This window comes from Pempheris klunzingeri, chromosome 2 (genome assembly GCF_042242105.1).
Source record: "Pempheris klunzingeri isolate RE-2024b chromosome 2, fPemKlu1.hap1, whole genome shotgun sequence".
Taxonomy (NCBI): domain Eukaryota; kingdom Metazoa; phylum Chordata; class Actinopteri; order Acropomatiformes; family Pempheridae; genus Pempheris; species Pempheris klunzingeri.
The window spans coordinates 29,889,978-30,142,967 of record NC_092013.1 but is presented as its reverse complement, the minus strand read 5'-3'; the positions used below and the strand labels follow the sequence as shown (position 1 = coordinate 30,142,967).

General features: G+C 43.4%; 2 protein-coding genes across 2 annotated transcripts; one reads left to right on the top strand and one right to left on the bottom strand.

The window, feature by feature from the left end:
- The first annotated feature begins 45,544 nt into the window (after nt 1-45,544).
- On the top strand, nt 45,545-176,942 carry cntn4 (contactin 4). Its single transcript, XM_070839447.1, has 22 exons — nt 45,545-45,644; nt 91,194-91,326; nt 97,515-97,690; nt 109,335-109,430; nt 125,134-125,337; nt 128,314-128,416; nt 129,711-129,895; nt 134,158-134,297; nt 138,823-138,952; nt 139,720-139,870; nt 156,658-156,785; nt 167,233-167,408; nt 170,223-170,343; nt 170,740-170,898; nt 171,702-171,851; nt 172,403-172,473; nt 174,252-174,486; nt 174,777-174,892; nt 175,824-176,010; nt 176,101-176,213; nt 176,310-176,478; nt 176,851-176,942. The coding sequence occupies exons 1-22, from the start codon at nt 45,545-45,547 to the stop codon at nt 176,940-176,942; spliced, it is 3,135 nt and encodes a 1,044-aa protein (XP_070695548.1).
- A 6,146-nt stretch (nt 176,943-183,088) lies between these two features.
- On the bottom strand, nt 183,089-242,089 carry LOC139218608 (band 4.1-like protein 1). Its single transcript, XM_070850248.1, has 19 exons — nt 241,977-242,089; nt 209,765-209,897; nt 207,932-208,099; nt 204,073-204,177; nt 201,357-201,399; nt 201,167-201,242; nt 200,572-200,790; nt 200,078-200,165; nt 199,826-199,978; nt 198,746-198,843; nt 198,391-198,566; nt 197,419-197,657; nt 194,731-194,880; nt 187,257-187,385; nt 185,506-185,565; nt 184,589-184,684; nt 184,183-184,263; nt 183,957-184,073; nt 183,089-183,372 (listed from the first exon to the last, which is right to left on the bottom strand). Exons 2-19 carry the CDS (start codon nt 209,801-209,803, stop codon nt 183,367-183,369), a joined length of 2,043 nt encoding a protein of 680 aa, XP_070706349.1. The 5' UTR covers nt 209,804-209,897; nt 241,977-242,089; the 3' UTR covers nt 183,089-183,366.
- Nucleotides 242,090-252,990: the final 10,901 nt, after the last annotated feature.

Genomic DNA, 252,990 nt, shown 5'->3' with positions numbered 1-252,990 from the left:
TTTGCAAAACTGTGTTTCATGTGTCTTGTGCGGGGAAAAGGGAATTAATTGTAGATTGGCCAGCTGATCACTAACATTAGCATCCAGCATAATAAATAGGTAGAGAGTAAGGAGAAGTGACAGTGCATCTCACCACAGCTGATTTCTCTTTAAAAAATTGTGTCCAACATGAAGAGGACATTTCTGAATAACATAGATAGTCATATTTCTATTAAACGCAGATTAATGATACTTAAGTACACGGCAGGAATTCACATTGTAGCACTGAATATTCTACAGGAAGCGCACTGCCTGAAAACATAATCTGCATTAATACATCTGATCCAAGGTGTTTCCCTCTTAGAACATACTACATAGGAAACAAGGCTGGTCGATTAAAGGTATAAAAATTCACAGACGTCACCACGGTGCTGCCGTGATGACATATCAAGACGTTCTCTTGTAATATCTTAGATGTCAGATTTGTGTGCTGTGCACAGATTTGATTTCAGATCGTTTCAGATGCTTCTTCATTATGCTGTCGTTTAACACACCGTGTGACCTTCATAGTTAACGTACAGGATGTTGATCATGACAAAACGTTCATTATTATGTGAATATTTTGCTGAAACAAGGTTGAAATAACAGATTTAAGAGTGTACAATAGTTTTTCCTCCATGTTCCTTCATATTTGCATTATTCTTTATTTTGATGCTAAAAAAAATACATTGTTCTTTGATTTTTTTACTGTTTTACTGTTAACTTTCAGAAAAAATGTGATTTATTTTGTGCTGTTCCATTACAACTTTAAATCCCTTCACGTTTTCCTATGAAATACTTTTAGTGATTCATTTTTGCATTTATCTATTTTGACTGGAATTTTGTGTATGTATGATTTTTCCCCCTTTTATTCCCAATAATCTGTTTCTTTGACTGAATCTGTGATTTGTTACTTCAGTAATGTAATACCATTGTATTAATGTAACATCTCTGTGAGATGGAGGCTCAATAAACCTTTCACATTGAAACCCTTTAATCAGTGGGTATGTTTTAACTTGTGGGATTCAAACGCATCAGTTACACATTATAAAAGCACGATATACTGTAGTACTGTAGTAGTAATCTGTCCTGTAGTACATAAAGTATCTACAATGTGCTCACACTGGTGAAATACAACATTCAAATAGATTTGTTAGTGTTAAAAAACAGGATAATGTAATATTGTATAATAACCAAACACCATGAAAGGAGCCAGTCTGCACACTGACTACTTTTACTTTTGATACCTTAAGTACATTTTGCCAATAATACTTGTGAATTTAAATACAAGACTTTTACCTGTAATGGAGTATTTCCAGACTGTGGTACCGTGGTGTGTGTGGGAGTACTTCTTCCACCACTGGGAGGTAGCAGATCTTGGAGCTTTTTGCCGCACTACACAGTGTGCCGTGAAGAATCTCAGCAAATATGGTGAGTAAGTACACAGAGGGATCCTTATCCTGTGGGACTGTAACAGGCGGCACTAGTGACAGGAGGGTGGCGAGAGTTTTCCCTCAGGGCCGAGGAAAAAATGACAACATTTTAGTCATTCTTACATTACTTCCAGTCTTTATAGATTGAGCACTAAATCAGATGATTGTGATTGTTGGGCTCAAAGCTGATTGGATAATAAGCTTGTTCCACAATCATAATCCCATGTCATGAAAAACTGGACAATATAAGTAACTGTTATGACATTATATCAGCAGCACAACAGAGGCATCAAAAACACTTTTTTCACATCTTTATCACTGTATGATCATGCTGCTGCTCCCAGGTCAGCAGGATCGGAGAGATTCTTTTTATTTGGAAGTCATTAAATCACCATCATTTGAAATCCAGCACCTTCAGGCTGGTATCACGCTGTCGTCAGGAGGCCCACTGAGGCTCTGAGCAGAACCTCTCGACCTGTCTGATGTCCCACAGCAGCGGACACTCACACAGACTTTCAGCCATTCTAGTCAGTTGTGCTGGATGGATGTGTGGGTATTTGTACTGTATGTTGATGTGTAAGTGTCAGTGTGACAGAGACGATGTAATGGTGCTGCATGTTAATGGATGTTTTTACTGTCTGGTGACTGTTCTGTTTGGAAATCTGGTGTAAATCATCTCTTCCCATTCAGCGACAAGCTGATGTCTTCTATCCATCTTATCAGAGAAGAGAGAGGAGGAGAGTCACTTATTTTCCTCCAGCCAAGTTTTATTCAAACGAGATGGCTGCTGACAAAAAGGAACGGCAGAACTACTTTCTGCTGGTGGGACGTGGACCTGCTCAAACACTGAGACAAATGTCGGAGGAGCACAATGTTGGACATCCAAAAGAGATCCATCCAGCAGTCCAATGGGCACATCACAGCAAAAAAACAGTAGCCATTTCCAATACAGGAACCATTTCAGGGTAAAATCAAAGTGAATGAGCTCAGAGTCTGCAGACAGGAGCTCGAAGCAGGTAGCTAAGATACAGCTGGAGCACTCTGATAGCAGCAGCCACTCGTCTGTCTTGTGTCAGCTGCCAGACGTCTGCAGAAAACAGGAGAAAACATCATCTCACTAAACAAAGCACCTGCAATTTAAAGGACTGTCTGACTTTCAGTTTCATAATATCACCTGGTATTAAGAGAGGCAGAATATTTAATCAAAGTCATGTACACACACTCATAAAGTTGATATCAGTAGCAAAGATCCTGGTCGAGGCAATTAAATGTGTGATGGATTAGGCCGTTTATCCCTGGCATTAGTCTTGGAAGATAAAATCAGCAGCGATATGACTTTCCTCGGAGCTCACCGGAAACTCTCTGATCTCAGCTCATAATCTCTGTGTCATAAGAAATTGATTTACTGTAAATATGTCCAACATGGAGGGATGTGTTTGGCTTTTTTAAGCCTGAAAAACTTTCTCAGTTACAGATTTACAAGGAGGAAGTCTAAAATAAAATCAGCAATGTGCAAAGCAAGTATCTTACATTAGCACTGTGATATGTGTATTTAGCCTACCTTGCCTGGCACATCATTTACAGTGGAGACCTGATAACGCATGTATGTCGAGGAATTTACATCAATATACTCGTCCAAGACTTACAAAACTGCTGCACAATCTCCTTTGACTTTAAGCCGCCTGTTCTGCTGGTGCAAAATTCGCCTTAAATATGTAAAGCAAGTGGAAGAACCAGAGCTTGACTCACAGCTTGTGGCTAATCCTTTATTCATGGAAATCTCCTGAGAATGGCAGCGTTCGAGGAGTGGCTTCTTTACCTTTGCTGCGCTGTGCATGTTGTGCTGCTCTGAATCCACCTCCGCTCCTTATTATCAACATGTGGGACGATCCCGGGAAACTGCTTGGGTCACCTGATAAGCACAAAGTGATCTGTGGTAAACTAAAACCTGAGCTCTTATTTTATGCTACGCATGCTTCCATTTTCATTACACACACACACACACACACACACACACACACACAGAAAAGTCATATTTGGAGTGGATTGCTGTGGGGAGGTAGGCAGAAGGCTCTGTTCCTACATCCAGTTTGAAAATATGATTTGTTGTGCGTATTGAAAGTAAGGTGGGGGTGGGGAGAAGCTGACAATATTTTCTGGTATTGTCGAGGTGTAGGCTGTGAGACATGTCAGAAAGTGACAGCGTGTGGACCTGAGCTGAGCTCTAAAGTAGGGATAAAGTGGGGTGATGGACAGAAGATTGGCTGAGAATTAAAAAGACCATGAGCCCTCTCCAAGAGCCACGTGTCAGCTGACAGGCAGCCTGTGGAGCTCTGCTCACAGGTTCCTCTGTGAGGAAGACCACTGCTGAAGGCCCGGACACACAAACACTGCTGTCATCGCTTTCCCTCTGTACAGAGACGCTGGACATTGTGTTGTGGCTGCAGATATAAGATGATCATGAATCCTAATCTAAATGAAACCATGGAGGAAGAAGCTAGAAAGGAGCTTTTCTATCGCTGTTACAAAGTCAGTATTTTAATAAATAAGGTGTTTTAAGGACCTTCAGCCTAAACATCATTTTGGTTTATTACGTTTCATGTCCTATTTTCATAATTTTGGTCATTATTCAGTTCTGATAACATCATTCGCAGCAAAGTAGAGAGAACATGTCCAGACCGCCACATTGTCTAAATGAAGCACTTCTATATTTGGAGGTGGAACTGAAGGTGGGTGCCCCTAAAATGTCAGTAGTAATTGTTCATTGCACAGAAGAACTGAAGTTGGTCTGTAAACTGTTTTTTCCCATTCACCTTCAATTTCTCTACCCGCTAAGTTAAGCGAACCCTGAGTTTTATTCACAACCTGTTTGATGAGCTGCTGGCTGAAATGGTAAAATGAAGGCCCAATCTTTGTTAAAGCAGAGTGATCTTCTAAAGCTGCATTAATTGTCTTCTAGCTTTTGGAGGCAGTAGAACTAACAGTGGCAGACTGTCTATACTCTATTGTCACTGAATGAAGTTGTCGTGACAAACATGTTACTTTCCCAGAGAAATGTTAGCATTCACCTCGAGGATGTCTCTTAAGATAGATGGAATCATCTCCTTTTAGCTTCATTTTGGTCTCGACCAACTCCTGAAGGAAATATCTGGCTCTCTGGCTGCCATTTGGTGCCAGGCAAGTGGCTTCATCAACCGCAAACTGCAAAGTAGGATGATAACTGCCTTTGGATTTGTCACGCCGAGCACTTCAATTGTCAGTCAGACATCAAGACAGACTGCAGCCACCACGACGATGCTTTGAGCTAACTGCAACACTTACATGCTTATTATTTGTAGGTGTCCAGATCTCCAACATCTGAGTTTGGTGTGTTATCAAGCTAACAATAGTTGGCAAACATTTGCTAATCAGCACCAAAGGCCAAGCTGAGGCTGATGGGAATGTCATTAGTTCTGTAGATATTTGGGCATAAACCAAAGACTTGGACCCGACCTGCCAAGAACATCTGACCTGATGGAAACACAGAGTGACTGTGTGCAGCACGTCCTCATGGTGAAGCACCCAAAAGCTGGACCTGCTCGTGACACCAATGAAATGTCAGGGGATCATGAAAGGCAGTGTTTATCCTCTGAGGACCATGAATGCCACTCAATTCTATTTCCAAAGCATCCAGTCAATCACTGGACCATGCAGACTGGTAGTATGGCTAAATGCATTAGTTAGAGCAGCTTTCTTTGTGCTCTCCATGGAAGGTGTCCCAGTCCTACAGTATTGTCTTACATTATACATCATGTGCGAGTGCCGTTTTAACTTTGGCCCTGCCGGGGTTTTCTCTGTGCTGAAGGACCAACAGTGGGAAGGAAGTGGAATTCATGGCTTGACTGAAATTTGGGGAGAAGCCTCAATTCAAGTCAAAAATAGAGGGCAGACATCAAAACCAGAATGTGTTCAAACAAGCTGCAGAAATGTGACATCTTTTGTTACTGTCACTGTTCACACAAGTTTTTTCAACATAGCTGTCAGTTCATATCTGTGTCAGATGTTGGTTACATCCTGGAATAGATATGAGGAAAACATCCAAAAGAGCTGGATTTGAGCAGCGTTTGGGAGCCGAGCATGAAGGTCTGCCTCGTGAACTTGGCCTATTTTACACATCTGTGACCGTTTGAACGCTGGTAGTAACGACACTGGCATCAGTCTTCAGTTTGGAGTGTATTCTGCGTCTAATCGGCTGTCATATGGTACAGCATGTCTTCTCTGCATTGTGTGTAGATTCCTGGTAAGTCTATTCACTACCTTGTGTGTCAGTTTTCCATTATTGATCACCTGCCGTGCCGCTCTAACACTGACAGCAAACAATCATCTCGTGAATCCACCATCAAATATTACTTCAAGCTATTTTTACATGTTTTTCTCGTGTGAGTGATTGACCTTTGCTTTGACCCCTGTCCTCTCAGCGCACCTCAGGCACACTGCTCGCTCTGTCATCCAGTACGGAACAATGATGTCCTCTTATCTGTTATATCCTGCCATGCGACCTCTAGCATTTCAGCCCCTTAATGCATGTATGCCATTAACCTCAGGAATCCCCTGGGTTCTGGACGTTGCCGTGTCGATCACTCCTTTGTGAATTATTGATCAGGGAAACATAAGGTTGCCATCATTGTTGCCTATATGTCATCTTATTTGTACTGGAGCTTACGTATACGGACGGGCAGTTTGGCCCAGTCTGGAATAGCACAGCTTCTTCTGGTTCACACTGATTCGTCTGGCTTTTAACTGCTGAACCAGGGATTTTACTTATCAGTCCTCACCAGCACAATAGATGCTTTTGTATTCTACATTTTTGTGCGAATAGAATCTAGGCTTTTATCTTTTAAATGTGTAAATAGTGTGATTCTATCTTTTATGGACTCTTTTGGCGGATAAACATAAACATACAGCACATTTAATCCAGTCTGTAAATAAGATGATACACTCGTATGGATGACGCACTTTGATAGAAGACAGCGCTGCAACGTGCCGTGTGTATGAAAACTGCTCATCTATCATTGTGTGGTTTTTCAAATTGATAACAGGGACTGATTAACAGACCTCGGTGACCCTGAAGAAGTGCATGATACTAAGCGTTAGGAGCAGAGTTTGACAGAGGACGCAGCATTGCATGAGGAAGTGACAGGAAAAGGCCAAACAGTAAAGGTAGTGATGGTAGTAAAGTAGTGCTTAGAACAGAGTTAGATTATGTCTCCTACACTGTCCAACACATTACACGCTCCACAACCTGCTGCTGACACAGTGCTAAGCAAATTAATGAAGGCCAGGAGGGGGCGGTGGGACACACAGACACACAGAGACAGAGAGACTGCAGTGGCCTACTCTCACCTCCACGGACACTCTGGTTTACTGGCTTATCTCCCATAAATGTGGCTGTTATGACTCAGTGAAACAGAATGAAACCAGGACTCACACAAACAATGAGCAGGAGGGAAAGCCAAACACGAGGGTTTTTACAGGACTCTTTCTGTGACACCTGTCTGGACCTTGATAAGAACACAGGTGAACCTCAGTAATGCAGCCAGCAGTTCAAAGTGCCCCAACAGGCTGGTTTATTACAATCAGGCTCACTAATATCAGATCTATGAAAGAAGTTAAAAGCTGAAGTTTCCTGCTGCAGTCTGACTGACAGCAAGTATCCACAGTCAGTGGATAACCAAAACTAATCATGGGATCAACCTCTTTTTCTCCCGACAGAGAGACACACAAACTACTCGCAGTGCCACAGCAAACCTTAGGAGAGAACTGAAGTACTGAAGAAACTACATATTAATGTAGTTATACGCGCCTCGTCGGAGTGTGTAAACATTTACTGAACACTGGAAATTCAAGTGGAAATTACAGCTTGACAGTACAATGAATTTCCATTCATGCCAACATTCCTCTGCCCTCTTTAAAAGACTGGAACCACACAGGTATGATGCCGTTACGTCTTCTGTGATGAAACCATTGAAATGTTTATTTGCAACAGATAAAATGTGTAACTGTGTAACTGTAGCACAAAAAGAGAAGGTTAACAAGGTTACTGGTGGTACCAGACCATGTAAGTCTGTAGCAGCTCTTTGTCCAGCTCAAAGAACTGCCTTTAAAAGTAAGAAGGAACAACTTGGGCTGGAGGCAGTTATGGATCATATCCCTGATTTAATTCTGTTTTGTGTCTCGTAGCAACAGATGCTGGAGCACAGTTGTAATGTTTTGTTTACAGACCAGAGATGGGAAACAGCCATTCCTATTGTTATTGATAATGTTCTAATGTTAAAGGAAACGCAGCTTTCTCCTTTGTTTGCCATGTTTTTCTCGGTTCCTCAACAAATTGCTTGTTTTTTTCTTTCCTCATTCACTTTCTCAGCGAGACTTCTGCACTGCTTACTTTTTCCTGAAAGGTTTTTGCATCCATTTATGATTTCTTTTATGCTTTTCTCCTCAACCTGGTGTTTTTCAGGGGGGGCATTTAGATTTTAATTTCCACCTCCTTCTGTTTTCCTTTTCTGTTTCAGGAGCTCAGATTGGAGTCAGACACGTAGAATGGGTCTATGAATGACACTGCACTGTTATCAATAAAACTTTCATCCCATCAGCTGTCAGCTGAGAGTCTATACTGCCTTAATCATCCCGTTCCAGCTTCGCCTGCACACTTTTAATTACCAATCCGTGGATTTGTGCTCTCTATGAAGCAGTTGGTTTCAAAGATGCAATTACTCAGACAACCAATTGCTTCAACATCATTAAGATGCATAGATGTTCCAGAAACGACTTGCTACAGTATATCACCAGACTCCATTTTGTTAACGATGAAGAAAGACAGTGGAAATGAATGCAAGCTTTTCAACTGGGAATAAACAAAGCTGACCAAAGATTTAAATAAATGAATGAAGAAAATGAATAAAGCAGCATTTTGCAGTTGACCCCGTCTCACTTAACTCACAGTAACTGAGAAACCTAAATGTATCCTTTTTTTTTTCATTAAGTATAATTTGGACTTTGCCTTTGCTTCACAGACACTGTATGTTGTTAATGAACTTCCCCTTTAAGTTTTTGTATGACAACCATCATCTGCTTTCCTTTATATGATGTTGTGGCACTTCAAGGTTATTTACATGCTGACAAAAAAGTACAATTAATTATTTAAAAAGAGTAAAGAACCGTGACGGTGCCCTCAAAGTGACCTAAAAAAAAGCACTTAAAAAAATAGGTTGTGCACATCATCAACACATACGCAAACACGAAACAGGACTTGTGTGTAAGGAGCTCTTTTGAAGGTAACCCTATTCCCAGGTCCCCACTGAAAAGTTGCACGAACCATATGGTGAACATAAACACACGAAAAATCTCCTTAGATCACCAGGGAGCATGTAGCTCTTATGAGCTGTGTTCATTAGCCTCCAATAAACTCTGAAGGTGAGAGGGAACAGTGAGGAAGACACCACAGCTGTACACAGGGTGTGATTTGTGTGTTATGGTGTTGTAACCATAATTATCAAGGAATTGAATAATTGTTTATCTAATAATAGTTGCTGTGAAACTCCAGGTAAGGCCACAGACCGCCCCTCGCTCCTGAGAGAAAATGGAGCAATTGAGTGGAGCACAAAACAGATTAATGACATAGTGTCTGAAACTTGGCAACTAGTACTTATTATTATTGGCAAAGAAGGATCACTACAAAGTATGTCTAAACAACAAAACGGTTGAAGAAATCACCCTTTTTTTCCCCCACCTTACTGCCAAGTGTCTGAAGGAAAAAAGGCTCATTTGTTCCTCCGCTGAACACATCATCCTCCAAAGAGAACTCCATTGGATGGAGAGGATGGTGTGACCCCAATTAATGGTGCCATCTTCTGTGTCTGAATGGTGCCCGACCCCTGGCTGCCTGCAAACAGCCCACAACCTGTTGTCTGTCCTGTCCTTCCTTCCCTCAGGGGACTGTGCTGATTTTCCCTGCTACAGTCTCTCCATCAGCACCTCATCAGCAGCACTTTGATGCATTGATATTTCAAGGACTCTGTCAGTCCGTCCAGGCGAGCAGCAGCACTGGCATTTTTAGATATTTTCAGCTAACTAGACAGCTTCAATCAGAGGTCTTTGTAGTATGATGTCAGGTGTCATTGATTAGTCCTCAAAGCCACTCATAAGTGACTCCCATGTGACAGAATGAACGGCTGTTCTCGCGCCTCCAAAGGCTTCACAAAGTCCTGTTTTGCACTCATCTTTTAACTATTTCTCCATCTTACAAATCTTCTGAATGCACATTAATAAATTTACTCCGCCCACCACAGCAAGCACACACATCCACACACACACACACACAACCGGCCGCCAACACTAACTAGAATTAATGCTTACACTCTTGGCTTTACGACACTCTCCTCCAAGAGGCTCATTTCCCTGTCTTGGCTCGAAGCCGTACTTTTAAGAAAGCTGGAAGAGGAATCACATCTGACACAGGCATGTAACAATCTTTACATGGGTAACTGGAATGTCAAAGAGAGACTCTGAGTCTGAGCACAGAAATGCACGTATGTTGCATGTGCTGTAAATAACAGTACCCTTGCATGCGTGCCCCGTACCAGAAACAGCTCTGTTGCTGGATTCAGGCACGTAAGATTCATGTGATTCGTTGTGGTTGATTGAAGATGGAAATGCAGCAAAGACTCCACGAGTCTTTGATTGACAGATGTTCCTTGGAGGCATCCATCTCCCGGGAGCAACTGCTCAGTGGTCAGGAGAGCCCGATAGCTCGACGTGATGATGATAGATGATGCCAATGGGACAATCCTACCTCATGGATCAAATGTAAAGAAATGTGACACTGAAAAATAGCTTGAGAGAAGAGTTTCATTTGATCGAATGGTCCTGGATTAGTCTAATCATCTCTCACAGGGGAAAAGCAGCAGAGTTGCCACATGACTGAGCTTCCTGACTTCACCAGAAATGGAGAAGCGGAGACGTGGGATGCAAAGTGCTGAAAATAACCGATCATGTCTTATTAACCTGAGGAGAGCATCCACAGGCTGCTATGCAGCAACTTACATGCATTCACTTTTTCACTTAAAATTTCAAGTGCTCAGAGTCCTCCCTTGTTCATATTTGCCAGTGTTCTGGAGATAAATATACTCCTCTCCCAGAGATATTTGTAATACTAACACAACTGAAGCCAGCTCACTGGGTTACAGTTAAAGCAGCTCCGACTTGTCTATGTTCCTCCAGGCTATAGGAGAGCAGCCATCTGCGAGGGCAGTAAATGCTATTGAAGCGTCACTGAGCAAATACATCCAAGTCAGAGCTATTTTATTCAAGGAAATACAATCCATGCTTCACCAACAATCCAACAATATACATGGTGGATCTGTGAAAAGCATGAAGAAATAACAATGAAGTGTGTTCTGTCCGTGCTGTTCTGGCTGTTTGCACAGAAATTCATGCCAATAGTAGCCCTGTGGCCCCCTGATCTGAGACATCTCTGCTTCTCTCTAGGAGTTATTCCTTTCTTTTTTCTAAACGTATTAAATCGTTCAAAGAATCACGATTCTTCTACTTTCTTTAATCTTTATTTATGTAGTGCCAATTCACAACAAATGTCTCTAGACTCTTTTTCCATAAAGAGCAGCTCAGACCAAACTCTTTAATTAGAAAGGATTCAAGAATCCCCACATGAGCAGCATCAGATATTATATTAGGACACAGTGGAGGAAGAACTCCCCTTTAACGGGGAGAAACCTCAAACAGAACCAGGAGAGAGAGAGGGAGAGGGAGAGGGAGAGAGAGAAGGGGGTTGGGAGGGGAGATGCGCAGCAAACAATCATAATAACAGTAATTTTATTACTGATAAAAGGCACAATAGAATAGAATAGAATTTATTGCCATTTATCTTACACCAGTAAGACAGGTACAGAGGAATTCTTGTGCGCGTCTCTGGGTCAACAAAAGGTGCAGAATAAAAGTAAAAGCAGTAATGAAAGTCTACAGGGAAACTATACACAAATATACATTATAAGAATAAATTAAAATAATATAATATAATAACAATGAGCAATATGGTAACATGATTAACATGACAATAAGGAATATATGAATAATAACAATTATATTAATAAAAAGTGTTGATTCATGAAGCCAGAGAACCACAGCAGGAGAACCAGGACCAGGATCCACAGGAACCAGAGAACCACAGCAGGAGAACCAGGACCAGGATCCACAGGAACCAGAGAACCACAGCAGGAGAACCAGGACCAGGATCCACAGGAACCAGAGAACCACAGCAGGAGAAGGAGGTTCCACAGGAGAGGAGCCTGATAGCTGAAAGCTCTGGCTCCATCACTACTTTAGAGGACTTTAGGAACCACCAGTAGACCTGCAGTCTGGGAGCACAGTGCTCTAGTGGGGTAGTACGGTACTATGAACTCTTTAAGAGATGATGGAGCCTGAACATTAAGAGCTTTGGAGGTGAGGAGAAGGATTTTAAACTCTATTCCAAACACTGACAGCACCACACGGTCTTCAGAATCAAGCTCAGACATTTTACCACCAATGTGAGGAAATGTAGCTTCCTTCAGTCTCAGGTTTACCCAGTCACGTCACAATGGGAACTAATTCTGGTACATTGCGCACTGACAGGAAAGTGTTACATGGGGTGTCTCTTCACATCCAGCACCTGCAACCTATAAGATGATGATGATGAAGTTTACCTCTGAGGAGAATGAAGTTTACTGATGATTTTTGGAACAGTAGAAAGCAAACTGAGGCACCAAACCCCATTTAATACTCTTAATACTGTTTTAATATCGATGTAAGGGAAACTTTTTTCCTAGCTTTTAGCCATTGTAGTTGTTAATTGTGCAGCCACTTCACTGAAGAGAGGTTTATGTTCTGAAGTCTGCTGGTAGTGCTGTACTTTAATGCACACTCAAAGGCTACAATTAGGTCTGGCAGTTGAGCCCAAAAGCGATTAATACGTGGCCCTTCAGTACAAGAACACTCAAGCTGCAGTGGGATCTGCTTATATCATATCCTGATTGTCTGTTTTCTCAAACTTGCTATAAAGCAGTATTGTCAGGCCAAACCACTCAGTGCTCCAATGCTGCTTTCATGTGATATACAATGTTCTGTGAATGCAAAGGACACACTGAGAATACTTACCTACATCAACCCTCCTCTAGTCCACACAATTACAAGACCTCACATACCACAGTGCAGGAGTGTGATGGTGCCAGACTTTTGTTCATTGTGACCATCACCTCCTCATAAATGGTCTTCATATCTCAAATCACACACTTGTAGAAGTTTGAGCAAGGAGTTGTGAGGAAAGGTATGCAATGGGCTCTACTTTGTCTTTATTCAGATTTATTCAGAAGTTGGGGAGAGTGAGGCTCATGCCGTCTTCTTCCATTTGCACAAACACAACTATTTTAGCTGAACTGGCAAAGGTGGTCGGTCAGTCAGTCAATGCATCACTTTGGTATATGAAAATAAAGCAAACATGAATTCACAGCCCAGAACTTTGACACCTTGTGGCTTATTATTTACTTTTTGACGTTGGGGATGTCTTTGACAACTTTTTTTCTCAATAGAGAGCATGGCCAATGCATTGAGACGATTCTGTGATTTTGTGTTCTGGAGCAAGCTGATTCCCTTCAGTGTTGAGGAGCACCTCTCAGATTGAGCTGTGCTCATAGGAGTTGTGATGAGGATCTTCAGCAGAGGGATGGCCTCTGAGAAGGTGTCCTGACGACTACTCCGTATGAAGAGCTGGAACAGAGCCACAGCACCACTGCAGTTCTTGAACTCATCATTGCTGTAGATGAGTGACAGTTCAGTTTTCAGCATGCTCTTGTTCAGAGGTGGGTACGTCTCCATGCTGGTGTTCAGTGCTCCTTCAGGGAGCAGGCTGTTTTACTGTTGTACTGAATTTGTCTCCCTGCAGCAGTGTAGCACTGATCAGCTGCTTGGTACATACTTGGTATTGTACCAAGTATACAATATAAACTTTCATTGCAAGAGCCAATGCCATAATAATATACATTATTAATGTTGGTATATGAAAACTAACACACTAACTAACATCACACACTTTGCTTGTATCTTACCTGTGTAGCTGTCCTCTGAAGTTCACCTGGGCTTCCAGTGTGCTGCGTTTCCTGGCTGCTGCTGAGATACACAGCTGCTATGCTTTCCACAGAGAGAGGGAATCTCTGAACAGAGCCACAAGAGAAAAGCCAAGACTGAGGTGCCAGGTAAAGCAACCAGAAATGTTACATTGGTCAGTTGTTTAAACATCATAGCCATTAACATAATATCAAAACAGCACAAAATACATAGTGATTTTCTTGATATTCTATGATTCCCTGGACAAAGACTGAGGCAATGGTCTGCTTCTGGAGCTGGCTGTAGAGAATGACCACATGACGCATGATGAGGTGGAACAGTTCCAGGAGGAAACTGAAATAATCATCTTCCAGTAGCTTCACAAATCCTGCAAGTAGGATCAAACTAGCCTGAGTCCCTGATCACTTTAAAACACTGGAGAAGTGAGCATAACAGTGAGCATAGTGGGCATATGCATCTTGCACCTTCTTCTGCACACCACCTGTGGAAATGAGCATGTTCTTCTGGTCACCAGGAAGAATGGAGCTCAACCTACCCAGAGGGGCAGTGGTGAATGGAGACAAAGTCGGCACTCCTGATTCCTTCAGTGATTCAAGCTTGTCTGAATCCATGCTGTGTCTGATCGTGTCGTCTGAAGAAGGCAGTGCCAAGCCTTCTTCGTGAACCAGCTCCTTGAAAACAAGTGTTCCTGTGTCTTTAGACTGTTGTTTGATTATGATGTCCAGCTGATCAGGTCTAAGCTCTTTGATTTGGAGCTTCTCTTCCAATGTTCTTCCCTCAAAATTAGTTGTTTTTTGTGATTTTACTGACTCTCTCTCCATCCAAGCTAGCTAACATTATTGTATGCTCACTTTCTTCCTTTCTGCATTCAAATAAATGCATTCAGATAAATGCTGCTTGGTACTGTGCATCCCAGGCCGGAAATATGTGTTTTTAAGTCAACACAGAGCATTTTTAGTCTACATGTCAACATGCAAATTATAGATTTTACGTACTACCTATATAAATCTACTTTAAGTCAAAATTAGCCGCCACTGATTGAAGACCCATTTATCAAACTCAAACAGCAGCTTAAATCTTAAAGCTTGTGCAGAAAATATGGAGATCCTTCACCCCGCCGGTGTTGCCCTGGATGTGCAATAACATGTTGTAGACGTGAGTCTTGTGGAACAGAGGGAGTGAGGGCAAAACAACTGTGGTTTCACAGGTAAAAACAAGGTGCAACTGGGAATAGTGGAGTGGAAAACTTTAAAAATAAGACATTGCAAATGAGTCCAAGAAGATCCTCTGTGATGGCCAACTCCGTGCAGTCTATCAGTCTCCCACAGTCACAGGGTTACTGAGAGGGCTTCTTGCATAAAGTGAAACTGCACTTTAATAGGAAATGCATGCAACTGGCCTCATTATGTCATTAAAATCTCAGCGTTTGAGTGTTCCTCTGGCACTCTCCAGGGCATCTATCTGTTTTATTGGAGCTGCTCTCTTTGCATTCCCACACAGGGAACCATCACTTTGGTATCACAGCCTATTGTCAGACTTACAAGGGGGGAGTCATCACACCCTCACAGCCTCTCTGTCTGCTGCACGAGAGGCGAATACTGGGCAGAGGAAGCAGGGGGTGATTTCTGGGATGTGGCTCTCAGAACACTTCTAAAACCATGGGATGTAGAGAGGCATTTTTATTCACCTTACCACCTCGCAGAGTTTTGTAGCTTGATGTTGCTGAGGCATGTGTTTCTTTGCCCAGTGATTGCATTAAGTGCTGTTGTGAGCCATGTTTACCCTTTGCCTTTGAGGATGCTTTGTAGGTGGTGTCTGCACCTCTCATGGCAATATACAAGAGGTGGATGGGGGGGTGGTAGAGCACCTGTCTGAATGAAAGAACAGGCCGGGGAGGTTTATAAATAAAATTGACAGCAGGCACCTCACTGAACCATGACTTGAATGTTTAAGGGGCGGCAGCGTTTTTGTGAGAGGCGAGGGAAATCTCTCGCTGAAAGCGCAGCGAAGTACACCATCTCCTCACTAGGTATAAATATGAAATAGGCTGTTCCCTTTGGAGAGGCACTCTGCGGAATTACGTGATGTTGTTATAGTTTGTGTCAAAGGTGTGGCCGATGTTGAGGCGACATGTGCCTTCGCAGGCACAATTGTTGAAGATATGCTGATTTTTAGGATTAATTTCGTTAGCTTGAACCAGAAGTTGACTTCAGCAGAGACGCTCCTCAGAGGACGGTGACAAGAAGGAAAACTGTGTGACTGCTGAGACTGAACGGGGGAGGAAATTGCATAGGAATCAAAGTGTAATGAAGCTCCAGACATGCTCTTGGTTTCTCTCAGCTCTTTTCAGCTTTCATGTTTGAGTGTCTCATGATGGATAGCCTTATCTCAAACAAATAACGGCGATGTCAAAGACCTCTGATGTACAGTAGGAGGGTCTCATATTGCTTGCGTAAATCAATACTTATCAAATCCTGTTTTCACCTTGAGACCCCGTGTGAAATGTTTGTATGTGTGTTTCATTAAATTGAGTGAATCTGCTGCTGGGGCACATTTCAACACAGGAATTATATTTAGAAGACAGATCAGGCTGCTTCTTTTCATCAGCAGCAGCGCCTGGGGTCACCAGGTTAGTGTAAGCAGGGACCGTGTTAACAGGAAATACAGCTGCAGGTTTTTAACAATTACAGCAGGAGTTGACTCTGTGTTTTTAATGTAAGTATGTCGTTTCCATTTTTTTAAATTTTGTGACGTCTGCAAAGCCATAAAATCCTTTCCCTCAGGGATGTACCTCTCTTGAGCATTTACACATTTGTGAATGTGAAATTTGCAAAGTATGTATATTATATAATAGATACTATCATTAGGCTTGTTTCTCTTATGAACCACAATCACAGTGGTAGAAGAACTATTGAGATCTTTTATTTAACCCTTTAATAGCTGTGTTGGTGTTTGGCCATGAGGGGGGAGCAGTATTATTAGCAAAACGTACATTAAGTATAAGATATAGAAGGAGTGGTTATGCAGAGAGTGGTGTAAATATAATTTATAGTATTAACATAATTCTAATTTGATATATTGATGGATTATTATCATTAATGATGACAAATCCAAATTCAGATGAAAAGTCAGAGGATCCATCCAACCACTGTGGAGTTTCTGTTCTCAACACCTCATACGTCAAACTCATGGTGGCGCCAGAGAAAGGTCAGACCATCACCAAAGTCATGAGGATTCATCCTCGATGTCATGTCTGCACCAAATGACACACTTCCAGTAGTTGTAGAGATATTGTGGACTTGACCTGCAGCAGGATGTATTTCTGTCTGTCTGTCTGTCTGTTATGAACTGACCCAGACGAATGACAGCACTCAGATCCTGTGTGAAACACACGTGCAGTGCTCGTATTCACATGCTCCTTAACTGAATGTTTTAACACAGTTCCTTCATGTTTTTGCTCCAGCATGCAGAGCAGGAATGAGGTTTAGGAGTCCGGTCAGTACAGAAATGTTCACATACTAGCGAAGCCCTCAGGAGATAAAAGTGCTGCCTGTTCTCTGTCTGCCGAAGACACGGCAGCATTACTCAGAAAGAGACCTACATGCCGCCTCTTTCCCTCGGACACCAAAGGTCAAAACAGTCTTCCTCTAAAATTGTCCTGTCCTTTCTTTCCTTTGTTACTGTCAAATGATTAGTACGTAGTGTCTCAGCCCACTTATTACACTGCCAGCCGGAGGGATACGCTCCAATAACTCCTCGGTAGGAATTGGGTGAATCTTGTGTATTCCAGCCACCCCTGCTTTTCCTCTTAGTGTGCCTGTCTGCATTCGAAAAAAGGACACGTTAATTTGGAAATACGAGTTGAGCACATCTGCTTTGGGATGTTGCTTCAAGGCAATTGAAAGCCTAAAAATGGATCGGCAACCTTCGGTCTTTTATTCGATTGACACATTACAGCGACACACATAGTGTACTGTTTCAACAAAAATGAAATTTCATCCATGTTTTCAAGTTTGAGGATATAGTTTTAGGGGACATAAGTGGCGGAAGAAAGCACTTCTGTTAAACAGAGTCAATAACTTGCACAACTGCTACGGCACCTTAGGGTAATGTCACACCAGCCGAAAAAACATAAGTGGATGCTTATTGAATAGCTGTCACTGGGTCCTATTTCTGTTGAAGCTTTAATGGAAAGAGCATAAAAAAAACCATCAAAATGGCCCGAAGATGCATATCTGCCCAAAGCTGACAGCCTGTTTGTAATCAGTGCTTTTACAGAACATTACAGTCGTAACTTGTTTTTTTCTTTTACAGATTTGACCTCAATGACCTAAAATGATAAAAATCTGAATGTCGCAGCAGCAGCAGCATCTCCACAGAAACCTGACCTCTCCAGGGAGCTGATTAGCTGAGTGAGAGAGAAGAAGAGTTGCTCACCTGGTTCCCAGTTGGGGGAACACTTACACTGGTCATTATGAATAGAGCTGGACAGGATGTTTGAATGTCATCTCTACCTCCTGAGACACTTCCAATTTGGCACTGTGTAATAATAATCTGAGAGAGGAGCCACGAACTCGGGGTGTGTTATCACAAGGAGGGCAGCGCAGGGTTTTTTCTACATCTCTGGGGCAAAAAGAAAGGAATGAGTGAGAAGACTAAAGACTGTATTACTGCCAAGAAAGTCACGGAAATACTGTAATTTCAGAAAACAGTCAATACTCTTTGTCTTCGACTCGATCTGCTGGGTAGAGCTTTAAATGAGCATGTGGACACTGATTGAAGGATCCTCAGATTTACATTATTTTCCTGGAGGAAGGCAGATTGGGCTCCTCCATGGCATCTCATTTGGCTGTGCCCTTCTGTCAGGCAGGGGCTCATTGGCAGTCAGGCAGTCTATTGTCAAAGATATCATTATGAATCCTCTTTTGAGCCCTGACAAGTCCTCCATTATAGATTTCAGCCCCCTGCTGCTGGGAAGAATGTGGCCCTGTCACCCGAGGCCAATCTTCCAGCCAGTGGACTTTTAAGCCTGTGTCACAGTGCAGCATTGACCTGTTAATGGCTTTTCTACTCGTCTACAGAATGTGGGAAGGCCCGTTAACAATATGACAACTTGACGGCTTGAACCTTTTTTTCCAGGCAGGTACAATAACACAATTACATGTGGCTGCTTCCTGTTGCTGAGCCTCAGGATCATATTGAGTTTAAAAATAAAGGGAGCTGTGAGGACGTGCTGTTGGGGAATAAATGTATTAAATGCACTAAAGCATGGCAGCACTTGGACTCTGGGTGTGATGTGGATGAATCTGTAGGTGGATGAAGTTATTTCATCTTTTCACAAGCTAAAAAAAGTCCAGCGTGCGACTGCCTGGGTCTCTCACTGCACGTTTCTCGCCCATGCTGGATGGCAGGTCGAGGCAGGATGATCTATAGCAAGGCTGTCTCGAGGAAAGCCAGAACCTCACCAGTGCTGTTGCACCAGGATCCTGTAAACAAGAGAAGTGAAAAACGTGTGTTCTGTTTGCTTTGATTAATGGTTTGCATTTGGCACGTCTGTCTGGTAATTATTATAAAGTGATGAAATAACATTGTGCATAATACAGACTTCAGTCTTAATGCTTGTTTCAATCATTTCACAAATTGTTGGTTCGTGTTTATATTCTATACAATTCATTTCTAGGATTATTTATTTAAATTATTTCTTAGTTGTTCAATATTTAACCCTTTGGTTGCCAGGATGTCGCAATAAAGCCCAGAGGCTGATTTCCATTGTGGCACTCGTCAAACCCTCTTATTGTAATGATATTATCTAATTGAATTCCCTGTTTTCCTGTTTTCCTCAGCATGTACTGCACTTTGGAATACAGCTTTTTAAGGGGTCACAATGTCATGGTAGTGTTTTTCCTGCTTCTGTGTTCTGTCTTTGTGCTGCAGTGCTGCAGTGTGGCAGGGCGGAGTCGACCTCCTCAGTAGCAGCAGGACACACCTGATCCTAATCATCCCCATTAAGACTCCCCTTTTTAAGCTGGCCCCCCTGTGACTCCTGTGTCAGACTATTCCCACATGTTTCTTGTGAATGCTACCGATCGGTCTCCGGCTTCCTGCCACGCTTCACCTGCCCTAGCTGTTTTTCCCCTTGTGGTGATTTTTGGTTTATTCTTCCTTTTTTTAATAAACCTTCTTTGTAACCATGCATTTGGGTCCACGCCTACCTCGTGTCCCTAACACAGAATTCAGACAGTATCTTCACATTTCCCTCTACCTTTACAACAGAAAGTAATGTGATCGATGAAGGTTTGGTTTGGTTCAGGCACAAAAGATACTCTGTGGCCTTTATCAGCATTTTGATATTAATTCATATTAAATGAAACTCCAAATAAATTGTACTGTTGCTCTGTGTTTGCTGGATGTGCTAATGTCTTCACCCATTCTCATATATCAGTGCTGGATTTACAATTTGTTATTGCAGGTCTAAATTAAAGGTACCCTACGGGGTGTTTTCATGTTTACACTCGCTGTTACTCACCAAGAGGCGCTGTGTGAATTCCTCATAAAACCTTGGAAACACTGAGCATTTTAAATCCTGTATTTATTATACACACAGTGGCCACTTTATTAGGTCCACCTCGCTAAGCTAATGCAGTCTCATGCAACAATAAATCCTCCTTCACGAAGGTCGTAACGCTCAGTTTGTTGCAGCAGCTGTTTCAGAGAGGTGCAGATTGACCTGTTAGGCTGTCGACTGCCCTGTGTTATACAGAGATGTGTTTCTGTTATTTAGCCAACTCTCACTGGTATAAAAGGGTGGACAAAATAATAGAAACACTTTCCAGGATAACATGGTGCAGTTCAACGGCAGCTCCATCCTGCAGAGTGGCCCGACAGTTTCAGTGTGTCCATGTTTACTTGCATCAGTGGGACAGTCGGAAGCCGCTGGCAGGACTGTGTATTGCCAGAGTGCAGCAGTCCTGACCACATGCCAAACCGGTACGTCCCTGATATGACACAGTCAGAGCAGCTGGAAGATGCGGGGTGCAGCCCTGGCTGTGGGCCACCTGATCACATGATCCATGGTAAATTCAAATATAATCTTTGTTCGGATGGTCACTGGAGAAAACACAGATGAGGTTTTACAGGATTCTGAGGCGTCGACTCAGCCTGAACCAAACCGTAAACAGACACAGTGTGTCTATTACAGTAGCATGTTCACTGTGGTTCATTCATCTCTCACATGCACAGTACATGCAAGCTGATGCACTAGCAGTCACACTTGTCTGTTGACCGTGAACCTACAGCTCAACAGCAGCCCGACCAATCCCCCACGATGTGCTCAAATCAAACCAAACTTGAAAATACTGACATTAAAGTGTTAAGACCCCAGCGGGGGCAGCTGTGAGGAACTCTTTGTGTGATTGGTTTAGACATGGAGTATAATTATGGTATGTTGGAGTCAAAATACTTTTAAAATCCATGGTACTGTGCAAATTAACATTTACCAGTTTATGATGCCTTTCAGTGGAGTCACAAATGTGTCAGACACAAATGCACTTCCCCTTATTTCACAGAGAGCGTTCGATAAGATTTCAAATACGCTGCTGATTAACAGGAAGCTGTGCTCTTATCAAATGTCAATTTACTGATATATGAAAAGAAAGAACTAACACTAACAAGACCAGCTGTTTTGTTTAATTTTGTTCTAATTCTTACTTCAAATGTAGCTTCTCATGATAATTTGATATATTTGTCATATATCCTCCAATTTCACGTTTGCCGCTACGCTGATTTCACTTTCCTTCTGTCATTTGAGAAATTCAAGCAAAAGATAGAAGGAATATTTGTTATGACGAGTCGCATTAATTGGTTTTGACACTAATATATTATCACCTCACACACTCTCTGTGGAGAATATGATGGCAAACAATGGCCTGTTTACACACCTGGCTGCTGTGTGGGACCTCTGTAATAATTAGGTGTGATACTAGTGGAATACTATTGGTGAAGAAATAGCTACTGGAAATGTTACATGATTGTGAAAGAAGCTCTGATGCCCTAAAGCTGCTGGTAAATATAGTTAAATTAGTGGGAGGCTACATGTGCTGTCATCACTCCCCAATGCTGTCAGCAGGCAGAGCAACATTGGCATTCATATTATTCACTCTCGTTTTCCTAAGAAAACAGATTTGGCTTTTTAGCTGCCAAATGCTCCACTGTGTTCACCAGCTAGTTGCTAACTTTGTCAGGCGTTTGCTGAAAAAAAGATGCCAGCTGCTGGAAGCAAGGTTGACGAGAGCTTCACAGAGAGTCGTGGACCAGCAAACCCAAAATGAATGAGCTGAAAAAAAGGCTCAAATGTTCTACAGAGCTGGGGGAAACTGCAGAGTTGGGCATTATTTCTCTTAGTTTGTTGGCGTTACCCCATTTCTGTACATTACACGTCGTAATTTGATCCACTGTCAGTATTAAATAGATTGATGAGTGCACTTTTAACATCTGCACCAGTGCAGTTTTGTGTTTAACATTCACCAACGATGTGTCTTTAAATTCCACACAGAGGCCACTTTCATGTTCAGCATGAATGAGGCAAAGCCGTGACTGATGTTCAGCAGTGGGGGAAACAATAGTGCTTACATGGTAAAACAAGAACTGAGCACAAGGTGAACTGGAGCAGCTATAGCAAATACTGCACGGGGAACCGCCGATGATGCAGAGCCACTGCTTTCAAGATATGCCATCCCATCGGATCCACCTCACAGACCAGGCTGCTCCCTGTCAACTTATTCAATATAAGATAAGAGCCTATCTGCACGCAGCAGATACTCAGGTAATTTGGCCTACAAGGAAGGAAGTAAAAGAGGTTTCTTGTCTACTGGATCACTGAGGTGGAAAAATGTGGATTTGGTGTTTGTTTCTCTTTTGAATGTGGGCATATTTTGCATATTATGTCTTAAAATATCTCAGCAGAGTTACATTCAAAGCACCCATTAGCAGGGCTTGCTCAGCATGGCCCCAACATGACCTCAAGATCTGCATTCACTCAGCGCTGACTCATTACTTTTAGCATTGCAATACTGAGAAAGCATGTTTTTACTGGCTCCATGGTTTGAATGAACCATGGAGCCAGTAAAAACATGTGGAGTTCAATGGGACCCAACGACGGCTGTGTGGGTTTCACACCGACACTGAACCGTGTGCTTATACCGAGTCGTCTTGTACTGCAGCCTCGAGTTGGTTCACAGCTGTGAAAGGTCTGCACAGGACTGTAATGGAGTGCATTTTGGCAAATACCAAGCACTGAGCACTGATGTTCAAATGTAAAGAGTGTTCTGACGCGTGGTTAGGGTTGGATTATTATGTGCCATTTGTGTAGTTTTGGCCATATTTTTGTGGGTTTTGTGATATTGTCCTCACCAATCAACCTTGTTGATATCTGGGTGACATTCCATATCAAGGATGGTGTTGTGCTCACAGTTTGTCTGCACTGCCCTCTAGTGGCCTGGAGGGAAAAGCAGTAATTGCAGGTCTTTCTTCCAAAATCTAATATGTTTGTAATATGTTGATACTCCAATTAACTCTCTGTCGTTTCCAGCTCTGGGAAAAGAAAACAGCTTTAGTGAAGCCACTGTTAACACTGAGCATCTCGTGTGTGGAAGCTGAGATTGATCAGATAATGACGTTGTTCCTGGTTGTACACAGGAAGTAGTAGCATAGTGTAGCGACTTCAATCAAAAAGAGTCGCTGAGGGACTGAGGTTGGGCCGGTATGTCAGATGCGCGTACAAGAACAATTGAGTGCGATGACCATTCATAAATTTGCCTTTTATTTAAGAAAAGAAGAAGATCCACTCAGGATAAAATAATGTAAACTCATAATCAAAATTGGCACAGCCAACAAAGGAAAATAGCGAAAAATAGCGGTCAACGGCCACCCAGCTCACCCCCTCTCTCTCCATCCAATACTCCCCCCGCACAGGTGAGTCAATTAGCTAAATAACCTCGCCCATACCCATGTGACCCGCTATCCAATAATCTCAAACAATAATATAACCAAAACCTAATGAATTAATATGCCCCTTAACTCAACAACACAATTCACTCATGGCTCCTACACATAGCTTTTCTTTATAGTCTTCTTTATTTGCTGTGAACTGTAGAAACCTGGATCGAAGGTCAAAACTGTGCAGAATGTAGTGTCTTAAGTGACTTCCATAATCAGTGCCAAACCGCTGACACCTGTGTAGCTCCAAAGGTTTATTACAGGTTTAACAAAGGCAGACCTGGATCTTATGGATTTTTCTCCACAAAGCTGTGAGGTATTCTACTTATTGTTTTTCTTCTTTTTCCCTGAATCCCTGAATTATGCATGTTTAACCATCATGTTCAAATTGGTTCTTTAACAAAGAGTAGATTTCCAAGGAGACTATCTTGTGTCAGGATCCTGTTGGTTTCTGTCTCCCCTGCTCTTCCTCCCTCCTGTGCCGTCTCCCTCTACCTGCCACCTGAGCAGAGGTTACTCCAGGTCACTCCACCCACGCACCTGCAATTCACACACACCTGACACCAATCTCCAATCAAGCCTCCCCCTCCTTCCCTGCCTACATAAGCCCAGCCCAGATCACCACTCTCTGCCAGATTGTCTGTTGCACTTGGTCCACTTCAGGCTCCTTCCTCCAAGACTTCTTGTTATTTCGCTCGTGTTTGCTCTCTGTCCTGGTTCTGGTTTTTGTCTCCCTCCCCCGTCTGTTCTCCCCGGTCTCCGTCCCGCTCCTGCTCCTGCTCCACCTGGTTGTCCTCCCTGGTCCCCACCCCGGTCCTGCTTCCCGCTAGCCCCCTTTTTCCCCAACCTTGCTCCTCTCCATTGGTGTTAATAAACCCATCTGTCTCCCAACCACCCAGTTGTTCTGTGTCTGCATTGTGGGTTCAGCCGGTCTAGTTCCGCACAACATCTTGAACCTGGAAGCCTTAAAGTATAATAGGCCCTGCCTGCCTTTATGCACATAAAGTGAGAACAGCACATGAATTACTGACCAACTGCTAAATGAGCAGCAGTGGTGCCAGTTAGCTTGATTATTTTAAAGCAAGTATCTAACTTTGGAAAAAAAGAAAATTGTTCCTCATAGAAATGAAGATCAGCACACACACAGTTTTACTTTAAATTAAGCTGTAGTCTCCAAGATAGTCCTCTAGCATCAAAACTACTTCACAGGGAGTCCCGTGTATGTAAAACTATAATGATATAGTGTAGTGTGCAGTGGCTCACAGACTGTCACATGTCCAACAGCGTGTGGCTGACAAACACATTAGGAGGAGGGTCTATCTGCCGCCACAGCACAGCAGAACAACGTAAGAGGCTGTTTGTCGTACGCTGCTGCCTCAGACTGGATACCACAACTACAGTATTCATTCACTGTGTCACTTATCTGATCCCAGCTGTTTGCAGAGGACCACTTATTAAAAGAAAACCAACAATTCTGTCTCCAAATGGACCACATGACACTGCAGGGAACAAGAAGCCAACTGGAAAACTAGAAGTGTAGCTGCTGCTGTTAAAGGTGAGCGGGAGCCCAAAGGTGGATGACTGTTGTTGGAGAAATGTTGTCAGACGGCTCCTCCATCTTGGACATCAGCGGGTGTTCAGGTCGGTCTCCTTCAGGGCTGGTAATTAATTTGGCACAGTGTCACCACTATGACTGTGGCAAACTATGGAGGGCTCTGTGGGGGTGCCTCTGAGCCTGCACAGGCTCAGAACCAGGCTCTGAAAGTCCTTAACCATCTGCAAATCTATTGTCAGTATAGACTCACAGTCAGTGCATGTTTCATGCACACAGCCTGGCCTTGCTTCACCACTAAAGATCATCTGGCCTGCATTACATGATCCCATGTTTTGTTAGGGTCTGTTATCATGATGAAAAACTTCACATCAGTTAATATCAATATAAAACAATAATTTATCAATATCAAAGTTTTGATCCTGAGTGAAAGTTCTTTTATGTTCAGAACATGACAAAGCTTAAACAAAGCAAAGCCACTAAGTTAGAGGTGAGGAAGACCAGTCTGAGATCACAGCATCTCCTCCTGTGCTAACAATCCTCTGGGGGGGGGCACACTAGCTGGCTCACTCTTGGAAAGTTTCTTTCACGCATCTCTGTTTCACTGGGTGCATCTGGAGCTGTGTGGTAGTTCTCCAGCTCGCCCTCCACTGACCTGGCATGGCTTCTCAAACAGCTGCCCGGTGGTTTCTTCTGCCTGGCAGGTAGAGCTGCTCCCCCCTCTGCCCGTCTGCTCTCTGTGAAAACTGTGAAGTGGATGCAGTGCTGCCAGATGAGAAACGTCAAACTGTCGTACCAGAGGTTTAAAATCATCGTACGACTTTTTCACGTTAACAATTCGACCCACAGCTGGAGACAAGCTGACGTAGCTATGCTGCATGGAAGGGTGGTGTGACCATTAGTCTGACAATGTTTGTAACAGCCCACTATTATAAAACTAAACTACATGACTCAAAGCCTGAAGAAACAAATAATTGGGCTTTCTGGTGCATTCAAGACAACTTAAAACAGAGCAGCCAAATGAATTAGATGTACCTTGCAACAGGTTGTTGAAATCTTGAAAAACAAAGCAGCGTTCGAGCAGACATCGCGTTCTGAGCGTGAACGAGACGTCTGCCGTCATGGCCGACACCGAGCATGATTGGCTGAAGGAAGAGGTCACATGACTATGTAGACAGGGGAGTTCTTCCTGTTTCCTAATATAATATCTGATGCTGCTCATGTGGGGGTTCTTGAATTCCTGAATCTTTGGGTCTCTGGGAATTTGGGAATTAAAGAGTTTGGTCTAGACCTGCTCTTTATGTAAAGCATCTTGAGATAACACTGTTATGAATTGGCGCTATATGAATACAGATTGATTGATTGATATGTAGGATCCATATTTCGCTATCCTGATCAGCGATGTTGCTTGGTGTGTATCCTGCGTCTACGATTCGTTAAAATCTGAAAGTACACAGTCTGACAACACGACACTGAACAATAAATCCATGTTGAAATCATAGAAAAAGACAAAAGAAACCATGCTGTCAAAGATCAATCATCTGATCACCTAAGCTAACTAACTAATGTTAGCTTTACACAGTCCAGACCAACTCTGCTGTGAAGAGTAAAGAAGACGCCTTTTTATTTCTCTCCTGTGACATAAACACAGCACACAGCCTCACAGTAACAATTATACTGTGTGGACTTTTCATTATATCTGATGTTTCTGGATTAATACCACTGCTGCATTAATGTGGATGTTGTAATGTGGATGTATGCATGTAGTTACCATTTTAGCATCCGTTTGTCAAACTGGCTTTAAAGCCTGGCACACTTTCTGTGGGCTTGGTTTTCAAGCCTCAGTTCAGCATTTCAGCCTTCTTGGTTTTGAGATGATGTCAATTCTGCAAAGACTCTGCCTCTAATTGGTTAGTCACAAGGTAGTCCCACCCTACAGCTTTACGGTCCATCTAACTAATATTTGGCAGAAATACATGGGTTTTTTTTTTTTATCTTTGTTTAAGACTTGAGGCTGAAATCAGGACATACAGGTGTATGAACATATACATATTTAAATCAGTATTGCATGTGTTTCAGTATCAAATATAGATGCATCACGCTTGTAATCACTAACTTTTAAGCAAAGGGTAATTGATTAGTTTTGTTTTAAATTAATTCCTACAACTTACTGGCAGCCTGTTTTGTCCTGTTTCAGCTGGTCACAGGCTCTGCGTAGTGCTGCTTACCTGTATGTTCCCTACTATGCTCCAGCTACAAGCCTGTCCTTACCTCTATTCCTACAACATGACTGGCTGTTTGTCTTTTTCTTCCTCTTCTTCTGTTTAATGGAGGGGGGCAACTAGTGTTTATGGTGCATTATAGTCTGCACCTGCCTGAGGTTTAAATATTACCAACGTTTATCAATTATTTGTCATTTTTATATTTCCTGCTCTGTAATGGGGAAAAACTTTGGATTGTTCATTGACTGACGGAGCTCTGCACTGCATCTTAATGGGTAAACTTAAATACCAAAGGTCTCAAGACTACAAGTTATTTTTTCAAGACCTGCATTTCTGTGGACATTTTGTGTGTGTTTTTCTTTTTTTTTGTTTCTACCCTGGAAATGCTACAGTTGTACTAGAAACTGATTGTCCAAAGAGACGGTCGCTTTGCCAGCTTCCCCAGCATCACTGATTTTAGAAAGATCTCTATTTCCACACAAACATGTAAGTGAAGCTCAGAGTATTACCACAGTAATACTGAGAAAATGTAGTCTGGGTTTTGAAACAGCATGCATTCAACCATCTGTGCTGTCCTAGCCCTGTTTGAACAGAGCCATAATGTCCATTTACATAATGGAGACTGTTGTTTGAATGCCCAAAAGCCATTACTTTAACAGATAAACGAAGCCAGAAATGTTCCAGATCCTGAAGGAGGTTTACATGTCAAGTAACACTGATGGAGTGCAGAGTGATCCACTGCTTGTTCATTTGTCAACAGTCTAAAATGAGCACTTGTGTCTAATAAAAGCTGCTCACTGGTGTTGTCTGTTTTTAGACATGAAATGGGCTGTTGCGTTATCAATGCTTTCCTGGCCCTTGAACATGTTGTTGTTCTACTTGGGATTTGTGCAAACTTGGAGAACAAAGATCAGATTTCTATTCTCTGTTCATCGAAGTTTCTCTGATATTGCATTTGCATGAAATCGCTCTTATTGTAATGAACTCTGAATAACAAGCCTTGTTGTTCATCACATTTTTTCATTAGTATTTCTATTTTTGTATGACTAAATTTAAAATGCAATTTATGAGAAATTAAAGTTCTTTTGGATTCCCCCATCTTGTATAAATTCCAGGTGAATGATTGCTCTGTTATTGGTGCTGAATGATCTTATTGCACTTGAACCCCGCCTCTCGCCCAATGTCAAACTGGCTCTAGGTCTCTCCATCCTCTAAAAGGATGTATGGACAGACAGACGGATGGATGGATTTTATTATAGACAAACTCTACTGAGATCTCACCATGCTCTGACCTGTGGTTGTTCATGTTGAGATGTTTTGTTTTTTCATCCTGGTCAGTGTTGTCCATTCTTTGTTTTTAGTTGCACAGTTAATGAAGAATAATACAATGTAGAAAGTTTACATTTCTTTAAGTCATTGTGATGTCTAACAACCCACAAAATGGCAAACAAGAACCTAAGAGCAGCACTGGTACAGTAAAAGTTCAGTTTTACTGAATAAACATACAAGGGTCAAACCAGGTAGTCAATCAGAGGTGGCAAACAAATCCAACAAGGGGCAGGCAAAGGAAGGTCCAAAGCTTAAAAGAGGCAGACCAAAAGAACAAGAACAAACACTGGAAAAGCAAAGGCAAAACACACTGGTCAGTCTGACACAGAGCAAATTAATAGTAACCAGAGGGGCAGTAGGTGAGTATGTGGGCGGGTCAGGTGAGTGGAATCGCTGGGAAAAGGAAATGCAGAGCAGGAAGGAGTGGCTGGGTCTGAGCTGGCAGGAGAGTTTGGTCAGTGCGTTAACTGAAAATACTAAGGGCTGACCGAAGTTTTGACAGCACTGAGGGAAGACTGATTGTGTTGTATGTAACACAATAAAGACACCCACGGGTGCCACTGAAGACACATCATCCAACTGCAATGCTTGAATCAGGTCTGGAGCCTTTGTGTCTTGTCACCGCCCCTCTCTCCACCATACTGTCACTTCTCACTGTGAATTGTCTAATAAAGAATCTGTATAAAAATAACCTTTCAGAAGGCTCGTTTCCCTGCATGCTAGGGGCGTTCCTGGGGCATGAAACTCCTCTGGGAGGACATTTTTGAAAAATCTGCTTTGCTTTTTTACTAAACAGTGACATGCAGAGCCTCTTCCAGGACATAAAAATAACTACTTTTATTCTACCTGAAATGAGAAATGCTGTCTATATTGTTTTGCAAGATATCTATAACAAAATAATAAGACTTGGTTTATCTAAAAACACTGATACAGTTACTGAAATTGCACCTTTTTTGGAAAATTGTGTTCTGCTATCTTTTTGCCCTTATTTGAAACAGGGATCTGTGTTTGGGGGCAGATGGCTGGTATGTTTTTATACTCAGGTTGGGTTGTAGCTACCCTGAAACTTTCCTTTTACATGGACGGGCAGAAGAAATGACTGACTGACTGACTGACCTCACCATAAGTCAAAGCTGACTTCTTTAAACAATTGTTCTTTCCCCAACCATAACCACAACATTTTAATTACCTAAACTTGATCATAAAATTGATGAAATACACCCATGGCATATTTTTGTAATGGTCATTTGAGCTCGGACAAACTGTCTGTGCTACAACACTTAGCTTAGTTAGCTTCAGATCAGGACCCGTTTTATTGGAAACACAACCGTACGCCTTCCATCAGGAAGTCGGTGGTGGGAAAACCTGTAAAGTGGTTACAGTGACACAAGCCACTGCTTATTTGGCAAAAAATGCTTTCTGAGCCAAATGATGCATAACGGGTACTGGTTATTGTTGTTGCCACCTTTGCTGTTCTAGGAGCAATGACATTATAGTCTTCAGCACCGACGTTCATTTCTTTTAATGACTGAGTTGCAAACTAAACGTGACTAATATGTTCTCAATTGTTTCTCATTAGTCAGCACAGAGAGAAACACACACAGTAGGTGTGTTAAGCTGTCTTCTGACTTAGGACACCTTCAGGGACACAGTTCAGACTAGTTAACTGGGGACGGTGTATCCTGCTGGGGACAAAAGCCATGTCCCCAAGTGGAAAAAAATCAGACTTTTGGCTTGGTGGTCAGGTTAAGGTTAGGGTTAAAGTTTGGCACTCCGTTGTTATGGTAATGGTTAGGGTAAGTCTCCTGGAAATGAATGTAAGTGTATGTAATGTCCCCAAAAGTCATCGAAGCAACGTGAGCTCAGTGTGTGGCACCATTTGGGTGTCTATGTGACACTCTGCTTTTCACATAACTAATTTTTTGTATGTGCACCCTCACACATACAAAACTGTCTTTCCCAGCAAGGCCAAATAGTTTCTTCTCAATGCAATTTGGCATCCCTCACAAATATTATTCATTATATGTGCTCATAAAGGCTCGCTGCTGATCAGTGAGAGCTCTTGTAGGGAGCCAAGACCTCTGCTGGGGTTTAATAGTGTAGATATAGAGGAAATGTGGAGCTGTTAATGCCTGTTAGACTGTTTATAGATCCCAAATGTCTACTAATCTAATCACTGTTGGCAGTAAAATCCAGTCTGACCATGTAAAGGTTAACTGGGACAAATAGGGCAGAGGCGCAAACTTGCAAAATCTTAACACCAAAATAAAAGTTTCAGCTTGTGCCGGACTTCGACACAACACTCTCCTCTACACATCGAGTCTCAGACAGACAGCAGTGTCCTGTGGTGTAGCTCTTGGCCAGAGAGACATACATTTTTGATTTGGAAGTTATTGAGTCATTATTGAGCTTTTTGGGGCAGACTAACCTTTTTTCTTCTGTTGGATGAAGATTTTTGTCCTCGGATTGTTTCCCCAGATACACACAGTGCATGTTCTTATTGAGTCTTTGCTGATGTTTTTGGAGCTCCTTCTCTCTTCCATTAATGATTGGAGATATTGTCTTGAACTTTCACTGTGAATAGCAACAAATTAACACAGACAGCAAGGCGTAATAAAGCAAAAGTGGGTCTTGTTTCTTGGCTGCCTAGTCTGCCTCCTCTTCTATAGTGCAGTACTAGACAGTGTTGCTGTTAGCAGTACACACTTTTAAATATGGCAGCTTTGCACTGGTTTAGTGAATGAAGACCTCTGCAAACAGTGCTGCCTAATGAGGCAGCACTGTTTGTCTGGCCTTGCCAATGTCTGTTTTATTGTCTCCTTTTTCTCTTTCCTCCTCCTGTACACGCATTTCCATATTAAGCACTTCAATAGGGAAAAGATTGATCAGGATGTGGCAAGGGCACAAGTCAATTCCATTTGCTCTCCAACAGCAGTAATGCCTACAATAGTCTATGGTTGACTATGGCTCTTTGTGTATGGACAATTTGTACTCTAAATTGTCTCTGTGGAACATTCACCGGTGTGTGCTTAATGGACCATGATGATACTCACTTATCATCCTCAACAGACACTTGTGATATGTTTAAAATAGGAATCCAGTGATCGAGAGAGTGTGTGTGTGTCTCCTCTGAGTCTGCATTTTGAAGAGATAACACTGCTGCTATACACTGTACAGTTATGGCACATCCAAGTCATGGCACTGTAATACATAGTGACAAATAGTGTCCACATTCAAGGCTGAGGTGGTTACCTGCTGCCATCCTGCAAAGGATCACACTGATAAACCAGCATACAGAAAGCTCTTGTTCACAAACAGTAACGACTTTACTGTATGAAGGCACAGCAGCCGCTTACACACACACAACACGGACAAATAATTAAGCCCTAAACACACAGAATCACTGTGGTTTAGAAATGAATCCCCCACATTTGTGGTTAATGCGGTGCATTAACACAGGATAAGCAAACTCTGTATTTTGCTCAAATTTACGGCCATTTCTTTCCAATATGACGTCAATTATCTCACTACACATGCTGCACATACTGCACATGATGCAGATGTTATGCAGAGGAGTCTCCTCCCGAATTTACCAAAATGGTGTCAAAATTTTCATTTATAATTGCCAATGTCATTTTCAACGGATAAAGAGGCAGAAAAAGTGAAAATGAAAACCTTTTTGTAAAAAACAACCAAAAAAATAAAAATACCTAAATATGCTGATTCACACAAATGCTGACTAATATTATTACATGACCTCTGTGCTTGGCGAAATATGGCAGGTAATAAGCAGTGGATTTTTTTCTTTAACAGTTATGGACATGGCAGAGTTTCACAGGATTAAGATCACAGACGAATGCGCAATTACAAATGACCAAAAGTCCCAGGTAAAGATGTTTGCAGTGGGAAATGTATGAATCCTTGCGATGCGTTTTGTGTTAAAAAGGTGACTGTGTGTGTGTAATGTATACATCCGACCATGTGTACACGTTTTCTAGGGCTGAAACTCGCAATGTGGAAATTACCAAGACTGAGAGTCCACAGCTCTATGAGGCTGTATTAGGCACTGTGGTGCTTTGAGCTAAACACTGATATTAGCAAGCTAACATTCTGATGCTAAACAGGGATTATATGTTTACCATCTTAGCTTAGCATGTAGGCACGCTCATATATGTGAATTAGCTCTACACTGATGGGAATGTCATATGGTCATAAACTTAAGTATTGCACGAATTGAAATTTTGACTTGACTTGGTCCAAAACGAAGAGCAAAATGCTCGACAAACCTGTGGTGTGTATATAAAATGTGTTAACTTCCTTCTCGTGGATTACCCAGCCAATCCTCATACTGAAAACAACAAATGTGGTTGTTTTTTCAAGGAAGTTAAGCTCTAGTGACCATAGTAATCATGATGGAAGCAAAGGAGGAAGTCAGATGACATGGGAGAAACAGTCCACATATAGGGAGGAGGTCGGGATGGTTGTATGTCAAACACAAGACTTTCCGTTCATGCCGTGTGAAACCAAAAGTAAAAACTTTATGTATTCTGGTGTACTTATTGCCAAAACCTAATCAAACTGCAACCATTTCACGGTGACTTCAGTCATGTACATACTGCAACTTCAGATATTTGCATTCTTGTAGAGGGCCCTTATTTACCAAAGTCAAGATGTTTGGTTGTTGCATTGTGAATCCCTTTTGTACAACTGTATTCTCAAATGCAGTACTACTCCCCAAGTCCTGTAAACACAGATGTATGTGTACATTGGTGGAGCTTCCCTTTAAAAACCAAAATTTCCGTCTTGCATGCTTCATGCTAGAACCTATATGCTGTATTTGAGTGTTGCCAACGTCTGAACAAAGCAAATCAATGATTATGTGTAAAAAAGTCAGAAAAATAGCTTAACAAAACTGCAAAATATGGCTCTTAGTTAAGATGGTGATATATTATGTTATACCAATTAGCAAAAAAGGTCCTTTATCGGTCTGTTTTCCAGAGTCTCTCCTCCAATACTTAACAAAGCCAGCAAAGGGTTCCTCTCTTCCTCCGTAATGTATCTCTGCATCACTCATCTTCTCTCTTTACAGACTTGCACAAACTCCTCATGAAGTTGAAAGGATAAAGTTCTTAATGTAAAACTTTTGAAAATTCCAACTCAGACCCAGAGGTATAAGGCATGAAATTTCTCATTAAAAATTTTGTCCTGGAGGGGTTTCTATGCCCTGGGCTGCAGGGGTGTGTCTACAGCAGTTTAAATGAAGGGGCAGGAGGAGCCAGTGATCACATAATCAATGTATTTATTGATATAAAAGAGCATATATACTTGTAGAGGAGCCATCCATTCAATCCATGTTTCATTGAGCTGGCTAGTAGGCTTGGAGCCGGAGCTAACAGGATCAGATTATTATTGTCTTTTAAAATATGGAGGCACAGCAGAAACAACTGCGCAGGCTTATTTCCCTTTGCACTTATGTGTATCAGATTTTGATCTGTCGATATTCTGCAGTTGTTGGCGACAGACAATGCAGGAACAGCAGGTTGGTGAAGGAGCGCACTGCTGTCAGGACAGAAAGATGGAGAAATCCTCTGACTCGAGGGAGACCAACTTCTTTTAATGCAAGTGTTTTTTCCAAACTACATGTTATTTGTACATTGTGTCATCACCGGATCATTCACAGTTTAAGTGACTTCATGGCCACGTTGTATTTCTCACAGTATTTACAGTAGCTTTGCAGTAGCATTTCTGCATAAAAACTGGATGCAACCTTAAAAATCAACTTACTTAAAGGAAATGGTCAATAGTCAACAGACTAATAATGGAAGCATGTTTTAAGATGGTTCAGATGACTCAGTTTCAAAGATATCTTTATGTACACACTGGCAGCTGGCGTTTCAGTCTCTCTTGAAATGTAAATTTAAAACCATCTGCCCTGTATATCATCTGCTCAGTATGATTTCACTATAATGTTCCAGTATACTGCCGATATACTGCTGTATGTAGATACAGCCATGAAGTACTGCTCCTCGATGACTTTGTGTCACCAAAAACTTAAACTGTTTCCCCAAAAAGCAGCTTGGATTCTCCCTCCTGCTGGTTTACAGGCTAGTTAGCGTGTTGCGTTCATTACGAGTACCCAAGCCAAAAAAGTTCTCCAGCTTCTGGGTTTACTTCCACTGCCTACGCTGGGATGACATCACACTCTTTAAAATAGATTTCCTGGCCTCTCAATAGAATAATAATAATATGCAATGAGTGAATTATTGAATACAAAGAGTAATAGCTGACCTTGTTTGCAGTTGGAGCCGTCCTGCCAATAGTTTTACAGATGTCTGTTTTATAATGGTGGTCTGTGGGGAAAATGCTTTTTGAGGTGCAGAGGAGTTTCTGGTTGCAGGGCGAGCAGCCTCTGGGCCAAATTAGCAGCAAGACTGAGGAGAGTGGCAGTAACGTTTCCAGCTCTATTAATACACCGGTGTCACCTGCTTCTGTGCTTAAGACATCAGCACAGATGTGTGTACTGCTGCGAGAATAAAGGAGCAGTTCAATTTTCAAATTAATCTAATTGTCCCTTTCAAAATCAAAGACCAAAAGAAAAGTTTATGATACAAATGAAAATCACTTTGAACTGACTTTTGACTGTGAACAAGGTTGACTTGAAGATCACAACATGACTTCTGAGACCCATCAAATAAATCACATAATCAGAAAACTCCTGTGAGATGAGAGAATAAATGTGCGTTTACTTCAGTGCATGTGTATGGTATGTGCTACAGATGTTACCAAAATGAACTCTAAATGAACTGAGGTGTTCAGAAAGAAGTGATTTTATTAGACAGCCACAACTCGCACTAGACATTTAATTAACCTTTGCAACTTTTTCTGTTTTTGATGTGTCAGAAAAAAATGATTCAAGTGATTGAAAGTGCTTATGACTTTTTTTTTTATTTATTTTTTTTTTTACAGTTTGTGCTTCCACTTTCCATTTGACACTCTTCAGTCCAACATACAAAGAGAACAAAAATCAATACACTTGAGGAGTGGTTGGAGGGCCTTTATCTTTTGCGGTGGATGATTTGCCTGTTTGAATTATTCATCAGCAGAAAGCTATGGCCTGTGCTGGTGAGCACAGAGGATAGGAATAACAGCTTCTCCTTATCACTCTTAATCTTAGAAGCTGCAGTAATGCAATTCCTAACATTTAGCACTTAATGGTGTGTCAGAGAGGGAACATGATCTAAGACCATTAAGGCTGTTTTGTGCTGAGGTTCAAAACAGGCTTTTCGCCTCTTATCTCTGCCACTGAGCTGACGCAGGAAGCAGAAAACCATGAAAGGTGTGAGGAAAGTCAAGTTTTGGGATACACTCAGCCTATCAAATGGAGTAAGTTCCACTGCCCTTTACCCTTCACTCTGATTTGTAGTCTTTGCAGGCTACGCAGCACCGTCTTGTAAATACTATTGACCTTTATATTGTGAAAAACAATGCACATGTGAAACCCTGATGTGTGGATTCACTGAACACGTAAAGTGATGTGTCGTCTTGGAGAAGGAAGTCCTGGTGCTTTACTCTAGATTTTCATCAAACTGGGCTGTTTCTGCGGTACAAAGGCACACATATTTTTGAACTTTGTGCTACATGACCAGAGAAAACGGAGAAAAATGGCCTGTTTACTCAAAAGGTAGAAAACCTACAGCACCCAGAATGCACTGCGTCGCTATCCTCCGACTCTAGACTATGCCAGTCAAAATTAAACTAAAATTGTGTTCTTACGATGTGCAGCTAGAAAATGTGGAAGTCCAGTCTGTAGTTGGGACAACAGCCCAGGAGCAAATGAACAGGGACTCTGGGTGCAGGAAACATGTAGGAAAGTTAATCATTGGCCATTTTCATGTACCACCCACATGGCAGCGGGGAAGCCTCTGGGCCTCCAAGGTATTCAGTGAAGGCCTAAGAAGATATATTGAAGTAATGTTTGTACTTTACTGTACTTAACTTTATTCACTTGTTTATCCATGCTCACTGAAATAATAGTAATAACTTCTAGATTGTCCTCATGAACTTGGGCTCTCTTCATGGCAGACAGTGGTTTATTATAACGGAGCGAGGAAATGGACCAACCACAATCTTTCTCTCGACTCTATCTGGGTAAATCAGTGCCTCTTCTGGGCCTTTGCTGTACGGTGGGCATGAATTTAGCGGTGTTAGCCAATCATATTCTGAGTTGTGGGCAGGATGGACATAGAACTACATAGATCAGATGGACAGTAAGTCATCCAGAATTGATCACATTAACATGCCCCTTTTGGGGGGGAAAACAATCCCTTGTATGACGTAGACAGCAACAACGTATGAATTAATAACACAGTGTCAAAGACATGCTGTATAGTTGGTTGAACCAGTACTAAAACCAAAAATGTTGATCTCCAATTAGTAAAAAGATCCTGATAGAGGGACTTTATGGCTCCAAGCTACATGGTAACGCTACATGCTCATGTGTTAGCTGCTGGGCCGCGTGCAAGTGAGTCATCTGTGTTAATCTTAGCTTATTTTAGGGACGCAAAGCCAAACCAATTTTACTTTCATGAATTTCATCTTAACTGCTTTAGACTAACGTTAGCGGCACATGCAGGGCAGGTCAGTGGCATTGAGCCTTAAACAATATGTTGTAATTGGAAGTATATTAACCTTAATTTGAATTGAATAATTTGAATGAAGGGGCGGTAGAGTGGGTCATTCCTCAATCAGAAGGTCGGTGGTTCGATCCCCCAGCTGTGAGTCAGCATGTCGAAGTGTCCTTTGGCAAGACACTGAACCCCAACCTGCTCCTGAAGCAGCTTCAGTGTGTGAAAGAACAGGCTCCTCCACCTTAGATTCCTCCTGAATGAATGATGAGTGAGTGGGTGGATGAGGATGTGATGCGAAAGCTCTTTGAATAGTTGAAATGACTAGAAAGGAGACGTACAAATACAGAGCATTTACCATTTCATTTATAGGCTGTAACCTAACATTAACTAGGCCAGCTGGCAGAGCACAGCACTGTTGCTAGCTAGCATAAAATCAGTGGAGAAGAACTGAAAAGTAAAATATCCAAGCCGTGTTTTTGACTGGCAGCAGACCCTCTGGACTGATGAAATAAAGAGAGCAGGATAAAAGGATAAAATGTAGTGGGTATAGTTAAAAAACAAATAGAAAGTGAGAAACAGCAGCACAGCTTCTGTGCCCCCACCTCCTACAGAAGACAGGAAAAGATCATCCCATCCCAACATAAAAACATGACAGTGTCCTTGGCAGCTCAACAGTACAGCGGAGTATCGTTAAGGCCATCAGTTTGAATGATCTGTTCAGTAGAAGTGGCGTCATTATCCAGGAGCCTGATCCATCGCTTTGCATTACGTTACAAGACTTTTATTATTACTACAATACTATTATATTATTTACATACAAAACCCATTCGTAGATCATCTAGATGCAGTGTTATTACTAATTCAGCTGCACTGGATATTTCATGTATTCAACAGCTATAACTTTTACAACCCTACTTTTAGGGCAGTCTTTACAGTGTACAAAGAAGTGCAGCTGAATTAGTAATAACACTTCATCTGGGTGAAAAATAGATATGTAGGTTAACACATTACGTGTCACCACCATGGGATATGGTGTTAAGAACATGTGGATCTATCACATATTCCTGTGAGATCAGGCTGGGTTAAGCGTAACTCCTCCACTGGTTGATAAGAGGCTCCGGACAGACAGAGTTTTCAGCGCTCTTCATTTGGTGAGTAACTTTAATACCCTGTAACTGTAAGTGAGCGTGAGAGCTGGCAGCTCCGTGCCTGCTGAGCTGTGGTCTCTGTCTGATGAATAAGCTGCATGTTGCATTATATCACGTTCTCTTTTCTATTTTCTATTTGTTTACAAGAACGTGATACTGCCGTAGCTGTAACCTATGGGTTGATGAGGGAACTTCTGACTATAAGGTCGACCAAGGAATGTTTTTACAAACCTATACATACAGTATTGATTTGTGTGTGTGTGTGTGTGTGTGTCTGAATCAGAAACAGGACTTTATCATGGAGCTCACAGTCCTCCTCAGAAGTCACTTTGCTTCATTGATTGAGCAACTCGATGAGAAATGTGTGTGCAGTGGTTGTGTTTCTGATCAGAACACCGCGGTATATTTGGTTGATGGTGTTTCTGAAAAAAGACGCCAGCTCCAAGCTTTACATCTTCACTCCGCCTACCATGAGGAATCAAAATGGGCCACGCTGCTGGTTTTTCACAGTGCTGCTCTCATTGTGAGCTTTGTCAGTCTGTGGGAATGTGTATATTTAGATCAGACTTAGACTCTGGTTTAGACTTTTGTTCAAGTTTCTGTTGTGCATATCAGTGTTTAAGAGACAATATGAAATGTTAGTGAGAAATGAACACTTTTTTTTAAACCATTTTTGTCATGCAAGGCGTAAGAAACATACTGTAAATCTACAAGCTGCATCTTGCCGTATCAAGCCGTATGAAATACGTGATAGATGGTGATGAATGGCTTCATGAAGGAGAGTGAAAATGGTGGAGCAGGTAGCTTTCCCACATGTTGGCTGGCCAGTATGAGACATCTGTCTACATGTCAGTACAAAGACTCTGCATTGAAAGTATGTCTAGGATGCATCTTGAAATAAATTCATACTCTTGATGTTTTACCTTCATTCCAGCATAACACAAATGTGAAATAAATTGGAATGGTTTTTGTTTTCACAAAAGAATCCAGTTGTTGTACATGTCAAAATTAAAAACGTTGTGTTCCTGGATTTGTGTGTTTTATGACAAACAACCGTTAATATGATGAACTTTCATGTGACACAAGGCTCTGGCTGTTATTTTTCACGTATTGCCATGTGTGGTCCCATGGTCCTGTTGAAAGCCCAGGGGCCAGGGCCACGGTTCCCCACTGCTCTGATGAAATAAGGCTGGTTGACATCATTTCTTCCATAACAAAAATGAATCTGTGTTATGACAGATGAATGGACAAATGATGCAATCGTCTTCAATAACATGCATGTGAGGCGTACTGCATAATGCTCCTGCCTGGTTTAACTGTGTCCTCCTTCTTCTTGGCCTGCTGTGGCTGTCAGCTGCATCTTTTCACTATAAGCCACGTTTTCCACTTTTGTCATTGCTGTCAGTGCTGGTCGGCAGGGGTTGGGTGACTTTTCCGATTTAGAAAAAGTGTTAAAATAAAGACCAACTGAACATTACAGCCCAGTCTAAAACAGTCTTTGTGAGACTGGCTGCAGCTTTAAACAGGTTAACAGACACTCTCAGCTGAAACCTGTGATCGAGGAGCAGAACATCTGTAACCATGGTAACTGTACACATTAAAGATGGCCATGGCCCTCACAAATCTTCGAAGGGAAACATGCATGAATAAAAGTGAGATTGAGCTAAAAGGTGGGTTTTTTCTTTGTGGTTTCTTTTTTTCAAAATTCACTCTTCATACAAACAAATCTCTATCTGCTGCCATTTCAACGTGTGCTCAAGTGTATTGGAGGTTGTTGGTGGTGTGCCAGAGAACTTTTAAAGCTGCCATTACTATAGAGGAATGAGTAACAGCATGCAAACTGGGCATTGTGTGGGTACCAAAGAAGTTCTTGGTGCTGTCATGCCTGTGGCTGCTTCACCCTGAAATGTTAAAACACCAAATAATCTATAGTTTCTCGTGCTGAATGCATCCCAGGACTTGCAACCCTGTCTACTAAAACTTTTGCCTGTTACAAAATGTTTTTGCCTTAATGCGCTTTTGAGAAAATGTAGTAGTTCCCTCTATTCCAGAGTCCATTGACAAAAACAGAAATTTTACTTCACATAACACTTTGTGTGACTAACCCTTTAAAATTCCAAAGGGGTAGTGGTAGATCAGAGTAAGCAAGGAGAGCTGAAACAACATCCAGTGTAGCTAAAAAGCTATGTGAGGAGGAGATGAACACACAAAATGGATGTGATAAATAATATGAATTTGACAGAAACGATGCAGTAATGTAGTGCACCTCTGTACAGACACGTGATCACTGCTAAGCCTGCGCTCCCAACTTTGATCACCCAAAACATTGCTTCCCCACTTTTCTCCACCCTATGTACCAATATAGTCCATGTTTGCCACATCTTATTATACAAAATAAGAGGGTGGGGGGTGGCGTTACCTATCAGCAGCTTGTAGTACCATGCTGACATCCCTTCCCAGAAAGTTTCGTAATAATTCACACCCTAATTCATGAGTTTCACATAACAGCCGTGTGACCTCAACAACCTTCCTGCGACACAAATGTGTGAGAAACACACACTGACACAGTCGAGTCGTTTCAGCTGCTGCTGCAAAGAAACAAGCTGCAGATGAGGAAACATGGTGTAGTAACTTGTTCATTCCGAGCAGCTGTATTAACATTTTGGTTAATTGTTCATACATTTGCCACTTGAGCGTTGTAAACAAAGCCAGGCTCAGGCAGTGACCAACAAATTCTCATCATTATTCCACCATGATGGAGTAAAATGAATCTGGTACACAGATCCAAGATTAGCATGTTCTCTCGTCATTAGGGAGGCTGCTGTAGTTTAATTATGCATATGTTAATTAGAGAAATTAGAGAAAAATAAAGTTGCAGTGTTAACAGACATGCCCGTACTTGGTTCCATCCGTAGAGTTTAAAGTTGGAGCTCGAACAGGAACAGTTATTTAGTATGTAGCGTGCTGTGACCAGCACGGCTGCAGTTCAGTTTTAACATGTGAATCATAGCTGCTGTAAACTTCTCATCTTGACGACTGAACAAATTTCGACGTGTCAAATTGCAAGTTTATTGTCATTTGCTTAAAACAATGCAAACATCATCACCAGTGTTGAAATTCTTAGTCTCAGGTTGACATAGTCGGGACTGTAACGGCAAACCAAGTGATTGCAGTATAAATAGTACAGAAAATAAAGTATTTAGAAAGAAGAATGTTACTGATGTGGACGTCATAAAGAGTCATAGGTCACAACAATGCAGTGTCATACTGAGTGCTAAGACAGACATGTTGACTGCAATGTAATCCTAACTGAGGATCCACATTAGACGCGTCTAAGCGTTCTGTCATCCGATGAGCACTGACTGTGGCGACCGTAAGCAGCTGCCTGCTTTTGGACGTCTGAGTGAGTGAACAGCCGACAGACAGCCGAAATGTACTTAATCTGCCTGTAAAGTTAGTGAAACATACAAACTCACGGGCCGACGGGAAGCTTTGATCAGTCAATGTAGATACGGTTAATACGTTTAAAAGCCAAATACAGTGGGATGTGTGTTAAACGCCACAAATATAGACTTGAGACGTAGAAAATGTGAGGGGATTGATTCATTTAAATGGAAGCATCACTCTTCAGTGACAGACGTCAAAACGCTTGTCAAAACAGGGATGCGATGCAATACTGACATAAAAAAGTTCTGGTCCTGCTGGTCGACAGGAGCGTGACAGTGGAAAGAGTGTGTCTGGGATGTTTCGGGTCAGAGAGGATCCGCTGTGCCTTCCTCCTGCAGCGCTGGCCACAGAGGTCCTGGATGGCTGGCAGCTCAGCGCTGGTGATGTGTTGTGCTGATCTGACCGTCCTCTGCAAAGCTCTGAGGTCGAGCTGTTCAGCTGCCACTATCAGCTGTGTCGTGGACATTACAAAAATAGCCATTCTCAGTAAAATGACACTTGTCGTATCCCTGTAATCCTCTCAAAATCACACGCACAGAGTGGGTGAACACTTTTTAATTTGATCTAAAGTCTAACTATGTCCCACATTATCACATGTCCCCGCTGAGAGCACAGAGTACCCTCCAGGCATCCTTGTTAGCATGTCCTCTAGCAGCTCAGCGGGCCCAGCTGACACCAGGGAACTGCTCAAAAGACAGCGCCTGGAAAGGTGTGATGAGATGAGATGTGCAACGGTGAGCAGGGAAATGAAGATCAGTGCATCACTCGTGGGTGATGAGGTGGCACGCCTTAAAACACTACACCTCTCCCTTTGCCTCCTTACACTCTACCTGTGTTTATGATCTTCTTCCAGTCTGAGAAAAAAGAAAAACATTCCTGGATTCACTGGAGCGCCATATAGGTGCTGCTGTCTTTCTCTGCTGCTCACAGGCTTTAATCTTAAAGTCATCTTCTTGTTTTGGCCTGAAAATAGCTTGGGAGAAAATTATACACATCAACACATCCTTTGCCAGTGTGCTTTCTCTTGCAACTTCCATTTTCATTTGCACATGACAGAGGTAATTAATCTGCTGCACTTTGACCTGTGCAGCCTCTGTTTGAGCGCCTGTCTAATTGTTTGTCTGTAATGTGCCTGCTCATTCCGCCACTGTTCATTAACAGTCGATGAACACTGATCTGGGCTAGCACGAGAGTTTAACAACTAGTCATATCCACTCAAATGTCTTTATGGTAGAAGGAAGCTTATTTGTCATTTATAAAGACAAAATGCTCTTTCATTTGTAAAAATATGTAATGACAAGGCCAGCCAGGCGCTGTTCCACCTGCGCCTTCTCCTGATGTAAGATCAGATGTTCCTGTTGTGCAGAAGCCGGCCAGTCTGAGAGACGGGAAATATCACGTCAGCGAGTTTCTTACGCACGGTGCATCTTCAGCTTGTGCATTGAGCATCACAGCTGCTGTTTATGCTTGTTTTCAGGCAGTGCTCTGCTGTCTCCTTTACCGAGAGGCTTAAGAACTCTGAAGGTGTCATGTCTTCATTCACTTCATATTTTCTTCCTTTGACAAAACAGCTCCCTGTCTGTATCTTACAGAGATACCATGACATGCTGAGTTTTTCTCCTTACCAGGCACACATCAGTTTGGGAAAAAGTCCCCTCTGTTCCACAGCAGGTTAACAAACTGATTTTATTGGCGTCATGTAGAAGTGAATATTTAGTGGAACAGTCTGACGTTAGAAAAGAAGAATTATACCACTCTCATATCTCTACACTGATGTGAAGCCACGGCCGGGATGTGGTTAACTAAAGCTGCAGTCTGCAAACGAGAACAAATCAGCACCTCTAAAACTCTAATCAACTTATTTCATTTGCACAAAAGCAGAAATGTATAAATGACACGTTGTGGGTAGTTACATGTGATAACTTGGCTATTGCCTGGCTGGACGCAGTCACTTCCTGGAGGGTAACTCTTTGTAAAACCACAACTTGATATCTCTACACTTAGAGGACGGGAACAGGATACAACATGTCAGTATGTGAGCCTTAGAGCTGCTGACCGGCACAAAATGTGCAGCTAGCTCCGGTGTCTTCCTCTGCTTCCAGTCTTAATGCTAAGCTAAGCTAATCGGCTTTATATTCATGTTTAGGGTACAGATATGAGAGTGCTACTGATGTTCTTATCTAACTCAGGACAAGACCATTTAAACTGCTCTTTAAACCTACTACTATAAAAAAATACTTTAAGACAATATCACATTATATTTACAAGAGTTAAAGTCTTAAACTTTTATTGATTATTCCACCTTTTAACATGAAGCCGTCAGTCAGCATACAAAATGATGTTATACAAACATGTTATACATCACATATCCTGAAAAAAGGGAAGAATACAATGGCTCACGCAATATTTTGATTTGCATACATGCAGGTGCTTTTAGATTATTGTATTGTGTATATGTATGCATGCATGGACTTAGTTTGAATTAGTAATGGTCTCCTACTTTGTGCCAATACCAGCGTGTTTGTGTTGAACCAAATATTAACAGTAAATACTTTGACAGACCAGCACCAGACTAATTTACTGTTTGCAAGTGTCTCCTGACAGCCTTCTTCTGTATTTAAGTATGTGACAAGGAAAAACTTCTACTGAGGAAAATGCAGAGTATTGGTCACAGGAGGGCATGTCACCCTATAAAACAAGCAAGTTGCTAATGACTTTTTCAGGAACTAATTTTCTGCTTTGTGGCACAGCCCATAAAACAAGGTTATTGTCCTCCATCAAGGGATGAATAGAGATTTAACTGTCTTTTCTGTTTATTGTCTCGCAGTAATATTTACACGTTGCTTATGCCACAAATTGAAGCGAGTCTCTGTTGACTTTGTCACTTGCATCCCGTGTTTTCTTTTTTTAAACCCATTAGCAGGGTAAAAGCACTGATCCATTCTGCATGTTGACAACAGTCTCATCTGTGTGCACCGTAGACATTTAACAAGAACCCACGTGTCCTACCATTTCACCTCCCTGAGCTTGCATATTCTGCATGTTGTCTTGATTTTAAATAGTCAAAACACAGGATTGCTGCAGAAGAAATCAATGTGACAGTAATGCTGAAATTAGCTTTAAAATGCTGAGCTCTGACTATCACAGAGGCCACACACGTGCACTCCGCTGTAATTCTCCTACCTGCTAGTACTCCCATAGCTCTGATCCAAACCCCAGGAGCTGGATACATGATGACTCGGGTGTCCTAGATGGAAACATGATTTTAATATATGTGGAAGGATGGGCTGTTACACCAGGGTTTCACTAATCATACAGCTGTGTGTGTGTGTGTGTGTGTGTGTGTGTGTGTGGACCACTCAATTAACACAACGTCCCCTGAAAAGGCATCTTAAAAAAGAGAAAGAGGCTCCAGTGATCTTGAAATTCAGCAAAGCACTTTTCAGGAAAGCTGGCCATCAGGGTGTTTACAGCTTTCAGTCAAACGATAACCTTACTGATGAATGACTGCAGCGCTATTACTTCATTATGAGTGCACAGGAAGTAGTGTCCATCCCTAGTAATGACCCTGATGGCCATCGATAAAAAGGCCTGATAAAGGCAGCAGACTTCCTGAGCATGGATGGATAAATACAGCCTGAGTAATGAGACCCGGGCTGCCGAGGATGACAGCTCTGCTCTATATCATATGCTGCTGTGTGGTGCTGGGGCGGCGGTAGAAGGTAGGTGGGGGGGGGGGGCTTTGAAACCTTGGTGTGAGCTCTCTCATTCGCAGCTGGCTTTCACACAATGGTTGTGTTCTCTGAGAGAAAATAACTTGATATCAGAGAGACAGTAATGAGAAATTCCATTTTCAGTCATCTGCTTCTCACCACTGCACTCTCAAGTGAAAAGCTGTAGAAAGAAACTGCATCAATCTTCCACATACAGTCTTCTGGGATGAACCATTTAAGCACAGCTCACAATGGTCCCGAGGATACATCAAAACAACATCACCAATGTTTCAAATGAAGTTCATCCCTCACCCACTGTGCTAATTAACACAGCAATTGATTAATCCATTACTTGATTTTTGTCCTTAGTCCAGCTGAAGCTAATAGACGCTCAATAAACTGGACGTTTACACTGTGAGAGAAACATTTCATTCATTGTTGAGGAAAAACCTGGCTCAATTTCATGGTTCAGAGGTTTTACTGTCCAGTGGAGAGAAAAGACAGATCTCATGGAGGTTAGCAGCGGTCATTAGCAGGCTGGGAGGCAGACACTAAACAGCCACAGCGCCTCCTTTTCCCCAGCACAGAAACATCATGAACGATCTCCTTAATGGCTCCTCTGCTTCACGCAGGAACAACAGCATAGGAAGCGATGTGGAGCAAATATCTAGAGTCAGATTAAAACCCGTGATGCCCTCAGCACACCGTCGGAGGTGTGCTTTTAGCTCACTGAGCAGCCGGGGGGGCGGCGTCGGTGGGCTTCATTTAGCCAAGACTGACCCCAGCCTGAGGTGAGATTTCCTCAGTTAATACTGCTGTTTTTTTCCACCCACCAGCTCATCTCTCTCTTTTCCCGCTCCTTTGCAGGTCAACTAGGAATATCCTCCATACATTCTTACTAATTACCACTGGTCTAGCACATAAATTGATTTTTTAAAGGAGTAAATCTTCTGGAATCCCTCTCACTATAATTAAGGCTTATATCAGGATAATGGAAAATGGTGGATCAAAGGTTGAATTAATTGCAGAGTTGAGCATGTAATTCAGGTAGTGAGAGTGAAGACATGCTGTTCGTGTAAAGACAGACACCAGCTGAATGACAGGAGTAGATACTAAATACTAAATACATGTTTGGAGACAGTATACTTTCCAACCCTTAAGATTTCATAAACATGGTTTCTCTCCCAGGGGTTGTCACCACCAACTGCAGTCATGTCTCTCCCAGGATTTCACTAAACACATTAAAAAAAAAAAGCCTGATGCACATTTTACAAACACACATTGTGAAACTCATCCTGGGATCTTTAATGTTAACCACCTAAAAGTGTTTATTTCTGGCTTAATAGATACCAGTGCAGCAGACGCATGAAAACACCAGACCCCTGAATAACGTCGGGCTCTTGTTGTAGCAGGAACAGCACGAGTGTTAACAATGACATTAACGATGGCTCTTCAACGTTATCAGTTGGACCTGTGCTTTTCTCAAAACGCCTGCTGAGAAAATGTTTATAATATCTGTTAGCAAGACGCCTGCTTCTTGAAAAGTAACAGTTTTCATTTGATCAGATCACTGTCAGATATATGAAGCATACTAAGTAAAACACACCACCACTACAGTACTACCATGACCGTAAAGATAAGTCCAGTAAAATATGCAAAACATAGGAAACCTCAGCATCAATAATTTTAACGACTAAACCCTGCTCAGATGTAGCAGCACCTCTATAGCTCACCAACGGTGGTGCGTCATGTCATAATGAACTGACCTTCTGAAGGTAGTTGTTTTTGTAGAATACTTTTCACTCTCAATCGAGTACATTTAGGATGAAATACCTGTACACCATTACATTGGGTATCACCATTACGTAGCTACATTGGGCTGTGGAGCAGAGGGTCCGTTTAGCAGTAAATGTACAGTTTGTGAAGAATAAAGGCTGCAGCTTCCCAACAAATGTACACACACACACACACACCCACGACGAATGAATTCTTTTTGGAGCTCATGGTTAGCATCGCAGTACGAGACTCTCCGAGACATTCGGAGCTGTTTTCCACTGTTCATGATGGTCAGCTGTGGCTGCAGTGGCCTGTCATCCCCTGGCTGGGTTAAACAACTACTAAACCTCTGATGTAAATCTCCCCAGTCTTTGAAAGCCTGGACACTAAATGTGCTGTGGTGCTATGTGGCATCTAATATCCAGGGAGGCATAAATATATATATATATATATTACGGGCCGACTAAACGAGGGAGGAGAAATCATTATAAATACACATTCCTGTGGGAATAAATTATGGCACACGGAGACACACAAAGTCACACCTCTGAAATAAGCATGGTGCTACCAAATGGGGTTTGGGTGTTGTTATTGCTTTTTGCTCTGTGTGTGTGTGTGTGTGTGTGTGTGTGTGTGTGTGTGTGTGTGTGTGTGTGTGTGTGTGTGTGTGTGTGTGTGTGTGTGTGTGTGTGTGTGTGTGTGTGTGTGTGTGTGTGTGTGTGTGTGTGTGTGTGTGTGCGCACAATGTCACATTTTGGGACCAGTTTTGGACTTGAAAGCAGCTGAAAGTTGGACAGTGCAGTTAATTAGGGACATAAGAGGTGCCTCCACTTTTTTAAAACCACAGCTGCATTTAGCTCAGCTAAAAAGTTTTGAGGTTACGATTAAGGTCTGGGAAGCCTGCAGGGAATTAATATGCAAATCAATGAAGCATTTCCAAAACTGCTACAAACAAACAAGCACTGTTATATGTGTGTAAATACTTTTGTGCACATCCAGAGTGTCTAAGCTGCAGTTTGGAACACACTGGTATCCTGTGGAAGTCATGATTCAGCAGTGAATGGATACACCAAATGTCTCAGTAGCAGAAAAAACTGCTGAATGATGGTCAGAGCGTCGGTATGAACTCCTGTTGAGGCAGTAATGGTGTAGACCTGTCAAAGCCGCTGCCTGGCTATCATCCCTTAAAGCCTTTGACACATTTTAAGTCCAACTTGAGACTCCTCTTCTTCGACAGTTAGATATCCTGCTGATACACTGCGCTTCTTTAGCTCTGACAGACTGTGTGATTATGTAAATGTCTGTGGTTCACACACACACACACTGAATGTTTCACTATCTTTGTGGGGACTTTCCATAAACACAACGTATACTGTAAAAAAAAAAAACAGTAACCTATTCCTGACCCCGACCCTAACCTTAACCAACACCAAGCAAATACTGTATCGTATACCATCCACATGGCCCCACAAAATACTGTGGGCCCCAAACTGTGGGTATCCTCCCAGTTCTCTGGCCCTGTTAAGTGTTATGTACTGTGGGCTTGAACTAGTGAATACTGACAGATGCATGTGTGTTACTAGAATGACTTTACTAATGAAGGTGGAGATGCAGAGAGGTTCTGGACCTGTTTGACCTCCTGGCCCTGCACCCCATGTCAAGAGGCAAATATTGATCCTCTGAGGCGCTCAGGTCTAGGTGAGGAGTCCTTCTGTAATGGTCAGAGAAAGAGATGAATGATGGTGAGGTGATTTCATTCACACATGGTGGAAACTACATTTACATGTTCTTCACTGACTTCATTGACACTGGGTGGTTGGAGGCCATGTGGAATCACCAGAGGGACGTTTTGTACCCGTGGCACCAAGGAGTTAGGTCGTGGCGACTTCACTGCACTTCATCTGTGCAATATCTGACTGCTGATCCAATAAACACCTTCTGTTGCTTTTTTCATGCTCTCCAAAGCCCCTAATTACTGTGACACCTTATCAAGGTGTATTCTGCTTTTATATTTGATGTCATTCTATATTTTGACATGTATATGCTGTAGCTCTATATAGCTTCATTGCATGTAAACCTTTTACCTAATTACATTTATACTCTGCTTTTATATTTTTATGCCTTATACCTTTATATATCTTTTATTTTCCTATTTTTCCCCACATCTTATATTTATTTTTTTCCCGTAACAGCTCTCAGCCAAAGAATTTCACACAGTGTACTTGCGATAATAAGCATCTTGGATCTTGAATCAATGTGTCACTATAACACCAATATAGTTAAAAATGCTCCTTGTGAAACCAATTACAGCATCATCCTATTTCCGTAGTAACCAGGTGATATATTCTGTAATATTAGTCCTGTTATTGTTATTCATATATTAACTATTGTCATGATTTCCACTGTCACCATAGTGCTCAATATTAGTCACACTCCTATTGTCAGTGCTATTGTTGCTGTTATTTTGGTTGCTGTTTGTTTTCTCTCTCTCTCTCTCTCTCTGTCTCTCTCTCTCTCTCTCTCTCCAACCTCCACCCAACACCGACCCTGGGTCTGTTTGAGGTTTCTTCCCGTTAAAGGGGAGTTCTTCCTCCACTGTGTCCTAATCTAATACCTGATGCTGCTCACGTGGGGATTCTTGAATCCTTAATGTTGAATTCCTGAATCGTTGGGTCTCTCTCTAATTAAAGGAAAGAGTCTTGAGATGATGCTGTTATGAATTGCCGCTATATAAATAAAGATGGATCTAAATAAATTCATGTACTATTATGAGACATGCAGTCGTTCTGTCTTCAGGAGTCGTGGCCCATGCGAGGTGCTCTGTGGCCCCCCCAGGGTGGTCTCCGGGTTCTCTCACTAAGGAAGGAACCCACGGTTGTTTTTTGTCTCAAGGACCCTTCAACGGGCACGTGTCAGACTACAGGCTCGCTTCATTTGAAGAGGCTTTGTCCCACATACCTCGTATCTGTGGGGTGTTTGATGTTCGACGTGACCCAGAAAAAGGAGTGAATAACTGCTCATTCTAGAGCTACAGTGGAACATCAACTTTTCAAGGATTTAAAAACAAAAATGAGATAATTTCGGAATTCTTGGATTCTGCTGCAAATACACACGTTTGGAGACCTGGTCCAAAAACTTCAAGACACTCACAATCAATACTAAAGGTTTGTGCGAAGCTAAATGAATTATTGACAGTGATTTTACTGAGAGGGAAAAACTCACAAGTGAATAACTTAGTATACAAGGCCCCCTCAGAGTGCTCCCCCCTCACAGTGCTCCTTCACTGGTGGTTATCTACTAATAATAACAGTTCTACCAACAATAGTAGCATTTCATTTTCTTCTGACCATGCTGAAATGGACCTTTTGCTATGTGACAAACTGAGCTTTAGTTTGCCAACAAGTCACTCAGACAGTCTGTTACCTCACAAAGTGATGTTCTCAGACGGACACAAATACGTCAGAAAGTATCTTGTTACAATGAACAAATATTTGCTCAGCAAATGTATGGAAATAAAACACAATGCTCATATGCAACAATGCATTTCATTAGAATACGAGTCTTAGGTAGGCGGTGCACTGCTGTTACTATAAGATGGATGGCCACAGACGATGAATCCTCAGACACAAGCGCACATCCAAAGAAAAAGAAACAAAGTCCATGTCCAGATGAAGAACCACAGTGAAAACCCCTCGGCGAGGAAGCTGTTTGGATCTCTGCTAGAGTGATGGGCGAAAACACCACAAATCACAGCAGGTGCTGCCAATGAAAACTAAATTCCTACTTCAACTTACTTCGTGCAGCCACAGTGTGTCGGGTTGCAGCATAATAGTCACTGAAAGGCAGCGTGTTGCGTTCACTGCCTCAGAAGAGGAATAAACAGTCCATGGTCGTGCGCCCTTACAATGGTGTCTTGCCAAAGACTGATTAGGCTGATCCTTGTACAGTTTTTTCTACAGTTTAAACCTGGGGATAAAGATAGAATTAAATTACATGTTGTATTTTAAGTATTGCAAACACACAAATAAAAGTTCTTAATGGATTTTATTACAAATTGCATCTCATTTTTTTTTTGTCCAGCAAAACACAAATCCCAAAATCTGTATTTTGTGATTAAATATGTATTTTAAATACGTTAAGTGAAATACTGCCCATCCCTGGTAATGTTAGTTGATGTTAGTTGGGGGGGGCAGGCCTGTTACTACACTGTAACAAGGCAGCCGAAGGTAGATGGTCCATCAACATGTCAGACTGGCCGGACATCCCAGCAGCAGGAGGAGGATGAGGAGGAGGAGGAAGGAGTAGTAGTTGAAGAAGGAGGGAGTCTGTTCTGCTTGGATGGTCGGAGGCTTGGGGGGGGGGGGGGGTAAGTCAGCACACTCTCTCTTTCTTTTCCTCCCTCTGTCTCCGCCGGCCGCGTGTCCGTGCGTCCCGCTCCGCTCCAGCACGGTTCGAGGGGGGTGGGGGGGTGAAGGAGTGAGGGGGTGAAGGAGTGAGGGAGGGGGGCTGAGACACTTGACGCATCGGAGTGAGTGAGCGAGCACTCCGAGGCTTCACTTCCCAATATGCAACCTGCGAGACGCCGAGCCGCCAGCAGCCACTGACACTGAGGGGGGGGGGGAGAGTGTGTGAGAGAGAGGGGGGAGAGAGAGAGAGAGAGAGGGAGAGAGAGAGAGAGGGAGAGAGAGAAGGGGATGGAGGCGCAGTAGTGGAGCCGCGCAGAACGGCACAGATCGGCACGGCTCGTGAATGTAGCGCTGCAGGAGAGAAAGCAGCGTCTTTGCGGATATTTGTGCGCCGGAGCGTCGACAGGGATGTGTGAGAGCACAGCTTCCTCTAGTGACAAGATACGGATTAATGTGAGGCTGTGAGACCCTCGGAGACATTTCACAGGTAAGAGTCTTCATCATCACCATCATCACCATCATCATCATCATCACTATTATCACTATTATCACTCTCAGTGTTTTTCTGTTGGGGTCCATGGAGTAACTTCAGCTGTCAGTCACACTCACATTAAGGCCAGTCCGTCCGAACTTTTCACAGATTACATCCAAGCTGCATATGGGGGGGGGGGGGGATTGCTTTCTCTGAATCCCCCCCCCCACCGCTGATCTCATTTGCCTCGTGCCTACTTTGTTGTGGGACTGTCATGGTGGACGCAAAGTAATGCGCGCGTGTGTGAGCGTGTCTCCGCTCGGTGCAGATGTTCGGTAATCCTCCGCCGGTGACCCTCCCGTCAATAATCCCTGCGGATATTTTGCTGATTATGCCGCCGCCGCCTCTGATGACCTCCCACCGTCTAGTCCGGGATGGATACCGGGATTAAGCCCGAAAGACCGGGAGAAAACTTGAGCTCCGGTGCAGCCTGTCTAACATTCCCTCCTGGGCAGTGGGGGGGGGAGTGAAAGTAGCCACAGACTGATTTAAAATGTAAGTTTTCTTTGTGTTGGTGGTTCGTAGACCCGGATGAGCAGCCTCTGGGCCCCTGTATCACCGCCCTCATGGTGTCCATCAGAGCATCTGTCCCTCACTGTACAAGCCGGCCGCCTGTGTCGGGCCTGGAGGCTGGTGGCCACAAAATGCCATATAAGCCAGCTTTAATATGTTTAATAGATACGAGCATCTGTGCAGCTTCAGCACATCGTTTGCCAAACCCGCCCACTCACATGAGAACTGAAAGTCAATCCTGTACAATGTTTTTCTGGCCCGGGAACTTAAAATGAAGCTCAATGAAGCTCGGTGCAGCCGGCACAGGCAGGACAATGTGTGTTTGTGATGATAACACCTGTCAGAGCTCCACTCTGACAAATGAGCATCTATCTGATGACTTATGCACATTGTTGATCCAGTCTTCAGTCGGTGGCTGACTGAGGAGCGGCTCCAGCAGCTCTGTGTGCGATCTGTTCTGCAGACTTCTCATCTGACAAGAGCTGAACTTATTCTAAAGGTTATCAGAGGAGGGAAAAAAAGAGAAAACTTCACCTTTAAAGGGTTCAGGAAGATTATTCTACAGCTTCAGTCTTGATTTGGGAACACGAGGGTGCGATAGCTTCCCGAAAGCCTGAGACAAGAGAGCAGAGGCTCTCTGGAGATGTAAGCATAAATATTTAAGACTTTAAAAATGGCTGAATTAAAACCTGGGGAGGGGAGAGTAGACTGTGCAGCTCATTTAACTACCAAATGATCAAAAACTTTCCATGAGGAGGTGTATAATCCCGAAGCTGCAGACACAAACTGGAGCTGGATGAAGTGCGTGGTGACCAGGGTCTAATGGTGTCCTGTGGCTGCATGACACAGCCCGCACTACAGGAAAACTGGCCTTTAATGGCCGCCAACATGCTGCCTGTCGTCAGTGATGAAGCACCAAAGTGACATTAAAAATATCCTGGGATATGTGCATTCGGAGGCACGGCATAAAACTTTCATCACACGGTTTCCTGCAGGAAGTATCGAAGTGATGTGTCATCAAGGTCATTTTTATTTCATGTCTCTCCAGGAAAGCTAGCTCAAAGAATGGAGCAAAGTGTTTGGATGTGTGTGAGATAACATGATGGAGAACTTTCCCTCTGGTCTCTCACACACACACACACACACACACACACACACACACACACACACACACACACACACACACACACACACACACACACACACACACACACACACACACACACACACACACGACTCTTGACATTGACTTGTTTTGTTACAGGATATCCTGTAAGCGCTGACGTTTTCAGCCACACGGACGCTCCCACATCACCCTGAGAGTGTCACCATCGGGCCGTCAGCGTGGAGTTTGGGGGGGGGTGGGGGCTGGTTATGAGACTTGTTGCTTCTCGTTGACATGACTCTGTTGTGTGCAGGTGTAGTTACAGCTTCATCCAAAGCAGTTCTACCTCGACTTTCTTTCTCCAGATCATTTCAGAAAGAGGTGGTTTCAGGTCCACCAAACAGTCAACAGGAAGAAAATCAATACGCAGCTATTCTGATAATCCATCAATTTTTCAAGTAAAAAAACCAGGTTTCAAATTCTGAAATGTGAGGATTTGCTGTCTCTGTTTGTCTGATATGACTCCAAACTGGATATTTGGAGGTTTTAAATTGTTGGTCAGACAGAAAGAACAATTTGAGTCTGACACAGAGAAACTGTGATGTGCATTTCTCCCTATTTTCTGACATTTCATCGACAAAAGAAATGTCAGAAAACAGATATGAACGATAAGATAATTGATTAAATGATTCATCACAGCGGACAACACCACTGACGTCTCCACGTGTCTCGTCGTGTCGGACCTGCAGGCCGAAGCTCACTGAAACCTGGTAAAATGCTGGAAAAGCAGCAAACTGCCACATGTGAGGAGCAGGAACTGAAAAATATTCAGTAAGACGGACGTAAACGTTGAATCAATCTCCCTTCTGATTAAATTCTTGTCGATCAACTCAAATGACCAATTGTTTGAGCTCTAATGAACATTTTAGAGACAAAACGATTCATTGATTAGGAGAGAAAATAATCACCTGATTAGTCTAATGAGAATAAAGGTTGTATGCTGTGTAACATGCATATAAGATATAATATATGTTTCTATTAAAAGAAAAAAGCAAAAATTCAAAAAGAGGTCAAGAAGAAAAAGATTATTTAGGCTGGTGGAATCGATTATTTCTCACCCTAATCATGTGAGCAGCCCTGCCGTCGAGCATCCATCATCCTGCGTGCACTCTAATAGACAATAAGACGTGTGGCGTAAAGTGTAAGTGTGGGTTATTTTGTGAGCACCTTGCTGATCAGGTTAAAATTGCTCTTCACAGGTCTAAGCGGTAACAAGCAGCAAATAAAAACAAATGCCCGGTGTCAGTTGTTTAGCACCGCTGCTTTTCTGCTTCTCTCTGCTGGATTTTCAGAGTAAACAGCGCTGAGAGATTTTCCACAGCACCATAATGGAGGAGGAAGCTGCAGGCCGCTGATGCTGCTGTACCGGATTGACTGTGGTTTTATGTATGCCGTGCATTACTGGTTTGTATCTGCTATGATAGAGCTGTTGGACAAGCTGATCTGCAAGTGGTTAAGAAGTATTGCCTGTCAAGCAGGATGCAGGAAAATGACGTGTTTATCCCTTCACCAAACTCCAGGAAAAAGGTCCGATAGGATGTAGTCAGGAGTGTCGGCACACCGTCGAGCAGATACAGAAAAGATGACTTTTGTTTTCACTGTCTCAGAGTGACTGTGGCGTATTGAGTCAGCTGGGGAGGAGAGTGAAAGGCAAGAAAGAACTCAGTGTGAGGCCTTTTTTTTTCTTTAGCTAAAAAATACAAAACTCCTCAAAAGGCAATTTCTCTAAATGAGTTGCGCTCAGTTTGACGTGTTCCTGCACGGCACACACTGGATTTCATTGAAACAAATCTTTTATCTGCGTGAGTCTGCATATAAAACCTTCCGCCCACCGTACTCCACTTCACAGGATGAAGAGTGCTCGCCTAATTCAGTCAAAGGAAGGTCAGGAAGAAGTGTTAATTTACACAAAAATATGTCCCGTCCTCACCATCAAAAGCGATTGTGTGCACACTGCTGTGAATTGGGAGCCTACCACTGTCAGGGATAAGCACACTTGACGATAATATAGCAGAGCTCCTCGGTGTTGTCTACCTACTCCCATCTCTCTGTTCATTTTTAATATTTAGATTGAAAGGAAAAAAGATCCAAGACGGCTCATTGAGACAGCTCCTTTTCCTGCTCTATTTATCTAGTCTCATTGGTTCAGTAAATGCCCTATTTGTAATCCAATCATATTAGAATAATTTATCTGCTTTAGCGATGCTGTATGATGCTCTGTCACTCCGAGGCCTTTGGTTTGAAGGCACCGCGGTCCTTTGGGGCAAGTCTTCATAGACTGTCTGAGCCTGCAACGTTTCCTAATTCAAACAGTGTTGCACACACACTGCCTCTCCTTGGGAATGGCTTTAATTGAGTGCTTAATAAGAGCAACGCCACACAGCAACCAACTTCGGGGGGGGATCTGAGCGCTGGAGCGGAGTGCTGCATTATTAAATGTACTTACATAAGGCCTGCAAACATCTTCTTTCCAGGCAATCTGAGCATGAGGTCAGGCTCATGATTCCTGTTAATAACAGGCCTCACGTGAAGGTGGGTTTGTCTTGCAGGAGATCCACAGCAGAACGTGTTCCGAGGTGTATTGTACTCCACCGGGTGTGGCTGTTGTGCGAGAGCCATCTTCCCTCCCTCATTTAGTACAATGTAGGCACTCGATAAAACCGCGTTCCCCACAGGGCATTGTTATTTTCTTTGTCTGAATCAAGATTAAAGGACTGAATAGGGCGGCTGAGATGGCACAAAGGAATGTTACAAATATCCCCTGAACACGGTGCTGCTTTCTGCTGATAACTGTCGATAAAATAGGAGCAGCCGCACGCTTTGTACCTGATGCTGTCACAAGCTTTTTAGGGCTGGTCCACTTTGTCTTTTGGCCAGAAATTTCCAGGCTGACAGAAACTGGATGGGCTGTCTTGGAGCATATGAGTGGCATACGGCAATTTGTCAGCTTCGTGTCATTAAACTAGGTTTTCTTACGTTTCTCTTTAGTTCGTTCCAGCAAAACAATGTGCTCATTATGATGTTTTTTAGCTCTGTGCTCACTATACAGTCTTCTGTGTCAAGCTGTGTGCTAGCGGTACGCCGTCGTGTACATGACATAGGGGCTTCAAAAACACTCAAAGTGTCCTATAGAAAAGAAAAAGGCTGTTTGTCCTTGTATTTCTTCTGAAACTTGTATTTCTTCTTCGATGTATCCTCCTTGTCTGGAGCTCTGTGAGGCAAACAAAGAAGGGGTTATGACACAAAACTGGGGCAGCACACTAAACAGTGTGTCTTGTCGGAAGAAGAGGAGGATCATTTTGAATCAAAAGAGTAAAATAGGAGAAGAGATTTAAATTAAAGTAAGGAAGCAAATCATATTATGCAGGGCAATCATACACGTTTTCTCTTATTTCGGTCATTCTGTCAGTTCCTCATTAATCTAAAGTGGTTTTTTATTTTTACAATTTTAAAATAGCAAGAAATGATGAAAATCAACACTCCATTGCTCAAATGGCATTTTGGTCCGCTAGTTCAGTTTCACTGGATCATAAGGAGACGCAGTGAGGTGGTGAAAACAGGTGTGTCATGTAACGTTTCTAATGATGTCGTCATCATCATCATCACCATCATCATCATCATTTTGGATTTGAAATAAATTGGGCGTTAGGGTTCAGGTTGTCAGTTGTCATTGAGTCAAAAAGAACAATACTACTAATAATAATACTAATAACAGAGTTGTCCAAAGTTATTTTAAATATAATAAAAAATATATAATATAATATAATAATATAATATAATATAATATAAGATAATATAATAATACAATATAATATAGATATATTTTGTCAGGAATAACAAGTCAGGATAGTACACAGGGGTTGAAATGATGATTTTTTTGTATCAGTTCCTCTACGTACTGATAACTTTCCCACCTGCACACTGCTTTCATATTTCAGCACGTCTGCTGCCGTCGTGGCGTCTTTTAGGCAGAATCAATGACAACGATCACATTTGGCTTCTTATTGCTATGCAGGCTTATTGGGATTGGTTAAGTTAGAAGCGATATACTGGGACGTGCTTTCTTTCTGTAAGATGATGGAGTGAGTGTCTTGTTAGCAGCGTTCTCACACACCACCAGCTGTTGTTCATGTGTAAAACTTTACCTTTGGTACATGAATGTAATAATGCTTTTATCCAGAAACACTTTGGATGATAAAGTGAATTCCTGAACGTGCTGGCTGCTCTGGTATTATGTTTCACACACTACAGTGTGAAGTGTCGTCCTCAAGGGCACCTTCACGGAGCCCGGATGATTTAAAGGTGTGTTTAGGTGCCACTAAACACTGCTCCTATGTACATTACAGATATTTATGTCTTTTGAATCGAACTAATCAGTCAGATTAGAACGATGAGGCTCTTTTATCCACATCCATTAAAATGCTGATCAGTTAATGGACTGTGCTGCTCAGTGTATGTTCTCTAACTGTTAAATGAGGAAATGGTGACGTGGTGTCTCTGGTCAGTCTCATTACTGGTATTTTGCTGCTGTCGCTTAAAAACTTGGTTTTGTTTACAAGTAAAACTCCCTAATGAGCGGAGGAATGTCGTGTCATGTGAAGCAGTGAAATAAGTTTGAAGAGAACTGCAGAGGATGCAAAGTGCAGGTATTCAAAATCTCTTCTGTTTCTCAAATGAAATAATTAGGCATTCCAGAAAGCTCTGTTTGTTTATCAGACCATTTCAGATAGATGAGATTCTGTAGTCGTTGTATCAAAGTGCAATTAGCTGCTTCATCCATTTAAACCAAGGACAATGAGAACAAAAGAACAAACGATTGTCTATTTGTCTTCGCTGTGGAATAGAACATTATTCATTTTATAAGAGAAGAGATGCAGATCAGTTCAGCCTAGAAACTTTGAATGTTCATTTGTGTGAGACGGTCGTAGTGTACAGTGGGAACTACAGGAGGTCCTTACGTGGGGAATGTCACTGGAGCCTGCTCTCTGCATCTGTGTCACTCATGGGGGAAACGTCAGATATCCGAATGTACCTGTACGGATGGCTGAGCCTCACTTCTCCTTTTGCCTCCATTTGGTGTTGCTGAAGAACTGATGCATGTCACTCCTGAGTGAGCGCCGTCAGCTGACCGCAGAGCCGGCCGGCGGTCACATGATGCTGAATTAATGAGCACAACTGAAGTTATCGTGTGGCGCCAGAGTTTTCTGTCATAACGAGACAATGAGGAAATGATGTAGTGTGAGTGGTTTTATGTGTTTCCCTGAAGTGATCTGAGTGAACAGGAGGCTTCCTCCTCAAGAAGAACTTTCACAAAATCTTAGAAAAGCTACAGTGGTCAAAACTCCTTAACTGGAACCAAATCAAAGTTTTCCTCCTAGAATAAGTTTCTTATCTCCAGCTTAAGTTCAGTTTCCCCTCAGATGACTTCTCCACACCGGGCTGCCACTCGAGATGTGGCAGGGTGATACCGTTCGGAGGAGACCCTCTCTAATTCTGCACTGTCCGAATGTGCCATCCACATCAGCGGGACTGTGGATCCGCAGCAGAGAGCTGCCACAGAGCAGAGGGAGGGCTCCCCCCTCCCTCCCCAGGACAGACAGACAGGAAGTAGATGTCGCATGTACAGAACAAACCACCAAAATCCCAGCAGAAAGATAAAACGTCTGCGTGTACATTATAGAATATAGTCAATATATTGACTGATTAATCACATGGTGTGCTGAAATGAATCGTCAGTCATGTTTTTTTTCTTCAGACTGAAACTTGTGTTAATGGATATTTAAATCTAAATGAATGTAGAATTTACATATGAATACAAACACTATTGTTTAACAGCATCTTCTTAACGCTGAACACAGATTCTCTCCTGTGAACTACAGATTTCACTTTAAACCATCAAGGCTTCAACACTGACTGTGGGCCTGAAAGGCAGATCTCTGATCAGCACTGACAGACAATAATAACCAATCCAGACCTGCATGTCAGAGTGCCAGGTTAGCTTCTAAACCATTAAGGCCATTAACATTAGAGGGCGAGAGACTCACCCTACAGAAGCAAACACAGCACGGTGGTTATCAGAAGGTTAACAGACAAACCTGGAGCAACAATACTCGGGTTGAGACACTGATTGAGAGTGAAAGGATGAACAATGCTAACTGTGGGGGTAGCTGTGGAGCTGATCAAAGAATGAAGAGGTCAGCCGTCTAATGTCAGGGACGAGCCCTGCTCTGCAGCCAGCTGACCTCAGTCAGGCTCTGGGACAGACAGGACCCTGCACTCTGAGAGCACGGTGGCCAAGACCGACTGTGAGGTATGAGTGGATCACCAGAAGCACCTTAAAGTCTGACCTGACACGAGCAGGCAGCCAATGAGGGGAAGCTAAAACTGGAGTAATATGATCACGTTTTGTGTTTGGCGCTCCGATTCTGCACTGATGGACAGAAAAGACGGTTTGCTAACATCACGGCTACGAACACGTCTGTGAACGACCATGAGCCACTGTGTTCTCTGTTTACTGCTCCACTCTCCTCTGCAGGTCCAAGCAGACCAAACCCCTGCAACTTTTGCATTGACTTTTTGATTGATTCATCTTTCAGCTTGCACATTATGAATCTTTGTTTACCCTGAACATTTGTACTGTGGGTCCTACATTTTTCTTTTTTTGGACATTTGTTGTTGCTGGAGATTTTCGCTTTGAGACCAAATGCACATGGGTCCTCGAGCTTTCCTAATGTCATGTCAGAGATACTGCAGTCTCTGTCAGTGAGGATTCCAGGGTCGGTATCTCAGCCTTCGCTGCATGTAGCCCAGTGTCTGCCAGGACTTACTGCAGTATCTCTAATTAAATGTGCTCAGTTTTGGGGCTCAAAGCTGAGATAGGAGCGAATGACTTGGCCTTTGTAAAGGAAAAAGGAACATTTACAGTATGCAGTGCTGAAATGATTAAAAGATTAGTTGATTGCAGAAAAATAGTGCTAAGTGAAAATATCACAAATCCACAATGGCTCTATCAAAACATTTGACAGTTTGCTTGCCTCCTTTAGTTTTACTACTGTAAACTGTTGTGTTTAACTCACTCTGATCAGTTCAGCAGATTTCTGATCTTGCTGGTTTGAGTTAATACACCTTTAAAATGCCGTTTCTCATTCTTATTATGTGCCTGTGGTGTGACCGCCGTCCAGCATAAAGCAGTCATTGCATTCCACGACGCATCAGAGTCATGAGGGCGGCTGCATCTTTACAGATGGTGGAAACACCTCTATTAAAGCTCATCAGTCCCTTCCATCACCACTGCTTCTGTTCGGCTTCCCACCCGGATATCATTGAACACTGGACGATGGATGTGCGAGGACCCGAGCAGTACATTAACCAAACGTGTTATCTCCTCCCAAGCTAATTTCATTCAGCGTGTGATCTGCTCCTCCTGCACACAGCCATCCGTTTCCTCTTGGAACAGGCTTTTGTAACAGATCGATTCTGGACTCTTTCTCTTCATCACTACATTTTTGGCTGGCAAACAGTGCGCTGACTTTTAGGGGAACAAAGCAGGTGATCTCTATGTGAGACAGTAAAAAATGTCTTTTAAAACAATATGTAATTATGTCGCTCTGAACTTGATGTGAACGCTGTTTCCTGTGGACACGTGAATGGACATTTTCTCCAAATACCCTCAACTACTGGTTAATGCCTATAAGGTCCACGAAGGTACACTTGTGATTATTGTTACATTAAATTAAGCTGTTAACTGTGTGATTGGGAAAAAACCCATCAATATTTCAATTTTCTGGTAATTTCTAGCTGACTCAAGGCATTGATTATCTCCTCCCCTCATACCCTGAAGCATCATCAGTCATTTCCTTTTACCAAATACAGTCGCACTGTATTACATGTGTGATATCTGATGCTCGAGTAGTACTGAACCCAATTTCTTAGGGAATTATGGCAGGGAATACAGAATATGGAGTACAGTGAGATCCCACAGTTAATATGAAGAATAGCAGCAGTGTTTGTACTTTGACCTGCAGCAGTGATGGCAGTAGTAGTAGTGCAGCAGTAGTTACAATGCTAGCAGGGGTAATGTAGGTAATGTAGGCAGCAGCTGTAGCAGCAGCATCAGTGGTAGTGCTGTTTTCATGTTAGAGGGAAAAGTGGGAATGATTGCATTAAAGATGACCGTTCATCCTTGAGTCCTTTTAATTTGAATTACATTTTTGTGGGGAGTGTCAACCTTGGTTTAACTTTCCTTGTGATGAATATAGGAGAAGATTGTGTCGTACTGTGTCGTGGTTGTAATATTTCGAGTGTTTTACCTTAAAGTGTAGCTGTTTGTTTTGTTAACAAGGCACAGCTGGATATGCTCTGTGTAGCCAGAAGATATATCAACTTCTATTTGCCTGGCATCAAAAACTAAATAGATTACCGCTGCAATAGGCAAGAGCAAGTTTGTGTGGCTCTCAGCAGTGTGTTATCTTTAGCTGCCGGGGTGCTTTATCAGGTCGAGTTGGAAGGCAGCGCAGGGAGCCAGAGCACGGCTGTGCTACTGTAAAAACAGACCTAAACAAACTACTGGAAGGGGAGGCAGTTACCAAGAGGAACTCCGGCCCTATGAGTGTGTGCTGTGGCCTCTAACAGGATTTTCCACCCCGACAAGGCTCCACCATTGCACACGCATACAGACCAACACAGCAGACAAAACAGGCATTAGCCTAATAGGCACAGGGCCTGGTGCTTTCATAAGACACAGAAGCCTTCTTAGGGCTTTAATATGCATGAAAGTACTCTCTAGGAGTAAAGCACAGACTTGCATCATTGATGTACACAGACAGACTCAGACAACCCTCTATATATGATGTATGGAGATAAAAGGCCCCTTTTCTGTAGGTGGAGACAGGAGACAGAGCTGGAAGGCAGAGAAGCTCAGATTAATGAGAATGTGAGGTGACTTTCTCTGTGTGTTTCTCTGGTTTTGTTCCACGAGTTCTTGCTGTGTTTTCAAACTTTGTGCTGTGTATGCTCAGTCACAGCAGGGCTCCTCTGTGCTGCTCTGTAATGGCAAAATTACACAAATAGTTGTACATTTTGAGAGGTTTGCGTCGAATTCTAAAAATATTTCTACCCAGGAGAGGTTCGATTAATGCTGCTTGTTTCCTAGAGGAGCTCTGCAGAAGGTAGATTTCATTTCTTAGTTGGATGTCTTGTTTTAATTCTTCATCGCCTGTACAGTTTTTCCAGAGGCAGCTTCTGACATTTCCTCCAACTAATTCTGTATTCTTGCCTCAGAGTCGCTGGGAAACTGGATAAATCTGCCCCCCCCCCCCCTCACTGTGCCCTATTTACATCCTGCTTTTACTCAACAACCCCTTTTAGCCAAACACCTATCAAATTGGTTCCACGGTTGGAGAGAATTTTAATGTTACGGTGCTGCTGTCGAGCAGTGTTTTGAAGAGTGAGGCCCATCTCTGGGAGGACAGACTATGAGCACACAGGTGCAGGATGCACTCTGCTGGTGTCTGCAGAGGGCAGTAATGCATGTTGGCAGTTGATAATAAAAGAAGTTTAGGAAGTAGAAGCCTGCAAACCCATGTGAACAAAGGCTTTGAACGTTTTATGAGGTAGAAATTGCTTTCAAGAGCAGAGCCCAAGCGGCTTGTTATGCACCAAAATGGCTGCCTTCCTCTGTGTTCTTATTGTCAAAAATGGATGGAAAAACACAAATTATTCCGAAGGCAGCTGTCAGTCTCTTTAAACACAACGTTATCTACTTCAATACAAATTTACATCCAAAAACCAATTGTGATTATCTATGTCAGTTTCGTCAAAAGCTACATGGCAGTGGGGCAGGAACCAGACCTGGGGGGGTTAAGGCAGGACGTCTGATGTTTCTTCTCAACCACCGCATTTCTCAAAAAACAGCAGACATCTTCAGTGTCGGGTTATACTGTATGCAGTCAGTAGACGCTTTCTAAATAGAGGCTTACCTAAAACAAAGTTTTAGAACATTTTCACTGCTTTACATTGCTGTCACACTAACGTGTTCGTCCACTCACTGAGGCAGTAGTAGTACAGTGTAAAACGATTCTGGGGGATTTGAAGCAAACGAAGAGAAAGACAGAACTGTCAGTAATAGAAAGCGATGAAAATATTAAATATTGCATACTCATATTGATTTTTTTATTTTTCGGTGGGCCTTTTTCAGGCGGTTAAGACCCATTTTCCTGCTGCCATCGTTCACAGCAGTACGTTGCTTAGCGTTTGTGCTCACTGTAATCTCCTGTAGATAATACCATGGAGAAGTATCTCATATAAACCCACTTCATATAATCCAAACTATCTCTTTAAGACATTCGGTTACTGTGCCAAAAGCCTTTTAGGAACAATAAAGGGTTCAAAAGGTTCAAATTATACACACAGTTTGTTCAGTTTCAAATAAAATAGACAAAGTGTTTGGTTCTTCTTTGCTGTAAACTGTCTCTGGTCCTCAGCACCCACAAATGTCCCGTCATGTATCAGACTAGAGACTAGTTAGTCCACAACAAAACTATTTCACAACATTTGGGTTTCCTTTTGGACAAAAACTTAACTCATGAAGCATTTTCACGAGCGCTGACAGTCTTTTCTCCAGCTCGGCCCGATTCTTCCCTTTGGTTCGTCTGTCACTTTGGTTTGAGACGCCTTCCTACCTTCCTGCCACTCAACAAACTTCCCAGTTTTTCTCCCTCCTGGGAGATATTGTTGAAGGAAAAGCACAAAATAGTTGTAAAATTCTTCTAGATGTTTCAGTATTTTATTATCTTTTGGCTTTGCTCTTTGACGAGCTTAAAAGCTGAGCGGCTTCAAGCTAGAACAATGCTATGAGAACTTAGAGCAGTGGCTTTGCTTTCATATTGACTTAAAAGTTGCTGTTCCTAGAGCTGCTGAGATATGGAAATGAATGTATATGAGATATTTTGTGTTCTTGTGCCCGCCATCCACCCAACACTGAAACCTTTTCTTCTTTCCTGTGGAGCAGCCTTCAGGAAAGTGGCGACGGGTGTGAGATGCACCGTGGACAGGATGATTAAAAGGGAGATTAAAAGGCTTTATAGTGAAGACTTTAAATGGTGGTTGATTAGATGTGTTGTAAAGCCTCACACTTCACCAGCTACGACTTTATGACTGAGCCTCACTGTACATTCCTGCTGTCTTTTTGTGTCCCTCCCCTTGTGAAATGAGCAGGAAATGACAAAGAGTGGTATTCAAAGGTGCTGCTAATGAGAACCTTACCCCCCCACACTCATCTCACCTGTTTCCTTTTGTACAGACTGGGAAACCAGAAAAGTGCAAATCGGATTCCATACATTTGTGACTGGATGTGAGACTACTTCGACCCGACAAAACTGAAGATGATGTTGCTATGGAAACTGCTGGTGCTGCAGTCACTTATGGGGTGCCTTGCAGGTAAAGTATCTTATTAAGAACTTTTGATGCATGCCAAAGCTGCCTTTGTGAAGTCTGAGTCCTTATTCATATGTATTTGGGGCAGGTGACAGTATGAAAGCCGTAGTTTAGAGAGGAGCATCCTCGACTAGATTAGCCATATGCAGACATATTCTTCCCATTGATGTAAAATAATAAGAATGTAGAATCCATTCAACACGGAAGTTATTGTTAAAGTAAGCCATTGTCTGCTCAAGTCTTCCAAACGCTGCAACATTGCATTCGGCTTTGCCTTAGTGTGGTCTGCGGCACTCAGAAAAGGTTAGCGATATCACCCTGAATGTGAATGAGGGGCATCACAGCGGGGATGAAAATATTTAGCTCCGTGAGCCCACAGGAAAGTTTTAGTGGACTCCTGCCGTAGACCGAACCAACATCCAATGAGAGATATCAGCTTACAAAGGAATTTAAAGTCCTCTCATGTCATGTATTTCACAGTTACCTGGATCATTTTAGAGTATCACTGACCCACATTTAGGTCTGTTCTGTTAAAATGGGTCCAGTCAGTGAATCAATAGATTATATAAGGAATACTGTGAATATTATCGCTGCCAGCAGTAAAGGTTCCGTTTAGGTTAATTTCTCATATTGATACATAAAAGAGGCAGTGAGTTAACAGAAAATCCTTCCTGGATTCCTTCAAATGTCCATCATTCATTTTCCACGCAGTAAAGTTGAATTATAGCTTCATTATCCCAGGGTGCCCATTTCAGCCAGAGGCTCTCTGGCATTGATCACATTTTGATGGAGGACTTTAATTTGTCTCCTTTACAAATAGGAGGGGTCACCAGAGAACATCAGTTGAATCACTCAGTGTTTAATCAACAGGCATTAAACGAATCAAGATGAAGAAAAGACTCTATTGATGAGCTCCCCGTTCTGGTGTGCCCCCCCCCCTCCCATTACTCTGCACACATCAGGCCTGTTGTGAACCCTGTGCCCTCCTCTGCACATTAGATTATCAGATTTATTTGCTGTATCACACTGGCCTGACTCGCTGGGTCTGACTAGAGAGCTGGAGCCTTACTGACGTCATCTCTGATTCAAAGGTGACAAACCAATCCACAGCCCAGTGGATCACATGGATCACAGACCGCCTGGGATTACATTCACAGTTAAACTGTGCAGTTTGGAAGAGAATCTAATTTTTGTCTAAAGTAGCATTGCTGTTTGACCGGTCCCGGTAAGTGCTCATGGTGTCAGGACTGACGTGATGGTTCTATGGAGCAGAAACATTAAGCCATGTATCCATATATCCACACAGACTCGTCACCAGGCTCACAGACGCTGCTCGCTGGTTGAATTTCTGTCCTTTGAACAAACATGTGGCTCATTTTTTCCTACTAAGACACGTCTACCAGCAGGATCAAAAGACCCGGCCACCCTTTGAGTCTCACCCAAGTGTGTCAGAAACACTCAAGTCCTACAAAATGGTGCTCTGCTGCCAATTTTAGCTTCAGAGTCTCACCAATAGGCTTCGCTGCTGCTGGAGAGAACACTGATATTGGATGATTGCAGAGCCCGAATGATGCTCATTGATGAGGTTTTGTAACATCCGATGCTAATTTGATTCAGATAATTCTTTTTCTAGAACATTTGTAGGTGGCAGCTACAGAGAGAAGGATGCAATGTAATCATCTCTTCCATGAGACTTTTAAAAAAAAAAATGTTTTTCACCTGTACAGAAGCTGCTGTTAGACACTGAATCCCTCCTGAGTTTAATTTAAACAATTATTGTTATTTATCCTCATTATTTTAACAAAAGCATGAAATAATAAAGTCCTTAAACACAAACATAACATACACACACACACACACTATCTATCTATATAGAACTATATGTGTCATAGAAAAACGAATCACTTCTGCACCAGTTCAAACCAAATAAGAAAAAGAAACTCTCTATCTCAGGGTTCTGATATTGTCATTATCTCCCATCAAAGTTAATTCCCAAATTAAAAATATAGACAAATTCACAATTTCACCATTGCTGTGTGAACAGAACATGTACCAGTGCAGTCTTTCACCACAGCTATCTTCTATTCTCTTCTTCTTTTTGTCGTCGCTCCGGCTGTTTTACAGACAGTCTGAGCTTGACTCTCCCAGGGAGTCAGTGTGAACATATGGAGCGAACCACATGACCAACTGTGAGGCTGCGTGGATTTTAAATGTAGTTTTCTTACTGCTGTAATAGAACCCACATGTTGTAGTTTCACTCCAGCTCTCTGTGGTATGGTTAAGGGGGGGGGTAACCATGGTTAACATATAGTTGGACTCCAGTCTCCCACCAGACCGTCTGCACATCACATCAAACCACACACCCATTGCTTTCTGCTGTAGCTGCACGCTGCTGGTGTGCTGACATGCGTGGATTGGTCAGGAAACTCCACTGTCCTGTTTCCCAGAGCTGATGTGTGAAAACTCCTCAGAAACTTCTCTGCAATTTTATCACATTTCCCCCCAAATCACTGTGGCCACTCTACCTTTCCCTCCTCTCTGCGTTGGGCTCGTCCTGTGTGTCCCCTCACTTTTCACTTCAGAACATAAAGGGCTCTTCTGAGGCTCAACACTGACGTGGGATGTCAGTTTAAATGTTGGATGAACCTGCAACATACGACTAATTCCTACTTAAATGTAATGTTTAGTGATTTTACAACAGTTCAGTTTCTATCTTGAGCAAGAACTAAAGCCCGTTTGGGGGCTAAAGAAGCAGGGCACATTGGATCATTTCTACATACAGGATATAACCGGATCTCTGCATTTGCCTTCTCTTTCATTCAGACAGGCTGATGTCAGAGTTAGAGCAGTTTGTACAGATTTACATCATGTGAAAATGGGGGTTAATGAGGACACAGTTCGTTCATCTTTAAACTACAGAGCGGCGGCAGCGTGTGCTCTCACAGACCCCCTGAGAGCGTCCACAGGCGTGAAAGGGTCGGTCTTATTCTAAAATTGGCTTTTTCTCCAAGTAAAACTGACTAGACATTAACATATGCTTTAAACAATCTTTCAGGGATGCATATATTCAGACCCTCATAATGCTGATGTGCTTTTAGCTGAGCTGGAAATGAACATCTTGGAACATTTTTACATCTTCAAGCCTGAGCACAGGATTACTGTACCAGCCCTCCTGTTTATCATTTGAAACAAAACTCACTTTACAAAGGATAAGATGGCCTCGATGTGGACATGGGAGCTGTCTGAAAATAGACTCCTGGAAACTGGAGGGATGCACAATATGCAGACCTGAAGAGCTTGGCTTTGATATGCTGCAGAGTGCAAGAATGCATTTACAAGTGAAGTGAAGCTCATATCGGCCTGGGGAGGGGGAATATACAGATGTTTATTGCAGCTCTAGTTACACTCCTCGGCCTGGGGAGTAATAAGTTGGTTTGTTTTTCATGCACAAACGAGTAAAAAGGCTTGATAGTAACATATGTGCCAATTGAATCTAAAAATCCAATTAAATTAAATTTAAAGCAAGGTGATGAGAGGGGCGTCTTTTCATTTTACTGACAACAACTCAAACAAGTGCCATGTGATTTTCTCTAAGACGTTTCAGTGGAGTTCTGGTATTTGTGAATGTGTCTCCATGTCACCTCCATTTAACTCACCGCCTCCGCTGTGGAGGTTTTGGAAACAAAGACTCTGGCAAGAAGGACACTGATATGGTTGAGCCTTGCCAGGTTTCCAAAACTGCCAGTAAACACAGAAAGCAGCCCCCCTAGGAAATAGCAGCTGAACCAAAGTACACAGTAAGTTCATGTGCAGCCCTACTACACGTGGAGTTAGACTTCCACATGTGTAGGGGACCATCCTCTGCTTACTTGTAGTGCAGGACTCAAAGCGACGAAGACAAGGAGATTCATGTTGAATTTATTTTCATTTATTGGTTTTGTTGAAACTCTATCAGGCATTTAGAGATGGTGAGTAAAAGTCATCATCAGCAGTAGCAGTAGTTAGAATATACAGTATATATAGATATCTATATCTATAATGATTTCAATCCTAAACAAGTTACAGTGAGTGTTATCCACAGGGGTAGTGTAATAGGTGTGTGTGCACAGTCTAGCGGAGCTCACTAGTCCTGGCATGTTGACATCTTTGGTCGACATGAGCAACACCTTTCATATCATAGGGGTCCCTCAACACCCCCCCTTCTCATTTACAGTAATGCTGTGTATTTCTACATTTTACAGCAAGCAAACGAACGGCCCTGTGAGCTGTCATGTAGTCACCTCTGTGACATGCTCAGAACACAAAGCTCTGCTCAAGGTACAAACAGCTGTTTATTTTAGTCTAATGAAAATCAGAGATGTAACCAGTACACATGTCCACAATACACATATAGTTTATTAATTCAGTTCCCTGCAACCTTTACATAATAGATCATACGCAATGCAAAGTACACAGTACACAGTTACAAGCACCGCACACGTCGCCGTAGGAGGAGCTTTTGTTGTATTTAAGAGCAACAGCAGGCTGAAGTTTTGCATCAGTCACTTAACAGACAATTTACCCAAGGTGTGTGTTACTTAACAAGTGAGTAACAAATTGAGCAATTAAACAGATCATATCTAAATTAGTTATAATAAATGATTCAAAGTGTCAGCCCTTTTAATAATTCAGCTGTAAAGAGAACTGCCTCCAGCTTACTGCTGATATGAATAAATATGCTAATATAACAAAACTTCCTCGGTGCATTAAATATTGATAGTTATATTTAATTTATTTATTTGAATATTCATTCGGGAGGATCATATGGAGATCTGAACACACTTGCTTTTTTCCAGTGTTACATGATTTATGCTCTCAGTCTCTCCTGGGAGCTGCCCAGTATGATCGCATTTGTTCGTGCTGTTCACCATTGAGCTGCTTTACCACTTTGCTCGAGAGCATTTTCTGAGGAGAGTGTGTGTGTGTGTGTGTGTGTGTGTGCGCGCAGATTGAATCAGTTCATAAGCATCTTCCGCTAAAGTACGAGTATCCACTGATACACATCTCCCACCTGTGATATTCGCAGGCATTGTCTTATGGAGGCAGAGGGGAGGATTATTGCAAAGGTAACAACTAAATAAACAATAAACAGCATTTTGCAGGTCCAGTCATCTGTAAGAATAAAAAAATGTCCAACAACAACCTTGGATGAGATAAGATAAATAAGAGTCCACTTACCCCTGGGGGAAAATCACCGATTACAGCAGCTCAAGAGACAGGCCACCAAAAAAAACCAGAACAGATGAAGACCTGTTAAATGAAATAGATACAATAAGAAGTAAGACTATGCAAGAGGACTCTACATGAGATAATATTTATGCCAAAGAAATCCAATAAATATGATAATGAATACAACATACATGCACAAGTATATAATATCATCAGCAGGTTTTAAAAGATGAGTTCACCCTAACATTTGATAACGTTTTATGGGGTGAGCTTTCCAGATATCCACCTCTGAAACCCCCCAGGGATCCAACACGTTATGCTCGATTCAACTCAGAGTAAGACGACACAGGACTGTGTCTTCTGCATAAAAAAGTCTGCTATAAGTTAATAATAAAAGTGTTGGTGCTATAGCTAACAGCAAGAACCAATATTCAGCTGGTTTAATACCTGATGAAAATGTGTTAATGCTACTTAACTCATGAGCAGAGACACCGGTAGAATAATTGGGCAAAAGAAAAGAGACAGCTAGCAACAGAGCTGATGCGCCTCGTGCCAGAGGCCCAGACTCTCCTCCTATTGGCTGGCAGAAGTGGGGTCCCCAGACATGAGGGCCACAGTGGGACCCCTCTCATTACTTCAGCTGTCACACAGTGGAGTGAAGGGAAGTTTATTTGTGATGCTGAAAACACTGAAATAAACAACAGAGAGCAGTGAAACAAATTGTGGTTTCTGGTTTCTGGGCCTCAACATGTGAAGCACCTCAGAGCTCCAGCGGGAGTAAAATATTCCCTTATGTGTGTAAACACTCTACACACAGGTAATATTAACGACTAAACTGAATTCCACTGATGTTCTGAATTGATTGCTAGAGACATTTTTGATGACTGAATAAAAAGTTGTATAAAACTAATCAGAGGCTTTTTACAGGAGCTGATTATCACGCTGAACCAAAGTAGGTCAGCGAGACTGACAAATAAAAACTGAAGTTGAGAGAAATCATGTGTTGTAAGTATTAATAATCATAATAGAATCAACTATTTACATTACAAGAATTAGGTTGGTTGCCCCTGACAACTGTTCATTAATCATTATGAAAGTTATGTCCAAATTTAAATGAGCTTGATTTGGGTCTAATAATGTTCTTTCCAAATTAAAAGCGTGACAAATAACTGCAGTTAATCTAAATCCCATCGTTATCCAGTTAGGTTTGGATTATATTCTCTGTGTTTTTTGTTTTGTATGTCGGTGTCCTGACGACAGAAGAAGACTCTTCCCAGCGCAGTGAACTGCTTCTGTGCTGTGACACAACTATCTATTCACTTACAAGAAAGATTTGTGCAGATGTTCTCCATTCTCGTCATTTTGAACCCATTTATGATGTCTTTTACGTCGTCGCAGACTAAGGAAGACGAAGGAAATACATTTTCAAGGTCCATGTGTCACCGCTGTATCCGCTCCGCTCGCAGAGCCGTGTGTATTATCTCGAACAATCACACAGGACACTATCTCTAATGAACTCCACATAGAGGCTCAACAGGAAAAAAATAAAAAAGTCTGCACAAGGTATTTGATCCGCCTCCTCAGAACATCTATCTTTTGTGCTATCTTTTGCTCTGCTTCTGAGGGCACGATGCTGCAGGAGAGTTAGAGAGTGTGAGGCTGCTTATGAAAACCTTCTTTCTCAAAATGGACTCACTTCATTTTCTCCTCAACCTAAATTCTTTATGTACGCTGAGCCATGCTCTATAAATGTATACCGTGTCGCTTGCAAGTGGACCAGAGGTTTTCTTTTTGTTTTCTTCTTTAAGCTGTCAGTTGTCAGCACGCAAACTGTTTCCTGACAGACCAAAGCAGCTCCACTGTGAACACGAGCTGGAGAGTGGGAGCAGAGAGATGAAGAGGACGCTGATACTGTCTGATTTGTAACCCTTGCCTGTCAGTTTGGGCACATTTTGGATTACTGCACACGTTTATTTTTAGATGATTTTCTGACAAAGACCACGCCGTAAAATAGATCACAGTAACACACACACACACACACACACACACACTGATCGACCTGATTTAACATCATACACTGAGAGGTAAATGGTAATAATAGGCTATTAAAACACCAAGCTGGGGTTCTACAAAGTGGTTAGCAGTGGTCGGCAAAATGACAACAGGTTTTATCTTAATTCATTATAAATCTGCTCAGTGGGTGAACGTTATGTCTGAGAGCGATAATGGGATTATAGTTCCACAGCAGTTCTCTCAGCATACAAAGTAAATAGGTCTAACACGAGCTGTATCTCAATAACAAATAACTGTGCAACACAAAGAGAGTATATTTAATGAGAATCATCATAATAACGCAGGGCAGTTACATGCAGGGGGTGCCGAGGTCAAATTAAATGTATTACTTAATACATCAAGGAGACAATGAGCCAAACATCATGGACTGTTGCTCCGAACATGCTTGACCACAGAGATCATCATCCGTCGGCACAGCGATATTATAAAGAGTTAACCAGCTGGACAGTGACCAGTTTGGCTTCGGCTCCGCTGCTTTTAGAAACAGTCACTGTAACAAAGCCTCAAAATGTGCCACTGGAAAAAAACAACAACAACAATAAAGAGTAATCAGCATCGCTGCTACCATCATTATGATCATCATCATCATCATGATCAGGACTGATGCCATTATTGTTATTGTTAGCAGATCACCACTTTCAAACAAAGTTTACATGATCACCACAAACATGATTAAGGCTAAAAAGTTGTCAGAGCACCAAACAACCAGCCAGGTCTGATGGAACATTCGATATTTAAACACATCTTTATTCACTGTCCATTTGCTTCAAGGTAACATGTTCAGGGTTTAACCACCACCCAACTCTTGTTTTAAGTATCTTTTAAGTATAACCGACCCACACTGGATTCTTGAGGCAGATGCTGATGTCAATAATCAGGATTTAAGCAAATCCAATAACTGTAACCTTCTTTCTGTTTTACCTCAGACCTAGTTTGCTGCATTTTCTTGACATTTACCAGCCAATATATACACAGATGTGATTTATCTGCAGGAAGCTAATATCAGCCAAAATATCTGTGCTCATCCATCCAGATGTAGCTTTAAGCCACCGTCAGTCAAAGTCACTTCACTGTGCTAAATGTGACCATTAGCCACATGTTTGACATGAAGATCATCTTAAAACTGCGTGTTCAGTTATCACCTGAGTCTTCACGTTATTCCTGTCCCTAACAGCTATGTTCCAGCTTTTCACAACATTTCCTGAGACTCTGTCAGAAGTGCAGCCAATGCAACTATTCATGTAAAATGCTCAGTGAGCAGGTTAGCAGCTCTAGTCAGTGGCTGGCAGAGCACTAATGCTGAGACAGACACATAGCTGGGGGAGCTGTGCAGCCATTTAGCCATGTGTCACCCCAAGACTGGATTCACTGAGTGAGTCATCGCCCGCTCTGAGCAGGACACAGTATGCACTTGACCACTGCGAGCCCACTGTTATCGCAAATAGGAAAGTGGGACAAACTGCTGATGTCATGGCAAAGGGCTGACATTCAGAAACAAGGTTAAAACATGAGTACGTATGAAATGGTTCTATTATAAGTCTCATATTGTCATATTCATGTAGCTGTACTCTACTCTTATTGTGAAAATTATTGTGTTTGGGGAAGCACATTTGTTCAGATTTATGAATTTAATTCTATTCAAATAAAACATATTAGCCCCTAAGGGGCAGTTTAGAAGCTTTGTATAATGCAGGAGCTACAACACAATGCAATAGAGCCACCCAGATAACGAGTGTACTATTGTACAGTCCTACATAATGCACTGCACCATGCCTTTCCAGGTAAACAGCTCTTACAATACAAACTGTTAAGCGAGTGCCATACTTACGTGCACAGTTTAGGACAATAAAGGCCAGGCAGGTTTACTTCTATGGCACCTTTCAATGACAAGTGTTTAAATGGAAAGTGTAGCTGCATATTAAATGTGTGAAATTCACATTGCTGGGTGGAAACTTGCAGTACAACCATGTCCTGTCGCCACAGACACTCACACGTTCATACTTCTTGAAAGCATAGCTCCTCAGCCTTGCTGGGTGCAGCCTCATATTAATAACAGGGCTATAGTAAGGCCACACCACAACAGGAGGAACATTATATTGCTATCACCTACATGGATATTTGTCTATAATAGTCACAGGAGTTATGTAGGAGTAATATGTGATGCTGCTCATGTGGGGATTCTTGATTCTCCTTAATGTTGAATTCCTCAATCGTTGGGTCTCTTAATGAAAGAGTTTGGTCTGAGCTGCTCTCCATGGACAGAAAAATGATTCCAAGCCCCGAACTAAGCTCTCAGTCAGCTAAAACACCCCAGCCTGAACAGCCACACAGCTGTATGTGCAGTTGTAGAAACAGAACATGAATAACAGAAAGAAAACAAGGTGTGAGGCTCAGAGATGTCATAAGTAACAGAGTGATTGGGAGAGTGAATAATGACTTTCTCCTCTGGAAGGAGGGGGAAACCCACCATCTTAAATGTCCCAGTCCCTTGGTGCCTCTCTCAGGGTTTATTCCAACGAGGCTCCTGAAATAATGATAGTGTTCTTCAGACGTAATGTAAAATTCAAGTTTCGTAGCCAACTTAGATTAACAACACAATAAAGACAGCGAACATATAGATGTGCAATAGCACGTCACTGAAAAGAAAAACCCAGGGTTTTACTGAAAGTATCTCAAATTATCCAAGCACAGCTTTCATCCATCCGCAGCCTCTGCTCTATGGCCTTTACTGCTCCATCAACATGTCCCCGAGCAGGCTGCTGCACACGCAGTTAATAAAAGTTTGAGAAAAACAACCACACTTATTTGCTAGTAAGTAACAGCAAAACTCCTTAAAGTTTGACTGCACTGCTGAATTACCACCAAAAAACCCTCATGTAAGTTCAGCTGCTCACGTGACCTCCACAGACCATAAAAGGTTACCAACACTTCTTATGCTCTGTGAATTCACTGGCAGTACGTGTGTCCACACATCAACTTAGAGTAACTTTAGAAATTAAAATGAGCTCCTTGAGTCGTCTATGAACCCCTTCAAAAAGGATGTGCACATATTCAGTGGGCTAGTGCAAACAAACTCACAGACTTTGAAGAGCAGTTCCAGCAAAAAAACCCCACTGAACGATACTGTGACTTAAGATACTTTAGACAGCTTACTACCAGTAAAGTGCTCTATTTTAGGAATACATTATAGTTCTTTTAAAAAAACAGCCAATGGAGCGTAATTTAACATGTTTTCTTTAGTAATTACATTAAAGTGCTTTACTTCAAAATAGCAGGTTAATACTGTTGAAATGCTGCTATAAATGTTTACAGCGCAGCGTTTCTTTTGATGCTAATAGACTTATATAGTGAGTTAGTGGGACAGACAGGCAGATGACTTGTAGGCCTAATTATGACATTTCATTAAAGAGATCTCTGCGGAGGTGTTTTTGCTCAAGCATGCAGTGAGAACGCTGCTCTGTTTGGCTCGAAGTCAATTATGAAGCGGCTGCACATTCGATAAGATAAACTCCAGGGCAGAATCGCTGTGCGGCGCCGTGATTCCCGCTCCTGTTGTGCTCCCACAAAGACGGTAGCTATCTCGTGTGGCATCAAACGTGTGAAAGAACAGGTTCAGCAACAGGCAGCAGCTTCCTGTTTGTGGTGGAGGGTTATGAGCACGAGGGGGATCATTACCTGTGTTTCAAAACATACTTTGAAGGTAATGAAGTCAGATGGCACTATCTTCTCAGTACATTAAGTTATTGCTGGCAACAGATGGCTCTCTTTAGCATATCAAAGAGCCCCTCCTATGCCAGTTTGCTCAGGTATTATTTGTGTTTGTCTTGGCCATGCATGTTTTATTTCACAGCACTGTAATCTAAGATGAATTTACACTTCTTCTCCAACCAATGGCAGGCTCGCAGTGAGGTAAAGAAAGGAAAAAGTCAGGGGGAGAGCATGTCTCATTAAAAGATGTCGTATCTCAGCTGCAGAAACTGGAGTTTTCTTTTTAAACAACTCAAATCTGCCCCCTAAGACACAGCGAGTGGAACGGGTTATTGTAGGAAATGCCACTTGACATTGAATGCAATGCCTTGAAATTGAATGGGATTATTTTCCTTAATAGGGAGCCGTCTTTTTGAGACACACATGCAGATGTACGAGACTTGACTGGGGGATGAATAGTGAATCAGCTTCGCTCAGACAATTAGCCACGTGGCGCTGTGTCTCGTTTCCTGCTGTGTCCACACTGAGGGATAAATACATCAGTTTGGTGTGCTGCCCCAGAAAGTGTTGTTTAAAGAGCTATTGCAGAGGTAATATATAAGAAATGCAGTGGTGAAAGAAGTACTTCGATCCTTCAATAAAAGTACTAATAACACGCTGTAAAATACTCGACTACAAGTACAAGACCTGCATTCAGAACATTACTTAGGTAAAAGTAAGTTAATATTATCAGCATATAATTACGTCTGGATTAATCTTCATTTTACTGCAGATGTTTATGGCTGGGCTCCTTTCTGTCCTCTTGGGTAGTTTAATCTGCAGCGATGCATCATGGTCTATAAGAACAGCATATGTTTGTCGTGTCGCTTTACTGTGAAAACCACAGATCTCTAAAAACAAGTTTAAAGTTGTCATTAGCAAACCTGCCTGTTTTCAGCTCTGGGATGGTGACATTTCCCATCTGATCCAAAAGGGGAAAGTAACTAAAGCTGTAGCTGACAGATGTAGGGCAGTAAAAGTCCAAGACTTCCCTCTGAGATGAAGGAGAAGTATAGAGTTGATGAAAATGGAACGTGTACTTCAGTACAGTACTGTGATGCAGCCCACGGCTTAGCATCGCCAAAACACACCTGAGCAAACCATCTCATGTTCATTTGTTCTTTTAATTTACTTCATCCAAGATATGGTCAGAATATTAGAAAACTAGCGAATGCTTAGCAGCTGATAGAGCACAGTTCATTTTACAATTACATCGTAGATTAAACGGACATGATGCAGATCGGCCGGTTCATTGTTAACAGGCAAAGTGAAGCTGACTGACTGTTAATCCATGTGTCAGCCATGCTGTGGCCTCGGGAAGGACAAAGTCATAGAGAGGACATTCCCTTCAAACCCCATATGCTGTCCTGCCAAATAAGAACACTACTGTGTGTTGCATCTCTGAGACCGTCTCTTCATATATTTCTAATGGTGCCACTAGTTTCCTTTCATTTATGGGAATGTTAAAACTCTCAACCTCGATCCAACACAGTGAATATGATTCCAGCTTTTCTCTATAAGAGCTTCTTGTTGTGTGCTACTTTCCAAGTCATTGTGCATTTACATCTGCATCACCATACAATCATTTTGTAACCATGGCAACAACCGAGAATGACAAGCTGTTAACTGTGATGGATTGTGTACCTCACATTTTGAAGAAGTGAATGAGAACAATTACAGTGTCGAGGATAATTCAGTAATCACATGTAAATGTGTCCCTCGCGATCTAACAGTCCAACAAATAAGCATTACAAAGTTCAAATAAGGCCAAGTGGCACTAACCTTTACACAAACATACACCACTCCAGCTTCAGCTGCAGTCTGACTGAGGCTGCTCACTGATTCATCTACTCTCTTCAATCAGCGCTGTGGTTTAATATTGTTGACTAACGTGCAGGACGTGCAGCATCTGTCACAGCTGCAGCAGCACTCCTGGATGCTGCACTAACTGCCATCCAGAATGATGCACTCCTAATGCGTCTCCATAATCGAGCCCATTGCCCATGAAGGGCATTTCTTAGGCTGACATGCATGTCGGATAGCCTTATATGTCAAGGTCTCTTCTAGTAGTGCTGCCTTGATCTCCCCAGGCCATTTTACAGTGACAGGATGAACAGTGACCTCTGTCTTTCCACTGGGTGAGCAGCCTGCGGTGAGCCTGACGGTGCCAGGCCAGCTGAACTATGCTGCCGGGCAGCCTCGGTGGCCCTCTGCCCCTGGGTCTGTGTCTGTGCACACCTCCAAAGCAGCCCAGCTGTCCCCACTTCATTATGTGCTGATTAGGAGTAGATTACTCTGTGAGGTGGCTTTGATCATCTAATCCGCAGCACTGCTTAAAGAGGCAAAAGCATCTAAATGAAAATCGGTCACATTTTAGCAAATTTGTATGTTTGTGACGGGACCTCTGAGCTCCAGCACTTCAGCTATTTGACTCACCAAAATAGTCAATAGTTTTCAGCACTGTTCTCTGGTCTGTTAAAGCTTTCATTAGGGTTGAGATCTGCTTGATGACAGTATTAGTGAGAGCTCAGCCGTAGCCCATGAAAGTGAAGAGCATGTCAGGCTAACCTGGAGCAGGCGTCTCTAGGTGCGCACACCTGCTCTTCCTCAGGAGGAGCAATTATGTCAAGATGAAGGAGGGGGCCTCCCCAGACGGCTCCGGAGCCAAGCCCCGGCTAATTGGCGGTGTTAGGGATTCAGAGCATGTTCAAGAGAAAGCACTCTCCCCTCCTCTTCCCACTGCCCCAACATCTTTGTTTGGCTTTGTTTTGCTTTGTCAACTCTTGCCTTTTGATATGCATATCAATACATGTTTTATTCATGGCCTTTTGGGGTAAGATTGGTCGAAACCACCTTGCTGTTGTCTGTCGGCACAAGAAGTGTTCACCTTGTGTTCGTGTGGATGGATTTGCCATTTCAAAGCTAGTTTTGTGTTGCTGCCTCAACTCAAACAAATGCGTGATTTATGTGGGTGTCACGCTGAGGGTGCCGAACAGCCGAAGCTGTATATCACACACCGTTCTTTCAGTTTTTCCGACAGCTTGTTCAGTTTTTTTTTGTTTTTTTTAATGTGACAGCGATAATTGAGTGGCTGGAAAAGGACGGTGGTGAGACGTTCCAGACACAATCAGGATAGGACCGGGGAGGAGAGGTGGAGCTGCAGGGGTTTGCTACCCGCATCCCAAAGGGCTCACTGGAGCAGAGGCTTCATGTTAATCATAATGCTAAAGATGTGAATTTTAATTAAAATTCTATCATCACAATCATGTCAGTGCTTATTAAATCTCAGGACCCCGCCGCTGTGGAGACCATATCTAGGAAATCACTGCATGTGTGTGACTAATACAATACATTATGCAAGGCAATTCAAAGTTTGCCTGATTATCTGATTATCACATAGACCACAAGCTGCTCTCACATTGTACATAATACCTGTGTTTGGTGCAGGCTTTGACCTCCAATTCACCCGATTACACTGTTATCAAGTTATTGAACAGGCATGGTCATCACACACACCTGTCCCAGATATGTAGGCTAGTAGGAGCCGCCTACACCCAAAGCAGGTCGCAACGCCTCGTGTCCGCAGTACTTATTACGGGAACGAGTTTCACGTCCTTGGTCCATGTGATGTCAAAGGTGTGGATGTATACTGTAACCTAGTCATTCATGTGCTCTTAATGGCTTTTCCTGTTTAAATAAAGGTTAAGTGAATAAAGGAAGAAGTCAGGTGATGCAGAATAACAAGAGCCCACAGTGATGTGTGACAGCGTCGGAAGGCAGAGACAGGATGTGGTTCTGCTGACGGGGGGGGGAGGGTCAGATGAAGGACAGTGACAAGAGACATATTTACTTGTTTAATTTGAGGGGATTTGTGGTGGAGGTGAGAGCTCTTCTTTGTTTGATTCCAAGTATCGCTGCCTGGATGCTATGAAGGCATTACATCATACATGCTAAGGCTTGTACACCCACCCCTGTGAGGTCTGTGGTTACATGTCCGTCTGGGGGGGAAAAAACATCAGCCTGATTATATCATTCAGATGCATCATAATTAGAGGGCTATGGAGTAAGAAAACATGCTTATATCTGTCGGGGAGAGCTTCCTCGTGTACAGTACGCTGGTGCAGATTGTTTACCTATAAAGCTGATTGGCTCGTTGTTTGCACTGCACGCTGGGAAGTAGGGCTGTAAAATGGTCACATTAGAGGGGCGTGCTGTTCACTCATGCACAGTAAATGTACACTGGTTGGTGGATCAAGCAAACAGAAAGTCTGTTTATTTTGTGAAGTATTACATGTCAAAGCACAAATAGCACCGACAGGGATTATACAAGCAACCATGAGTCAGGAGTTTCTGATTGGATTCATCTACCTGCAGCAATAATGCTCCGTATTCCTCTTTTGCTGTCGTGGTAAATACATATTTCTGAAGATAAAAAGGTGCTAATGACATTTTTTTTAATGAAATCATTATGGTGGTGCTTCTAAGACAAAGTGCTCACCTAACAAAATCCATCCAGCCTGAGACTTCACATTTCACCCACAATGAACTGAAATGTCCTGAAATGTGCGTCAGAGGAGTTTGCACCTCGTCTCTGTGGGTGTTGTGGGGCTCCAATGGTGACAAAACCTTTCCAAACAGGTCAGGCTGAAAGCACGAAGACAGTTCAGGACGGCCAAATCAGAACCCTTTTTCAGGCTGGTAATCTTCTCTTGTATGGCCAGCTTAAGCGAGAGAGAGCACAGTCTGTCCAAAAATATCTCCCTTCCAGCTCTTAGAAGATCGATGCTGATACCATCTGAATAGCTGTTTGATTGTAGCATTGTTGGATGACATTAAAACCTGCCAGCCCTCAGTGGATTAGTTTCAAAGACCCAGTATACACAAGGCTGCACAAGACAAAGCGAGCGATGAGTAGTGCTCCATGAGCACGGGTGGGGGGGGTTTACAGGGCAACGTTTGCGCCCGAGATTCTTTTGCACAGGATCATAGCTCGAATGATGCATTTTAAACCAGAAAGCTTGGTGTGCTACAGTATTTAGTGGTACATTCTGTGATACTCCTTTGAAAATAACAATACATGCACCTTGCTGTCAGGGGTGGAGGTTACAGATTATTACGTAGTTTATCAGAGACATGACGATGCCAGTGTAAACTCATCCTGATGGTAGACAACTAATTGAAAACTGGAACCAGACCCCCCCAGCCAAATGGCCACATTAATGATTGTACCATGAAACAAAATAACTACTAAACATAAGAAAGGAATGGGCTGAGTAGATGTGCAATGAAAAAAGGTTAAGAGAAAAGCTGCAGATTAGATAATAACCTCAGTCTCAAATCCAAACCGAATCCCCTCTTTAACCTTGAAGAAGAAGAAACCCTTCATCTGTTCATGAAAACAAGGACGGCATAATCAGTTTACAGTTAAAGAGATATGAAACAGACTAATATTATACAAGGTACCAAGTCAAACTTTACAACAGAAAACATTCAAGTGAAAAGGGTGATGTTAGGCAGCATATGGCCATATTTTATGTGCTAATGAAGACAAACTGAACTAACAGTGGAAGCAACTGTTTCAGGAATCGACAAGTAAATAGCTTAACAAAACAATGTGTGAAGCCAAGAAATGATCAAAGTACCAAAATATCAAAATGTTTCATTTTAAATCAAGATATCGAACAAGCAGACGTGATAAACACAAGTAGAACAAACAACCCTCAGCATGCATACAGCACCCGTTTAGAAGAGGAAAAAAAGAGAATTGAAAAACATCCCAACAAGATGTCATAGCATCCCATTAAATAAATGAAGTCAGTCAGGCAACGTGTTTGTGGCATGTACATCCAACACGTTTCCCTTATCAGGGAGCTTCAGGGAGATCAGCCTTCTCAATGCCACTGAACACTGAAATCTTAATATGCCGTTTGTCTCAGGTGCAATATTCACATTTGTTGGCTTCGGCAGAAAGACGCATTGTTTTACGTTCGCTTTTCTAATCACGTGTGCTCCCACTTTCTTCAGTTGTCATTTCCCTGCAGTTAATAATGTGTTCACAGCCGATAAACGTCGACGCACCACATCAAACCCTAATTATACAGTTTTAGGGGTTGTGCCTTTCCTTTCTGTTCACTAGTGGCAATCAGTTCGGCTTCATGTGAGTTGAGCTAAGTCTGACCTGAGCGCTTAATTAAACTGTTCTAACTGATTGTTGATGTCGTCCATTCATGATCACAGAAACTCGCTGGACAACCCAACAGCATCACTTTACCCAATAATGGAACCCAGATGCAGGCAGAAAAATAAAGATTTCACATGAAGTTTTTTAACTTTTTCCTCAAACTTAATCCAAAGTGTGGCACGTATCCCGCACTGTGCTGGTGAACAGACTGTTAGGCAACATCTCTTTTAGCTCAGGTAAAGATTTAATTATGCCTGAGATGGCAGTGAAATGTTTGAGAATATGTCAGTAAAAGGGTACAGATGATAAAGAAGTTCAGTCTATAAAAGGGCTATGATCTTAAGAAGAATAGCAGCTGCTAAATGTTTAAAGTACCAAAATAAATACAGAAGTCTCCTGTTAAATGTTCAGAAGAGAGAAAGAATCGTCAGACTGTCACAGAAAGAACTGAGGAGGGTAAACATCAGAGGCTTCTCCTACATCTGCACTGATTTTTTCATCCAATTTAAGATTTAGAAACCTTTGAATGTCACCATAATGTAGGCAGCAGCCACTTTCCAGAGTGCTGGGGGTATTCCCTGTGGCAGAAACCTGGGGCTTTAGGCTGACACGTTCTTCCCACAGAGCCGCATGTAGATGAATTGGCTTGTAAGAGAAACAGCCCATCGCAGGTGTGCGAGGCCTGCTGGGAGGCCTGGTAAAGGTACCTGAGTGTTAGAGAAGCACAGGGTTAGGATTTTAATGGTGACCTACTTCTGTTCTGCTCAGCAAGACTCCGCTACATGAGGACATGCTAACCAGCCTCCTGAACTGGATAAGAGGAAAGTTTCCTCTCTGCCCCTGTTCACAAAGAACTGAAACTAATCTGGACTTTATTGTACAAACTGCAGACACACTCCGAGTAGCAAACTCAGACTGTGTGCTCTGAACACACACGAACAGCGTCGCACTTTTTGGTTTTTGTTCGTTTTGTTCTGTTCCGCCACAGTTTGACACAAACGTCAAACCACTTCCTCTCAGGGCAAATATCGTTAGCTTAGCTAATGGGACAATAAATTCACACTGTTTATCCAAAAGATGTGTGCCAGAACTTTGCTGCTTTAAGTCCTGCTTCGTCTGTAAGTGTTTGGAAATCTGTTTATTACACGACTTTGTTGAATACTTGATTCTGATTGGTCAATTAGGGCATTCTATGGTCTGTTATGTCTGTATAGCAGGCCGCTGCTGTGGACACAGTTCTGACAATGAAAGCAATAAAATCATTTTAAAAAAATTAACAAAATCATTTAAAATCAATTCTCTAAATCAATGCTGTGTCATAAGCGTGATAATGTGCAGTGAGCGGTGCCATTACTGTAAAACAAACCCCTTCCTGTCGGGGATTTGCAATAATAAGCGGCTCGCCGCGCATGATCCTGTATTTAGAAATCATTAAGGGAACCCTGGTAGCTCACCGTGTGGAGCATGTTCCACAGCACAGCAGCCTGGCTCCCAGTCCAGCCCACTCAGCCCTCAGCTGCATGTCATTCCCTGACTGTCTCTATTGTCTCCATTAAAACTGAAAATGCCAAAAATATTAAGCGTTGGAAAAAAAAAAAAATCATGTTATAACTTAAGTTCTTCAGCTCGTTAAATCCAAGTGACTTTCTGTACAGCGCTAACAGGAGGTGCTGCTACCAGAGCAGCGCGGCCCACCATGACACAGATTTACTAATGTGTAGACTAATATGTTGCAGGCTGAAATCATCAGACATGTGGATCTGTGTGTAGTGAGGTTAATCCTCCATAACTGCTTCAGTTTTCAACAGATTAGTCGTGCAGGGCAGGATAAAGCTTGACTGATGTTGCTATGGTGTTATTTATGCCTCATGATCTGATATTGAGGATGACAAGCTGCAGTTAGGTACCGTCTGAAAAGTGCACGCAAAATGACCAACAGAGCTCCTCATGTATTTGTCTGTTTGTCAGTTTACTGCACCTGGACAATATCCATGCTGTTCGAGCCATTTTTTATTTATTTATTTTTCATCGTGGACACTTCAGATCACCTCACAGTCATCTGGCCATTGTCAGATGACTGTATATTTTTTGGAAAATATAAATTACACTGCTCAAAAGAATTACGGGAACACTTAATCATCACAGTCAAGTCAGTTAAACCTCAGGGATATCAATCTGTCCAGTCACCAGCATACGTGATTATGAATCAATTTCACCTGTTTTGGTGCAAATGAAAGTGACAACAGGTGCACTGGAGAGGCAACAGCAAGACAACCGCCATTAAGTGAATGGTTTTGCAGGTGGTGGCCACAGACAGTCACTCTCTCCTCATCCTTCCTGACTGATTCTTCTCTAGTTTTGTGTTTTGCTACTGTCCTTGTCACTACTGGCAGCATTAGGCCGTATCTGCAGCCCAATTCAGGTTGCACAGGTAGTCCAGCTGCTCCAGGATGGCACATCCATACATGCTGTCGCAGGAAGGTTTATCTCCCGGCACACACTCAAGAGCACGGAGGAGACACCAGGAGAGCTGGACAGGCTGTAGAAAGGCATCAACCCAGCAGCAGGACCGGTATCTGCTCCTTTGTGTGAGGAGGAACAGGAGCCCTCTGCCAGAGCCCTACAGAATGACCTCCAGAGGGCTACTGGTGTGTGTGTTTCTGACCAAGCTGTCAGAAGCAGACACCATTAGGGTGGCATGAGGGCACGACGTCCTCTAGTGGGACCTGTGCTCACAGCCCGGCACCGTGCAGCTCTATTGGCATTCGCCAGGGAACACCAGAATTGGCAGGTCCGCCATTGCCGCCCCCTTCTCTTCACAGATGAGAGCGGGGTCACATTGAGCACATGTGACAGAGTCTAGAGATGCCGTGGTCATCCAGCATGGGGAAGCATATCCTTGGAGGGTCGCACAGACCCCCCCCCCTGTGCTAGCTAACGGTTCCCTGACTGTTGTTAGGTACCAGGATGAAATCCTCAGAGCCATTGTTAGCCCTACGCTGGTGCAGTGGGCCCTGGGTTCCTCCTGGTGCAGGACAATGCCCGGCCTCATGTGGCCAGAGTGTGAAGGCAGTTCCTGGATGACGACGGAATTGATGCATTGACTGTCTCTCATGTTCCCAGACCTGAATCCAATTGAGAACCTCAGGGACGTTATGCATCATCAGGCAGCTCACTGATGCCCTGATCCAGGTCTGGGAGGAGATCCCCCAGGACAGTATGTCTGTGAAGATTCTCAGTCATCCAGGTCCTAGTTATTCCTTAAAAGTTGAGCAAAAGTCAACTGGACTTGTTGAAGGTACTTGAAGACGTTTCGCCTCCCAGGACACCATCCACCGTCTCATCAGGAGCATGCCCAGACGGTGTCGAGAGTGCATACAGATTCGTGATGAAGTTCTTGCTGCAAGTTGGATCAGCCCGTGATTTTTGGTGGGATTCTGAATCCAGCCCTCAGTCGGTTGGTGATTTTGGTTTCCATTGACTGTTGTTACGTCATTTTGTTCTCAACAAATTACACAATGTACAGTCAAGATTTTGATCTTGAATATTTAGTTTTCGAGGTCCAATGTGTGATTTAAGTGTTCCCTTCATTTTTTTGAGCAGTGTAGTTTTTGAGCAGTGTAAACATGTGAGGTTGTGTATGAGAAAACAACTGAAGACAGAAAATAAGGCAGTTTAGAGGATTTCTGTCGACAGTCACACCCAATTAAAAATGAATGAGGATTTTTGTGAAATTAGCAGGTACACAGTCAGTCTGTTCCACCTCTGCTGTTGTTCTGCCTTGAAGACTCGCTATTCAACAACAACAAGAGTAAAAGTGAGCATGGTGCATGGTGTGATGACTGGATTAAGATAAGCATGGCTCACAACCGAAAACCTGCATGTCGAAACTAATGTGCTGCATTTGCTAATGTTTATTTGGCACACATTGTATTTGATTGGCATGTGACCCCAATAAACAGGCTGGCCGTATTTGTGGAGTTGATCTCACAGATATTTTCCCAGCAGTCCCACAGAATGGAGCTGTGATGACTTATGAGCAATAAAGATGTTAATCTTCAGTGAATATGAAATTGAATGATATCCCTTTATCAGCTGACACAGAGCTTTGTTTTTTACCCTGACAGGTTAATGGAGCCTTTGTGGCCTGTTGGGGACATTTGCTTCTTTTTCACTGTTGATGTTTTGCTCTTTTTCTTTTGCACCTCAGTGCCCAATTTTACGTCTTTTGTGTTTTAGTGAGGAACTTTAGATAACACAGAGAAAGATTTGAAACATGCCACACTCGCTGTCATTTCCTACCTTTTGTGTGAGGTTGAAATTATTCTCGCTGGTAGCAGATACACAACAAGGTTTGTTAAGTGCACTGCCGTTGGAAAGCCCTTGACTGGTGCTACAATTGCAGTCAAAAAATAGCAGTTGAATGAGACGGCGCCAGCTATTGTGGAACAGTCAGTATTATCTTGTGCTACAAATGGTGCACTATTGAATGCTGGCAATAAATACACAGTCAATTCATTTGCCCAAGAGTGTAGGAGGTTACAGCAAGCATAGTGGGCTGCTTGTAGACCAAATATCGGAAAGTTGTGTGCCAGATAAGATTTGTTGTGTCCTTAAACAACCTGAATAATTACTAAGGGATGATCAGGAAACAACCAACACATGCCAGAAATAATTAGAAGGGAAAAGATGAGCAAGCATGTTCCTGAATTATTTTAAATCCTCTTTTGGAAGGATGCTGGTTTATGGCCCAAAGGCATTCCAGAGCAAAACGAAGCAGCCCTCTGCTCTCTACACACAGCAGTTGTATAATAGTTCGAATTATAATGTAAAATATAGAAAACAAAATATTGTGTGAACAATTCGTTTTCAGCCAGCCAAGCTTTGAGTAATGACTACAGCTCTGACAGTGTCAGTGGCTGAATCTACATATGCTTCCAGATTTCCTTCTGTCTTCTGTCTCCTCATACTGTCGTTCTTAGCCTTTATGCAGAATGAATGTTTGTCAGAGGCGATGCCTTTGAACACCGTGACCAGTTTTGCAGAATATCACAATAGCTTACCTTGCACTAAAGCTAGCACAGGGTTTGAATGCTTCTCGGGGAATGGAAACATGCTCCGATGCTGTAAAAATGGAAGGTGTGCAGGGAGACCTTTTTCTTGAATTAGATTGCCCATAGAGCAGCACTTTGAATCATGCATGTCGTCCTATGCAACACAGATCAGCCACTTCCTCCACAACACAATGCTTAAACGTTTCTGTAGTTTAAGGACAAAACAAATGGCCATAGATGGAGGCAGTACAGAGATTACAGTGTAAGCTGAGTGGTTTACACTGGCTTGTTTGCAGGGTCTGTCCAGGTTGTGGTCTGATGGAGGTGATGAAGAAAATGTCAGAAGATCAAAATATAAATAGGGAACTTAAATATCAACAGCAAATTTATCGGGAAGCCTATCATTAGATGTGGAGAGAGCTTATCAAGAACCAAAGGGTTTGTCGACAGGACATTTTGACCTGACGGCGGCGCCGTGATTAGTCATTAGGACTCATCATCTGGATGCTACAAACATCGAGACTGAATTCAAAGATGTGTGGGGGGTTGTGCAGTAGTTGTAGAGTCATCGTGCTTGAGTTCAAAGTATAGTGAGTATGTACTGGCACACAACTGAGCAGCCAACCAACCAGGATCACCACCAAGTCAGACAAATGAAAGAAAAGAAAAATGTGCACATGAATAAAAGTATTAAAACGTGCAAAAAGTATTCAGTGTTCAGTATTAAAGGAGGAGCAGTGGGCATAATGCATGTTTTTTTTAAAGTGTTCGTGTGTACTAAACAGCATAGTTAAAGTGTGATGTAGGTGAACATCACTCGTTGAAACTGGACAGTAGAAGGAGCAGATGCAAAGGAAATTAGGTCACCACATATTAGGAAAAAAAAATGAATACCATGTACGGCTCTGCACCAGTGAAATATAGTAAAATGTGTAGAGTGATTCTTTGTTTGAAAGTCAGCAACGTGCTCAGCTGGATTTACGGGAACCTTTTCTTGCAGAGTTGTGACATTTTAGAGAGGGGAATCATCTTGAATTCTGATTGATACTTTGGAACTCCACGTGTTGAGGTGTAATTTATTTTCCTGAGGAACACACACAATAAAGCTGCAGCAGCCTGGCCTGTCCGGGCCTGCAGTGATTTATTTGACAGGGTGTACAAGTAGGATACAGTACTAGCTAGTTATTGTTCTGCACAGACCTTACTTAGTTCAACTGTGACAATAACAGGTGTGCTACACCAGCTGAAGTCCTCCTCCACCTCCTGCAGCTCAGTCTCATTTATCAGGTAACTTCCTGGTCCAGAAAGGCTCCATGAAGCCACATTGTGCACCACTTGGACCAGCATGGAGACTTAATAAGGCCAAAAAAAAACCTTGCTGATGATATATGAATGTCATCACCCCGCCTTAACTCCCACACTTACACACCATGATTCAGCTGTACTCTGTGAATGTTATAGAGCCCATTACCCACCGTAGAGTCCATCAGTCACCTCTCATCCTCTACTGTAACCTCAGACCTAATCTGTAATCCACGTCACTAAATAATGCCTGATTCTCTCATTTTACTCTAAGTGTGGTTAGATTTTTGAGAAGGTGCATGTCAGCTGCAGCAGAGCCCGTATGGCTCCCTTATTGAGAAGAATGTGCCGTATATACTTCCTGTCACATGTCAGTTGATTAATGATAAACGCAAAGAACTTCACCATATTCCACTGATTCCCATATTACCAGCAAAAGGTATCAATGCTGACGATAGCTAGTTGACACATTTAGAAGAGCTAAATAGCTCCGTCATAGATCCTATTTGCCAAATAGTGTCAAACAATTCCCTAAGCACGTCAATATCAATATAAAATTAAAATGAAGAGTGATGTCTTCCTCAAACTAACTCATCACACTGACTGATTCAAGCATTTGTATGTGCGCAGTTTTGCACATGTGCATTCTCTTACCATAGAAAAAGGCTTGGCCCACACAGTGCTTTGGCAAGCGGAAAAACTTTAGATATTCTATTTGTCAAAAAAAATGTTTTTCATGTTGCTGTAGTGATTAACACTAAAATGTAGTTTTACACACCATAAAAATGCTGCTGTTCTTCCTCAAAGAGTTCTGGGCTCTTCTCTCTGTTTTGTATGGCCAGTTAGTTCAACATTTCTGTAATCTGGGTTTCTGGCAGAGTGGTCACAGGGTATAAAGCAGAATTTTAATGTTAATCACTAGAGCGCTGTAAAAAGCGGTGTTTTGTGACGTAAAAAGCTACATTTAACATTACACACTATAAAAAAGTGGCATGCTGATAGTTTGAACGCTGCTTTTTACAGCAACAGACAGTATGAAAAGTTTGGCACTGTCATACTTCCACTTCAGGAAACCAGTGAGCGTGGAGGAAGGGTAGAGGGCAGCGCACCAATCCCTACACCTGACATTTTGTTTCAGTCAATATATCTGTTTGATGGGGCCGGCTGTGCACAAACACTGATTTATCTACTTAATTAAAAAGAAAAGACAAATACCCCAGATAAAGGGTTCTTTCTCACCAAACTTTCTCTCCAGGTGCTCAAGCCCCCTTTGAGGTCTATCTATGCATGTGCCAGCTTCCAATAAAAAAAACTGGAATCTTCTTTTTCAAAAGGTTTTGAAATCCTCTATGAAGCTCCTTCAAGTAGCGCACCATCAACACAGCAGGCATGGGCCCAGACTTCTAAAGGGAGCCATGCTTTTTCAAACTCTCTCTTGGCTTACACTATATTTCTTCTTCATCTTGGTCTCCTTCTTCTTCTTCTTCTTCTCTTCTTTTTTTAGATTTCAGATTAGTAAAGTGAAGTCCAAGAAGCATTTTTGACATGACACTGTCACTTTAAAAATGTCAATATAGAAAACCTGACTGAACGTGGATCCTCAACTTTAAAGAATGATGGAGCTCTGACAAAGAAACAAGAGCAATTAATGCTTTTCCTTTTCCTCAGAGCATCACTAATATCACTTTGTACAGCCATGCACGAGGAGCACACTGAGCTAATGGCGCCTACATGGAGTAACTGAGACTTGTGTTGTGTCATTTAGAACACAGAGCTCTAACCGCATGAAACCAGCTGATTACACCTCAGCACGGACACATAATCCTAACATCACTGGGCAAAGAAATAAATGAGCAAATAAAAGCAGTTTGGCAGAAGTAAATTAAGGCATTTTTCCAGACGATTGTCCAACATAAATCAGGCTCTATATCCTATTACCACCTAAATAGCTATTGAAGACACGTCTCACTTCAAATCATTCTTCTCTGTGCGGTGGTGTCGTGACAGGCGGTTCAAATTGATATGTTTTGTCTGCTTGTGGTTTTTCCCCTCGAAACACTTAAAGCAGCATCAACCTGTTTCTGCCTCTGACCAACTGGCAGTTTTACAAACAGGCCGTTGTGTTCACTCCCTGTTCAGCCGTGTTGTCTCTCCTTGCCGTCCCACAGAGAGCAGCGTCCTGCAGAGTCCTGTCTTCACCAAGCAGCCTGGCAGCATCGTGTATCCGGTGGAGACTCTGGAGAGGAACAGGGAGGTGGTGTTCAGCTGTGAAGCCCAGGGAAGCCCACCCCCCATCTACCAGTGAGTGTGTGACCACACAATTTCCTCTGCACGTTGTCCCTCCCCATTGATGCTGCTTGCTTTTATACCGCTGATAAGGTCCACATGCTTCAATTTTAAGACAACCTGTGTCTGGCCAGTGTCTCCATCTTGTCTGAAGCAATCGCTCTTCGTGTGTTGGCAGCTCTGCCAGTGGGAGCAAACCCATAAATCCTGTCAGATAATGTAACACGGTCATGTTATGTCCAACTGGACCAATAAGTGATGCTTTATACTGAAAGACTTCATGTGGGCACAGACTCATCCACGCCATGATCCCAGGGCTCTGTGGAAGAAGCGTTCAGACTGTTTACTGAAGCACACTAAGAGATGGTGTGGTGTGAAAATAGTAAAGTACTAAAGTATTAGCAGAGAAGTAACAAGAGTAAAAGTTCCTTATTATTGAAAGCACATTCTATACTCTTCTATATATGCTGCATCCCATTTTGTTCAGTGATCATATGGACACCGACAGTCCACCCACACAGATGTTCTTACTCAGGACACAAACATCTCCCCCCACTCCTCGGCTGGCTGGGACAACCTATCTGTACACAAAACATAATTGCCACCATACCAGCGCCCAGCCTACGCCGACACACGTGGACTCTTTTGAGGACAAACGTCCTGTTCTCTGAGGAATCATTAAAATGCTTCAGATCTTCAGGACCAGTGGTAATCCAGCAACTGTTGTCTGTGGTGGTTACAGTGCAAACAAGAGCTGCCTGCAGCAGATGGTGGTGCAGGCCGACCGTTCATGAAGCACACTCGCCTCAATGTGAACAAATACTTCCTGTTTACTCGCTCAGAGTAAAATGTGACCACTGGTGCCTGATCTCAAAATATATCCATCACAAATGGAAATAAGACCTACAGGAGTGACAAACTACTGTCAGGGGGCTTTGTTACGTTTCCTCTGGAATACAGACACAATCTTTATCTTTCACTCAGAGATGTTTGTGGTTTGCAACAGTTTACATTTTTTCATTAAAAATGGAGAAGATAATGTGGCATTTAGGAAAAACAGACGGCTCTCAGTGTCTGAGGTCCCTCTCACCACTTTGGCCCCATGTCGGCTCCTGAAACTGGTATTTCATTTATTTATTTATCTATTTTCTGAGCAGTTTTATCTGCTTCACATAAAAATAGAAATTACAACTAGAACGGTTAAAAGGGTTGTCACAAAGGTTCACATTCTGTCGGCGTGTTTAATCGGCGTAATTCTTGGTAGTGGAGTAAGAATACAAAGTCATTACAGCTTTCTCATGTGCTTCAAAGTCAGACACCAACTAAAACGATGAGCGAACAACAGAGAGTACATATTGTTCTTTTGATCTCAGACAGTTTAATCCACACACACTACATGACACCTCTGTTCTAACACTAGAAGCCAGAGGGTTTCTAATCTGTCAGAGCCTGAAGCTGCCCCACTGACAGTGAATTAGACTTCTCATGGGCTCGGAGTGTTGTATGTTCAGATGCTGTACTTCACTGTGCTCTGAACAGTAATGACGGAGAGAAAGCGTCTCTGTCCTGTAATGTGGTGACGGTCAGATTCAGGCTTCCCTTCATCCTGAAGGAAACAGCTCCAAGATTTGGCTCTTGATGCAGCACCAAGAGAGTCTTGGCTCTCTTGTTTCTAGCTTTAGAGAAGACTTGCTCATCCTCGCAAATCAAGCCTGAGCTGATCAGGATCATAGGAATGTATTACATGAATTCTATTTTGCGCTGGATTTTCCCCTCGACCCCCTGCTGGAACTGTGTCTCTTCCGTCTGTAAGCCTTGCATGCAGCCAGCTCAAACATCATTTTTTCTGCTGCAGAGTTCAAAGAGCAGCTGTTTCTTCCCTCTTTATTTCCTCCTCGTACGGACCATTAGTCTATTGAAAGGGGTGTTGTGTTGTGCTGTAGCATCTCTGTCGAGTAAAAGTTCAAATCAATCATGTTTGCTCACTGAAATTGCTGGGGTGAGATTTAGAAGGATTGGTACATTTAATGCTTGGGATTGAGCCAGCTTAGAGGATGACCTAATCAGCTGTTTCCTGTCAAGGTCGCTGTGCGGTCCTGTCACAGCGGCTGCCGCCTTCTAAAGATGCGCTGCAGTGAGCAGACAACAGTTAAATCATGTTCAAAGTTCATTAATTGCACGTCACACAGCAGTAAACTGTGACCACCTGAGCTGCAGTGTTTACATCGAAAGCCACAAGCAAAGATGCAAAGATACCTGCTCAGCCACTGGGCATTTTGTTATTTTAAAAGGGAAAAGAAGTTGGTAGCGATCCAATTCCATCTCTGGAGTGAATGGGGAAAAAAAAACCCTTTAATAGATACAGACTGATCCATTATAAAATAAACCATACATATCGGCTTACTTGGCTTCTTCAGGGTGTTGTGACACAGTGCACTAATAGCTGGTCTCAACCCATTTTAAAGGAATAAGACCTTTGGTCTTGTCTGGTGAGAATTAGAAGAGAAGATTGATTTCAGACTAATATCTTTCTGTTGAAAATGTGAAAACAGCTGGCTGACCCCTCTTTATTTCACCAAGGCCTGTATTCAGTATACTCTGACTTCAAAATAAAAGTACACAATATGAAACATGTCTCAACATTTAAAACCTGGTGTTTAAAACCACAAAACCTTTATAAAATCACTGTAAAAACTGCTCTCACTACTATTTTTAGCTGTTTATATTTCTTTGTTTTGCACTTTTATTTTGAAGTTTGTGTGTTCAGTGGCTGGCCATCTATGTTGCCAAGCTCTCGTTGGATGACTGATAAAGATTTAGCCTTCTGGTAGCATTCATTACATTATATTTTGTCAGCCTTGGACAGAGCAGACTAGCTCTTTCCCCATGTCCAGTCTTTGTGCTAACTAAGCCAACCAGTTGGCTGCAGCCTTACATTTACTAGACTGACATGAAAGTGGTGTCACTCTTCTCATCTTACTCTCCACCAGATAAACATGTCTCCCAAAATGTCCAACTTTACATTCGTAAACTGTGCATACATGTAGGCACACAGTAGACCACGAGAGATATTTATAATACAGGATAACTGGGGACTCTTGACTAAGAGAGAAGAGATGGTAAAGACACAGTAAAATAAATCATCCAAAGAGCCACACTGTCCACCTGATGTCTGCTGGGTCATCTGTCTAAGAAAAGAGAACAAAAGATGGTTTGAGTTGCAAAAGTTATTGAGGTGCTTTATATACAAAAACAGTGAGGAACACTGATTCCTCGTGAGCTTTGGTGGCCAGAGGCTTATAAATGTTAAGCCCCTCCCCCTGGACCAACCAACCGCCGATCAATCAATTATCTTCCCTTTAAACAATCAGCTTCACTGCCAGTTCTTACATGAATCAAAAATATCACACAAATATCACTACGTATAGGCTTCACCACCTCCCAGTCCAAGGCCTTAAATAAACCCCAAAGCTTTGACACAGCTTCATCAGTTAGGTAACATCACCTATAACCCAGTTAGAGATGGTACCTTCCACCATCAGCACACCTGCGCGGGACCTCTGGAGCCTCTATATAAGCCAGCACTATGTAGCAGCTCTGTTTCACACCCTGACACATGTGCCGTCCACAATCAGTGACAGAGTCTTCGTCACAAAGTCACATGTACGTCCTTTGTCCATGGCTTTGTTGTCTTTTAGTCCTCCTGGAAATAGTGATAAGGTGACTTGATTGTTTTATAATGCACTATTAATACAGTAAATGTTCTGTATTTGGGTTTAGAATAAACTAAAATGAACTTTAACTGTAATTATGTGAGTCCTAGCACAAAGTAATATTTCTTTAAACACATTGAAGCGCCATGCTTAAGAAAAGGAACAGGCCGCCTAACATTCACAGCCTCATAAGCCAGATGGCGTGGTATTATGCCACTGTGTGCACGGCCTGTTGTTACATGATTACATAAAGCATGTGCCTAACAAATGGAACCGCTGTTGTGGCCTCCTTGCCAGCATAAATCATCGTAAATAGAATTATTAAATAATAGTTTATATGTGTTTGATGTAATCTGTTGCTTCATACTTCCTACGGAGGAAGATTTGTCGCAACACAATTGCTGCTTTCCCGCTCATGCTGTTCCTAAACTGATGTCAGTCTGTCCGTGGCTACATTGTGCTCGAGTTACACAGAAATTAGAGGATCCGTCACTTAGCGGCTCTGAAGTTGTTATCTCATTGGCTTAAAGTGGCGCGAGCTGTCAGAGGGCTTTCAAAAGAGCACCGGCAGCTCTCCCTAACCACCACTATGTTAAATTACCGCACACATACACAATGCGCTGCTTTAAGGGATTCACGATATTGTCCTCCGACTGGGTGAATTCTTCATCCTTGTCAACATGGAGCATGATTACTCACTCAGATACATCAAAACATGTTCCAGGCCCAATTAGCTATCCGGTCTAATGTTTCCGACAGACGCAGATAAAGCATCGAGCTGACAACTGTCTTTTGCAACATTTGGTGTTCAAGCTGTCATCCCATTAAGCCGTTTCAATATTTTAGTAAAACCGCTCACAGTCAGTCACATTTTATTGATTAAAAAGTGACTGGAAAGAAGCTGCTTTCACATTTGATGGGATGAAGAGGAAGCCGCCGTCTGAGGCTGATATGGAGGCCTGGAGCGTCACTCTGCTCCCTCCACCAGTCAGGTGTTACGTGGCTGTAAAATATTTGTGTTGGTTTTTGTTTGTTCCACTTCAGCTGCAAATGAATTGCCGCTGTAGTCCGGCGAGACCGCGGCCACCACCCTCCCGCAGGCGCTTCTCCATTGTGTGTAGTAATAAGGCTCTTGAGAGCGTGCACTTACTTATGACTGAAGTGGAGAAGGGCCGTGAAAGACCATTGTACTACACATTTTGTCTATTAAAAGAAAAAAAAGTCTGTAGAGCCTCTTTGTGAGTGCTGCAGTGCCCAGCCCACAAATATTCTGCTGTTTGTGAGACACTTCAGTGTGGGTAGGCGGGTAAGCACCACAGTCTGACATTGTTTTTCATGTAAGCAGCTCCTACTTGTCTATTATATGATGATCCTGTATGGACTCCAGTGGCCACAGCGGCGAACGTGTATTTTCTGCGACAAAATAAGCAAATGAGTCTATTCTGTAGGGTGTATTATACTGCAAAAGATGTAATAATATAGCGAGAAAATACCAGGATGATAACACAACACCACTGTCAGTGTTTTCTCAAAGAGGTCCTTATTCCTCAAAGACACCAAATTGGCACAACAAGCAGAGTTAAGATAGCTGCGCACAAAGCAGCTTTGCAAAACTTCTGTCTGCCGTACAAAAGGGCTTTAGCAAAGCCTCTTTTTCACATCAAAGCTGCTTTCTTGTCCAAATGAAACAATACGCTGTTTTTCCACCTGAACCCGAAATCATTCAGAGAAAATGAAAAATCAAAGCAGGCTGAAATATAGAACTTCTCCTCAAAGAAATACTCAGCCGCTAAATCACCTTGGGCCCTAATCAAATCTGCATTGTCCATTTTCCAATATGGTATGAAGTGCTCCCTTTATGCTTGTTTATCTGTGCAGAACCTTTTATTGCTTTGATGGCTATACATCAGTGATAACAAATAACAGCGCCGGGGCTCTCTTTCGCCCTGGCTGAAGTAAGTTATGGCTTGGAACCATTTTTCTGAAATGACTGATCTTCCCCCCACCTGTGTTTCCTCTAATAAGGTGCGTCTGTGTGGAGAGATTGGAGAGTCTGTTGCCATTTTCAGTGAATTATACCCTTCGTTAATCACCCCTAACACCAATGATTATCATGTGGACTCGTCTAGAATGCACAAGTGTGAAGGCAAGGTTGCAGGCATTTGTTTTAATTGTCGCGCCATAATGATCAAGCAGCATTTTTATGTGGTTTGACTGGGGTCTGGCAAGATGGATGGCCTGCAATGCTATCTATTCTCAGAAAGTCAAGTCCTTGGCACCACAGTGGTTCACTGCTGCTTAGATTACCACTAAGCTGAAGGGCCTGATTCCTGGGCCTTCTGCCCCTTGTGTTTCTTTCCTGTTCCCTGTTAATCAAATGTACAAGTCATGTTCTTCTTGTAGCCTGGAAATCTTCCACGGCCCCAGTCTACACCGAACAGTGTTTAATTTGCTCATTTACATATTAATTTTCTCCATTTGTGTTTTTAGATGGAAACTGAACGGCACAGAAATCAGTCCCAAATCTGGATCTCACTACAGCCTTTCTGGAGGCAACCTCAGAATCAGCCATCTGAACAAAGACCAAGATGCTGGAACGTATCAGTGCCTCGCCTCCAACTCCTTCGGGACCGTCGTCAGCCGAGAGGCCAGCCTAACCTTCGCCTGTGAGTGTCTGTTTCTCTCCCTCCCTCTCTCTCTCTCTCTCTCTCTGGGTAAACTTTTCTGCCTTCTGAACTTCCAGCAGAAGAAAGACATAGAGCCAGTGGCACTCAGGGATAACTGCTTGACAACGTGATGAACATGGAAACATCTCTCTGGGGAACTATTAACTGCCTGTGTGTGCTCACTAGAGAGTCATCACCGGACATCAAACCCAGGAGAAACTCCCCTTTAGAAGTGCACCAGTGCTGCTCTCCACGATTAAAGAACCCGCAGCAGAACATGTTATTAGACATATAATTGATATTTTATCGCTTTCACTGTCCAGTTTCACTCATCTCATCATCAGCTGTCCGACCCACAGCTCTACTGTTCATCTGCATCATTTTCAGTTTCACGAAACCTCTAAAACCAGACAGGTCACGACCTGTTTGCTGACTTTCATTGATCAGGTGGCTGGAATCACAAGTCCTAATGAATGATAATGTTGCTGCATGAAGGAATCAATGTTTGCTAGCAAATGTTTGTCAAATCAACCGTATATCTTACAAAATATGTGATAGTATGCCGGTGTTGTGTTTTTTAGCTTGTTTGCTGCCCCCAGGTGACACCACCAGCAAAATGTACTTAAACAAGTAAAAGCATTTGTCATGCAGATTAGCCCTTTTTTGTGTGCCACATTACTGAATTAGCCTCAGTGATGTTTCTCTTCTAGACGATGATTAAATTTAATTATTGTTTGGGTGTGAAACCTTAATGTTTAATAACGAATAATAAATGAGTCTAATCTGACACGTAAAGCAGTGGAGGTATAAAATAACATAAAAATGGACAAATATATCTAAAGTTCCTTCCACCAAGCAGCTTTTAGCTTCTACTTGTTTCACTAAACACATTCTGTAGAGTGAGTACAGTGAGATTCAGCATTAATAGCTATTGATTGTGTGCTAATTGTGAAACCGGGCTGTAGTAAGTAAACACAACGTATTCAACAGTGAAAAGAAGAAAGAGTCCAACATTTGGGGATGCACAGTCAGCACGATCAGTTCTGCAGATGAATGGCTCTTAAATGACTCTTTTCACTGATTTCTAACTGAGGGGCTGATGGATTGATTGACGGCCTCTGGACCTCATATTCCTAAAGCAGCGGGAAGCCAATAAATGCTACTGTATGTGCCAGTTATCGGACAGGCATAAGTGATGACTTTAACAGCGAGTGAGCGATCGCTTGCTCAGATTAGATTCTGAGGTTTAGCGTCTGGGGACAAGGCCACCGATGTGTCTCAGGCCGTTTGTTTGGTCCCAGGGAGAAGTCAATCCACAGTTTGACTCTGCCTCTGCGTCTCCACCATGATGACAGTTCCATCAATTGTTGGGCTCCGACCTCAGCAGCCTTCAGCTGTTGTCGCAGAGTCGGGCCGTGCATGTATGACCAAGTGTCATCTGTCTTCTTTATTACTCTTGGTGTAGCTTAATTAACTACACAGCATGATTGAATGGTGAAGGTTCAAGTGAATAATTTAAAGGGCAACTGGTATTATTGGAGAGTGTCATGTAATTCTTCACAGAAATGTGAGCAAACTAAAGTACACGAGTTTTTCCCCTGCAGGGAAGCAGACAGAGACCCTCTGCTCTTAAGTGCAAGTGGTGTCTCAGCGCCTATCCTGTTTCCCTCCACTAAAGACTGTGACCTTTTGGTGATAATTAGTTTTATGTGTAATTTGACTGTAATTTTGACACAAGACAGACTTTGAGCCTACTCACACCTCTAATAAGCCCAGAGGTAATTACTGCTGTCAGAGCCAAAGAGGGAGGACTCATTTTCATCTATAAAAACACACATCTGCTGCACCTGAAAGGTCGAAAGTCAACAGGTTTCAAGTTTGTCGAGTCTTTTAACTAATTTGGTCTCGTCTCGACAGTCGGGCTGTGCAACATGACTAAACTCTCACATTCCCACGCAGGTCATGTCATATCCAGATTACAGCACAGCACATTTCTGTAAAGTCAGTGAATGATGTGGTTCGTGTAGAAAGTGACCACATGGGAAGGTGAGCGGTGAGCTGTGGACAGTCATCCCCCTCTGAGCCCACTGAGAAAGAGCATGATGTGAAACAGTAACGCTTCTCTATCCACACACCACATATGTACGTCATCAGACGGCACCTGAGGTGGTGTGGCTGAAACAGGGCGGGGCACGGTGCGGCGGGGAGCAGCAGATCTCATGAGGAGAAGGATAGCATTCGAGAAAGTTGGATTCGATTGAAGCCGCTGTAATTTATTCATCTACTACCACCTCTAACTATTAAAGCCACATGAGTCAGCCACACTCAGTCACATGTCTTCATGATAACAACAACGCATCCTCATAGTAATTAACATGGAAAATGCAGTTGTGCTAAAAGATGATTATCTATTTCAGCATGAATCCCACATGGCTGACCTCACTTACTATGCAGTGTGAAGTCTGAAAGATCAGACTCAAAATGTGAATTAACTGTATGCCAGGATTGCTTTCCTTAATTAGATTTATTTCAGAGCTTCAAATACACTTTTCTATAAATATATTAACTGTGATTCTAAAGAGAGAGAAAGACAGAACACGTCTTTAGTAAACAGTAACTGAGGAATGATAACAGAGGTAGTCAGCCACCTCTTCTCCTCATGTGCACATCCCTCTCCTGTCTCCTACTACGAACAGCTGCCACATGTCTCATCTCACGCAACCAAGACAAGACGAGCCTTGAACAGATCTGTGGTCCGACCCAGGATTAAGTTTGGTGCTGTTAATTATACAGCACCTTCAGCTGTCTGTGTCACTACTTACTTTTCATTCTGGTCAGTCCGCACGCTGCTTCGTGCTGCACTTTGGTTTTGTGGGGATCAGGATCCTGCACGGGGTCACGTGTGGGCAGGACTGGGGGAGAAACAAGAGCCAGGGACAGTGTAGTGATATTTATTCATGCATTTCTACATTAAACAATATCTGACTTTGACAGACACATGATGCTTTGTACATGATCTAGTTTCCTCTCACCCATGCATGTCCTGTGTCAGCCCCTGGTGGCGTGGCATTATGAGAGCCATTTGGAGGCAGATGAATGTGCACGAGGGCTGGAAGTAAATGATAAATGGCAATATTGTGTTGTGAATGATGAATGATCGATGTAAGACGGGGAAAATGATGAAACATGGCTCTGTTTTCATCATGTCATCACTTTCACACTATCCTACTCAAATCATTTCTTAGGTCATCTATCTTTTACTCCAGTTTTATCAGTTAATTTTTGTGACTGGGGAACACATGTAGAGGTCGGCATTTAAGGTCATTTAGTAGCTTAAGTAGAGATACATCCCTCAGTAACTGAAACACAAGGCTCAGTATCAGGGTTGATTTTTTAGATAACAGATTAAGATGAACGTATCCCAGTTATTCTCCAGCACTGTCAAAAGACAAAACACTACACGCTAAAAACACGACTGCTGAGACAAACATTTACAAGCTGATGCATTTATTAGTTCATTAGTTAATCAATCAAACCCTTTATTTATTAAGGCTGCCTGGTACTACTGTATCTACCTCAGATTACATATTAAAGGAATGGTTTGATGATGGATTAACTTAAATTGGCCAGGCTTCACTGTCATTTTGTTGCCTGAATAATTTATCGCTACATGCAAGGGATGTTTTTTAATGTTGTGGCACATTTTTTAGGTGAAAGTGCAAGTATCGGAACATTTAATCCACACATGGATGACGGTTAGTGATTCCAAACTGAGTTAATTTCTACTCTCCCAATAGGAACGGTGTGTGATTTTAAAAATGGGTCTTAAAATTGCTAATGAAATCTTGCCAGTGAGTCATTGGGTGCAGAAGTTCCTGTCTGTAGGAGAGCGCCGTTGTTCAGTGAACATGTTCTGCCTTCTAATCTATTCATTTTGCTCAGAGTTAGAGGGATTTCTGCCTTTTGTTTAATTAAATAGGCATCAGTGGGGTCTTCATCTTGTTCCCGGTGAGTTCCTGGTTAAAATGCATTATTAGTGTTGTTGAAGTCACAGTGCATTGTCACAGCATGATAATGGTGTTGCTTAGCTTAGACCTGCATGTAGGTCTCAACTTAAATCACACATTTCCAACTGAATGTTAATTAAAACTTCATCTTTGCATTTCTTTCTTAATATGATAAAACGCTGTACTTTATTTGACTTTAATATCCGACTTCTGAGCTGCTGCCTCCTGAACTCCTGCATATTGCATATTCTGTAGACACGAGCAAACACGCTGTACAATGAAACTCAGGGCTTGTGCAGAATGATATTCCTCGGTCAACACTTGTTAGTCTACATGCTCCACAACGCCTTCAAGGTTAGTCTTTGAGATTGGCGGGACTCCAAATCCTTCAGCCTTCCTCTCCGTGTCACAAACTTTTGATGGATGATGCTACTCCTCGCGAGGGTTGTGGCTGTCTACCCCCTGAGGCGGGGATAACTGATGGGCAGTGGGCGCTCCCACTCAATACTCGCTGCCCTTGATTAGTATCTCTATTGATTCCATATCAGTGATTATGTAAAAGATGTACACCCATAATTCATACTGGTGAACAGGTTCTGCATTCAATATTGGAATTACCTCGTGGGGCTCTTACATGGGTGGCGCTGAGAAGCTGTGCTATGAATGCAGTGATGAGCTTATTTAGCGGTGAAGTCTCTACGTTGCCATTATATGACTCCAAATGTCAAGAGGGTCTAAAAACATTCTCGAGAAAGGGGCTTGCTTCGATTCACTGCCAGTTCTGCGTAGGAGTTTCTGTTCCGTTTCTTATATGGTGTCTCATCAGTGTCAGACAGGCTCATATTTAGCTAAGCATATAGGGGTGAAACTTCCTGATGTCACCAGAGTAGGCATTAAAGCCTTGAGGGGAAACATGAATACCTCATTTAAATGCAAATAAATCCGCTAGACTCCTCTCAGCTGTTGTGATAATGTGGAGCGGGTATATTGACTTAGTTAATGAGCTGTAAATAGCTAATGGGCGTACTCTGGCTTTTACATTTTATCTGCAGTACACTATCAAGATATCTCTCTTCAGGACCTGCTCTAAGGTGGCAAAACATACTTAGGATTTACTGTTTGCCCCTCTTTCAGTTATGTAACCAGATACTGAGGAGGTGTGTGTGATGACAGACTGACACTTTGTTAAGGCACACATGCTATTGTGAAAGACAAAGACAAAAGGAAAAAAGTCCCTTGTAGCAGATTACAGAATACAGACATCTTTTTCTGCTTTACATCATAACATGTCTAAAGGACAACACATTGTCGTGGGACATGTTTCACTGGTCATAATGGGCACAAGTCCTCCAAATTAAAGCTCAACATTTGTCCATGGCAGCTAGAATGACACATGGAGGCATTGTCTGATGTGGCGCCCCCACAGACAGACATAGATAGATGTAGAAACATCACTTTTGGAAAAATTCATCTGTTTGTTGATGTGACGACACGGTGGCTGGAGGAGGAACAGGCACACACATGATTTTGTTAAAGGTGAGGCAAGCATTGTGGTTTGGGTTAAAATGTTTAAGGACGTTCATCGTCATGGTTACGATAGTTTACAGCGAGTACGGAAAGACCGTTCACGTCAGCCTCGGAGTTCACCTGTTTGAAAACCACTACAGACGTAGCAGCAGCTAAATGAAAAGCAGCATCAACAGATTTTGGCTGATACTGGCCGTCACAATAGCTGGACAAATGGTCAGTGAGTTATTATAGAAGAGATGTGTAACGCTTTGCACCAAATTTGGTGTTGATACAGTAAAAATCCGAAAGCTTTTGAATGCATTATTATCCTAAATACATGATTTTAAGTGATAATTTATGTTAATGATAATGTTTGTTAGGTCCTTGTAGACTCAATACAACAGATTGGACCTTTTAGAGACCAGCGTTACACTGTGAATCTTGTTTTAGAGACCACGTGGCCATAAAGCTGACACAGCTCTTCAGAAGAAGAAGAAAGATTTCCATCATCATGTGATGATATTCTCTAACAAACTGTACACACACACACACACAGACACACACTTCACCATCCACTTGAAGGCGGGGCGTGTCCTTAAGGAGTCGCAGGTTGTAATGAATCTCATGGTCACGGCTGAGCGGGCTCGTAGAAGTATGATAAGTTGTGGTGGCATTTGGAAAGCTCATATGTCTGGGATGTGATCATCAGCCTAATCTGGATCATTGTTTGGAATGCCAGCCCAGGTTTGCAATAATTCATGCTAATGGATCGAGATGGGACATCATGTTCACGTGTGCTGAGGCTATTAATCATTGTTAGCCGCTTCCCTTTTGAAGATGACGCTGAAGCCTTTCTGAAAGCTTGCTGGAGAAAACATTTAATAATTCTCTTGTGCTCAGTGCTCTTCCTTTCTGTGACAAATTTAATGGATATGTTGTTGAGATGTCCCTTGTAGGCAAACTGTGCGCTTTCATGCTTTCTTTTGAACTTAAGTGAACATGAGCTGGTGCACATCTGTGTGCCCCCCCCCCCCCCCCAATATCTGCTGCTTTTCACCGATGTCCTCAAGCCCTTTTCACAACAATGCTTCTTTTGCTCTTTTTCCACTGTAGAGAGTGGATGGATTGGGGGGTTTGGGGGGGTGGGATAGGATTTTACCAGTATTGCAGCATGCTTTCAGCACAGGCGAGGCCTCCTCTGTGGACGGGGACGGGGACAATCAGTGGCTTTAGTGATGTAGACATCACCACTTCACAAATCACAACAGCTTTGATCTCAGCCAAAAATAATGCCAAGAAGACATTTTTTGGAATAAATTCAGTACCTTAGATGTCTCTTGACCACTTTGTTCTGTAGGCTCACATTTTGGGGAGGCTTGGGTGCTTTTATCTAACCTTCTATCGCGCCTTCAGATGAAAGTAAGTGGTGGGGTCACTCATAAAAAGCTTCTGCTGCCATTTTGGAGTGGCCAGATTGTTTCGGCAAGGCTAAAAAAAAAAGAGCATATTTTCTCCATCAATTGAAGCCATGTTTGGTTAAGAAAGACTGTATCTTTTTAACTACATCCAAGAGAGGAAAACAGATTTATGCTCGGGCCAAATAATTCAGTGTGTGTAGGTGAAGAAAAGGCAGAACAGATATTTCAGCTACAAGCTCTCATCAGTGATCTGTGATGAGCGACGCCAGCCAGAGATAAAGCCGGCTGACAACAGGGCAGTCAATTAGCCTTGCCACAACGTTAATCACCTTTGAGTGACGGTTAAGAGATAACCAGACAGCCAGCGTCCATTAAAATGCTCCTGAAAAGGTGCAATATGACAAGCTATAAAAATAAATAACCTAATTTAAGCACAGATGCCAGATTGAATTCTGCACCCGTCATAAACCTCCAAGAATGCATCTTAAATTCAGATGTTCACACGTCTTTGCCCTGTCTTTCCTCTTTAAGCACTTACGAGTTGGTCACCACCCTGCTGGTGTTGGGCGACTTTCTCACAGCCCAGAAAATATAATTTGGAGGGACAGTGATTTACAGAGTAGAAATGACCGTAGACAGGAAATTTGTCATCCAATCTATGGACTGCACTCAGATGCTCAATTATTCCTGTGTGGAGACGGTTTGTTGTTTTTCCAGTCGGGAGCAGGGACAAACAAGTACACAAATCAAATGAGTGGATTTACATGTTACGAGCAGTTTAATCCTGCACTTCTTTTCCCACACTGACGGCGTTTAAGTAATTCACACTTGAGATGCAGGACACCAGAATCAGGCCGACTGTGAGTTGAATTGCTTGGTGGAGTAGATGCAGTGAAGGCATTATGGCAGCATTCACTTATTTGTTCTTCAGGCGGGCAAAAGATCACATTTTACTTGTTGTTTTGAATTGTCGAGGAGGCAGACCATTAAATTACCCAAATAAATAATGGACGATGCATCCTCTGCACCAAACTACATCCTCAGTCGGTCTCGTTCTCAGCTGGTCTCTTAAAGTCCTTCACGGTGGCTCACCCGTGTTTCCAGCACACCGACACTAAACACTCCTCGATGAAAGCTGCTGCAGCGCCGTGACTTTGGTGGTTCCAGTTGTAGCTGGGGGGGCAGCCAGAGCACCACAGGTTACAATCAGCTCCTAGAGGCTCACACTGGCAGGCCGCTTGGACCTCTGTCTCACTTTGTTACACTTTCCCAGCGGTGGAGTCATACAAGTGTGTTGTGACAACTTGCCTTTAAATGCGAAAAGTAATCCATATTAGAGGACACGAGGCATTCAGGCTGTCCAAAGATGCTTTTCTCAGCTCCTGTAGCTGACGGAGCCGAGGTGCAAACACCCCAGAGGCACAGGCAGGAAAACAAGAGCAAAGTCATGCTGCAGGTTTCCATCCAGACCGGGAGGTATTTTGGACATTATCTGTATGATCAGCAAATGGAAACAGGGTCAGCGTTTGCTTAAAATGCAGCAGTCTATCAAGACTGGTTTAAATATACAAATGTCTCCATGTAGCTTAAGCATGAGTTTTTGCATCCCAGTGGTAGACACATCAAATTGACCCGAAAGTGGCAAATCTGGTTTTAATCTTGAGAAAAATATTAGGAACTGCTTTCTTAATAGGGCTTAAGAGCCTTAAATAGCTATTAGTTAAACTATGCTCGTGGGTTAAGAAGAGATTTATGTTTAAAGAAATAATTAAAGGCTGCTTCTTAATTGACTTGTCCTGCAGCCAATATGACACATATTAACTGACCTTATAGTCCTCTTCATAAATCAGTGAGCCCAATAATTTTACACTTGGATCACTTGGAGCTCAACTAATCAGTAATCTCATTTGAAAGTGGATTGGTTGCAGTTTTGCAAAGAGCGTGTCTGCAAAGAGAGCATTCGTCGTGTCCGTGCCGCTGCTCGCAAGCCTATAATGGAGCAAGGTTAAATAAGGTGAATTAATCCAATTTGGACAATATGTATGGATAAATCGGAGACCCTGATTCACTTCTATTCACTGTGATCAGTTTACCACATTTAAAGCATGTTTATGAATGTACTTATTGACACCAACATGTACTAAATACAACTAATACAAAACACAACTAAGTACAAAGATTAATCAAATACCCCAGAAGTAAATTACTCTTTTTGAAAGTTCTGTATTATAAATTGAACAAACAAGAAGAACTGGTTGGTTTTGACTGTTTAATTTGATTTAAATTGAACGTGCCATGTTGCTACAGTCACGTTCCTGCCACTTCTATGTGATATCTGTACATCATTATGTTAAAGTGCCTCCCAGCTGTTCTCAGATTTAAGCGGTCCTAATAGGTGTATATTTATCCCCCTCCCTCTCCAGTTATCCGTGCAGACATGAAGCCTCCCTGTGATGTGAGAATTACACTGACTGAGCTCAAGCAGGATCTACTGAACTTCATTAGTGCGGCAAGCCCTTGGAGGTGGTTATGACCAATTGTTTCTATCGTTTGTCAAAAGAAAATTAGAGTTGAAGAGTATTTTTGTTGTTAAAACCATACCAGGAATAACTACGCTATGTTGAGTGGCGTTGGCGTGATGAATGAAAAGTAACCTGATTACAACTGGATCTATTAAAACCCCTCATGTGTGACTCGTCATAGCAACCCTGTCTGCTGCGCAGTGGGGCTGCAGCTTGCCGTTTGGCTCATATTTGCGGGCGCCCCACTGACTTCAGCGCTTTTTGTTTACACTGTGTTTAGCTCATGCAGAACCTCCACTCATTATCGTCAGCGTACAACTACCAGAGCGGGGCACAGTAACAGACCTGATTCCTCTCTCGTTTTCTCACTCTCTCCTCCAGTCTGCACCTACCTGGCAGGTAAACCGTGTCCCCTCTGCTACACACAACAGACCGAAGCATGAAAATAATATTCGGTAATAGAAGTGGGGTTCCATCCACCGGTTTTCCTGCTTGTTTGTTCATTTTCAGAGACTCAGCAAAAGACCTCTGCTCCATGGAGTGATGAGGAGAGACGTGACTCACTTCCATCATCTGTTCAATATTATTTTTTTCTTTTAATTACTTTGTCTCATTGCCTCCTCTTCTTCTGTGGTGGTTTAATGGCACCTCCGCGCACCACCAGCTGTCTACCTCCGCGCACCAAACTCCTAATATTCACATCATGGTGGTCGGATGGAAATGCACATCAAGCAGCATTTTCTCTCACTGATTTCCTGGAAATATAGTCAAAGTGTTCACTTGATTAGGATGGAAAGTGATGTCCAAGTATCCATGAGTGGAATTTCATTTGATCTCTTGTGGACATTAAAGCATCTTTGTTTCCCTTAAATACTTTCTATGGTCCAGTCACAAAATCCTCTATGTAGGTGTCCCAGCAATGGAGCTTCTGTAAAAGTTGTTTTTTACAGTTTTTCACCAAAATATTCACAGATGAGTTTAAAGAAACAGATCAGTTCAAACAGATTTACCCAGCTTTCATGTCCCCACACACCCGCAGTGAAAGGACTGAATGTAGCCCACAGTAAACGAGGTCCTCTGGTGATGCTCAGAAAATGTTTTTGGCAACACAGAGGAAATATTATTATTGTTGTTGGTTTATTCATTCTAAATGAACACTAATACATTTCCTTGTGTGTTTTTATACTGTACAGAGTCAACATTAAAAAGCTATTCAGCCACAAAGCAACAGTCCCAAGAGTTTGGGTGAATTCATATTTGTCTGTTCGTCACTCAGATTCAGAGTAAAGCAGCTTAGTATAGAGTGGTGTGTGATTGACTGCATGAGTTTCCTGATTACATCGAAATAAAATAAAGTACATGTATGTATCTTGACATGTATCCTAATACTTTAGTTTGTACATTTTGCTTTGCTCCTTTAGACGGAGCCCTGGCAGACGACATGTTTCAAAAGCATTTATTCATTCATTCTGCCTGCTGGCACTTCTTTCCATAAACTTCTTTATTTAACTTAACTTTTAACGACTTACAGTATTGCTGTTTTCTTCCAGAAAAAGTCCCCACTGGGATTCTTTAATTCATCCTGTCTGATACTAGTGGCACCATCACAGTGAGTCTTGATATCCACAACGAACACAGACGCACAGAGGGGGTGATTTGGCCTGAGGCAGAGCCAAAGGCTGTTTACTACCCAAAAGATTCGAACTCTTGAAAATGTTCCTCACACTACAGAGGATAATGGCGTTGCTGGATTTCTGTATATATTTGTTTATGAGGCTGTAGCGCAGTGGTTTGCTCTGCTGTCTCGCTCACTGTGTGCATTTGAACCTTGACCCTTGGAGTTTACCAGAAGTGTGTTTTTCAGGGTTAAGCCTCAGTTTCTCTCACAGTCCAAAGACACAGTCCAGGCCAGGAGGTACTGTGGTACTGGGGGAGTGTGCGCTGTGTGTTTATCCATGTGAGCTCCATAATAAACTGAGTGCCTGTTGTGTTGTGAGTGTTTCCCCTCCTGCTGCCTGCTGCTTTAGGCTGAAGGCTGTGACCTTGAATACGAGTCAGAGGCAAGAAAACAATGCAGTGATTCATGAATTATTTGTTTGGGACACCACTTTCTCGTGTTCAAGGATCAGATGTATCAGCTGCTAACTTGTGGGGATATTTGACTTACTGCCCTTTTTTTATTTTTCAGACTTGGAAAACTTCAAGACTCACAGAAGAAGCTCTGTATCAGTGCGCGAAGGTCAAGGAGTGGTTCTGCTGTGCGGCCCCCCACCACACTCTGGAGGTAAAACAATACGTTCTCACTTTTAATGACTGTTCGACCCAGTTGACAAGCACACACTGAAAATTAGGGACAAGCTGTCTGAGAGACAGAACGTGGGTTGGACTGCTGCTTTAATAGATCCAGCTGTGTAAATGACACCTTTGACTTGGTAATCAACACCTTACATCTGCCACTGTGGGGGATGGAAAGATTTCCACAGAATTCATGCGTTGCTTAGGTGTCATCAGTCTCGCTTAGGCCATGGGAAGTGCGACAGCCTTGCTGTCAGGAGCCAGCAGCTGAGTCAGGCTTTGAGTAGAGCCTTATTTTTGGGCCTCATTTCAATGTCATCATGGTTTGCTCTAAAGCTAAAGGCAAACAGTTCCCTGGATGAATTATGTACTGCATGATGATGTACAAATAATCTGCTATCAGCACCTGTAAAACTCACCGATTAACATGTTATACCCTGTTGTTTTAATCTGCACAGACACCAAAGTGAACCAATCAGAATTTGATCCATTCGGTCCGATAACATTTGGAAAGTCCAGAAGAGCTGCACGATTAGATCATTTTAGAGTAGAGGAGGCTACTGGGAGACGGTACTGCACGTGCTCTATGGGCCTCACATTGTGGAAGCATGGACGTCCATGTGCAGAAGCTCTGGGTAATTTTTTTAATTGGTAGTTGAACTTTCTTTGCCTCACCTCCAACGCTGTATCCAGTTCTCTATAAGACATCCATGGACCCCAGTCTTTATGCTAAGCCAAGCAAACGTCTCCACGCTCTAGCTTCATCTTAATACATCTAAGTGGCATCAACCTCTCTGCATGAAAGTGAATGTTTAATATGTTAATATGTTAGATATCAAACAGTTCTTCGAAAGACTGCAAAGAGCAACAGGCTCGCTATTCTCTGTCAGCTGCTGCACAGACAGGATCATGTGGCATGGATTAGACGTGCCATGTGCCTGGTATGAAGTCATGAAGCTACAATTCTGAGTTAAAACTTAGTTTTCTGGCAAAATCCTGTAAATTTTCTGTCTAATTGCAGCAGATGTGTCCTTTTGAACATTCTTCACTTCTCCTACTGGAGCAGCTAAATGCAACAGCTGCTTGGATTACATTCACCCAGCTGACAGCCGCCTAACAGATATCACTGATTCATGCTGTGGTGAAAACGCTGCTTGCCTGGAATTGATTATAATTGTTTGGGACTCGTATCTGTTTGGGCTTTTACCTGGTGAAAGCTTGGCACGCTCGGTGGCAATCGGAGAATTTAGATTTATTAGCAAATAGTTCTGCTGACACGGCCTGTATTTGATTGTTTTCTGTGAACAGCTGCTTTGCTGACTCTTTTCATACCTGCCAATTTGCACTGAGGTAATCCAATTAAGGTTTGGTTTTTAAGACCAGCGGGGAAATGATTCCAGCATGTCAGGCATCCTCAAGCCCATGAAAAGCCCCCTCGAGACACTCGTCTCCTCACCAATATACAGGGCCAATACAAGCTGTCAATTACAAGTCAGTTTTAGCGAGTTATAGCTCTCAGCTGTAATAGAAGCTACTATCGCCATGTCATTCAGCTGGATAAACTAACTAGTCACTCGGTTGTTATTGTAATCCGTTGTGCATTAAGCACAGCCAGTCTGATGGTAAAATGTAGCTTCTGTTTAAGCACGTTTGCCTCCTGTTTTAGCCCAAGCCCCCGACTGAGAATCTGGCAACGTTGAAAATTCACCAAAACCCCCATTAAGCGTGTACCTGTCAGCACATACAGACAGTATATCAGCAAACAGCAATACGTTCAGCTGCAGTGACATCTATCCATAGGGAGAATGAGCTCGAAAACAGGCGCCAAATCAAGATTCAACAGGCTTCCCCACACATCCTGCCCAGGCTGTTGGCACCAAACACACACACAAATAGACGCTCAGCCAAGCTGCTGGTCAGAGCATCGCAGTATCCAAACTGGCAACAATGAAAAGCAATCAATCTGCAGGCAAAGACCTAAGTGTTTTGCCAATACTGCTTTCCTTTGTTGACCTGATATGTTGTTTTTGTTGCATGTAAAATGGCCTTTGCCTCTGCTTGTAGCAGAGAACTCTCCTGGAAACTCTCCTTTGTGTCCTGAACTTCAAGCTGAAACTAAAGTGACTGCCTTAAAATGTCTGTTGACCAGAAAGTTCTGTCATTACTCAGCAAACTGAGGCTTCGCTTTATGTTCTGAATTCATTTAAATTTGATTGGCTTGTAAAGGAAACGAGTGGCACGAAATCTATTGAATCATAATTTGTCTTCCCAAACTGAATTATACTTGCTGATTGCTGAGCCTGTGAAAGCCCTCACTGCTTTGTTTACAGGCTGTAGATGGTGGGCTACAACCTACCTGACAAATATATCACCGGTGATTAGTCGGTCTACCTGATTGTATTTGTGTCATGCAATAACAAATAATAAATTATATTTATGTAGCACCTTCATACATAAGTGAAGAGACTAATAAAACGCAGGCAGATTAAAACAAGATTAAAACTGTATGATAAAATGAAGCAATCCAATGAATGAACGAACAAAACAAAAGAGGCAGCAAAGCGAGGCATGCTAAGAACAATGGACTATAATAGAGATAAAAGTAATATAAAGGAAAGCATCAAAACAATAAAATATGTAAAAGATCAAAATAAAACAAGAAGACTGACACTTAGTTAAAGGCAATGTGGAATAAATAAGTTTTCAGTTGTTGTTTAAAATGACGACAGAGCTGCATCTCTGGAGCCTCGGAGCAGGAATCCCAGAGTTTTAGAGTTGAAAGAGGCTGAGCTGCCAATTTTCTTAGTTGTGTGACAGTCTGTATTTAAAAAAAAAAAAGGCAGCAGAGGATCTGTGAGACCATGAAGGGATATACAGCGATAAAGAGTGAGAAATGTAGGTCGGTCCCAAACTGTTAAGAGCCCAGTGAGCAAGTAAAGTAAAGTAAGCCAGGGCAGGTTCCCTAAAACCAGAAAACCAGGGTGATCTGTTCGCTGTCTTGTTCCAGTTAAAAGCCTGGCAGCAGGGCTCTGGATTAATTGTACATTTGGTGCTTGTTTGGAATTAGATTTTGTATATATTTATGTTCACTTTTTATTGTTAGTTCTTTATCCTTCTTCTTGTCATCACACAGCCTGGTTTAGCTCGTTATCCTGGAGCTCCACTGGGGTCCAAAACCATCAAAGTCCATGTAAAACAAATCCAGAGATTTGTTTCTAACCCCATTCTACATGTGAGAGGACTGCGTACCTCTGGACTGTGGAGTTAGACCGTACAAACAGTTTCTCACTATTCTGAGTTGAGGGCTGAAATGGCGGCTTAGTGGTGCACTGGGGCGTCCTCAGCACGACCCCCCCCCCCAGCACCACATAACGGAGCGTCTCTGTGTGTTGTCTGCTCTGTTAATGCCGACAGGATGTCTCCTCTGGAGAGACGTATCTGAAGCAGAGAACAGCTGATTTTTTATAATTTTGAAACCTAACTTTTTGTGCTTCTGTAATCATTCACATTTGGCTGAGTAGTAACATATTTTCTTGTTGCTCTACACAGACTTGAAAACACACCAGTGAGCCACACAGGGTGGTGTGTTCCTTCTTTACCATGAACACACACACTGTCTTCGTTTATGCTTTGCAAAGCATTAAATGCTGCTGAAAACAGTCAATAATAAAAGCACCAGTTTCTACTATTAGAGTTGTGCAACTGTATCTTTTCTGTTGTCAGTCGAGTCAATAACAAAAGAAAAAAGTCATTACTTTGGGTTTTTTTTAGATTTACATCTTCTGATGCAACAAATAGGCTGCGGGGGGGGTACACACATTTATCTTTTCATCATTCTAATTTTGACATGAAAATAATCAAACGTAAGAGAGAAATGATACGGTTTAAAAGCAGAGACTCTTAAAGTTCATGAATGATGTTAGTGAGGAGAATTTCTTGCTGCTTTTATGATCAGAAACAATTTAATATGCTGGACAGTACATTCACAGGCTGCTGTGCCTCGGAGAAAAGCTATTTTTCAGGCTTTACTAGAGGCAAGAATTCAGGAGGCAGCTCTGTCATCAATCTCAGTTCTGTTATTATTTTATTGCAAATCAGTTTGGCCTGTCAGAAGATCTACAATGGTGTATGTTTTCACATAAATTCACCGAAACAAGATGACTAATGAGGAAAAGGCCAGCTACAACACTGTGATATGAGAGAACACATCAGGGTGTGAGGAAATATAGAAGTCTACAGGCCGCCCGTACGAGATTTAAAAGTGATGATGATAATGGAAAACAATTTCATATTCATGAAATGTTTTTTTCTTGATTCTGACGGCGATTCGACCCACAGAAAATACTTAACAATTTACACCTGAGCACAATACATTTGAAAGGTTATGTTGTTCAGTTTGTCTGTGTAGGTGACCCCATCTGATATGGATGACGGCCATCGCAGGGTGCTATTCATGAGCCAATTTCCCTGCTTGTGAATGGAGAGACTATTGGGCAGTTTCATGTTGCGTCAGGTTGCTTTGAGCCGGTAGAGTAAAGCAAAGCAGCCCTGCCCCTCACAATGAATACCTAACCAGGTATGAGAAAATAAAGCATGAAAAAAACATGATGATACATATTCAGTGCCTGTAGTGTTCCGTTGCAGAAAATCTATCATATGTTCATTCATCTGCAGTCATATTTCATGACATTCCTTTGACGTGGAGGAGATGTGGCTCAGGGAGGCATCAGCAGCCTGACAGTAATGACTGTCAGGCCACCTAAGCCACCTTCCCCCCCTCACCAGGACCTCATTGCATTTTAATCAAATTCTGCATGTGGGTGGCACGTTCGAGGAAAGCTCTGTGCATCTCTATTCAGCACCATATGTGCGCAGACCTCCCCATAGTGCGGGGACCCTCAGTGTTTGCCCAAGGCCCTGGTGGGTCTCCACCTGCCAGAGGGGGCTCTCAGAGGACACATTATGCATGGCAGACAGCTGTCCAGCCCGCTGTATGCAGCATGGACTCGTCCATGCAGAAAGACGTGTTTGGACAGAAGGGAGGGCACGAGGAGGGGGCGTGGATGGTGACGGACTGGGAGATTTCTGGGGAAATGTGGAGGGATGGGAGGGCGATGGTGTGCTGCTGTAGGAGAGCCCACCTGCGCTGCACAACCCTGAAGCACACACCATCTAGTTAGCAACACGTGGAACTGTACTGGGGGGAAGAACATCATTCTTCCAGCAGATACTCCCTCCCTCCATCAGTGGACATGTGGCTCCAGGTCTCCCAGGTGTTGAACTGGGTTCAGGTCTGTGACTGTGAGGGCCACAGCAAATGATTCACATCATTCTCATACTCATTAAGACACCTTTGAAGGGATGAAGGGCCCAAAACAGACACAGTATCAGCAGCGGCTGCTCGTATTTAACCTCCTCTGTATAACCTGCTGCCAAAGAGGCTCGGTCTGCAGACTGACAGACAAAGCTATATAAATACATCAGTGTGTGAACTGTTAGCGCTAAAAGGGGGGTGGCAGACACACAAAGTGCAGGTCTGTGACGGCAGTCTGGTCAGATTTATGGAAAGAGTTATGGAAAGATTTTAGTTAAATAGAAATGTTGTCTCCCCCCCCCCCCCCCCAGTGCTGCCAGCATCTCAACAGAGCCATAAACAGATGAATAATGCTGTCGTCACAGTGACTGGACAGTGGATTGTCAGACAAAAGTAAATCAACCATGTTGTCAGTGAACATTTTACTGATATGTTCACCACCAACACTTTAGGACTTTCCAGGTACGTTAGTTAACAACGTCTCCTTCTCTTGTTGATAGAAAAACTAACTTGGTGGGCATTACGTTTCCCTTAAAAGTGCATTTGCTGCTGCAAATTGGATGTAACTAAACGTGGTCGAGCCTCTCTGCGCTCCACGATGAAGGGACATGTTTGTTGATGATACTGTACATGACTCATATTTAGTCGTTCCTCTCTTTTTCATCAGGGATTATTCTGCCTTTAATCTGATTAACAGATGACACATTTCACAATCTCCATGAGTAATCTCCTTTCACTATCCCACATTCAGTCATATTCCCCCTCTTCGTCTGTCTGGGGACTCCAGCTCTCTGAAATGATATCACATGTTACTGTCACACCATCCATGCCGAGCTCACGGAGCCTTTTCTCCAAACCCAAACAGTTCTGACACAATGTGGCTTAGTTACCTTACAGGGAAGAGGAGCCTCAGTGACAAGCAGCCAACATGACAGCAGCATGAAATGAGATACAGTGTATTTTCAGGGAGTGACACTCTCAGTTGATTGGAGTTTCTAATCACGTATGAAAAGGGCACAGAGGAGTCTGAGTGGAGCGCACACACATTTCCCAGAAGACATGAGTGAGTGACATGCTTCTCAAACCTCTTTTTAAGCTCCTTGAAGTTTACAGTACACTGTAAAACTCTTGTATAACTGAGTTACTGCTGGATTTGAACAACCTGTGTGTGGCGTATGAAAGTCAGAGCCGCAGTGAGAAGCACACGGTGGGTTCACATGGACACATGGTTCCCCAGGTCTGTCTGTACGGCACAAGTAAACAACCACATTTAGCCGTTCTCACTTCCTTTTCTTTATGGTTGATGATTTGTAAACTCCCCCCGTCCTCTCTGCTGGGCCGCGGTCACACGTCTTGTCCTCGGGCTCTTCGGCACCACTACATAAACACAAATCCCTCTGTGCTTGTGGGGATTTAATCCCAGAAGCAATGCGCTGTCACCTGCTGTGCAAGGGGAAAATAAGACTTGTCGAAAACATGACGGCTCCATCCACAGCACCCAGCTTGCTTAGCAGAGCACCTCACAGCCAGCGTTATTACTGCACCTACTGTTGCAAAGAGTTCCCCTCAATTAGTAGGATTATTCACCTCTGTCACACTGTGGGAGCTTCGCACGCAAGTTTACTTAATCTGTGGATGCTCGATATCTGGGTTTATGTCATCCAAAGAGTCAAATCTGTTGTGTTGTGTACAGTTACATCCCAAAACCCAAAGATAATCAGTTAAAATGACACAAAACAGAGAAAAGGAGCAAACTTTCAAATCGGAGAAGTTGGAATTAGTCAATGATCGATTCATCAAATAGGAGCCAATTGTTGCAGCTCTAGTTTAGTTTAGTTTCACTGCCGTGTGTCCAGAAGTGAAGAGTTGGCACCAAGACAGCATCTGTATGAAAGCAGTAGAGCCCTACAGGGGAACTCCATTTACATAAAAGAAGAAGTCAGGATAACACAATGAAGCCAATAGGCATATTTCCATTGTGCTCCCTTTGGGGGGGGGGGGGGGGGGGTCGAAACAGCAGATCTGACTGTTATTCAAAGTATCAACATCATCAGTCCCTATATGAGTGCTTCTTTGGACCTTATCCATCCACCCAGAACTAATTGAAAACTCAAACCACACCAGACGGGAGAATATATCAGTGTTACCTCACAGCAGATTATATACAAGTCTGGGTCTGTGCTGCTCCTCATGAGAGGAGAAATCTCTGTTCTGCTGCATCACTTTTGATCCTTTATTCTTTAAAATGTCCATCATGAGTGTGACATTATGACAGGAGCTGAATCTGGAGATGTTTCTCTGGGCTCTTTTTATTTTCCTCTTGTTAAAGTAAGGGGACTGACTTGCGGTAGCTGTGTCACCGGCTGTCTCGAGAGTGCAGGACTGTTGAGGATTCATGTTGTCCCACATGTCCCAGTGTGCCCACTTTTACCTGTTGAAAGAATGATGCAAGCCACCGCCTGTGATAAAGCTGCACAGATAGCATGCTGCAATCTCGTTACTCCTCCTAAGGGAGCAGAAGTCATAGCCACAACATCTGGATGTCTCAGAGGCACGCGTCTCTGTTGTGTTCTATTTTAAAGTACGTCACAGTGGGTGGTTAACTCAATGCTGTAAAAACAATTCCCCGTATAATATAGATTTGATCATACATGTCGTGCCTTCATATTTTAATATTGTTGATTTGAATTTCTGTTTCCTCTCATGGTTATTCTAAATTGTTATGTTTGTTTGAGATTCTTTTCATTTGGTGTATTTTATTTCCATCTGACCCACATTACATCACTGCCACGTGGCTGTTACAGCTGTATGAATGTATCCGTGCTTTGCCACACACATGCTGTATGACCGTCCACACCTACAGTAACACAGACTGGAAGGAAGTATCAGTGTGAGGATGACGCAGCACACCATGAATCAATGATGACAGATATGTAGGAATAAACAAACCCTGTCAGTCACACCTTCAGTTATCTCATGCTGAATAAAACATAACACACACACACACAGACACACACAGACACGTGCTAAACAGTGAGCCCTGCTAGAGGAAATTCATGTAAACCTGCACCTCAACCATAAAATCCCTTTAATGGCCAATGATTATACAAAACACAGTTGTTCAGTTTATATTTTGTCTGCAACAGTCTGAAATTATGTTATTTATTCTTAATGTCTGTGATTCATAATTGTAGAGTTTCACTGAAGTCCTATTTCTTATTTGGATAGCTAAGGACAAACATTATACATGTTTTTGGAGCCAAGCTAAAATGATCCAGAGGTAGGCATGAAATCTCCCAGCATGCATCGGTGACCTGCTGCCTGACGTGAGAGCATATAGTGGAATCATGTAGATTCAGTTATCGATCCACGAGTTTCTGGTAAAAGGCCTGACTCGTCAATTGTCGGGGTGAGTCGGCCGCAGCTGGCAAAACATGGGGACGTGAAAAATCAATATTATACCTGCACATGTGGTCCGATTTTAAAAGAGAAAGACAGTTTAGAATAAGTAGTTTGTATAACCCTGGAGAAATGATGTGCCCTGAGTTTGTTACATGAATGAAATTAAATTCATTCAACCAAAACTGAATTCAATTCTTTTTCTCAGTGTGTTTTTATGGGAAATTGAAAGAATCCCGGAAACAAGAGGCGGAGTTTATGTGCTCTTGAATCCCAAGATGGCAGAAGGTCAGGCTGCTTCCAAGAGCACTCATCAGTCTATGTGGCAGGAGTTTAATTCAGCAGGAGCCGTCATTAGTTTCTACAGGATGTCTTCTGTGTGACCAGCGTCATCACTGATCCTACCTGCTCCTCCAGTCAGCAGCTGAGAGACAGGAAGAAGAGCCTGAGCGCAGATCGGGCATGACACACCCTGCCAGTCCAGATCCGAGCTCAGAGGCAGAGCGGGTGCTGCCTCCGCTGCATCCACACACTCACTCTCCATCTGACAGGCCAATGTCAGAGCGGGCCAGAAATATATGGTAATTACTATGTGCAGGGTCCAAGGAGAGGGGGATGGATTAACTCAACCTGGTTATGGCACGTTATTTTTTAAACAAAGCCGCCTCCAAAATGTGCGTCTCTCCCAAGTGTGCAGTCCAGTTCCCCTCTAGTCTGCCACTGTGGATCAGAGGCAGCAGGAGGAGCTGAGAGGATGTCACTTTCTGTCTTTTTCAAAGCTGAGCGCATTAATGGGCTGCCAGTGTGACCCAGGCGCGCTCTTTGTACTACATGATTACTGTGTTTAGTCGTGGACCTAATGCTGCTGACCTCTATTTCGTGATGGGGAGAGACCTTTAAGGGGCACTCAAGACTAAAATCACTTTTGTGCGTCTCCACTGAGAGTGGGTTTTCTTGCTCCCACCCGAGGCTTTGAGAACACAGAGCATGTGCATCCTGTCCGCTCCTGTAAAGGAAACAGTGGAGCGGGGGATAGCTGGAGCCTGGAGCAGCGATGGGAGCACTGCACTCAGTAACACAATGCAGAATGACAGTAGTTTGACTGAGGAGGGGAGTTTGTGTTTCTGATTCGGTGTTTCTGTGCAGAGCGGCAGCCTCTCCGAGACGCCCTCTTAAATCAGTGAACGTGTAGATTCTAATAGGACCAAATTGTGTGAGTTTCTTTTCTTAGCTGACTTTGGCACTACTCCCATGTGGAGTCTGTGGCCATGTCGTTTGGCTGCGTGAGCACTCCCCTCCATGGCTCTGGATGTATTTTAGCAAAAGTAGTTCATGTTGTACCAGATCAGAGCGTTTTACCCTGTCAGACACCACCCAGAATCCCCTCCTACTCATGACTGTAATACAGCGCTACAGACGGCAGTGACCAGAGAATTATTGAGCCAGGGAAAGGACGCCTGTGCACCATTTGTTGTAGATTTGGGCATTTTGCTGCATGCCCACATCCTACTGCTTTGTAATTGGGTGATTAAAAATACATATTGTTGTCACAGTGTGCTCTTACATGTATAATTAATGTCTAATGATGAGGCAGCTAATGCTGCTAATATGTTATGAAGCCAAAACATCCTGATGTAACAGTAAAACTGCAGGCATCCTTCTTTATAGTCAGATAGCTGTTCTGTTTGTTAGCAAAAACTGTTTCCTTTGTTGTTCTTCTTCCTTGTCATAACTATTGCCTGACTCCAAATGAATATGCATTGCTTTGAGCAGTGGGGGCCGAACCCCCAGGGACAGTGTCAGTGGCTTGCTCTGCTCTGGGGCTGCAGCAGGAGGAAGAGAAGTAGGCCAGGGCCTGTATTGTGTAGAAATTAATCACATTACAGGAAAAAAAAACATGGCTGGTTTTTCTCCTGCTGGCTGACGTCACTGACAGTAACAGACACATGTGGACGGCAATCATTTACTACAGTTGGTCCATTTCACAATCAGTTTGGTCAGTGGTCATCTGCTGCACTGTGGTTTATCTTCCTTAAATCAGCTGTTAGAGAAGATACAGCTCATCCTCTTCACATTGATCAGTGACTTTGATGATGACATTTTTACAAAGCCAGAGAAGCCCTGACAGACTGATTAGACTGACATGTGCATCGTCTGATTTATTAGTTTCAATGTTGTATGGCAGCAGTGAGGTAATGATGATCATGATCATGCACAAGTTGTTAATTAAATATAAGAATACTTATATACAGAACTTAAAGGGGCACTCCAGAGATTCTTACATGCAAAAGTGAGTATACCCATCACGGAGAGCACAAGTGAGCCTGTGGAACAGTTACACAATGTCTTCTGTGGCTCCTGAGGAGCTTTTTAAAGTCTGAAAAAGAAACACTGACCCATTTTCATCAGGACATCTCTACTTTCCCACATCAGCTTTGACCCCCACCTTTATGGAGGTGCAATACCAAACTGCCTCCTGCCTCCAAATTGTACGTTCCATGTCTGCTCTTTTGGTGTGTATTGATTTGACTTGTGCACCAGTTAACACATACAGTGCAGTCGTAGGTTTGTGGTGGTAATCAGGTATAATGTTGCCGATTGTAGAGAGTAAACTAAATAGACTCAGGAGTCTTTGACCGCTGCATTAACTCTGAATCCTGCTTCATTTTGATAAATTCTTGCCTTTCACTTTCAGTGCGTTCTTTTTTGTCTTTATTTAAAGATACTGGGATAAACCTGACTTCTCATTTAGTTAATTTAAGGGCAGTGTAAAGCTGCCACAAAAAAATGTTTCACTGTTTATACACACAAATACAGCATAAAGAAATTATCAAACAGTCCACTTCCATGGATACATACATTTATCCTAACTGGTTTTATAATACGTATATATATATATATATTTGTACATCACTTACAGTAATGCAAGGATTTAAACAGTTATAGCAGAAGAAAATAGTGTGTACAGAAAGATGTGAATGAGACACTTCAGCACTTTTTACTGGTTTTCTCAGCTTGTCTGATGTACAAATGAAGTTGTGACAGAATAGAGTTCTGACATGAGTAAATATACTGCAGTACAACAGCATAGTACATATTATATTCTGACAGACTTTTTAAAGAAGATGTGCCTGTATTTTAATGTGTCCTCATGAAACCACCGGCTCACACTGCAGAGCAACATCTCAGCTGAGAGTGGACACACACACACACACACACACACACACACACACTGTAACTCTAACTGTGTGTGTGTGTTGATCCACAGGTGCCCTGAGCTGATAGAGTCTTTTCCTTCAGGTCTGTTAGAACGGCTGACGGACCCCTTTTGGATAACTGCCCACCGTCTTTGCTCTGGTGTTCCATCTTTACTTGATCAAAAATCAGTGTGGGCATGATCTCAGCCGTGTGGGGAGAGCAGCATGTTTGACTTGCACGTCTTGTTCAGTTCTTGAATATTCAGCAAGGCCTGCCCTTTGAAGCTGCTCCTAAGGTCTCTTTCTTTGAGTGAAGCAGCTTTATTCTTTGTGACTTATGCAAAATGATCTTTAACCTAGAGGGAGGCCAGAATGAACACTTCAGGGACGTCCGAAACCGACCATGTTTTGCAAATAAAAAACATTTTTTGGACGGATGAAAAGGAGCCACAGACTGCAGCAGAACTGTGTTTTACAAATAGTACAATATCAAGATTACTGTGTTTGTTCAGCTTCAGTTTTTCAGACTTTGGTCTAAGATGATTTAAACTGTTAATTTGAGCTCATGTGCTGCTGTCATTGTAATATAAGAAAGACCGATTTCCTGTTACCATGGCAGGGATGGTGATGCTGTCTCTCTGGGCAGCTGGATTTCATTTTGTCTTGGAGATGTCCTGTTTTCATAGCAGGGAGCATTGTGTAACCCATAAAATCAATGCTCTGGATGATTTTGTGAGGACTGTGCGGCCAGCTGTGTGAGACATCTCATTATGTTTCCACTCTCAGCGGCGTTCTGCAGCTCATGTTGTGCCATGTAGTCATATGGGTTTTGAACATAGAACGAGAGCAGGTGCAGCCATAGTCCAAAAGCACTGGAGAGGAAACAAACACAAACAACATGCCCTATCCTGCCTTGAAGTGTCCCTTGTCCCCGTGGACCACTGCTGTGCCATCACTCTTTGCACGGCAGCCAATCCCCAAACCGAAGCCCCAAATGGTGCCGATCAGCTGCCTTCCCCCCACTACAGTACCTGCTCCTTTTAGCAAGCAAGAGCACGGGACCGTGCTGTGATAAACGGCCACGCAGCGATGGGAGGCGAAGGGAAATGTTCCTCCAAGACTGTTTTGTTTAATTGCGAGTCTACTAACAAGTGGTAGAGTTTGATTAAGCTCAGCAGGAAAATATGCATGCCTGTCAGTTTGACTGGCTGCAAAACTGACATTAAACATTACATCACAGCGTTCAGATCTGATGAGTTAACAGCGATAATGTGAAGAGCTCAACCAGGAGTAGAGCTCATATAGAGGAGCGTGACCCAGAGGACTCCTATTGTTATACAGCATCCAGTTCATTCAACACAGCTACTGAAAAATAAATGGAGTCGTGAATTATTTATAGTATTATGTGAAACATACAGCATTTCTCTCACTTCACATACTGCACGCGGAGTACATACTGTATTTACCTTTTAAAATGTGCTCATTTCCTGAAATTGCAGGTTGTAAAAAGAGGTCAGATCTCTTTTCTCAGATGCCTTTTCTGCTCTTTTGTCATCTCTGCATCTGGTTTGTCTGTGAAATGATGGAACAGAGGATTTCTGTAGTGGTATCATGGTTCTCATAGCTGTGAAAGGGACAGTGATGTCGTGATTTAAAGCAGGTTTTATACATTTTGCCTTCATCATATTGTGCCATTAAAGACCCTCATTGTCCTCATTTTGGTTCAGCTTAAGCACCAGTTCACACTACAGTAGATTATTGACCAGGTTTTCCCATAATTACCTAATTTCATCTCCCGTAACAGTCAGTCATTAATGATCATTACACAATAATTACATACTTGTTATTAATTTATTAAATCTTCAATAATTTGCCATTGTTTGTAATAATTTGATCTTTTTCTTAAATGCATCTCATGATGTCAAACTGGAAGCCTAATGAAGCAGATAACTGCATAAACCAAGTCTTCAGTCTTGATCTGACTCCTTAATGAAGTTACACACAGTAAAATGAGCTGCGGCTGCCTGAGTCTGTTTCTCAGCTTTTCTCAAGTCATTCATAAAACAGCAGTACTTTCAGTAAACAGAGCACATTCACATGGATGACTTTTTAAATAGAAAGAAAGAAAGGAAGGAAGGAAAGAGGAGGGAAGAAATCACTCAGGGATCGAAATACTTCAAAATGTGTGTTTTGCTCCCTTTGAAATACTCCAACACATTTCTGTGACATCGGGAAAAGGCTGACATTTAAACTCTGTTCTATCGATTTTAACAGTCTGACAGGTTCCTGCCGACATGATGCTCCACGACCTGTTGATAAGTCACACCTTTGGCCATATAGCATCATAGCTGTGATGGTAACAGCACGTCTGCACAACTCCTGTCAGTTTTCTAAAGTCTGAAACAAGGAAAATGGGTCTGTTTTGAGTTATTAAAGGAGAATCACTAAGGATTCTGTGTTTTAATAGAGTAGATCAAATGCCATCTGCTCAAGACCGTCAGGTCGGCATGCACTGTGAGGAATGTTCTTCTTATATCAAATGCTTCACAATTTACAAAATGGGAAAAGTCAAGGAACTGATAAGGAACTGACCTCTACCTGGACTTCCTGAATAATGATGAAAGGATTCGAGGAAAGTTGAGAACTAGCTGCTGGATATCATTTTAATGAGCAACCATCTGCTGATAGGTTGCTTAACAGAATGATAGATGATTACTTTGTTGTTGTGTAAATCTCAGGAACTTTTGTGCTGCATCGTACCGAGCTGGTACGAGTGGCGCTACCTTAACTACCTTATCATTACCTGCTGTAACAACACCACATGGTTCTCTAACAGAAAGATAAATAGAAGCCAAATTTAGAAAAAATGTCGGAATACTTAAAAACTCATCTATCCAGCTTGAGCAAAATATCATCCATCTCATGCACAATAAATAAGATTCATTCTTGTTTTCCAAAAACAAAAAGGAAGCAACCGGCTGATTATTGCTTGTTTTCTTCTGAACAGTGGTACATGTTGTCCAATGACCAAGGCTTTTAGCTCTGCAGGGAGCTAAATCCAAGCACAAATCTTCAACTGTAGTCACTGTAGACTAACAATTTGACAAAGTCACTGGTGAAACTAAGAAATCAAAAACCTTCCTCAAACAAGCAGATGGAAAAAAACCCATCAGATCAGTTTTGCATACAAGCTAGTTAGCATAGTGTGCGGCAGTGCTAGTTGTTAACATTTATATTCATATAAATGTGCTTTCAATGTGTTGTGTTGTAACATAATGTAACGTAATGCATCTCCATGTTATCTGAGGGAACGCAAACATGGGTATTGTTGTTATTCATTAATGAGCAATGAGTTCTATGATTTGTTCTTCATCAGTTAATTAATTAGTCAGGTTTTCATGTGCCCAATCGTGAAGTGCCCTCACCAGGCCTTTTGTCGTCGTGATCTTTGTCAGAAACCATCTCTGCTGCTGATTCTGGTTTCATCCTGTGTGGGGAAATGTAATTAGTCATGACAGCACACACCCCAGCGTCTCCTAAATCCCTGGTTGGATATTCAGACCTCGTCCACATGAAAAATGGTTATTTGGGGTGAATCTGGATAATTACATTTGTTTGTAACCCCTCACAGATCCTGTCATCAATTTTCGCAGTTGTGTGATAGAACCGTCACCACTTTTGCTACCATCAGGAGGGCTGAAACTTCTTCCAAAAAAAAACACTCTGTTGTTTCATTTAAATTGAGATTTTGTCTCTCTCCTCTCTTTCTCCTCCTTCCACAGATCTCATATTTTCCTGGATCTTTAATGAGTACCCGACATTTGTGAAGCAGGACACACGCCGCTTCATCTCACAGGAGACGGGGAATCTGTACATCGCCAAGGTGGAGCCCTCTGATGTTGGCAACTACACCTGTGTGGTGACCAACACCGTCACCAAGACCCGGGTCCAGGGTCCGCCAACTCCGCTGGTGCTCCGCAGCGACGGTGAGGCCTGGTCTTCAACACAGTAACTCCTCTAACTAACCGACTAACATGCCAACATTAACACCCACAGCACGTAGCACTGCTGGCCAGTTTAGCTCAGAGGCTCGTTTACTGGGATCCACGTCACACTGTTATGTCATGGAGACTGGTACACAGAGCATCCTGTCATTGGGCCGCTCATGAACGTGCAAATGTCACAGTATATATTTAGTCTGCATTTGCACACAGGCAGCTCTCCATTAGACCTCCGGTTACAAGGAGATTTATGCATTTTAACACAATAGTCAGTGACAATGCTCAGCTCTGTCGATAAGCTATAGCTTGAATATAAGGAGGAATAACATAATGTTTATTTCAGTGTGCAGTAAAGTTTGAGTTTTATGGAAAGAAAAGTATGAATTTGTAATATTTCATACAAATGTGCTGAATGCATTATATTTCATCGGTGGCTGTTCCAAAAGCAATAATCTAATAATGATAACACACAAAAAGATGTATGAAATATAACACAGTCCACGATCGCAGTCGGACTTTACTCTCCGTCTTGTGTCTTGTCTCATACATTTTATTTTTCCTCCTCTCTCCACTCTCATCACATCTCTGGATGGTGTCTCTTTCTATCATACTTTCATTAGTACTAAGAAAAATGCAGCTCCACCATCCTGCACCTGGACTGGAAATTTGTTTTGGCTGATTTATTAAAACAGTACTGAAAATTTGCTTCAGTCCTAATCGTGACAAACAAACAGCCAACCTTACTTCGTCTGTACCTGAAAGTAGGACGAGCGGTTTTAAGGAATACAAATGAAATTCAAAGGTTAATTATCTCTTTCCTTGCTAATTTCGGCATGTCCTTTAACATGTGGATCTGATGCTTTAGGCTGGCCTTATCAAGGCACTCCAGAGGAAAGGTCATTGTCAGCAAGTCATCTAATTGTGGGCCTCTGCCCCAGAAACGTGCTCATCACCATATCTAATGTAACGCAGCACAAGAAATACGAAGCCAAATGTTATTTCCTTTAGAAATGTCTTTTATGACATTTATCTGGCTTTTTGTCTTCATTACAGCTGATCTGGTGCAATACCCCCCCACAAAGAGAAAACATTATCTCTTATCAATTAGATCTGTTGTTGGAAACTATGGATTATAAGTATTAGTGGTAACGTTTTATCTGAATCCCCCTTTTTAGAAGTATAGAAAACACTTAATTAATTTAGTCCTTTTGTATTAATTAATAAATTAAGTAATACCTGTCCTTATAATGTGTCCTAAAGCATCCATTCATTCTTCATACACATGCAGGTCCAAACACTTCTACAGCTGTATTTAAGGCTCATGTATATATATGTGTGTGTGTATATATATATATATATATGTGTGTGTGTGTGTGTGTGTGTGTGTGTGTGTGTGTGTGTGTGTGTGTGTGTATATATATATATAGATAGATAGATAGAGATAGAGATATATATATAGATATAGATAGATAGATAGATATATATGTGTATATGATATATATGTTTCCAGCTGTAGCCAAGAGGCCTACAGAGACTGATGCCTTGACACTTCAAAGTTTAACATAAACATCTTCCATAATGACTGATGAGTTGCAACCACAGTGAACTGGGTTTAGTATTCTTTTATATTCATCATATACATTTTACAGCATTTAAAATGAGAACAAATGCTTTTTGTGAGCGTTCTGTAGAAATAACTTCTTACTTCAGTCAGTTGGATGAGTCGTGAAATAGCTTGAGTGATTTGAGAAATCTTTTTTTTTTTTTTTCAAGCAATTCCCAAGCACTTTCCTTTCCTGTTTCTATCCTTTCTTTTTTCATTATGCCTTTCATTCACTGTGGCAGCGGCTCTAGCAGCCCTACCTCAGGGTCACGGGGCCTCAGGTAGAGGGCTGCAGGCAGGCACACTGAACAGGTGTCCCCTACAAAAGGTTAATGGTGTAAGACAATTACCCGTCCACTTGCACCTGTCTGCTTAAAATGGCTGATAGTGCTGTGGTTACATCCCAGTATGAGACAGTTGTGATAAGGATCTGAATTAGCTTTCACAGTCACTCAGGGAGCCATCCTGATAACACATGCCTCCCCAAATCAACAAGATGAAATTGGCCCGTTTCCTCCATCTCTAGAGCTATTTGTGCAACACGGTCCTGAATTACAGCAATAGGGAAAGCCTATTGTCACACTGGTGGATGAGAGTGGCTGAAAATACCATGGTGTGCACCCACAATTGGCACAGCTAGGAGAAATGAAAGTACACCCAATCACAAACTCGTTGATATAATTTACCTTAGTGTCATTTAAGGGGAAGAAAAGCATACACGTGTGCTTTTCCAACGATGTTCGACACCCCAGTCTTGATTTACGAATAAGTCTGTCCTAAGGCTAGAACACCAGAGAGCTCACATCCCTGTCTTCTCCTTTATCCAGAGATTTTTAGCATGCACAGCAGCAATATTATAATCCACCAGAGCTGCTTCAGCGACAGTGAATGGGATGCTTTGTAGACACAGTGGCGGCACCCAGGGGGATTTTATGGGCACATTTTCTGGTTCATAGCTGTTAGCACTACAACAAGATGAAACTCATCTGGATGTAAAAGCTCAAACCGTCTATGAATTCTCAAAGTTGTTTTTCCCATTCAACATCAGTGTGTTGCATGTCCACCGGAGAGCTGTGCTTAGGCTTTTTTTCTCCTCCTTTTCAATGAGGGAGCGTTCTGTGACAGCGCCGAGAGCAGAGCGTGTTTCTTCTGCACAGACCGCACAGCTTTGGAAGTCGAAAAACATTTCAGCTTATAATGAAAAGGGGGGCTGACCTGAGAAAAGGTTTTCGGTAGCTGTGTAGCACTAGCAGGAGGCACAGCTTGTGTTTTTTGCCAGAGTTGTTTAGCTTGAGTTACATATCAAAAATGCAACTTTTTCTTTTTTGCACTAAGGCTCATTTGCATTTCTCTTTCAGGTGTGATGGGTGAATATGAGCCAAAGATTGAAGTTCAGTTTCCAGAGGTTGTTCACGTTGCCAAAGGATCCACTGTAAAGCTCGAATGCTTCGCTCTGGGAAAGTAAGCTCGCTCTTAGTCAGACTCACTTGTATATGGGATATTTTTTTCATGTGTTTCACCACTTTGCTGCTGCAACCCTCGTGTGTTTCAGGCTAGGCTGCACATCTAAGAAATTAGACGGCACATGTTGTGGTGTAAAAATATTCAGCTAAAATATCAGGTTTTGAAACACAGTGTACTGAAGCCCAGAGCACAGGGCTGGGTAATACACCTAAAGACAGACTGTACTTTATTCTGAAGAGTATTTTAGGCAGTTTGCAGTTTTGGACTTTTACACTTTTTCACCAGGGAACAAAGCCCTTAAACTATATGCCTTATAAGGCCCTTAAACTTTCCTTATACATGTTGTGGTGGAGTGGCCATGGGATTTAAGATAAGAGCACTCTGGCTCTAATTTTGCAAATTAAGAGAAATCTGAGAAGTTAAATGCAAATATTTGAGTTAACTCAAAGCATATTAATACTCATGATTAGGTTCAGCTAATATATATATATATATATATATATATATATATATATATATATACACTGTTGCCCATAAAGTTGGAATAAAATGTTCATGAAATGATTGTGACGATGTGATTTATTCTTGATCAATAAAGTTTATATCTTCTCAACCTTATTGATCAAACTCTTCCAAACAGATCACAGTGAAACCTTTGCAAACTGTGTATTCAGGCTTTAACAAAATTGGGGGTATTGAACAATTATTCCAACTTTATGGGCAACAGTGCATATTAAGGATATATTAGGATATAAAGTGTCCAGGAACGTCTGCACTGAGTGTGGCCTGGACGTCCGTAGGTACAGACACCACCCAAAGTGTTTGAGAATGATCAAGCTCAGATCCTGTAGGACTTCCAGATCCAGACTGACAAACAGGTGATGGCTAACCAACCGGACAATGTGCTGGTTGTATACATATATGTCAAATCAATAAGAATTATATCAGCATATTCTTGTATATTTAGCTGCACCTCACCATTCACTTTATCTTGGAACCCTTCTACCATCCATCACCTAGCTATCGTCTGATGACCATTTAGCCTCTCTTCTGAATAAGAAGCAAAGAAGTCATCAAAAGTCAATATTGCTTTTTGGCCAATGCTTTCTGCCTCTTTTGCTTTCCACATCAACTGTTTACCTGGGTGCAACCAAAGCCCACTCAAATGTGATTGGTCAATACAACCTGGGCCACAAGTATCAGAGCACTTATGATATAAAAATATTACATTCACAAAAATATAAAAGCTGTGACTTCAGAGGGTCACACTTCTCCGTGTGTCTTCTCACAGCCCGGTACCATCGATAAACTGGAGGAGAGTGGACGGTGTGCCCTTCCCCAGGAAGGTGGACGTGAGGAAAGCCAGTGGCGTATTGGAAATCCCATATTTCCAACAGGAGGATGCCGGCACGTACGAGTGTGTGGCCGAGAACTCACGGGGAATGAACACAGTGAAGGGAAAGCTCTCTTTCTACGGTGGGTGATCCTGATGTGCATGAATATTTGACCAGCACACACCACATCTGTCAGACCCGGTCAGACTGAGAGGCTGCCAAAGCAGACACAACTGGTCCTATGAAGCAGTCAGCGGCAGTCAGCAGAGGCTCATGTGGCGGGCATGAGGAGGGAGGCTCGTTTTAACAGCACATCAAAATGATTAAAGGCTGTCAGCCATGATGCCTCTAATATTTTGATCCAGATTAAAGGCGTGATGCGGATGAGGCTGAGCCCTTGGATACGACCTTGTTGGTGAGCCTTGTGTTGGGCTCCACCAGATGGCATCATGATTGACATCCAACTAGAATGGAGATCAAAGCCGTTAAATGTACTATACATAGACCAGTGGCACATATGTCAGGGACATAATCTGCACAGCAGCATCTGGATCCATGGGAGGGGGGTTAGTCAACTCACTCATTGTCACAGAGTCACACCTACTGAGCTCAGATACTAGAAGTCACAAGAACCGCTGCCACTTCATCCTGATGTCCACCATCAGAATTTAGAGCTAAATACTTGAAGTCTTTTCAGCATTTAACAATTACAACAGCCTCTGATACAGTTTGTTCTTACTAATAATGACTTCATTGTTCCGCACTAGGATCGCTCTTGTAAGGTTCTCGGACCTCAGGGGTCTCTTTTTCTTTGTTGGTTTTTCTCTCAGCCACATGGCCGACTGGCCACGCTGTCTGACATCCAGCTTCCTGATGAGACTTTTGTCAGACTTGGTATTTCCGTCTTTATTTCCTGTATAAAGTAGAGTTCTGGACAGTTGGACAGTTTGGTGACCCGCACTACATGTGTACATATTTAGTGGTTGTGAGGTAGTCCAATGAAAAATAGTGCTACATCTACAGTATCTACAGTTTGTATTTGATTTTGATTTGATTCAAAAGCTCATAACAACAACAAAGACAACAAAACATATGATTTAATGATGGAATTAATTCTGGAAATAACACTGACGGGGGTCCATATAACATCCTAATTAAGCTCCATTATTCATCTTTTCAGTTGGTTATGGTCCTATCTGGAATACTGAATGATACGATGACGATATAACATAAGGATAAGTACAGAGTACATACTAAAACATGTGGTATGATGGAAATGGTCACAGGCTAAACATCTAGTGCAGCATAAGGTTCCTAATTCTAAGAGGTTAGAGAGGAGGAAAGAGGAAGTTTAAAACAGAGACATAGTATATAGCTGTTAACCTTCCATAATTATGAGTGACATGGTCATGAGTACATGGATAAAACACTGCCACTCCATTTCAATTCTTTTATTCCGAGTATTCTGACCAGGACATTTCAGGTTTGTCAGCTAGTTAACCTGCTCTCTGAACAATATATAGATTTCCCTCCAACCTTGACCGCTCTCTGTTTTCTTCCCTCAGATTTTCTCCCCATAAAGTCATGCTTTGTCAGCTGTCAGAAATATCTCATATGGGGCATTACCAATTGACCATTATTTACAACAGTCCTGGAAGTTCTTAGCCTCATTCACCATAACAGACCAGGAGAACGCCAGCTGTGGCTCCTCTCTCATTTTTGACGTGTTTTGTCCGTCAGACCGGCCCCCACCCCCCTGCTGTCTTCAGGCAGGTGATACAAATCAGTAATCTTATTTTGAACTCCGTGTGGATTAAGCCTTTGAGACATTGGTCAGCAGTGTGAGCCAATGGGGGAATCAATAAGCGTATCTCTTGTACATCCAAGCAAGCTCCAGTGGAAAGAGAGCTGGGCTTTGTGTTAGAGCGGAGGAAAACATGGTGTTACTTTACGAAGGCACTCCATGTCAAAACATTCTCCCACTTCTAATGTCAATGTCAATGCACCAAGACGCACCAGGTCCCACTAATACAGTAGGCCTGATGTGTTTTCATTGTACTGCATACAAATGATATTTCAAATAGAGCTGCAACAATTCGTCAATTAATTATTCAATTGACACAAAAGTAATTACAATTGTTTTGTTAATCAATCAATTCTGTAAGTCAGTAAATAAAAATGTTAGGATTTTCTACTTTACTTGGTCTTTTATTATAGTGAATTTAATGTTGTGATCAGTTCATTGAGAAAATAATTTACAGGTTAATCATAGCAAACATAATTGTTATTACAGCTATTACTGCGTTCACATTTAACCTTCATTCACTTTTGATGTCCTGACTGAAACAACAACTCACCAACTGCAGTCTTAAGTTTGAGGGGAAATTATTTCAATTTACAATTTACAATCAAATTATAACTTAGTTTGGGAGCATTTAGCCACAGCCTTTCTTCATAATTTTCACTGTATTTAAGGCAGTTTCCAAGCACTGCTCAGTCCAAAGACCCTTGTCTTTGCATCTCTGAAAGGACAGCGTGGTGAAGAGATGTGCGTTTGCTGGCTCGTTTATGTAGATATTACTCAGAGGGAAAGCTGTGACAGCTCAGTTTCTCCGTTGTATTCACGTTTGTGTTTCTGCAGACTGACCGCTGCATTATCTCATAGAGAGCTCACTGAAAAGGCAAATTCCCATCTTTCCTCTGCTTCAGCCACTTGACATTTGCTCTGATTGTATGGGCGCTGGGCCCGGTGCAGGCAGAGATGGCCTGCCTGCTTTCATTTGGAAAGCGTTGACTGAGAGTCAATACGTTCGCAGCGGTTGAGGGATAGAGTGACGGACCCTGACAGCGAGGAGAAAAACAACAACAACAACAATGCGGCCCTGAAAGGTGCAGTGGGTGGGGCAGCTCCGCCAGGCTCTGATGGAGGATTGCGGTAGCAGTGAATGGATGTGATGCTAAATGACTGGTAATGGTGGCGTCATAGAGAGTCACTTTCCAGCACTGTTTCTAAACACACAGGTTTCTTCTGGTAAGGATGAGTAATATATTCCGTGTAATATGTTTGAATATGTGAATAAGCTGATTTATTAAGTAACGAGACCGTTAGCAGAGATGCTCCATGTCATAGTGTCTTTTCTGTGGCAGGATAAATAACAGAAGCAGCAGCTCTCACTCAAGAAAAACTGTAACCCTTTTTACTGTTTACACAGATGGCAACAGCCTCCACACAAGTTAAATGTTAACGACCTGAGCCAACCTCGTGCCTCAGCCCCAGAGGGATCTTAGAGGCCTTTAGTACGACACACAATCCACAAATACAAATACGTCTTTGACACTGTACAGATTTTGATGTTGAATGTGTGCAGGACTCCAGCATAAAGGCACAAGCTCGCACAACCCCCCCCCTCCCTCCCCTGTCAATGGTCTCTGCATCCACCTCGTCGAACAACCACATACACACATCACCTCACGCTCACACCCCGTCTGCATGCTCAGCTTGTAATGCACAGAGATAGTGTGCGGATAAGTTTTCAGTTATTGAATTTCTCGCCGTTATCCTGCTTTACTTGAAGGCAAAATACTGTATAGCAGAAGCCAATTAGAGCAGGATTTGTACTGTTACTGAAAAGCCTCCACAAAGGTCAGTCCTTGAGAGAGGCATTACGCGAAGTCTGCGGAATGGAAAAGTGTGGTCGGCCATTACTCTTGTCCTGCCACTGGCCTTGTGTGATATAGGATGATAGTAGCTTGACCTACACATCATCCAGAATGTGCAGAGCATTACACACACAGAGAATTACAGATCTAGTTTTATGTACCACTTTTTTTTGGCTTTGTCATTAACTAGCCTTGAGTTACTTGCATGACACAGCAGGAATCAATTCTCCTCCTGTATAATTATACCATCATTTACTCAGATAGTATTGAGTGGAAGGTTTTTATGGCACCAGTAGCCACTCTAATGTATATGGATGGGATTTTTATCACTTTTGTTCAGCTAGAAATACACTCAGAAACTGAAAGAAACCTTGAAAGGAGAAGTTTGGTGATAACTAAAAGCAACGTTGGATTCAAAGAGACTGAGAGCTGCTATATCGCCCCTGATTGAATGGTCTTTTAAAACACAGACTAAGACGAGATCTAAAAAATCTCGAGTTCATATCCTATGTTTGAAATTATGGTCATTTAATTGTGCATGATATTTATGTTAAATGTCCACAAATGCTGACTGTTGCTTTAATCTGTCCTAATTTGCAAGGATGCAGGTTTGCTTTTAGAAGTTGGGACACAATGAATTCAGAGGTTCTATCCTGCCTTTGTATTTATTCACATCAGTGTAGAAAATAGCACACTGTGGATGACGTGCTTTCCATGATAATGGTGTTTTTTGAATGTTTGCAGCCCCTCCTCATCTCATTGAAAAACCCCAAGATGTCCAGAAGCTCATTGATGACTCGTTGGTGTGGGAGTGTAAAGCCACGGGGAAGCCGAAGCCTTCTTACAGGTGGATGAAAAACGGAAAGAACCTGGAGTCGGCGGAGGTGAGCTCTGTGTAAAGTACCGGCATGTCTTTAGAGCTGAAGATATAGTTGTGCTTCTAAGGTTAGACTCATGGCACAGATGTTTCTCACACACTCGCTGCTGCTGCGGCATGAGGAATGTGAGAAAACATGTATTGTATTTTCAAAGCTTTATTGTGCTGTTTGTTTGAGCTTTACTGACTAATTACCATGCATTATAGTCTTCTTCATTACAACACGGTGCCTCCTGTGCGGCAAATACTCTGTTATTCACTCGTGCAAAACAGCATTTATTTCAAAGGAATTAGACTGTGTCTGCTGTGTTTTGCTGTGCTAAGAGACTAGACTGTAAACAGGCCAAGTATTTCCTGCTGGTCTGGAGAGCTCAGTGATGTAAGAGCTACTCTAATCTCCTGTTAAATCTTTCTTCGCCAAGTGAAGTTATTAATCCTGTGCCACCAAAGACGAAAAACTAACGGTCTTTATACAAACGCTGTATATCCTACTTTAATTGTGGCCCCCTGCCCCTTTGAATTGTCATTACGGGTACAATGAGGAGAGATGAGCCTAACGAGGCTCCAAGCAACTTCTACATGTAGCCTTAACCGAAACCTGTCGTTGGCATTTGCAAAAATATGATTTGATATTCCTTCATCATATTGGATTATCATTTAGGTCCTTTAGCCAGGTTGTTTGGAAAAGATTGATTGGACACTCAAGCACAGCTTGCACCTGATAAATAAACAGACATTATGTTAATTTGCTTCATTATGCAAAAAAGGCAACAAACACACCAGAGGATATCGATCAGCACTTGAATGTTATACATGTTGGAATAAAGCCAGTCTGTGGTTGTATCACTAGAGGCAACGCTCTGCACAGCGAAGCCTCTCTCTCATAAAAAACAGATTTGGCTTGCTATCAGGGAGGAATGATCAACAACCTGTATAGCCAATGGCTAATATTTTGTATCAAAACCTTTTATAGGGTTACACACTCTTGTGTAGAAAGACGGACGTTCTGTTTCTGTATTTGGGGAAAAAAATCACATGCTTGTTTCTCATATTAGGTAGTTTCTTGGCAAATGTTCTCTCCGAAGTGTTATTTCTGGTACGTACTGTATCATCAGATACAGAAAACACAACTGCTTTAAAAACATCCTTAGCTACAAACACAGCTCAGCCATTTGGACTGGAAGCAGTGAATGTTTGATTAAAGGTTACAGTGACTGTGTTGATTGTCTGTATTTCCATAGACATAATAAATGGATATATTCAGAATGTATGGGTGAATGGATTAATCAACAAAGGTGTTACACTGTTTGAAATGCCACCATTAACCACAGTGGCTTAATGAGAGGAGGAGGGAAAGGTCAATGATGTAAGGGATGCTCCAGTTATTTATTACAGTTGAGACCTTTCTGACTGCTCACTGAAACTTATTTCTGCAGTCAGACAGTTTTTTAACTTTGAGCAACAGAAACAGACCAATTGATATGTAAACACAGCACAACACAAGTTTTATATTTATATATATATGTGTGTGTGTGTATATACACATACACATACATAGTGTTGAGTATGTGTGCATTCAATTATTCAATGATGTTAGTTCAGTCATCAAAATATTTAAGAACCTCCAAGAACTCACGTCTCAAACTGTTCAACAGGTGCCGGGCTTTCTGTTGGGCAGCCAATTAACATGCTGCTGGGTTCTGCATGTAGGATTCACACACTGTGAGATTCTTTCCTATGTGTTGCTTTGTATTACCGCCCCGTCTCACAATCCTGATGGTTTATTGGAATGCTTCTATTCCTGTGGCTGTTTTCATCTTCAGGACCTCACTCTCTGCTGCTTTATTGACAAAGGCCGCAGGATTAAGTCGCTGTGCAATTAAAAAGGGAATCTCCACCGTGAAACAGGATTTAGTCTGTTTAGAGGAGTGTGGGACCCCGTACCAATGGTTTTCTGTAGTGTACTTGAACTGGGGCTCTTCCTGTCAGGGCTCGAATGTCAAAGCCTTTGGATACCAGGGATATGAGCTGTGATTCTGGTCCACTACGTCTTGATTATTGCCAGAGAGAGTGCGTGCCTTTCATTTTGTACCACCAGAAGATATTTCACTGACACAAGAAGGGTTTTAGACACATATTTGTATAAGGTGGTGCCGTAGATGTTGAATTACGTTTCATAAAATGCTTCAAGACCAGTGCTGCCAACTGCTCAGATAACTCTGGAGTGAGGTTTGGTGGCCTTCATCACCAACCGCAGGGTCGGGTTCATCACTCCTCAGCACCCAGGAACTTTAAAAGGTTCTACATCTTCACAATTTTCAAGCATCTATAGATAAGTCAATAGCCAGTATTTGTCAATGACAAGTGATTATCTAATGATTCTTGTTGATTATGTCAAAGGTGCTTTCACACATGATGAGACTACAAAGATTGGCAGCTACATGAAGATCTTAACCAATGAGGATAAATGCCACCGCATGATGCACTATTGCAGTGTAATTCATTTATCAGACCTTGGCCTGCCTGCCGGACTCACCTAAACAATTCATTGCAACAGTGCTCTAATTTAGGTGTCAGAAGAGTTAAACTGTCAGAACGATCCATCCGTGCACAACAATGTGTTGTCCAGTTAAATGTTGAGGCTTGTTAATGCAGAGACATTCATTGTGTTTCCTTGCCCTCTCTGAGTGCAGCAGACAGGCAGAGCTCAGAGCTTTTGTTCTAAAGCTACCGTTGAGCTTGGTTCATGTCTTCTCATACTTCTCTCTTACTCCGGCACGTACAGTAGATTAATCAGATACATCTTTCAAAGTCCTAAGTTACATTTATGTAACTGATGCTTTCATCCAAAGTGACTTACAATACGTGCGTTCAATTCAACCATGTGGATACAACCCAAAAAGAGCCATGCAGATACATCAACTTCATCAAATGAACTGCTTCAAGTGAAACAAAAAAACAGAGAAAGATTGTTTTTCAGGGGCCAAGGTGCTGTCAGATGAGATGAGTCTTCAGTCTGCGGTGGAAGATGTGTAATAATTTCCTGCTGTTAAACCCTGCAGTGAAAGTTTCCTTTTATTGTTCATAAGATCAAACCTGACAGATCAGAATCAGTTTGAAGTTTGTTTTCTGTTATTTGTTGCTCTTTGTTTCTTTTACATCATTTAATTTGAAGAGGAGAAAAACAAAGAAAAATATTGTTTTCCAGCTTTTCCTTATAGCCACTCAAGTGGATTGACGTTATGACGCTATAAAATGTAGCTTGCTTACGTTTTAAAATTTGCATCGCTGTCTCAAAGGCTCCCAGTAAGAAGTCATTTAGAGGAACATTACTGTAGACACTAACCAAACCCAAGAAGCTCACTTTTCTAAGCCATAAAAGTCATCCCTTTGTGCCATCCATTCTCATACAAGTTCTTGCAGCTTTATATCAACCGAATCAACCCAGTGTTGTTGGCAAATGACATTGCCAATCATTTTCCTTCAGCAGAAGGCGTGCAGATGGTCCCCCCAGGTCCCGGCATGAGAAACTGCTGATTTGAGAGGAACGTCATGCTTAATTAATAGCAGTCGTAAACGAGAGTGCTTTCCATGCACAGACTGATATACGCCACCATTTGCCTCCCTTGCCAGCAGGGATATTCGCCCCTGCACATCCAGAGCCGCAGAGCGTTATGGAAATTCAGGCACAACCTGCTCAAACACAGGATTAGTTTGTGATCTTTTTGTGAGGACAGCCTCTCTTTTCATGTGACAGTATCTTAATCCCCCGCGACTGGAGTTCAGGCCGCTCAGACACCCCTATGGAAATGGGCTCTAATGACATTATGGGTGAGCCCGAGGAAAACACAGGAGATGAAGGGCATGAGGAGGCAGAACCTGACACAGCTGCACAGAGACGTATGAAAACTGCTCAAGGATTTAATGCAGTAGTGAAGGAGTTGATTGAAAACCCAAGTTCAGGGAGATAAACGTACACTGAGGATTAAATGTCCAACTGATGGACTGGTCCAACCGAGTTTTTAGCTCATCAGGCCCAGCTGTCCTTAAATAGATCTTAATTTGACGGCTCAGTGACGAGCAAGATTCCTCCTGCGGGGCGGCGAAAACGATAGTCCAAACAGATGAAGAGGAGCTACAGCTTGACCATGTACACAGCACTTAGTATGTATAGGGCACACCTATCAGAAAAGCAATTTTCACAAAGCATTACACCTCAGATGTTACGATATTCCTTACCCTCTTATCCCTTCCTCCTGCTGAAGGGGAAACAGGCCCTGTGGTGCAGTCAGAGATATAAATAGGGCATGGTTTTATTTCACTCTCATAAACATGCAGATTGATTAGGGTCATTTTCTGCTAGCCTGCCTCCATCCACCCAAGCCTCTCCCTCCATTAGTGATGAAAACCTAGATTTATTGCCACGTCTGTCACTTCAAGACCATAATTCACTGGCCCACTGGCAAGCTGTTTTTATGTAGATGAGCCCTGGGAATAAGGCATATTAAAGGTACGTATCTCTGTGTCCATAGGAGCGCATACAGGTGGCCAATGAGGCGCTGTCAATCAGTCGCCTGACCCTGTCCGACAGAGGAATGTACCAGTGTGTGGCTGGGAATAAGCACGGCGAGGTCTACTCCAACGCAGAGCTCCAAGTTATAGGTAAGGCAATGGCTTAGTGTGTGTGTGTGTGTGTGTGTGTGTGTGTGTGTGTGTGTGCATGCATACAGTATGTGCGCTGGCATGGAGAGCACATTTGTTCAAATTCTCAAGTTTCCACCGTCTTCATCCTCTGCTCAATCCCGCCGGCCTCTCTCTTATTGGCCACTAATTGAAAAGCATTAATTAGAAGATGGATGCGTGCGGCTGACAGTGATGTATGCCAGAGCGGCTCCGTGCAGCAGCCTCGCCCATCTGCCCTGTCAAGCCTGTCACTCTCCTCTGTGGGCCGGCAGCAGCTCTCATTCACTATTCATCCTCAGCGTGTCTCATCCCGATCATGTTGCTGATAGGAATCAGGCTGAACACAGCCAAATGTATTGGTCAAACTCAAGGTGGAGATTAAAAAAAAGGGACAACGTCAGGGACAGTATGGGACAGTTGTACACATTTTGAAAAGGGCACATATTTTTGCTGTATTGGTAAAAGGAGAGTAACACATTTGTGTCTCTACTCAGAATAATAATGAGGTTCCATCAGTCGTGGGCATCACTCTCTAGCTGTTTGGTTACTGACTGTTCACATTGGAAAGAGAGTAAATGTAGTGTCTTTGAATTATCCATGGCAATAATACAAAGTATTTATGACCTCAATCTACAAAACAGCGAAAAGATTATTAGAGATGAATTGAATATTTGAAAGATCATTTGGAGGAAAGGAGATGTGAGACTTTTACAAACACTAGCTTTAATATGCTGCTCTTGTCTCAGCCGTTGCCCCAGATTTCTCTCACAGCCAACTGAGGAGCCAGACGCTGGTGAAGGTGGGAGGAGATGTGCTGGTCGAGTGCAAGCCCAAGATGTCTCCGTGGGGTGTGGTCTCCTGGCGGAAGGGCAGCGAACCACTCCAAGAGAGTAACAGGTAACACAACATTGCACGTTTTGCTCTGCTGCCACTGCAGCTGCACCTCTCCCTGCCTGTGTTCTCATTAGATTTAGCCAGGTAAAGACCCCCCGAGGCCATGTTCATGTGTATTAATACAGACGCTCCTTATGCTAAACAACACTCGCCCCTTCCAGATGTAACATCCTGTTCAATCCATGTAACGCTGAGCTGAAATTATCTCCACTGTGAGATGCTCCCAGCGCGTTTCAATGATGGACGAGAGTCACATAGGATATTAAAAAAAGCCACATTTTCACCAAGGGAACTACAAAGTATTAAAGCATACATTGTGAAGGGGAGGTACGTGTATTTTTAAACAGGTTTAAACAGGTGGACTCCTACATGATTAATGGAATTTAAAAGATTTATTGTTGAGAGAAATATCATGTTTACCACAATGAGATATATTTTAAAATACATTGGCCTGGAAACAGACCTGAGGCAACCTGAAAGTTGGATTTTTTTTTCACTTTATGCATTCAGACAAGAACCAAAAAAAAGCATTTTCATCCAGGGTGATTACTTTGTAATGCATTTCTGCTGCTTACCTCGTCCTAGATCGAAGAAAATAATTGCAGCTGTGCTAATTGTATGATATTGTACCTGGTAGTATCAGAGACTGTGCAGTGGACTGTGTGGTGGTTGGCGTCTGATAAGCCTTCAAACCTGTGGATCGATTAGTCAAACTGATCCTCCTGGTTCATATTTCACTGTTGTCATACGAATCAGCAGGCACCCGCCGAAGGTTTTTAATGCAAGACTGCCTTTACTATTCATCCATTGATGATGATGTCCCCTATCAAAAATAAATTGGGCAAAAATGCTTCATAAATACCAATAAATCCCCTTCTAGGAATGAACTGACTTCAGGACTTCAGTGACACAGCAGAGTAGTCTGTTTGTACAGCAATGTAACATAAGAGAAGCCCAGTCTTAGTAGTTTAGTAGAGGCCAAACAGAGCTGCTGCTGAGTAAATTCAAAGTGCTAATCAAGTACTTTTCACCTCAGTGGGGATGATAAAGGCTCCAGAAATCAAATTATTCTACTTCTAACTTGTGTCCAAGTTCCTGAGGAACAGAGGGCGATCTTAGCATCCTGCAACGTTTGGCGTGAGTCGTGATGTGTGCTCCTGTGTGCTCCTGTGTGTGTGTGTGTGTGTGTGTGTGTGTGTGTGTGTGTGTCTGGATGAAGTGTGAAGTCTGGCCCAGTAGCCTCATTGCAGACAGGGGTCATCCTTTGGGTGTCACCACTCTAGCATGACTGCGCTGTGACAGCAGGGCTGTGTGCACAGCGTCTTGCCCGGCTTTGCATATATACAAAGCAGTGTTGTTGCTTGTCAAACAAAGTGGCGGGGAATTTGCATAGTGGTTTCGCTGCCGGTGCCCTTCACTCGCCCTGTGCCACCTCCATCAAACATTTCAACCTCCCAGCACCTGGACCATTTCGATTCTGTTGTTTTGAATTCATAGTTTCGATTGATTTCACATTTGTCTTTGGTGTGACATGAACTGACATCGTCTTCTAGTGATAAATGAAAGGCAGTGTTTGTCCCAATGTTAAATAGATGCTGTGTTTTGCTGGAGCTCCACTGCTGCCTGAACTTGTCCTTCAGTGCTCTCACTTGTTCCCAACTGTAAATCACATAATGACCAACTGCCGTGATAAATGATGATGGATTTAAGATTTGAATCATTTCAGTGTAGTGAATGAATTGCTCTTAAATAAGTGAAATGAGAGACTTCTTTTTATGTTACAGCTGTATAACTGCTGTGTTTAGTTCTCTCTGGTGCACCAGGAGTATCACGATAATGGACTATTAGTGGATAGATTTCTTTAACACGGTCTTTGTTCTGGTAGTTTTAAAAATCTGTTTGATGTTCAGAAATATATTTTAGTCCTTTTATTCACACTAAATAAGTAATATTTGGCTCAGACCTCCGGTGCCAAATCTGCAAAAGCGAAGAAGAAAGAAGCACAGATTTGAAATTAATATTCAACAGTCCCAGCTGTAGTACATTAAGAGGAAGCGTTTTGCCATGATGCCGGACTGTATTGCCAGCTAGGAAGAGCTAGACTCTCTGTTTACAGAGCCTGAAAACACATGCCTGAGCCTTTAAATGTGATGATTACAGCTCCCAATCACTCTCGTTCCCATTCGCTTCCTTCTCTCTCATCTGTGATAACACCCGTAGCCCTCTGTGCTGTATGCCACACAATGAAAATGTTCTGCATCCACTGGTGATCATTAGACCGGTTGTCTTTTAAACGGCTGGCCAACAATAGCTGTCCTGCACGCCTGTAGGTCGACCGCAGACATTCAGTTTTCTTTCTATTCCTTCTGCGTGTTTTGAAAATCCTGAGACGTTAGTGAAAGCAGGCCACTGATGCAAATTAGGAAACTGCAAATGACGGAACAAACAACATCCTGGTTTCACACATCAACTGTGCCACATTTCCCCCACTTGTTAATTCCATGTTTTATGTTGTCCTGTGTTTAGTAATCCCAGATAAGAGAATGGTGTTTGTACACAGCCTGTGTATGCGTGCATGTCTGAGCAGGTCTGTTTGGTTATGCACCTGTACAGAAAGGTGCAAAATCAGAAGAGGAAGCTGTGGACCCCTTTTGTTTAAGATTAATTGCCTTAATTGCGTTAGCACTCCACCGTGGCTTCAGCGGAAAGGGAACCAGTGTCACCAGCTGGGTAATCCATCTTCATAGCAGCAGCCCTCTTTTTTTCTGCAGGAGACCAGAGGAGGGTGGGGGTGGGGGGTGTCTTATCTACCCCAGACAACCCTGCAGGGACGAGGTTTAGATGACATCAGCTGGAACAAAGCAGCTGAGAGCGCAGAGCAGAGCAGGTCTTGCTGATGAGTGTGTAAGTGGGCCGTGTCAGCCGTGAGAGCAGCCTAAAAAACACGCCATTTCAATATGTCACTAGCAGGAAGGATTCACGTTTGTGAAGCTGCTCACACCAGACACACTCAATCAGCTGTCGTCTCGTGAGCCGCTGCAGGATGTGCTGACATCCCCATGCTGCTCCCTCCTGAATTAACCACCATCCTATAAAGACGTTGGGTATTTATCTCTATCGGCTTTAACTTTCATGCAAATATTTGAGCTGGATGCTTCATTCCTTCGAAAAAGGTTTCTACCCTGGGAGGGAGGGAGGCATTGAAGTGCTCTGGGTGTGGTCGGGACCAACCCCCCACCCCCCCACCTTTGTTTCCAGGCGCTCTGATGCTGCAGAGCGTTTCCTCAGCTGCAGCGGATACGTGTTGCCTTGCTGTGTGTGTTTTGCTTGACATTCCAAAGGAAGAGGATGTCGGGCTCTAGTTAGAAAATATAGATTTGATTAGCACATGCATTTTTTTACACTTTAGCATTCACACTAGTATTCAGTATTCTCCTCCTATCCTCCCTCTGGAGTTGAGTGACAGTCAAAAGTTCAGCATCCCCCAGGTATCCATGGCAACTCCTTTCAGTAAGCACCGTCCAAAAGGTCAAACATCTAAAATAGGTTTGAGACATGTCAGTGTGATGCAAATGCTGTAATGAAAAACGTTATTTTTATATTATTGTACGATTTTGTAAGGTTATGTGTCATAGTACTCAAAAGGTATTTAGACTGGGGGGAAAATATAATATGAGCCGTGCTGGTGGCTAAATGTCCTGGGGAAGCAGAATATGGTCCTTACTGCGGGTTATAATTGCGAAGGGGAGATGGCACTCCCAGAACAAAATGCACCTGGCAAACTGCTGCCCCCTCAAAATGCCAGCTGGGCTTCCTAAGTGCACGACACAGTTGACATATCAAAAACTGTCTGTTATCAATTGATTTATTTACTTCAAAATCCAAATACTTCAAGTTATTAAGAATAATTGGCAAAAAGCAGATTAATGATATTTGATAAAGCATTTTGGATTTAATAATAAATCATTAACATTGTCTGAGCAGCGGACTGAGCCGACTGATGATAATAGCATTTGTGACATTCAAAAACTCAATTTAGGAGTTGAGGATTCCACAAATGATATTATCCTTTATGTGAGGTTAGATCTATAGCCTGGGGTGTGACTGCCGCTTGTCTGTGACACAGTCTGCTCTGGTGACTTGGATGGTAGAAGAAGTGGTTCTCTGATGACTCTATAGGGCCTGAAATGGTGCTGATGGTTCTTTAATGTACTGAAATGTTTCATTTGGCATCTTATTTATTCTACAGGCATGAGCTGTGGACCTTTTTTGTCTCAAACATCTTCATTTCCCCAATGATTTAAAGCCAGAAACTTCTATTAGGTATGACTGCACACCTATTGAAATTGAGAAAGTGTGTAACGGTGCACCAGTGTTCGCTGTAGCAGCCATTGTGCACTTGGGAGTGTAACCATTTGAGTGACGTCTTTGAACAAGGTGAGTAAAGGAAGCTTGTTGCCAAGGTAACACCTGTTCAAAGTTTTATCAGCTCAGATTAGTGGTTTCAAACAAGTAGAGATGTACGTTCCCACGGCACATAGACAAAAACACAGAAGAGGGATGCTGCCAGAAAGAGGAGGAAGCTAGAGACCGTATCAAATGTCTCCCAAGTATCAGCGATGTTAACGTGGATGCATCATGCCTGGTCTTAGGAAGAGCCGTTCCTGTGCTCTGAGTGCACATGCAAAACTTCACTTTGCCATGCATTTATAGATTCAGAGCATTTGAAGTTCACGGGTCTTAAACTGCTACAGTGTGTTTCTATTAACTTTCCTTCATTCTTATGTGGTAAAGATTTTGTAGTCACACATTTTCACAACAACACCAAGTGTACAACATACAGTGTATATAAGATTAGGTCTTGTTGCTTTTACTCAAGCCTTGTGTAAAAATCCAATGCGCATTGCTGCCAAGAAATCTCCCAGCAGCCATTGTCTTGGTGGCCTGCTTGGCCAGTGTTCAAAACAGCTTTTATTGGTTGGTTTGGTTGTGAAATGATAAGACAGAAACACTAATCTTGTTGGAAAAAGCACCACCTCGTCAGTGGTTTAAAGCATCTAAATCAACACCACCTTCCTCTGTGAGTGTGTTCACGGCGGGTTAGTACAAACACACATGAATAAATCTGTGCTTATTCAGACAATCAGTTGGGACAGCCATGGGTGACCGAAAAGACTACAATGAGCAGACGTAAGGCTAGGAATGTTTACGCCGCTGTCTTCTAGCCAGATGGCAGGAATTTCTGCCATCACAGGCCAGAATGGTGGTTTTGGTTGGGACTTGATGCGTCACAAGGCTTTGTGGTTATGCAGACAAGACAGTACGATGAGTGTAGTTTGTGAAGTCATTGCTCTGTAGCCTCAAAACGCCATCACAAGCCCCATTTTCCACCTTCCCAACAATCCTCCATACAGTAGGGTTGGCTGTCTACCAGAGAGACTTACTGTATGTAACGTCTGTCCGTGTCTTTCCATATTCTACATTTGTGCAGGGAGGTTGTGTTTCAGATATGATACTGGGAGCTAGGAGGCTAGGCTAACGAGCCTGCTCTGTGATTCAAATCAAAAAGAAACACAACGTAGTGCAGAGAATGACAGTGTAACGTAGGTAGTGGTCAGGTCACAAAGTTTAACTATCAATGTCGCATTCTGCTGCTATTTTTCACATCACAGCATCGAGGGCATTTTAAAAAACAGGTTTGCACACTGAAATGCAAGTTGTAGACCTTGCCGCACTTCTGTAGTGTATTCACAAATAACTAAATGTAGAATATGGTAATATTTTTAAAAGGCTTAAAAAGTTATTAAAAAATGCATTTATTCATAAATGACTAGCTCAAATCAGGCAATCTGAGTGGTTCATTGTCATGATATGATTACATACTGCATGCATATACGGTAAACCTGGCATTTCTCGTGTTTTGTAAATGTTCCAAATATTTCTATCTGTGTGAAAAAGAAATAGTCAGCTCCAGTCTTTAAAGGCACTGGTTATACTTCCCATCCTCCTTGAAGACTTACAGATGAGATAAAAACAGCCATGAGTCTTCCAGCTGGATCTCATTGCACAGTAATTCCATGTTTATCATCCAAATTACACTTACCTTTGTCATAAAGAAAACACTCTCAGATCTCAAAGCGGCCACATCTGAGCAGCTTGACACACTAATGGGCCAGTTTTTCCAAAGTCTGCGCCATTTACTTTGAGAAATCAAATGCCATTGGGAAATTGGCCCGAATGTCAGCCAGAACGTTCCTCCCATATTTTTCTCATACCACTTGTCACAAATTGAGCTCAGATATACACTGTGAGGTCTCATTGAGCCTGCTTTTTACTTTTGCCAAACTATTGACACACACATTGAAGAGCGAGTGTGGCGCATGAATCAGTGAGCGTGAGAAATTACGATCGCAGGATGTTTGCAGGATGTTCTTTGACTCATTTCATGCCTGGAGCGCTTCTGAAATCATCTGCTTGGTGTGTTTATAGCTTTAAGTGGGGTCTGTTAATGTCTGAGCTGTAGGTGCGAGTTTAACACAACACGTTTTTGAGTGGCCCACTGAATTAAGGTGAGAAGTCATGGGAGGCCATCCGTCTGTGGCCTGGATGTTGATGAGGCCATTAGTCTGTAGAGAAAGCTGCGCTCGCTATAGCTGGATTGGCTAGAGTCTGGACCTGGAGTTATGATCTAGTGCTACGCTGGCCCTAATGCATATGATGCACCCCTCCTACACTGGCAGAGCAAATAAGCATGGCTGTCACGTAAATGAAGAGACGTCTCGCAGAGCGATCTCCATTTATAGGCCCATCTGCTCTGCCAGACGCACTCCAGAAAGAGTCAGTGTCAGGAGAACACCAACACTGTGCAAGAGGCACAGCAGAGAACTTTGCATTAATTTACTTATCGCATTTCTTCTTATCTTTCCTTGATGCCTTTGTTCTATTTCAAGGAGATTTTAATAAGAGTCTCATCAAACGTCTCATGGCTTGATTTTATGAAGACTTGGAATTAATAAGCGCTGTATGGAAACAGGTGTATTAATAATGGTGGTGATTAAATGATGTGTGTGAGCGGACGGCCAAGCACTGCCTTTCAGTCTCCTCGTTCACAGGCTGCATGCTGTTATACTTATTAAAAACATTATTTATCATGTTTAAATGTCACTTCACATTTTTTTCTCATCCGATCTCTAATTTCCTCATTTGCCTCTAATTGAACATCTGCTTGTGAAGTGGAGTCCTGACTCTCTGTGGAGGCTGGCAGTGCCAGGCCTGCATACAGAGAGCTTATGTGCCCAGAAAGACCTACTTCATAACTCTGCCTCGAGGAAAGCTTTCCTACCTGACGAGGCTGCCGTGGACAGCTGACTGGTGCTTTTCATTTTGTCTCTGCCTGCACCTCTCCACCCCGGTGGTATCTAAAAAACGCCACGTGAAGGAGTGCAGTCCCCCTCGCCTAAGAATGGGGGCAAACTGAGGATTAGTGCTCTGCTGCAGACAGCACCCAGTACTGTTCAGCCGTGCCGGCTAGCACTCACACACACACATCCGCATAGCAGATTAAATGTTTTATTTATCCAAACATGTCTGAGAGTTAGAGCTGCTCAGGAGGCGGAAATAATCTCATGGGTTGGTTTGAACCTTAGTGGCCAGAGTCCTGCATTTCTTTTGGAAGGAAGGTCTGAACACCAATCAAGCTAGCTGGTTACCTGAGTGATAATACAGCAGGTTAATAGAATATCCTATTTTTTTTTTTGTTATGTTCATCTTTGACCGTTAGCATCATGGAAGGTCGGCAGCTTACCTGAAAACCTATAGGCAAGGATGACTAATGTGAACATGAAGGGCTAACTAGCCCACCCAGGTGACTGGATATGGCTCGATTACATTTTGTTAACACCAAGTATTTTAGGCTTAGAAAAGCCTTGTCGTCCAGATACTAAAAGCTTTTCTCCTCCTTTGTTTTCTTATGCTGTGTGTCCGACCGTGGCCACTGGCTGCCCACATCACCTCACATGCATCACCAGTTTGATGTATGTGTGGCTCTGAGCAGGGGATGGGGGGAGCACCATGTATTGACACGCTGTGATCATCAGATACATTTGGATTAGACGAACAAGTAGCCTGTGATTCTCAAGACATAATTACAGGCATGTTTTCCAGACTTGTGCTCTGTACTCTGTATTACACACCAAATAAATGTTGGGAGTTGCACCATTTCTGGGGCAATTTGGCTGTTGGAAATTATTAATAATTATCAAAGATAGTTAATAATTATATTGATTAATGGGACTTAGTGTAATGTCCACCTCGATTGGGGCACCACCTCGAGGAAAAAGAGCCAATTTAACCGATTCAGTAAAATAACTAAACTATGTTTGGTGTTATGATTAACAATTCACTTAATAACTACCACATTGACAGCTAGTTTGTGGAGTTCTTGACAGGGTAGAGGTTGGCAGTATTCACTCTTGTAAAAGTTAGAAGAAGAGGATTTAAGCATGTGGATTAAAACATTTATTTAAACACAAGAAAGTCCAACATACAAACAATCTAACTATCAAACCAAACCAAACCTTTTACATAAAAGGATAAATACTGGTTGGATAAACTTACCCAGAAAAATGACTGTGGCTGTATGATGTCTGACTGCAGCTCCATCCTGTCTCCACATGCACAGTAAGGTGGACAGACACAGAGCAAGCTTTGTGACTTAGAGCCAGATTTACACTGGGAACCTTTAGTTCTATATTTATTGAACATACCGCTGATGCCTGTTTGACCTCTGGTAGGGTGATCAGTGGTGAAAGACACTGACACTGCATAGCTCTCAGACTACGCACCAACCAAACCAGAGACAGAAGTCTTGCTCACAGAGAGTTTTTCCTCTGAAATCTCACCAGAGGTGAGTAGTTGCAGGAAGAGGACGGTGGAAACGCAAGTGAGAGTTGGAGAGATGAGTTTGCTGTGTCAGAGTACACAAGGTGCAGCTTAGTATATTTCTGTGCTGTCAGACACTTAGAATAAAAGTCTGAGCACTTTCAGTGGACATCAATATACACACAAACAGGTCTGAGGTCTACAAATACCACAGTTCCCCTTTAAGACCTCAGATCATGTAAGCCTATGAATTTTCAATCACCCAACTGAAGATTTGCTTTATTAGCAGTTTTTCTTTCCGTGGAGAATGGGGGGGGTGGGGGGTGGTAGAAGTTGTTTCTGTGAAGAATCGGGTGCTGACTGACTAAACTCAAATAAATCTCAGAGCAGAGATAAAGTGAATTCTGAGATGTTTGCTGAGATTAGGTCAGAACCCTCTTTACCCGTCTGCATGCCATGTACTGCTCTCTGGGATTATTTTTATCTTGGAGACTGAGGCTGATATCATTTTTCAAAGTGAGAATCCGCCAGCGCAGCATGAGTAATCCATCTTGGTTCCTCTGACAATTTCCTGTGGAACATGTGTGTGCTCTTTATTCCTGAAGGGATACCTCAGCGCACGAGAAGAGATGAATATCTCTGGAAGGGGAATAGACCAGGAGAGCAATTTGTGATTAAAGGAATCCTGTGGAAGTACATACACAACCCTCTGTGCAGCCCAGGCAGATAACTCCCTCTCCTCGCAATGCAATTACCAACACAATCACATCATGTTCCACAGCAGGGAATTAAGACATTCTCAATCAGCCTGCGTCATTAACACACCTACCTATAAGAAAATTCACAAGAAAAGCTCGTTTCCATTGAGGTGTGTGTGTGTGTGTGTGACACAGAGAGAGAGAGAGAGAGAGAGCCTTAACAAGAAAAAGAGAGAATTGTTTGATTGTTATTTTTTCCATAAAAGGCTCTGATAACAATATTTTCCCACCTGGGGACATTATGTGATCCAGAGCACTTTTTCCCTTTACTGTTTAGGTGAGACCAGATACCAAAATGTGTTGTACATTTAATTTCATTTATATCATTTCATTTAATTTGAGGCTTAACTTTTCTTGTTATTTAGAAAATAAATCTATTGACCACTTCCTGGAATTGAACATCTAATATTCAGGTGGTGTAACAAACTGTGTAAGTGTACTATTCCTGCAGTATCTACCGAAACCCTAAATGAAAATCCTTGTTGTTGAGGCTATAGGGAAGAACTTGCCATTTCCCTTTATTGTAATACGCTGTGGAACAGCAGCAGTAGTGTGCATTTCATGGAGTGAGAGATTAATACTTGCAGCCCAGCAGCCCTGTGCCCCGTCCCCTGGCCGTGTTTTTATAAAGCAACAATATTGCCAAAGAAGCTTTAATGCTACTCAGTGCCCTGGAGACAAGTGTCACTGCACAGTGAACCAAAAGGAAAGTCATTTCAAGTGTTGCCTGCAACTTACTCCGCGGTTAATGCAGCCAAATAGAAAAAAAACATCACATGCCCCTGCTTTCAGTCGCAGAGCTTGCCTTTGTTGAGACTGAGTGCTTAGTGCGTGTCACTCATTCTTAATCATTTGCTCTGTCTTAAAGCAAGAGCTCCCTGCAACAGCGGTCACAGGGGCACTTGTTATGTTGTTGTCGAGCTTTGATTGACGTCTGCAAAAGATCCCTGTCAGACGGGCATTTTCTCTGTCTGATTGATGGTAATTGTCTGCAACGTACAGTGCTCTCATTCAGCTCAAACACTGGTGGGGTAAACTGAAATCGAGCTCCCTAATAACTTCCAACACTGAGGGAGTGATTTGTGCTGCTTTTTTGGCTACCAGACATGTTTAATGTGATCAGGCGCAGCGCGGACTCGCTGGTTTATTTAAAGCACAACTCCTACCTGTTTCTGTTTTTCGCCTGTTCTCCATCTCTCACCATCCTACCAGTTGTCATGTTGCTCGCAGTTCTCATGGGTCCTGCAGCATTATAGATAATCCAGAGGTTAAACCCAAAAGCATCCACAGCTCGTTAAATTTGGCGCATTGGTTGCTTCTCTACAGTGAGACATCAGTAGTTGGGTGTGACACATGCAGCGTATGTATGTCTGGTCATAGAGTCACAGAGTGTCATACAGTTTCCTGGTGCCGCAGTCCTTTAGGTCCACTTTTTGACCTCTTTGTTCGTTGCCTGCAGCCTCCTGTCTACGTAGGTGTGGGAAGTAAACAGTGGCTGAAGACTGAATTAAGAATTAAATAGTGTCATGACATGCTTTTTACATTTTTGGGGTCAGGTTTGCTTCAGTATTGGCTGTACTGAAGAGATGTGGACGCAGGTAAATAACACGGCTGTTAGCTTTACGGGTTTAAAGGTTTGCAGAACATTTGTCGAGATATCTCACTCAGAAACACAACCGTCTATCCCATGGTGGTCCTAGAGCAGACATGTCAAATGTGACAATTATATCCGGCCCGCAAGATAATTTCATGTGACTATTAAGAACGGCCCATCAGTAAACAGCACTCCCACCTCTCATACTACAAATCCCACAATGCACTGAACAGCTGCCCCGCTAGTCAGGACCCGTGCAGCAGCCCCTCCTCCTGCTGGTATAACAACACACCGATCAGCGGATCAATGCATCGTCAGCACCTTTATAGTGACACTTAAGCTAGCCCCCAAAATAAATGGCCCGCGACTTAGACTGTGTTTTAAATTTTTTTTAAACCCTTCTTTGATTGAGTTTGACACCCCTGTCCTAGAGGAATATTTGTAAAGATATCTGGAAGTCTGGCCAGCTGACCAGACCTATGTCACTAGTGTGGTTACTTGATGTATTTATCGTTTTTCTGCAAGGGGTTAGTGTTGGTTGACTCTGTTTCTGCTTTTAAATGTAGTTAGGCTCAGCGTCACATCTCCTCAGCATTAGTCATCTTCGATCACAGAGCCACGTGGTAAAGCTCTGACTTCTGCTTCAGCTCGTGATCCGTGTGACAAGGTGAGAGTCATTGGTACAGGTCTGAGTACAGCGAAAATCAATATCAATTACACCTATATGGGAGAATTGTCAAAACTGAATGCCCAGGTGGCCCTGTTTCCCCGTGTGAGCCAATCACTTTGTTGACTGAAGGAACAAAAAGTAGTAGTAATGAGGAACGTACCTGCCTTTTGGTCTCTAATTGACCGTTAACCTTGATGTTGATAAGTGCACAAGAAAAGAGCGCGCACATTTGTTCAGTCGTGATGCTGCTTAGGGCAGACATCTGAGAAGTTGCACCACAGTTGCATCGCGCTCGGCAGGCTTTAGCGTCCTGGGTCCGCGCTGCACAGCTGGGCTTGATTTATGCAGCCGACAAGGCCGTTTCTCTCCAGCGCAGCACACAGTGGGGAACCTTAGAAGAGACAGCCCTTCAATTTATCTCAGACAGCCCCCCCCTCCACCCCCTACACTTCAGGGTTTTTAAAGCAGCCAAGAGCATAGATCAACACCTGAAGTTAGGTCCCGCCCCTTGTCCCGGCTCAGAGGATATGGTGACCTCGCCTCTTTCTCCGTACACTCGCCGCATTACAGCCTCCTGCCTCCAGCGCTGTTAGCAACACTGACGTTTTGATACAATTATGATTAGAAACATCCCCTGCAGGTAGGTCGACGATGGTCAGTGTGGGTCGGAAATAGTAACGCACTCGCACCTCACCTTATCTGTGAGCTTACCGCGGTGGGCAAACACAATATCAAACACATCCCCTGCAGCTCTTTTTTCACTCTTACTTTTCCCATTTAGGGGACTGCTATTTGGAAGTGAATGTCTGCCGCAGTGGTGAGCTGAGCAAGCGGTGTGTGCACTGAGGCAATAATCGTGTGTATATAGAAGGCCTTAGCTGAGACTAATTATTTGGTGAAATCGCCATAAGCTTGTGACGATCTCTCTTCCTGTGGTCTCACGGCTGAGTGGTTCCACTGATAGAATCTTAACCCCTATTTTCACAAGCCTGTTTTATTTACCCTGTTAATTAAGTCGAGACGGATACAGGCCTGCACCCCGTAGTCACGCTACCAGTCAGCCATGGCGCCTCGGCACCACTAAGTATTCATGAATGGCCCCGTATTGTCCGTATGTTGAATTTTCACGAGTGTGCTGCTATTCTTCGACGGCATTAGCGAGTTAGCGTATTTATGCAGAAAGCAAACTGACATGATTTCATTACTTCAGCACGCTGCCATTAGAAAGCAGCTCTACATTCCAGGCCCACACTTAGTTCAAAGCCGCCGCTCCCAACGCACAATTTTCTTGCCTTTATTTGCGACTCATTATTTGGATTGTGACAGTTTCATCTCACAATGTAGAATTTATCAAACAGATCAAAGACAAAATGCGTCTGAATGAAACATCAAAACAAGGCTTTCAAGTGCCTTTTTGATTGTGAGGAAGCTTACAAAAAAGGCAACGCCTGCATCTGTTAACAGTGTCTCAAAGAGAATGTAAGGAAATAACAAAAACAGGCTTTTACTTTGGAACAGGCTGTTGCCTGCGATTTCCACTTCACAGTACCCACGATAGCTGCTCTGTGACTGATGTTATTTGTCTCTTTCATCTTGTCACAGAGCAGGGAGGATCAACACTGTGCAGCCCCCGTCCACAGAGGCTTGATCTCAGCCAAAATACACACCTGTGTGTTTTTTAGGATTACACGAGTGCATTTGGCCATCTCACCGTGTTCAAAATAATCGCCTCCTTTTAGGAGAATTATTGCTGTGTCCATTAGCGCTGTGTGAGGCCGGGATGAAAGGAGTGGCACTTCGTGTTCATGTCACCTGTGAATTATTGATACCTGCCCCTCCGCTGGCTTCTCTCGGGATGGAGGTGGGAAACGTCTCTTCACATAATGGGCACATCGCACGGACATGTTGTTGGGGGGCCCGTGGCAGAGAGGAGGGAAGGCAGGAGCAAAACTGAAATGTGTTAATAGTAAGCCTCCATCTCTTATTCACCGCTGCTGTGCCGCAGGTTGACTTCTACTGTATTTGACCTCATCTGCCTCATCTTCCATTAGCTTCAGACTGAAATGACGAACACTTGTGCAGACAGCTGGTCTGCTCCTCTTTCTGTAATATCGCTGAGAGGAAAGTGCTTCTCTGGGCTTCATATAAAGCTTCAAAAACGGCGATGCGGTGAGCGGCTGAGAAAACTCTGGGCTCCGCAGGAGGGCTGCTGAGGGTTTAACTCACTATAAGAGCCATTGTGCTCACATGCGCCACCACTTGTTTGCTCTCCGCAGAGCCTCCTCTTACAAGATGCATGGCACTCAAGTCACATGGTAGCTTTTTTGTCCCTGAGGATGCAGGGATTGTGGAGGTACAGAGCGCAATGCACAAATGCAGGTATTTAGTTATGCCGAGGTATCGCCGTGAGCCTTGTGCTGGTTGACTTGAACTAGGTCAGAGCTTGTTCTAGTTAACATAATCTGTTTTCCCCTTTGTTTCTTACTCTCACCGATTGCAAAAGAGGCCACTTGTCAGTTGATAATATATGATTCAGTAATGCATAACTCTCACCTTTATTTTCCTGTAGATAACACACGTCATCAGACAAACGCTGTTACACAGGGTGCCAGCAGTGCTGTGCAATGAATGTATAGGAGTTGTTTTAATTGTGCTTACTCTACTCAGGCTTACGGTCAGTTGTTGGACTGTGAGGCATTTAATGGGTCATTTTCCTCAAATTTATCGGCCTCTGGCTTCGTTGTCATTAACTGTGGACCATCCCACACAGCGATATGCCCCTCATGTAACTGATGGCGATTGCCGGCTACTTTGCATTCAGCACTTTCCTCTCACCCCGATATAAACCAAGAAGTCTCCACTCAGCAGCACCATGTGGTTTTAGAAGCAGATTCTCTTACACCAACTGTCTCTGCACTTTCTTATCACATCCACCACTCCAAAGAGTCCCTATGTAGACAGTGAAGCGGTGGTGGGGGGGGGGGGGGGGAATATAACACTGTGTCACACTGTATCAACCACATTTCACAAGTACATTCAGTTAAACGCATCACTGGTGCAAACAAGAAAACACTCTGCTCAGATCTCAGCTGATGAACTGCTCCCTGTGTCATGTGTCATTTAGACTTGGGGCATGGCTATTAAACTTCTCTGCGTTTCAGCTCAGACCGCATCGTCAATTATCCCGAACTGTCAAATAGTTGTTTTGAATCAATCAAAAGCAGCGGAGAAATACGGTGAAGCTGATGCGAGGCAGTGACACCAGTCTAGATACAGGCTCTGTGTGCTGTTGAACTGTTAATTAATGCAGTCGTGGAGTAAGTATTTGAATACAGAGGGGGGTAGATTGTTTTAATTGGTGCTTGACAGTGAATGCAGAGGCTGAAAGAAACAGCCAATCATCTGTCAGCTGAATGGGTTTCAAGCTTCCTTTCATTCCCCAATAACGTTACTGTAAAAATATGATACTGGTTTAAAAAAGGGTTTCTGACACCTTGAAGCAGCTATCCATGGTCTTATATTAACAATGGATTCCATGAGTACTTGTATGTAAAAGGGGGAACCTCAAGGGAATAGTGGACTTGTATTCGCCAGGTGGCCAAAAACACGACTCCAAATGAAAGACAATGTTCCTCCCCATCTGCTTGATGTGTAAATATGCAGCTGTAAAGCAACTGGTGTTAGCAGACAGTGGGCTATTTACACAGCCAGAGACACAAAGCAGCATCATCGTTCATTTGGAATTTTGTCTCTGCCTACATAATGAATCATTTTGTAGCTCTGCTTTGTTCTCCACCAACTCCTCAGACAAATATCAGTTTTTTGAGCTGCTGCGGGCTGCATTATGCTCACCAGCTGGTCTCTCACTTTGTCTGTCTGCCAATCAGTGGGTTTATTGGAGCTTTTTCATTGAGAGCAGATGCCTACAGATGAGAGCGATGAGACTGAAGCATAATAAAAGAGTACAGGTGTGGGCCGTAAAGCCGAAGCAATGGGTTGAGAGATGTTAAAACGCTCTGTAAAGCTGAGGGGGACTGCAGAGGTGGCTGATTGTTCTTTGTGGGTTTGTCACTGTGTGAGTGACGTCTTCCACATTGCACCTCGTCATTTCATTCATTGTTTACATGAAAAATATCGACTGGTGCAGCTTTAAGTGTTAATGTTCCTGGAATAAGGCACACGTGCCTGTCTGTAAGTAAAGAAGTGCCATTAAACAGAATCCCCTCTGCCGCTGTGGGTCATTCTTCAGTTTGCTTGCATCTGTAAAAGCCTCGCTGCCGTCTAAGAGTGGTTGAATGTGTTCGCACTGACTCCTTTGACTCTGTTCATAGGTGAACAGAGCAATTTAGTGGCCACACATCATTGTACCCCTCTCACAATCAGGCTGACGTCGTTCTATACTTACAGTTTGCAGATTCAGCAGAGCATTTCAGATAATTAAAATTCAGCGTACTTTGATGAGCTGGTCCACCCTTGATTTCCCACAGTACCTTGCTTTCAAGGGCACAATTTCCATTTGTGCTTGTTGTTTAGAAAATGTCAAGTTTTGTTAAGGCTTTTTGACCTTTTTTGAAGCACTTGTGGCCATTGTATAAAGGGCATAAAGCCACTGTTGTCCTAGATAGCTTGAAGTCATGTGCTGAATTAATCACCCCTGAAAATGCAATCCTATTTTTCGTCGTTGTCATCTGCGAAGGAGCAGAACTTAATTAGAGAAGCTGAGAAATGTTCTCTGCTCTGTGTTAGTCACTTATCTTTGCTGCTATGTCAACCCCATGTTGCACAGTTAAACATTTAAGATGTAATGCATGTGCATGCAGCATTTGTTACAAATATTACAAGCTGATACTGCAGCAGTGATATGGATTACTTGCTTTTCTAACTACAGGGTCTCCATTCTGGACAACGGCAACCTTCGGATATGGAATGCAACCAAATCAGATGCGGGTCTCTACACCTGTGTGGCAAGGAACCAGTTTGGCGTGGCAAGCAGCACAGGCAGCATCACAGTTAAAGGTATTTCCTGTTCCTTCTTTACATTTCATCACTGTCTATTTTGCAGTTCAGTCAGCAGGGACCCTGACCAATAAAGTACCAGACACCTTTTTCAAATGCATGTTTTTCAGTCTGACAGCACGCAGAGCTGCCTGATATTTCATTCTGCTGCTTGAAAAATGAACTTGAAGTATTCAATTTCATAAATAAAACATGACAAACATAGAGAAGAAGAACACCGATTTGTGAAGCCTCCAACCACCTCACGCTCACCTTCTTTTCACAAGTCATGAGGAGCGGGCCTTTTTCTCTGTGCTGTCATCACCAGAGAGACAGACACACCCCGGTTGCTATGTGTGTTTGCAGAGGTGTTGAAACCATTCAGCTCACTGCCTCTGTGCCTCCACTACTGTCACAGGATGCAGTGGAAAAATTACAACAACCAAAAAAAAAGGCCTAGAGTTCCTCGATAATCTGGCCTGAGGGCTGTGCTTCTGCTCTGCTGCTGTGACTTATTATATCTCACAAGAGAGAGAAAGAACCTTTTTCCCATTTTGGACACATTTTGTTGACTCAGCACATAGATGAGCCCACCGCATCAAGGACACACACGTGGTGTCACTAAGAGTGTTAATATTTCAAATGTTGCTGCAACTGACCTTGCTGTATCAGATCCCTTCTGTGTTTAATGTGACAGGTCTATTACTTCTGAAGACTACACAAAATAAACAAATGTTAAAAAGTGGTGAGTCATAGAAAATAGCGGTGCACTGTTCATGGAAGCTACCTCCTCTGTCAGTGATCCTCCAGGATGGAATTAATGTCACAGGTTAGATAATCCTCTGGCAAAAAAAAAAGCTCCATAGAGAAATGCCAAATCACTACTGACTCAAAGCTGAGCATAGACGGCGACAAATAGAACTTCAGAATCACTTTGACATATTTAAAGAGAAACTCATTCACAGTTTAAAACAGAGAAGGACTAAGTAATGCCTTTGTAGCACCATTAGCACTTTCCACTGAGAAATATAATCAGTTTGTTGACTAAGTAATTCCCATCTACAAGTGTGTGGAAGGAATATGGTAAAAATAACAAGATTGGATGCCATTGACTTGAGAACCTTTGTTCAAGTTGTGCAGCATCTTAAGCAGTCTGCCTGTTGTCTGGATGCTCTACCAACAAGCTCCTTGAAAAATGTTTCAGTGGTGTGGCGACAGATTTACTGCAGATAGACAGTAGCTCCCTGTCGTCAGGTAATTTTCTTGAAGAAAACTGCAGTCATCAAGTCTGTGATTACCAGACCAGAGTCAGACATTTCCTTTCTACGTTAAACAGGTGTCTACCGGCAACTAAATAACTTTGTAACCTCAAATGAAAGGAAGATTTAATTAGTTTCAACGTTGACTTTGGCAACACCATAGTTCTGAGACAGCTCTCATTAATGTTTTGAATGATATGATTAGAAACTCACTCATATTATTATGATTGTTACTATACAAAGCAATCATATCAATTATCAAGATTATGCAGATGATACCCAAATTTACATTTCTCTGTCAGAGAGCGACTGCAGTGCCATATATTCTCTCTCGGATAATAAACAATTACAAGTTTCAAAGGCTGTCAATCGATTTGAAAAATTACTTCTTAATCGCACAATTTTTTGTAATTCATTGCTTTTTGCCCTTGAGACTGAGGATTGCAATAATGGATATTCAAATGTAGAATCACATAAATAATGTGGAATCAACACAAAGGAAATATCTTCAAACACAAATATTAATGTTTAACAACGCTGAACACAGATTCTCTCCTGTGAACTACAGATTTCACTTTAAACCATCAAGGCTTCAACACTGACTGTGGGCCTGAAAGGCAGATCTCTGATCAGCACTGACAGACAATAATAACCAATCCAGACCTGTAATGTCAGAGTGCCAGGTTAGCTTCTAAACCATTAAGGCCATTAACATTAGACATCATGGTCTCTACAGACAGACTGAAACAGACCACTGGACATCTGTAGGGCTGCAGGTCTGTCTGCTGCCTCTGATTCCTCAGTCCTCTGACTCTACAGCTTTCACACACGTAGGCTGAATGAACACACACACACACACACACACGCACACCAAAACAAACTGGGATGCACAGGATATAGTGCCTTTCATGAAACCCAAGGACGCTTTACAAAGTACAAATAAGCAAAAAAGCAAGAGCAGGAGCAGAGTCAGGAGCTGGAGTTATCTGTTATTTTTTTCAGCTACATTGCGAATTAGCTGTGTCGGAATACACTCATTGGGTTTGGAAAATGAAAATGAAGTGTTGGGTTTAGATTAAGAAATATGAATGAAAGCGTTGCTGCCAACAAAACATGGAAGTAAAGAAAAAGCAGCTGCGTTAATCACATGTGTTAAATATTTCAAATTAATAACAAAAATGAAGACATTCACATTGATAGTTTCTGAATGTTCTCCAGCTAGACGCAGACAAAACTGAGATAACTGTCTTTGGCTAGAGGGCTCCTCCCAGGTCACCAGGCTGCTCCCAGCATGGAGGAGCAGCATTTCGTTGCTGTGCACAACCGAGAGGGAACAAACTTCCAAGACATGAGACCAACTCTGGCCGTCTTCAAATCTAGGTCGAAAACGTGAATGTTCTGACTGAACTGCTCATGTACTCATCATGAACCATCGTGCTCTCCTATCCTGAATTTATATCTCATTTCTTAACATTTTAATTTCCTACACAAAGGTTTTCTATTCTTTTAATTTGCATTTTACTGTTGTATGCTGTTTTTACTTTCTTTCAGCACTTTAATGGATTATGTAAAGCACTTTCAAATGCTTTTGTGTATGAAATGCTCCTTCTCTGTCCTGCCCGGCCTCCATTGAAAATAAATGTGAGCTGAGTGGCTTTATTCTGTGCATGCTGCTGTTTTTCTGTCCTATTTCCACAGGGGATTGTGTTCTCACCTCCTGTGGTTTCTGAGGGATTTGCAGACATATGCAGTGAACTATACCCTCGCTGTGACCCCTTTTTCACAGAGGTTGCACAGTTCATTTGTGTAATTGTTATGTGTTGTGCCTTGACCTTCCTTGTTGGCTGGCTTGTATAGATTTATAGAATTATTGATCTTCAGTATAGTGGCCTTAGGGAGAAAAGTTCATGCCTCATATTTCAAAAGGTTTCGTATAGATTTACATGTACATTTGAACAGATTATTGGATTCTTTGCATCAAATCTTCTACATAAATCAGCTGGCAGCCACTGGATGTCCTTAGTTTCACTACAGGCAGCATATTCCAAAGTGTTAAGGCAAAACCCTGGGGGCTAAGAGAGAACACGAGCCAGTGTAACCAAACAGAAACGATGGTGAATATATACAGGAAATATTTTTAGTCTGAGTCAGTTTGGTCACATGTGTTAAATATGTGAGGAGGCATTGGTGTGTCTGTTTCTTCAGACTGGGATGTCAGCAGCCTTCAGACCTTTCACCTGCATGAATTCCACATTTTTAAAAAGATTCCTTGGACTGTACGGTGGTGGGGGGGGCACTCTCTGAAGTAAAATCCTTTTTTCATAAAGTCTCAGAGACGGAGCATCTCTCTCCTCCTCTGTACCTCATGATTTTTCCATCTACTTAACTGCTTTTCTTCTACAAGTTAGCAATGTGTGAAATCCTGTGCAGTGACAACAGCTGCTAAAATTAGATTAAAAATGAATGCTGAAAAAATAACATTTGTTTTGTTCTCCAATTTTACAAGCAGTTCCTATAGAAGGTGAATTAATTTTCAGCCCTACAGGCAATAGCGTTATTGAATTCTTTGAAAAACACTGATTAGGGTCAACATAGCACTGACTAGGTACCATCAAGAGGAATGTCCTGTATTCTATCGGTACAGTAATTCCCTTTTCATCAGAAAAAACACCTCATAATGGAATCTTTAAAAACTCTAGACCAGCTTTTTCTTCTGTAAATCACTATCAAGGCATGTTTCCCTTTTCTGTTGAATTATAAAAGACAGATTTCATACATTATGGATGCCTGAATGTCAGCTCAAGGATGTGGGGAGAGCTTGGAGTGCACCTTGCCGCTGAATCTCACTCTCACTCCCACTGAAGACTCTGCCTTTCTACAAGACTAATCAGTTACCTTTGCATAATTGAAGTGAAGAAATTAACAGTGTAAAATGTCAGTGTATTTGTATTTTTGCATGCAAACCTGTTAATTGCTGTGCAATTTTAAGAGCAGAGCTCGACTTGGAGGCATAATGAAACAGCATTGCTACACTCTGCCAGACACACTCTCCACTCTCCTTTTACTCATTTATCACACAGTGTGAAATGAAAATGGTACAGAGCCCCCCAGCCAATCAGTGTGTGTGTGTGTGTGTGTGTGGGGGGGGGGGGGGGGGGGGGGGGGGGGGGGGGGGAGCTGCCGCCACTCTCTCTGTAGGTCCAGGTTGATGGCCTATATGTGATTTTCCAATCAAGCTGTAAGGAAACGCAGCCGTCCACGTATGTCTTCTCAACATAAATTGACGGCACCGTTATCCACTTATTATTCTTGTGAAAGGGAGTGTGGGTTTTATTCTCTCACTCGCCTCCTTTCCATCATCATATGTTAAAGCTGTTTTCTGCAGTTGATGTACAAATGTTCCTGTATATGATCTCGTGCTTTTCTGTCACAACCAATATTGTTTGGAAAATGGGATGGGGTAATTTCCATGCACTATTTCATTGAGGATTGGAAACCTGTTTAGCGGGGAGAAATTTGTGTTGCGGGAGCAGCCCTTATGGGAGATGACAGTGGTTTATTCAAATTGACTTTGGTGATATGAATGCTGAAAAATACCTGTCAAAAAGTGTTCAGCGTCTCCTGCTGTGAGTGAGCCACCTAGCAAACAGCAGAGGAGCAGTCACAACAGATGAGCCCTGTTAATGTCCCCATTATTCCAACACTGGGGAGGTATTAGCAGATTAATTGCACTTGATTATAGCCGTGCTCTCTGAATTTTGATTACAGTGGAGATGAGCCGATGCAATTAGGGATGCCTCCGATCATTACAGATGGTCAGTGAACTCAAAACTTCTGAGATCACACTGTGTGCACTTCTGTTTGCCTCTGCAAACCCTGAAGGTAATCCATCTCTCCAGCCACAGACTGGATATGAAGATGAACGACACGTCTCTGCTTCCTCCCTCTGTACAAACAAGCAGCCAAAACGCCTGGGCTGATACGGCCGCCGCCATCTTGTGCTGGTGACGTCGTTTGGAGCCACGTCACTCCCGTTAATAGCATCAAATAGCTAATTATAACCTAACTGATCAGAAATATGGACAATCGAACGCACATCAGCGTGATAGCAACTACCTACAATTACAGGAACCATCTTTGGGAAGAATGTATCTGACATCTTTTAGTTTATGACGAATACTGCAGCCAGCCACTAGGGGGCGATCCAGGCGTTTTGGCTAACTTACAAAATAACGAGGTTCAAATCTGTGGTTTTGAGTGAAACCATAAAATCTGCCACACACATTCACGGCCCCCTCTGGCGCCATCATCGGGTCAAATTCAATGTTAGTAAGCTAACAGGCTAACTTTCTCACCTCCACACACCTGGCCAGTCGCTGCACAGAGTGGCTGTCAATGTTGGAGTACAATGGCCCTCTAGGCTTCTCAAACAAAAAAGACTTGGACACTATCTCCATGATGGCACTAGTCATTGCTTTTGTCATGTTTGGGCTTTTGGAATGAAAGCCATAGATGTAAAAACATGACAGTTTTATACTGAACTCTAGGAGGTAACCTTTTAGTCTCTGCTGACTGCCAGCAAATATGTGAGATAAATGCGATGGGTGACTCTTGACAGCCACATAGAAAAATAATGCGCAGCCATCTGTCAGTGATCACCAGCAGGTTGCTACAGATGTGCCACTGCACAGCTTGTGAATCCAGTATTCGGTGAATCTTGTCCGTTTCTGTACACAAGGCTTTCCAGCTATTGAAGCTCGTCCTTGAAATACCTTTGATCTGTTTACTAGAAAATAAGTGACATTCAGAAAAGTGTGTGCGAGGAGTTTAGGTTGTCCTGATGAAAGCATTCTTCTTGGTTTATTCATTTGAAAAGCAAGGAGAGGACGAATTAGTGGATGAATGATTTCTTTTGATGATGTCACCTCACTTTTGTACCAAAATGACCCGAGAAGAGCTTGTTCAGTAATATTGAATGCAACACATAATTTGCTAAATACCTGATGTGGACTTTAGCCCTACGTGCCAGATTCTGTACAGCTCTCTTAGAAAAGGAAAAAGTTCACTTTAGAAAAGTTGTGTTTGTGTTGAACCTGCAGATCCTCTGCATGAGTCTCGATTTGATGGTGATGGTGAGGGTGATGGTGAGGGTGAGGGTGAGGGTGAGGCTCTGCTCTGTTGTTCTTTGTTGTCAAACCCCTGCATCACACCCCCCCCCTGCAAACCTACATTGCTCAACTTACTACAGAGTGTGTATGCACACAAGGAGAATACACTACACTACACTAAATTTCTCTACCTACCTACCTACTGCTGTTTGTGGTAACACTGGTTGAAGTGTCCATGTGCAGCCTGTCAGAGCCTCAGAGAGGAGCAGGGAGTCGTTTGGTAACCGGCAGCTCGCTCTGCTTTCTGCTCCACCATATGTTATTGTTGCACAGTGTCTCTGAGTGCCCCCGCTGTGAGGCCGTGTCAGTAAGTCATCTGTTTGCCTCACACACCTCCTTCACTTCCTCTTCCCTAAAATATCAGGCAGTGCTCTGATTGTTGTTGTCCAAGCTGATGTTGTTGTATGTGTGTGTATCTATGTTGAAACGCCACAGGAACGCAGCACTTATGGAGACTGTCACCATGTATGTACTGTGTGTTCAGCCAGTTAAACTCACCTGTATCCATATGTTTCTGACGCAGCCGTGATGGTAGTTTGGGCTCTTCTAGGTAGTTAAAGGCAGATGCAGTGTGGCTTTGTTTTACCTTCTTAAAAGGTCCACAGTGAGGATGTTGGGGTGGCTGGTTGGCCTTTATTTTTACAGGGCTGTTATTTCCCATCAATTTGTTAGAACATTTCCTAAAAATAACTCTTTTGTACTGGTTAAAATGACAACAGGTCCATCTAAATGTTCATTAATTTTTCATTTATTACTGGAAACTTTAGTCTCCTTGTTTGTTGAATTGTTTAATTGCCTGCAGACAAAAGTCCTATTACTGCTTGTGTTCAACTGGCCTGCAGTGTATTGCAATAATGAACACCAAATGAAATATTCTTACTGGGGAATGTCTCGGATAGTATTCTGCAATGATTCTGAAAGTTTAGAGTCATAAACTAAAGGGTTAGCATGATGAGTTCCTCACCACACCTTAAGAGTCAGATATACGGTTAGGTTTGGAGGACAATGAGAAGAAGTTGATTTTGTCTCCACACGTTTCACGACTTGATGTTGATGAAGCAAATTTTATCAGTAACAACAACAAAACCACAGCTGGAGTTGTGCAAACAATTCTTTCTTTTTCAGGCATACAATAGAGACTCCATCCAATCAGGAACTAGATTTTCATGAGAATATTCTCACATGTTCCCACAGTGACTTCTGCAGTCATTTTTGTGAGAGAATTTTACTTCCACATCTGAAAAAGTCAAACCAGAAGTGACGTAACATAAGGGAGGGCGGTAGATTTAAACAATAGCAATGAATGAATCTGGAGGTAACTTTGATACTGAGGAGGTTGTAATATTTATTCATACAACTACGATGAACCACTGCCTATAAGTATGAGCCTGGTGGGCGTCCAAGAGATCAGGAAGAGACGAGGGTTGGAAGGAATGAACGGTCAGAGAGGAGGAATGGAGCTGTGGTGTGAGGAGAACTGGGCAGGTGTCTGGCTGAGTGATCAGCATTAACTTTTAGATCACCATTACATACTACAGGTATATACTGTATCTATGGGCTAACTATAGCTAACGCTGTGTACTGCTACAGTGTAGAGTTTAGTATCATGTGTAGGGCTATAATGACATTAGCACTGGTTGTCTAATAACGGCAGGAGTGTTGATGCTTAGCCATAACAGGAAGCGAGGCACTACTATCAGCTTGTTTGTGTGTTACGTTTTACATTGCTCTACCTTTACAGCAGGAGGGGACACAGAGAGAGGAAAACAGAGAAGGGAGAGAGACGTCGCTGCCTGATTACAGTTTCAACACGTTGCCTCTCATTGCTGAAGTCATTGTGCTTCCCTTTTCCTGCTGGGGAAACTCTGGACTCCATGTCCTCACGGGCTACAGTTTGTGCAGCCTACATAAACACACGGCCGCTCAGACTCAGCACCACCTACCGCTGCACACTGAGCTGCAGCAGAGCCGAGGACAGAGCCTACCTTACGTTACATCATATGACGCATTGCTGAAAAACAAAAGCGTTCTTAGGAGCTTTGCAGAAAAAGGCCACTTTCTTCTCTGAATCATATTAACCTGCATTACCCTTTATAGTTGTCATTTTCAGACAAGGTTAAGCACGAATGTCCAAAACAATTAACCTGCAAGTTGCTCTTTAATGGCAAACCCTATTGTCTGTTCAAGTCATTTCTTCTGGTCATGACAGTTAAAGTAAATGGGCGAAAAAAAAGTGTCGATCATAAATGGCACATCCACCACCAAGCTTTTTAAAGTAGACTTACACACCAGTCAGTACAGTACGGTGGAGTTTATTGGCCTGTCACAGTCACACTCCCAGCTGGAGAAATCACACACTGAACACTTGAACAGCTCAGATGTCACACTTTGGTTTGGCATGCTAATTCATTTCTTGTCAATTATTTGCACAAAATACTGACATTTAACAACAGCAGACTGTGGAGGGAGCTTGTTTGAAATGTTCAGCATCTTAAGTGGAAACACAAACACGTCAGCAGTGCTCGGGCCCGCCTCAGCAGCACTTCCTGAGCTGTGCTGTGCGTCTCGGCACGTGAACACGATCTCCATCTTGCCTCTGATTGACCCTGCTAAGTGAGCGGGTTACTATCCTCTCGTTTACAGTGGCAGTAGGTAACAAGGCATTATACAAGATAGAAATCAATCAAATTACACTCAGGAGCCCGGTGTGTGGTTGTGTAACCAACCTTGGTCGTCCATAATCCGTCACAAATGATGACAGAGGAGGGTAATAAGGGAACATATTCCCACCATCATTGTCCGAGTGAATCCCTCGAGGCACTTGGAGGCCGGGCAGCGCTCACCACAAGGAGAGGGGTTCACGTTAGAAAAGGAATGACACTTGTTAAGAGTAGCGTCTCACTGTAGTGTGTTGCTTCCCCTCTTCCTCCATGCACTTGTTGTACGAGGTGTTTCCGGCCTTTAGAAGCAGAGCAGACGGAGCAGAGACAGACCCTTGAATGGCTCCCTGTGTGTCAGTACTGTGTGTTTTTACTGCACCGCCATCGCTCACCATTTAGCCCCAGCACCAGAGGACTGGGGCTCAGACACACTTTCATTGTGCATATGACAAAACCAGCTCATAGTATTCTGGCCTGATATCAGAAACCGACTGGATAAACTGTGTGTGTGTGTGTGTGTGTGTGTGTGTGTGTGTGTGTGTGTGTGTGTGTGTGTGTGTGTGTGTGTGTGTGTGTGTGTGTGTGTGTGTGTGTGTGTGTGTGTGTGTGTGTGTGTGTGTCGGGGAGGGGTGAGGGCCAATACAATGAAGGTATCGAATTCACTCTGGATGAAGACTGCACTGCCGGCACTTTCTACATGAATCTGTGCCTGTCCAGGGATCATTTGCCGTAGTTAATTTAGTCAGTGTGCTCAGAATTTCAACCAAGTAATCACAGCACCCCCAAGAGGGAGACAGGTGTTATACACTCTGAGAACAAAGCCTCTCCCTCTCATCTCGCCTCTCTCGTGTCCTCCCACCTTCCTCCTCCTCTGCTTACACACAAGCGCAGATAGGGGACGCTTGCCACATTCCCCTGTGATGCCACTGTAATGCACTGCAGGCTTGAAAAGAGAGTAGTGACGACTGGAAGAAGTGCTCACTGCTGTTTACTGTTTTCCTGGTGGAGCGTTTTGGGAATTTCGGGCCAGTCGGAGTTGGGGGGAGGTGGGGTGGGGGGGGGTGGGGGGGGTGGGGGGTTCCAGGCTGAGCTGGCAGTGACACACGGAGGCTTCTCAGGATGCAGGAGAGACACGTCTCCAAGTCCCCACAGAGACAGGCTCAGGCCAGAGCCAATACCAGTTATTGTAGCTGTGCTCCCTGCTTTGCTGTGTGCTCTGTCCCATATATCCTTCTATTAACTGAGTCTGACATATCCATAAGGATGATGGAGGGCTTGGCTTTTTGCAAAGCCATTTCCTGTGCTGAATGGTAATGCCTGGAAAAGGGGAGCCGAGCACTGTGTTTGATCAAACATGCACTGTTGTGAATGTGTGTTTCAGAGCCGACCATCATCACCACGCTGCCGTCCACGCTGGACGTCACTGTGGGGGAAAGCGTGGTCCTGCCCTGTCAAGTGAGCCACGACCCGTCTCTGGAGCTCAAGTTCACCTGGTTCTTCAATGAGCAGCTCATCCACTTTGGGAGCCATGGCGGATTTTTTGAAAAAGTGGGAGGTGTAAGTCCATAATCCTTCAAGGTCTCTCAGAACCTCTGACTGTTAAGCAGGCTGTCATGTTGTGGGAGCTGAGAGGACAGGTTTCCCGTTTACAAACAGGGAAGAGGAGGGGTGTGCAGCAGGGGATTAGGAATCAAGTGGCCACATTGTCATGACAGTTTATACAGTACATGTTCACCGCTACGTAGAGCAACTCACTGACAACCGATAGAATTACTCTTCAGAAGTAAATTTGTATCTTCACATTTCTGAAACAGACACCTGTCGGATCTTCCCTGCTGCCCTAACAGCCCCACAGCGGCTAGCAGTGGCAAAAACACTTAACCCCTTGTTGACTGTTGTCGCGAATTCGCCTCAAACCTCTTCCGGCCTTGATGCAGCTGAGGTGGCCTCAGTATCCCACTAATGCCGGTTGATGCATCTTCTATGTATACATCATATATACATAGATGCATGCATACATACATACATATATATATTCTATGCATATATACATATGTATTATATTATACTGTTATATTCAAATTAACAATCTCCATAATTTAGCATCTGCTTGAATGCGAAAACACAAATCTTTTTTTTTTTTTTTTACATATAATTGTAAATAAATTCAGGCAGTAAGGGGTTAAAGCAACTGACTTTAGCATATATGAAATTAAGATCACAGAAGTTTCATCACTGGTAACATCCTGCTGTCCACCATCAAAGCAGGCTCTAATGCACTACACTAGAGTTAACCTCCACAGATGGACTCGGTACATGTATTGAGAGTGACTCAGCCACACAGGATCATGAAAAGCAGAACACTCAGAGCTGGTTGTGAGTTTTTAAAAAGATATATTATAGGAATAATAATGTGTCACAGTCTTTCACCAAGCCCCATGCTGAAACTCACATTAACACACATTAAACTGATCACTTAAATACAGCCTTTCCCCCAGCTCATCCTACCAACATATTTCACACACAGTTAACATACTGCCTGGGTCCCCAAGGATGAGCTCCTGGAAGAAGCAACCATCAGAGGGAAATGCTCACTTATTTCTTCTCAAAAAATCATTAGTTTTGTCTTTAAAATGTCATCTGAAATGAGAAATATGGAATATTATTACTATTTTAGAAAAGTTACAGTTAAACTTGCATGATGTGTAAAATTAAAATCTATACTTTAGCACAGGAAATCTGTGTCTGCTGAATTTGTTTCAAAAATTCTTAAATATTGTAGAAATATCAAATATTATAAAATACTAAAAATAACGAAAATAGATATTAAATATGTATTTGCCATGGAAAATGAAAGAATGTTCAAATCATGCTTTGTGTTCAATTTGACAGCTAAATTGGTAGCTTTAGACCGGAGTCCCCAGGAACCCAGCACAGAAAACAGTGATTCAAAGTCATCAGGAACAAACTGGCTGATAAAGTCATGAAAAATTGGAATGACAGAAAGAGGCATCAGTGAGATGTGACAGAAAGCACCTCTGGGGTCTGCGGGGAGCCCGGTGGGAGCAGGGTTAGAATCCAGAGCTCATGCAGATCACCAAGCACGCGCTAACAGGTTTCCCTCTGGAGCTGTTTTTGACGCATTACTTTTGTGATTTGTGCAACACCTCATGTTGATCTGCCTTCAAGCTTTCACTGCTTTTCTTACCGTTAACTAATGAAAACAAACCTTATTGTGGTGTGTTGAAAAATGCTCATTTCATCAGTGCGACTGTGCACTCCTGCTACACAAAAGGCATTGATTTATTCTTCAACCCCAGCAGAGATTTCATTGAATAAAGGTCAAGAGGTGACTGCGAGGATTCATGGGCACATCAATATTATACTCCTTCTTTTAGCAGGGTCATAATAAATTCAGCCGCAGTGCAGAGGGAATGTTTGTATCAAGTGTATTATTTATGGCCAGAAAATTGCTGCCTGTGGTTTATTTTAAAATGAAATTTACATACACTCCCTGCAACCAGTCTCAGTCAGCCGATGTAGACTTTAAAAGATTTGCAGCTTACATCTCAGCATGAGATTCGCAGGCTTATTTTTCCTAAAAAAAAAATTCAAGGCTCCTTGAAAAACAGTAGGCATAAAGAAAAAAAACAGCACTGAGGTGTCTCTCGCATTTCCTCTCTGATTTAGATGCGTCTTGCACCATTATTCAGTGTCTCCTCTCCCTAATAAATTGCTGTACATCTGCACTTTCATTGATTAAGCTAGCAGCCGCCCCATATAGTTCTTACTGCCAGTATAGTTCTAATGCCACAGCTTTCCACCACTCCCAGCTTATTACAGAACCTGCTCTGCTCTGATGAAATGATAATGTAGGCATGGGAATTGCAATTGGAGACGGAATAAAAGTCTCTTTTAAACAACTCACTATGTCGACTGGCCATTAGGCCGCTCCTTAAACTGAAACTGGACTATAACACAATTAAGCTCACGCTATTCGAGCAAGTACATTTCTGTAATCGCAGTGATAAAGCAGTGAGTGTAGCTAGCAGACAGAGGTGTTTCTGTGTCCTTTTTAGAGCACTAAAGGAAAGGCTGCATGAGGAGTTGTGGATTTATTTTTCAAGATACACACATACTGTACATGAGAATGAGCTTCTGTTCAGCTGGTTTGGTTCCCATGTGGCTGGAAAGTCACTATTGCTCTTGAATTACAATAGCTTACCATGTTTCTTATGGAGCTCTGTGTGTGTGTGTGTGTGTGTGTGTGTGTGTGTGTGTGTGTGTGTGTGTGTGTGTGTGTGTGTGTGTGTGTGTGTGTGTGTGTGTGTGTGTGTGTGTGTGTGTGTGTGTGTGTGTGTTGAATGACAGCAGCATTCGGCAGGAGACATTATGATTCGAAATATCCAGCTGAGGCACGCAGGGAAGTACACGTGTGCCGTGCAAACGAAGGTGGACAGCATTTCCATCGCTGTCGACCTGGTCGTCAGAGGTAAGCCACTGTAGTGAGTGTTGTGCCTGACCACACTCTTCGGTGCACTAGTGTAATTATTTCATTATCAGTCATTTGCCGCTGAAGAAGGAGGGAGCTTGTTAGTGATTCATGTGCATTGTGACTGGCTGTGCCTCACTGCTACAATGAAAGGGAGGCAAATACAAATGTCTTTCTTCAAGGTTTAAAAGAAATTTACTGTCTAATTAGACCAAATGGCTCCCAAAGGTTTTACAGTGAACTGACTTTGCTGCAGTAGCCGCAGGTGCTAAAACCATCGCCACTCTCTCAGCCATCTTTCCATCTCTTTCTGATTTACATTTCCACCCCCTCCCTCCTCTTCCTCTTCCGTCTGTCTCTTCTCCCCCTTCCCTGCCTGGCTATGCTATCTATTAGGTCCCCCGGGCCCCCCCACCAGCATCCATGTAGAAGAAATCACTGATACCACAGCCTCTCTTTCCTGGAGGCCTGGTCCTGATAATCACAGTCCAATTACGGCATACACCATCCAGGCCAGGACACCATTTTCCCTCGGGTGGCAGGCTGTCACCACAGGTAAGCTCTCTCCAACCAGCCGTGGGCTCCTCCAATCACAAGGAGGGGGGCCTCTCTTCATTCTGCCTCGCCTGTGACAATATTGGAGATGTCATTTTTACACCGACACCAAATGGTACGCAATTGTAGCATGACCATTGACCGCCATTTTATGTGCCTCCTGGGAATCCTGAAACATGGATCTTGTCCTGATGGTGAGGCTTGTTGCCAAGGATGTAATTTGATAGTGTTGTTAAGTGATAGCAGCAGTGTAATTTTTCCCCACATCCTCTTTAACGGGGCCCATAGCAGTGACGCATGACTGGTATAATGTGCATTAATCCCAAACTGTATACCCTCTTCTATTGATAGTTTTGTAAATTAAGGACATTTTGATCCAAGATGGTTTTACTGGCCCCATTGATTTAACACACTACAGTTCGACCTTGCAGGCAGCCAGAGTTCCTCATTCCCAGTGAAATCGTCTGTACTTTTCTATACCTTGTGCATTAGGGTAGTTTGACAGTTTTGCTGTAAGTGCAGTAACAAACACGCTGTGCCATATCACAGGTGTGAGTTGATAGTAAGTCTCTTTCTTTATATGTGATTTTTCTGTATTTGCTTCCTGTTTTTTGAGCTAGCGTGCGCATATGTGTCCTTGTAAGGGATTACGCCTGTCCTGTGTACCTGTGGTGGAGTCCTACCAGGCCTGTCTGCCTGCTACTGATGCTAAGCTGACATACACACATAGAAAACACACACACGCACACACACACACACACACTTTCTTGATACTAAAGGGGGCACTGTGTGTTTTGTGCCAGTTCCTGAGGTGGTGGGGGGCCACCGGTTGACAGCTACAGTAATAGACCTGAGCCCTTGGGTGGAGTATGAGTTTCGAGTCCTGGCAAGCAACACCATCGGGACCGGCGAGCCCAGCAACCCTTCGAAACAAGCAAGGACAAAAGGGACCTGTACGTACTGCATGAACAGATAAAAAACGTTCCTTATGTCTCTTTCAAACATGGATGTCACGTGTGTCTTCCCTTCTGAGAAAAACAAAATGTATATAGCTGTTAATTAAATGTTAATTAGTGAGCTTTAGTGGTGTTGGTGGGCTGCACAGAGCCACCCTAACTATTTGGCCCTGTGCGCAGTCTGTATGCTAAGCTAAGCAAACGGTCTCCTACCTGTAGCTTCATATTATATGTACACATACAGAACGAGAGTGGGGTCAGCTGCATCTCATCTCATCTAACTCTGTAAAGCTGTCTGTCTGCCCAGACGGAGCTGGATTCTCAGGGGTAGAACATCGTCTGGTAGAACATCACAGGGTGGCCTCGTCTGCAAACACAGCTCAGCTGGGAGAAGTTCGCTGATGCCTTACAGGATTTCTGGATGTTGATGTTCAGATATGTCAGACAGTGACCTGTCTGCCGTTTATGAGTTGCAACATAGACAATGATTATATGTGTCCCAGCATGTGGAGTCAACAGGGCTAAGCTAATCTGTCTTCTTCCTCCAGCTCCGAAGGTCACGCCGGCTAATGTGAGTGGAGGCGGTGGCAGTCGCTCCGAATTAGTCATCACATGGGAGGTAAGCAAGCTTGCTCAAGACCCCCTCACCCATGGAGGAGCTAGACGTCATTATTCTCCGTGGATCTGGGCCTCTGTTTCATTAATAACAGCTGATGGGCTTAATGTATGGCATTTCATTTCAAGAACAGAGAGGCAATAACTGCTGCTGTCACCCTGGGGGAGAGACAAATGCTTTTGAGGTTTCAATAAGATAATTAAACTCAATGGTTCCTGCAAAGTCCCAAGTTTTTTCAGATTGTTCTGCCTTTCTTTCTCTCTTTTTTTCAGTCTTTCTCTTTTTCTGTTTCTTCTCTGTCATTGGCACAAAGCACTCCCATATCAATCCAGCTCCAAAAGCTAATATTTATTCCGGCAGCTCAAAATCATCAGCCCCCGCTGTGAAATGTTTCACAGAACCAGTGTTTATATTTTAATATGCAAGAGTTCAATTAAAGTCTAACTTCTGCTTAACAAAGCCGCTATTTTGCCTCAGCCCTGAAAAATCCAGAGGCAATTTTCTTTTGACATGAAAGCAGGAAGTGATGCATTTTAATTTAACTTGTGCTTACAAGTTTAGTGGCTCACCTATAACTGGGCTAAATATATAACTTTTGTCCTGAGGGTGGCAGTAGAGTTTAGTTTAGTTTAGCTTAGTTTAGTTTAGTTTAGTTTAGCTTAGCTTAGTTTAACTGCAAATGTAACAAAACTCATAAAGCAATACAACAAACGTGAAAATATTCAAAAGAAATTAGAATTTCATGTGCCAACATTAAAATAAACACATGATATGAACATTTTTCAATTACTAGGAGGTATAATGCCAACATGTTCTTGAAACTAAATTAATCTGCTACACACTTAATGAAAATGAAAGACTGTTCACTTTGTGTTTGATCTGACGCCTGAATGTAGCAACAATTACTGACAATTATTCTAGTCAAGACAGTAAGTTAAGAAGGTTGGCAGAATAAGTTGTGGCCCAAACAATTCTGGAATATTTTAGGTGTGGGTGAAAAAGAAATGTGGTTCATAAAGAGTTCATAAACATCTGTGAAGAACAAATGTTTAACAAATGTTGAACATAAACAAATTAGTATTCCGTCCACAAAATCATTAATATAGCTGAGGAATAAAAAGGGGTCCCAGAGTCCACCCCTGTGGAACACCACAATTAATTCATGCTATGTCATTCCATCCATTTACAAATTATGAATATTTCAAACTGTTTCTGATTGCAAACATAGTTTGGGAGACATTTGTAAGTGAATCAGTTTAAGCCACAATGTGACAACTCAGTCAGAAAAACAGCACACTCCAAATGTCATTATATTCCAATGAATGTCCATACTGGCCCGTGAACCAGCCCTGTTGGAGACAGACTCTCACATAAAAAAGCCCTTCATCTCTTCCCTCTATCTGTTGGTGGATACTATACAGTGAAGAGGGTGGATTTATCCTCTAGACTGAAGTCTGCAGCTATAAATGTATGAGGCATGTTATCAGTTTGGACAACAGCTGCTGGTTTGGTATCACGCTGAGTGCACTGCACTGTGTAATGGATGAGTCCAGTAATAGTTCTTGTGTGTACAGCATGTTATATTTGCTGCAAAGCATTTCCTCAAAAATTAAAAGCTATGTCTTTTATCTTAGTGTTTAGCCATTAGTTTTCAAAATGTGTAAACTCATTAAAAAGTGTGAGTTTTAATTGAATCCATAGAAATTGATTCTATGAGTGAAACTGCAGCCATTTTTTTCCTTTTTATTTTGAAAGTGTTTGCATTGTGTTTTCTCCTGCAGCCGGTTCCAGAGGAGCTGCAGAACGGACCTGGGTTTGGCTACGTCGTGGCTTTTCGACCCCATGGTGCCACGGGATGGATGCAGGCCGCCGTACCGTCCGCCGAAGCGTCCAGATACATCTTTAAAAACGAGAGCATCCAGCCCTTTTCTCCTTTCCACGTGAAGGTCGGGGTATACAACAATGAGGGGGAAGGGCCCTTTGGACCTGTCACCACTATCTACTCTGCTGAGGAAGGTGCATACAGTCTCATGTCATGCGTAGCATGTTATGGAGTATGCTCAGCCACTATTAGTACACTGGTACATGGCAAGATCACTCAAGGTCTGAATATTGGCAGCAGTGATCTTGCAGCCAGCATTTCTTCTATCAGCACTTGCAGACATATTGCCCATACGTCCCTCCTTTTGTTGCTCCGATGAAAGAAATAGCTTTGAAACAGTTTTGATGTTCCCCCTTTGAGGGGTCATCAAAGCTCAGTGTTACTTCTTCTAGAATCATTCATAGTCTTTATGTATTAACTCCAGAGCCTGGCCGAGCGCCCACCAGGGTTCGTGCCAAGAGCCTCTCTGCATCTGAGATTGAAGTTTCATGGAAAGCTCTGCCCTGGAACGCCAGCAAGAAAAGAGTGCTGGGCTATGAGGTGAGCTACACTGAAATACCTGTGTGTGTGTGTCTGTGTGTGTCTGTGTGTCTGTGTGTGTGTGTGTGTGTGTGTGTGTCTGTGTGTCTGAGTCTGTGTGTGTGTGTGTGTGTGCATTCGTGCACACATGGCAACCAATGCTGCTGAATCCTGTTCTCTTCTATTATTGATGAGTGTTTCAGGCCCATGCACCTTGGGCATAGGAGATAATAGCTTGCTGCATGCATAATGGTCCAGCCTAGTCCCATGCCTGTGGTTTTAGCTGTGTTTCTCTTGTTGTTTACCTAAGTACTGTAACCACCCTGATTAGCGTACTGATGCAATACTCTGAAGGATAGAGCGTTTAGCTTCTAATCCACACAACAAAGCAGTTTGAGACACTGGCTTTTCACTCAGTTAGTCGTTGTCATTTTAATTCTGCTCATTATTGAAATCCAAGATGTGAACAAAGGCGCTGTTTTCCTCCACAGATTGCATAAAGTGCCAGATTTATAAATTGTTGACCACTCAAAGTCAACAGAGGAGCAGGCCTGAGCAAACTGTTCCTGTGAGGAAAGACAAATTATATTTGTGCTGTCAAGCGTGCCAGCTATTTCAGCCCTGACAGGCGGGGTGACAAAGAAAATCTGTTATCAGTGGAAGTTGATGGCAGGGGATTTTTGGAGATTCTTTCCCTTCTTCTTCTTTGTTTTCTTTTTTCCCCCCTTTGCATATTTGACCACGGTCTTTACCACATGACTTAAAACCATGACAAGCGTCTGATAAGCACGACTGAGGCACGTTGAGCAAAAGGTACAAGGTTGTTTTCAGACCCGTTCACATCTCCCAGTTTGCAGCTTGCTCTTCATTGACAGGCTGTAACAGAAAGCTTTTAAGGTGTCGGTTGTGTTTTCTGTGCTCACGTCTGTGGTTCCGCCTTGTTGCTTTTCAGCTGAGGTACTGGAGTAGAAGTGAAAGGGAAGACACGGCCAGTGTGCAAAGGACTGTCGGAAATCAAACGTCTACTATTATTCGCGGGGTGAAAGGCAGCACCACATATTACATCTCAGTGAGGGCGTATAACACTGCTGGGACAGGGCCTCCCAGCACCACTGTCAATGTTACCACCAAAAAACCACGTAAGTATCTGATCTAATTAGAACTACAGGTGGCTCTGTGCCACAGTTCGGCTTTTGTTTGAGGTGAATAATGTGATTTTCTCCTCTCAGCACCCAGTCAGCCGCCGGTGAAAGTGATGTGGAACACATCAAACTCCAAGATTATATTGAACTGGGAGCAAGTCAGAGCTCTGGAGAATGAGTCGGAGGTCACTGGTTACAAAGTAAGCACCCAGTCGCTTGGCTTTATCAGAAAATTGTGTTTGTTGCCATGGGGTCTGTGCCTGACTCTTGATTTGACCTGCACCGCTCGTCTTCAGGTGCTGTACAAGAAGAATCGGCACAGCCGCCCCAATGTCATGGAGACCAACACCACCTCGGTGGAGCTCGCCCTGCCCACTGATGAGGATTATATCATCCAGATAAAGCCATTTGGAGAGGGAGGGGAAGGCAGCAGCAGCAGACAGATCACCATCCCAAGGATACCAGGTCAGTGGAGAGCTAGTTAGAGCCTCCCTCGTGGCTGAGCTGAATAATCCACTCCCCTGCTGCCGTCTTGCCAGCACAGATTAGCGACCATCATCTCCAGAGGAACAGAGAGAGCGGGGAAATAGTGCGCTACATGAGGCATTTGTGTAATTATGGCCTCTACGTGACACCATAATGCAAGCGTTGCATGAAAAGTTGAGCAAATCATTTAGAATACTTTGAATGTCTCATTCCACTGCTCAAGTAATAATTCTCAAGCAGTTTTTGGAAATGAATGTTTTAGGCTCGTAATTACCAAAGCAGGTAAAGTAACTAAATATGTGGTGGGGAGCAAACACACTAACAGCCTCGTTCTTTTCAATACCTTTCCAGGCCCCAACGCAGTCGGCTCAGCGTCCAAGGTCTCCACTCTATCAGCTCTCAGTACAATAGCACTGTCTTTCACAGCGCGGACATCTTTATGACAAACGGCTCCCAGCAGACATTGCATCTGATGTGTAGACAGCTCTACAGCGGAGCGCAAACACAGCCCACTCTGGTGTAACTAGATCCATTCATTTAGATTTTAGAGGGAAGATACAGATGAAAAAATAAAAAACAAAAAAAAAATACACCATTGAGATGACAGGGAAGGAGTCCCCGTCTGCAGCCGCGCTAAGTAAAGGAGATTGACCGATGTCGTGACTATGTTGTTACCAAAGCAGCTTTCATAAGAAAAAATTAAAGAGGAAAATGTCTTATATGCATTTTTTTGTATGACATGTTGAGCTTTTATAGAGTTTTCCTTTGTTAATTGATTTGAAGTCGGTCTGGGCTCACTGGGGCCACAACGGTTACGTGCATGGCAACAACAACATCATCAAAGTTTCCAGTGTGGAGGATGGCAGTGTGAAGAATGTGATTGGACAGCCCACCTCTTGTCTTCTAAAACAGTACTTCTAACTTTGGTTCCCACAGACCAGAGGAGTTTCTTTTCTCCAAATGAATGAACTCTGTTACATCTCTGCATTTCTGTTTCAGCAACATTTCAAAATTACTGTATGTCACTCACACAAGACTGGATGGACATGTTGGGTGTTTGTCACTCTGCTTACGTGGAGAGAGGATTAGCGTTTAAAATCATCTGTCACCAGACGGCACGTGAAGCCTGAGCTTTATCTCACCTCACTGGTGAAGGCAAAGTGGACAAAGTGAAGCAGGTGATGGTTCAGGATGGAAGATTTTCTTTGATATGTTGTGAATATAAAAAACGATGTTAACTGTGGCTTATCCTCCTACTTCAGATAACTGGCATGGCTCACATGAAGGACAGGTTGGGTTTTCTGTCAACTCTGTTTTGATGCAATACTCCCATCCCATGTGTACACTAAGGCTATGAGCGACCTCTGCTCCTGTCCATACTGGCACTTTGCAGCACGAATACACTGCAAAAGATGTGGGACAAAATCCTTTGCAAAATCAACCAGTCGTCCTCCAAAGGCCTGTTGTTTTTCAAACGAAATCCACTCCCCAATTGTTTCGTTCCTGTTAGTCCTGTGGAAGGTGGTTGTTGGGATAAACCTGCACCACCACCTGGGTACCCCATACCCGCTCAGTCTTGTTAACTGAAGAACGCCGAAGCCTCGTTTCAGCTTCTGCTGAACTCTAGAACTCAATTTTGCACACAAGGACGACTGTAAATTCTAATTGCACTCAGAAGGCATGGTTTCACGGCCAGTATGGACAGACAGAATGAGTACATTAACTCCTTCTACGTGCGTTTGGCATGAAAAAACAAAAAGATCCAACCTAAACATGATGGATGTCAACACGTTAGTATGCCAAGGTTCTGTTGCTGGTCATGATCAAGAACTCCCAAACAGATCTCACTGGCGTCTGCAAAGCCGTCCATGAGATAGTTACTGAGCTTGTTAACAGAAATAGCTCCATGCTGTGCTGGAGGTGCATCTCCCCTGGGCTCCTCTACCTTGGCCATTGAACTGCACTGGTGACCGGACCCTCGTGGCTGTCTCATGCTCCTCGTTCTTTCAGTTAGCCCTGTGTCTAGAGCTATTCTTTGCCTTCTGTGTGCCTCATCATATGTTCAAAATCCTCAGGTCCTTAAAGAGCCTTAACTTATCATATGTATATCTAAAACATTAGAAACATAGAACTACGAAGCAGCCGCGCTGATGTTTACATGCTGCTGTGTTGATAGCTACTGTATGTGGACGGGGTCACGGGAAAGGGTGGGGGGGGGGCAGCATCCTTTTTGCAATTCTGGGGTTATTAAGGTTAGTTTGAATGGTAATCTGCTGTTTCGCATGGGATATTGGCAATATATGAGGGCCTGGTGCATTTTTATAGGTGTGTGTTCTTAATAAAAAACGATGCTGCTGATTTTTTCCTTTTCCCATAGTCTCCTGATGCCATGTGGGGGTGCTGTGCTTCAGAGGTACAGTGCAGTCTGTATGTAGCTTGTAATCCAGTTGCGTAGTTTGTACTTTGAAGGGAGTGTACTGTAGGCTACTGGGTCTGGCTCAGAATCATGCATCAAGAAATGTGTAATATACTGTTTTGTACACTTCGAATCATTTATATAAAAGAACCTTTCTAAAGAGATGATTTACTTGGTTTTTACGTAATGACTCTGTTTCATAATGTAGCTAACTGTTGCTCAGCATGACTGTACTTTGTCCTCTCTCTTCTGTCCACCTGCAAACCAACTGAATGGCTTAAGGAACATGCAAGGTTCATGCATCTGATCGGTTTGTGCATATTGTCCGTGTACCATGGAGTCTGAACCACGATCAGCCCCGTGTCTATGCTTCTGTCTCAGTCAGCCCCTCTGAGATTTGTTCTGGGTCTACTGTCCATATACGCTCTATGTGAGGGTTTCCTCTGTTGCTGTTTGTTGTTTATACTGTGTTAATAAAGATTATTGATTTATAGAACAATGTCAAGCTGTGCTGGTCCGTCCGTCAATGAGTGTGACCTGTGTGAGACCTGACATATACGAGTATTCTTCCTCTGGCCTTGGCATTTGCTCAGGATACAATTGAGAAAAAAAAAAAAAAAAAAAGTCGAAATGGCAGCATCAGAGGCCTGGACACCCCGATCGTTGGTCTTAGTATGGGTGAAGGATCCTATATTTCCCACAATGCAACATGATACCATCTTTTCATTATACTCCTCATGGGTTGTGCAGTTTAAAAGATGTGGCTCGGTGACCCGGCATGTTTGTAACACAGGCAATGGTGGTCTCAAAGCCTCACTATGACATCATCAGGGACTGTTCTCTCAGTCTGGACAAAGCTCCACCAGAACCACCGAGGACATTATACTATCACTTTCATGGGCTCAGTGGTGCGCCTCACGACTTTTAAACTGATCTTCATGATCTTTAAAGACTGGGGGCAGGCAGAGTACATCTTCTGCATATGTTTGTTACAACATTCAAATGCTGCAAAACTGCAGCGTTCTCTGTAAACGTGTGTGGAGCCCTTTAATATGTCGAGTGAAGAAAATACACTAGATGGCACCAAGAGCACGCCAGTGAGACAAACCTACACCCCAGTGTTGGGGGCTGGATTTGGCCACAAGATGGCAATATAAAACATCTTTCTCTCGTTCCATTACAATATGAACACCATCCATTCCTCATGTTACAAAACACAGCCATTTATTACATGTGATGACTCATTAATGGGTTAAGTAAAAGATAATATTTCCCAGGTTCCTGTTCTTCATTAAAGGTAAATGTGACACGTCACCTCTCCTCAGAGTCAGAGACAGCGTTTGAATCATACTGAGACATTTATTTATGCATGTATGTTTTCCATTTAAACCAAATGCAAATACAGCAAATACACACCACCAAGCACTAGGGGAATGTAGAGCAAAAGGGAGTGGAGAACTGAAGGTGGAGGCTGAACACTTTGATGCTCTTCGTGGAGGGAAAAAAAGCTCATATCCATCATCTGTACTATGCTGGTTTTTCGACGTTAATGGGACCAGTAAATGTTTTCATCTCGCTGAGGACCCACGGTCCTGACTCAGAGATGCTTCGCTCAGTGTCACATTCTTTACAAGACAGAAATTCACTTTCCTGGCGGCTCCTCCTCACCTTGGGCTGAGAGGAGAGGTCGTTTCTACATCTGCCTCGTGGTGATTAACGGCACGTTCAGCTGAGCGCTGATAACAGAAGCTCCTGCTCCCCTCTCTAACCATCACCACCACCTCTCTAAACATAAGGCACCCATTCACGGCATATCTCTGCTCTTCACATTATACTTACTGCCTCTTCTCCTCAACCTACGAACACGTCCCTGCTGCCCTCGATTTCTACTTGTTGGATAATACCTATAATGTCTTTAGTACAGGCCCTCCATCTTCCAGCTCTCCACGTGGCCCACAGTACAGCCTCTCTCCTCTCTTCCACCCGTAGTGTGTCCAGTACTACAGCAAGCACAAGTCATTTCCCCACAGTTTACAGTATATGTGCTGCTATCACTGCAAGCAAGTGCTTTCACAACAGTCCAGTGTCATCTGACCAGGAAAAAATAAAACAGAGCAGAACAGGATATACAAATCATCAGTTTGGGAATCTCTCGTTTGCTCAGACACATTTACAGCAGGTCGACAGCTTCAAGTCCGGGGACGAGGGGGGGAGGGGTTAGACGACGAGGGCGACAAAGCCATGGTCACAAGTGTTGGAAAAGCTTCTGCTGAATATCACTAACTCTGTGTTATAGGTTTTGGTTACACATGAGAGTTCACAGTTTTCTCCCTTTAGAGGACAGAGGATAAGAGTAATGGCTGCTTATTGCAAATCTCACAAGCAGTGCGCTTCACTGCTTCAGTTAACAGTAGCACAAAGTTAACAATGACGGCAACACGGCTAACATGGGTCAGGCTCCATCAGAGGGATTCTCATGAATGATACGTGATGCATAGTATAGTATTAAAGGTCATCCAGGATAATATGTTCTGTGGCAGTCAGCAGGTTCTGCGGGTAGATTCACGTACGTCACACTATGAGTCTCGGCTTTGTCTGGCAGGGGAAACGTGGAGGAAAAGCACAGGCCTCACATTCACCACTCCTATAAATACAGTTACAAACTCATACACCATAACTTAAGAGAGTTAATCCAACAGAAAACGAAACAGTAACCATGTTAATCTTGTGGTTTTGAACTTTTCAGCCTTCAAAGATCAAAAGTCTATGTTTTATCGTTTGGGGGGTGGGGGGGGGTACAGTACTTTCATCCTCCAGATGCAGCGTGTTCATCCTTTTTAGCTCATTGTTCTGGTTTTCCAGGTTTGGTTCATCAAACTGCAGACACACTGTGGAGAACTTAGCAGCTAAAGAGTGAGCGCTGGTCGGCAGGTGGCTCCAAATGACTGCTCATGTCGATCCGTGTGTGCTGGCTGTGTAAATACACCTGCCTGGAAACACGCCTGCCATCTTAATATGTCCTTGTTGTGTTTGTTTGCACTCAGGCCAAAACAATCAATTAGAGCAGGCTGCAGGAATGGATGTGGTGCTGACTATTGACAGGGATGTCTGGCTCAGATTTCAGATCTTGAGTGAGCTGCATACAGAGAGTCAGATAATTCAGGCGCGACAAAGCGACCAAAGGCCGTCTCTCCAGATTCATTTCAGTTTTGGGTGAAGAATTTGGTAAAACTCACCAGTGAAACTCATCGAACAGCACAAAAAAACGAAGCTCCATCAGAGACGGCTGAAACGTCCAAAAATACAAGAGTAACGTCTAAACTCTCTTTCATGATGGAAGTCAGTAAAATCATACAAGAAAAACATGAAAACATATCATCACACTTTGTGAAACATATTAGATAAAACATTATTTATATTAAAATTTCTCTAAAAATCCTAGAACTGTGTGACCGGCATTTCTTTATGTGGATGGCAAGCAGTGATCGGGGGGGTGAGGACAGTGGTGTTTTGTAGCCCAGGACCAAAGCCACTGAAACTGTCCCCCTCCAACAGAGTCCACAGGACAGCCGTGGGTCCAGCGGCCCAGTGGGTCTCACTGCAGCTGCTCAGTCCCATGTGGACGTGTCCGTGTGTTTTTTTTTCATTCCCTCGGCTATTTTGTCATTGAATCATGCAGATTATAATCATCTGGTATTATGCATATTTCATAAACAAGCGGACACTGGACATAAATTAGACCCTCTAGAGATAAAAATGTAAAAAGCTAATAAGACAGCTGTTGATTATAGTGAAGGTGTCACAGCCAGGAGGTGGTAACAGCGAGCAAAAGGCTGCCACCGACCCCCCCGTCCCACCCCCCCCCCCTTCCACCATTGTCCCCATCCTTTCACTTAAACCTCCTCTGCTCTTATATCATATACATCTCATGTGACAGTAGCACAGGGCAGACGTTTGGGACTTTAAAATAGAAACAAGTAATTTGTGAGGGTAGGTACAGGGGCAGGGGGGGTGGGGGGGTGGGGGTGTGGGGTGGACCCTCAGGGTTCAAAGGAGTCCGAACGTTTGAGGTTAAATAATGTTTCAGACAGATGACTCTTACAGAGGTGAACTGAATCAGTGACAGCTGTGTGCGGTAAACCGTCCGATAGCAGACGTTCCTTGTTCCAGAGGGAGGTGGAGGACCGGGACGGGCCGGGACAGGACGGGAGGCCGGGGGGGGGTCCGAGCCCGAGTCACAGTTGGTTTGTCTAAAGGGACAGGAGTGGAGGTCTACTGCTTCATGGAACGCAGTCACTTCTTGTGTCAGTTTATACACAGGCGGCGGGGGGGGGGGGGGGGGGGGTAAAGAGTCCTCATATCCGGCTGGTGGCGTACTGCAGGGCGGGGCGGGAGACGCGCAACTGGAGGATCCTCTCCTGTCCCCCCGCCTCAGGAGCCACCACGAGCGATCAGGACTGCAACGAGACAACAGGACACAGATCTGTCATCATCATGTGGACAGAGAGCAAAACAGAACAGGCCCCCACACGACCTAGCGAGGAGCGGGGGGAGACACAGGCAGCGTTAGTGGTCATGTTGCATCTCTGTGTTTGTTCTGAGTCTTTGTAGTCATTTTGTGTCTCTTCGTGGTCCCTTTCTGTTCTTTGCAGCCTCTCTGGGGGATTTCTGTGCCTCCTTGTGGTCACTTTGTGAATCTGTTTTATGTATCTGTCTGTATCTGTGTGATCACTTTTGTCTTTCTGTGTTCATTTGCTTCTCCTTCTGCTCTGTTTAGCCCATTTCTATCTATTTGTGGTCATGTTGAGTCTTTGAGGTCAATCTCATGGTCGTTTAGCGTCTCCATGTGGTCATAAAAATAAATCTTTACATTAGTTGTGCTTATCTTTGTATGTCTGTGGTCACGTTATTGACGCCTAATGAGACATTTTACCAGTCACTGCAAACAGGGGCCCAGGGACCCAGGGGCCCAGGGCCTGCAGGCTTGTAACCTGCACTGCGATCACATGACCAGAACGCCGGCACTGCTGGAGTCACACACCTCTGCTCTCTGCTGCAGCTCCTCAGTGGGAGACTCTGTTTCCCTGATAACCACTGCTTTTGTCACCAGCATGTCGGGGTGCTGCTGCTTCGCCTCTTGGATCGCCATAGCAAGGGCCTGGGGGGGGCACAAAGCATCAACATGTGGGTCATTAACCTCACATTGCAGCTTCCTGTGCCTCTTGGCCTAGTGAACATAAAGTGCACGTGTTCCTGTGTTTGCGTACCTGGTGTTGGTCCACATCGTCGTCTCCTGTGATTATGATCCTCTTCTCGATCCTGGTCTCTGAGTAGCCTCCCTTCACAGTCTGCAGAGCGCAAGAAACACATTTAATAAATCAGAAGCTCAGGCCCAACTATTAAACATTTAACGTTATGTTTGACAAAAACAGGTCATCCAAGGCTTCATAGTTTCATTGTGCTGCAAAAAACTGGTCATTGTGGAGTTTCTGTACAGTCTTTGTCTTCAGAGCGAATCTTAACCTTATCATTTACAACCAGGATTCATTATTTTAAGAATGAATGAGTTCTTTCCTTCTCTTCCTTTATTTGGCGCCATAAGATACAGATGCTGTGGGCCGACTCCGAGCTGCAGTCATTAAACTGTAACCACGGCAACGGATAAGGTGTTACCTTGGTAACTTGAGTTGTGGTTGCCGAGGTGACGCTCTCAGCGGTGATGGTCAGCGGGGACACAACCGACTCCCTCTCCTGGGTGCCAGCTTTTACCTACAGCACATTCATTAGAGGGGGGTGAACCACAAGCACACACACACACACACACACACACACACACCTCAGATCTGTGATAGTCACCCCAGGAGTTTGAGACCCCCTGGTGAGACAACACAACATGCTGTGTGTGTGTTGTGAGGACCAGAACACACATTTTAGCAGCAGAGTGAGGCCATTTTGTCTGATCCTCACAACTTCAAAGGGCTGTTTTAGGGTGAAGACTTGATTTTAAGGCTCAGGTTAGAATCAGGTTTAGGTATGAGGTTATGGTGAGCAGGGTCCTCACAGAGACAGAAATACAGAAGTACGTGTGTGTGTGTGTGTGTGTGTGTGTCTTGAATCTGAATCAACGAGAAAAGAGTAGAGAATATCATTGGGTCTATCTGATTTGTGTATTTTACAGTGACTGACTCAGGCTTTCACTAATGCTACAATCATTTTTGCAGAGAAAGCATGCATCCACACTTTCCAAGCATAAAAAAAAACACTTTACAACTACATTTGCACAAAAATATAATGAGCAGAGAGGTACTCCAAACCGTGGTGGTAGCATGTATTCATCTACTCATCCAAACATTCACATCCACTCTCTCATTCATAAAACGGAGTCATTGTGAGAGCATCAAATACCACCTTTGTGGCAAATATGTGGCTCACACACACGGATCACAAGTGCAGATTTTTTCCTTTTAGTATTTACTCAGGAGGATGTAAAGTAAAGGTCAAGGCTACAAAAGGAGATTCTTACTCTGCCACACACACACACACACACACTGACTGTCACACTGATGTATTTCCTCTCTTTAGACACTTACCGGGGATCCATTTTCTTTAAGGGCAGTAGGAGCCTCCCTCGGGCTGACAGCTCCATAGCTCTGGAGGAGAGAGAAACAGTCGGACTTACTGTGACAGTGCAACAGTCTTTATTAACGTACTAATATGAAGGACGTCCGGCTGCATCAGAGAATGAACAATGAGTGAATAAAGGATCACGCAAAGAAGCTTTACGTCAATCAGCATGTTAGAAGTGACCGACCTTCTAATTATAGCAGCAGGAACATACGAAGAGGTACTTGAGTTCATCTGACAGATGGGGGGGGGTCTTAATGAGAAGGTCTGGGTGCCACATGTGTGTTGTGCATGCTGGCCCCTGAGACACCTGATGGAACTGAGCCATCAGTAATGAAATTAGTCCTGCTGTGGATGCTGGAGGTGCTGGAGGTGCTGGCTGCTTGGCAGGCTTCACTGGGGCCTTCTTTAATGTCAGGAGTGACCCCTGTAGTGAGAAGACTCTACACTGACGTCTACTGATGGTGACGTCTAACACGTTCCTCTTCTAGGGCGTTTGGGACACAACCAGGGAAACAGTTAGCTGTGACTGATGCTGTGATGTCAACTCTCTATAATCTCTATAACCTCTCCATGCACACTTTTGTCTAAATAACTTCTAAAAGGTTTGGTGCTGACCACAGATTTCACAGCCATGACAGTAAAATGACCAGCATGTACGTGCTTGATGAAATGTTTATGAAGAACACATCTGCCTCATATTCAGAGCCTGACTGCTGCTGCTGCTCTGCTGCTGAAGGACTCCACACAGGACAGGCCGCCCTCTGCTGGCCACACACTGCTGCTGCTCCACATCTTTGTCTGCCTAACAATGACATCATCCTCCATTTCCTGCGGTGCACACACACACACACACACACACACACACACATAAACGCACACACACTCACACGCACAAACTGTGTCCTACTCTGACATCGTAGAAAATTCGACTCCAAACTGATCTGGCACTTCAAAGGCACCCTCTCAACATGATCGCCTGGATTCATCCACACCATTAGCTGAATGGCTAAAGAGCCCAGCAATGATTACATTTTAATAAGGCACCTGTGGGACGGCCAGCCAGCACTCAAGTCTTTGCTTCCGGAGATGAATAGGATTCACACCTGCTTTCATCATCCTCATTAATACTCTGTCAATACTTTAATCACTCCATAATGATGCTATTATGTCATCCCTGTCTGGGGAAAATGGCCTCCCTCCTCTGAAGCCCAAAGAAAAGGCTTCCTCCGCTAATCATGATCATCTCCACGGCTCTGCGGAAATAAGAAATGCTTTGTTCGGTCTATTTGTTGGATGACTGAAGTCACTGATCCTGGGATGAGCGTTTCCCTCACCTGCCCTATCTACCAACACTGCAGCTTCAAGTGTATCAGCAACAATGTAGAAAATATGACACGAAGAAAAGGAAGAAGAGCCTCAGAGAAAGAACTGGGTGAATTCAAGCTGGCCAAAATGAAAAAAAAAATATTGAAACACATATGAAAGAAATATCTGGAGATTTTCGCAAACAGCCTTATTCTTGCCATGAGTTAGACTGATACTCTGAAGGCAAGGAAGCCCGCCTAAATCATGTATGGTGACACACACGGCAAATAAAGAAGGAGTCACTGAGGCAGCAGATGTCTGACTTCACAGCAATGCAACGGCACAGCAGTTTCTTTAGGTTTTATTCAGGTTCATTTACGTCGCTTGTGTTCTTCTGTTGCTGCTTTACCTGCTGTGAGACACTCGTGACGTTGGGGTGGATCTCGGATCCGTTCGTATGTGTTTCCGTCTTGGTGTCAGCCTTCTTCAGCATATGGGCCATGCTCACAGCACTGGGGTCTTTCTTTGCCACGGGAGGCTGTGTGAAACACAAACAGTAACGTCAAACAACATCAAACAGTCTATTCACGGCGAGATCCCCGAAGGGCCTCGGGGAAACGCCACGTTGCTTATGAGCAGCGCACTTTTCACAATAAAGCATTCAAACGCTGAAATGTCATTTTTTACTGGATTGTTTCAGCTTGATGGCAACATGCAAATGATGAGGCAGCAGCAGGGGAAACAAAGAAACACTGACACAACTGATAAAAATAAAATGGGTGAAAAATTCACAAATGATACACGAACAAAGAGAATCAAACCTTTTGAACAGAATTAAACATGAACAAAATTCAGACAAAAAGGGAAATGGTCCAACAACCACTACAAAAAAACTTTAAAGCCTGCAGGTAGTAATGGCACCACGTCCAGCCGGGCAGGTGAATCCAGTGGGTGGTGATGATGATGAAGGGTGAATACATGTATCTGTCTACCTCGTGATGTGCCCCCTCCTCAGGAGGCTTCTCCTCCATGGGGGACTTGTCCCGAGAACCCATTAGACGGGCAGAGTAGAACCTGGAGGTCTCCTCAAAGTCCTCCCGGCCCACCTCGGACTGTCGCTCCCTCTCCCCCAGCTCCGACATGCCCTTAGAGAAGTCCTCCATGCCGGAGTGGAGGTCCATGATGACGGTGAAGTCGACCTCGGCCTCCAGGCTGGACGTGGAGCTGACCGTCATGCTGGAACACTTGCGCTCAATGCCCAGGTGGGTTTCCCTCATGCAGGCCACCGTGTCCCGCTCCTGCTCCTCCTCTGAGGTAACACTTGGCTGGGGCCTCCTGTCCCCGAGCTCCTTCTGGGGCGGGTACAGACACAGGGTCACCACTCTGAGGTTACACAACTGCAGACGGATGATGACATGGGATGGGATGGAGGTGTCCTCCTGATGTTTGAGGGCGGCTTGTTTACTGGGAGTCATGGAGCACCAAAAAACCAAGCCACTGTACATGCAGTGTTTGTACGTGCATCATAGGGCGTACAGTCACAAAGGGGGGGGGGTTCTCTGATTTACAACAGCAGCTTCAAACAAAATATCTCTAATGATAATGACTTATCAACAAAGCAAAGAATGGAAAAAAAAGTTATAAGTGGTCTGATAAGTTCAGTATTTAAAAGTACTGAGTTAAGTATTAGAAATGATTATGGCATTGAAACGTACGATGTCTGTGAACACAGCTTTTCTTTTAAATATGCAATAACTATTAAAAAAAACAAGGCAAACTGCAGTAACTACCGTCAGTTATTGCATTCATTTCATTTGAAGTGTTAACTGGAGACAAACAGCAGGACACATAGCAAAACACAGATTCATTAAATCACTGGAACAAATGTAAATAATCAAATCAAGTTTGTTTCATTTCCTTAAACTAGGTCAAAACGAGAGAGCCAAAAGAACTCATTTAGCTGGTAGATCCTGCAGTTTCTCTGAGCCTCCAATGAACATTAGTTTATCCAAGATAGAACCTACATAAAACCTACAAAATGAAAATCCTGGACTAAGATTCTAAGAGGAAAAGAATCAAAAACTAAAAAAGCGTGAGCTGGTGGCATTACAGCCTCAACCATCTGTTCAGAAGCTTCCCAGTCAGCGTAACAACTCAAGTTAGTCTCAGCTTCATAGTTTCTGTAGTCACTACTCTGACTTTGTGGGCAACACGCCTCTAAAATAAAACCAGTGGAACAAACAACAGTTTGGTTGAACTGACGAGGGGTCCGAAGGGCTCAGAACAGCCCTGCTCAACAAGCCAACACGAAACACTCGCTAATTAGTTCACAGTAAAACTAGATCATTCCTGCCACAGCTGGGCACCAACCCCCACATTCAATTCAACTCTGATCACGCTGATGGATGAGGGCAGCCAGTGAAAAGTAACACACTTCATCCTCTCGCTAGCTTTTGGCAGTTATTTGTATATCAGGGGAGACGGGTGCTGTCTGTCAGTAGGCGTGCAGTTACCCCAGAGGGGGCGGGATGATGGGTGGAACATGTGAAGGTGGCTTTAAATACAAATGAATAACCTTAAAATCAGCAAACGGCTCTTCGTAAATGGCAGGAGTACAGACGGGCTCCTGCATGGGGAAGCAGAGGGAAGAGCAGAGAGAGCATCTGAAGGTTAGCATGGGCTGGAGGCCGGCACACAGACACACATCCTGCAGCAGAGCTTGACTGGAGCCTGAAAATATGAGCTCAGTGTGTCCTGAGCACAAAATGTTTCAGTCCAAACCTAAACTGGGATCCTGGTGTACGACTCAGCGACACTCCAAATCTGAATATAGCCACACTTTTCATAGTAGCTAATAATTGTGTATTTTGATGACTTTTAAATGACTCAAACCCAAGTTTAGGTGAGAAATTCAGCCAGACCCAATCTAAGCCCACTGGCTCTGTTCAGATCCAGTCAGGTCCAAATGGATTCAGGCGCAAATTTCAAGCACTGCCCTTCGGTAACACAGCATACAGTTCAGAGGACAGAAAAGAGGTGAGCTTACTGCAACAAAAACAGCATCTACAGCCAGGTTTGTCTGTTAGAATTAGCAGAGGCAGGAAAAGAGAATCATGCAGTCATGCAGCCAGTCATTGACCAACTGAGAAAGTGTTGCAACACTACACACCTTGAATTTCAACAAGGGGGCATTCGAATGGAGTCAGATAATTGTTAAATGTTCAATAAAAGGTGCCAGGGTGCAGTTCAAAGCCTGTCAAAATGAGTGTGTGCGTGTGTGTGTGTGTGTGTGTGTGTGTGAGTGCGTCCACATATTTGGAGGAGCACCTAATATTTTCCCACACTCCCCGGGTTCAATCTGATCTTGATATGATTGTCGCTCGCCAGCGAGAGCTACGCAACACCTCTTCTCATGCCTATTTAATCCAGTATATGCAAGAGCTCGACTCAGATGAAAAGGTGGGGAATGATGAAAGCTGTCATGTCTATTCACTTCGAATTCCTTTCATTCCAGTGCCAAACACGTGCAAGCTCCTAATGATACCAACAGTGAAATGAAAGCAGCAAATCTGACTGAGCTGTGGTGTCTGGCTGCTCACTGCCCGCCGGGTTCCACACTGAGAGGGACCAATGTGTGAATGACTCCGCTGGGCTTTCTATCCAGGTGGGGTGGAGGAGAATAATAATGATTTATCATCACCAATCTGAGGGATCGAGGCACATTTTGTGAATTCTGTGATGCAAATTTATCAGTTTGATGTAGTTTCTAAATCATTTGTGCGCAAACCAATTCTATACTCCATTTAAGAGGTAATATCTGTCTGCAGCAAAACAGTGGATGGCAGTGCTTTTCACCCCTTCTTCCTCAAATGGGTGATTAAATTTGCAACATTAGAATGCAATAAATGGTTTGTTTTGCATTTCCAGTTTGAAAATGGCACGGTGATGTGCAAAAATCATCAGAGCGATGATAATGTGGAAGCCTTTCTTTCCTCGTCACCCTGTGACAGAGAACAACGTGAGCTGGAAAGAAATTTGAGGCTCACAAGTTAGAGATGGCGAAGACAAACAAGACAACCAAAACATTAGATATTGATTTTTGTCTTTTTTTTTTTTTTTTTAACGTTCACAGCCAGTGGTGAGCTGTACAGATTTGCCGGACAGTGTGGTGCATGTTGAGGGCGATGGGAGGGGATAATTGGGATATTGCCACATGGGAAAATGTCCAAACTTTCTCATTGGTTTTTGCCACAAGACGGAGCAACAGTACCGCTCCGCCTGCTCTTCGTACAGGCACCAACTGGTAAGATGGATGAGTGTTGTCAAGTCACTGAAAACGTAGAAAAAAGAAATGGCGTGCGAGGCTGTCTGAAGCTCATGCGATGCTTTATTTCCAATGACTGAATAGCAGATGCCAAGCAGAGTTACCGAGTGTCTCTTCTTGGCTGCGTCCAGGCTCGGCTCCCTGCCGGCATTTCGGCTGTTCCGCAGTATTAGTCCGGACTCCCTGGCCTTCTGTGTTTTCACTGGCGGGGCAGGGGGGGCCATTTTGGGAAGCGCTGAAATCTTTGAGCCGAACGAGTGGCTCTCTGCAGCTCCTCTACCAGACTGATGGCTCTCATTAGGATGTTCTGTTTTAGCGACGGCCTCCAGGTCTGCTGCCAGCCCTGGATGGAAGGTGGAGACGTCAGTCCAGTTGAGGTCTGAGGGTCCCTCCGGAGAGCCAACCGACCAGCGGTACTCTCTTCTGATGAGCCGCGACGGCTCGTCCAGTCCTGCCCTGTCTCTTTCATCTTTGCACGCTATGCTCTTTGACCGCTCCGGCTTGAGAGGGACGATCCTGGTGATTTCCGACTGGTAGCTGCTGCCTGACAGCCGGTGGACGGACGTCCTCTGACTCCGGTCTCCCAAGAAACCCTCGATATCCTCGGCCCCAGAACTACTGATCTTCCTCTCATGAGTCCTGACCTGCCGCAGTTTCACCTCTGCTAGCTCTTTGTTGTCGATGAGGCCCTTCCCCCGCACCTTCATCACACCCTCCCCTTTAACACCTGCCAATGAACTTTCATGTTCTGCCTTTCCGGGTCCGTTCACTGAGCCTAAATCGATATCTGCCGGCCCGGCCTCATTCCCTTTCCTCTGTGCCTGCTGCGGTCCTTCGGTGGAGACCTCCCTGCTCTCTCCTGATGACATATCGCCCTGTTTGCTATCTTTAAAGGCCCTGACAGACTGATCCTTTCCTGATCCCTGATCATCTTTCGTCATCACCACTGGGGCTGGTTCACAATGATTTCCTGTTTTGGGGTGTTTCTCTGAACTGTTGTCTGAGTCTGAGCCCTCATTTTCCTCTCCCGTGGAATCACTGCCTCCTTTCCCGTAGATGAGCTCAGCAGGCATTCCCAGGTTTAAGCTCTGGGGTCTCCTCTTTTTCCTTGGCTTAGAAGCTGTGCGGTCCTTTGTCAGGTGGGATCCCGGGACCACGTCACTGTTTGCCTCAGGGTCTGAGGCTTGAGAGGGTTTATTCTGAGATTTGTCTTGAAACGAGTCTGCATGCTCAGACAACTGAATCACAAAACGACTTTTGTTAGTGGGCCGAGGCTCAGAGCATTCGTCTGCCTCTCTGGACGATTTGCTTGATAGAAATTCATCAATATGGCTTTTCATTTCTTTCCTGTCATACCCTGTTACCTCTTTATGGATCATCTTGGTAACGTCTATCTCTTTTTCCAGCTCCTTTTTCTCCCATGAGGCATCAGATGTGAGAGATTTGTTCTTTTCTTCTGCCTTCCAGTCATGGTCCTGTTGATAAGTGTCTTGTTTTTCAATCAATACCCACTCCTCAGAGCCCTACATGTTGGTATAGATTAAACACAGTTAGACATGCAGAACAAAGCTGCTGCATACAGTCAAATCTGCACAATCATTCTACACATGTCATCACAGACGAGGGAGCAAACTGTGCCTCTGGCACACGGAGAAGTTACGGTAAACATGAATTTGCATTCAGGGATTCACTGACCAGCATAACACGCTATTTTCTAAAATAGATGAGTGATAAGAATACACGGTAGGCAGCGCCCTTCCCCAAACCACAAAAGCTACGAATAGTCTTAACTAATTGTGTCATGGAAGAGGAAGAGTGAGAGATGTGCAACCTCAGGTGAAGTCACCAGAGTCTTCTGGACGAAACCCTCAACAGAAAGGCTGTTGACAGGGTCCTTTCCCGCCGCTCGGCCCCCCAACTGGCCGACACGAGGCAGAGGAGAGAGTTTGAAAGAGAAGGAAGAACAGTTAGTGCTCAGACTCCAGGTGAGGGGGTGAATTAGTAAGATGCACGGTAAACCATTTCATGCAAAAGGGAGAAAATGTGAAAGGCAGAGAGAATCAGTGCAACCAGGGCTTAACAGAGTCACTTTTTGAAACTTTTAATGAACTTCTAACTAAAACATGCAATCCCGTGTACCTGACAGCCACCAGATCCACATAACCAAATCAGCCGATATTTGCAATGCAAATATTTTTTGTGTAACTACATCAAAGAGTTGAGTTCGACTGAATCTCTTGGAAGCAGCCAAGAGCACAGAGACTTTTCCAGCCCTCGACTGTCAGTCAAACAGAACATAGCCCCCCCCACCACACACACACACACACACACACACACACACACACAAACGGCATTTTACCTGGAATGAGACACACAGCAGATTACTTTTTGTGCTGCAGACAACATTTGACATCCTATGGAGATGATCTGATCATCCCTGATGGGAGCTGAGAGATTGTCTGAAGACAACTTAGGCACCGTCAAAGACAGAGCTGTCCTCTCTGCAGGACGGACTCCGATCTCACTGCTCGATCTTCTAAGGCCTAATTAACTAAATGTGATCAAAGCTTGTGAGCGTTCGTGAACTGGCACAAAGGAAACTGTGCCACTGTTAGGCAATCAGGAACAAAAAAAAAAGATGACTGATAATTATTTCTCAAGTGCCTCACATTGAGCAAATCTCAAAAAGCATCTTGAAACTAATCTCATCAAGATGCTTCCTTCTCAGCTACTTGTCAGTCATCTTCAAGTGCCTCTGAGATATTGTCAGAATTATTCTAGCAAACCAGAGAGAGGCAGACTGCACTTCATTATACTACATATACTTCTTAAAATAAACTGCAGACTTTTAAGCTTGTTCCTGTGTGTCTTTGCACAGGAGACGTATGTTTGAACAGCCTGTAGGAAAAACATTAAATAACCATAACTACCTCCACTAATCACACTACTGTGCTTATTTTTACAGACATACCGGTACAGTACGTCTTCAGGCTTGAATAATTCAACGGCAATAAAAAGAGCATACAAAGAACTTGCCAAACAAGGCTCTCTGTGTGACAGAAATACGGTCGATTTTACGTCAAAGACAGCAGCAACAGGAGGAATTCAACGTGACAGCAGCCAGACAGGAACATCAATGTCCTCTAAAGGTGCAGTCTGCAGGAAGCTCAGCTGAGCCAGCTTCATTGGCTTAGAATGAGCCTTTCTATCTGCAATGGGAGCAGATTCTCTCCCACAGAGTCCACCATGATGCACCGCTATGTGTCTACAGCAGCCCAGAAGAGACAAACAGGACCTTTCTATGCTGAAGTGGCAGTGAATGCAGCGGTTGGGAGACAAAGAGGGAAAATGAAGAGGAAGAGTGTGTTGTGAGAAGTTTGAGAACCAAAATTTGGACAAATGGAGCATCACACTTATTATTTAGCACCTTACCACTAGATGACACTAAATCCTACAAACTGCACCTTTAATGGAATGTCAAGTATCTGGGGCAGCTGGATTTGATATATTGACAATAGGGGACCCCCCCCCACCCCTACTAGCCTGAGCCCCCACTCACAGCCTTCTTCTCCGGTGTGCCGGTTGGGGAGGTGGCTGACAGATGCTTCTCCCGGTTTATCAGCTTGCTGTTGGGCTCCCTCAGGGTTCTCTTCAGCTCGTTGATACTGGCCTGGTGCTTCAGCAAGACGTCCTGCGACTTATCCAGGAACTGGAGGAGAACAGGTGAAACATGAGACGGACAGAGCAGAGGGCACAGCATCCTGTTGAGCAGCAGCACTCACATCAACACACCTGATGAACATGACTTACACAAAGGGGGGGGGGGGGGGGGTGATGTGACGCGCTCACGCCTGTGTTAACTAGAGAGGAATGCTAATGTTTTACTTCTGTGTGCTGTGGGGCATGGAGGGAGATGACATTTCTACTGAAGCTCACAGAAAACAATAATCGGAACATGTAAATTAGTTTTTAACATTCAAATGAACACAAGCGTCGAGGCACTCACTGCAAACAGGACGAGTGAAGAAATGAACAACCTTGTTGGGTATTAAAAGTTTGCTTTTGTTGGGTCTAACTCACACTGCTGAGGCCTCATGTTAACTTCAGATAACATTGGGAGCGTGTTTAGCTCAGACCGAGGGCTGTGGATGCTGTGGATATCGTCCTTCATCGTTTCCTATCACTTCACAGCTAGTGTGAACAGGTGAGCGATCTCAGCAGATCGACCTGTTTCTGTGTTCAAATGGGCACCTGCTCTCTGTTTTAGGACAGACATGATTAAATCCAGTGTTTCCCAACCTTTTGGCTTGTGACAAAGGAAGTGCTTAGTTGGGGCACCTTTTAGATCTATGTGGTTTGTTGGCAGTTCCACCAAACGTTTGGAGGCACTTCCTAAACTTCTCACATGAATTCATTTAAATAACGAGGTCAAAGGCGGTCTGAATCTCAGGAAAGCAAAAAGTAAACCCAAATTTATGAACGAGCCCTCAGATGGATCTCGTGACCCCTCCCCAGACTGGGGGCCACTGGACGAACTGTATACAAAGTGCTTAAAACTAGCCTCAACGGTACCAGCTACAGTGACTTACACACTAGCATCAGCACTAACCACAGAATGATGTCACATGTGTATGAAGTGTCTGCAGCACCGTAGGGGAGGAACAATGTGTATTTATTCACATTTTGTTTTCCAGGCAAATTATTGATTATGAAGAACTAAAGAGAAGCTAAAATAAAAAATGTCTGGGTACAATGTTCACATTAAAGTGTACATGACCTCCATGACCTTCGATGGCTACAAACTCCAGTGTTTGTTTATAGCGAACTAGCGTTCAGCCGCATTTTACAACTTTTACAGGTGCTGCTTAACAGACTGCATGAAAGCAGGCAAAGTCAATAAAGTCAATGGAGGAGATAAGCAGAGGCCCATAGATCCACACCGGGCCGCTCATGGTATCTATTTTTTACTGGAGACTTTCAAGCTACAACTTGAAAGTATTCAAAAACATCCTTCGGTCCAGAGCAGGAGATGCAGGCAAATCTCGATCGCTAGAAACCCCCCAAAGACTAGAGGTGCAGAGGAACAGCGACACACACGACAAAAGGCACAAGGGCTAAAGACAGGAACGTGTACCTCCTGTTTGTGGCGAGGAGTGGCCTCCTGGTCCAACTGAGAGAGCTGAGTTGGGGCAGGAGAATGGGTGAGCACAGGGGGGGGTCAGATGTGAAGAGTGCAGGGTCAGAGAGTGCAGGAACAAGGTCGGGTGCAGAGACAGGATGGTAGAAGGTGAGTCAGTAAGAGGACAGACAGACAGGCAGACAGACAGACTGCAGCGCTGCAGCTACCATGCCAAGACAAATTTGGAAAATACATCCCAGAAGACATTTGGAATTGAACAGATACTGACAAATGGTAAATATACCATCAGTATAGGAGTGGTGGGTTTTATAGCTACCGTCGCTGCTCTTATTGATTTCAGAATCAAGGCGGGTGCTGTTTCCTAAAGCTTTGTAGCAGGTCAGATTGTGAAAATTCATTGTGCTAATCACTGTCTGTCAAATGTTTGCTGGGATGCTTAACTATGACAGACACGTCCAGAGACAACCTCTGCAGCATCACTTGCAGCACAGCTTTTTTCTATGGTAACAGTGTTGACAGCGGAGGACAGGCAGAGACAATGAGCTACAATTAGACAGAAATACTACGAAATAATGATGGATGGATGGAGACAGGTGTACAGTCAGACAGGGACCAAATCACCAGACACCAAATACCTCCTGTTTACTGTCAACTGGTGACCCAGCCTCCTCCTTATCGCCAGCAAGAGTTAAAAAAAGAAAAAGCATGTTAGCAACAGAGGGCTAGGCTTGAATTTCTCAGCATAATGAGGAAGGGTTAAAAACTGTAAAGCTGACAGTGGGATTTCTGAGCAGTGCAGTGTAAGCATATAAGCCTGAGTGAATAGGAGTGAAAGGAGAAGAGTTAGTAAAAGCTAAATCCACTAAAGCCACCACAGTGTTATGCCCCTACTGGATTAGCCTCAATTGGCCTGAGAAGCTTGTACAGCACATATTTACATGAGCACCCCTGCAGTCCATACCGTCTCCCTGCACCGAGGCCGCAGTTGTCTTCAGACTGCTCAAAGCTCTTTACATTTGGGCCGTCCGTGATTTAAACATGAAAGAATCGACTTTAACACAATGGAAATTCATAAAAAGTCCCGACTGGTCTGGACACCTTTCCTACCATGATCTCTTTCTTTTTGCTCGGAGTGACTTCTCCGTCCTGGTCTTCGTTCTCCTCCGTCTGCTGGGCCGGTTCTTGGTCCCTGTCCTCCTCGTCCTGCTCCATGCTGGGCTCCAGCTCGGTCTCCTGCTCGTCCATGGAGGGGCTGTGGAGGCGACGCTGCTCGCTGACGCTGCGGTGGGACAGGCCATCGTGGTTCTCACACATGGCTGACACCGGCCGTGAGAACTCTGGTAACGCTGGTAACAAGAGGTGGATTATTACAGGTGGCAAGTCAGAGTTCAGCCGATGATGGATTCTAAAGCAGTGGTTTGACCATTTCGTTAAAGGTCCGCCTCAGAGACTTTCTGTCCACTGCTGGCTTGGAGCTTAATTCACATCTGTTTCTCAGATCAGAGTTTTTATCCCCTTGTCAGGTGGTATGGTTGATGAATTAACAGTACAGTACAGTAGCCTGTCCCCCGCAGCACGCTGTCATACAGAGGGAAACATGGAGGCTTCTGAAGTCAGTGTTTCATTTAGAAGTTGATGTGCAGTGGAAGCCAGCAGATGATAACAAGGACAAGGAGAAAAAGAGTCACATTTTTAACTCTCTCCTTCTGTTACGGGACATGTGGATACGGAGCCGGAGCCGTGGGAACGGGGCATTAATGGCTTCACAGAAACACATTTCATAATTTCAGCTGTCTTCCATGTTTGTATTCACAGAGTAACTTCAGCCAGCGCAGCATCTGATGACTGTCTATCTAGTCACATGACTGAAGTCAAATTGCAAGAAATCCAACCTGCATCTGTTTCAGGACCTCGTATGGAAGCGTCCCAAATCAGAGTTGAAAACAAAATCGTGCTGTTCTGAATGAAACCGATCTGCCTACTCTGGTCTAGTAGCCAAAGCTGCAACGTTGGAGCTGAACACAAGTTAAAAACACTCAGTAGATCCTCCATAAACACATCTACTGTTGTGGCTCTCACCTCCATCCATGCTCCTGGACAGCAGGTACCTCTTGCTGGTGGAGCGTTCAAAGTGCGGAGCAGGCCGGTCTATGAGAGCGCTCGCCTGTCTGGTTTGAGCCTGAGTCCTTCCGCTGTATCGAAACTTTGAACCCATCACCAAGAAGCCCTTAGGAGGAGGCTCTGGAGACACCAGCCTGTGAGAACAAAGTATAAAGATGCAGTACGTTCAGCTGTAGGAGAGGCTGCTCTATGCTTCAAAAGGCATTGTACAGGAAATGAGTGTGACTGCCCCTGATGAAGCTGTGTGCATGGAAGTGTTTTGTTTGCCTTGATAGAAACTGAACAGGAACCTTCCAAAGAAGCTGATTCTTACCGGAAGAAGGTGTGATGCTCAATGCAGACCTTCCACAGCTTCTTGGCAGCTCTGTGGTTCGGAAGCTTAAACCCAATTGTACTTTCAAACTGTTCATACTGCAGCGGAGAGAGGAGAGGGAGACGGAGAGGGGTGTGAAGAGGGGGGTAAGGCTCCAGATGTGTTTACCCTCAGTACTGCTCAGTGGACTTAAGTTAAGTTAAGTTAAGCAACCAAACATTTTCATAAAAAATCTGCAAATATACATTTCATACTTGCGTGACCAATCAATGAGGCAGTCTTTGCTGACTAGACAAAAACAGCAGATCAAGGCAGTGGAAGAATAATATCCAATGTTCAGACTCTGGGCGCAAATAGGAGGAACTATTTCATGGCTCTATATTTACACCCTTTATCCCTCTATTCTGGCTGTGGCTGCAGCTGCAGCGGCTCTGTTAAAGGGGCTCTTTATTTGGCTTGACCACAGGCTCACTGTGTGGCTCTGTCACTTGACTGGGCCTGGCCCAGACAGCCTGTCACACTGAGGCTCAGCATGGAGGATAAGCTGTAGCGCCACACAGCAGAACTGAGGAGGGCCACAACATACACCCTGACCGTGCAAAGGAGCAAAACTGAAGGTATGAAGTGGAGGATTTTACAGGCGTCTGCTCAGCACAGCTGACCCCTAAGAGCTGTATCACTCTTCTTCACCAACTCTACACAAGAGAGCAAATATATGAAGATTTCCCAAAACAACAAACTATTGCTTTAAAGCAGTAATCCAGTGATTTAGCGTTGCATTTTGACTGTAGTATCCATGTAGCATCCATGTTGTTTCCACATTATGAACACACCATCCGGGGAGCACCTGAATGCGCCATGACACTCCTTTCAAACGCCACATCCACAGGCTCTAAACTATTATAAATGTGCAGTTTGCAGTTGGCATCACTATGACATCACTCGAGTCCTCCAAAGCTACACGAGACATTAATTAACGTGGCGTGTTGAGTGGCACTACCCGTGACTGATACACAAACTTTCACTGATGTGTAAAATTGACGGAGTACCCCTTTGATTATCCTTGAGCATGCTGCATACCTCTCCAGGTCGTATCTTGATGTAGAAGTTGCTCCTCTTGTAGGAGATCTTGAGGATCTTTGGCCAGGCGAAGCGGTTTATCCTGAGCCTATCGCGGTAAATCAGCAGGCCGTTGGCACAGACACCCAACATTATATCAATCCCTTCAGAATCCTACAGCGAGCAGGGGACGCCAGAGAGGCAGACTGATTACTGAATGCATCCTTGAAATTCACTTTCATGCAAATTAAAGTGACTTTGCAAACAGCCGACCTTTGCGTGGTGGAGGTCCACCCCATACATGGACAGTTTCTTTGCATTCTCCAGGAAGTTAATTTCAGCCTCTGCTGGAGTCATCCCCCTGTGGGCAGAACAACAGTAATATCTGTAACCAACAACAACAAGCCTTTTAAATAATAAACCCATAATCTTGCACAGTGGGAGCTGAATTATCTTGGTAATATGCTTGATATCTTCAACTCTAAATTCCTCCCATCCACCCCCCCGGGCATTTTATTTGGGCGTATGCCAGACAGCGATGCCAAATCAGAGCGTGGTGAAGACCCTCTAACTGAGAAAGTGTTCTCACACCGGTGAGACTCGCGCTGTGTACATGTCAGTGACAGATGGTGCAGTAATGTGACGGCATCTCTCAGCCATATGCATGACGGAGTGTTTCCACACAACGGAAAACTCATCAGCGAATCATCCCACGACACTTGTGAACGGATCAGAGTCTGATTTAAACATGCGTGTGCATCCAGTACTTGTAGTTTCGATGGAGCTCCATCACCCTCTCCTCCAGCTCGCGAGTCTGATTGGGGGCAAAGCGGAAATCGCTGACGTAGTCGGAGCCGTGGTCATCCTGGTCGTAGTCCCCCAGCTCTGCCTGAACGGAGTAGGAGCCCAGGAGGGCGTGAGTGACGAACGAGCACGGCAGTCGACCTGACAGCATGTCATCCCTCAGCTGCAGACACAGGTAGTATCTGTCAGAGGAGACAAAGGGGAGGAGAGGAGGGTGTTGTTCGTCAAACAAGGCCGAGCCAAGACAAGCTCCAACAAGTATTCAGCGTAGTTAATCCATGGCAGTTAGTAGCATTCCAGGTCTAATCCTCCAAAAAGGAGAGAGGGATTTGTTTTGCTTTGACAGCAGGGCAAACACGCCATGGAAATTGTTACAATACTTTGAAGTAAACACATCTTTAGAATAATTATAAAAAATAATACATCACACGCAGAACTGACATGTGCAATCTCTCCTCTGATTAACTCTGAAGAGCGTCTGACACACAGCCAGAGGAGTGACAACTGTTGATAGAGTGTGTGTGTGTGTGTGTGTGTGTGTGTGTGTGTGTTTCTTACCTGGTAATATCCTCGGTGAGCTGTGAGGGATCTGGAGGGTAGAACTTGACAGAGAAGGCAAAGTGCCACGGAGAGTCTGAGGAGAAATTACAAATTACCACAGAACTTATGCCAGCAAATCTTATATCACGACTTTACTAATAGATTATTAAAACATTTATCGTCTTGGCGACTTGGAGAAGACACTCACTGCGCATCTGCTTCTTGATCTCCTTAGAGGGGTCCAACCAGTTCTGAAGGACAGAAGGCAGAATTCACACAGGGCAGAATGGAAACACGGCTAATGCACATCCCAGTGTCACATTTTGCTCTAATTGCCATCAGTGCTCCTAATGAAAGCCTTTCCATATGGTTAAATAAAGAGAGTTAAGCCCCCCTCCCCCCACTGAGCCGCTCAAATGTGCACAGAGCACATTTAATTCAAGCATCTGTTTCTTCACTGCGTTGATTTCACTGCCAGCCAGTTCTCTATCTGATCTCCTCACATCCCAGCGTGCAGTGACCCGCTTCGCCTACAGGGGCAACGTTTCTCATTCGGTTGCTTGAGCATCTCATCAGCGGTGCAGTGTTCACTGGCTCACTGGTAACAGGGGCTGTAAATCATGCTGTTTAGAGGCATGGGGACACACACACATACCACCTATCTGCTTTCCCAAATGAACTGATTGGTGGACAGTTAATGCTGAGTGCCATTCAGCTGTGATCGGCCATCATATGTGAAGTGGTCAAAACTTTATTGTGAGACCAACACGTTTCAGTTTGTGGCCTCGATGTGCATCTGTACCTCTCTAGTGCGCCGTACTTTGAAACCCCTATAAAACTATGCTGCTATGGATGTACATTTATTACGTTTAGATTCTGAAAAGTTAAGATGAAATGAAAAGAGAAGCAGCAATGAGATACATCAAATAAACATAAGGGATCTGGATATTTTGAGGAAATCATATTACCATAAAAACCCATTAATTGGAGCATTAGAGAAGCCCTAAGTGACCCTAATGAAGTTGAAACACGTTGGACTTCTCAGACTTTTTACCTGTCACCGTGCCCCTCGAGAGAAATCTCCCCAACTAACCGACCAACAGAATGACGCATTGCCCCCCAGTGAGCCATTAAAATTCTGTTAAAACAATTCAATAAAGCTAAAAATATTCTTTAAAAAAGTCCCAGCAGACATAGAAGTCTGCTCACTTACAGGTACGGGGGTTCATATCATGTGGTACTTGCACATAAACACAAACAGGTGTCTGAAGCACGCACGGCATGCATGCTGCCTCTGGTGTGATCTTCACTAACTTGAATAGCACACAGCAGCTGCTTATTAATGCTGACAGTGTTTTTGGCAGCTGGTATCACATCAGTCAGAGTGGAATCAGGAACATGAAAGGTTGATACAGCAAAGTGCAATCCTGAGGCCATGTTGGGAAAACTCAAGCATCTCAGGCAATTTGAACTGTGCCTTCACAAACACACACACACATAGTCACAAATACACATCTCCTCCAGTGTTTAATCAGGCTGCTAAAGACTTTAATGAGCCGCAGGCATTTATCGTCCCCCTGCATCTATCTTATATCAGCCAAGGCCAAAGAGCACTCAATTAGTAAGGTGCTCTCTGCTGCTTTGCTTTTCTCTGCAGAAAAGCAGGAAGAACTTTTAATCACTGGCTGTTCGAGGCTTTCTCTACTCTTGCTTTCGCAACCTTATTTCAAAAAGTAATCACATGTAATAAATGCTTTCCCAGAAGGTGAAGATTAAAACCTGGTTCCCCCCACTCAAACACAGAAAGGACATCTGAAATGACATTTCAGTTCTCAGGATTATTTGGTCTACCAATCAGCGATGACCCCCGACAGTGGGCTCTCGCTGCGCTCCGACAAGCCCGTCTTTGATGAGCCTGTCATACTGATCTTATCTGTAGCCTTACCTACACTCAGATAGAGTCAAATATTTGAACTTAAAGCCTGTTTACCGCGCGAACGCCCCATCTGACCTATCGCTGTGGGCCGAGATCAGGCTCGCTCCAAAGCCTCAGCCGCCAGACACGCGTCAAGTCCCGACATGTGAGCTGACAATGATGGTGACAGAGGATATGCTCCAGATGTTAAAAGGACTTAGCATTGTCATCTTTCCTATCTTCAAAAGGCAGGAGGTTCCTCTGTAGCCTGTTGCACAGTCACACGCCTGCCCTTCGGGAGGCTCACATCAATCAAAACCCGCATCTGACATGTGAGCCGACAGCGAGGACCCCTCACTTCAGTGTCAATTATTCCATGATAATAGGCCCGGTCTGTGCATCCTAAGTCTGCACGGATCAGAGGCAAACACATATTCGGACCTTCTGCTTGAATGTCAAAATGATCTGTGGGCTGATTGGAGTTTAATTTATGTACACGTTTATCAGAGGCAGAAATAATTAAGCCTCAGAGGACAGAAGCAAAGAAGCAGAGAAAAACAGGACTTCTGATGAAATAAAGACAAAACTATGAAAAGAACAATGTATCCAGTTAGGATTCATGTTGATCTTTGTAGAAAGTCATGTCAATGAGTAATCAGGACACTGTCCTAAGGAGAAATGGAGTCAACCCACAGAGAATTACCCCCCGCCCCACTCTGCAGCCCCCTTCAGCGTTTTAGCGTTCTTCAGCTCTCGTCAACCTTGTTTCCACCTCTAAGCATAGAGCTCGAGGGCCTATGTTTCATACTTCTTGCAACGAGTAGACGAGGCATTCTTTCATCTTTTCTTCAAGTTTTCCAGAGAAATTCCCATTTTCAATACATCTCTGAATGATGGGTAGAGCGCCCTGAGACAGCCGGCAAGTGAGAGGAATCCAGATTGTTCTGTGAGCAGCGTGTTCATGCACTGAAAAGTCCCACGAGATTATTGTGGAACACAATTCACTGACCTTCTGGGTGTCTGCGTCGGCAAAGGTCAGACCAAAGTAGTCCTTCTCCAGCAAGTTGAGGTGCTCACACACCATGTCCATCAGGGTCTGTCCTTTGGAGTGTTTCTGCAAGGACAACAAAGTCGTAACAACAACACATAAGGAAGCAGAAGAAAGATTCTCTACTATATTCCTGAAGTGCCACATGTGAATAGGAGCCCACTACAGTTCCAGAGCCCGTTAGACAGCTGAGCTCGTCGTGATTACTTTCCTCTTCTCTGCTTCTGCACACAGTAAAACAGCTCAGTCATTTGGTCGGTGCGCATCAAACACTTGACAGTGAGAATGGACTGTGAATTGCTGCGGAAGATGGTCTTTGTAGGCAGAGCTGATTTCATCTGCTATTGACAGAGTTCAAGGAGAGCATTTCAGGAACGTTTCCTTCCACATTCAAGTGACAAGTTCATGTTTTCGCATTCGAGGGAGTGTGTCACCGTGGGGGGTTTTGACCAGTTAACACCAGGATGCACAAATAAACCAGACAGCAGTGATGTATCCGTGTTGTACTCTCTAGTCTGGATATAAGAAGCAGAGAGGAACGTGGCCAACGGCGGCTGGTATTTTTTAAACAAAGTGACAGTTTTCTGGATTAAGTTTTCTAGTATAAATAAATTCATATTCATATTCTTATCTGGGGGAAACGTAACACAATGCAGCGAGATAACCTCATCCTTTGATTTAAGATCTATTCGGACTTGTTTTGTCTGTACACAGCAAGAATAACAATAATCTTATTTAAGCTATTTAATTCCCTTGTACTGAGTATTGATTGGTGTGTAATTGAATTAACATGGCTGTGTGTGTGTGTGTGTGTGTGGAGGGGGGGTTGTAACTTTCTCTGTGATTTCAAATGTCACTGCAGCCGATCTCACGGCACAACCGCTGCCAGCAAAGAGCATTTTGTTGATTTTGTCAGACGACATAGTGATCATGAAATGTTGATTTCATCTGCTGTGTCACAGCGTTGCAGTAGCTGCTGGTTGAGGAAGTATTTGCCAGCTGTGGTCAGACTTTACACTACCTCTGACATCTGGCAACCAGAAAAATATGTAAATGAGAAGAACAAGCAGAGTCACTTGTGCTGATTAACAGTGATCTTCATCACCGCCTGCAGACGCCACCAGAAACATCTCCTGTAAATGTGCAGTGGAGAGCAGAACTTACTTCCTTCATATTGGAGGAGAACAAACAATCAATCTGATCGACAAACAGCATAAACCTACTGGACATCGGGACTTATTTTAAGGAATCACGGGCAGCCAAATTTGCTCATTTCATGTGATATAATCCTCATATCAAAAAAAAAATGTTTTTTCTTAAATTTGATACGGCAAATGAAAAATTGATGCTACATCATCAGGGGGCTCGTATAGTATGTCGGTGTTAAATATAGGCCGAGGGAGTGTATTGTCTAATGTTCAGACCTATCACTGAGCCACACATGCACAGCAGTGTAGTCACACGCTCACACACACGGTGCCTCCTCCCCTGAGGCCCACTCTGCGAGGTGACAGGGAGATGGAGCCAGCCGTTGCCAGGGAAACACATGCAGTATTATCCCTCTGCTGTCTTGGTTCTTAATATCTCAAGGCAGAGACTTGAAAAAGTGTTTTGCCTTTGCCTCATTATGGTTGAAAGGATGGTGGAGCAGCACTTGGGATTATCTTTTACACTCTCATCATGTTCACGACAGTCAGTACTGTAGGTCCCTGACGGAAACGCCGTCAGTCCAAAGCAAGAGTGCGCTGTGTTACATCAGCTGCAGCCAGCAGAATGAAATAAACAAATCAGCACGTGGAGTCTTAATAATCCATGACTGACGTAATCCGGCCTATTTGCACACTGCTCTGGACCAATTAAGTATTCAACTGTACAGTAATGATCTCAGTGTTGGCACCTGAATAGATACCGAGACAACTAACCAGCATGAAACACAGCCCTTTCCTACACATCGGCCATACGCAGGCAGACTACCCCTCATTCAGCAGGGGGGAGACTGGGTGAGAGAAGTCCTTAATTAACCCATGAAGGAGCCCCAAAGCATCGCCTGGCCTCTCTCAGCTCCTGGAAGCATGAGGGAGGGTCAGATATGGCAGGCATGATGTTCCACCCCTGCAATCAAAGACAGGAAGTGAGAGCAAGCCTGTCGACGACCCGGAGCTCTGAGGCTCTCACCAAAGTAACATTTAAAAGAAAAACACACACACAGGATGACAAGGGGCTGCTTTGTGCATCCCTCTCTGGCAAGGAGTGGCAGTTGCGCAAGGACGGGCGAATATTCAGGAAGAGCACTTAAGACACAAAAGCTTTCATAACCGTAATGTGAACTATTGTTGTGTTGCTGAGGGCCCAGAGGTTCTCTGAATGTTTCTACAGTGCTGAGAGAGAGGTTGGTGCAGGCGTAGCATTCCTGATATTCTTACCTCACACACACTCGCACATAAGAAGTGCCCTCCGCCCAACACCACAACAAACACACACACACGCACATAAAGTTTCATGCACTCGTGAATACGTATCCTAAGGGCGGGCTCATAATAACATTGCTCCTCTATTTTCTCCTTGGCTGCACCTGGCTTGCAACCATGTAATAACTATAGATTTCCTAACACCCTGTTAGCAGCCTGTGCTGAAGGCTTCTCATTGGGCCCAAACAACATCCTGTGACCCTCAGAATCTTATGGAGATTGTCTTTTTATTAGTGCCAAAGCAAAATTAGTAGTCATACCACAATAACATTTTTCAGTCTTGGGAATATAAACCTGATTTAATAATAATAATAATAATAATAATAATAATACATTTTATTTTTAGGGCTCACAAGGTCGCCGTACAGAATACAACCATTCTTTTAATACACCCAGCCGCATTTGAGAGGCACACAAAATGTAACCAAACATTAACCATAGAGGAAGCAGATAATAAAACGGTCCCTTGTAACTGCTTTGCGAGGTCCTGACAAACACGCTCATTTGGTCATTTTGAAAGGCCAAAGTGTCGCTGAGGTTGGAGAACTGTCAGCACGGACCCTTTGTGATGCTCAGTGCTACACACACGTTTCCACTGGTTGTACCCAATACTGATGCCCATGTCAGGGCGTCTCCAGTCTTGCTGAAGAAATGCAGAGGCAGGCTGCTGAGCTGTGACACAGGCTGTCTGTCACCAACCGGCCCAGACAGACGCACCATGCCTTCAGTTTGGGTGTCAAGATAGATTCTCAGTGAGTGGAAGTGAGGGTTGAGCCCAGACAAGAAATAGCTCCGAATATTACTGCAAAGTCATCTCCACAGTCAAGTACTTGGATATGATTTCCTTCCACCACAATACTGCAAAAATGTATTTAAGGGGGGGGGGAAGAGACCCACCCTGCCAGAGGTGTACGCCGCTGCATCATAAAAGTCACAAAGGCTCCAAAATCTCTGTCTTCTTTCCGTGCATTTGTCTAAGGCAATAGATTTACATCTCTCTCTTCCCTCTACGCATGCCTTCAGCTCCTCTCCCAGTTTCCAAGTGGGAGATGTGCTTATTACACCGCTGAAGTAATGACAGCCTTTCAGACTGCACTAGTTTTTGTGCCACTGTGTGTATTAACGAAACGTGTAACATTGCTTTGGCTTCACCCCCCCGGTGAGCTCTCAGCGTGGCACCCTCTCTCGTATTCTCTTTGCCCGTTTTATCCTCTACAACACACACAACTGCCTACACAGTAAAATAACAACAAAGGAAATAAAGGACATTGCTTTTCAACGGTTTGTTCAAAGCATGTTAAGGCTAATTCTCAAAAACATGTTAACCACAAATTGGTCTCCATTGTGCATACCTCAATTTCTCCTTCAAACTCGGAGGTGTCCAGCAGGGTCACTTTGAAGGGGGCCGTTTTCAGTCGTTTGGAGCCCTTCTGGGGAGATTTGAGGTTTTTGTTTGGGGATGTCCTCTCAGACATGTCATCTGTCTCTCTATGTTCATCCAAGTACCTGGAGTTGTGTTCCTTAGCAGATTAAAATGAAAAATAAAAAGCAGTCAAATGGCACAGTTTTCCATGTCTTTTGTCTGATCCCTGATACCTGAGTGGATATGAAAAGCAGTTAAAAGTGTACTGTATGTGTATGAGGACAGTGTTTTCAGATGAACGTCTTTGACTGTGATGGCCTGAGGGTGAGTCAGTGCTGTAGAGTCAGCATTGTGGCTTTAATAGATATTGGTTTTTCAGCACCGTGTGCGATCTGTGACAGTCAGTTCAAATAGTGACAAACATACTGCACGCTGCATTGACTCCCACATATTAGACTATTAAACTAATCACTGAATTACAAGACAAAACTGAAATCAGAAATAAGTAATGGCAGCAGTCCTTTGAGATGCTGTCGCTGTATGTCACAGACTCTTCAGACTCTTTGGAACAAAGACTTGAAGACCAGGAAAACTACTGCAATATCAAGAACTAGTGTAAGTGAATGAATCTAGATAAAACGTCTCCATAATCAGCGTCATCTTCATTATCTGCACGAGCCGCAGGCCTGTTGTAAAGGAGGCAACGTGAACAAATGAACTTTATTTTCCTGCCATGTAATGATGCTCTCAGCTCACGAAAACACTTTGGAGCCGGTTGCATAAGCTCTTTACACATTCAACTTAGCTTAGTTTTAAATGCTACAATTATTCGTTAATTAAAATGGTTTGCAGCACACACACACACACACACACACACACACACACTTTTTTACACCCCTGCTAGGGGTGACAACTGTTTCAGTTGACAACGCTAACGTTAGCTTGTATCATTTAGGCTGAAGAATAAAAGAGTCAACATGGAATAGTCGAATATCCAACCTGAGAGTTGAGAAAACGCTGTGTTTAAATTTAAAATCACATTTCATAAAAGTAATGCACCTCAAAATGTTATGCTAGTCACGACTGACTGAATGAATATTAAACTGCATACATTCGAAACACCCACATTCCCCCATGTATGCATTCAAACAGACAGGACAATCACTGCTGCGGATCGTTGGCCACTCGTCATGTTTTTCAATAATATCATCCTGCTAATCTGTTAGTCAGACTCTTATTGTTAGTGCTATAGTCACTGTTAGTACGTTGGTTGCTGTTTGTGTTGTCTCTCTCTCTCTCTCTCTCTCTCTCTCTCTCTCTCTCTGTCTCTCTCTCTCTCTCTCTCTCTCTCTCTCTCTCTCTCTCTCTCTCTCTCTCTCTCTCTCCAACCTCCACCCAACATGGACCCCTACAGAAGCCGCCCACATTGAGCCTGGGTCTGTTCGAGGTTTCTTCCTGTTAAAGGGGAGTTCTTCCTCCACTGTTTCCTAATATATGATGCTGCTCATGTGGGGATTCTTGAATCCTTAATGTTGAATTCCTGAATCGTTGGGTCTCTCTCTAATTAAAGAGTTTGGTCTAGACCTGCTCTTCATGGAAAGAGTCTGGAGATAACGCTGTTGTGAATTGGCGCTATATAAATAAAGATTGATTGATTGATTGATTGATTGATTGATTGATTGATGTATAGTTTCGCTCTTAAACGGTTGTTTTACAGCTCCCAGTTTACTAATACCAACACAAGTACATCTTTGGGATACTGAAAGCTACTATTTCCTGTATTTCAGCAGTAGTCCATATGTGCAGTCGGGGCCCTGCTGACCTGTTTGGCCATCTTGCTGTCCGACGCTGAGTCCTGCATGTCTGCTGCTGCCACCTGCTGTCCGGGAGAGCTCCTGACTCTTCACCTGCGCCTCGGGGGCCTCCCTCCGTCGCTTCAGCGAAGTAACACCAACCTGAGAAGAGACAAGAACAAGAGCAAAAACTTTAAAATATAGTCTCAGCTGACTAGAGGCTTCTCATCTAAATGCCACGTCAAAAGCGTAAATGCAAAGGAAAAAGAAAAAGAAAAGAGCAGAGATAAAAAAAACTCAACATGAACATAATCTAACCCAAAACAGTGACGGCAGCATCGCCCCTTCATTACAAAATCTGAAATCTTCACTTTCCTCAAAACACATTTCCTCTGACATCACCTTGGCATCAAGGACATTTCTTTTTTTTATTATAAAATCACTCACTGAGCAAGATAATGATCATCTATTTAAGCAAGACAAGCTCCAGCAGTAAGATGATAATTACAAAAAAAAAAATGAGTTAGAGAATCAGGCCGTGAGCAGAAATCGTGGTTTCAGTCACACAGGTGTTGAACCAAAAACAACCACTCATCCACGACTGGGTTGGAGTCCTTGTCCTGCTCTGTGTTGCTTCGTGGCACAGTGGACCATGGAATCAGTCGTAGTAGCATGTTGCTCTCGTCAAACATATTCAGGCACTAATACTAAATAGCATAAAGATGCAGACAGCATGATGTTACAGAGTAGAGCTGGGCTGTTATTTTCTTGTCTCTGCAGCCTCTTCCCCACAGCCTACCTCGTGGACTTCCACTTAACTGTGTCCGTTTCTACATTTCTCTGGAATTCGGTGCGTTGCCTTCAGTTGCAGGTTCACAGAGATGTGTGCTGTTAGCACGCACGGCATCTGAGGGGACGCGTGGGGACTTTTCACAAAGACACTGCGGGACTTCTGAGAGAAATATATTTTTCTCACAGGAACAAATCAGAGTTAAAGAAATAGCTTGACATTTTAGGACACAAATATATGCATGTTTTTTTTTACTTGGGTAATGTTTTGGGAGGGGGGAACTTTCTGTTTTGTTTGTAAAGTTCAGGAAAGCCAACGCAGTAGAACTGTTTTATTGGTGAGAGAGTTTTGTGTAATAATTTACATCCTCTCCTAACCGGCTGCGTCTCAACACTGCTAATGTATATTTGATGTCTTATAAGCCCACATGGCCGGGGTACACTACTTTTATGTGCATGACGCAAAAATATAAAAATTCTCATTGTGTGCATTACATTTTCGTCTTTCAAGGACAAAGCGGCTTCTCTGCCGATCCCTCACAACAGGTTCTTCCCTGTGTGATGGCTGACTGTCAGCGGAAAGTGGTTAATTAAAATGGAGCCTTTGTTCTGTGATTCTGAAGATACAAAAGCTTGACATTCACAGTGAATGATACACAGAGGTGGAAATTCCCTGCTGTTAAAATCCATTGTGCAGATAACATTGTCCATTTTGAGCCACCTATTCAAGTGAGACAGAAAAGGAAAGCACCCACAAAATACTAGGTACCTTTCTGTTATATGCACTTGGCTGATTCCCCACCAGCTGAAAATGATGCTCATGACCCTGGAACATGTTCCTCCGTGACCTTTTTTAAAAGGAGGATGAGGCCCATAATGTGTGAACATATCCTCACACGGCATATAGGAATAATGCCTGTGTGTTATGGAGTTCCCCAGACAATGCTCTCTAGGACCTTGTATATAATCCAGTCTCTATGTGACCCTGGAGGTCTCCCTGGCCCATGAGCGGCAAAGCACATCAACATAAAGCACCCGGGGGGTTGTGGGTGATCGAGGCTGGTGACGGAGGCAGAAACACAACCGGTTCACACTGGTTCAGAGAAGAGGCGGCCCCCTCTGACTCCTCGCTAGGGAGAGCCTTGACATATTGCACATGGTTAAAGGAGTGTGAAACCCTCCCCCCTCACATCCCTCTCCTCCTCCTCCTCCTCCTCTGCTGTGCTATCACAACCATCCCATTACTTACAATCACAGTGATTTGACAGAAATGAATTCCCCTCCTTGGGGACAAAAGTGAAGCGTGGAGTGGTGCGTCCACTCAGGGCCTCATTTCGCCCTGGCTGTCTGGTCTAGCTGGGCAATGATTTCTAAGTTGCTAAATCAATTTTCCCTCCACCCATCATGGATATGACTGCCAAGCAAACTCCCTGATTGGAGAGGAAAAACTCGTATCGTGCGTATCGTGTTACGGTGGCAAAGGAAGCAAACACGCAGCGCCGCCACGTCTTTCTGTTATTTCTGTTATCGCGTTCGCCTCCCGGTCCAATTCAGTCAAGCTGAAAATAACGAGCATCTCCCCTGTGTGCTTTACAGGTGCACACTCTCTCATTCTGTCCAAGTCAAACAGAAGCCGACGTCCCCCCTCACTTAACATCCATCTGGGCTACATGACACAAGGCGTTCATCTACAGCCGTCTGCCTGAATACACCTGTCTCAGCTGTGTTCACGGCAACAAATTATCTGGAAGCAGCTCCAGTCTAGCCATCTCTGCTCCACACTGTGGACATTTTTCACTTCTGTTCTGAACACATTAATGAGCACACAGCCAGCCGTGGCACATTTTCTAAACATACCCAAGTCGATAGCTTCTGTAGCTTTGAAGTGGTCATAAAAGATTTGTAAAATCTACATCAGCCAATAATGAGACAGAGAAATCGAGCACACATGCACACATAACTGAGGATACAAATCACATAATCCAAACTTAGTTTGAGGTAAATGGGCTCCCTCATTGAGACATCTTCTCATGAAATCAGATTAATTGCCAAATGAAAACAGACTGATGTTACAGAGTGAGGCAGTAGAGCCCTGCAGCCAATGCATTCATTTCCTGTAACAGGCCATTACCCACAATCGCCTCTGTCATCCCAGCGACCACTGTCTCTGCAAGGGAGAAGAAAGCACCTTACAATGCAGGAATACACGCTGTGTTTCCTTTGTTGTGCAACTCAATGCCAATGTCTGTCTTTGATATCTGCCATCAGTAATAATGATTCATCAAAAGCACATTGTTTCCTTGGAGGGTTGTGAAACACCACTCTTCCCTAACGAGCGGAGCCTTTTCCCTTGTCTCTCGTGCCTCTTTCTCTCATTCTCATCAGAGGTAAGCTTTAATCTAAGGCAGGCGAGTGGAGGGAGACCGAGAGAGGCAGCACGCATGTCTGTGGAAGAGTACTGGCTCGGCTCCTAGATGCAGTTGCCATGGTAACAGCATAGAGTCTTGCTTTTTTTTTTTTTTTTGGTTTTTTTTTCAAGCCCGGTCGTCTCTCTCTCCTCAGAGGAGCGACAGAGAAACAGAGAGACAAACCAAAAGAGGAGAGAAGATGAGAGGCCAAAAGATGAGGTGGCCAGAGAGACGGGGGGGATCAAGGAAAAGATAAGAAATGACAAGAGGAAGGAAATACGCTGATGAGGCATCGCGACTCGAAGGAAATGTCAAACAGCCTCCCCTCTGGTTAGCGGTGAAGGAGCTGCACAGCGGCAGATTGCGGGGGTTAGCAGCAGAGATGCAGGCCGCTGCTGCTAACCTCCTTCTGCCATCTACCAGCAAACACAACCTGCTCTTCATCTGATCCCCATTTGGCCGATACACAACTCTAATTCCATTGTGCAGTCCATGACTCAGCTCTGGGGTCTTAATCACATTTATCCATTAGCATGCACTGAGTGCACAAGGCAGTCGAGTAATCACAGAGAGCGCTTCACCGGCCAAACAGAAGAGACTGAACGCGGTAGCGACGATGCACCCCTGTTCTACTGTGTTTGCACATGGGTTCAATATCATGTGAGCGAACATGCAGGTCTGCGGCTACAGCCATCATTCATGTCATCAATTCATTGTGTTAAATTTACACGCACTTCACTGCATGAGCGCTTTTACTATGTCCGCTGTTTCAGGTGTTGACCGTCCAGCTTTAGGGTCAGATTATGTTAGCAGGGTCAGGTGGAGTGCACAGAAAAACACAAGAAGACATCAGCAGCCTCAGCACTTTGTCCTTCCTTTTCCAAAAACAACACATTATGAATTTGCTATATGTGCATCTGCTTCTTTTACCTTCTTCTCCATAGCACCAGAGAGGGAAGAGATACCTGTTAATCTGAGTATTTAGAGAAAGACTACTTGGAAGGAGGCAGTGCTTTTGCGCAACGTTGCTTTGTGCCAAATGCTAACGTGCTCACAATGACAATGCCATGTTGATGTTCAGCAGGACCAATGTCAACCATGTTCACCATCTTTTTTATATGGTGACATTTCGCTAATTAGCACTAAAATTGCCACTAAAAGCAGAGCTGGTGGGAATGTCATTGAGTTTAGCAGATATCTGGTCATAAAGCACAGTATTGGACAGTTAACACTTTGACCTGATGATGGAGCTGAAGGAAGGTCATGGGGATTCTTGAATACCCATATAAGTTCAGTGCCTACCTGCTGCACTGCGCACTAACATGTGAGCGCCTCATGTCGTCATCAGCTCGTCCTCCTAGAAAGCAGCGGCTCTTGTGTGAGGCATGTCTCGGCCCCACTGATCCACGGCACCCTGCAATATGTCACTGACAGTTCACGCGGTTGCTCGAGGAGAAGGACGCGGGGCCCAAGGACACTGCTTTCACTCGCCGGCATCACACATACATCCTGTCATACACGCTGACACCCGCAGTGAATCTGATGGAAGTCACCCAGGCATCGCCCACAGCACTCTTTCACAAAGCACCATGCCTTAAGAGATGCGCAGTGTTTTCCACTCTGCTGGTATTCTGTTCCTAAGAAGACAATGCCTCTCCTGGCTGGAGTGCCCCCCTCATTACTCTGCTAAGTTTCCTGGTGAGCATCTGCCAGTGGTTGGTGACAGATGAAGCCAGAGTGGAAAGACTTAAGTGAAGTACAGCCACAACAACTGCATGACCCTTCAAGCTCCACATTCCTGCAGCTGTCTGGAATCATCCCCGGAAGAAAAGAAGACCACGTGTTTCTTAACGCAGCCACGGTAATAACACGTGCTCGCCTTCCTCTCGGCAGACGACACATCTGAATGTGGAGCAGCACGAGGTTTCTGTACGTTAAAGGCACTCGCTCTCGCTCAATGGATATCAACACGCGCAGCTGCAGACAGAGAGAAGAGTTACAAAGAGCCAGCGGCAGGCTCGGTATGAGCTGCTGCAGAGACATCATCCTGTCACAGTGCATCTAATAGAAGCTGACCTTTCTCACGGCGTGATGGAGACCACTGGTGCGTGCACCAGGAGGGACGTCTCACAGCTGACGTGTCTGTCCCTGAAGCTGCCAGACGCCGTGCACCACGGGGACTGTAAACGCACCGTTTTCTTTCCTCACCCCCCCCTCTCAGCTGATACTGTGATAAATTAGCAAAAGCTGAAATGAGGACAGGGCTGTGGGAGCACCTGGGTGGTTGTACAGACATCACGAACCTCAGGGCAGGGAGACACAGAGTGGCCAGACAAAGCTTGTTGGTTTGTAAGCCCACTGTCAGAGCTGTGCTTAGTGCATGCGGCCATAAATATGACACACACACACACACACACAGAGCCATGCTACTTAAAGGCGTTACCTTTTACGCGTTACCGTTTGTCTCGTGCGAGCACTCAGGCTACAGTTTTTTAAGTCTCTCCCAAAACAAGTCTTCCAGCAATTTATGTTTCTTCTCACCGCCCACTTTATGTCTGAATAATCATTACTTCATGGCGAGGACTCAAAGTCTCTTCACCAAATGGAAAAAAAATAGAGGATACCTCATACTAATGATGAGAAATACACAGCTTGCTCCACTTTCATCCCATCAGATGCATACTGCATTTAAACTGATCTTGGGTCTAACACTTTGAGAAGGGAGGTTATGTGCCTCTTGTTTTATCAGCTCCTGTCACGTTCTCAAAGGCCGCTGTGTAATTGTCTCGGCATGAAGCTTTGTGCTGTGCTCCACTTAATGAGAGACTGTCACAACGGTTGCCGACCCGAAACCAGATTCTCCAGCACTATAATCCACGAGCAGGGAAATTATTTCCTGTAGCTAAGAACCACAATTACAGTTGCTTTTTGGCTTTGGCAATGTGCTGATGACAAAGAACAACAAACAGGTCAGTGCGGTTTCTGTAATGTTGCGCTCAGTCGTTTGACAAAACTGAACTCGCAAGCGTTTTTACAGCTTAGTGTAGCAGGGTTAAAGGTAATCTGACTAGAAGAAAAGGTAAGCACTGTTAAGATGCTGACACTGTTAATTTACCACATATCTGTTAACCTGGTGACGTTCAGATCAAGCTGTCAATACATCTTCACCTCTCAACAATTTCAAGACAATTTCAACTCGTCTGATGACCCAAACTACTTGAAGTTTTGCCTCACCCTCATTTTCCCTTTCCCTTTGAAGACATAGACAAACACACACATACACACAACACACTCTCACTTTCCCTTTGATTTCACTCTGTGCATTAGGTCTATATTAATTTCTTTTTCTTTTTGTTCTCAAGTATGAATTTCTCTTTCATTATAACACTTGTTTTTGGTTTTCATATGTGTTGAAAGCTTGTGATGAAAGCCTCCCGCTTTTCTTCTCACTCTTCTCACAGTGCTGTTCTGCACTTTGTCATCGTGTTTATTTAATGCAGAAATAAATCAAATGCCTTGCAAACGACCTGAAAGCAGGCAATGATTGCAGGACTATTTGTTGACAGCACAGGCCACCACAGGGAGGCAAAGCCACCCCCCCCCCCCTTTCCGGTGGACCACCAGACATATGTCACTTCACTGTCAAAGTGCTGAAAATGAATTCAATGAAAAACTAGTGGCATCATACCTAAAAGGTGCTCCAACATACTTTGCTCGTCCAACAATAAAAAAAAAAAGCACTTTATGATTTTCTTTACTTCCCCAAACAGAGAGAGACAGACAGTAAAAGAAGAGAACGGTAATGGTTAACTATGGGACCCGGTGTTACACCCTATAGGGTGACCCGTCAGATGTTGTGACCTGCAGCGTTGGCGAGCTTTAGGCACGGGCACTCTATCACATGTAGCAACATTAGTGTTCATTTACAGTTGTGTTTCTGACCATCCAACAAGTGTAGGTCCAATATTCACTCTGCTTGTTGCTCTAATTTGGTCTGCAGCAGCTCTGGGGGGAAATGCCTGGCTATCTAGGTGCTAAATGCTGCGCTACGTTCACCAGCGAGTCCCCAACTGTCTGACTCGGGGCTGGGCTGCAAGCGTGCAGTGGGTTTATCAGAGCTTTAAAGTTGTTCACTGGAAACGACACTGGTGAGAGCTGTGAGGGTGAACCAAAACAAAGAGCTACAGGAGACTCCTTTAACGTTACAAATAATTGTTTGACCCTTTGTCCATATGGAAATCTTGTTTGTTGTCGTTGACGAGAACACACTCACTTATCAACTTTTCCAGAACACCTCTGTTCTTCAGTGGTGGTGCCAAGTATTCAATCAAGCGTGGGCTCTTTCGCAGTAATCAACACCAGATAATTCACAGCACAGGCACTCTTCCATATCGCTGCCATGTTCCTGGATATCTCATATGCACATGAAAATCTGTTTGGGCCTCTCCCGTCCACAGTAACACTGAGATAAATACCTGAGTCTGCTATCCATCCCCTCCAACTGGGAAGTTGCAAGTCCTGCCTCATGACCCTGTTGTAAGCACTGACACAGTGCCTGCTTTGTTTCCCACAGTGTTAGCCTGGCTGGCGCAAGGCTCAGATTAGTTTTCCTTTTTAGTGGAAAACTGATCTGCACACAGGGTTTCTTTAAAATGTACTCAGCTTTAAACAAGAGCCTCATTTTGGTGAATTTCCAATGACAAGGCGTGTGTTTCAGCGCAGTGTGTTTTCTAGGGGAGAAAAAAAAAATCATACTTTCATCTTTTGTTTACTTCATGCATTTTTGATGCGTTCAAGGTCAATCTGCTGTATCTTTCTTCTACTCAACTTGGTAATATTGCTTTTATTTAGAGAAGATTTCGGCGCTGTGCCTGTCCCGCACGAGGAAGTGACAACGAAGCCTCGTGTCAACCTGAATATGCATAATATTATGCTAATGGTCACGCTCAACTGCGTTTTGCAGGCGCATGCCCTTGTAACAGAGTTCATCAGAAAGAGCTGTCCTCTGTGAGAATAAATCCAGAGAGAGCAACACAGCCACAAGCCTTGGATATCTACAGCAGGAAGGACACAACTAACTGCCTCCTAACACCGAGCTGTCATTTATATACACAGCAGTCACCTCGAAGGTGGTTTTTCCAATTTTCTTTCACCCTTAGAAGTTGTAGGGAACGCCATAAATCAGCAGGAAAATGGTGGGTGTCATGGAGCCCTCAAGACTCATCGCTTAGCAGGTTGCATTGAGTCACACTCTTCGGCTTTATTTATCTCACAAGGATCCAGATAGATCAGCTGGGAATACACAGGAGCTGTTGGGGGATTCCCTTTGGGATCAGTGCATCATTTCTTGGATTTTTTTTTTAAAACTACAGAAAATTACATTTATGAGAAAATGTGATTTTTCACAGAGAAGTTGAACTGCTTTTATGGCCACCTCTCTGGGGTAGAAGAATTGTCAGAGCTGGTGATTCATAGTGCAAGAAACAAAAACTGCTATTTTCATCATCTGAACATAACGCATTTCCGCAAATGGCAGCAGACTTTTATGAAAAACTCATTAGAACGACACTGGAGTGGGCTCCAATGGGAACAATTCAGAAACACCGCTGGAGGGCTACTGGACGCAAGCTATTTTGGCACAAATGGGCCTCCTGCTAGCTCCCAGCGGCGGCACACTCTGCCAGCTGAACACATCCTGCTGCTGCTCAGCTAGCTAGAGCAGCACTCTGCCGCTGCCGGCTAATGGACTGCTTAAACTGAGAGGAGGCAGAGCGGCTGTGGGCCTGTGCATCAGCATGGCTGGCATGCTGCAGGTGCAGACCGCCACCACACAAAGAGGCAGCGGCTGGAGTGCATGACTCAGTGTGCAAGTGTTTGTTTGCTTGCCTACGTTCCTCCCAACCTTTTCTCCACACACACACACACACACACACACACACACCCCAGGCCTGAGCTTTTCCATCATCCGAGGAGAGCGGCGCACACTCCAAAAATTTTTGGCCATAGGCCGATTCACATTCTCCATGCCAGGGTGCAGAGAATGAAGCCGTGGCATGGCTATCTAAGGCTCTTCCACATGCATGCAAAATACCGCAGTGCCACGGTGGAGTGAGGAGAGGACACACAGGAGAGAGGGGAGAGGAGACGACGTGTGCGGCGTCTCTGTAACTAATTACGGGACTGATCCACAACCAAGAGATTATTTCACACAAAACACTAAGGCAACGGAGCCTGCAGCATCACCCACTGTCCCTGTCATGGCCCATTTGAAGCTCGCTCCCCGGTGCCCATGGGAGGGGGTGGCACGAGGCCACACCATATGGTATTCTATGTGGAGGGCTGCAGAACTCAGCAGGAGGGCTGAGCTGTGAAAGGAAGGATCCTGTCCATTGGACTAATTAATGCGTCTGTGATCAGGGAGGGTTTCTTCATAACCGGGCCGGAGACCCTTCGCCACACAGCGCGTGTGCCAGGCAGCTCAAACGAGCAAAAGGGCTTTACACGTCGAACAGATGGTGGTTGGTGATCTTGACTGCAGACGAGGACACGAGGTCTAAACGAGGCGTGTTTGAGGCAGTTACATTTTACTCTTCTCCTTCTTCCTCTCTCTCTTTCTGTTTCTCCCCCCCCCGTGCCCTTTGTGATCTGATAGGCCCAGAATAATAAGCAGTTAGCGTGTTATCAGCTAACAGCTCCATTACAGCACGCAGATAAAGCTGCACAGGCCTCAGCAGGTGCAACCCAGCAGCAGCGCTCTGTAATAACAGTGGAGGCCGTCACAGTGACATGTAATTATCATGTGCAGAGGTTGAGACCAGCTTTAAAAAATCATCAGAGCGTCAGATCCTAATATTAGCTTCAGTGTGCTTTGCATTTATATGGAGGCAGTATGCGTCCAGCGGGTGGTGGTGCTCTGCTGTCAACTGGCCGTCGGATGTCATTTTCACTCTCACACACAAACTGACGGATGCAAACTCAAAACAGTTTTCTACGTTTTCCATTATGTAATGAAACCAGGAGCGAAGCTGCCTGGTGTTCATGTATTTACTCTGCAAACAGCAAAGAGCAGCAGAGAGTTAATGTGGCTCCAAGGGGCTCCTTCTATTCACTCCTTACATTTTTCAATCAAAACATGAATAAATGAATCTGGAGATGTATCACTGCTCGTTGTGGTGATTCTAATATGTGGGAAGAGAAAATACCAGTTGGACTACAAACAGATGGGCCAAATGTGATGAGGGTTTTGAGATCTTCGCAGCCACACGTGTGATGTATATAATCTAGGGAGCTGCACTGTTAACATCAGTTAACCAAAAATGAAGGGAGGCTAAACAGGAAATAAGCAATAACAATAAATGACAACATAATACCTGAATATTTCATAGAAACAGGCGACAGGGAGCTGTGTTTGTTTTGTGTTCATTAAAATTAAAGTTGAGCGTGATGTGCGCTGATCTGTGAAATCACTACAGGCTGTGACTGTGCTCTAAAGATAAGACATTTACAGTTTGCATTTACCTCTAGCGAGGCAACAACATCTCCACCCCCACCTGCTCTGCTCTGGGCTCTCTCCATCAGCTGACTGACTGTATCAGTCTATTATTCATTCAAAGTTATCATCTTCAACATTTGAATTTAACACCCGTTCACCGTATTTACGTTCTATAGTGCCCCTACAGTCGGAAAAGGTGACTTTTTTGTCTCGTGTAAACCAGTTATAATCTCGTGTGGACAAGATATCGATCATGTTATTCTTGTTATATGGATCGTATTCAACCAGCTCGCCCACTAAAAGCATAACTGACTAATTGACTGTCGAAATAAAGCGATGAACACTGCCACGTTTCAGATATGCTTGATGAATAAACATCCTCTTGAACAGCTTATGCCCGTGGTCTTCCAAGCTGCCTATCATGTTTTTACTGTGCATGCTTGTTCCCACAAGACGACGAAATTGAGTGCACAAGATAAAAAAAAGTCCCATTCTGGGATCTTGCTTGTGCACAAGATGGGCTCCCTAATATTCAGTAAATATCTCGCTATGGTACTTTTTATTCATAGTGACAGAGTCTGCCTTCCCACGCTGGATTCAGATTGAATACCTAAGCACAAGGGATTGAGAGGAAAAGGATTCAGCATGTGATCCAGCATTACTGTTTGTAATTTATCTCACTGATACCAGTCTCACTGTTTGCCGTCCACATCAGAGGTGCATTAAGTCACTGCTGATGCAAACGGTAGCTGCTCCGAGTGTTTGCTGTAGTCTGAAACTGCCCTCACTGTTACCACAGTAACTACAGGTGCTGCCAAATCAACCAAGTCCAACTAAACACACAAACAATGTGCCAAACAGACCTGGCTGTGTGACTGTGTGACAAAGGTTCGCTCCCTGTGGTATCAGTTTTGCCACAGCACGCTCTGCTGCCATCGATCTTTCCTCCTCCATGTGTCCTTTTGCTGCTTGTCCTTAAAAAGCAGCACAGAGAGTGGGTGAGCGATCAACATCTGTGGCGCAATCTGCCAGCGGGGGCTGAGCATCTATACCACAAGGTCACAGAGAAACACACCGAGGTCAGAGGACAGGAGCCACGGACAGTTAGACGCAGAATACATGATCACTCAGAGGGGCGTATTTTCACATTTCCTAATCAATGTGAGCTAATGTAGAAGACATTGCAGGGACAGAATCAGAACACATTTCTTCAAAGGAAGCAAAAGGGTTTCTTCAATTATGTGGCTATTAGCCGCTAATCCTGCTTTAAGGGTGCAAGTATTATTTCCAAAGTCGATTCATAATCTATTTAGGTTTGGACAAATTGACTTGAATGTCAAACAGAATGACAGAAGACGAGAAAGGCTGAAAATCCTCACATTTGAGAAACAGTCCAGATGCAAATATTTGGTATTTTCGCTTGATGAAAGACTTAAACAATTAACTGATTAACAAAATTGCCATCCCATTAATTTTGTGCCGAGCAGCTGTGGTTCTGTTGTGTTGTGTTTCACGGCTGACTGAGCTCTGCAGTTTGGGATTTTCTCAACACGGCCTCTGAGGTGCTAAACAATGGGTATTGTATAGAAGGGGGGCCAGGAGACTGTTCCACACCTCATTGAGATGCTTCCTCGCATCTTGTTTTTCTTCACCACTGAAAAACCAAATTGAAGATGAGATTGACTCTAAAACCCATTTATTCTCTCCAGGAAATTCGCAGCCTGGTTATAACAGAGCGAGAGGGGCCGGGGCTGTGTTCGCTTTTGGCCTCTCAAATTCTAAGTAAAGCTGCTATTTCTGCACTCAGTTGATGTATTCTAATCGAGATTAGAAAGCTGAAGTCTCACTTTGTTCTGAGAGCCTGAATAACAACTCTAATGAAGTCTGAATGTCTACAGGAAACATATTTACATCAAGAAGACAGACAGCAAGTATCCAAAAGCTAATAATTCCAAGTCGTTCTGTATTATAGCAGTCACACAACTTTGGCCAGATCACACAAAGACCCCATTTATTAAGACAGCCTGCTTTAACACAAATATTTGGGGGAATCAACCCCTCACAGTTTTCAGCTTGCACATTAAAGTGACATTCATCGGGACTGTGTAAAATGGGTACAGTACAAAAGATGTGTGGCCCATGCAGGGCACCAGGGGGGAGGGACAGCACAACAGCGCTGCTGTTATGACAGTGAAGAAGGGTTTTCACTCCCTCGTGTTAAACACAGGCTCTAGTTTTAAGTTTTTCACATCTCAGCTTCATATTTTACGAGCACACTGACCTCAGAGCAGCTTGGACCTCCACTATCTCCCACACCGGGCCGACAGGATCCCTCTCCTGTCGAACAGCACAGGTGAGTTTTGACTGAATGACTTTGAATGAAAGTCCAGTTACTCTGATATGATGGAATGTGATCAGTATCTCACAGACACTTTGAAGATGAAAGCTATTAATTGTGAGGCAGTTTGAAAAGAAATCAAAGTATTGTAAAATACTCGGGGGACAAATGAGCCGGTTGGCAACATGTTGTGAGCCAACAAACTGTTTCTATATGTTTGGTGGGTTTTGAATCTGTCCCTAAAGACATTCTGATTTGATATTGTTCTGGTGGATAACGTGCTTCCTAGTTTCAGGCCATCAAACAGACTAACTGAGAGATGTTTAAAAGGTTTGTGCACCAAATTAACCCACGTAAATGAACCGCAACACCGTGCCCAAATTCAATTGCAGAATCAATGAAACGCAACACTTTGACTGGCAGCTGAACCTTGTTTTGTTCTGCTTGAAGCCAGAGGCATCTTTGAGTCCACAAATAAAATAAAAAAACGGCCATTACTGAGAGAGGCATCCTGGGGCAAGCTGTTGGACATTTACTAAGACAAGTAACTCTGCTTTTATCGACTCCTATGATCTGCTGTGTTAGACTTTCACACAGCAAACGCAACAGCCTGACAAGTTAAGACGGAACAGGCAGAATTCTCCCAAACCCCAAGTCCCAGATCCCAATCCCTTTATTAAAGGATTTCAGAGCCGCCTTAAGACTTTCTGCATTCACCGCAGAGACAGGCACAGCACGTACTTCTGAACAAGTGCCAGACAGCCTTTCTCCACTTAATCTTGTCCTTTTCAGACCATATTTCACTCTGCCATGGCCACGTCTTCTGATACATATGAAGCAGCGCTCTACCGTGTCACACTTTACGGTATCAGGAGGAGAAAAACAACATTCCAAGAGTAACCCCGGGGGGGGAACAGTCCATGGGCTGGCACTGTTACGCAACGTGAAGTTACTCCAGAATGTGACTGGAGTTCACACTGGGACACCCAGCAGAGTCCATGAACATGTTCCTCATGGGAAATTACACAGGGTAGTCAGGCACACACACACACACACACACACACACACACACACACACGCATGCACACTAAAATAAACACACCACGCAACCAGGAACTGAAGCTGAAACACCTTAACTCTGACTTTGTTCACTTGGGAAACACATACATACACACAATACACACATCATCATCATCATCATCATCATCATCATTGAGGGACACACTTTGACTGACATGACCTTGTTGCTGCCGGTTACACACACCACACACAGGCGAACACACACTCACACATCAGCTACTGCATTGCGTTTATATATGAAGGGACAAATGCTCCTCTAAACTCTGCTGTCCACTTACTGCATAAGTGTGTGTGTGTGTGTGTGTGTGTTTGGGAGGGGTGTGTGGAGGTTTACACTTCTTGCCAAGCACCTCTGTCTTCCTTTGCATTGAGTGACAAGTTCAATATGAAAGTCAATAGTGAAGACAAGCTGAGTTTATAGAAGATGCTCTGCAGTAAACACCATCAGGATAAAAGAAATAAAACGCTGTAAACAGGCTCCACCGTGCCATCAAAATGATACACGAGGTATTTCGTTCTCTACAAATACATCTTTATCCAGTAAATAACACCAGCACACAGAGTGCCTATCAACCAAACTTCATCATCAAGCATCAGCATCAAAATGTTCACCGTACTGTAAGCGACCTGAAGCTACAGTCAATCCAGACCCAATGAGTAAAAGACTGCTCAAGCCAAACAACATGATATCACACACATCCCACACAGAAATGGTGAACTTGCTATTCATTAGAGTCAGTGAAAAGTCTGAAGAAGCTTTTTAACATGTAGCTTCAGCTCCTGTAGAACTCTGAAAGAGCTGACAGACACACAGCTCTGCTGCAGCGCTGTAAGATCCAGGTTAGCCAAAAATCACACTCTGTCCAATTAGGCTGTCCTGAAGGTGGGTGTTGGGTGGGTGCTATGTCTTTAATTCACCACAAACGGTGCCTTCAGGTGTGTGTGCGCACAGTGTGCTCGCCCTGTTCTTCCCCTGCACTGTTTGTCACCTCAGAGACCCCTGAGGATCGATAGCAGAAAGCATTACACATAATCTCCTGCTTAATATGCTTGTCCTCAGCCCAGAGAATAATTGGAACCTTTAGTAAAATCCTGTCAGTTGTAAAATCTATCAATCTGTGCTAAACAAGGGCTGACCTGGAACCCAAGTGGATGAATAATTGAGGGGGAGGGGGGGGGGTGTCTGAGTGCTGCAAGCACACAACTCATAATTCCTCTCGATCACCAAACCCTTTAAATTATCTAGGAGAACACTCCGTGGCATAAGCAGCTACTTACCATGAGATGCGACTTGTCGATGTTCAGGTCCTTTATGTGCGCCGTGATGTTCTACATTCATACTGATGTTGGCTTCTGTTTATTAGGAGCTATTAGAGAATATTCAGATCAGCAGCTTCTCTGCTGGTTATGATTCCCTCCGTATTCCCGTGTGCACCCTCTTGAATAATGTATTCCTGTGCTTGAAGGCAACTTCTGTGTCCTCCTTAAGACGTGAACAGGCGCCCTGTGACACCTCTAAACAACGCTAGAGGGACAAAAATGAAACTAATGCTGGAGGAAGGATTATGGCTCCTGTGGGCCTCTTTTCACTTTGCTTTTAGCAAACCTCTGGGATCGCCTTCAGACTATGTCAGCTTGAATTTCCAGTGTTTTTTCTGATTATTTGTGTGGCTGCTTGTCTGAAATTGATGTTGAAAAGAGAGGCATGTGTTGTATGGAGGTCAAATGCATGTATGTACTGATTTTGCTGGATTTCTAACCAACATAGAAGGTAGAATTCCAATATGGGACACTCTCATGAGTCCCACTTTATAGGGAATTTACTAATGCTTCATTGATCATTAATAGGCCATTAATTACAACAACACCTTGCTGTAAATGTTAATAAATGGCTTGTCCTGCAGCGCCTTTCCAGAAGCTCACGAGTCAGACGGCCCATTGGAGGGGTGGGTCTACCTGAACAGAAGAGGTCAGTACACGCACGAATGAACCTCTGTCGACCCGTTTTAAAACATGAGCTGACGAGAATTAACAGCCATCGTTACCGACCGATCCGTAGCCCTCAGCGGTGGACTGTCAGACTGAATGTACTGCTGAACTGAAGACTGTCTGAATCAGTGCTGAGAGTTGTGGCTCTACGAATGGTGATGCGTTCGCTGACGGCTGTGCGTATGGACATGCATTTGAACGTTGGTGATGTGACTGCTGAGCAAAGTGTCCTGCCTAAAACTAAAACTTCTCAATAATGTCTTATATGATACTTGAAGCATCAGTAAATGGGTTATTAATATTTAATAAAGCAATTAGTTTGCTTCTAAAGAAACTGCTGCCAGCCTTTGGCCAAGCCGGAAATGACTGAACTGAGAGATGGCGAAGAAAACAATATTAGTTAACTTATTGACTTTAGCACTTGCTGGATGTCTTTCAGCAGAGACATATGGCTCTGGACCTGAAGGCTTACTGCCGTGGGTGCCAACATCTGCCCATGTTCAGACACAGGGTGACATCCATGGCCGACAGGACACTAATCTGCACATTTTTTCGTGTCGCATAGGAAAAAACAGGCCTGTGTTACATGAGAGGAAGGTTCAACATTTAGAGACTGTGCCTAATTAGATGCTGCCACCTCACAATTTCACTTCACTCATGGGGGAGAGACGGGCCTTGGCTAGGGGGTGTCCTCAGCGGTCATGGGCATGATTAAATTGCAGGAAGCTGGACATCTGCATTTAACCAGTCAGAGCTGGTTCATCAATAACCACATCAACCCCCCTGGACCCAAGGCTCCATCCGTAGCTTAGAAAACTGAGCTAAAAAACGTAGATCCGCAAGCCTAGCTAATTTGGAGTTAGCGTGACGAGTACCATTAATATTGCATATCTAAGTGTAAAGTGGTGTATTAAAGTATACATGATTGCACATACAATATTTAAGACATGTATGACGCAGTGGAGCACACTTGTATGCTGGCTCAGTCCATGACCTTGTATTCATGCTCAGCTCTATGAGCCCCTGTAACGCTGCAGCAGCAGCAGCAGCAGCAGCAGCAGCAGCCGGCGGGACACCGGCAAACACAAGCAGACTGTAAGTCAGCCCAACATAGTAGAACTCGTACAGCGAGAGGAGGCAGTGACACACCAAAACAAGAACACCTTTCAATTCTCCCCCTTCTCCTTTTCACGGGATAGCTGGCAGCCTGCCGCACTGAAATAAGAGAGGCCGAATGTGCTGACACAGCACTCTGTAGGTAAATGGCTATCTGTCCTGTCAGCTTTGTCTGTGGAGCGGAGTGAGAGCTGGTGGACACTCTCACTCTCTCTCTCTCTCACACACACAAACACACACTCCTTTGCAGACAAAACAATGCTCAATACCGAGTCCCTGAGGATTACTGAGACTGGCCGAGAGGAATGCAAATATAATCACCTAAGTAGATACTGTTTCCCCAAACCATGTTATTTGCCAGACCTTTCTTCAGGCGCTGTCTGCCACGGTGCTGCAAAAGAGTCAAAGCTGCATGACTAGTATGTGAATTAGGGTTCCAACAATGCAGCAGAGTGGAAATGTGACTGTAATCTAAAATTAGATATCAGTTTGTCATGTGAGCAATAAAACTGTTTCCTCCTGATCACAGCTAATATAATCAATCTTTAGACTAATCCTAACACGAATGGGCCATTAGCTCATAACTACACACAAATGTGTTGTTATTACACCAGCTTCCATTACAGATGGCCGACCAGAGTAATCATTACAACGTGATTTGAAACCTGGTGAAATGTTGGCAGTCTGCAAAGCATGCAGATAAAGGACAGCCAACCCATCGTTTCACCCACTGCTCCTCACATTAGTTTTGGTGTCACATGATCATCTGCATTCTGTTTCAGAAGACCAAGAGCTGCAGTCTGCAGTAAACACACAGTCCTTGTTACGCAATAACCGGAATTTCAATACTGCTTTGATAACAAGGTGAAAAACCCAATGCGATATTGATGTTCAAGTTTACTCTGTTGACAAATAGTGCTCTCCAAGCTTAAGTTTCATTACAAAGTCACATCTCAAGGCCTCTAGGTGAATATGTGCAGACTGGAATAGTTGAAGAAGATGTCAATCGTGCAAAACTCCACCAGTGGCCTGGAGCTGAAAGTACCAAATCAATAACTGTCCGGTACATCTTGAACTAAATTCCAGCTCAAAACTGGTTGACAAACCATTCTGCCAGGCAAAGTGCAGCCAACAGATACAGATAATCAACCGAAATAGCTGTCACCTACTCATATATTCATGTATTCACTCACTTGTTAGCACAAATGTCAACAGCCATGACTGAATGTTTAAGATGCAGCTCCTCTGATAGTGAAGATACCGAAAATGTCTGCTGTAAAAACACCTTCACTGCACTGCAATCAAGTGGGAAGCCCTCAGCTCATCTTCAGACACGCAGTCCACACATTTACAGCAAGAGTAGGACCGTGTAGGTTTTAGAATTTTGATAAATAGCAGCTTCAATCCCTTAGAAGCTACATTAGCATCAGTTACTGGCGTTAACTTTATTCCCTCAAACGTGCACATGACTGAGCCGAGCCTGTCTAATTCCACCGGGCACTGCGTCACCTTCTGGCTGGTTTCACTCTGTCCTCCACACAGCTTCATACCCAAATCTAATACCCATCGGGAGCCTTTCAGAAATACATGAGCAAGCATCACCGTCCATGGTGTTAAAAACCCTTTGACCTGTGGCTTGGTGCCACCTCTTATGAAATAATATTGATGTTGTGATGGGAAATACAGCCCACTCAACCATACAGTAAAATAAGCAGTCAGAGAAAGAAAGCTGGAACCACTGGAGGTGGCCTGTGCTTCCATCAGCAGCAGCGTTGTCAAGTGGGTCAACATCCGACGGCAGAATGTTATCAGTAACAACTTTAAACAGGAGACATTACAGACTCTGTCCAAGTATTTCTTGGTGTGGATGCTAGCCGCTCTATAACCTTATGAATCATGGTGACACCTACAGCAACAGCAAATCTATGATGCAGTATTTTCTTCTTTTGTGGTATCAAAGAAATGTGATGTTTAGATCTTAGTGCTTCTGCTGTTATCGGTGTCATAACGGTGTGACATCTTGTTGCATCATTCTTGTCATCTTTGTGGTGTGTAAATTGTCAAACTCAGAGACGCTGAGAATAAATCTATTAACTTGGCAGCATGTTGGTGCAGTGGTTAGCTGTTCAGAGGTTTAACATTTCAGCCCCGCTCCTGTCTGTGTCTGTGTGGGTTTCCTCTGGCTACCCTGGATTCCTCCCACACCAGAAGTCATGCATGTTTGGTATTAAAAATACTCCTGACATTGCTATTGGCTTCGACGTTGAATTGGACTTTCCCCTGGCACTGGAGAATGGCTGATCTCTGCTCCTAAGTTAGCACGGGTCAAATGTAGAGGACAAATTGTCCCACAGGGATCAAAATACTACGAGTTAACTTTTTCCAGCTGGAAAACAACAGCAATCAGCCCTCAGCGCAGTCTGACCTTAATAAACACTTCTGACACATAAAAGATGGCACCACTGACAATTCTATGCAGTTTTTAGACTAAAAGTTTGCTCACCCCAGCCTCTAAAAAAGTATTGTAATAACCTTGAGGTGGTGGTTAAATTGAGATTCTATCAAATAAGTATGAAGGATGAGTCAGTGGCAGACACCTGTGATTGATGCGGCGTGATAAAGAGCCTTGCTCTGAATCTGACATTGATCTCCACTCCGCTTCCTGCTCTCCACTTCTGCTGAAGTCTGTTCAGCCTGATAAACAAAAGAGGTGGCTAATAACCTGTCCCCCCCTTCAATCAATGTTCCCTCCAGGTCTGGCCGAGATACCCACGTCACATCAATACGAGAACCACGGATGGCTGGAGGGGTGACTGAAGAAGTGCAATGCTGCCCAGAGAGGGCATGAAGTGGAAAGGCGGGAGGCGAGGGAGGGAGGAATACTGAGAGAGGAGAGAGACAAAGTGGGTGGATGAAGTATCCTCCAGACAAATTAGGAGCGAGTAGACTGGTCGCCTTCAAACACAGTAAGTCTCCTTTGTGTGGTAGCTGCTATTTCAGAGCTAAATCTTCATTTTTAGTGGATCGATTTTTAACATTTGGTATCCATTTCTTTGGGCTGCATATTGACCTGCTGGCTCAGTAGTTAAAACCTAAAGCACAGACACATCTCAAGATTTTAAGAATCTGTTTTGCAGCTTTACAGTTTGGTCTGAAACACCAAACTATAAAGCTAACTAAACTCCTTCATGTTGAGACACGGTTCCCTTGTGACTGTCAGTCTCCCCTTGTGCGTTTGACTCTAATGAGCCTAACCCTTAAAACTGAGCGTGGCAAGACAATGTACATATTGTGTGTGAGGAAGACTCGCAGTCTGTCAGGGCCTGTCAAGTTCAGTTTCAGTCAAGTTCAGGTTTTACTTCCTTTTCGAGGTGGAGATTATATATTGTCAGAAGGAATTACAGGTATGAGGCTCTGAAGTGATAAAACGTGAATTTTGTGAATTTATGTCCTGCAAGCCTTAAGTACAATGTCTGTCAGAATCAATCAGAGTTTCTGTTTTACACTTGAATTACTTACAGAATTTAAATGCATGCATGGTCCATTACTTACACTTATGTTTCAAGAAATCAATTTAAAATCAAAATATATTCTTTAATTTGCATGGTTATCAATCTAAGTACGGCTGTTTCACTTCTCTGAAAATCGGAAAAAAAACAATCATCTTTGAAGCCACACACACACACACACACACACACACACACACACACACACACACACACACACACTGCGACTTTCTGCAAAACTTCTGAGGCGAGAAATTCACAGATATAATTATATGAATTAGACAAATGGCTCGGCCTCAATTCTGCACTGAACAACGCTCAAAGGCAAAAACAGAACAAATCAGAACTAATAGAGTGCTGCGTTTTCCCTCGTTCACCAATCATTCGAATGACAACATTTAATGTGCTGGACCAATGTGTACTTTCAATATTCTCACATTAAATATTCATGCAAGCACAACAAAGCCTCACTGGACAGGAGCTGCCGAAAAACCATGAAATACAAAAACTATGAAAGTATAATAAGCGTGGCCTATGAATGTGTGCATGACGAGCAGTGATGAAGGAAGAACTGACGTACGAGAGCGAACACAGATAGGTGAACTCATGTCACGTGGCCCATCCTGACCGGCCAACAGCCACTTCATTTGCTGTTTGTTCACCAGCCAAACGCTCCAGAGAGCCATGGGCACAAAGCTGGTCAGGTCCGTGGAGCTGCACATACAGCAAAAATCACATCAATCAATTATCCACATCCACATCAGCTAGTGTGGGTGCAAACACAGAAGAATATTTCATTCCATTTAGACCGAGGTGATCGATTTACTCGAGCGTTGTGTGGGTAATACAGTGCACTCCAGGATAAGAAGACAGGACAAATGACAGTGGTGTGTTGAGGGTCTTCTTCAAGACAACATTAACTTAGAGAGAAAGCAGAAGAGAATGATATGAGAGAGGAGGCATGATTCAAGGGAACATATTTAGCATTTTGCGTCTCATCCCTGAGGCCGTCTGTGTTCCTACCTGGTAATTCTCAGACAGCCACGCCAGCCTCGAAGGTCAGAGTGCCTAGTATCTGAGGAGCACTACTCCCATCTCATGTGCTTTATTTGGCTGCTGTTTCTCCCTTGTCCAGTCAACCATCTATGTGCTACAATCAGATACTTCCATGAAGAGTTGGTGGAGGCCAAAATAGAGCTAAAAATTGGACTTAAACTCATCCGGTGGACACAGAAATCAAAGGAAAATGAATGCTGTCGTTACTGACAATTGACTGAGTGTGTAAATGAGCCACTGCTTGCCAACACATTCACCATAGCACCTTCATCAGTCCATGCAGGTTTAATGGGAGTTTAGATCTTAGATTAGATTTAACCTGACATGTTTTACAATATATTATGTCTTTTTCTGTTTGCTAATTTGTATATTCATCTTTCAATATTGTCACTTGTAACGTCCTTGTTTTCGTTACCCGCCTGGGGACGACTACTACAAATGTCAATTAGCATTCTCGCTAACTCTGGCATGTTTACATTGTGTATTTTTTATACTGATGCTCATAAACATGCTCTGTCCCTATCAAATGAACAAACAGATTGATAAACTATTCTGATAGCGTCAGTGTTTTAGCAGTGTGATAAAAAATGCATTACTTCGTCATCAAACAACCTTGTCAAGAGGAGCGAGAAACTAGGGAAAATCAGGCAGCGGCAGCAGGAATGAAGAGAGGGAATTAGAACAGCAGGAGAGCACCGGTGACATGCTACAGTAGCTCCTGTGGCACCACCCACATGTAATTAAACCCCCCGGCCAGCCCCAGTAGGAACAATCTGACATGAGCAGCAGCACCACCGAGTCGGACATGGGAGGGTTCGAAGACCAACACAGAAAACGTGATGAAAATGTTTGGTTGGTAGTCTGCCTGCTGCTCAATCTCTGGAGCAGCGTGTCTGTTTCCTGATGTGAAAATGAAGTGGGGTTACGGAGACGCTGATCCTTGGGACTTCCTGATTAAAATGATAAATGATAAATAAATAAGAAAGGGTCCCCAGAAGACATGAAATATTAAACATGTGACTGTGGAATAAACATGAATTATGAATCTGGTTTTCAGGCAAGGTGTTACAGGATTAAATGACTACACAGAGCAACACAGAGAGGTGACTGATGACAGCCACGTACATTTGTTCATGGAGCTTTGGGCTGGGGGGCGCAATTCCAGTCACACGTCACTGTGACAGTGTTTGAGTTATCTCATTCGCCGTGTTTGTTTGTCTATTTGAAAACTGTAATGGCAGCACACGGCCCAGCGTGGCTGAGTCTGAGTGCAGGCAGATGGAAGAGCAGATCACAGACACCAAACATTTACCTGTTTACAGCTTCAGAAAACATTTCAAAAACACACCTGTCACTTTCGTCAGGTGCCCTGAAAACCTTTGAAAGAGAAAGTCCTCTAAAGCTCATTCATTCACGTTTCTTCTTAATTAACTAATTCACGTGTTCTTGTTTCTTTAATCATGTTTCTCCCTGCTACAGTTTTTAAGCTCAGCAGAGTTAACAGACTCCTGGCTGCAGTTTCATGTTTATCCAAACCAACCTGACCTCACTGGATGGTGCATAGATACCAAGGCACTTTTAAGAACTGTCAAAACTGCACGATCTCCTTCTGTGGTCAAGCTAGCAATAATAAATATGCAACGACTGCTTCCACTTTTAAAATGTTTGATGAGAAACATTTCAGGTCACAATTTCATTGGATATAGGCGCCAAAATGACGTGGTTACGAGGAGGGAAAGGCGATGGTTTGGGTTAAAATAAGCGCATTAGTTATGGAGGTGGAGATACGTTAGGTAGCCCACATGACATTAGTTATGTCAGTTCAAATATCTCAACGTAGACTTTTGTAGACAGAATCAAGTTTGTTCTCAGGCTGAACAGTAAGTGACCAGAAGCACTGACTCATCCCTCGTTAACACAGTCCAACCTCATGAACCAGCACTCGCCCGGGCTGCGTCTGTGTGAAAGATGCTGTCAATAGGAGGCTGCCATATTAAAGTAAACAGCTGATCTAGGTTGGCTGCTGTTGTACCCCAGATCCCAGATCCCAGATCCCAGATACACCGGCCCTGTGGGACACAGTTACTCTATTATTTTTTTTTTTGGGTGGGGGATTAAATTCACACATGATGTACACTTAAAACACCAAGTGCGCAGATATGCTGTGAAAAGAAGTACCGCCTGCTACCAAGGACCAACAGAAATATATATAATCCGAAGCAATGTTGTGATAGTGCACTATTTCACTCCCACATTTTCCTGTCCGTTATGCAACATGTGCCAATGCAAAGCGCTTTACAAGGCAAGTGTTTATGGTGAGAGCTTCCCACTCTCTGCTGAGAGAAATAAATAAGAGTGAAGACAATAACCTGAATAATTCTGAAGCTTTTATTATTCATATTCCTTCACAGGAATGATTTCCAACAATGGGCTCTTCTTATCTCGCTGTATATTGTAATAAAACACCTGCAAACCTCGTACATAAACCTGGAAAAAGGGTTGATGCTCTTTCCTGTGCACTTCATCTCAACTCTACTTAGTGCAGAAGATTAGGAAAACATTTCAAATATGAACTAATGCACTGTTTTATTTTGTTAAGAGCTGAAATTTGTATCATTACTACAACTGCTGGACTATCTTTTATGGGTATGCTTCTTAATATAGCCTGGAAATATACTCAAGGACAGCATCGAACTGACAGTGTGGGTGAAAATGCCCTGTGTTGATTTCTTCCTCCAAGTGTGACACCCATTCCCCACTAATTATATTTCTAAAGCTCTCGTCCACCACTGCTGTGCAGATCCTCATCCTATAGCCACATTTTCTGTGTTCCACTTGTAGCGCACACAGCAGAGTACCTGATCCAATAACCATCTAAAACAAACCGTGTATTCTCCAGGTGGCCGTGTGCAGAGAGAGTACTGTGAACCATTTGGAGCATTAAAGACACAGTGAAGTCTCTCGTGTCTCTGTGTCAGTCTCTCATTTTCTATTTGCCCACAATCCTCTTTTTCTCTTTTTGTCCTACATTAGAATCATTCTGATGGCTCGTGCTGCTCTCAGAGACCTAACTAACCCCACCCATGATATAAAATCACACTTGATCACAGGGACGTTAAACAACACGACCAAGAATATAAGATGATGCACGATGCTTTTGAGTAACCTAGACTGGCACTAAAATTTGGAAGACTGTCATCTTTATAAAGGGTTCCTAAATGTTACCTTTCAGCGAAGAGTGAAGATTGTATTGTGGTTATTGACCTATATTCTTTCTAATGTCCAGCAGGGGGCGACTCCCAAACAGAAGTTTGGTGATTGGATGGAAGTCAATGAGAAAATGAGCCGACTTCTCACCTGATTTATCAGCTCAGTGAACATTTTCCTCATGAGTTTAAGGTCTCAGTCACTAGTTTACAGTCTTCTTCAACACAGCGTGATGTTTATTTCGTAAATCATGGTCCCATTTAGAGGAAAGCAGACCATAAACCAAGAGGCAGGTCTTCACGCATAGGAAAAAAAAAATCAAGCGTCACTTCCAGATCAAAAGAACCAAGATGGCGACCACCAAAAGGTCAAACTTGAGGCTTCTACAAACTAACGGGTAATGTCTTTTCCACAGTCTATGCTCCTTCGACCGGAGTTATTCACCTGCAGAAATGGCATGGCTGTAATGTCTCCTGTGTGGACGTTTTTAGGACTGCCACTTTATTCTTAAACATACCAAGCTTGTGTGTCTCTATGGCTTTCACTTTAGCACACAGAGAAAAGAGGAAGAGAGAGCGAGAGAGAGAGAGGCTATGGGCACACGTCCAGTCCCAAGCTTCACTCTACTGTTTGTATAGAGCCATTCATCTCCTTATTAGGATCAGTGCTGGGGCTGAAAGGAAGCTACAGGAGCTCTCTGTGTTGTTGGTGTCAGTGTCAGAGGATATGAAAAGATGCTGAACCAGTAACTCAATGCTATTTGTTTTAGTATAGACAGGGACAGAGACACTAAGGCTGAAAAAGCATGTCAATACCGCTCAAGAACATTTTTGAGTTGTCTTGTAAACTTTTCTGGGCACAATCAGTTATTTTTCCAAGCACCACTACCATGTGGGTATGGTTTCTAAATGGCAGCTGAAAGCCAACACCAAGCATCTTAATCTGTGGACTGGAGTGTTTGGCAGCGCTGTGTGCTGTTGGCGTAAAAAAAAAAGGGTCTGGTGAGATTGCAGCATGAAAACTGCTACCAGAGGGACATCAATCATGGCATGAATTATAAAGGAGCCTCTCATTATCGCTGCCAACATAAAAACAAAAGAAAAACAAAATCGATGCATGACGGAGAACCCGTGAATGATCAGTGCGTGCAAAGTCAAACATTTTATGCTGGCACTTAAAGCCATGGAGCAGTTAGAGAAGATCCTGCAGCTGACAAGGGAAACTATCAGAGAAGGAGCTGCAGGGGCCAAAACAACAAGTGGCTTCTGGTGATGAGGAGAAGCCTCGCAAGTCATGGCAGGGACGAGAAGTGAGAGTGGTAACAGCGCAAACACCCAGGCTGGGTGTGGGAGGGTGGGGGCACCCGAAAGAACAACAGCATTACATTTCATTTCTACAAACCACGGCTGCTCACTCAGCAGCATGACTCTGGGTTCTGTTGGAAACTGGATTCTAGGTTTGGTACTAACACAATCAAACAATTAAGGCCACCCAGTGTTGCTGCAGCAAAATCAAGGTATGATCTGACAGATGGGAACATCCACTCTGATTATAAATCAACAGCCCATGGCTTCACGTTACCACGGGCTCTGAGATCTTGTGGTGGACATTTGTCAGTGGTTTCTGACATTTTATATACTTAATGGTTTCTCAATTGATCAGACAAATCATATACAAATGTATTTGATTATGATAATAATTATTACTTGCAGCCCTGCCATAGGTTTTCAGTCTGTACAAGCTGATTATTCTAATCTGTATTAAATGAAGCCTATTACCTGTAAGATGCAGTAGAAAACATTATGGAGTGCTTTGATATTTCTGTACACCAGAGGAACTGTGCGGCACGCCCCCTGTGGAGTTCATAAATCCGATTAGAAGCCAGAGAAAGATGCTCCTTATTGCCCAGAACTTCCTCACATTTTTCAGTTTTCTTCAGAATCAAAGTAATCCTGTAACCGTTGTTGGTACATCATGCATACATTGCAAACAAGAACTGCTAACAGCTAATCCGGCATACTTTTAATTTGCCAGTTTTCCTAAATGGGGTAGTTGTTTCCATACTGTTCAAGTGGAGGCCCACAGTGAAAACCACTGGTCTACGTGTAATGTTAATGTACACCCACTTTCCCCTATATGGTCTAAATTATGCAAAAATACAGTATGATCCTTTAAACTTTGTTGACTAATAGCATTATGAGCTCTGACAAAAGAGTCTGTAGAAGACTTTCACACATGATCCAATAACATGAAGTTTGGTGGAGATTCGATGGTGCAGTGAATATGTAAACAACGGGTAAGTTTCTGCCATGTAGTCCAGTGTGTGTGTGTGTGTGTGTGTGTGTGTGTGTGTGTGTGTGTGTGTGTGTGTGTGTAGAGCAGTACAGCTGATTCTTCCCAGGCTAGAAACACAGCTACAAACCAAACAGGGAAACAGAGAACACACAAGGCATGTGTCACGTGCTTCCACAGCTTCTACGGGAGAACTGTAAACACACACAGCGAGTGTGAGTGTACGACGAGTGGAGCACGAGAGACTGTGGCTGTGGCTGCCTCCCAACCTGTCTGACCAGTTTGGAAGGCACACGACAGGCCCAAAGGGACTGGGAGTAGTCTGTGTGTGTCTCCTGCTGCACAGACCACTGCGACAAACAGAGCCGACATGACCCTCGACAAACACAGTTCTGCTCTCTGAGAAACAGTGAGCGCTACCCACCAAGCACCAAGCGACTACACCCTCCTGCTACACTGGGCATTATGTGCACCATCATCTGTTAGTCTAATTACCAGTGAAATATAAAGCAGAGGTCAGAGAGTGCCTACCTTCCTCAGCGGAGCTGCATGTCTCGTTAACCACACAGCAGCAGCAACAATATTTTAATCACTGTACAGTGATCATGGGACCACCTTCCTCAGAGGACGAATTCATCCTGAGTAACTTCACTTTACTACACCTGCAACATGCACCTTCATCATGCTCATAATACATTTCTCTGGATGAGGACTCGGCAGCAGTAAGCAGGGTATTGTTGTGATTTTTTTCTCTCTAATCTTTATCTTTCCTAATCCTCTTTTTAGGTCTCGTTTTCTGCCTTTATAAATAGTTTGCACTAAGATGGACCTCAGCACAGACTATTTTTCCTCAATTCACCAGCTTTCCACAATGTGTGAGACTCAGGCAATCGCGCACTAATCATCGGGGAAAATGGACACAGATCAACAATGGAATTAGCCTTCCTCCACAACTTGTTGAATGCAACGGCTCTAATTAATGATTGCCAAGAGTGAAGTGGCCCAAAGAAAACAATAGCTGCTGGCTCTGCTTGTTGGGAGAGAGAAAGATCTCAACGAAGGCAAACAGGCCTGGAGGAAGTGGCAACTGCTCTCTTTCCCCACATGAACCACCTCTGCCTGAAATAAGAATTCTGCTTTACTGTGGGGAGGCAAGAACGAGCGGCATCATGGGTACCACTGCACCAGATCAAAGCTAGACAACAACATGATGAGTCTCATCCTTGAGAGGCAGGGGATTTGTTCAAAGAAGGCTGCGGTCGAGAGGGAGCAAGGCAGACGAGTGTAGGTATGCAAAGGAAGAGAAAAAAAGGAAGAAAAAACATGGAGAACCTGCTGACTCACTGTAGTCATCAGGCTGGGGCGAGCTGAGCTGCAGCTGCTCAGGGTAAAGCTCCCTGCCTCCCCTTCAGAAGGACAAAGTGATGCTTCCCATCAGCTGTGAAGAGCCGTATGGCTGAAGGTGGGAAATAGAATGGTGAAATAAAGCTGTCTAATGGTGTGAAATAGCTTCTCTTTCTCTCTCCTCACGTCCGAGTGAAGACAGAATGATGCAATATGAGGAAGGCAATAAATCGCCCATAGCTGTGTGAGTAAAACCCAAAGCTAAAAATAAAGCTCTGATCAGACAGACAGCAACAGGATTGCAACTTGCTTGGAATAGCGACACATGAAAGGAGGAGGAAAAGGGCATTTGAGCGCTGAAAATGACAGTAGAACCCAGGGCACCACCGCGAAAGACGACACAGTGAAACAATGTGATGTTCACGTCTGCAGCGTAACCAGAGTTTGACAGGACCGCAGTGGATGCAGCTTCATGACGCTTCATTCACTTCCCAGAAAAACAAAAGCACACAGCAGTGTGATTACTGTTGTGGGATTCAGCTGCAGCGATGTTGTGTTATCCTCTTTTAGTTATGCCAAACAAAGCTGATAAAAGAGCATGTAAAACACAGATTTAGCTCCCAGATTAGCTCTCTGTGCACACTGGGGAAACAGAACTGCAGAGCACTGTGCCACTGTCGCGCTGCACTTACAGCTGTATCAGCAACAATCAATGACACGGCGCTGCTCGACAGCTATCAGCTATCAGCTTTGAGTTACGTGGTGCGTAAACAATGTTTGATTTGCATACAGAAAGTTGTAAATATTGATTTCAACATCTAACCAATCAAGGTGCTGTGGGAAGTTTTTTCTTTAACATGTCGCTGACAAAACCTCAGAACAAGCTCTTGTTCGTGTCCGTTGAAGAGGACCAGTCAGAGTTTTAGACTTTGGCGTCACTTTTCCCAGAGCTGTTTAAAGGTTTAAGTTACTGTGCATAAAGGGAGCAGCTCACTGATTTCACACATGCATGAAAAGGTCAGTGCACTCATCACTGAGTACTTTGGAGATGCTTTCTCCAGTCTGAGAAAATAATCACGATGACGTCGTCATAACCCTGATGATGTCATCTGGGTTATCTTCAGAAAGACTTGAGACTTCAAGTATTTGACAGAAAACCTGTGTTATTAACAGGGGTCTTGGAGACCAGGTCTTCCCAGCAGGCTAGGAGGGTTTGTTCAGTTGCATCATGGGAAATGTAGGATTGGATCCAGGGTTTTGGAGGCTTGAATTATACTAGCAACTGAAAGTTAGGATATCTAAGATGCACAAAATGTTTGCTGCACAAACTCTGTGACCAAAACTTCCTTTTTTTTTTTATCTGTCTCTCACAAGTCCCCCAACTTTCTGGTTTAGTCACAGAGAACCACTGGACGGGCCCTGTGAGATTCCTGTCCTGTTAATTTGGCAAGTCATGTGTTTACTGGTGGTGACAGCAGAGTGTTTTAATAAAACTGGTTAAATAGCACGTGCAGCCACCATTGGGGGACAGAGGTACTTGTACTGCATTTTTTCAATAAAGACGACCAAATTACAGTGTAGTGTCACCTGCAACACACATATTTCATGTGCTTATGTCGTCCATATCACATCTGTACATGCATGCTTTGTTTCCTGTAAATCCCTCGTGTCTGAGTACGCCATTTGAATGCTATGCGAGAAAGGCAGACTCTGCCATTGTCAGTGAAAACAATAAATGGTTATTGCCATCTGCTACATAAATAGTATCACAGGGTAAGGGTTGGGGTTAGATACACACATGTGTGGTTGGTCACCGGTGTTCAGCAGGGAGGAAGGGACATGACCACAGAGATGACCACCGAGATACAAAAACACGGCGTTTGAAACAACATACAGCTGGGCCAACAGCAGTGACACTGAAGCACAGCACACGTGCACACACACACACACACACACTAGATGTTGCATCACCATCACTGGTAACACCAGAGTGGCTCCACACAACTATGCAGCACTCTATATCTGTGCCATCAGCTACAGTACATACTGAGTAAAGCACTACTCAGGAAAGATGGCCGCCTGAATACAATCTGCTGTGATGCTGTTTCATACAGAGGAGCCCCGACTCCTCTCTGTTCCAATGGAAAAGTCAATAAGAAATGGCTGAGTTAACGTGTGAGTGCAAGGAATGATTGGCTCCAATGAGAGGCAGAGGAGAGCAGGGCTGCTGCAGCCTCACTGGATGTCTCATAAATGCTCATTTGAATTGCAAATGTCGGTAGGCAGCATGCTGGGCTGTGAAATCCCAGCAGCACCCAGTCACTGACACACACACACACACACACACACACACACACACTACGGCAAGAAGAAAAGGCCATACAGAATCTTTGATTCACTGCGATTTGACTGAACTGTGTGTGATCATAAATGCATGTCGAAGTACTGATGAGCAAACAGTGGAGAAGCTGGTGCTGATGAAGTAATGGCTCCATGGCGCTTATGGGGGGAGAAGAAGCATCAGGTGACATTTGGGGGGGGGGGGCAGACTGGCTGGCAGGCTGACGCAGCAGTTACGGTGTGTGTGTGTGTGTGTGTGTGAGTGTGTCTGATGTGAACGACACAGACGCCATGTGACAGCAGGTCAGAGGTGCACAGCCACAGAGAGAAGTCCAAGTAAAGCATCCTGAAGATGAATCCGACCTGTTCCTCCTTCATACTGTATGTGACTGTCTAAAAGCAGCAAAAGCCAGGAGGGCAAAAGGTGAGGCCATCTCCATCCGTGGACCTGCCTGAGCACGCAGGCAAAGACAGGCAGAGAGCTGCTTCACCTCTGTAGCTTTGTGTGTCCACAGCGTTCAGCTCAAGTCTGGATTTTACAACATTTACACACAACTGGGGAGTTATTACACTGCCAGCTCAAAAAAACAACATAAAGTCTATTGACTCATCACTTGAGTTTGTCTTAAAGGCAAATGAAATGACTTTGTGGGAGTGAACCACAAGTGTTGATGAGAGGGGGTGTAGTCCACAGTGTGCATGTGCGTCTGTCAGTGTGGCTGTTGCATAATTAGCGATGGGTGTGTTGGAGAACACACTGACTAAGCCAACCACAGATCCAGTTTGATCTGACAGGCTAAGACACAAACAAAGCACACACAAAGCAAGCAGCCAAGTTTGAAGGACAAGAACAACAATCCCAAACCAGAGTCAAGGCCGAGCTGTGGGTGAGAACATCTGGCAGCAGATGGGGGGCACTGGAGGGGTCTAGCTGCCCGGCTGCAGGTCTGCTGGTTGGATGGGCCAGTGGGCACTAACCGACGCTGCAACTTGCTTCAGCCTCATCCCCACAATAATGTTCATCCCCGGTAGAGGACGGCAGGCAGGCGGACAAAGTCCGTCCTCAGCTGCCGCAGCTGGAATAAAATGCATTTCCACTGCAGCTAAAAGCACAAAGACAACATGACAAACCGCTGGAATTATTGGCGAATCGCGCGTAAAAAGGACAAATAGACGAGAAAGACGTCGGAAACGTTCAAACCCGACATTCAACAAATCGTTCAACACAGCCAAGCCTGAGCTGTGAACGGCACCGACGAAACAAATATGAATATTTCAACATACCCTCCTGTCAGACAGACATCCAGGGGAGGATCATGGATGGTGCGCACCGGGGGAGGTCAGCCCTGCTCCTGCCGCCGCTCCGCGCTTATTCCCCGGTTCCAGGGAAAGGGAGTGTGTCGGTGTTTTGCCGGTGAAAAGCCTAATGAGAGAGGGAGGAGGAGGAGAGAGAAAGAGGGAGGGACACTCACTGTCAGATGCAGAGAGGGAGGAGGACACACACTCACATGCACGCACACACACACACACACACACACACACACGGTCGGGCTTTGTGAATGCGTAAAACCGACCGACGCTCGTGTCAGTCCTGCAAAAACACCCGTCTCTGTCAACAAGTCGTCAAATCTCAACCAACATGTGGAAAATATGCCAACAAGGTGACATAACGCCGCGCTGTTTCCACAGCAGAACGCGTTCACAGACGTGTCAGTGAGGAGGCAACAATATGACAGAGGCCACAGTGTATCCCAGAAAATGCGCTCCTGTGAGCGGGCCAGTGGAGAGGTTTCGGTTTTAGGCAGATTGCCTCTCTTGCTTTTAATGAAATATTTAAGGCCCCAGCGCTGCATCAGAGGAGTTGCTGTTATTTCTTGCTGTGTCGTCAGGGAGCCACAGTCCCTTTGATTTCATCACTGAGTCCACTGCTGAGAGCAGCCTCAACGTCTCACCTTTGTATACACAGATGATGGAATCTATCAGCTCAATGGGCGCAGCCCCCACACCCCCACTGCTGCAAACTAAAAGAACAGGAAGTCAGCTCCCCATTGTGCCTGCTGAATTAACAAGGTGTTATTTAGGAGCTGAGTTTGATATAATTAATCACTGATGAGGGGTAGTTGTTACTGATTTGATTAATCACTGTCAGTCCCTCACAAAAGCAGCAGGCCTATAATACGAAGGATCCACCAGAATAAATAGCACAGCGGTCCACTGATTTTACCACAAGCCCACATGCAAAACATACAAGGTCACTTCAGGCTTCTAACTAGACTGTGTAGGCCCTGTTCTGAGGAGAAGATCATCTTAGTCTGTACTGACACCACACAGCGAAGATACTTCACTCTGAGTAAACGTCCTGCATTCAGAAAAATATCAAAGTATTATCAGCTAAATGTACTTAAAGTAAAACACAAGTGCTCTTGTTGCAGTAAAAGTTCCCTGTCAGCGCCTCCTGTTCTATCTGACGTCCCTGCATTTATCTTCCTTCTGCACTAATGTGTCGTTTTACCGCTGCAGATGTTTAAGGTTGTGCTCATTTCAACTCCTTCATGTCCTGATGGGTGGTTTAATGTACAGCAGTGCATCAAGGTCTATAAGATTCATACAGCTGTGGTGTCGCTGTACTGTGAGAACCACAGATCTCTAAAAAGTCTTAAACCAGCCTGTTGTCAGACTTTAGCCGAGGAAGGAGGAGAGTTCTCTCAGTCCAAAAGGAACTCTTCATCCTTTAGTTCATCACAAACATTCACCATCATCACTAAAGCTGTCAGACACATGTAGCACAGTAAAAGTCCACGATTTCCCTCTGAGAGGACGGAGAAGTATGAAGTTGATGAAAATGGAAATACTCAAGTACAGGTAAGTATAGTATTTAGTCACATTCCACCACTGATGTTATTTATAGTCTCTAATCTAATATGTGTAGCACCAAGGCTGCATTAATGATGGGGAGAAGGGCAACAGCCAGGGTGGCTGTTTGTGCTAATTTGATTGAATGTTTATTTGGTAATATGTGCCAAACAGCACCGACATGGTAATGTCATTAAAAGAGCACTCAGCTGATTTAGCATTGCACTCCTCCAGCAGACACACAGCGGACAGTTTGAACAAAAAAGACCAAAACTGGCACAGCAGAACCAGAAATGTCATCTTTATTTATTCCGCACTCCTCCTTATTAAAATCTGGTGCATATGTTACCCACAATGCAACTCAACCGCGCACAGTTCAGTCTGAGATTTGGGTGTGTTGGGTGCTATTAGCTCTCTCCAGACTCACAAAAGGCTTTATACAACATGCAGTATGAAGTACTAGAAATATAATACTAGAATACTGGTCTTCTTGTCTAGTTGAGGCTCCGTCTTGAGTCTCTGTGTCAAATTCAGACCCTCATTATTTCAGTTTTTAAATCCATGCGTTTGCAGCATGTATGTCTTTGGCTCTATTTGGCTTTTTAGTGTCTTTCAGCTCATTGTTTTGGATGGACGGCCCACAGTGCTGTTCCCCACAGAAACAGGCAGCTCTGATAAACCCACCGTACCCCCAGCGCTGCAGCTAGCAGCAGACGGGCACAGTCAGCGGCTAGCTGGTGACCGTAGTGGAACATTTAGCAGCTACACAGCCTGATGATGATAGTAATTAAATAGTCATTTAGAATAACGTGAAGAATACTTCACTTTCAGAGCCCTGGGGCGTAAAAGTGTCTTCTACCTCACATGTCAACATGACAACAAAGTGTGTGTGGCACCATTGTGACATTTCTGCTTTGTGTCTGTGAAGCAGCACCTGACGCCTGACGCCTGCGTTACTGAGCACACGTCTGCATTAAGGACATCAAGAACAGGCAAGAGTTCAAAAGCCACGTGTGCTTAGATGGCCTGTTTCATTGTGAAGCATCTCTGTCGTCTGCAGCAGGAAACCACAGAGCAGGTGACTCGGCTCAAACGGGGAGCTGGACGGAAATAATGCATATTCATGGACATGAAGATAAAGAAGTTGATGCTGGGTGCCGGTCCTCCGGCCATCACAGTTTAACCATCCCAACTGGCTGCGTCAGCACGGCTCACTGCTGCTGGTCCGGGTTCAGCCAGCAGCTCAAACGTATCCTGGATGCTCGTAACGCATCCTGGATGCCGTTTGAAGCTCCTGATTTTTGGGAAGCTGTCAGAATGTTCTCTCTCCTCAAATACTGCCTCAAACAAATAAAACATTGTTCTTACACGTGTATTCTGTTATCTGCTCAGGTAACAACACTGAAAACATCCAGTCCCAAAGTAAAGCCACGATGCGTTGAGCTTTTCTGGGATGAAAATCAAATGAATATACATTTTGAATTACACACATCCTCTATGACTACTATGCTAATGCTGATGGCTTTAAGATTCCTTAAATATCAGACAAATAAAAGGTAAAAGTGTTCATTCAGAGTCACCAGCGTACGTAGACACAGGAAATCCACTTTGTGACATAATGATCCTTCCTGGGTTTGGATATAGTCGGCCTGCAGTGGATGTGCCACTGTCATTCCCCCTTGTGTTCAACTCTTTCCTGACATGAAATTCTTTGTTTGTTTTTAGATTCTTTTCATGTGTGAATGGATTGTTTGTGTAGAGTTTGGCACACTCCTGCTGTAAAGTCCTCTAGCATTCAGCTGCAGCTGTTTAACATGTTAGAGTGGGTTTACTGATGGTTCAGCCATGCAGCTGCTCAACTCCAAACCAAAGGGTTGGGGGTTGTTACTGCTGCCATTGTGCCGTTTTTGGTTTCTACCACTGGGTGGTGCCAAGTTGGGGAATTCATTGGAAACTTCAGAAAAAAGTCTGAAGTACTTGTGTCTTTAAAGGGCAAGTTAGTTATTTTAGTTGTTCAACTGGTCACTGGTGGGTGTGGTCATAGGTGCAGAAAGCAAAAAGTTTAAAATGGACTTATTTGGTGATCAACAGCAGGCCGTAGCGTGAACTAGTCGTCTCTTTATGACTCAGTGGCAGCAGGATTTCTTTGGCTCCAGGCAAACACACACTTGGCAGGACAGTCGCAGCACTGCGGACAACAAAAACAGCTGAAACCACACAAATCCTGGTTACACATCATGTACCTTTAATCCATCTCCCTCTGCACAGCTCCAGAGCAGTTTGGGCCTGTGCTCCCCGAAATTGGAGCTGATAGATAATCTATATATGCGATCCTTCAGAAAGCCATTTAGAATTCCACTGGCATCTGCTGCAACTGCAGGTTGTAATCAAAGACGGGATAAACACTCGATGTGAAGCCTTATGCTGCGTGTGTTTTCTGGGATATGGTGGCTTCCGATGATGTTTTGAAATAGGACAGAACATCATGATTATTTCATTCACTTCTTCTCACCGGCACAGTTTTCTATCCCAGCACACACTGGCTGGAGGGCGGGGAAACACAAGTAGATAGTTCACCACATGACTAACACAAAGAGACACCTCGTACGGACGGGCGCCGTGGAGTCTCAGTCTGACTTTAAAAAGTGCACGATAAACAGGTAGAGTCTGGGCTGGACAAGTGAACACTTTTTTATAGAAATTAACCTTTTACTCCTATTTTACATGGACTCAGCTACTGTATGGAAAATGGTGCCAAGTCCAAAGCAAATGGCTCTGGGTGGCCGTGGTCACACCGGCATCTTAGGCAATTGTCATCGATGTCTGATAAAGTTTTGTCAGCACGCTACTGGTCAGATGGAGCCAGTGAAGTACTGTAGTAGCCCACACATGGTGCATATTGATGAGGAGTGAACCAGACCAACTGCTAATTTGTGAGCCCACTTTTTCTTCCTGCTGCACCTTAATGTAGTCAGAGGAAGGAAACACAGCTACGTGGACTGTATCATTTAAAGTGGACCCCTGTGTGATGGATCACCTGGAATCATGTGGCATCCTCACCAAGTCCCAAAATCCCAATTGATCGTATGAAAAAATGTTGCCAATAACAGATACACTCGAAATCAATAGTGCTTTGGAGGAATGATAAACCATAAAACATACCAAGGCACACCTGATCAGTTTGATTCATGTTATAAAAGTAGTAAAAAATAAGTAATAGAAAATGTAGAATGAAATGAAAGAATCATCCAGTTGTTAATATGAATGGCGAAATAACATCATTTATAAAAATGAGTTGAGTTTGAGTGATTTCTTCAGCTATTCCAGAAATTGTTGGCTCATTCATATATTTTACAGAAAAATGTAGCCCTGTGAACATCACTCAGGGCCTGGGCCCTCCCTGCTGTGCACCTGGAGATCTCTGCAGAGGATTAACTCCACTTCAGCAGAAACTATTTAATTATGCAGAATACAGAGAAGAGCTACACAGCACCTGGGAAAATATCCCACTTTTTCTATTATTCTCAGTGCTCCCATTAAGCACATAGTGCCATCTGTTTATGTAAAACAGTCACATACAATTTTCCTCTGACATGAAATGATAAAATGGGCCCATCCGAGTGATTACAGTGTTTCTGAAAGGAGTCAGAGGAGAGCTGCAGCGTCCTGTCACTTCACTGTCGCCCCCCCCCCTTCATTTGCTATCTGTTGGACAGGACATGGCTATTTCCTTCTCCTCATTTGTTCCACTACCACATGACCTTTCTGTGGCGGTGGAAGGCTGAAACACAAACTTAAAAGATTAGGTCTGATATGCAAGAAAAACAAAACTGGCCATTAATAAGAGCTGATAAGCTGTTTTTATTTGTCAAGAATGATTTGGTGGATGTTTGTACGCTCGTACAGGTTTGAAGGGCTTCAAATATCCAAGAAAAGAGCGACATCGCACTGACAAAATGATTGATGGTATAGAGTTAAAACAAATGACATTTTTAGCCCTTCAAAGGGAGTGATAACACTGCACAGCAGATCCTCTGTATTCTATAGATACTAAAACCGTACGACCTTCAAAACCTTTTAAAACAGACCTAAAACATTTTGACATTCTATTAAAGTTTTAAGGAAATCAACATATAACCTTGGCATAAACCGCTGGAGTTTTCCATCTTTGGCCATGCAGGCAACACTGAGACGTCCAAGTGTTTTCATTTTTGGGGCAAAACCTTTTCCTCCCTGTGCCATCTGTGGGCTCACCCTGCTTGTATCTGGGCAGCATCAGGGGTCAGAGGGTACCCCGCCTGTCATGCTCCACCACGCATGCGTGTCTGGACAGGTCTGATGATTGCAGACGGCAGCTCGGCTCTCGGAGCTGCACAGAAAAACCAGCCGTGGTATCCTGAACCTCGTGACCCCTGCCCACTCCCGGTCCTCACAACAATAATGACACCGACTCCAACAACAGCTTCACTCTCCAGGGATGGTAAGAATCTGCACAATATGTTGGATTAATCAGCCCTAGAGGATGGCTTGAAAGAAAAGGAGACCAACCGAAACCACAGCTGAGAGCTCTGGTTTGTCGTAAACACAGCACACATCATCAACAACAAAACTGCGGTTTGCAGAAATGCAGTTTGCAGTTTGAGCCTGGGGCCTTTCCGTGTGGAGTTTACATGCTTCCACAGTCCAAAGACATGCAGGTTCATTGCTAAGTCTAATGGTGTGAGTGTCTGTTGGCCTGTGATGGACTGGCAAACAGTCCTGGGTGCACCCCGCCCCTCGCCCGCTGTCAGCTGAAGACTTATAAATAAAATCTAAATAAAATTACTTTCTGTTCAGCTTCGACATTTGAGGAAACTGTTGAACCTGTGCGTAGTGGGGAGTACGTGGATAAATAAAAGTGGTCTGATGGTTCCTGAAAAAACTAAAACGCTGTTCTATCCCCAATATGTGTACACACACACACACACACACACTCACACACACGCACACACACAATTAAGAATTATGGTTGAATTGATGCTGCACACAGAGACTGACTCATATCAAGAACTCAGTGGTATGTAATAAATGTCATAATTATCCTCATATTCAGAATTTATTAGTAGCTTTCTCATTTGAATCACAGTCAGGCGCAGGCTGATTTAATACATCTAAATTAAGCAGGGAAGGCATTTCATTATCTGAAAACTAATTTTATTCCAGTTTTTTCAGCAGATGAGAGTTTTGCAGTAGCATTTATATGGTACAAGTTTCAGCTCCATTCACTATTTTCACTATCTATAATACTTTCTGCTGACAACATAGGTTTTAGCCTGTATGCATTATTCTTTGGGCTATTAAAAGAGTGCTCCAGTGATTTAACATGCACTATCAATGGACAGATACAGCAGACCCAGAAATATTAGATAGATACTTTAATAATCCTTTACAGGAAATTATAGAATAAATATATAAATATTGTCTTTTTTATTCCACACACTCTTCTTCATTGTAAAAACCCCAGTAGCTCACCTGGCAGAGTGCAGCAGCCTGGGTTCAAATCCAGCCCACGCTTTTTGCTGCACGCATCCCCTCGTTCTCCCCCCTGCCTTTCCTGTCTCACAACTGCCCAATCCAAATACAAACAGAAATGTTTTATTGTAAAGAAAACTGGCAGCTACCCGACAAGGCCTGCTTCAGCTGCAAGCCTGCTTCAGGCATGAAGAGTGGACTACAAACAGAACAGGGACTAGGATTGGGGAGGTTACTGAGAAAGTGTGCTGAGCTACCAGTTACTCTATGTTAAAGGAAGCTTCTCTCATCTACGCTATTTGTCTTATCTCTTAATACTGAACCGACTTTATTCCATTCAATTCATGCAACCATTGTTAAATCAGTTCAGCAAATAGTATATTATAGTTGTGGTTATGGTTCTCCAGTCTGTCAGTCTTTTACCCACCTAATTGTGTTTTCCCATCCTATTTATCTTCCTATCTGTCTTCAGCTTATCCTTATCCTTTAGTTTCCTTTCCTTTCCGAGGCCATTATATTTTTGTGGCTATTTTTTGCCAAGTGAAAAACAATCACATGTCTGAACACTCTCCTCAACTTTTCCTGTCTAGTTAGGGACCTGCATTTTACCTGCAACCGTCCTACTGGCCTCACAGTGGCATCTTTTAACAATGCATGAACACATTGGCCAACACTAGAACTCAGTTACACTCATTTGTTGGAGTTTTAAGGGGAGTCAACATCCTATTAAGCACAGCAGGGTTTCACACACCTAAAATCACCGGGGTCAGACATCATGTATCGCCAAACGATCCTTCTCCGAACCAGTGAGCACATCAAACTGTAGACTGAACACATATTCTGCTCCAACTATGGACACAGATGAAGGGCGCAGCAAAACTAACAAGGAAAGGTGGTTCCATTCACCACAACAAGAGTAATACCGGATAATAAAGGCTGATTTGTCATTGTATCATATCCAACTACCAGTTTTCATTGTTTTGGCCAGTTCACCTTTCATAGTCACTGACTGACCATAGCACCATTTCCTTTGTTACTCCAAATACCACAGCATAGTGATGTCCAATGAGACAGTCCAATAGCACAGCACTAAAGGCAAATTGGCCCACTATTGTTAACTCACCAATACTGCTGAAAAATTAACACACAGGCCCGAATCATCCCTGACACCCCTATAACAAATGAGGAAATAATTAAAGTGCCATTATTCTCATTCAAACTGGTACCCTTTCTGTGCTTACTTCTAAATCCCTGAAGGGAAGTTACCTCCCACTATGACCGAGCCAAATATATCAGTACTACTGTGAGAGAGAGAGGGATCCTCTGGATCCTACTGCTCTATCAATCTTTTGTGATGTGATAACAAAATCCTCACTAAGGTGTCATCATGTCACCTTGGAATGGTGACACCTAACATCATTGATCCAGACCAGACAGACTTCATTCCAGGGAGCCAATCACTGCACAATATGCTTCAGTTGTTCAATATTCTCCTCTACCCACTCAGCCAGAGAAAGTTTTTGACCTGGTTGAGGGGAATTATGTTTTTCATGGTACTGGATAGGGCAGCAAGAAGGTTCCAGGTTCGAATCCAGGTTGTAACCTGGGGTCTTTCTGTGTGGAGTTTGCCTTTCACCTTTTCTATTCAAACTCTCCATCAAACCCTCAGAGACTAAATAACATATGAAGTACTGCTATATGCAGACGATCTCCTGCTGTATATATCCAACCCACCGGTGTCTATTGCCAAGCTCACATACACTTTACAACAGGTTGGGAGACTATCAGGCTACAAGTAAACCTCTCAAAGATTCTGCCTTTTTCCATGAATCAACATCTAATTGATAGATGCTCCCAGCTGATTTATGATGATTTCCCTTTAAATTAAAATATCAATCCTTCACTCATTGGCAGCCTGGGTAAATAATGTCATGGCAATTCTACCATGTTTCTTAGACTTATTCCAAATGATCCCCACTAACGAAGTGGTGGGGACCGTTTAGAAGTGTTCTAAACGATTGAATAGTCATATCAACACAATCATCTGGATCATTCAGTATCTTCACGTTTCTATTCTAAGTTGTTCTTTATGGACCAGTTTAAGTCCGGTCAAAGTGTGAGCCCAGTTGTTTAAAACTCCCTTAAAATATGGTTTAAATTCAGGAAACATTTTCACTATAACCAGGTTAACATTCTTCTCTCATTAATAGACATTAATCACCTGTTCCCTCCATCCCAAATCGTCAAACATGGCATAGAATTGTTTAGTACTCTTTGGTGACACTTTTTGGCAGAAAGAATTATTATATACACATATATACAAATTATTCAGAAGAGCCATTTTTTTCAGTATTTACAGGTGTGTGATTTTGCAAGGAAACACTTTAAAATCCATGAAACAATAATACCAAATAGAGTGGGATCTTGCCAGACTGGCATGGTAGGAGGACTTGGATATTAAACTCTGTGATGAGACGTGGTCACATAGTTTAAAACATATACACACACCACCTATTTCTGCATAACACGTGGCCTCATCCAATTCAGAGCAGTGCACTGATTGGACTTTTCACCTGAGAGGTAAATGCTGCAGCTGGAGGCTAATGCCTGGAGCACAGTGTTAGCCCAGAGGCTATTTCGTCTGCAAAAATATAGTTAACTACAAGTTGAAAAACTATAAATCAAGCATCTAAAATAGGTTTGTTTTTTCTCATCTGTATTCCCCTGCAGTATGGTATGTGATGCCACTGTCACATGATCATGTGGTACGGTGGTGGCGTCACTGACTGCCCTTTTCCTTCAGGCCGCAATAGAAAGCCCTGCTGCACGTGGTGTTCAGAAATGTTTGGGAAAATGTAGCTTGTGAGGATTCTACTGCGATACCAGATCAATAAAAGAGCTAAGCTTCTGAAAAGCTATCAGATTAGAACACAGAGACGCTACTACCACACTACTCTTATGTAGTTAAGCCAGTAGCGCAACTGCCTTTAGCGCCTCTACTGCTCAGCACGCTGACACTGACCTGAAGGATGCTGAAACACTGTGAGCAGATGAGGAGAACTGCAAGGATGGGTGATAATTCTCTGTGTGTTCATCTCTATGAGCGACCCTTTGTACATTACAGCATTTGTATCAGCCCTGAGAATGATATCTTTTTCTACAACTAAACTGGAAACTCATCAGCTTATCAGTGATAAGAGGAACGCCACCATTTTACCACCATCAGGGTTTTCTCAGCCCGAGTTTATAGACTGCACATCTATATATCAGACAGCCTGTGGCACCAACTGGGGCCGTGGAGTTTGAACGATGTGGGTGTTTACCAGGCAGGGAGGGTTCAGTGAAAAGACGTTGCTGCATTGAGTTGCATTGTGGGAAATGTAGGATCAAGCATTTTTGGCGCTTGACCCATGTGGAATAAAAGAGCACCAGATCAATTTTGATCATTCATTTTTTAAATCTGTCTCTTGTGAGCCCCCAACTTTAAGGAGGTACAATATTATCTGCGGAGTGCCCCTTTAAGGGCCTACGTTTTTCCCCTCACTGGGATAGGCAGCAGACGTGCTTTGGTTGACACAGAGAAATGGATTTGATCTCAGGCTCTACCATGTTTGTATTTGTCTTGTGTTCAACTAGGACACAAGGAGCAGCTTCTGTTTACATCTGTGCCGGTGTCCTCGGAGGAGTTTCCATTCTGTGGCACTACCTCAGGAGATAAACAGGGTATAGTAGAGAATCTAACATCTAAGATAAAAAGCAGAACATGTCCTAGAGTGGACTGAAGAGGCCTTATTGTGTGTGCGAATGAGCTCGAAGCCCTGTGGTCACAGGAAAGCCCCTGCTCTCCCTCCCATTCTGCAAAAACAGATTCCAGGGATCACTGAACTTCCAAACACATGATAAACTGATGAAAAGCTGTAAAAATTCTGGCTGC

Bases quoted from the DNA above. Each gene is read 5' to 3' on its own strand.
- cntn4 (XM_070839447.1), top strand. From the start codon at position 45,545: ATGGATAAATACAGCCTGAGTAATGAGACCCGGGCTGCCGAGGATGAC. The intron at 128,417-129,710 runs GTAAGCTCGCTC...GTCTTCTCACAG, and splicing joins GAATGCTTCGCTCTGGGAAA to CCCGGTACCATCGATAAACT. The intron at 174,487-174,776 runs GTGCATACAGTC...TATTAACTCCAG, and splicing joins TATCTACTCTGCTGAGGAAG to AGCCTGGCCGAGCGCCCACC.
- LOC139218608 (XM_070850248.1), bottom strand. From the start codon at position 209,803: ATGCAGGACTCAGCGTCGGACAGCAAGATGGCCAAACAG. The intron at 194,881-197,418 runs GTAGGAAAGGTG...GTTCTCCTCCAG, and splicing joins GCAAAAAGAAAGAGATCATG to TTCCTGGATAAGTCGCAGGA. The intron at 184,074-184,182 runs GTACGCAAACAC...TGCCCCCCCCAG, and splicing joins ACGATGTGGACCAACACCAG to GCCCTTGCTATGGCGATCCA.